This window comes from Lepisma saccharinum, chromosome 2 (genome assembly GCF_977018435.1).
Source record: "Lepisma saccharinum chromosome 2, izLepSacc3.1, whole genome shotgun sequence".
NCBI classification, from domain to species: domain Eukaryota; kingdom Metazoa; phylum Arthropoda; class Insecta; order Zygentoma; family Lepismatidae; genus Lepisma; species Lepisma saccharinum.
This window is the reverse complement of record NC_139230.1, coordinates 170,878,978-171,167,335: the sequence shown is the minus strand read 5'-3', so window position 1 is coordinate 171,167,335 and position 288,358 is coordinate 170,878,978. Positions and strand designations below refer to the sequence as shown.

Genomic DNA, 288,358 nt, shown 5'->3' with positions numbered 1-288,358 from the left:
AATGCAGAAAGCAGGAATCGAACCAAGGATCTTTGGCGCTGTCCTAACCACTTCACCAAGCGGTAGGATATTTGGGAATCTGGTTTTTTGGCATAAAGTTATGTGCATTGGAATATTATATTGTGTCAACAATGTAAATGTATGTACCTTCACGGAAATGTCGAAGAGGGGCCCCTCTGCGAAAATTTTCGTGAGTCTTTTAAGCGTGTGTGGCGATTTGGTTTCACTGGATCTATATATATATATATATATATATATATATATATATATATATATATATATTAAATGTAGATTGTATCTAGTGTGTGCAATGTTTCTACGCCAAGACACACAACACAACTATCACTGTATCATCGAGTAACAAGAGTCAAACATAAAATAGGATTTGAACTTAGATTCTTTTGGCATTGTAGCACGCAAACTATTTTTAACGATTTTGATTTTCATTGGTTGATTGATTTGCTTTATTTTACTTTGTGCTTTTTGGCTAATTTACGATGATGGGGATGAGTGATGATGGGATGAAAAATTGATGAATGGACACTCACAAACATTTAGGCCCAAGCGGGACTCCTAGCGTCGGAGCGCGATGTGCTAACCACTCGACCACGGGGTCCGACATTTTTAACGATCTTGAATTCTATGCTTTGTAGCTAACTTCCCCCGCCTGGAAGAATGTTGGCAATGCATGTAAATAATTTTCAAATATTTGTTGCATACGATAATCTGTTTAAATTTATTAGAGTTTTGATTAATTGAACAATGTGCCGAAAACACTAATATTATTTTTTCTTTTCAGATTACTCGTGCGGATCCTCTTTTTCTATTTTGTTTGAAGTGCATTTGATAATACGAAGCGGTAAGTAATTTTTAAACAAGAATTATATTTTTTGTTTTATTTTTAATAGTTTCAGTTACAGCGTAGTGCATATAATTAGTTTATTACTATGAAAACTAGTGATGTTGCTTCAGAGTTTACTACTGAGCGTATTGATTGATTGATTGATATGTTGTTTTAAGTCCACTTTATGCACAGTAAGGCTAATCGGGACTGGACCTACAGTTTAAAGTGGGATCCGAACCACTTGTGCCTCCACCGGGTATCGAACCCGGGACCCCTTGATTACAAGGCGACGACGCTACCACTGCGCCATCGGGGAGGCCCTGAGGCTATTGAGGGGCGGTGGAAGATGAAATGTGTTAATTACATTCACAATAGAACAGTTTGTATTACAGTGAGGATTTTTTCTTCACTACCCAAGAAGCTAGCGTTATTTGAAAGAGATAGATATTTGTATTTAGCAAAACAAAGAAATTTGAAGAAAATTGCACATTTACGATTCGAACCTAAGATTATTTATTTTGATGTGTACCAAGTTTTTTTTTTTAATTTCATGTTAGTTTTCTGCCATCTTTGGTTAAACGCGACGATGAGTGATGATGTGATGAAGGGATATTTACAATTATTATTTTTACCTAATTCGGGATTCGAACAAGGGACCCCTTTGGCGCTCCAGCATTGCTAAAAAATAACTTTCGTAATCTAATGTCGCTTCTTTCTACTGTTGGGTAACCGCGACGGTGAGGATAAGTGATGATATGATGCAATTGATGAAAGAACAAGAATACAAAAACCGGGAATTGAACCCAGGATCCCTGTGCTAATCATTTCACCAAACGGTAAGATATTTGGGAATCTTGTCTTCTGGCATAAGGTTATGTGCATCGGAATATAATATTGTGTCAACCATGTAAATGTATGTACCTTCACGGAAATTTCGAAGAGGGCGTCCCCTGCGGAAATTTTCGTGAGTATTTCTAAGCGTGTGTGGCGCTGTGGTTTCAATTTGCTTGCAAATTGAAACCAAATCGCCACACACGCATCGGGCACGGATTTAATATTGCGTGGATAAATATTATCTTTGGGGGGGGGGTAGTTGACTAAACGCAAAGTACAGTGGGGGGAAAATATTGATAGCAATTCTATTATATATAGTAAATTTATAAAATAAAATAAAAATAATTACCTTGAGACTTATCCAGATTTCATTTTTCAGGGAAATGGCCACCAATGCAAACAATGTAATTGAGAATCCCGAGCAGGCAAGCGAGAGGCAACTTTTGGAAGCTTTGTTTCTTCTATCCAGGGCCGTGCGCGAAGAGGAGCGTGTGGGGGTCTCCCAGGAAGCGGTGAGTAACTTTTTGAAATTTATTGCCCGGAATTTCCATTCAAGACCATGTGAAGTTTTAGATCATTGTTGTTCGTCCTTGTTTATTTTAGATTTGTATATGGCTGGAATGTTTCGTGATGAGAAATATCACTTTGAAGCATTCTGGAAATATATGGAACTAAATATTGAACGGGATGAAACTAGAGACCGCCGCCGCGAAGAGGATATAGAGAAATTTAGGAACATCGGACAGAATGATGATGATGATGAAAGGAATGGAAGTGGTAACAACATGGCAGCAGCAGAGTTGTTTAACTTGGATCGCGACTTTCCAAATTTACCACCCCCACGCTCTGCTGTTGGTGCTGTGGAAAATCGAACACCAGATGCATCAGGATTTGAACCCAGGTCACCAATCTATGACATACCCTCTGACGATGAAATGTTAGAGTGGTTAAGACAAGCTGTTGTGCCACCATCTCCCATTCTGTCCGATGAAGACGATGTTTTAATCGAAGCGATGGAAGTGTACGAAGGTCAATCCAACCAACGGTCGGATGCTAGATCACCTTCTCCACAGCCTGGCCCTTCCAATGTCTGTTTCAAAGTCCCGCAACACGGTTCTGGTGCCCAAACCGAGGGTGGCGAAACAGACAGTGGTAGCTTTGAAATTGTAGGTGAAGAGGCCCACTACTTTCCAAAGTTTTCTACGGAAGGTAGGATAGTAGTGGTAAAGCCGAGGAACTATCGTTTTGATGATCCTCGGGAATATGTCAATTCCCTTTTCCAATTTGTGCTCGAGGAGGTCTTAAGTGGCGTAGTCCCCGAGTCACATGTCGGTCTGCAAATTGAGTCGTCCGCCAGCACAATTCCAAGACCTCTTTTCATTCCTATGCGGAGGCTCAAGAATCTCAAAACCGAGATTATGTTCAGGCACATTGAAAAAGTTCTCAATTCTAACGAGAACTTTCTTGTAGCCGACAGGGTCACCTTTAATATTTGTATTGTTGATCCTCAGTTAGGAAAAGGGAGAGCCCGTGCCTTAATAAAGTATGCGCCTTTGAATCAAATATTCGATGGTATGAAACGCCAAAAGTGCTTGTTTAAGATTAAAGAGGAAGATGTATACTGTCTTCCAAGAGCTCTGGTCATAGCAAAGGCGCAGGCAGATAAAGATTTGAATTTACTTAAAAACCTTAAAAACCCAGTCAGAAAAACACAAAAGAACAGGGCCATCGAATTAAGCAGGCTTGCAGGTGTAGAGGTTGATGCGCAAAACGGTTGTACTCTGGAGGATGTGGCGAAATTTCAGACTTACTTTGCTCCAGAGTACCAAATTATAGTGTACAAACAAAGCGAACACACAAGAATTTTTGAGATTATTTTTCAGGGAAACTATGCTCCAAAACAGTTGTTTATTTTTTTCGAGAGTAAACATTATTCTCCGATCCTGGCTATAAAGTCATTTTTAAATTTTAGATATTATTGTCCAATGTGCTTGGATGGTTACAATTCCAAAGAATCGCACAAGTGTAAGTATAATTGTACTTATTGCGAACAAATTCACGAACCACCCGTCGAAACCACAGAAAACCACTGTAGCGAGTGCAATAGAAATTTTCCTTTGTTGAAATGTTACAATCAACATAAGACTGCTTCTTCGCGTGGGAAATCTGTATGTGAGCAACTGAAACTTTGCACCGATTGTTTTGTTCTGGTAGACAAAAGAAAACGCGAGAATGTTCAACACCGATGTGATGAGCATTTTTGCAAAATGTGTTGTGTGCATGTTGGTCCAGAGCACGAATGTTTTGTCCAAAAGGAAAACTTAAAACACATTGAGAGATATCTTTATATTGTATATGATGTGGAGACAATGCTTCAACCTCCCAATGAAAAAGGAGAACGTGAGCATTTTGTCAACATGGTCATAGCGATGCAAAGATGTCATGCTTGTAAGGATTCCGATGGCATTACATTCTGTAGAGAATGCAAGCAACGTACCCATGAATTTAATAGTATGGAGGGATTTATTGAATATGTTTTACAGCCGAGAGAGAAGTTTCAGAAAATTATTGTTCTCTCTCACAACGGGTCGAAATTCGACAATATATTTGCGGCTAGGGCGTTGCTTGAGAAACAGAAAATAATTCCCTCAGTTATAACACAGGGACATCAGATTGTTGAGATGAAAGCTACACCAAAAATTACTTTTAGAGATACTTATTTATTTTTAGGGGTCAAATTATCGAAACTCCCAAAAACCCTAGGCCTGAAAAAATGCATGAAGAAGGGCGAGTTTCCGTATCTCTTTAATACGCCCGACCATAAAGACTATGTAGGTGCGTTTCCGGATCTTGAATATTTTGATCCTGACAGTCGAAGCCCCGATGATCGGGAAGAGCTTATTAAATGGCACCAAGAGTGTGTCTCACAAAACAAAGAGTTCGATTTTCAAAAAGAACTGAGGGAATATTGCAAAAACGATGTAGAAATTTTGACAGCCGCAGTTATTAAGTTTTCCAATTTGATTGAAGAGGAAACTAGCGGATTGCAACCTTTCATTGTAGCCCCCACAATTGCAAGTCTTGCAATTAGAGTTTACAGAACTCATTATTTACAGGAAAACAAAATCGCCATCATACCTCCATATGGCTACAGGGAACGTGACAATCAAAGTATTAAAGCTCTTCGTTGGCTTAGCTATATGGAAAAAGTGTGTGGGCGCAATATTTCTCATAGTGCCAATGGTGGTGAAAAATGGGTCGGGCGTAAGAAGGTTGACGGGTTTGAAAAAGGTACACGAAATTTGTTATCGTTTAATGGCTGCTATTTTCACGGTTGTCCGAAATGTTACAGAGAGCAACGCCATCGTTCCTTGGATGATAGTGGTGATTCCATGGAACGAAGATATGAGTGTACTATGGCCCGCAAAAAGTACTTGGAATTACGCGGGTATACCGTCAACGAGAAATGGGAATGTGATTGGGACAGAGAAGTAAAAGAGAATAAACAAATTCAGCAATTCATCAGAGACCACTGTCTAAATTCAAAAACACCTCTGATCCCAAAAGATTGTTATCGAGGCGGCAGAACTGAAGTTTTCAAATCCCTCCAAGAATGTGACAGTCATAACACTTTTATATCTTATTTGGATGTAACAAGCTTGTACCCATATGTTATGAGTACCAAACCGCTGCCTGTCAAAACCCCCAAGATACATATGGGTCCATTTCCTGATGTGGAAAACACACATGGAATTGTCAAATGCAAAGTTTTGCCTCCAACCAATCTGCATATTCCCATTCTACCACACTCAAGTAATGGACGGCTTATGTTCGGTTTATGCCGAACCTGCATGGATGAACTGAGTGAAAACGATTGCTCGCATTCTGAGGACCAACGCGCATTGCACGGAACATTCTGCACCCCAGAGCTACATTTGGCATTGCAATTTGGGTATAAAATTATAAATATTGAGGAATTTTGGGAATTTGAAATTCTAAAACCTGAACCTGGAGTCTCTGAGGGTCTTTTTGAAAAATATGTTAGAAATTTTCTTAGAATAAAACAAGAGAATTCAGGTTTTCCGTCTTCGTGTGAAACGGATGCGGAACGCCTGAATTACATTGCGGAATATAAGCGTCATGAACTTATCGAGCTGAGAGAAGACAAAATTCAACATAACCCTGGTTTAAGATTTATTGCAAAATTAGTCTTAAATTCCTTGTATGGAAAATTTGGCCAGAGAACTGACTTAGCAAAAAGTGTTATTGTTAAAGACAGTAAAACATTTTTCAGTTACCTTTACTCTACTCAGTTCGAAGTTCAAACGGTTATACCTATCGGGCAGAGTGTACTTTTACTCACATACAAAGATACTCAAAACAAAAACACCCCAAACCAGTTTTCAAACATAATTCTAGCAGCATTTATAACATCCTGGGCTCGTGTAAAATTATGGACGCTGCTAAAGAAAATAGAGCCCGACCGCTTACTGTACACCGACACTGACAGTTTGCTTATGACGGTGGACAGAAATAGGGAGCCCCCTTTGCAATGTGGACCCTTCCTTGGCGATCTAACCGACGAAGTTGATGCGGGGTGGGAAATTGTAAGTTTTATAGGACTTGGTCCCAAGAACTATGCCTACAAATTGCGGAATCTTACCAGCGGGGAATTGCGATATGTTTACAAAATTAGGGAGGTCTCACTAAATCACAGAGCAAGATTAATTGTCAATTATGAGCATTTTTATAATTTAGTAAAAGGCACATTGTCTAAGGAAGTCTTGGAGGAACCAAGTAAGATAGCACGACTTGATGGGTTCCGCATAGTAAGTCGCGCCGAGAAAAAAACACATCAAGTTGTGAAAAGTAAGCGACAAAAACTGGACCCGATCGCGGAGAAGGAGTCTTGGATGACTGTGCCCTATGGATATGTCAAACAGTGAGTGCACATACAGGGGGGGTTTGGTGTGTGTGGTGCATTTAGAAGATGTGACTTTATGGGTTCGGAGAATAACTGTTTCTCCCGATATTGGAATGCAACTCAGTACTAGAATGGAGCGTGAAACAGCTAAATTACCTATAACAAGAGTAGAAACTCTTACTCACACCATTCCTCAAAATATAACTTCTTATAACATAGATAATCTATTTTTGGGTAATGTTCCAAAAGCTCTTGTTGTTGGCTTTGTTTCGAATGCTGCATACAATGGAAAAAACAACTTGAATCCATTTCATTTTGAACATTTCAACATTAACCGGCTACAGCTACAAGTCGGCTCCAAATTTTATCCCTCCACCCCTCTAACACCAAATTTTTCAAAAAATAACTACATTCAAAGCTACTATACATTGTTTTCTGGAACTGGAATGTATTATTGTAATAGTGGAAATTGTATTGCTAGAAAAGATTATCCTCTAGGCTATACCCTCTTCGCGTTTATTCTTTCGCCTACAAACTCTTTGAATGACAATACATGGGACATACGTGACTCGCCTGTTACTCTCAAAATACAATTTGCAAATTCTTTGACGTCATCTGTCACATGTGTTATTTACGCACAATTTGATTCGCTATTTCAGGTGGACAAAAACAGAAATATATATCCCGACTTTACAAAATAGATTTTAGTATCTTTGTGAGTGTTTGCCGGGATGAGATTTGTTATTCATTTCACTGCCTTCCAGGGCAATCAAGGTGAAATTATAGTCAAGGAGCTTGCACTTGTCAATATTGATAACTTTAGTTCGGACTCCTGGATATTTTTACCACCATTTCCATACGGTGAATTAGAATCGACTTCTACCCAGTTAAACAATTATGCATCTCAAAATTCACATGGTCTTGAATGGAATCATGGGTATATAAAATACAATCAAATAGCCAACATACTGACATCCTACACAGAACATGCTACAGCGTTGTATGCTCATGGCATCGAGCGCTGTACCTTCCTGGGAGACCTTCTACATCGCACCATCATCAATTTAGAAGACTTGCTTTGTCCGAAGGCTTGCCTGCTTGGATTTCCAGCTGAAAATTGTTGTCATCCATCGCATAGATTCGTCGAATTTCGCTGTGCAGCAAAAGAGTGCAAAGTATATGCCAAATACATTCGTTGCTACGAACTAAGAGGGTACCAGTTAGGTGTCATCTCACCATATATACCAACGCCTAGTTTGAATAATATTTATTCAGATATACATACAGTTTGTTCCAGTGAAAAAACGCAAGAGCAAAAATATGTGGACTGACGACATAATTTATATTATACTTCAAGATTGTAAAACTGCTGTTCAATTCGTTGGTGTGTATGCTGATAACCAGTTACCGGTATCAGTAAAATTTCCAGCAGGTTTAATTATTAATACAAGCACAAGTGAAAATATTGATGGTCATTGGGTTGCTGTGTACATTAACAAAAATGGAATTGGTATATATTTCGACTCCTTTGGAGAACCACCCTCCGAAAATGTAAAACGTTTTCTCAACAGAAATACTTACCGTTGGATTTCGAACAATCAACAGATTCAACATTCAGAATCAGTATTTTGTGGTGTATTTTGTATAATGTTTCTTTACTACTCTACCAATAATTACACAATATTGGATTTTGTCAATTTGTTCAGTAAAACAAACTTTGTAATCAACGACAACATTGTTTTAAATCAACTGAAAATATTGTTATATTAAAATATCTACATTTTTGTATATATTATTTTGGTGTTGTATGTAAATATATATATAGTAGAATAATAAAAATTATACTTTATATTTTGTTTTTATGTTTTCATTTCCATATGGTGTTAATATATATACAAAAATAATAAAAATTATATTTCACATATTTGTTTTTGATTTTATACTTTAAAATATTCTTGGAATGAAACAACAAAATTCACAATTAAACTTTATTTTGCATTCATTAATATATACATAAAATTTATTTGCATAAAATCTCAACATATCTGAGATTTGTTATTTCATATTGAACCAAGTAACAAGTCTTTGAACATTTCTAAAAGCACAGCCTGATTGAGAAAATGGTTCTTTTGATGTATGGTAACTACAACATCCACCCTGATACATAACAATATTTTTTAATGATGGACAGCGCTTTGTATCGAGATCGACAATATTGTCAATATTAAATACATTTTGAATCAACTTTGATTTTTCCAACCCTTTACAGTAAAATATTGTATTTTCTCCCTTTAGCTCACTAAAAAACACCTTCACATGTTTGATATCATAACCTTTGGGTTCTGCAAATAACAAACCATGGTGGTTATATGTTAACCATTTACATTGTTTGTAATCTAAGTCAAACTTTCCAATATCAACAAAAGCATGATATACAATTGTTAAATCTGTTGAGCAAATACAAATTTCACGAATTAGAAAACTATTGTCTTTACTGCTAAAACCTTGCACATCAATTACACTGATGAACAAATTTAAACTTTTTTTTGCTCCTTTGAACGAAAATAGGTGATGATTTATAATTTGACCCCGCTGAATCCAAATCTGAAAGTAGAAATGCTGTATCACCTATCGTTTTCTCTGGATTTTCATATTTTGTTTTTAACAAAAATTTAATTCCCTTTGTAATAATACATCGGAATTTGAAATTATTTTTGTTTGTTTGCTCATGAAATAAGATTTAAATATTGAAGTGAATAACTATGAAATATAAAAAAAATTAAATATATATATAGGACCGATTTTGACTGTTCAATTAAGAAATTTCATGCAAAAAAAGGGGGAAAAAACACATTTTTACTCACATTTTCAAAATTTCTTTCTTGAACTCTACCGTTTGTAACTGCCACCAGAAACCTCTTCCTTGAGGTTCCAACAGTAGTCTGCTAACATGTTCTGTACCGATTTTCCTGCATATCGTTTCTCCATGACAGAAATATCCTGGTGAAATCTCTCGCCGCATTCGTCACTAACCGCGCCCAAGTTAGAGGGGAAAAAGTCCAAATGCGAATGTAAAAAGTGAAATTTCAAGGACATATTGCACCCCATGCGCTGATAACAATTCAACAAGTTCTTAACAAGTTCCTTGTAGTTGTCAGATTGCACATTTCCAAGAAAATTACAGCATACTTGTCTGAAAGCTAACCATGCGCATTTCTCTTTTTCTGTTAGCAATTCAACAAAGTTGTCATCATGAATAATCTCACGGATTTGCGGCCTAATAAATATGCCTTCTTTTAACTTGCTATCACTAAAAATGTTTTTCTCAAGTACCCAAAACCGTCACCGTGTTTATCCAAAGCCCTAACAAAATTTTTCATCAGCCCTAACTTTATATGCAACGGTGGTAACAAAATCTTGTCTTTCTCAAGTAGAGGGTGATTCCTAACACTCTTCTCTCCAGGAATTAAGTTTTTCGTATGGGCCAATCCACAATGTTGTAATGTTTATCTTTTGCCCGGCTGTCCCATTCGCAAAGAAAGCAACAAAATTTTGTAAACCCAGACTGCATGCCTAACAGTATACCAATCATTTTGAGGTCTCCGCATATCTGTCAACCATATTTTTCGTAATTTATCACTTTTAATATTGTATCCATATTTTCATATGTTTCCTTCATGGTGGAAGAATAGGCAAGGGGTACTGATGGGTATATATTCCCATTATGCAACAATACTACTTTTAAACTATTCTTAGATGAATCTAAAAATAGTCTCCACTCCGTTTCGGTTGTGACTCCTTCCAAGTTCTTGCAGAAGGCCTTCTACATCATTGCAGTAAGTTAACTCATTACTAACAGAAGAAATGTGTCAGTGATTGTTGACGTTTCCGTTATGACACCTTAACACCATCTTGTAATAAATTCCACCCTCGGAGATGAGAACCTAATAATTCCGCTTGAACTTTAGAAAGGTTGAGGTCTCTGACTAGATCATTTAGTTCGGATTGGGAAATAAAGTGAGGTATATTTGGATCAGGAAAATTTGGATCGGTGTTTGAATATGAAGGTCCAGGTTCGTCATCTGGAGAAGCACTGCTTGGTTCTGTTTCATCCACTGTCCATTCTTTAGGAGGCTTAGGAATTGGTATAAAATCATGACTCATAGGTTTCTTGGCTGAAGGAACATCAGGATAAAATATAGAATGTTTTGATTTAGAACTATATCCCACTATGTTTGTTAAACAGAAGTAACAATCCGTAGTATGATCTTTCTGTTCTGTCCATATTACAGGGTTTCCGAAGGGCATTGATATGTGAGTGCCATTAAGCCAACCAAGTAAAGTTCGTGAACAATTACAACGAATTTTACCTGGTGCCCAGCTTTTTCCCTCGTCTACTTTACTTCCAAAATACAACTCATATGATTTTTTCACTATACGAGTGATAGTATTTCTCTGTGACTTCGGAGTAAATTCCCCGCAAACATAACAAAACAAGTTCGAGTTATTCACACATTTGCGTGACACGACGAACTCATTAATTGAGTTATAGTAATATATTTCTTTAAAAAACAATTATGAATGCTCTGATCGTATTGTTAAAATACAACTTACACTTCTCTTCACTATACACAATATTACATTCACAATTTCACGAACATACACAAACATAAAATACGGCTACTCGCGAAGTTATCGGAAACGAAGTTAAGACTCGACTAACCCACAAAAGAACAAATTTTAACAGAGAAACAGGAAATTACTCTACTGCCAGATGTTTCCTACACGAAATTATGACATTGTGTCATAAACACACAAGGTTACTAAAAGGTTGTTATCCATTTGCTAGGAACCAAACGTTAAGCCGTATGCGGAGCAGGGTGCGGAGACCTGAAACCATAAAACTATAAAATGTGGGTGTTCTGCAAAAACTTTAGGTGATACAGGAAAACGGATGCGATATTCGTTATCAGCACATCTGAATACATAAAGATCACTTAGTTTTATTTAAAGGAGTATTTCATTGTTTATCAGTGTTATAAAAGCCATTTTTTTCTTTAATGCAACTACGTACAGCAGAAATTGTCCCCGTGATGTATCTCGTTTTGATGTATACACCGAACTAAATTGTGCATCAAATCCCTCTCATCACTTAGAGTCCAAAGCAGCAAATAGGCGTCCGACTCTGTTTCAAGATCGTATTCAATCTCAGGGTGAGTATCCATAAAATGGTAGAAAATGTGATAAAAATTATCCGGCTCCCTAAGATAAGTTTTTAGGTTGGAAATCTTCCATGTAAAACAGCGTTCGCATTCGTCAGCACTTTCAGCACTATCACACTCCAAATAATGCTTACTCAAGCACTGGTGAGCCAGTTGATTTGGTGCATTCGTAAAACAACCATCGTAAATAACAGCATACTTAGGTACATAAGTATGTAGTCTTTTTAACAGACAATACTTGTCAATGAAGCCAGAAAAGCATCCACAACTTTCGAAAATAATATGTTCGATATCTTCTGTGTCAGCCAGAGCTGAAGCGTTCTGTATGTTCTGACTTGCCATAGTGATATAGTGGACATCGCACATATTTTATATATATATACACACTAGGAACTTTCCACATAACTGTCTCTCACAAATAACTTTCCAAGAAGAGAAAATTTTCAGGTCAATAAGCTCCCAACACCGTTACAAGTTGTCACAAATAACCTCCCAACACCATTACAACCTGAACTTTACCAAAAGTTCTCATCACTTGCTCAGTTTAGAAGTGATAACCTCCACACATACATCGCGAAAAAATAGTCCCAACTCACATTTCACTCTTTCACTTAAAAATTCAACACAATTATCAAATATCGGCAGTTCATGTCGCTCTACTTGATCTTTTATATTGGTAATATCCTGACAATCATGATCATTTGAATTATTAGTACAACCATAACAAGTACCCTTAATTGATCCAACACATAATGAAATATAAGACTCGTAATATTCACGTATTTGGGTCTGATATTCACAATACATTTTAGTTATCTTAGATATGCAATCTGACAATCGTAAAAGCTCTGTCCAGGTAGTTAACATCATTGTCATTGGTATTTCCGAATCAAAAATATCCACAAACTGAATAACTTTCTTATTGTACAATTTGCCAAAAGAAAGCATGTATTTTTCACCTAGCAACGCAGGCGACAAAACCAACTCTTCTTCACTAGATAAATAATTAGATATATTTCCCCCCAACTCCATCAGTGTACACCATTCTTCCATATACAACACAATTCCTTGGCTGTTGTGGCGAGCAATACGCACACACACAGAAAAATCGTTCTCCACATCAAATCCAACAGTCGCACTCTTGAATGCAGTTCTACTCAAAGGGTAACATACCTCCAACAGGTATTGCTTCCGTGGTTTCCATGTGGAAGAGGACTGGGCACTATTTTCCTCCATGCTGGTTCCAGAGAGCTGCTTTAGCATATTTAACTGCTGCTGCACATAACTATTCCCTTGAAAATTAAGTTTTCTTTTCGCATTCCAAACCTTTCCTCCCTCTAGAGATGCAGGTGCTACAGCTGACGTTGCAGTAACTCCTCCTGAACGTGTTGTTGCAGATTTGGACACTACAGATACTTCGGCACCACCAGATCTTTGCACTCTTCTTGACTTGGCAGAACCGCTTTTCTCCATCTTGCTCTTCTCTTTCCTGCTACTTCACGATGAACACACTAACTGTACAGAACATGTGGTACTTTATATACACCAACCCACATAACTCCCATCAACGTCATAGATTTTTAAATAGCACATAACGGAACATCTTGAGCAGGAAATCTCTTTCTCTCTCTCTCTCTCTCTCTCTCTCTCCGTGTGTGTATGTGTATTCTCTCTTTCTCATATCCTCTTTCTCTCTCTCTCTCTCTCTCTCACTCTCTCTCTCTGTGTGTGTGTGTGTGTGTTCTCTCTTTCTCATATCCTCTTTCTCTCTCTCTCTCTCTCTTCCCATCTCTATCTCCGTCTATTTCTCTCTCTCTCTCTTCCTCTTTCTCATTTCTCTCTCTCTCTTTCTCATTCCCTTCATTCTCTTCCTCCTGTTCATCATCTATGATCTCTCACTCTCTCTATATCCACTTCTCTTTTTCTCCTGTTCATCATCTATGATCTCTCACTGTCTTTATCCTCTCTATCTCTCTATATTCCCCTCTTTTATCGCTCTCTCTCTCTCTCTCTCTCTCTCTCTTTATCATATTTCTTTGAGTGCTTGGTGTCAAATTTCGTTGAGTGCTTCGTAACAAATTACTACTAAGCTGTTCTTTATCGTTGACTTAACTATAAAAGAAACCAATGACCTAGAGATTAAGAATCCTTATACATAGAGAGCTCGTAACAAAGGTGGAAGACTCCTCCACTCGATCCACCAAATCGGCTATTATCCAGAACAAGTGTTTTTGTTTCTCCATATTTTTGCACATTTCATACACTTAATATGCTGTGAAGTGCACATTCTATTTACAAGGCTCTTTCAAGAAAATATTTAAGAGCTAGGGAAGAACTGTAGTAAAAAATGTTTAAGTTGTTTGACATATCGCATTAAAATATCATGTTTTGGCATTTTTTAAAATCATGGAACCATTAATTTTATTAAATTCCTGCATTTCAAACTCAGTTTTCGATCAGAATCAACTTTGTTCCGTTGGAATGCTAAATATCTGAACTTTATTTTTGTTATAGGCAATAAATAAACATAATACGATTTTTCTTTTCTCTAATTTGAAATGAACAATGCCAATATATATATATTATATATATATATCATATATATATATATATGTGTGTGTGTGTGTGTGTGTGTGTACAAGTTTTTTAATTAAATTTACAATCCATCAGCTTCGTCTTTTTTGTCCAAGGATTTAATATGGATTTTTCTCATGGGGTCAGAGTTGGTAGAGCCAAGTACCTTGTGCCGCGAACTGTAGTTGTTAATAGTTGTAGATTCGACACTGTCAAGGTGTTTTTTTATATATAATCAGGGATTAAAGGGACAGTGGCAGTCGACAAGGAAATAGAAACATTTTTTTCAGAAATTCAAGAATAGCGTATAATTAGTTGTATTTTCATGCAAAGATTAGTTTATTTTTTGCGCGGCATTTTTTATAATCAGGGAAGGGAGGAAATTTATAGAGATCCAATCATGTACGCAAGTGTCAAGCTTGAACACATTTTGAATTACTGTCGGATTTAAAATTATAGTGACTCGAGTTTGGACTCCAATTAATAATTGAAGCATTCCAGCGAATAACGCTGTACGGCACTTTTGGGAATGTGCCAAGTTACCAGTGAAATCATGCTGCGGCCCTGCTTCTACAGGCTACAAGCTGGCCAGTCATAAGGTCGGATGTTGCCCAAAGATTGCTACTGTGTTTGCATAAGGTTTTATGTTGTTTCTACTGTAGTCCAGTAACATACAACTGGTTTTATCCTTTGCTCTCGCATTCACTGAAATGTGCCATACAGCGTTATTCGGTGGAATGCTTCAATTAACGAGTAGACAGACCTACATAAAAACGAGTTACATCAAAATTTAGCTCATTCAATTCTGCGTTAATCTATGCTAACCAACTTTTTTCGAGAATGCCTTCTATTTCTTATCGTCATGAGAACAAAAAAAGTGCCGCTTTTTTCGAGTTTTGCAAACGATTGCTCTCTTTGAAATCCTGTAAATCAAAAACGGGTTATCCGATCGTAATGAACTTTTAGTATGGTACAGGGAGAAAGGTTTCAAACACAATTTTTGATTTTCAGATTTTTTAAAATTTTGTCAAAAAACAGTTCTTATCGATTTCGTGAAACAACCTTTTCTTAGTATTGGGTAGTCCTACAAATACAATATTCGTCTTGTTTTGAAGCTCCTTGCAACTGTTTTTAAAATCCAGTATCATTGTCAATTCACATTGCGAAACAGATTTTATACAGGTTTTTATTGAACGGAGTAAAGCTGTACGTGGAACGCGGCAATCGTAGCGTTTCAGCCTTTGGAACGCAGGGATCAAACCAAGGGGTGTTGTCCACCCCCACTAAATGTAGCACCTGCTCGTAGAGACGGCCCAAAAGGGCCAGGTATGTGTACCTAGCTTAGCATTTAGGTATTAATGTAAACTCATGTTTTAGACTTATACACTTCCGACTGAGCAAGTGAGAATGGCAGGTTAGGGTGAAGTAAACTTACCCCGCTCGGCAAACGAATAAGTCAATAGCTCTTGGGCCGTGTCCGGATTGGCAAGCGCTCCGTCCCGTTCTCTCCCGTTGCTCTTGCGTGCCGTCGAAGTCACGTCCAAGTCGTCCGAATCTACATGTCTTGTAGTACGGTTGTCACTTTTCCCGCCAGGTGTCAGCCCAAACTTCACCCACCGCGCTCTGGGGCGCAGGCGCATCGCACGGAAGCAGAAGGCAGACGCCAAACAAACATGACAATGATTTCCACCTAGTTACTACTCATATTAAAAATGTAACATGCTATTTCATCATTTACAATTTTTCTACATTCAGTATTATGGATAAAATGTTAAAGTATAACTGAGTTTTACATCCTCCATGGGAGTCCGGAAGGGGGGGCAAGAGGGGGCTGTGGCCCCCCCCTGGAAAATGAAAGTCAACCAAAAATTATGTATTTCACACATACAATTTCATTTTAGCCACAATAATATGTGTTAATTATTGCATGAACACCATAAATTCAAATTTAAGCAATTTTTTTTAGGTAACAACACTCTTTTGGGGGAAAATGTGACTTGTTTGCCCCCCCTGGAAAAAAATACCTTCCTTGCCCCTCCCTGGAAAAAATCCTGCGGACGTCCATGACATCCTCTAATCAGTAAATGTTGTCTGTACAAAGTGAAAGTTAGAATATGGCTGCCAAGCGCAGCGTCACAGCGAGTTCAAGCGTGCATCAGTCGCGCCTCTCTGCTCTTCCCTCAGACTCCACGTCTGCCGCGAATTCGGACAACGGAGGTTGGCTGAGTCCCCGGATGGAACGGTGCTCTAGGTGACATCTACTGCCGATTCGGACGCGGCCTTTGTTGTAGCTCCTCTGGACAATACCAATCAAAATACCTCGTTCTGCTCCTCTCACCTGGTTTTGTTCTGATTCCTTGACCTTCGCCTACCTTGCTAAAGGTAAGCGTCCTCGCTGTTTCCTGTGTAAAACTCCTTATTTTACAACATTCCGAGCAAGTTGTGACAGGATCCTATTCGTTTGCCGGAATGTTATGCAATACCGCACACAGCGATGTCAGTTGAACCGTGGAAACTGCGGGCTGGCGGTGCTAGCGGTGTTGCCACGTTCCACATGTATCTTTAATAATAATAATAATAATAATAATAATAATAATCCTTTGCGCAACAGCCCTGAAGGGCCTTGGCTTACCTACCGACTGGCGGTCTCCCTCCCACGCTTTCCTTCGTCACCTCTAAGCGTGGAGATCTGCTTACTCCGTTGAATAAAAATCTGTATATAATCGGTTTCACAAATGTGGGGAAATAGTGTGTAGAATTTGAGATTTTCACCGCGTCGGAAAATTTCTAAAATTTCGGGATATGGCGAATTTTTACAGTCCCGATTATAAAATTTTCTATTCCGCACACCCCTAGTTACGGCAGACAACATGATTCTAAGGTCTGGTAAAAAAACATTATCTCGTTATTTTGTTGGACCTGGCAATTAATTACTGTAATTTACAGCCTGTAAATCACAGAAAACAAATTTTTTTGTAATACATATCGCAACAATTTCACCATTCGAATTACATGAACTTTTTCCGGATATCTGGGGGGGGGGGAGTCATCCTCTGTCCCCTCCTTGCGGGCGACCATTGGTGTAGAGTTTATCTATCCTATGAACTTCCACGTAGTGCACATGTGGCTGCATTCTTGAAGGCTTACAACTCTCCGGCGTCTGGACTGATAGCCAGTATAATCCTCTGTGGAGTTGTGTTGTATCCTTATGTGTGATGAGTTCCCCTTTGCAACCTCAGCTTATATCCCACATATGGAAACTTTAATCTTCAGATGACTGTTTTAGTTCTCAGTACGAGAGGATGAGCTACCTTTGAAATAATGCATTTTATTGTCTTTATAAGGGACTGTCTTCATTTTTCTTTCCGTTAAGGGGCTTGCCCACATATAAGTGGAAGCGCAAATAGCCGAAGTGCTGAGGCGACGACGTTGCCATCGGGGAGGCCCTATTTACGATTCCGTTTCGGGGATGGTTCTCTTCTTATACAGTGCGTCCATTTCGATCTGCAGCCGAGAGATCGGGAGAAACGTGGCGGGCGGCGCTGACGGAGATGCCGACATTTGAGGCCTGTAATGCCCGCTTATTTTTGTGGACATCTTGCAAAACGAGCACTAACCTGTGTTATAACACGCAAAAGTTCTTCTGTAATTCTTCCAAGTTCCACCCTCATATACACAAATAAATACGCTTTAGAAATTATATTAAGAGCCACAGATAATACTCTGTAAAACATTTTAATCATTGTTTTGACCAGTAACGTTCTGCTTAAGTTTATATCCTTGAAAGAGTTTTGTGTCGATGGGGATCGTTTGGAGGTTTCGAATGTGCAACACTGTATCAAGATTACGCTGCAGACGAACCGTTAAAAGCTAATGGTGTTCGTGAGCTTCCTTGCAATCCGAAATCTCCTAGCTCAAGTTTTTTGTTCCTTCGCGACTACAGAGCTGTGAATATAGTGGCAGGCAGATGTAAACCAAGAGCGTGTTAATTTCGTACTGTGCGTAAGAGTGTTATTCTTGGTTACTTGCCGTTACTTGTTTGTGTTATTGCAGTGTGTATGTGTGTTGTGTCAGTCAGACGATTGGAATGCCAGCCGCAAGGTTCACGTTAGAACAAAGAATTTTTATGTATGACACTTACGTGAAAACAGACTCGTGTCGAGACGTGTGTAGGCAATTTGTACAGAAATTCCCAGGCGTTTCACCTCCACATAGAGATACGGTTAGACGTCTTGTCCTTAAATTACGAGAAACTGGATCGTTAAATTTTAAAACACCTAAGCAAAAACGACGGATTCTAACCGAAGCAAAACTCGATGAAATTGGTGCAGCGTTAGAACGTTCTCCAAACAAACCTCTACGCCGTGTTTCACAGGAGATGGGCGTGTCAAAATCATCAGCACATACAGCCACTAAGCTACTAAAATTAAAACCGTACAGAGTTTCTATAGTGCAAGAATTACGGCCCCCTGACAACGTAAGTAGAGTAAATTTCTGTAATTGGGTTTTGCAGAATATTGTAGATGGTATTGTTGATCCACAGTTAATATTTTTTTCGGATGAGGCATGGTTTCACTTGCGTGGTCATGTTTGTTCACAGAACAATAGATACTGGAGCACTGAAAATCCCCGAATAATACACGAAGTTCCGTTACACGATGCAAAAATTGGTGTGTGGTGTGCTGTAAGTGCCAAAATAATAATAGGGCCTATATTTTTTGAAGACACAATAAATTCAGAGAGGTACCGCACACAAATACTCGCGCCGTTTTTTCAGTTGTTATCAGATAATGAGAGACAATATGGGTATTTTCAACAAGATTCAGCCACAGCCCATACCGCCGCTGATTCTTTGGACGCTATAAGGGAGGTGTTTGATGACAGAATAATTTCAAGAGGTTTATGGCCTTCACGTTCGTCAGATCTTACCGTATGTGACTATTATTTGTGGGGAACCTTGAAAAATAGAGTCTACCGAAATAACCCTCATAGCATCGACGAACTAAAAGACAATATAAGGACAGAACTAGGAAGAATTACGGAAGAAGAACTTTTGCGTGTGAATCAAAATTTCAGCAAACGATGCCAGGAATGTGTGAATGTAGGTGGACATCACTTTGAACAACTCTTATAACACAGGTTAGTGCTAGTTTTGCAATATTTATATAAATGTCTGCATATGTCCATAAAAATATGCGGGCATTACAGGCCGCAAATGTCGGCACCTCCGTCAGCGCCGCCCGCCACGCTTCTCCCGATCTCTCGGCTGCAGATCGAAACGGACGCACGGTACTTACCAGCAGGGTTGTTAAAGGTCCAGGAATTTTAAATTAATTCAATTCCGGTCCAAGAGAGAAAATCAGCAAGCGTAAATGGGTTCTGGACCGTAAAGAACCTTTTTATCTGTAAAGTATTTCAATTCGGTCCAGGAACCTATTTTCGGGATCAATTTAAATACGGATCAGGAACCTTTTTCCGGATGCATATAAATTCGGTCCAGGAACCTTTTTTCCAGAATGAATTACCAGTGCACATTTGTATGCGTGTCAGCCCGAAAACTGCGCAGGCACATTCATAATGTCTGAATAGTGCTCTGTTCTTACATACACAATGGAACCCACACGTCCAGGTCGGAATTCGAAGCCAGTACCTTCGGAAGTGGGGACGCCGTGGCGGAACAACACACAACTGTACGCGAAAGAAGAATTTTTGAAGTCTAATAAAAATTATATAAAATATACTTTAGTTTGTGTACATTTCCGGGAACAGATGTTGGTGTCGTGTTTTGCTTGCATTCGTGAACCTTTTGAGTGAATGACTTTTTTTATTTTACTCCGCTTTTTGTGCCACTTTTGGCTATTTTGCGAAGATGGGGATGAGTGATGATATGATTAAATTGATGAATGGACACTCACAAACATCCATGCCCAGGCCGGCATTCAAACCCGGGCTGTTATTGTTATTATTATTATTATTATTATTATTATTATTTTATTTTTATTATTTAGTAGTAGTAGTAGTAGTAGTAATCGTAGTATCAAATACGTTATTATCCTCGTAAATCACGCAAAATATTTTTTCAACACGTTCAATTTCACATTAGCTATTAATGGAAATCAAGCACACAAACTGTATATTTGAAAGACAGAAAACACATGATAAATGCATTTCAAATATAATTATTTTTGTACACATGACATTCATAACTTTCATGTAACTAACTAACTAACTAACTCTCTAGCCTTCTTAAACCCGAAGGTTCATGGCTGCAGCAACACAGGCCTTCCATCTTTCCCTATCTTGAGCAAGTTCTATATACTCTTTTCCATCCCTACCGATTTCCCTTAGGTCCATCTCAACGTTGTCCCTCCATCTTCGTCTTGGCCTTCCTACAGGTCTCTTACCATCAGGTTTCCCAACAAGAATCCTGTAAACTCCTCTTTCCTCTCCCATTCGTGCCACATAGCCTGCCCACCTAAGTCTTCTTGATTTAATTATTCTAATAATATCTGGACATGAATACAAATTATGTAGTTCTAAATTATGTAACCTTCTCCACTCACCTGTCTCCTCATCCCTTTTAAGTCCAAAGATTTTCCTAATTATCTTATTTTCATATACTCTCAATTTATGTTCCTCTTTCAATGTAAGGGACCAAGTTCCACATCCATATACTACTACAGGCAAAATTACTGTTTTGTATATTTTAACTTTTAGTTTCTTAGATATTAAACGAGAAGACAAAAGTTTATGAAGAGAGAAGTAACATGCATTTCCTGAATTAAGCCTACTTTTTATTTCCTCTTTAATATAATTTTCATTTGTTAATATTACTCCTAAGTATTTGAATTTGGAAACTGGTTCAAACGAGTTGTTATCAATAATTAGATTTTGATTATTACCTAACACTTGGTTTCGGCCTGTAAGCATATATTTAGTTTTCTCTTTGTTAACTTCCAAACCTATTTGTTTAGCAGTTTTGAAAAATATTTTAGCATTATTCTTAATTGTATTCACATCATCCCCCAGTAAGTCTACATCATCTGCATATGCTAACAACTGAGTCACACCATTTAATTTTAGTCCTTCTTTAGTTTCTTTTACCTTCCTAACAGCATATTCTAAGGCAAAATTAAAGAGCAATGGAGATAATGCATCTCCTTGTTTTAACCCATCATGAATTGTAAATTTGTCAGACATATTAATACCCACACGAATTTTACTTTCTGTTTCACTGGTGCATATTTTTATCATACTAACAAGCTTCTTAGGTATTCCAAACTCTACCAATATATTATATAATTTATCTCTTTTGACCGAATCATATGCTTTTTTGAAATCAAGGAATAGCTGATGGACATTTTGATTATATTCCCACTTTTTTTCAAGTGTCTGTCTGATGTGAAAAATTTAATCTGTAGTTGATCTGTTACGTTTAAATCCACATTGATAATCACCTATAATTTCATTAGCATATGGGGTTAGTCTTGTTAAAAGAATGTTAGACAATATTTTGTATGTTGTTGAGAGTAGAGAAATTCCACGGTAATTATTGCAGTTCATTTTATCACCTTTTTTAAACACAGGAACAATTATGGATTCTTTCCACTGTTGAGGGATTTCTTCTTTTTTCCATATTAAACAAATTAATTTATGAATTTGACATATTAATGAATTTCCACCATATTTAATTAACTCAGCTGGTATTAAATCAATGCCAGGTGCTTTGTTATTCTTTAGCCTTTTAATAGCATCTTTAACTTCAGTCAAGTTAGGTTCTGGAACTAAAGGTTCTGCTGTGTGTACTTCATTTACTTCTGATTTATCTCCTACATGAACATTTAAAAGGTCATTAAAGTAGTTCTTCCATCTATTTAGAATATCCCTTGGGTCAGCTAGAAAATCACCGTCTTTATCTTTTATCAAGTTTACTTTAGGTTGCCACCCCTTTCTAAACTCATTTACACCTTGATATAAATCTCTGATATTTTTATTTTTGCTGTTTGTTTCAATTTCGTTAATTTTGCTTTTCAAGTAATCTCTTCTTTTACTTCTAAACGTGTGGTTAACTTCTCGCTTTATTCTATTATAATTGTTTAGATTTGTATCATCAGAGTTATTTAACCACCTAAGTCTAGCCTGATTTCTTATTTCTATTAGATTATCACATTCATTATCAAACCATGGCTTACTTTTTCTCGGTTTATGGTATCCTATACTTTCTTTAGCTGCTGATTCTATTGCATTACGTATGTGCTCCCAATTCTTATTTACATCTGTTTCATTTATATTTTCATCATCATTTAAATCCTGCAAAATATCAAATCTATTTGACAGTTTAATTTGGTAATCTTTCTTAATTCTTTCATCAGTAAACTTTCCTGTATCAAATTTTAAAACTTTTAGAATTTGTTGCTTACGATTTATCACTGCGAGTCTTTCTCTTAATTTAGCAATTACTAAATAATGGTCACTGGCACAGTCAGCACCTCTATGTGTACGAACGTCAATTATACTAGTATGCCTTCTCTTATCAATGAGAATATGATCTATCTGATTATGAGTTTTACCATCTGGAGAAGACCAGGTATATTTATGGATATCTTTATGTTTAAAAGTGGTACTTTTCACAATTAAATTCTTTGAGGTTGCAAAAGTAATCAATCTTATACCATTATCATTACTTAATTCATGAAGACTTTCTTTACCAATCGTGGGTTTAAATGTCTCTTCTTTGCCAATCTGTGCATTACAGTCACCTAACAGAATTTTCATATCATACTGAGAAAATTTATCAAAGACCTGTTCTAACTTTGTATAAAAATCATCTTTAGTATTATCATCTTTATCTTTCGTTGGTGCATGTATGTTTATTAAAATAATTTTACACCACCTACCCTGTAAAACTGCATATGATATCCTATCATTAATAAATTCTACTGTTTTAAGAGCCGAGATAATTCTATTATTTATGAAAAAGCCTGTTCCAAAATTATGATTTTCAAATTCGGGAACTTTTCTAGCGGTCAGGGGCGTGATGCTGATCACATCACCCCCACTCACGACCGGATCAAGAAAGTGTGGGGCGTTACCCCCACACCCCCTATACGCCTTCATGGCGTAGTGCTATGCACAGGGGAGCACTTTACCTTTTTTTTTTTTTAGTACCACCATAGAAAAAAGTATAATTTTTAGTTTTACAATTCCCTTCTCCTGGCCACCTAACTTCCTGGACAGCTACTACATCTAATTTATACTTAACTATCTCATTAACTGTACACTGAAATGCCCCAGGTCGGTAAAGGCTCAGAACATTCCACGTGCCTAATTTAATATCCCTATTCCTAATGTAGATCTTATCCTTAGTCCAGGGACCTCCCAAAGTAGGCTAGTCCCCACCCGGAGATCCGAACGGGGGACTATTTTACCTCCGGAATATTTTACCTTGGGAACATCCATGGCCTTATATTGCTGTTTCTTGACATTTTTTTTACAGTGCAGAGTTGTCAGCTCTACGCCTAACCCCCAATATGAATGGAGGAACTACTACACAAGACAAACATAATCACATTAGACAGCACAACTACTACACAAGACAAACACAAACACATCACAACTATAACACAATATAAACACAAACACACTAAGTGTCTCAGTTATAATAATAATAATAAAATTATATTAAATTAATGAATACTGATTAAAGTATATTAATTAATTAATATATTGTTATGATCACACGAATAGATAAGTTCAGATACAATCTAAATTTCATGTTTTAAGTTTGTTTTGCATTTTGCAGTTCACTTTGCATCATTTCGTGACAAAACATGCAAATAAATCATACCTCACACCTTTCAAAAAATGAGAAATGAACATTGCAGTGTGTAATTTCACATTTCATGTTTCCGTCAAAAACCAAATATGCAAGCCTCTATTAATGACTGGAGGGAGAAGTAATGTTCCGGCGTGTGCAGTCTGTGGTCATGTTATATCTCACTTTGGTGTGTGAAAACCTGCATGTCACTTGCTTCATTTCGCTTCAGTCTCAAAGCTTCCTTCCTCAAAGGACCATGAGTAACAAAAGAATCCTAATGTTTCCAATAAAATGTGTCCAAATAAGTAACATACAACATACCTTCACACCGTTCTTATTTTCCTGCTCTGTGACATAATAGTAGAACACATCCCAAACATGTTGTTCAGAATGCAACGAATTACCGGATAAATAATAATAACCCATAGCTCTACAGCCCGTGAGGGCCTTGGCTTACCTGTTCCTCCGTCACCTGTTGTAGCGTGGAGATCTTAGACCAGTATTGGAGTGTCGGGGGATCAGCCCGACGAGCCCCCAGCCGTTGCAGGTCTTCTTCTACGCTCACTCACTCGGAGCTTCCCAATTTCCTCACGATGGTGGGTTGCCACCGGCCCTATACGTAGGCCGAATAAATTCCGACCAGAGCCGGATTCGAACCTACGCCATCCCGCAGCGAACGATCTCAAGACGAGTGAACGCCTTAACCCGCTCGACTACGGAGGAGGACAATTACCGGATAAGTAATGAATAATATTGGTTTTCTGCGGGAAAAGTTTTCAATTTTCATGTTACGTTTTTTGTTGTATTCAGATAATTCTGAAGGACTGTCACCTTCATTAACACAGATTGTGGCTTCTAGGATGGGGATGGGTGCACTAACACCATGGTCCTTCAGATTAAATCAGACAATGAAAATAGCAATGTGAAAGTATGGAACTTTACCTAGACAAAAATTTTGGCCGTTCACCGTACACTACCATGAATACTTTCATAACTTTCATGTACGTACAACATATGCTTTACACATGTCCAACATGGAGCGACGTAAAATAAGTACACATGCAATATGTTACACTAAATTGTGTACGTATTCAAAGTTTCCTTAATACATATATACAACGTATATTATTTAAATAGTACATTACATAATCAATTCATCCATTTCATAACAAACCAAGAGCAAACATGATATAAATTATATGTGACATGTTCGCGCTCCTATTCCTCAAAATAATTGTTCGTGCATTTAAGAAAAACTATTTAGCAGCAAGAGTCTGAAGTACATATTTGGTCTCACTTCTCTCTGGTAATTTAGAATGCCTTACAGAAAAGAATAATATTGCGAGCAAAGCGAGAAAAAAAATAGATACAAATTTTTGCAAAAAAAAAAAAAAAATATGGAATAGGGCGCAAATAACTTCACGGATCGCCATGGCATTCTCTCTTTTACAACTTTTTCATTTAGATCGGTCGGCTCCGCTCCTAGCTAGGGCTCTGAACTTGACGTGAGTGCAAGAAAAGCAGGCATTGCGAGCAAAGCGAGCAAGAAAATTTAACGAAAAAATGTAACTTTACTTCCATAAAATTTGAAAGCGAGGGGGGCAATTGCTCCTCTGTGCGCCCCCTGCAGGTACCCTTGGCAGTCTGGAAGATATGGAAAGTTATTCCAAATTGAGTATCATTTTGTCCTGCTACTATTAGATTCTGATAGCTTTGTTTTTCATTTACTTCAATGTTTGCCCCCCCCCCCAGAACACACTTCAAGGTTGGGGGGTAATACTCCCCTGTGGTTGTGCCACTGTTGTGTGTGCAGTTATATTAAGTGGCATATTCCAAGACTAATGTAAGAGCCCGACCCTGTGGCTGAGTGACGTCGACCTCTGTGGCGGAGTGGTTAGCAGAGCGCGCTACAACGCCAGGGGTTCCGGGTTCGAGTCCCGGGTAAGACATGGGTATTTGTGTTTGTCCAGATGATACGAAACTGAGAAACTGTAACAATTGAAAAGTGAGAAAAAGTGTAAATGGTGGGGGATACCTCCGTGTAGGGGGTATTTCCTTTTTTTTAAAAAAAAAAGATAAAGAAAATTAAAAACAAAAGTGGTTAGCACATCGCGCTGCGACGCCAAGGGTCCCGGGTTCGAATCCCGGTCGGGCTTGGTTGTTTGTGAATGTCCATTCATCAATTTCATCATTTCATCACTCATCCCCATCTTCGCACATTAGCGAAGAGGCACAAAACGCGAAGTAAAATAAACTAAATCAATCAATCAATCAATCAACTAATTTAAGAAAAAGCCAATGTAAAATTATAGATTCAGTTGACCTACTCCCTGTTGTTCGACTATTCGTACTTCGTTGAGTGAAGTGCACAGTACAGGTCATAGTTTCGCACTTGATTAACAGATGGCGTATTCATTATCGCCTGTGGCCGCCTGGTGGCAAAACGAGAAACTAATATGAACAACCCTGACGCTGCTGCGGTGACTAACGTTACCGTCGAAGTGTACGCAACTTTTCACACAACCCATTCAATCGCATGAGAGTTGTTTTTTCCAGGGAATTCAGCGAAGCAACACGTCCTTTCAGGCGAATCGACTTCCCTTCATCCGTCAAACACAACTTGCGCTCGCGAATAGAAATAACAATTCAGAGATTTAGAACCGCTAAACTATTTAAGAAATTACACTTACTTCTTGAGGTATTCAAACCGGCCCCACATCGCGCTACAACGCCAGGGGTTCGGGGTTCGAATCCCAGCCTGGGCATGGATGTTTGTGAGTGTCCATTCATCAATTTCATCACTCATCCAACCTTCGCAAATTATCCAAACGTAGCACAAAAGGCGAAGTAAAATAAATCAAAATAAATATAAAATCGAGGAATTAAAAAATATATATTTTAAGGACATTTAATAACTTTGCATTGCATAACATAAGAAACACATACAGAATGATTCAAATGTGTGAAGCACAGCGGGGGTCCCGGGTTCAAATCCCTATTTGAGTATGGGTGTTCATTAATTTTGATTAAAGTAGCAGAAAAGCGAAGTAAAACAAACCAAACAAATCAATCAAATTTGTGAAACCACCCAGGTAATTAGAGATTTTACAAGACACGAATGGAACCATGTAGTATTTTAGGACCAGCCATCTTGGATTCATCATATATTTTTATCAATTTGGAATAGAGGCTAGTGACATATCAATAACACGTGAAAAAAAGATTGCCGAGATGCCAGAATTTATTTCTTTGCGAGCGCCGATCTCAGTGGTGGAGTGGTTAGCACAGCGCGTACGATGCCAGGGGTTCCGGATTCGAATCCAGTTCTGGGCAGTGGTGTACTTTGTGAGTGTTCTTTCATCAATTTCATCATATCATCACTCATCCTCATTTTCGCGATTAGACAAAAGTGGCAGAAAAGCGAAGTAAAATAAATCAATCCAATCAATTAATTCTTGCCTCTTCATCAGTTCTCAACTAATCATCATTCATCCTCATAGTCGTGATAAGACAGGGGCGGCTCGAGGTGGATTTTTAGCGCGCCTCCTAATTACTACCCTGCCACCCCCTAAACTTTGCACCCTTGTCACCCTACTTTCCACTACCTCTCAATAAAAAAAACATGGACATATTATATATTTACGGTTTTAACTAGAAAGAAATAATAACTTTATTTTTTAAGTACTTTAAGTGTTACTGTTTAGGAACACGTTTAATGTAGGTATGTATAAATATATGATATCAAAATAACTACAATCTATTAGCTTAAATTGCTACATGATTTGGCAATATACTTATTATGTTATGCAGCAGTAACTACAAACCATTTTTGTCTACACAAATCCAAGTCTTTTTAAAACAAATAACAACGCTTATGTAATCAGAAATAAGATGTTAACACTAATCAGGGGGATGTCCTGGATCGATATTCTCGAGAGCTCCTTGTAGGAAGGTAAGAAAGTTAAGAAAAGAAAATTACAAATATTATGCCGTTAATATTTTGGACGCATCATCCGTGCATATGGGGACTGTTGTAAAGGGTGGCGCAAAAGTCATCATCCTATTTGAACTGATATTTATTTTGACATCTTGTTTTTTATATCAGTAGTGTTTTGTCAGTTAAATAGAAGATACTCACGAAATTTATTGTGTGTGAAAATGAATAAGTATACTCCACAAGAACGTGGAAAAATTGTGACTATTTTGCATGACACTTTTCCGGGCAGAGTAATATCCACGTTTTGGTAATTTGCCATGGCCGGCCAGGTCCCCCGATTTGACAGCTCCAGATTTTTTCCTTTGGGGATATTTGAAGTCATTGGTTTATGTGAATAAGCCAGAGACGTTACAGCAACTAAAGGACAATATTCAGCATGAAATTGAAAACATTTCCCCGCAGATTTCCAACACGATGGAAAGCGGAATAAATAGAGCCCAGATTTGCATCAATTCGAATGGTGGTCATTTATTGGATGTTATCTTTAAAAAATTGAGGACATAAAACTTACAAGTATCAATAAAAGTTTAACACAAAAAAAACCTACTTTGTTTAATTTAAACACGAAGCTATAGGCTAAGAAAATCAGGTGATGACTTTTGCGCCACCTTGTATATTTGTATTTTACACTTTGAGTTCTCACATGGTCTAGGGCAGGCCCGTAGGCAGAGTTTTATTCAAGGGGGAGGGGGCTTATCCCTTATCAGCAGCCGTCATTGATTGATTGATTTGGTGTTTTAAGTCCACTTTATGCACAGTAAGTCTAATCGGGACTAGACCTACAGTTTAAAGTGGGATCCGAACCACTAAGTGCCTCCACCGGGTATCGAATCCGCGACCCTTTGAAATACAAGCCGACGACGCTACCAGTGCACCATCGAGAAGGCCCCCTTATCAGCAGCCGTCATCTAAAGGCGGAAAAGTGGTAGGGGTAGAAGCTCTGAAGATGAATTTCTCAGTATATTACAACTTATTATACAAGATGTTTGATCCTGCTAAGGAAAGGAAGTACGATTTCGGGTGGCGTGCTTCATCACCCCGAGCCCCCCTGGGTACGTGCAGGTCGAGGGACCAGATTTCATCATGCAGATCTCCACAATCTGGAAGTTTTTCTCTGGAAAATACACCACTATACCCTGCCCGGTTATCTCTGGAGCAAGGTCGCACATAGCGGCAGAGAAGGAGGGGATTGGAGTTGGCAGAGCGGAGCAGTATTCGCTGCTGCGAAGGCTGGTAACTGCAGTCGCTTTCCCCCTCCACGCAATTCCATTCCATCTCACGTGTTCATTGGTGGAGCCGTCACGAGTCACTACTTGCGCAGAAAGTTCTTTTCGTTCGCTTGCTCCAGAGATACTGGGACAGAGTATAGTCCAATAAATCCATATACGAGGGGGTATCAAAAAGTTCGTGCAATCACATGGAAGATGACAACTTTGGACAAGTACGAAATCATGGTGGTATTAGGCCTTCTCCACATAGTCGCCATGCTCGGTGATACATTTCTGCCAGTGGTCTTTCACCTTGCGTAAGCCGTTTTTATAGAACACTGCATTTTGGTTGTGAATCCACTGTTCCAAATCAGAAATGACATCGTCCCTCGTGTCAAAGTGGCGTCCTTTGAGTCCTTTCATTTCCGGAAAGAGGAAGAAGTCACTCGGTGCCAGGTCTGGGGAATATGGATGGTGGGGCAAAATTTCGTATACTAATTGAACTGTTTTCGAAATGGATGCATGGGCAGAATGGGCTGGTGCGTTGTCTGCCAATAGCAGCACTCCTTTTGTGAGCTTTCTTCGCCTTTTCACCTTCAATTTTTGACGTAACCGAGCTAGAAGATCACAATAAATGTCACTTGTTATTGTGTGAGCCTGTGGCAGGTAGTCCGTTAGGATGACTCCCTCACAGTCCCGGAAAACGGACAGCATCACCTTAGCGGCTGACTTTTACACTTTTGCCTCTTTGGGAGCGGTGAGGAGCTGTGTTTCCACTGCTTACTCGTCTCCTTTGTTTCTGGATCATAAAGGTAGTTGCAGCTTTCGTTCATTGTAACCAGTCTGCTGAAAAAATTATCTTCATCCAGCTCACAGCGGGCTAACATCTGTAGTGCTGCTTCCTCTCTAGTCCTCTTCTAGAAAGGGGTGAGCAATCGTGGCATCCACCGTGCCAACACTTGATGAAGGTGCAGCTGGCGATGGATGATGTTCCAGATGGACCCACAGCTAACACCGATTACACTGATAAACAATGAAATACTCCTTTAAATAAAACTAAGTGATCTTTATGTATTCAGATGTGCTGATAACGAATATCGCATCCGTTTTCCTGTATCACCTAAAGTTTTTGCAGAACACCCACATTTTATAGTTTTATGGTTTCAGGTCTCCGCACCCTGCTCCGCATACGGCTTAACGTTTGGTTCCTAGCAAATGGGTAAGAACCTTTTAGCGACCTTGTGTGTTTATGACACAAGGTCATAATTTTGTGGAGGAAACATCTGGCAGTAGAGTAATTTCCTGTTTCTCTGTTAAAATGTGTTCTTTTGTGGGTTAGTCGAGTCTTAACTTCCTTTCCGATAACTTCGCAAGTAGCCGTATTTTATGTTTGTGTATGTTCGTGAAATTGTGAATGTAATATTGTGTATAGTGAAGTGAAGTGTAAGTTGTATTTTAACAAAACGATCAGAGCATTCATAATTGTTTTTTTTTTTTTAAAGAAATATATTATAACTCAATTAATGAGTTCTTCACGTCACGCAAATGTGTGAATAACCCGAACTTGTTTTGTTATGTTTGCGGGAATTTACTCCGAAGTCACAGAGAAATACTATCATTCCTATAGTGAAAAAAGCATATGAGTTGTATTTTGGAAGTATAGTAGACGAGGGAAAAAGCTGGGCACCAGGTAAAATTTGTTGTAATTGTTCGAGAACTTTACGTGGTTGGCTTAATGGCACTCACAAATCAATGCCCTTCGGAAACCCTGTAATATGGACAGAACGGAAAGATCATACTACGGATTGTTACTTCTGTTTAACAAACATAGTGGGATATAGTTCAAAATCAAAACATTCTATATTTTATCCTGATGTTCCTTCAGCCTAGAAACCTATGAGTCATGATTTTATACCAATTTCTAAGCCTCCTAAAGAATGGACAGTTGATGAAACAGAACCAAGCAGTGCTTCTCCAGATGACGAACCTGGACCCTCATATTCAAACACCGATCCAAATTTTCCTGATCCAAATATATTGGAAAAGCCAACAATCGCTGACACATACTTTTTTCTGTTAGTAATGAGTTAACTTACTGCAATGATGTAGAAGGCCTTCTGCAAGAACTTGGAAGGAGTCACAACCCAAACGAGTGGAGACTATTTTTAGATCAATCTAAGAATAGTTTAAAAGTAATATTGTTGCGTAATGGGAATATATACCCATCATTACCCCTTGCCTATTCTTCCACCATGAAGGAAACATATGAAAATATGGATACAATATTAAAATTGATAAATTATGAAAAATATGGTTGGCAGATGATGCCTCAAAATGATTGGTATACTGTTAGGCATGCAGTCTGGGTTTACAATATTTTGTTGCTTTCTTTGCGAATGGGACAGCCGCAGCCGGGCAAAAGATAAACATTATAACATTGTGGATTGGCCCATACGAAAAAAAAACTTAATTCCAGGAGAGAAGAGGGTTAGGAATCACCCTCTACTTGAGAAAGACAAGATTTTGTTACCACCGCTGCATATAAAGTTAGGGTTGATGAAATATTTTGTTAAGGCTTTGGATAAACACGGTGTGGGTTTTGGGTACTTGAGAAAAACATTTCCTAAACTCAATGATAGTAAGTAATTAAAAGAAAGCATATTTATTGGCCCGCAAATCCGTGAGATCATTCCTGATGACAACTTTGTGGAATTGCTAACAGAAAAAGAGAAATGCGCATGGTTAGCTTTCAGACAAGTATGCTGTAATTTTCTTGGAAATGTGAAATCTGACATCTACAAGGAACTTGTTGAAGTGTTATCAGCGCATGGGGTGCAATATGTCCTTGAAAATTCACTTTTTACATTCGCATTTGGACTTTTTCCCCCCTAACTTTGGCGCGGTTAGTGACGAATGGGACGAGAGATTTCACCAGGATATTTCTGTCATGGAGAAACGATATGCAGGAAAATCGGTACAGAACATGTTAGCAGACTACTCTTGGAACCTCAAGGAAGAGGTTTCTGGTGGAAGTTACAAACGGCAGAGTTCAAGAAAGAAATTTTGAAAATTTGAGTGAAAATGTGTTTTTTTTCCTTTTTTTGCATGAAATTTCTTAATTGAACAGTCAAAATCGGTCCCAAATATATTTTTTAATTTTTTTATATTTCATAGTTATTCACTTCAATATTTAAATCTTATTTCATGAGCAAACAAACAAAAATAATTTCAAATTTCGATGTATTATTACAAAGGGAATTAAATTTTTATTAAAAACAAAATATGAAAATCCAGGGAAAACGATAGGTGATACAGCATTTCTACTTTCAGATTTGAATTCAGCGGGGTCGAATTATAAATAATCACCTATTTTCGTTCAAAGGAGCAGAAAAAAGTTTGAATTTGTTCATCAGTGTTACAGCCATCACACTTTCATTGGTGATCCTCCTGTCTTCCATTATCATCTTCTCCACTTTCTCCATCAATGTGGCATCATTTGTGAAGGACGGTCTCCCTGTCATAGGGGCATCGGAAATTAGCATGTGACAGGTTTGGAACTGCCGTTTCCAGTTGGAAACCATCTCATAGGATGGGATTTCCTCTCCGTACACTGCTTTCGTCTCATCATGAATTTGCTTCGCTGCTTTCCCCTGGAGATGCAGGAATTTGATGACGCTCCGTGACTCAATTTTGTCAATCATAACACCTTCCTTTATTTACGTGTAAAAAAGGATAGCAATAAACATCCAAACAGACAAAAATTTGTGTGCTTAGCCTAGAAGGGCCATTGTACAATACACATATCCGAGGGATTTTCTAGTTTGTTTCCTTCCAGGAGATTGCACGAACTTTTTGATACCCCCTCGTACTAGGTCAATTCTAGGCACATGGCAACAAAAATATTTTGCATAAATATAAAATATGCTTATTATACCAAGAGAATACCAAATCCAGGAAAATCTAGGTGGAACACTTGGGAAATGACGGTGCTAGTAAATTAATATCAGTGCAATCCATTTTGTTAAATACCATGGACGCAATTTGAATGGTCCTACCCTTAGTTGATGTTACTTTCTATCGGTGTTTAAAGATCAAATTTACATTGAAATAATTTTCATTAGAATACATATTGTTAGATCCTACAGAATATTTATTATTATATTTAAAGCACATACATCGTTTCTAAAATTTTCTGTTAAAAGCACAATTGCAATTTACTAGCCCTCTGTATGTCATAATTAGGGAACGGAACTTTATGTGCTAAAAAACTCAGAAATATTTATTTTTTATGTGTCATAAATGTTGAAAATATGTGATAAAAACAGGAAAATATGTGACAAAAATAAAAACATTTGGTAACAAAAACAAACTATAACATGCATTTTAAACACCTGAAATTAGTTTCTAAATGATTACCTCTTTGCGAGCTATTTTTTGGAAGAGTTGCAGTGGATCACCGTAGTTTTTTTCCAAATTCTCCATTGTAAATCTGTGACGATTATCTCTAAATAGCATCTTATATTGTGAGAAAGATCGCTCCACGTCACAAGAAACAATTCTTGCATATTTGAAGCACGAAATGTCACTAACGCTGAAGTTTTCCAAAGCTTCCTCTTCCTCTACTTCACTTTCCAAAACACGTGCAATTTGGCACAAAGTTTGAAAACCTTGGTTTTTCCCAAAAAAATCTGTACATTTAGACATTTAGATCCAGTGAGTTCTTTCATTTTCGTTTCTACTATACGGACTTCACCAACGGAAGTTGCCAAAGTGTTAAGGAGGGCTCCATCGACAGTTCTTTCAGAATTCTTCTCTGTCGAGATCATTTACAACAGATACAATTTTTTCAAAGTTCTGGGCATAAAATCTGCATCCAACTAAGTGCCCCATCGCGTAACTACAGATGTAGGGGGAAGGGGAACCTCAGGACATTTTTGTTTAAAAATGTCTATTCTTCTAGGTGACTTGATAAAAACTTTCTTCCCATTTGAAACCAGTTATCGACATTGGGATATAGAGCTCTTATCTTTTCACATATTATGCAACGCATGAGCCACACATGTAACGTGCACAATTTTGGGGTAGCTAACGGCAAGACCTACTGCATTTAAGCTGCAGCATCTGTCAAGAGAAGAACATTGTCAAATTTTATGCCTTCCGGCCACAATAGCTGCATTGCTTCATTAAAAAGCCTTGCTATCGTTACGTGTAGCCAGCCCCAGCTACTTACAGGCGAGGTGCCAGAAGTCTGCCAGCGAGGGTGTTCAAAGACAAAACAAACCTAGCACTCTCGATATGGAGGAGGTGCGGAGAATGAACATTTTTCCTTCGAGGATTTCGAGGTAGATGAAGTCAATGAGCGATTTTATGTATTTAAAATGAAAATTCGCAAAATATGTATTTACATACCGAAAACTGGAAAATATGTGTTTTTATGTAAAATAAAATTTGCTGTGTTGACATATAAGGCTATGATCAGAATTTTGGCAAAAATGAGGGTCTCTATCTTATTGCAGAAAAAACATTTATTTACCTAAAGTTCCTTTCCCTAGTCATAATAATTATACCCAACATAGTCGTCGCCTTGTAATCAAGAGTTCGATTGATTGATTTGCTTTATTTTACTTCGCTTTTTGTGCCACTTTTGGCTAATTTGCGAAGATGGCGATGAGTGATGCCATGATGAAATTGATGAATGGACACTTACAACCATCCATACTCAAGCCGGGATTCGAACCCGGGACCCCTGGTGTCGTAGCGCAATGTGCTAACCAATCCGCCACGGGAGTCGGCCCGGGCTCGATACTCGGTGGAGGCACATAGTGGTTCGGATTAGGGATGGCCAGATCCGGATCCTAGCGGATCCGAAATCCGGATCCGGTTGGTTCCGGATCCAGAATTTTCGGATCCGGATCCGTTTTGCCATCCCACATGCGCTTCTTTGGAAAGTAAGAATGTGCTTATAACATATTGTTACCTGCTAATATACATATATATATATATATATAATATACATACATATATATATATATATATAGTGTGTGTGCGCGCGTGCGCGATTTGTAATTAATTAATACACTTACTAGGGAGGTCTAAGTCTCCCCCTCCGATTTCCATGAAACTTGGCAGGCGTATAGAGGCCTCCCCTCAAATGTCAAGATGAGGAGAAATTGAAGTGGGGACCTGACCCCGAAAAGACGTAAATATGGCATAGGAAGAAACAGGAGGCATAGCGCCTCTCTATACACCTGTCAAATTTCATGGGAATCGGAGGGGGACACAGGGGTCAGATCCTTACTTCAATTTGACTTCATCTTGACATTTGAGGCGGGTTTTGCACCCTAAAACAGTTTTTTAGCCGAAACAAAAAAAAACACGTATTTCTTCCTTTGGGCCCCTCTATACACCTGCCAAGTTTTATGAAAATCGGAGGGGGACACAGGGGTCAGATCCTTACTTCAATTTGTCCTCATCTTGACATTTGAGGGGATCTTGCCCCCTGAAACAGTTTTTAGCTGAAACAAAAATACACGTAATTCTTCTTTCGGGCCCCTCTATACACCTGCCACGTTTCATGGAAATTGGAGGGGAACACAGGGGTCAGATCTCCACTTCAATTTGTCCTCATCTTGACATTTGAGAGGAGGTTGCCCCCTAGAACAAATTTATTGCCGAAACAAAAAAAACACGTATTTCTTCATTTGGGCCCGTTTATACACACACCTGCCAAGTTTCATGGAAATCGGAGGGGGACACAGGGGTCAGATCCTCACTTCAATTTGTCCTCATCTTGACAATTCAGTGGGTTTCGCCCTGTAAAACCGTTTTTTAGCTGAAACAAAAAAAAACACGTATTTCTTCCTTTGGGCCCCACTATACACCTGCCAAATTTCATGGAAATCGGAGGGGGACACATAAATCAAATGCCCACTTAAATTTGTCCTCATATTGACATCTGAGAGGGTTTTGCCCACTAAAACCGTTTTTTTAGCTGAAACAAAAAAACACGTAATTCTTCCTTTGGGCCCCACCATAGGCGCCGACTCCATGGGCTTGGGGGGCTCGAGCCCCCCCAATGTTAACGATGTTGGGGCAAAGCCCCCACCCAAATTTAGATTAAGAGAATTTAATGTATTATTTTGCTTCTCTTGTAAAGTTTACTCTGAATTGTGCCACATGACCTTAACTTTAAATACACATTTGAAATGTTCTAGACCATCAACTTTGGGCGGGGGGCTATGACTAAAGACAGCAAAACACATGACTTATTACTATATATTAAGTATATAATTATGAGTATTGTTATCATTTTTACTAAAAAGAGTTTCAAAATAAGATGAGTATGAACTAGGAGAGTGGATGACACATTCGGGCTACAAATGGCTCTCACATGACATTCAGAACGAGATCATTGATGTATTAGGGAGATCTGTTTTGCGCTCCGTGGTAGCAGATGTTAAAAGTCGGGAATATTTTGCTATTATGGTTGACGAAACTTGTGAGATATCCATCCGTGATGTAAATGAAAATTTTGATATTTTGGAGGAATTCATGGACTTTTACGAGATTTCGAACAATGAGGCCAAAACTTAAAAAAGAGAGGGAGTGAGTCATTCATTAATTTATTTCAGTGATCAGAGCCCCCCCCCCAATAATTTTGACAAGTCGGCGCCCCTGGGCCCCACTATACACCTGCCAAGTTTCATGGAAATCGGAGGGACACAGGGGTCAGATACTCACTTCAATTTGTCCTCATCTTGACATTTGAGGGGGTTTTGCCCCCTAAAACAGTTTTTTAGCTGAAACAAAAAAACACGTAATTCTTCCTTTGGGCCCCACCATACTGCCAAGTTTCATGGAAACCGGAGGGGGACACTTAGATAACCTCCCTTGTTACGAGGGTCACTATTTATATTTTGAGTCTTGGCAACATGATTGAAGTTAGGCGCGATTTGACGTTTGCACGGAATCGTCTGGCATTATTGACCATAACGTACTTCAAATGTTTTGTCAATTTGTGTTGTTTATGTTGCCTTGGAGATTGCGCGACAACAATAAAGTGGAATTAACCCGTGAACATTTTCGTGCGATGATTTTTTACGATTTTCGACGTGGATTATCAAGACAATAGTGCATCGATCAACTTACTTCCACATTTGGCGATGAAGCCCCATCCAAAATCAGTTGTTGTTCAAGAAAACATTGATGCTGTGCAAAACCTAATATTGCAAGATCGTCATGTGGCAGACATACTGTGAGATTGAGGCAACCATAGGCATTAGTTCCACCAGCATATATAAAATATTACATGATAATTTAGCTATGAGAAAGGTACGTTCTCGTTGGATCCCACACAATTTGACAAAAACTCAAAAAGACGCTTGCGTCAATTGGTGCAAACAAATGCTCAATAAATACAATCGTGGTGTTCAAAAGACGTATATACGATTGTAACAGGTGACGAATCATGGAGCCGGAACGTAAACAGCAGTCGACTGTATGGGTGTTTCAAGATGAACCCAATCCAACAAAAGTTGTTCGCGCTCGAAGCACATCGAAACAAATGGTCGCCTGTTTTTTCGAGAAAACTGGTCATGTGGCAACTGTGCCTTTAGAGGAACGTAGAACGGTCAACTCTGAATGGTACACAACAATTTGTTTGCCAGAGGTCTTCGGTCCAATACGGAAAACAAACAAACGCCGTCGGATCATTCTTCATCAAGACAATGCCAGCTGTCACACATCTCGTCTAACAACCGACTTTATGAACAGTCAAAATATCGAATTGATGGGTCATCCGCCGTACAGTCCTGATTTGGCACCCAATGACTTCTTCTTGTTCCCGAATGTCAAGAATAAATTGCGTGGACAACGATTTTCGTCGGCGGAAGACGCCGTTGATGCGTTCAAAAACCATATTATGGAGGTGTCTCAAGAAGATTGGAAAAACTGCTTTGACAAATGGTTCGAACGAATGCAAAAGTGTATTGGCCATAAAGGAGAATAATAATAATAATAATAATAATAATAATCCGTTGCGCAACAGCCCATGAAGGGCCTAGGCATACCTACCGACTGCCGATCTCCCTCCCACGCTTTCCTTCGTCACCTCTAAGCGTGGAGATCTTCAACCAGTATTGGAATAGTCGGGGGGTCAGCCCGACGTATCCCCAGCCGTTATAGTAGGTCTTCTCGACCGGATTACGCTCACTCACTCGGAGCTCCCCAATTTCCTCACGATGGTGGGTTGCCACCGGCCCTATACGCAGGCCGAATAAATTCCGACCAGAGCCGGATTCGAACCTACGCCGTCCCGCAGCGAACGATCTCAAGACGAGTGAACGCCTTAACCCGCTCGACTACGGAGGAGGACGGCCATAAAGGAGAATACTTCGAAAAACAATAAAGGAGTTTTCAATGCCAAATTCCTGTATTTTCATTGTTAGGCTTAAAATATAAATAGTGACCCTCGTAGTCTTACACTTTGTAATTATTTAACACTGCATATATTATAATGTTTTATTTTAATTTGTAAAACTGTAACCGTAGAACAATTGTATAATTTTTGTATAACATTTCTATCTTGTTATATGTGTTAAAGGTTTCATCCTGAAATGGAATGTCTCACATTTATGTGTGTTTTCATTTCCAATACATTGGAATGAATACATATTCGTTTCAATGGCATTCACAAAATCACCTCGGACATTTGTGCACGAGTGTGTTAGCCGATGCGTAGCAAAGTATTATAGGAACAAAACTTGAAAAAAATTTTTGTAGGACTAACGAAAAATTTATTTGTAATCTAAGATCATAATACCTTTTAAGGTGTGGTAATATTATAATGGGATTGAGATACGAAACTCTCGGATCCGGATCCGGATCCAGATCCGAAACTTTCGGACCCGGATCCGGATCTCTCGGATCCTGATCCGGATCCAGAACCGGAACTTTCGGATCCGGATCCAGATCCGGAACTTTTGGATTCGGATCCGGATCCGTTTGGCCATCCCTAGTTCGGATCCCACTTTAAAGTGTAAGTCTAGTCTCAATTAATATATTTGTACATAAAGTGGATTTGAAACCAGGGAGTCGTAACGTACCCAATTTGCGTTACACGGTACGTTCCACTTTGTAGGAGGAAAAGTATGGTTCAACTGCTGGTACCCAGGTAACGTAACGAAATGCAATATCTTATAGATTGACGTTACAAGGAACGTAACAAAATGTATTATGGTAGATATTAACGTTATAAAGGAACGGAACGAAATGAGCACATTGGAACATAACGTAATATGCAATATGGTATATACTACCGTTACAAGGAACGTAGTAACGAAATGCAATATGGTATATACTAGCGTTACAAAAACGTAACGAAATGCAACATGGTAGTAAATAACGGTACATAGGAACGTAATGTATGCAATCCTCCGTAACGGAATGAAGTGAAAGGCAATATGGTTAACTAACGTTACATAGGAATGTAGCAAAATGTAAACCACTGTAGCGAAACGGAACAAAATGCAGTTGGGTACATACCATCTGCATAAAGAACGTAAATAAATTCAGTATGGTAGATGTTAACGTTACAAGGAAAGAACAATTCACAAATGTTAGCTAGTAACGTTATAGGCGCGTGACGAATATAATCTATTTGACATCAAGGAAGAAAAAGGAATAGCCAAAATCTCTTACCTTTCAATGGAACATTGCGAAAAATAACTCACTATATCGTATGGGATTAATGTGAAATAGCCGTGAAAAATATGGTTGTTTGTAAAAAATGAATTTCAACCAGGGTTGTTAAAGGGTCAGGAATTTTAAATCAATTCAATTCCGGTTCAGCAGGGAATATTAGCAAGCATAAATGGATCTGGACTGTAAAGAGCCTCTTTATGTATTTCTATTCGTTCCAGGGACATTTTCTCCTGATCAATTGAAATACGGCACAGGGACCTTCTTTCCGGAAAAATTTAAAGACGGTCCAAGTTCCATATTGAAATGAAAGAATACTCAACTTGGGACCGAATTTAACAGTGCGATAAAAAAGTTTCCGGTCTTGTTGCGGAACCCACTAGAATTTATGGGTTCGTGGACGTTTAACAACTCTGATTTGATATTAAATTACATTTTTGGCTCGAAATTGAATAAAGCTTCCAACTAGTGTAGAAATGAGTAGCAATAGGCGTGCGCACGGGGTGCAAGGACATGGACATCTTTCGATATTTTAGACGCAGGGAAATATACCATATGCAATTGCATATTAACCCGATAATAGTGTTGCCCCTCAAGAAACACCACTTGAATTCAAAATTATCGCATTCCTGCATCCCCATTATAATAATTAATGTAAATTACTATGACAAATCAAATTATACGTGTGAAATATATACTTTTAGCTGACATTCGTTTTCTAAAGGGGAGAGGTGGCCATCCTCGCCCCCCTTCCAGATTTCCATGCCCCTATATTATTATACTTTATTCCAGAAATTTAGGGTAGATGAATCATATCGCCGGTTATTAAATGATATTATGCTCTTGAAGAAAATGAAGTATTTTGAAGCCGATAAAAGTTCACAAAGGAACAACGGCGGAAGAAGGTGCAGTGGCACAACCACAGGGGGCAGGGGAGATTAGCCCTCAAACTTGTACAGAAATCAATTCTAGGAGGTAAGGAAGGCAAACATTGGACTATAGAAAGAAAGGTTGCAGAATCTAAGAGTAGCAAGACAAAAGGATACTCAAAATGGATTTAGTTTTCACGCCTTTCGTGCACTATTTCTTCCAGACGGCCAAGAGCACCTGCAAGGGGGCACAGAGGGGCAATTGCCCCCTCTCGATTTCTATCTTTATACCAATTTAAAAAAGTTATATAAACTTGGACGGTTGTTGCTGATTACGGTGTAAGTTTTGCCCGTGTAAGGTAATAAATAGATTTATTATTAATTTTTGAAGCCGCACCGTTCATTTATAAACACACTGTATATGAGCCATTGTGAATTCGAGTCAATTTAAACATTTTGCGTTGTTGCGAGATTATCTATTAGGATAAAATTTGGACATAAATAATCTAAGTAGAAAAAGTGCAACTTGTATATCAAAATTGCCATGTCCATCTGATCTCCGAAAGTAGTGTTTAGCACGTCACATTTCAAGTATATGATTGATTGATTTGGTGTTTTGAGTCCACTTTATGCACAGTAAGGCTAATCGGGACTGGACCTTCAGTTTGAAGTGGAATCCGAACCACTTGTGCCTCCACCGGGTATCAAACCCGGGACCCTTTGATTACTAGGCGACGACGCAACCACTGCGCCATCGGGGAGGCCATTTCAAGTATAGTCCATGAATGTATCTAGTATATGAACGAGATTTGTCCCTCCTCTCAAACAACTCGTGGCTTGTCCCCACCGAACGAAGTGTGTCACTTATAAATTAAGTTTCCGAAAGCAGGCATTATGTATGAACAGAACAAAAAATACTCCTGAGAAATTACAAAAATTATAAGCCAGTTCGTGACCGGGAGTTATTGACGGTCTCCCCCCCCCAACCTATCCGCTTTAGGTTCCGGGTTCGAGTCCTGGTCTGTAAATATCTTTTTTAGGTGTCTCTTCATCAATTTCATCTATTTATCATCCATCTTCATAGTTTCAATTAATTATAAAAGTGACATAAAAGCAAAGCAAAAAAGAACAAATAAAAATAATTGCAAAATGACTAGAATGTCAGAACTACATTTGAAAAATAAAATGCGAGCAGAAGATTCATTTTCAAACAGGTATTTTGGTAGAATTGTGTAGACAGACAGCATGCTCCCGAAAGTTGCCAATCCACGTGTAGCATGACCTTCGATACTGGGGTTGCACTTTTTCAGGAAAGTTTTCTCGACCCTCCTCAAGCGTCTTATCAAGAATGCCTCGGTGTTCGCAGCATTGCCAACTTATTTTCCGTCGGAAAAAGTCCTTTTCCTCCTATTTAATCTGCAGTTGGCTCTACAATACATCATATTAAACAAGATACAACAACTGAATTACGGCGAAGTAGGTTAGAAACCCTGCGTGCTCAAGAGCAGCTTCGATAAGGCACCTGAATTGTTTCGATCTGAACCAGGGAATGGGCTATCTTTATTCCCGAAGGCCATTCCGTAAAACTAATGCCACAAGAAGTTTTCTGTGTGGATTTGAGAGCATGAAATTGTAGGTTGATGATAGTACTACAAGACGTCAAGTGGATTTTTTTTCTGTTTCGTTATTTTATATAGCTTTGCTACCTATATAGTTTGAATAACTAATCAATCATTTGAGAAGCAGACAAACACGAAGAAGCCTATCCCGTGGCAAATTAGTTAGCGTAATACACTGCGAAGTCTAATGTAGGAGTAGAAAATATGGATGGGTCATTTGTCTTTATACCACTTCCATCACCTATCACATCCTTTATCATCGCGATTAACCGAAAGTAGTAGACGCGAAATAAAAATAGAACCTTTGCATGAATGTCCGAAAAAGAGGCAAGGGCACGACCCACCTGGAAAAGGAAAGTCAACCAAAAATTATATATATCGCGCAATTGCATTTTACCTATAATAATATATGTTAATTATTGCATGAACATGATAACTTCAAATTAAAGCAATGGTTTTTGAGGAGACAACACTGTTATGGGAGAACATGCACCTTGTTTGCCCCCCTGGAAAAAAAAAATACCTTGCTTGCCCCTCCCTGGAAAAAAAATCCTGCAGACGTCCATGAACCTTTGGTATCGACTTCGGAGTATAAAGCTGCAACGTGCCATCACTCGTAACTCCAGGGTATGCCGAATTGGCAACACACCGCTCCTTGCTCCGGCTGGTCAGTTGGGAGCACCAGTTCTCACTCAGGGATCAGGATTAAGACGATCCACATTCCTCCAGGAAGGAAACCACCGAATTGCGACACGTGACAGTAAATAAAATTCCAAATACTTTATAATTAAAATGTCCAAAATATTTAATCACGAATCGCGCGCGTATATACTGATTTGCACAAGTTAAAAGTTATAATTTATTGGGTCATGCACGCTCGCAGGCAGTCATAAGCAATTTATTTAACACGAGAGTCCGCGCACCGCCTTCACAGTTAATAGCAAAACCTCAACTGCTACCTCAAGCGCGAGGCGCAGCATAACAGATTGTTCTAACTTACAATACAAACTCATAACATAAAATAACACAAGAAAAACTGATAATTTATATAACACATCAATGTTAATTAGCGATAGTAAGCTAAAGTTAAGGTCGGCAACAATTAAAAATGCCAACGTGGAAGTTTTTACATCGCCAAGAACACGAAGCGTGGTTCCCCTACTCCTAACATAAACAGCCAATAGGAATGCGATATTTTATTGAAAACGAGGGAGAAATACTTTGCTATAATATTACAATATTAAACTATATAGAAATAACTAAACTGATTTTATCAAATATATTTGCCCTTGTACATTGTTGAACAAAAATCGATATTAAGAAGAAATGTATTTAACTTGTGCTTCAAAAACAATGAAAACGTTGCATATATTATTTGGGATCCTATAAATTCTGAATAAATGTTGCAAAAATACGCGAAAAAGAAAGTAAAAAAATACGTGAATAATATTATAAAATATAAAAAACGTAATATATACATGAATTATAAAAACAATTAACTATAAATAATTTAATCCAAGTTCTTAACTTGAAAATATACGAATAAGATAAATGCCAATATACAACTGAAATATGCCCAACATGGCGGTCGTTAGAAAGCATTGTTTCTTCAATGTATAGCGCGGCAATAGACCGCGACAGAGAACAGGGATAGGAATTCCTCTATTTTAGATTTTCTCAAACTAATGGAGTGCATACATTGCTCTAAGCAGGATGCTATCTACCTTATGATGGGAGCAATGCATGCGCTCGAAACATTGGACGCTAACGCCGATTTAAGCTGGCTCGCAAGCCGAGAACACTGTTCGAATCTCCACAGGAATATAATAAAAATGTATCATACCCAAATGACACATCTGGTGTAATACCTAACGTGCCAAATTTTGGAAAATAGGAGCTGGTAGCGCCACTTCCCCAGGATTATTATCCGTGGCCTGCAAGCAAGGTTCTTGTATGTGTGACTTTTCTGTTTCTCAGACTACGTGTGACTACCTACAAATTATGTGAAACAATAACAAACAACTTCCCGACCGATTTCCAAGGCTCGTTTCACCCTAGCTACAAACTACCACTTCGATCACTGCATGCACGAGTGAGTAGTGGTATTCGCGTGTCTTCCCTTTAATGCAAAACCACAATTTTCTTCACAGCATGCTAAGATTTTCGAAAGCAATACTTGTGTGTTAATTTAAATTTTGCCCTGTTCATTCATCTATACAGTATTTATAACTACTAAATTTGTGTGCCTGTCTTGAGTTTGCATTCTCGTGGCTGCTGCCATATTGCGTAGATGAACGAAAAACACACTCAATATACCAAATTGCTTGTATGTAGACATCAGACGATAAGAGATGAAACAATTGCAGCCTACAATTTCCCTCAATCAACTACAATTGCCATCTGAGTATGAGAAACCACTTGCATTCTAACCGGGTTCGATTCCTGGTGGAGGTACAGTGGTTCATTTCCCACTTTAAACTGTAGGTCCACTCCCAATCAGCCTATCTGTGCATACAAGTGAACTTAAAACAATACAAACTTTCATTCTAACCTCAGTCAATTGTGGGAGCTGCTTAGAAGTAGTAGTGTTGCTGGCATGGTGGACTTCGGTTCTTACTTTTGCTTTTAACAGATAGATACATTTTGAATAATAGTGAAATCAAAGTAATCGATTATTTTACCGAATGACAAAGTTATAATGGAATTGTGTTATCTCCATTACAGAACAACTACCTAATCTCATTCAATTCCAGTGTTCTATCTGGCAGATAGATATATCAACCTTTGCAATGATGTAAACTTTCAGTGCAATGGCGACAAAGGTCCAATAACTATAATGTCAAACTTTAAAGGTTTCCTGACAAAATAAAAAATGGACAGATCATTTACATTCTCAATGGACATGTTGAAAAAAAGATTAATATTCATTTTTTTAAATTTCTTTTTTTAGCGTAGGTAAAAGGAAGTCACTTGAATAAAGTGGGAATATAATCAAAATGTCCATCAGGTATTCATTGATTTCAAAAAAGCATATGATTCGGTCAAAAGAGATAAATTATATAATATATTAGTCGAATTTGGAATACCTAAGAAGCTTGTTAATATGATAAAAGTATGCACCAGGGAAACAGAAAGTAAAATTCGTGTGGGTATTTATGTGTCTGAGAAATTTACAATTCATGATGGGTTAAAAAAAGGAGATGCATTATCTCCATTGCTCTTTAATTTTGCCTTAGAATATGCTGTTAGGAAGGTAACAGAAACTAACGAAGGACTAAAATTAAATGGTGTGACTCAGTTGTTAGCATATGCAGATGATGTAGACTTATTAGCGGATGATATAAATACAATTAAGAATAATGCTAAAATACTTTTCAAAACTGCTAAAGACATAGGTTTGGAAGTTAACAAAGAGAAAACTAAATATATGCTTACAGCCCGAAACCAAGGGTTAGGTAATAATCAAAATCTAATTATTGATAACAACTCGTTTGAACCCGTTTCCAAATTCAAATACTTAGGAGTAATATTAACAAATGAAAATTATATTAAAGAGGAAATAAAAAGTAGGCTTAATTCAGGAAATGCATGTTACTTCTCTCTTCATAAACTTTTGTCTTCTAGTTTAATATCTAAGAAACTAAAAGTTAAAATATACAAACAGTAATTTTGTATGTAGTGCTCGTATTATATGGGTGTGAAACTTGGTCCCTTACATTGAAAGAGGAACATAAATTGAGAGTATTTGAAAATAAGGTTCTTAGGAAAATATTTGGATCTAAAATGGATGAGAAGACAGGTGAGTGGAGAAGGTTACATAATTTAGAACTACATAATTTGTATTCATGTCCAGATGTTATTAGACTAATTAAATCAAGAAGACTTAGGTGGGCAGGCCATATGGCACGAATGGGAGAGGAAAGAGGAGTTTATAGGATTCTTGTTGGGAAACCTGATGGTAAGAGACCTATAGGAAGGCCAAGACCAAGATGGAGGAACAACGTTGAGATGGACCTAAAGGAAATCGGTAGGGATGGAAAAGAGTATATAGATCTTGCTCAAGATAGGGAAAGATGGAAGGCCTGTGTTGCTGCAGCCATGAACCTTCGGGTTTAAGAAAGCTAGAGAGTTAGTTAGTGAGTTAGTTTAAAAGGAAGTAGCTAAAAATGAGTAAATAAAAATAATATTACGTGGCAGAGTGGTTAGCACAGCGCACTACGACGCCAGGGGTCCCGGTTTCGAATCCCGACCTGCACATGAGTGTTCTCTGTGAGTGTCCCTTCATCAGTTTCAGCATTCGTCGCTCATGCTCATCTTCGCTTTCTGAACCGCCAGGTGTACAGCACGTGGCGTAGCATTTCGCGTCCGAATTCCAGGAACAGGCAACTTACGGTTACCTGACCAAGTAGCGTTTCGTCCGAGGGCTACCATCCTAACAGTGTTTAATGAAGCAAACTCTTGCTAACACTCTTAAATGCTCCATCGAAGAATTTTTTGTTTTTTTTGTTTTAATATTTCTTTCCCTCTGGAAATTGCAAATCTCACCTTCGCAGTTGTCAGATAGTAAGAAAGTGTTGCCATCTGCCATGACTAAAATTTCTAGATCCAAGTTCACTTCCTCTCGACGATTTGTTTTGATTTGATTTGTTGTTTTAAGTCCACTTTATGCACGTTAAGGCTAATAGGGATTAGACCTACAGTTTAAAGTGGGATCCGAACCACTTGTGCGTCCACCGGATATCGAACCCGGGACCTCTCTCTCGACAATTTGTCTTGAGTCTGCACTCCGCTGTCTATGCAATGTAGTTTTAAAAGTTATAAACCGAGGTATACTAGTCACCAATTCCATCGCTGCCAGTGGATGCCAGTTGGTTAGTCAAGGTGTGACTCATCATCAGCCAGGCTCGAACGAAACGCAACTCATTAAACCGTCGCAGACGAACTGTGGCATTTTTCTAGAAATTTCGCTTTCGGACGAAACGCTACTGAACTGTACAGCAGTCCCAATGCCTGCTCCAAGTTGCACAGCTGCTTTCGGAGCTCTTGGTTTGGAAAGGGGGTGGGGATGAGGAAAGGGTCTTGATTTTTTATACTGAAGCTCGTTCATTTCGTTCTCCTATTTCTCTTGGTTGAATTTTCTGAGATACGGCATCTACCTCATTTTGCTTTTCATTACGTTTTATTGCATCACCCACGGTACGCTTACATGTACTACTTAACATTTTCAATTTCCCTGTACCCTTTGGATAGGTATGGTAAAAATAAATAGCTGCCATTCGTCAAATGTTGTATTTTTGTTATTGTTACCCATTTTTCTCGTACTTCAGTCAGGGAGAAATGCAGCTACTGGTAACAAATGTACTCAGGAAGTAGCATCAATTGTTCCTTCCCCGCACTGTAGTTGACCAGTAAAAAAAAACTATGTAAAGCCTTGTTTCTATTACCACAAATTTGCCGTGTAACCTGACGCGCGGCATGCGACGCTGCATGTGCCAAGCATTTGTTGAAATGGAAACTGTCTGCAACATACCGCGGCGCAAGTGCCGGGGACAAAATTGCCCCAACAATTAAGACGCACAACATGCGCCGCGGACAATGGAAACAGCCTGCAGCAAGTTCCTGGGGCATGCGCACTAGAGTAGAAACAGACGACGCGACTACAATCTGTGGTCCAACAAGATTTAATAACAATGCAAAATCACTTACAGTCATTCTTACAAAGTTTTCGTATCCACTTTGAAGACGTAAGTCTCTCATCAACGAGTTATATGCTCCTTCCGAATTTCTTTTCGCTAGAAAACTTCTAATCCACCATCTAGGTCGTTTTCGCCTCTTATTTTTACAAGTTCATGGTACGCGCCTGCCATAACCACAAAACCCGCCATAGTTGTATTGTTCATCTTTACACAAGTTAAATTACTACCATATTATTACAATACAAGAGAAGAAACACTGACTACTCTAAAGCACAATGGAAAATTGCTACACTCAAGTCCTGCACTCCGGTGCTGTTGCGGGCGTATTTTGCAGAAGTAGTTTTGAATTGGAAACAGTGCACTGAATGACGCGCAACATGCGCCGGCACATGTTGCGCGTCATGGGTCTGGAACTTGTCAGAATGGAAACGTAGCTTAACAGAAACAGAAGGCTTTCACGATTTGTCTGAATATTAAAGTGATCTCTTTTTTCACACCCAAACATAAATAACTATTTTCAGATTTGAAAACGTAACAGGGGTGTAAGGGGTGACCTTCCACGTATTACATCCAATCCTCAACTTCATTCCACGTAGTACACCCTGGACTGCTCTTTGCAGACTAACGAGATTCTGGCGACTGGCCCTATGGCCAGTATAATTCTGTGTGTTCTCCTGCTTTCTGTCATATGCGCTAAGTGCCTCTTTACAGCCTCATCTTTTAACCTATCAGAATATTTTAATATTTCAGTTATGCGACATTACAGTTATGTTATTTGTTATGGTAAGGGGCTGCACCCCGTATAACGTGGCGGGTGCAAAATAGCCTAAGTGCTGACGCACAAAAATTAAAAAAAAGTTACATATAACTTTAAGAAATCCGTATAAATATTTCACCATCGTTTATATTTATGTACATGTTGTTAATTTTCAAATATTGTGAAGAAATGCAGCAAGATGCTACGTATTTGATTACTAATGTGAGCCACTGTATATGTTATGTTTTTATTTCATGAACAATGTATGGTCAAACATTACTTTGCAGAGCTCCGTGGCGGAGTGGTTAGCACAGTGCAATACGACGCCACAGGTTCCGAGTTCGGATCACAGCCTGTGCATTATTTTCTTTGTGATGTCCTTTCATCAATTTTGTCATTTCATCACCCATCCTCGTCTTCGCGATTAGCCAAAAGTGGCATAAAACCAAAGTTAAATATAACAAATCAAAATCAAACATTACTTGGCTTGACAAGATTGGATAGGTTATTTTGAAGCTGCTGTTATTAAAAGCAAATTGTATGTAGCTTTCCTAGACAGAAGTTTCACACATAGAAACTGATTGATTGGATAACGGCTGCGGATTCCTACTCGAGCAGAATATATATATATATATATATATATATATATATATATATATATATATATATATATATATCCATTTATTACTTACAACAATAACAGACTGATTTCCTGCTAAATCAAAGAAAACTTGCATTCAGTTACAAATTTACGTGTTGAATGAAGTTAACAAGTTAACTACAGATTTCTCTCACTCCAATTCTGATTAATCGAACAGCACACCACAACGTGGGTCATTATATATTTCCAACTTACTCTCGAGTTCCTCAACTAAAAATAAATTGATTGCGAGACAAAAACTCCTCTCCGATAACACATTATATGCAGAGTATACGTGAGTTGAAATTCCACCATAATAATAATTTGAATTCTTCAAGTAGTAGCTACAAATATAATTTTTCATACATATTTTCTTAGCAAAATATGAAGTTCCTCACTTCACAAGGATAACATATACACAGTATTTCACAAGAGTTCTTAGTTCGAGCTAGTCGTAGGTCTAATATGAATATAAACGTCAGTTCATTACTTAGTTAAAAAAAAAAAAGTACCAGGCAATCAGAATTCGAGGTATGCCTGAAATTATTTGTAGTATCTCATGTATCAAGGGGGCTTTTTAAGTAAAATGAAGGATACATACCACATGCTTTGGTCAATTCAGAGTAGTAGAAACGTAATTATACTGCATGTTGCAACTGAAACCGTAGCCTCGAAGGCCGAAGTCGTTTAGTGATCCACTCATACACTCGGTGCCAAACATTTCAAGTTCGAGTAGACATCTGGGCATGGCTGTTTTTTTTTTTTTTGTAAGCATCCCTTCATAGATTTAATATGATCATCATTCATCTTCATCGTCGCGATTATCTACAAGTGTCAGAAAAGCGATATAAAGCATGAATAATACAAAAGTATAACAAACAAAAGAGGATAAAAGGATGAACTGAGTTTGAGTTAATGATAGGAAGTTTTATAAAATTACTGTTTCTTGAATAATCTTGTCCTTTGTTCCGATTGTATTTCTCAGTCACACGTTGCTCAATGTTCATGTCGACTGCCGTTCTTGCGTTCTTGAAAATTACTTTCTTGTCTGTCTATGCCCTTCTTTCAAACGTGGTAGGTAGGCGGGCGTTCTGTCTGTTTCCACACCAAAAAGTTTAATGCACCTCCTGTCCAAGAAGACAAGAATTACTGAAAGGAAGCGGACGAGGGCCTTTGTAAATGAAAAAATTTACTGTCCTTTCATTCGCTTAGTTTTGAGAATCACTTTCATTACAATTCTTGCCTTCTTGAGAGTCCAATGGCCCTGTCTAGCTACAGACCAGTTGCACAAACGCGGTTTCGTTTGTTTCGTACAACAATTACATCTAACATTTCGTTTCTACGCATTTTCTACTTGCCAAAAGTGCCTTTCATATAGCCCCAAGGCGTTGTCTACTCGGATGCTTCGTGATCGAAGGTCACGTGTACAAAGTTTCAGGATTCAGATTTTCCGATTTTGCGTGGTGCTGCTGCTATCAGTTCTGTTCGCCTTCTCAAGGTCGCGCAACAAGCAATTATTTTTCGTCTTCCGATAGGAGAAAGCTTGCCTCTCGCTAAGGTGGACGAACGCGTGGCACCGATGATTTTTTGGCTCGACCATGGTTGGTCCTTTATGTTTCGTCCTTCAGCAACTTAATCTAAGCACGAATCATTCTCATCGCCAAACAACTGTATTTTTTTAAAAAAAATGATGTAATACATGTAAACACACACACAGAGAGAGAGAGAGAGAGAGAGAGAGAGAGAGAGAGAGAGAGAGATAAACGTTTTCCCTCAACAAACGTTTGCTTTGCTATCGTATAAAGTGAACGTACATGTTAAAATTCATCTAGCATAAATAATCAAATTAGAACAAATTCACATAAAGCGATTAAGTATGCAGAAAAGAAATATATTTGTGATAAATACATACAGTAGTTAATAAGTAAATTTCAATAACCAGAACTTTTGTCACGCCGAATCTTGTTTACGGATATTTTCAAACGTTTTGTTTTACAATTTAATTTTTTCACTGACATCCAAAACGAAAATACGTATTATAACTTAGTGACTTTCAAGGGGTGAAAATACTGTAATGTTAGTATGCTGCCGATCATAATTATGAGGCTTCTTCGAAAACGCCTTCGATAACGGTATTTGCTATTCGTAACGGATATGTGTATCACTTTTTCGAAACAGACTTTTGTGGAGGAAAAGAACTGTAACGTTACAAAAGTAACGAGCACAATTATACGAGAGACCTATGTTATTCTCTCCGGAACACGGCATCGGACACGGTATTGCACATCGGAACGTCTGTATCATACCAGCTATAAATAACGTTGTTGCTTTGAAAAAAGGAGTGTAACGTTTTTACAGTCGTGACCTCAATTTAGTTACTGGTTAATTGTAACGTTACTATCACTTTCCACACACACTAAAGTTACTAGTCAATACGTGACGAACCTCTTTCTTACCCTGTAACGTTACTGGTTGCCGGCAATGGATGTAACGTTAAAGTGTCACGTGAAGACCTACTCCTTTAGAGATCAGTTATGGTTCGGTACCGTTATGCACACCTGTAACGTAATGTTCATATACCTGAGGTAACGTTTCTGTTCATGAAAAAAGTTATTCTGTTTCTGGTTGTAACGTAACGGAAACCGTAATTGAAAATACCGTTCCATTTCGTTACGTTACGACTCCCTGTTTGAAACAAACTCAAAACTCAATATACGTACCTCATAGTAACTCACTGTAAATTACCCGATCGCAAAGAAAATTGAATAAGGCCAATTCCGCATTCTCGAATTTTTAGCCGGAGTACAGTTTTGTCTGATAGAGATTTGTCCCTTATAAGGGAAACTTGTATTGTTGTAGAAGAGTACGAACACTTGAGACCATGGCCGTAGGGAGGAAAAAATTTCGGAGGGTGTTCACTCATAATTGTTCCCAAGGGCATCGCAAGAAATTTGATTAATAGAAATAATAACAATAATGATTATTAATTAATTAATAATTAAAATTTCATAATAAATAACTGATTCCAAACGTATTATTATTATTATTATTATTATTGCTGTCCTTATATCCTTGAGGAGACTTTTCTACTCTATCCATCAGAAGTGTGAATATCCAGCACAACTTTTTTTTTACGTTTCATGCAGTGTGTACTGAAATGCACAGCTATTATATTTTGTTATTAAATTTTAGATTTTCTAACACCGTTTTTCTTTGGTTATTCTGTTCGATTATTTCCGTTATTAACAATAAAACCAACAAACGTTCTGCTATTTTGTAACTTGCAATAAACGATGTCAATTCAGGGAGAGGGGTTCTATAGGTCAGTTCGATCCCACTTTCAGACGCTCATATTGTTCCTATACTTACCAAACAGCATTACATACAACCACTATGCACTACACAAGTATGTGCTTTATAGGACCGCATATAGGTTAAATGTATGTACTATATCCACCGCTGGATGAGGAAGGGTAGTGAATGTAATGCGCTAAGAAGCTGGATATCCTAGGTTTGAACTCATATAAAGGAGGATGTAAACCCTTATCGAAGAGGGAATTTAAAAGTTGGAATGGGAATTTTCGGACAATCACAAGGAATTTTTCAATCTGATCCAGGAACAGCACTGGGAAGAGGACAGCAGAAGTGAAATGAAGGGGTCGAGAGGGGGGGGGGCTGCGTTTATGAGAATTATACCAGTTTCGCTCAAATTACAGAATTCAAAATGCTTAAAAATTCTAGCTGGATCATTTTAGAATTGTCTCTCTATTGCATTTTTGTGAAACTGCGAATATTTTTTTGAAAATGTGTTACAAATTTTAGTTTCTGAACTCCCATTAATCCAACATGCGAGAAGTTTCGGGGGGGGGGGGGTTGAACCCTAAAAAAAAAAAACCCTCTAAATACGGCCATGCTTGAGACCAAGCTAATACCATTTGTGTCTCAGAGTCCTTATGGGGTCGAGAAGTTGCTGTTTACTCGCGGTCGCGAATATTTAAATTGATGGTGCAAACGGAGAATAGTAACATTTGTTGCAAGCATTTGGGAGCGGGCGGTGGGGGGGGGGGGTCACAGAATTATATTTTTCTCCAGAGAGAATAAATCTCTACCTACGGCTGGCTGTGTACAGCACTGTTTACAAGATAATATGTAATCGCGAAGATGACAATGAGTGATGATATGATGAAATTGATGAAGGGACACTCACGAAGACCATCCATACCCAGGTGGGGATTCGATCCCAGGACCCCTGGTGTCTTAGCGCGCTGTGCTAACCACTCCACCACGGACGCCGTCTCTCTCTCTCTCTGTATGTGGAAAATTTGGAGGGTTGATGTCGTGTAGCTACCGCTACCCCTCTTTGGAAAGGAGTGTTCGTCACTGAGTGAGCCCTGATACTAATAATGAGTCAGCACTTGAGAATTTGTAAGGGAAGGTTGTGTTTGAACGATGTTCAACGCGGTCTGTTGCGCCATTCAGTTTTTTTTTTTAATTTTTCAAAACGCAATGCAACAGCACATTTATTCTGGCATTTTTGTTAACTTGGCCACATCAGATTATGGCAAAGTAAGAAACACTCATTGTTCTAACGATTGAATGATTTGATTTGTTATATTTCGCGTTTCTGCCACTTTTGGCTACTTGTGAAGATGAGGATGAATGGTTGATTGATTGATTTGGTGTTTTAACCCGAGAAAGCCCATGACTTTATTTCTGTGAGATTTGTGATCATATTAACAGGGTTTATTGGTTTTGCATAAAAATGGAATAAAATGAAGAAAAAATAAAGATTTTATTATCCTGCTTGAAAATACAGGGGTGTCACCTGTAGGTGACATTGGGCATTCAAGGTTCCAAAATGAACTTAACGTGAAACTTATACCATGGAACATCTCTGATTTATACCTCCCTTTTAATTTTTATGTAACACAGATGATATTAACAATGCCAGAACTTGACCTAACACTTTACACTTTTTCCTCTTCATGTATGTGCATGAAATTCGTACCAACAGTGTATGTGTAATGCTACACCGGACCTCATACATATTATCCGTGTCCTCTTGTGGCAGTGTTCACATGTTCTTTGAGAACACTCTACCTGTACATGTTCGGCAATGTTGATGTCTTGTCTGACTTCATTTGGTACACGCAAGGACACAGAACCAATTTGGGGACTTCTGTAAGGAGGGTTTCCATGTAAACGGCAGTATGATTCCACCAGTGATCGTCGGAAATCACAATATGTCACATTTTTGCCATTCACGTTCTTGAAAATCAACCATGCATCGTGGCATGCTGCATCTATTCCAAGACAAACAAGGAGAACCACCACTTTTTACCCCTGAAACTGACCCTCAAGGAGTGAATGTTCTGGTCGAAACGATCGACGCCACCCATGAACATGCCCTCCCGATTCCACTAGCATCAATTGTTATCTCTTCAATTGTTGCGGTCTCTTGTGAATCATGATAACTTCTTGTGACAACTTCCGCCTCGGCGAGGAGCATTGCTGGAGGAAGGCGATTGACATCTGTGCAATTCTCATCCCCACTGTCTTCATCTGTGAATCCATCATCATCAGGTGGGAGAAGAACCTCATCAATTTCATCATCATTTTCTTCAATAAGTTGTAATGCTTCATCCAAATTCAACCTGAAATGATAGTAGATTCCAAGTTCAAAAATTTGTATTATTTTTTTATTAGTACTAAACTGTAATACACACACAGTAGTATAATTGATGCTATAACAAGGACCACTTACAAGTGTAGAAAAGGAGAGGCTATTTGATTGAACAGCCCGAATTGTCTACACTTAAAACAATGCCAAGAGGGGCCTATACCCCAATTCTTCAGGTGTGATATGCTCTGAATTTTTAAGAATTTTGAATTCTAGTGTAGAAAGGGAGAAGCCCCTCAGACAGATTTGCCTATACTTAAAACAAAGGCAAAAAAGGCCTATACCCCAATTCTTCAGGTGTGATATGCTCTGAAGAAGTGTAGAAAAGAAGAAGCCCCTCAGACAGATTTGCCTATACTTAAAACAATAGCAAGTTCCCATATCATCTTATTGTTCACAGTGTATTTTTCTGTCAAAATCCCAAGAATCTTGAATTGATATAAAGCTCATAGCTACTGGGTTCTGAGATCCAGTGGAGTGTAGTGCATGGTTTTTATTGCCTTGTAATCGGGAGGCTCGGGTTTGAATCCTGGTAAAATGTGAAGCCTCTCCTGATGGCAAAATGTTAATATTGTTGTCTTGTAATCAGAAGGTTTTTGGGTTTGAGTCCTCATAAAATATGTAAGATTGAAATACATGTGGCAAAACAATATCTCCACACGTGAGATTTTGAGAATAATTATTGCTAGTTGATAGCTCCCAGATCTGAAACCCCCCTCCCTCCTCTCCTCAGACAGTTTCGGCCATGTGTGTAAAAGCTATATCTGTGTGATTGTTGTTTATAAACTTGTCAAAAATATGGCTTTTTTGATATTGTTTTTGGCCATATTTCTATGCTCTATAACTTACAGATCTAATTTAATACACAAATTTGAGCTGTTGCCTGCTTTTTTCCAATCTCTGATCAATTCTATTGCTTGGGGTAAGCAATTATAGCTCGGAAATGCATGAATTGATATTAATCTATCAAAAGACTAATGTTTTGCCTGCATGTCATGCCGGCACGCAAGAGATATAATCTACACAGCTAGAAGGGAGCATTAATGATTTTTCTGTGCGATTCACTGAAGGGGCCATTAATCTTTCTGTGCGACAGGGGAAAAAGTGTAACAAAGATTATTGAGATAAAGATACACATTTTCTGTGCAACATGTAAAAGTGTAACAAAGATTATTGAGATAAAGATACACATTTTCTGTGCAACATGTAAAAGTGTAACAAAGATTATTGAGATAAAGATACATATTTTCTGACATAGTGGCAATGAACTGCCCTTCATGCTGAAAGCAATTCTATTCTGATAATATGAACATAGGCAAGACTTGGAGAATATTATCACAGTTCAAAATCCAATTTTGTCTGTATAAGGGTCTCAGAACCCAGTAAAATGTAGATATATTCCATATGGAGAAGTGTTAATATTGCTGCCTTGTAATCAGGGGCCCTGGGTTTCAGTCCTGATAAAATGTATAAGATTGAAATACATACAACAAAATAATATGCCCACATATTAGATATTTACTGCTAGCTGATATACAGTTGAGATTTGTGTGTTGTACAACAAGATAATAGAGCAAATATCTTCTAGAATTGCTCTGTGACCCTCTCATTTCTTACATCATAAACATATGATTTTTCTCCTATGAGAATAACACTACATATGGTGTCATCAGGTAATGCCTCATGGAATTCACAGATAATTTTAATGTTTGTCCTGTCATTCACCACAACTTGTTTTCTTTTTGAAGTGTTTATTACAAACATGGGTCTCTGTGCTTTGAATTCATCTGGTGTGTAATACATGTCAGTATTGCCAGTAGTGACCCTCTTGAATGCTGTAAATGCTTCATATAATTTAAGGAAATCATCCTTGGACATGTCTAAATTATAATTTTCTCTAGGAAATACCTCATTTCTGCCATTTTTAAGATATATGTTCTTGATGTTGCAGTTATCAAATTTACTTGAATTTTTTTCCTGATTGTTGTGTCTTCCAGTCTGAAACAATACCACCACAAAATCAGGCATGTCGTATTGTATGCTGGAGAATTAATTTGTAGCATCAAACTCATAATAGGTACCAGATGCGGGCTTCTGTACACATTGATATGTATAAAATTGTAGAGAAATTTGTGGATTTTTTATTATATCAGCTTTGTATTTAAGAGCATAGCTGGCCTCATATTCAACAACTGGGATTCTTAGCTCCATAGTCTGAATAATACATTTGCCCTCATCAGGTAGGGTATTAGGCAGAACTTCCCGTGTAGAGTTTTATGTGCTGTACCTCATCAAAGCATTGTTATCATTTGCAGCTCTTCTAAATGTGATTCTTAAACCACCCTTCCACATAATATCTTTGTAATCTGAGAAGAATCCTGGCAATAGGCGCATGGGGAACAGCACTGTGTGGTTTTTAGATAATATTTTATCACCACCCTCAAATCCACCTATTTTGTAGTAAGAAGCCTCGGTTTTGGATAATTTTAATGTGGCCAAAGCTGTGGAGGTAATGCCGGGATAATCTATTCTGTTTATAACAACGCCATGCTTTCTGATCTCAATTTCAGAGAATAGATGTGGCACAAAATTGTCCACCAATCTTATATTTGAATTTGCCGGATAATCGGTACCATCGAGCTTTACAACATCAAATTTGATGTATAGATCTGCTCTGTGGGGGTGTATAAAGCCATCCCCTACATCAAGATCAACCTCAATCTCTGTGTTGGGTTGATTTAAATTTGCAAATGTCCTCCTGTTTGGGGGGAATGATTGTAGCTCATAACTCTCAATATTTTCCATTTTTTCTTGTATGTATTTTTATTTTAATGTTAATCTCTATGATAGCAGTTGTTGTGGCTCCAGCAAAATCAACTAATTCTTCTTTTTCATTAGTGACCATCAATTCAATATAATCTATTCTATTATGGCACACAGGAAAATATAATGTTGGGGATGGATTGTAGATGATTGGCTCCATAAATTCAGAATTAGGTTTAAATGTTGCAATAATGCCAGTTTGTTTGTGAGTTCCTATGCCATTTGATTTGGTGATCATACCCTCAGCCACATTACAGTGAATATTCAGAGTTTCTATGGCTAAGAATTTGGGTATATTCATAGCAGTGTGTTTGATGCCTGGTTCAAGTTTTGTATTGTTCTCAAATCCTAACAGCTCTCCTATAGTACCCAGATCCACTGTTTCTGTAGCAGATACAATCTCTACTCTGTGAGTGACAGAATTTTGACTTAACACTACACCTCTGGGTAATTGAGCATTTAAAGTGGACAGATTATATTGCCCTGGAGTGATGACAATTTTTTCATCACCAATTGCAATTTTGTTGTTGTGGTGTGTAATATTAGGGATTAAGTACATGCCATAAAATGCTCTGAGAGCTATTGTTTTGGGATACACTATGTCATCATGTAATTTGAGTTTCAATATTGAATTTTGGCTGGTGAGATGGAATACCCCCATGATGTTTTAAATACCCCAAGGCCTTTTGAAAATTTTCAATTGATGGTTTATTTATTTGAGACATATATCTAAGAACAGATAAACACAAATGTCCGCAATTAACATCTTTGAAATTTTGAACACGGGCATTATTGTAATAAAGATTAGCTGAATTTAGATATTTTATTAAATTTTCAGGTGGAACACCTCCAAATGAATCAAATACAAATGCCTCATTTTTTAAATATTTAAGATAACAGATCCAGTGAGTGCCCTGATTTTTGTACTTATCCAAATTAACAATGCCACACTCTTTGTTGAGTGGTTGTTCTGGCAAAGAATCAGACATGTATACACCTCTAAAATGTTTGATGCCCAGTGGCTTGATTAAAGCTTCAATATCTTGGTTTGTAAGCGGCTCTTGTTTTTTTTAAACTTATTCATGGCTCTCTTAACACCTTTGCCTTGTTTCTCAATGGCCAGGTTATGGCGCTTCAATTCATCTAATTCTGCCCTATTCTTCTTGGCATCTATTACTGTTTTTGCTATGGCGGCTGATCCCCAAGCCAAGCTCCCCACAGCCCCGAGAGCAGCTAAGATGGCAGGGATAGTAAATATAAATCCCCACATGTGATTTTTTTCTAGATTTTTGTAATTTTTTTAATTGGGGGGTACTAAGCAACAATTTCATACCATGCCCCTTGGCAATACAAGAATTTTTTTTCTTGCGCTGCTTTTTGGTCAAAAGACTGTCAATAGTTTTAAGAGATTTGAGACCTGCATAAGGTATTTGATACATAACACCCTTGGCCTTCATTGTAGGTTTATTATATACATATTCACAACCCCCACCCCAATTTTTGTTTGGTATTCATAGCTATGGTGGTTCCCAATGCTGCTATTTTTTCACTTAAAGAAGCATCTTTGCTTACAAATCTACCAAATGCAGCCTCTTCTAATTTCTTGTCTGCAACATGTCTCTTGTCAAGATCAGAATGTGTGTTGTATGCTATGTCATGGTCTCTACAAGCAGCATCTAGGGGATTAACACCAGGATCACCTCTGTTTAATCTATGGTCCAATTTTGTGCCTGGACCACAATACTGATAGCCTGGAATGTGTAGTTCAAATGGCAGGTTGTTTATAATGTCATTAACAAGGCCCCGACCCTCAGAAATATTCCAAAATTTGGGGGGTAGAGTATTAATAATTTTTATAAGATACCCAATCCCCTTAGTGTCATTCACTATAAAATGAGACAATTTTGTGCTTATCATGTCCATAATTCCAACTTTTTCATTGTAAAAATTGTGGTTCCCAGCATTTTCCTCCCCAGCTATCACCAATAACCTATCTACAAGTTTCCTGACATCATCAACCCACACAAATTCTTTAGGCAGGGTGTTGTATTGTTTGATTCCACTGCCAGTCTTGATCTGTGACCATATGGGCTTGATTAAATTGTTGTATTTTGCTCCACTGCTCGACTTGACTCTTTTTTGTGTGGGATCATTGTTCTGGTATAGAGCATCTGATTTTATTAATATTTCTTTGTAATATTCATAATCTTGATCTGTATAGCTGCCAGGTCTCTTCCTAGTCATCAGTTCCCACAATCCAGGTGTGCCGGGGTACTTAACAAAAGCACCTTTTTCACCAAGATGAGATTCTGAATATACAATCATATCATCCCCCATAAATGTTACTCTGAAATTGCCAATTCTATGTATGATGCCACCATCATGCTCTGTCAGCATATAAGCCAAAGACCTCATCTTTATTGTCTTTAGGTGTGGTTAAATATTTTTGAGCAAGAAGACCCAATTCAATAGGATCCTGAGTAGCTTCAATTCTTCTAGGGCCAACAGGACTAGGTGTATGAATACTGGAAAGTGGGGTGAATGGATAATCTAATATGTTCCTTGCAGCTACAGGTACAAGCTCTGTGATCAAATTTTGATTTTGCTCTGTAACAGTTTTGATATTTTTACCTAATTCACTAATAGCATCAATAACAGGCTGCTCTGTTTGTTTGTGTTTTTCATAAATTCCTCGGTTCTCTGATTTCCATCCTTTAAATCTTTTTACAAGATAATCTCTTAATTTAAGATCATCAATGATTGGCCTTTTCATGGTTATTTATTTATGTTTCAATGTCTAGAAAATTGTTGATTTTATTTCTATATTTGCCAGTATTAGGTGTTCTTGTCATATCAATTGTGACAAACCCATAACTGTCCTGGTTCCAGCACCTGCTGCAAAACTTAGAAAAATCATTGTAGTTCAAGTCCCCACCTACATATTCATCATGTATGTGTTTGAGGTTGGTATGATCTTGATGAAACACACATACAAAATTGCTGTTGTCTCGGATCAGCTGCTTGGGTATTTTTGTAAAAGTCTGTGCCAGGTAGAAGCAATCAATGTTTTTGTGTCGGCCCTGTGTAAAGAAATTTCTAACCTTGTTTTGATTATCCAGTATAATGTCATCAAACACAACAACAGAATTATCGAGACAGTCATGAAGTGGCTTAACATCTGGTTCAAAAGTGGCTATATCCAATCCATCATATAGCTTCATCAGCTGCTGATATTTTAATTGTTCCAAGCTCTTAGAGAAGATATACAAGTGCCTGTTTTTCCAGTCTAGCCAGTTGGGTGCCAATAAAAAATTATCAACCATTAGTGTAGTTTTACCACAAGCAGATGGCCCAACAATAAGACACCTAATATTATCAGGTAGCAATTTTCCATTTCTCTTATTCTGCTGTTCAGGTTCTGGCAGCCTTTTTATAACATCCCAGGTGTTCATATTATTATTTTGTTTGCATCGATCCAGCTGTGTTCTGGGAGTCCTAGCCATTTGACAAGTAACTTGTTGCCTTTTCTGCGGATGATTTTTTCTATGAGATATGTGTCAGGCTGTTTAGTTTTGCTGAGCTCTTCTTCATAGAACCGGCCTTTGAGAATTTCTCCTCGGTGATCCTTTATTATATATGTGTTAAGGGTCCCAGGTTTAACTTGAACCACTGTAAATAATTCAGTGCTCCAGTTTCTTGTAAAGCCTCTTTTGAATAAGTGCTTATATTTGCTGATTCTTACTTGATCACCCACCCTGAATTTGGCCTTTCTTATTGTTGGCTGATATCTAGGATAATAAACAGTACTGATCAATTTTTGCTCATCAGATGAAGTTACTTCAGAGGGTTTCATGTTGATTGTGGAATGGACCGAGTTGTTATATTTATGTAGAAGTTCTGGAAGAATATTAATCCATTTATAATTACCTTGAAGTGTAAATTGTTTATACATAAGATTTTTTAGGGTTTTGTTGAATCTCTCTACAATTGAGGCCTTGAGGTCACTGTAACTCGAATAATGTTGTATTGCCTGGCTTTTAATAAATTGTTGAAACACAGAATTATAAAATTCTTTGCCATTATCTGTTTGCAAATAGCGCGGTGATCTTCCACTCTGATTGATGATTGTCCTGATGGCTTCTGTAACACATTTTCCAGTCTTGGATTTGAGTGGCACAGCCCAGGCAAATTTTGAAAATGTGTCTATGACAGTGAGTAGATACTTGTAGCCCTTTTTGATTTTGTCTAAGTTTTTCAACTGTCCACTTACCATTTCAATCAAGTCGCTTTGCCATAAATCATCTATGCCCTTTGTGACTACTGGGAGTCTCTTAAAATTATGTCTGGCTTGTCTGTGTAATTCATCAACAATAATTTGTCTAGACATAATATGTAAACAAGAATATTGCAACTATGGGGTGTTCAGCAGCTGAGACTGCAGGATTTTCTAAATATAATTTGTCTCCAATATGTATTTTAAATTCCAAAGAGCCATCATCTTCAGTATAGGCTGTTTCTAATGTATTGGGGTCTGTAAAATCCTCCAATTCCACACTGGTGATTTTTACTTTGTTATCAGCATTTGTTATTGATAAGGTGGGGTAATGGTGTGCCTGTGGTTGAAGCCAATATTTGATCTTGATTGGTCTCAATGTGCCCCCAACAAAAAATTGGTAATAAAATTGTGCAGGGGACAGCATATATATTTTGCCACCTGGTGTAAATGGAGAATCATATTCTTTGTTGGGGATGCTGTACAATTCAAGAATTACTGTATGTTTTGGATTCTCGATTATGCCTGTTATTTCCTTTTCTGCTGTGAGCAATCTGCTTGTTACAGATTCAAGGTGCTCATTGATGGTCCTAACAACATCATCATGGCCTGGCTTGATTTTTATGTCCACAACAAGTTTCTTGTATTGTTGCACAATTTCTTGTAGCTGGGTGGCAAAAACAGACAGAGCATTTGCTTGATTGGATTCCATGGTCCCTAGCTGTTGCTTGATATTAGCTACAATTTGTTGCAAATTTTCAACAATTGCCAATTTTGAATTTTGAGCAGTAAGATCATGGACCTGTCTTCTGATATCCTCAAACAGGGCATGCAGTTCATTAATATGTTGATTGGTTGGTAGAGTGGCTACTGTCTGAGTGAGATGTTTGATCTCTGCCTGGATATTCTTGATATCTTCTGATTTCAATATCCTATTCACTGCCCTCTTAATATTTTTAAGTTCCTGTGATGTAGGCAGATTTGATACTGTATTTTGCAAAAATTCAAGTGCCAATTTCACATTGTTTAATTCAGAAGCATCAGCCACATTTTGCATAGCATTTTGGAGCAGAGCTATATCTGCCTGAGAGGGTGTGGATTGTTGTAAAATTTCAAGCTTTGTTTGGATATCATCTATCAAGTGATGAAAATGAGATAGTTCAGATTCAGTGTTGAGGTTTTCAAGCTTTGTGATTTGTTGCTGGACACTAACAAGGGTATCTACAATCCCAGGCAATCGGGATTCTAGTACATTTGTCAAATCACTTTGCACTGCTGCTATTGTACCTTCAAGATGGGTTATGGAACTTTGAATTTTTCCAAAATCTTCATATGTTTCAAGTTGCAGCTTAATATTTGCTACACTCCGAGTTATTGCATTCAAAGCATCAGAAGATGGCAAGTTGTTCATAAAATTTTCAAGTGTCTCAATTTTTTCTTTAACCTCGGCTATGGCATTGTTCAGAGGATCCAGATTAGGTATTTGGAGTGACTGAATCTGTTCCTTTAGAGTGGAAATCACTAGATCAAAATCTTCTTGTGATTTTATGCTTTTGACAATTGTTTGGAGCTGCGTCTGGACATTATTTATTTGCTCTTCCAATTGTTGTTTCAATTGCTCAGAGTTGGTGGCCTGGGTCTTAAATTTGGCTTGAAGAGCTGCTACAGCCTCTTCTAAACTTTGAAAATTATCCAATGTGGCCAAGTCAGTATATTTCTGAAGCAGCAATTTGAGTTCAGAATCAATTTTAAGAAGAGGGTCCATGCATTGTGATTGTAAATTTGTAATTTCTAATTGAAGACTGGCATTGAGATTGGTTTGTAAAGCTTGTAAATCACTTCTTAATTTCTTGACTCTGACATCAAGCATAAGAATCTCATCACTGTGATCTTCATGTCTTGTATGGCCAAAAATATCATTAGGCATTTTTGATTTAGTGGTTATTTATTATAGAGTATCTGATTCTTAATTCTATAAAAAAGGGTATAAGCTTGTCATATGATCCCGGGACTTCAATATATAAGCAGTCACCAGCAGAAACAGTATAAACAGTGCCAGAAATCATGTTTGAGTGCTTAAATCTATAAATATTTCTCCCTACTGAAATTTTAACATCACCCTCAGGGGTTGTAATAAATTGCAATTGCCCACCTACAGGTAATTGGTAATAATTTAAATTATTGTTAAATATGTACAATATTTTGCCTGTTTCATCATCAACATCTGTAAGTATGCTGTTCAGATGAATAATTAACAAAGCACTCAGTTTAGATATTATATCAGGAGAGGCTTGTGGTGTTGGCAGGTCCATAATAGCCTGTTTTTTGAACCCAAATAAGTTCATAGGCATGTTTATTTATTTCAAATCATGCTCTGTGTTTTTGCATTGATTACCATTTTTCAAATCACAATGACCCCATGGTAGAGTATGTATGCCACATGATAAAATGCATCTCTTATCATCATGTGGGTCCAGAGCCACTTTTCTTACAATATTGCTAGTCAATAAGTGATCCACACTCTGAATTCTGAATTCTGATGTTCTGATTGTGCTACATGATTTGAGGCAATTTTTATAATCCTCAAATTCAAGCTCTTTGTCAACAGTCACTCTGCCAATGCCCTTGGCTTTTTTGGCAACAGCACCACTACATGTTTCAAAACTGTACATCTTGGCCCTTAACCCAGCAAATGCCACAATAACATCACCAAGTGTCTCATCTTTTAACTTGCCAGGCACCTTTTTGTTGTGGTGTTGAATCTTTGTATGTTCACTGGTATCAAAATATTTAAACAATTCAGGCTGGGACATATCTTTATAAACATCTTCTGTTTGAATATCAAGAACAAAACTATCTGTATCCATGTACATCAATTTTATATGATCCTTATAAAAAGGTTTCAGCACATCATAATACAATTTTAACATATGTAATTTGGCCAATTCCAATATCACAGCCCCTACATAAATAGGTTTATCAAACTTAATCTTTGTTTTTTTCATGTTGAAAAGTGCCATATTTTCATCATAAATTCTTCTATAATTGAAATTAGGCTTTGCAACCAATTTTTTGCTCAGGCTGGGGTCAGTAATTATTTTAACATCGGTATGTTTTCTGACATTTTCAATAGTTTTGCCATACACAGAATTGACCATCAATTTAAACAAGGCCTTATCAAATTGGCTCTTTGCAGATGTTCGAAGCTCTGTGTTTGTATCAATATATGGCTTCAACCATCTTGAGTGCCTGAACCTCAAAACTTTGCCAAGTTTGGTCACTTGGACACCATGATGCATCAGGAACTGGAGGTTTTTTATAATATAAGACATAACCCTGTTTTGGCTCCAGTGTCATCATCAATTTCTTTTGTTTAGAGCCAGGTGAGCACTTAACCTCAGGAATTGGGGGTAGATCAGAAAATTTGTTGTGTAAATCATCAGGAATTGTCAGATCAACCTCTAAGAAGAGGCCATAGTTACTGTCATCAAAGTCCTGAAGATCTTCAATATTGAAATCTTCAACCCATTCAAGCCCTGCATGTGGCAATTTTTTCATCATGGCATAACCATACAGGCTGTTTGCATCTACATACAGTATATAATTTGATGGCCGTGCAGGATCATAATCAGGAATATATTTGTTATTTGCTCTGGCATATCTCTGAGAGCATTGCACCATGCCTCCTCTTATACATTGCTCCATAAACAGATACATGTCCTGATCCTGGATCAGATCCAAATGCATTTTAGTGTTCAAAAACATTGCAGCCCATGCTAGGCCCGGAGCACTGTAAAAATATATTGGATCCAGTTCATAATTTTTCATGGAAGATTTTCTGAATGCCTGCAATATATCAGCTAAGAGGGTCACATCAAGTTTTAAATATGCCATGTGATAATCACCAAATGTCTGGCATTTTAAATTGTTCCACATCAATTGGGCATGGTGATAATCTTCATCTGTGATTCCAGATCCTCTGATTTTGCTGTAAAACTCTTGTTGTGGTGGCAAAGAACACTCATCAAATTTAGAAAAATCTGTAACATAATCATATGGATATACACCCTTCCGCCTAATTAATTTCAGGTCCTGATTTGGAAACAAAGCACATGTGATTTTGAATTGATCATCAGATAATTGAGTGGCCAGTGTAGCCAGGCTAGCCGATAAAATTCTGTATGAATCAAGAAATCTTATGTGAATAGGAACACCATTAACTTTAATTATTTTGCTAATAGATATATATTTTTCATCATTTTCAGCTAAAATATTTAAATTCTGCTTGTCAAACCCCTCATATCTGATCAGATGATGGAAATCATAATTGGATGCTCCATGGCAAAATATGGGGACAAATTTTGGTCTCTTGATCTTAATATTACAGCTATTACACAGGGCCATTTTGAATTTACCATCTGTATGAGAATGGTGTTTCACCTTGATTTTTGTATCTGAAAATTCAGAATCACATACCGGGCATTTTTCTGCATTGTTGAAATCTTCAATCTGTTTCTCTGTTAAAGGCAACATGGGTTTTGATTTTAATAAAATATTAGATGCTATGTCACGGCACTCATTTTCTATTCTATGTGCAAATTTTTTGATGGCATCTGGTCCCAAGTATGAATCTTTTTTAGTAACAACACCATCCTGTACAATCACATAATAAAAGCTGGAAGGTTCATGTAGCTGGTATGGTGTAATTGAAGATTCTTCAGGATCTGGATTGCAGAATGCAAGAGGTTTGAGATTTGATTCAAAATCACAGACTATATATGCTGGGTGTTCCGACAAGGCTTCAAACTTTTTGAATTCTGCATTTTCACTTGGCATTGGCATCACCATATGAACAGGTTTATAGTTGCCACAGTATTTTAAATGTTCAATTAACTTGTTTTTAGCAATTTCTGCATTTTTTTCCCGAACCCCATTCACCATTTTTTGACCATCAAATACAGTTAAACATCTTCTGCACAACTTAAATATTCTATTAGATTTGTCTAGTTGTGTTCTCACTAAAGCTTCAAGATTATGTATCAGAGTGTAATGATATGTGCCATCCCCTTCAATTAAGAGCAGATCAATCGGAACAGCAGAATCATCAACAAATGTACTGATTCTGAGAGGTTCTATCAAACAATTGCCACGGCCAGTGGAACAAATAAATACATTAATAGATAATTGTTTGCCATTGATATTCCTGGCCTTTTTTTCAAATTTATCAATATTCTGAACAGACATTGGATATTCTAAACCCTCCATTGCTTCATCAAAATCATGTTCATGCTGTTTATAATAACTTATTCTCTCAGGATGCCTTAAAACTGGAAACAAAGCAGCTAAAATACACCACAAAAAGCATTTCTCATCATTATTTTCAATATTAACCACGGCTCTTTTGTTTTTAATATTGGCAGGTAATGGCAGATATGTAGATCCTTGTAATGGGCTGAATTCAGAAATATTAACATATAACTTGTGTGGAGATCCGCATAGGCTCCATCCAGACTCTTTTGCTGCAAATTCAGAGTGTTTAATATTCAATTGATCTATCAACCTGCTTATTATTTTGTCTGAATTTGCATTTGAGTATACAGGTACAGTTTCTGTTATGTGGGGCTGTGTAAATTTTGTGCCATTTGGCTTCTTATATTGTGTAAACAATTTGAGGGACAGCTTATAAGAGCCATTTTGTGCATTTAGAATTGCCTGCACATCAGGATTTACACTGTTCAAAAAATTCTTAATACCACATCTTGGCTCTGATACAAACCGATAATCTCTTAATTGGCCATTAAAACTGCTATGGATAGGTGGTGCATAGCGTGGCTGCTTTGCAGGTCCAACATTAACAGGTGCTTCATGCTTCCTTTTCAGACCAGATGTGGATGGTTGTGAGGGCAATATTGATGACTGTGCATAAGAATTACACTTATGCCATTTGTAATATGCCTTGCTTAATATTTTATGGCATCTTGGACACAATTTAGTAGCTTTTCTGCATTTCTTAGAGTCACAAATATGCCGGTGCCTAGACCAATGAGAACTAGATATATTTTTATTACACTGATTGCAATATTTTTGTTTTGGCATTTTTGTTGTTGTTTATTATATAAAATTTCTTGGGGTTCAAATCAAAATTCTATACAAAATATCAGTTGGGTTCAGCAGTTAGTGGCTGAGCTGGTGCTTTTATACCCAAACAACAGCAGTAACTAGGTTTTGGTGATAGTTTTGCTCTATTATCCTGATGTACAACACACTTCACCAGGTTTAAAACCTCATCTCTATATCAACTAAATACAATTCAAAATTGGATTTTGAACTGTGCAATAAATATTCTGTAAGTCTCACTTGTGTTTATATTAACAGAACAAGACAAAACCAGAATTGTATTCAGGATTGCATGTTTTCATACAAAAGAGCCATATTTTTGACAAGTTTATAAACAACAATCACACAGATATAGCTTTTACACACATGGCCGAATCTGTCTGAGGGGGGGGATTCAAGATTCTTGGGATTTTGACAGAAAAATACACTGTGAACAATAAGATGATATGGGAACTTGCTATTGTTTTAAGTATAGGCAAATCTGTCTGAGGGGCTTCTTCTTTTCTACACTTCTTCAGAGCATATCACACCTGAAGAATTGGGGTATATGCCTTTTTTGCCTTTGTTTTAAGTATAGGCAAATCTGTCTGAGGGGCTTCTCCCTTTCTACACTAGAATTCAAAATTCTTAAAAATTCAGAGCATATCACACCTGAAGAATTGGGGTATAGGCCCCTCTTGGCATTGTTTTAAGTGTAGACAATTCGGGCTGTTCAATCAAATAGCCTCTCCTTTTCTACACTTGTAAGTGGTCCTTGTTATAGCATCAATTATACTACTACACACCACAACATTACAGTGTATATCAGAATAAGATACTATAGCATTGTTTTGCCCCCAAGATTTATCATTATTATTGATGAGGAAAGCATTTTCTTTGTGTTTATTTTTCAAGTCTCGATGTTTTTATTCTTGTTTTTACAATAATTATATATCATTACTCACTGGAGGACTAAAATTATTAAAATTATATTTTATTATTATTATTATTATTTTTACATCATTGTTACAATATTATATTGTAATTATATTATTACTACAATTATAATTATTAAAATTAACGCTAAAATGCAATTATGTCCTAGTCCTTTATACATTTATGACTTCCAAAGCCCAATGTCACTTACAGGTGACACTACAAATTTAATCAACAATTACACCAACTAATTGTTCAGGGAGAAAATTTATATTTACCAGACATAAACCTTAAACCTTTAAGAGTAAGTAAAAGTAATAAATCTTACCATTTTGATGTTTTTGAATGTCCTTCTCCAGGAGCAGGTGATGTGTCGTCCTTCCTAAGGGCAGCCATCCTTACTTCAATAGTTCCAGAAAGTTCCACAAGATGTCCCTCAGTTCAAAAGTGCAACAATTCAGTTGAGAAAAAGTGAATGAACAGTTTGACATAGAAAAAATATATGCCCGGCCACAGCATATAAAAAATATATATATATAAAAAAGCTGTCACCTACAGGTGACATTGGGCTTTCCCGGGTTAAGTCCACTTTATGCACAGAAAGGCTAATCGGGACTGGATCTACAGTTTAAAGTGGGATCCGAACCACTATGTGGCTCCACCTGTTATCGAACCCGGGACCCCTTGATTACAAGGCGACGACGCTACCACTGCGCCATCGGGGAGGCCAAGAGGATGAATGGTGATGAATGGTGATGAGATGAAATAGACAGGGACAATCACAAAAACATATGGACAGCACACAACACAGGTCCCATAGCGGATTATACTGGCCATGGGTCCAGACACCAGAGCCTCGTTAGTCTGCAAAATGCAGTGCAGGATGTACTACGTGGAAGGGAGGTTGACATTTGGGTGTCTTGAGAAAGGGCCACCCCTTACAACCCTCATTGTTCTAACAGTTATTAAATTGACTTAAATGAAGAAACAGGACATCGTTGGCATCGTTTTCAAAATTTTCTCTACTTTAAAGTTTTCTCAATTTTCTTTCAGACATGGAGATAATTTTTTACATACTTTCCCTGCATATAGTTATGTTAAACATCTCAAAATATTCGACTGTATCATATTTTTTCCTTGCATACTTATTTTTTGCCGCGGGGATGCAGCATTACAAACTTACACACTAATGGAAATCAATTGATTTGCTTAATTGGTCACGAACATTTGCTGACGAGTGTACTTGCTTAGATTCGTATCCTTGAAAGATTTGTTCATTATTATTTTTTTACAGTTTAATGTACTAGATAATTAAAATCTGGATTCTGGAGGTATAAAAACCAGTAGTATTCTACTGGATCTTAAAATAATAATAATATGTCTCAAGGTTTTTCTGTTCATCCCAGCTAATTTCATAGTATGTTCACGGCAAAACCTGACCTTGCCTACTAAAATACCTACTGGACGTTTTCTTGTTGCTCCGAGATAGAAAGACCAACGGTGAATCTTCAATCCTTTTTTTTTTCTTTTTTCTTTCTTCCTCTTTTGCAAGCTTATTTTTTGTAGTGAATGCGTAGATAATCTTATAGCTAGATAGTCATTAAGTTGGAAGTCAACGTACCTTGTCATCAAAACGCACCACTACCAACGGAACCGCGAGGTGTGATTTCAAAACTACAGGTTTGTGATTCTTACGCAAACGGCTTCATTAAAATTCGTGTCAGGTTTGGAATCTGTAAACTTGAGTTACTAATCTGACCCTGAAAGGACTAGTGATGCAGGCGGTCCCAAGTTAAGAGTTCAGTATGGGGCCTTGTAGGGGTTTAGTTTTGAGATTACCACCCCGAAATAAATGTGTATCTTTGCTTACCCATTCTCTTACAATCTACTGGCGGGTCGTATCTGAACGCTCAGCGAACAACTTGATCGTTGAGCTACTTGACGGCCAAATAAGCGTTGCTCGGCTAGCGCTGCTCACTTGCTTGCTGAGCGACCTTGAACCTTGCTCGCCACAGGTTTAAGACACGAAATAACAGCTTGTTTCAAAAAGAATATACGTATTTTGCATGCATATATTTATTAAACTTTAAGACATACGAAGATGAAACTTGACACACATACTTACGAACCTCTCAAGTTAAGATTACAGATGTTCAATATGTCCTCCAGCAGTGACACGAACAATATCACATCGAAACTCAAATTCCTCCCATACTCGGGCAAGCATGTCCTTCGTCACTGATGTTACGGCAGTACGGATCCGGTTCTTCAACTCTTCCAGGTTCTGTGGGAATGGTGGTACATAAACATTGTCTTTAATGAAACCCCACAGGAAGAAGTCACAGGGTGTCAAATCCGGTGACCGTGGAGCCCAGCTGATACATGCTAAGTCGCCAGCTCCTTGACGACCAATCCAACAGTTCGGTAGAGTTTCATTCAGATAATCACGCACTTGGCGACTCCAGTGAGGGGGTGCCCCGTCTTGTTGAAAAATGAAGTTGTCTTCGTGCAGCCTCTGAAACAACCAGTTTTGTAACATAGAGAGATACAGCTGACCGTTAACCGTGTTTCCATCAAAGAAGAATGGGCCGTAAACAGATGATCGGGATATCGCGCAAAACACATTCACTTTGGGTGAATCTCGTACATGTTCAATGAATGCATGTGGGTTCTGTAGGCCCCAAATGCGAACATTATGTTTGTTTACCTGACCACTGACATGAAATGCAGCTTCATCACTAAACACGATGCGTTGTGCGCATCAAGAATCTCGTTACAAAATGCCACACGTTTGAGTTTGTCATCAGGACGCAGAGCTTGTAACAGCTGTACCTTGTACGGCTTCATAACCAGCCGACGTCTCAAAACACGCCAAATTGTTGTTGTAGGAAGTTGGAACTCCCGACTGGCACGACGAGTTGATTTTGAAGGGCTACGTTGGAAAGCAGTTTGAATTCGTGCAACATTTTCTTCAGGAACACGAGGGTGGCCAGTACTCTTTCCTTTACATACACATCCTCTATCTACAAACTGTCGATACCATCTGCGAATGTTCCACCCATTCGGAGGATCAATTTGGTACCTCAAACTGAAACGTCTTTGTACTGTAATCACGGAATTGCACTTCGCAAACTCGAGAACACAAAATGATTTCTGCTGCGGACTAGCCATTTCAAACAACTGACGGTTACCAAGCAAAACAGAACACAACTGACATCTAGCGGCTATTATATAAACTAGACTATGTATTCGTTTCTCTAATTGCCGAGCCAGGGCGCAGCGATCGATAGTTTGGACAAAATAATACTTTGTAATACGTATATTCTTTTTGAAACACGCTGTATATCGTTTTTGTGTTTAGATCTCGTGAGGCAAAGAGCAACAAGAAGATGGTGGCTAATGAAGTATTTGTGATTAACGGCTAGCCATAATGCGTAATCAGTGCCGTGCTCAGGATGTTCGATTGGGGGTTTACGTATACTTTTTTTAGTAGTCAACCTTCATTTTGTCATAATTTCCTGCCGTCGACGTTATTATTATTATTATTAAGAAATAGTGAGCCAAAGGTGGGGTTATGACCCCCCACCAACCACCCCTTAGGTACGCCACTGTGCGTAATTACAGAAGAAGTTCAAAATCACTGAAAACTTGTCCACTCGACGCAGCCATATTGATCTTTGGTAAAATGTACTGATATTTTGATCAAAGAGCACACTACGTTAAGTAAATGATCTGTCTGCTCAACGAGCAAAATCTTGCTTAGTGAGCATCACTCAGATCATTTCGTCGTCATTGCGTACAGGAATGTTTGGATAGTCACATGCACAAATTAATACATCGTCTATATCTACAATTGCGCGATATTATATTTAGTTGTTCAATTTGGAAATTTTCGACATAGAACTGTTTGATTAAATATTCTCTCATTTTCTCTGATTCTCACCTCTTTATCTGGCCAATGAGCTCAAATCGAAATTTTCAAAATTTACCATACAGTTAGAATAGTAGTATTACATAGTGTAAATATTTAATTTCTGAAAATGTTATTAAAAACTCCAAGGGAGTGAAGGTAAATCGTACGCCGTTATGAAGGAGATTCATCCTATCATATCTTCCAGTAAGTAACTAAATGTATTTGCTTCTTCAATTACTTTTGATAATATTGGAATTGAGTGTGTAATAGATTTTTGACGTGAAACTAAAGATGGATAGAGAAAAGAGGAGAAATACATTATTAGATTTTTTCCAAAAGAAACAAAAAATGGAAGTTGAAGCTTCACCTTCCACAAATAGAACCTCAGAAAAGGTCGATTTAAGTTCAGAGGTATTCCATCCGAATTGCGAGAGTGAAACGTGCGAACTTTCAGACTCTTGATATTCAAGAAGGGGTGGCCCCTTCAACAGTTGGTTTCGCAGTTCCATAACGTTAACACCATACAAAATTCTTCTCCATAGACCTAATATGAAAATGAATATGACACATTAATGACACTGTAGTAGAAATTGTTAATTACTGAAGGGGTTCGTATTTGTTTGTCGACTGTCAAACAAATGTTTTGACCAATAATATAATAATGCAATGCCAAAAATGTACACAATATTTAGCAAAATCATCTCCACAACAAGTACAATGTTGATTGAATTGATATTTTAAGTCCACTTTACGCACGGTAAGGCTAATCGGGACTGGACCTAAAGTTTAAACTGAGATCCGAACCACTATGAGCCTCCACCGGGTATCGAATCCGGGACACCTTGATTACAAGGCCACGACGCTCCCACTGAAATGAAACTGTGGTATCGTCATCTTGCAGCAATGCAAACACGTCCAGTAAATGCTCTTGAAGCAATTGATATGTGCAGTGAAGTAATATTTCCCTGGGTAAACAAACGTTTGCACATATTATGTGCAATCCCGGTAACAACATCAAATGAGAAATCATTCTCAACTTTGAGGCGGTTGAAGACCTATCTTCGAAATACCATTTACGAAGAAATATTAAATGGGTTAGCTGCTCTGAACATTCACCGGGATATAAAAGTTACTTGTGACGACATATTGTCAGAACTCGCACAGAAACCTGGATGCCTAAATTTCAGAATTTAAATTGTTGAACTGTGGTACCTTATTTATTACTGTCTTTAAGACATCAAGTAGTCTTAATCTCTTTAATGTTGTTACAATGTTGAGTGTACATATTTTTTGTTTAAAAATTATATTTGAGCAATTAAATATAAAATATTAATAATTGAAAATATTCAAGCAGGTGCTTTTATATGATGCTTTTCTTCTTATCACAAGTGTGACTTAAAAAATAAAAACATGAAGCATCCATAGCAAATACATTGATTGCGTTCATTGGGTATAAAACCAAAATATATTAATTATCACATTTATTACAAGAAATTTGACCTGTGAACTGGAAAATGTGTTGGATTCATACCCCCCCTTACGAAAATCCTGGGCACGCGCCCAGGAAAACAAAAATTTTGAAAACAAAATCCGAGAGCAAAGTGAACTGAGCAAACAAGTGCCACAATGTAGTAAAAAAGGTTCTGCGGTGGTTTGAACTATTTTGAATAGGGATATAATGATAAGAAACTTCTTGTGTTTATAAAATGAGATTCATTCGACGGTCGTCTCTTGTGTTTGTCAAATTACTTTGTAGGGTACCAGGGGCGCAATTTAAATGCAAGGGTTTAGAGGAGTGGCGTGCCCAGGATTTTCGAAAGGGAGGGGTTACGTATACTTTTTCTTTGTAGTCATTCCTCATTTTGTCATATTTTCCTGCCATTGACATTATTTTTTATTTTTATGTGAATACTTGGCCAAAGGGGCTATAACCCCCCCCCTTTGGGCATGCCACTGGTTTAAAGGGTACTGTACAGGTCCCTTCAAAAAATTGAAAGGGCAATTGCCTCAGTGGAAGTACGCCTTTAATTATGAGCAACAATTTGTAATGCACTTTCTACAGATGATCTTCGAACAAAACGAGTGCATGTCAAGACGGTATGTGTAGCCGAAAATTGAGAGCTAGTGGTTTTCTTAACGTGCACAAAAACCAGAGTACCTGGTTCGAATCTCAGACATTATGCACATGCTTCTTTGTTTTCTCACATTCATTCTCAACGTCTCGACCTGCTGCTTCGGTGGCAGAATGTATTGAATGCTCGCCGACAAGAGTTGTTAGTGCAGTCCTCTACGACGCCAGGGGTGCTGGGTTCGAATCCCGGCCTGGGCGTTCTTTGAGAGTGTCCCTTTATCAATTTCATATTATCATCATCATTCATTCTCATCGTTGCGATTAGCCAAAAGTGGCATAAAAGCTACGCTAAGTAACAAAAATCAAATAAAAAATAAAATGTAATGAGTGTTCGACTCACAATTTCCTCACCCGTCTTCGAGTCCCAGCCTTAACATACATTTCATATAACATCATCATTCATCTTCATCGTTGCAAGCAGCCGGAAGTTGCAGAAAAGCAACCTAAGATAAGATAAAAATCAGGCGTTTGACACATCTTAATGAACAAACCCATAAAATATATTGCAGTATGACAATTTATGATTATTTAATGTAAATCTACGGTGATTCATTATTATGGCCTTAAAGTCATGGAAAATCATGCACAATACTTTAAAAGACTGCTAACTAAACAATATCACTATATTATAACGTCATTGGAAACGATCAATGCCTAGCAACGTGTGCGTGCGTCACAGAGCTACAGTTCGAAGAGGATGTACAACAAACCGGGTTAGATTATGTCACGTGCAGGAACGTGTTTTTAATTTCCAACATATACGTTAACTGACGTTATCCTTGGGAAATCTTAACTCTAACCTCAGAACTGTCGTTTCGGGCAGAAGAGAAGAACAACGCGAAATTCTCGAACACCATGACCAACCTCTATGGATTTCGCTTCAGCGTGAAACATCAGCTGGCCTTGAGAGCAGACGACGCACGGAACCCGATAGAGAGATTGTGCTGCCACCTAGGGGTTTTCACGCGAAGTAGTACAATATCTAAATACAGACAGGCGACCGGCGAAAGAACATTAAACCCTGTTGTTTCGACCCACAGCTGACTGTCAGTGCGCTTAACTGTGCCTTCATATCAACACACAGGACGCCGTTTGTGCGAGGCAAGACGGAATATCGCCAGTCTTGAACAAACTTACATCCATTGTGCCTGTGTGATGTAAATTCAGGGATTCGGAAGTGCATTATGGATCGCAAACCTGATGATCAAACTTGTTGCCAAAAAATCAGCGCGGCTATAATTGGAAGTGTGGAAAGATTCTTTTATAGGTAAGTGCATACTAATATCGAAATGAACTGTCTTGTTTAGTGCTTGTCTTATGTTGTCATACTATTACACCCTAAAAGCATGTGCAGTCAAAGTCGGTGTGACATTGTACTATATAGTTAGATTGTGTAGTGTGTGTGTTCTTGAATGTTGTCTTTCCGTATTTGTCACAGAAAATACAGCTGAGCCTGTGACGTAATGTACATTGATTTGCGTTTTATCGTAGCCCAGTTCATTGTTGTGATACCCATCCTCCTTGGATACATTCTTAAATTGCAAATATTTGTTTATTGAAATACAGTTTGGCTTGTACAAAGCCAGGTTTGAAAATCGATAAGCTAGTTTCTAATGTTTTCAATTTCGATTAGTATTTTGCAACATAAGTTAATATATTTTTAAGAATATTTAAATAATGCTTCGTGCCATGAGGTAAAATTTGAAATAATGAAATATTTGACGTGTTGACGTATCCAAGTAACATTTGACCGAGGTATTCAAATGGAAGATAATACAGTTGGCGAAATTGTTAATGTCAAAAAAAAAAAAAAAGTAATATTTTAATAGTAGCATTCAACGTGCCGGTTGATTTCCGTGTACCGGTCCCTAGTTTCCAATGGGGGATGGTAGTTTCTAAAAATTTTATTTTCTGAGCACTAGCATGCTGCCTTTGAAATCAAACAGTCTCCCGCCAACAAAATTGCCTTGGCGTTGGCGAGGAATATTTCAATTGAGTGCAAGGGTTAAAAATCACCTAACCACTTATGCTTCTTTTTCTCAACTAATGCATTTTCTGTTATATTGTGTTTGTATTGTATGCGGTTCCATTGTGTAAAATACAATTCAAAAGGCTTAGTGTTGGCGCAGGGACGCCGGAAGAACTGGGTGAACCGAAAAGTAGCCTGAGGCACAGATTGCTGCCGGTTTTTAGCTGCCGCAAACTTTTCAAACGGCAATATTCAATGACAGAAACGGCAAACAAAACCGAAGCTTTGCAATTGGAAATATATTAAAGAAAATTTCACTTTTGACATTATTAATACTCTGGAATACAAAGGCTATCCCGACACAATTCTATTTTCATTTTATTTTAATTACATATTCAACCTACATTTAAAAAAATTATATAATTTTATTGTAATCTGCAATCTCCTTTGTGGGACAGATTGTTATTAAGATTAACACGTATTACTACAGCATACTAAGGAGTCCCGGGTTCGATACCCAGTGGAAGCACACAGTGGTTCGGATCCCACTTTAAACTGTAGGTCCAGTTCCGATTAGCTTTAGTGTGCATCAAGTGGACTTAAAACACGAAATCAATAAATACTACAGCATACTATAGATGCCAGGATTTGTAAATGAATGAAGATTTGATGTATTTCTTATTTTTCAATTTTTTTTTTAGCATGATATGTTCTTGTGGCATGTGACCAGAATATTCTTTTGCTCAAGAAGGGGGCGCAGGAAGACACAAAGTACGTTGAACAACGCTCTTTGGAAAATAGGCTGTTGAAAAAAAAATCCTGTTGAGAATGTTATAGCGTTACAGTCTACTTGTAATCAAGGGATCCTGGGTTTGAACACCAATGAAGGCAGATTGCACAGTGGGTCCTGTCCCGTTTTAAACTGTGTTTTTACGTATAAAGTGTAGTTTAGACAATTTTTTTGACCATAGGGTAAAATACTTACCGGTAGTGTTTTTTATCTTCGTAAAGTGTAGGAAGGGGGCTTGGAGCATTTCCACAATGCATCGCGCTTTATCAGGTTTTAAAATCTGTTATAGTAGCGTTGTTTTCTTCGAAGGTGTGAATCCCGAGTTCGAGCATTCGTTCCCTCGGTTCACCATTCTTGCGAATAATCAGAAATTAAAGAAAAGTTGTAAAGTTGTACATAATGACGTTTACAACATAATTGTCTTTGCACATTTTGTTACTTGGTAGCAAAAATTAAAAAAATGAACTTTGCATAGTGAACCAATTGTAAACAGGTTGTGTTGAGTATTAATTACATATGAATATATATATATATATATATATATATATATATATATATATATATATATATATATATATATATATATATACCGTGCGTCCATTTCGATCTGCAGCCGAGAGATCGGGAGAAGCGTGGCGGGCGGCGCTGACGGAGAAGCCGACATTTGCGGCCTGTAATGCCCGCTTATTTTTATAGACATATGCAGACATTTATATAAATATTGCAAAACGATCACTAACCTGTGTTATAACACGCAAAAGTTCTTCTGTAATTCATCCAAGTTCTGCTCTTATATACACAAATAAATACGCTATAGAAACGATGTTAAGAGCCACAGATAAAAAAGCATTTTAATCATGGTTTTGATCAGTAACGTCCTGCTTAAGTTTATATCCTTGAAAGAGTTTTGTGGCGATGGGAATCGTTTGGAGGTTTCGAATGTGCAACACTGTATCAGGATTACACTGCAGACGAAACCGATAAAAGTGAATGGTTTTCGTGAGCTTCCTCGCAATCCGAAATATCCGAGCTCGAGTTTTTTGTTCCTTCGCGACTAGATGAAGACAGAGTTGTAAATATAGTGGCGAGCACTGTAAACCAAGAGCGTGTTAATTTCGTACTGTGCGCAAGAGTGTTATTCTTGGTTACTTGCAGTTACTTGTTTGTGTTATTGTAGTGTGTATGTGTGACGTGTCAGTGAGACGATTGGAATGCCAGCCGCAAGATTCACGTTAGAACAAAGATTTTTTATGTATGACACGTACCTACGTGAAAACAAACTCGTGTAGAGACGTGTGTAGGTAATTTGTACAGAAATTCCCATGCGTTTCAACTCCACACAGAGATACGGTTAGATATCTTGTCCTTAAATTACGAGAAACTATATCGTTAAATTTTAAAACACCTAAGCAAAAACGACGGATTCTAACCGAAGCAAAACTCGATGATATTGGTGCAGCGTTAGAACGTTCTCCAAACAAACCTCTACGCCGTGTTTCACAAGAGGTGGGCGTGTCAAAATCATCGGCACATACAGTCACTAAGCTACTAAAATTAAAACCATACTCTTATAACACAGGTTAGTGCTCGTTTTGCAATATTTATATAAATGTCTGCATATGTCCATAAAAATAAGCGGGCATTTCAGGCCGCAAATGTCGGCATCTCCGTCAGTGCCGCCCGCCACGCTTCTCCCGATCTCTCGGCTGCAGATCGAAATGGACGCACGGTATATATATATATATAATGTGTGTGTTGATCTACGTGGTGGAGTGGCCAGCTAAAACACTAAGAAGATTTCGGAGGCAAACCTGGTTTCGAAAGTAATCAGGATTCATAATTTTTCCACATTTTTTAAGGCCTAATTTGTAAATAAAGATTTTAATGTGCTTCATTTTAACACTCGTCTTCTCATTTCACGACCATGTAGGCATACTACAGGGAGGTTATTTCAGTCGTTCACCGCCAGCGTGGCGGCCGTTCAGCGGACTCTTCATGCAACAGGTCCCGGCAAATTGCATTACAGGAAGTCCGTAACAGAAACCGCTTGTTTTCTAATGTTTCCACTTTTCACAATTACAGTTACAATTACAATTGAAATAAGCACGTACCTTGTCGCAAGGATGCTGGAAAAGGTGTCCTCGCAATTACAAATATTTCTGGCACATTATTTCTGACATCTAATCTTAGATTAGTCATCGCTACTTTATCCTCAGTTGTCGCGACAGCGCCGGCAGCTTATCGGAGGTTGGGTGAGTTGTCAGCCGCGAGAGGGCGCTTCATACTGCACGTGTCGGCAGTGATGCCAACCGTAGGGACATGTCCCTACGCATAGGGACTTTTCACTAAATTTCGCCCGCGTAGGAACGTAGGGACAGATTTTGCCAAATGAGGGAAAACGTAGGTACTTTTTTCAATCTTGGTAAATTACATTTTATGAATTTGTTTATCTGGATACTTTAGCGAGGAGGAGAAAAAAGAACTAACTAACAGATCTCCATCAGAATTTTGGAACATGTTATCGGTTACCAAAAACTTTCAAGGCAAGTTCCTTTTTGAAAACATTTCCACTCTCGCGAAAATAGTGCTAACATTGCCGCATTCTAACGCGGAAACGGAAAGAATATTTTCAATGTTAAGTGATACAAAAACAAAAAAGGGAAATAAAATGGGACCAAAATTGTTAAAGAATGCAGGAAATACAGCATCACCAACCAACATCTATCTCTTCACAGCAGCAGCATGTATGACTTCAAATAACATAATCAACAGTAAACGACTCAACATTATTCATTAGGGGTGTGCTGGATTCTTTACTTTAAAAAGTCGTTACTTCTCGACGTTTTCTGCCTTGTAAGTTTCTGGAACTTATCGAAAGTTGTAAGTTTTTATTCTAGAAATGCAAAAACAATCACTTAAAGTGAAAATGACTTGTAAAATTCGAGATTTCCAGTGCTTCGGGAAATTTCGAACATTTCCCGTCCAGAAAATTTTCCGACTTGGTCGGGAAATTGCAAATTTTTCAGTCCCGAATGTCGGGATTTAAAAAAATTACCGCCCCGATCCCGTCCCGACCCAAAAAATTCTGTCCCGCACAACCCTATTATTCATTAAGGCAAGAATTTACAATACCGGACCCTTCTGTAATTTCTATGCTACGTCTTATACTCACGAAATAATTATTCGTGATGATTTATCTCAAATTAACATGTTGGGGTGAGGGGGAAAAATGTTAATTAACGTGTAGAAGTTGTAAAATAAGCTTTTCAATTCTTGCAATGATTCTCCGTATACAAGTATGGTAGCCATATTTGTTGATATGAACAAATTACAATTAGTAACGCTGTCTACAGCGTTGCCACACTGTTGATTTCATACTTGGAGAGCATGGATCGTGTAAGAATGGCGGAAGAGAACAGTAAAAAAGTTGTTAATGTTGTACAGATTGTTAGGTGGAGTGTGCAGGAGGATGGCTGTGGGCTAATTAATAAACTTATGGATTTCAGTATATTGCCCAAAGAACGTGCTTACATGTGACAGCGACAATCACGATGTAGAAGAACTGATTTGATTACAGGTAAATTTGGCAACAGTACATCAATCATAAAATTGCAGGATACGAAAATAGCGTCTTCGATGATGAACGTTTCCCGTTAAAGTGCTACGAAAATAATATTTTTTATCGGTTCGTAATCACAATTACCGCAAAACCATTCAGGAATAGCCCCACTGACCATTCTCGGTAAGTTTAGGTTAAGTTAGGTTAGGCAAACATAGTTAAAATTTGGGCTCGAAAAAAACATGCACGGGTAGCCCAACAAACCATTGACGGATAGCCCCACGAACCATTCAGGTACGGTTAGGTTAGGTTAGGATAGGCAAACATAGTTAAAATTTGGGGTCGTAGTAATATCAGGAATGTATATTTCGTTTTTTAAGTATTGGAAACACAAAATCTTCCGGTAAATAATAAGCAATCGTGCCGATCGCGGGCCACTCAATGTCACTTATTTTGCAATTTCTACACGTGACCCCCCAAATCTTAACTTGAAATTCGTGATTAGGAGGCCTCAATTAGTGAGTATGCAAAATATTACAAAAATCGGGGAGGGGTCATGTATTGTAAATTCGCTCCTTCATTAATTGTGGAAGCACCGAGCAGAAAGATTTGGTAAGTAAATGTGTATATTTTATCTTCTGTTTTGCATGCTAATGAGGTGTTGTTTTTTTAGTTACTTTACTTGGCGTAGGGACATTTGGTCAGTTGTAGGGACATTTTGACTACGTCTGTAGGGACATTGCTGAAAAATGGTTAGCAACACTGTCGGCTACCAGACGTCAGTGTTCGTTCATGTTCAATTCTGTTTGCGTTCAACAGTACGCGTGTTGCTTATACTGTGTTATTGTAATGTGCTACTCATGGCCAGTGCTTTATTGTGTGTTAATTGTTATTCATTCATTAGCCGACAGTGTTGCTAACCAGTTTTCGGCAATGTCCCTACAGACGTAGTCAAAATGTCCCTACAACTGACCAAATGTCCCTACGCCAAGTAAAGTGACTAAAAAAAAAAACACCTCATGAGCATGCAAACAGAAGATAAAATATACACATTTACTTACCAAATCTTTCTGCTCGGTGCTTCCACAATTAATGAAGGAGCGAATTTACAATACAGGACCTCTCCCCGATTTTTTGTAATATTTCGCATACTCACTAATTGAGGCCTCCTAATCACGAATTTGAAGTTAAAATTTGGGGGGTCACGTGTAGAAATTGCAAAATAAGTGACATTGAGTGGTCCGCGATCGGCACGATTGCTTATTATTTACCGGAAGATTTTGTGTTTCCAATACTTAAAAAACGAAATATACATTCCTGATATTACTACGACCCCAAATTTTAACTATGTTTGCCTATCCTAACCTAACCTAACCGTACCTGAATGGTTCGTGGGGCTATCCGTCAATGGTTTGTTGGGCTACCCGTGCATGTTTTTTTCGAGCCCAAATTTTAACTATGTTTGCCTAACCTAACTTAACCTAAACTTACCGAGAATGGTCAGTGGGGCTATTCCTGAATGGTTTTGCGGTAATTGTGATTACGAACCGATAAAAAATATTATTTTCGTAGCACTTTAACGGCAAACGTTCATCATCGAAGACGCCATTTTCGTATCCTGCAATTTTATGATTGATGTACTGTTGCCAAATTTACCTGTAATCAAATCAGTTCTTCTACATCGTGATTGTCGCTGTCACATGTAAGCACGTTCTTTGGGCAATATACTGAAATCCATAAGTTTATTAATTAGCCCACAGCCATCCTCCTGCACACTCCACCTAACAATCTGTACAACATTAACAACTTTTTTACTGTTCTCTTCCGCCATTCTTACACGATCCATGCTCTCCAAGTATGAAATCAACAGTGTGGCAACGCTGTAGACAGCGTAACTAATTTTAATTTGTTCATATCAACAAATATGGCTACCATACTTGTATACGGAGAATCATTGCGAGAATTGAAAAGCTTATTTTACAACTTCTACACGTTAATGAACATTTTTTCCCCCACACCCCAACATGTTAACTTGAGATAAATAATCACGAATAATTATTTCGTGAGTATAAGACGTAGCATAGAAATTACAGAAGGGTCCGGTATTGTAAATTCTTGCCTTAATGAATAATAGGGGTGTGCTGGACAGAATTTTTTGGGTCGGGACGGGATCGGGACGGTAATTTTTTTAAATCCCGACATTCGGGACTGAAAAATTTGCAATTTCCCGACCAAGTCGGAAAATTTTCTGGACGGGAAATGTTCGAAATTTCCCGAAGCACTGGAAATCTCGAATTTTACAAGTCATTTTCACTTTAAGTGATTGTTTTTGCATTTCTAGAATAAAAACTTACAACTTTCGATAAGTTCCAGAAACTTACAAGGCAGAAAACATCGAGAATTAACGACTTTTTAAAGTAAAGAATCCAGCACACCCCTAATGAATAACGTTGAGTCGTTTACTGTTGATTATGTTATTTGAAGTCATACATGCTGCTGCTGTGAAGAGATAGATGTTGGTTGGTGATGCTGTATTTCCTGCATTCTTTAACAATTTTGGTCCCATTTTATTTCCCTTTTTTGTTTTTGTATCACTTAACATTGAAAATATTCTTTCCGTTTCCGCGTTAGAATGCGGCAATGTTAGCACTATTTTCGCGAGAGTGGAAATGTTTTCAAAAAGGAACTTGCCTTGAAAGTTTTTGGTAACCGATAACATGTTCCAAAATTCTGATGGAGATCTGTTAGTTAGTTCTTTTTTCTCCTCCTCGCTAAAGTATCCAGATAAACTAATTCATAAAATGTAATTTACCAAGATTGAAAAAAGTACCTACGTTTTCCCTCATTTGGCAAAATCTGTCCCTACGTTCCTACGCGGGCGAAATTTAGTGAAAAGTCCCTATGCGTAGGGACATGTCCCTACGGTTGGCATCACTGCCGACACGTGCAGTATGAAGCGCCCTCTCGCGGCTGACAACTCACCCAACCCCCGATAAGCTGCAGGCGCTGTCGCGACAACTGAGAATAAAGTAGCGATGACTAATCTAAGATTAGATGTCAGAAATAAGGTGCCAGAAATATTTGTATTTGGGAGGACACCTTTTCCTGCATCCGTGCGACAAGGTACGTGCTTATTTCAATTGTAATTGTAACTGTAATTGTGAAAAGTGGAAACATTACAAAACAAGCGGTTTCTGTTACGGACTTCCTGAACGCAATTTGCCGGGACCTGTTGCATGAAGAGTCCGCGGAACGGCCGTCACTCTGGCGGTGAACGACTGAAATAACCTCCCTGTACGATAATTACGTGAAAACGAATTCTTGCAGAAAAGTGGTCAGGCAATTACGAGACACAGGATCTCTTGAACCTAAGAAACGTGTTGTATTGCTGTTGAAGTAGGTCATTTTCAACATCTCTTATAACACAGGAGGTTAGTGATCATCATTATTATTACTTTTAAATATCATTTTACGCTTTCGGTTTGCTTTATGCGCCGGGATGCTGTCTTCCTTTCTGTCAACTGAGGTTAAGTAGCGATGTCTAATCTAAGATTAGATGTCAGAAATAAGGTGCCAGAAATATTTGTATGTGGGAGGACACCTTTTCCAGCATCCTTGCGACAAGGTACGTGCTTATTTCAATTGTAATTGTAACTGTAATTGTGAAAAGTGGAAACATTACAAAACAAGCGGTTTCTGTTACGGACTTCCTGAACGCAATTTGCCGGGACCTGTTGCATGAAGAGTCCGCCGACCGGCCGCCACGCTGGCGGTGAACGACTGAAATAACCTCCCTGTATTTTTTTTGTACCACAGTATACATTTAAATTCAAGCCCGCAAGAAGCTAGACCTTTTTATTTACTATTGCATGTGATGCGTCGTCAGCATCAAGCGGTCCCTGGTTCGATACCCGGTTGAGTCACATTGCACGGAGATTCGGATCCCACCTTAAACCGTAGGTCCAGTCCCAATTAGCCTATATGTGCACAAAGTGGACTTAAAACAACAATTCAAACAAACAAACCATTTCATGTGATGCAATACATTATTTTTGCCAGTAGAATCATTAATTATTATTTGTGATAATAGTAAACAATATCACATTGTTTTGGCGAGAGAGAGAGAGGCTAAATAGCGTACTTTTTAAAACATGGATATTATTTTCATTATTTTAGTGGTAGTTTCTACATTTTATTTTTTACGACACATTAGGGGGTACGGTACCCTGGCACACTCCGTGCGCACGCCTATGACTCCATCATAAATTCATCATCCAGTCTTATGGTCGCGATTAACCCAAGAGTAAGAAAAGCAATAACAAAAATTGAAGATATATTGGTGCTTTGTCTACACACCCAGTTCTCGGCCAGTTACATAGTAATCTTATATTGTTAAAATAATTAATTGCTGTCAAATTGCACACAGTAAATAGTAATTTTCGTTTGGATCTTGGAACTATTTAAGTTCTGAAACAATTTGCACTATAGAATTCAGAATATTCTTGCAGGTTTTTTCTATAGTTGTAGTAGTTTCATTGCCCCGTAGTCCTATTTTTGTTTACAAATATCTAGGCAACATCGAGTGTAAACCACACTAAAAGGCCAATACCACCACAGGATTTGTTGCGGAATTTCGTTGAGTAAACTAGGTTGCGAATACAAAATTTTGACAACACGCTTGTGCTTGATAAAAATCCACTGTGTATGATTCTGAAAAGAATCCAGACACAGTGTGTTTCAGTACTTGTAGGAGCTGAAACAAATGTTTCCGAAACTGAATACATACACATACATATCCATACAAATGCCGAAAATGCGGGATCGGTGGCCGAACGCGTTAAGTGGTCGACTTTCGATGTGACCACCGAAGTTACCGGGTACGAGTCCCAGCCTGCACATGGGCGTTCTTTGCGAGTGCCCCTTCATCAATTTCGTCCAATAATCACTCATCCTCGTCGTTGCGACTAGCCAAAATGACAGAAAAGAGACGTAAAATAACAAAAATACAAATGTTGAAAACTAGTCACGAAATATATGCAGCAACAAATTTCATGGTGTATACGACTCTTAAAGAATCCCGTAGGGTGCTCTAGAGGGTATTCTAAACAGATTTTTAAAACTCTAAATTTGGAATACCAGCGTGGATTTTCGAAAAGCCGTTGCTAAGCAGGCTAATGTTTTTCTCGAAAAATTACTCGATTCATTGCACGTCTGTCTGGGTGTTAGAAATCCCATTTTGTTTTGAAATTTCTTGTACTCGTACGGCTTAAATTGTAATTGCATAATATATGTGCTATACAGTCACAAATGTAAGGGGCGAGGGCTTCAGGCCCGACTACAAAAATACCTCCACAGAAATGATTTTGATAATAACCCTAGATTTTTTAAAAAATGAGATTGAATGTGACAAAAAAGTATTAGAAAAAAACTAACACCCGACTTAATCAAACAGCTATTAAGTAATATTGCTTTTCCAGTTATAAATTTATAACTGTAATAGTAATATTTTTGTAGAAAGCAAATGTGCAGTTGCATTGCTTACATCTGATACAGTGTGGTATTTGAAATATTTCCAGTTGGGGAGGAAATTTCAATAACTTCTGTCTCAGCTTCAGGATATTAAATAAATTCTACATATAGCATCCTCGCAAGTGCCAGAAGATGGATTTCCCCCTCATCACCCATTCAAATGTCACCTTGGGGATACATAAAATCGACAGCAAGTACGGACTCCTCGCGGGTCCCGATTCTACATATACGTATATTAATCCTAGCCTGTTGTTAGATGGAAATATATCAATTTTGAATTTTACCTCCTACCGTGAATAAAATCTTGCATTTTTGCACATTGACTGTTTTGAGAGCGTTGTAGATGCATGCCCAGCAAGCAAGCACACACACACAATACCCGCGACGGTGTGGATGATTATGAACTAACGAAATGGACGATGGGCCAAACACGAAAATGCCTTGCCCTGGATTCGAACTTGGGACCTTTTGGCTTCGTAGCGCATCTGATCACTCCAGCTGAGGTCTACCGATTACAGGGATTCCACTACCCATACGATACCCTACACATGCTGACCATATTTAATACAAGAAAGTGAGAGAACACATTCTTATTCTTTATTATTGGGATTATTATTTCGAAAGTATTTCCGGGACAATTGTACATTCCAAATCACCCTCACTTGGCACGAAATTGGAGTGTCTGGTTTTACAAGAATACTGTATAATAGGAATTCTATTTCATGTTTCAGCAATGGAATCTAAATGTTTAGCTTAATTTTAGTTCAATTATGGACATGATACTTAGGTAGGTACCGGTCAATATATCAAAATTAAGGAATTCTACAGAACATTGATAAATGATACCATTTGACCTAATGAGAAAGTGGTTACGAGTTAGAGTACTGCGCAAGATGATTAAAGTTCTCTTATGCCTCCAATAAATTGTATTGAATAATGCATGAACTTAATGGAACCATTAGCCGACCTCCGTGGCGGAGTGTTAGCACACTGCGCTTCGATGCCAGTGGTCCCGGATTCGAATCCCGGCCTGGGCATGGGTGTTCTTGTGAGCGTCCCTTCATCAGTTTCATCATGTCATCAGTCATACTCATCTTGATTAGCCAAAAAGTGGCAGAGAAGCGCAGTAAAATAAACCAACCAATTAATTAACTGAATCATTCAGAAATTGAATAAATCGAACAATTCAGTGAGCGAATGACCCAGTCGAACAATTCAGTGAGCGAATGACCCAGTCGAACAATTCAGTGAGCGAATGACCCAGTCGAACAATTCAGTGAGCGAATGACCCAGTCGAACAATTCAGTGAGCGAATGACCCAGTCGAACAATTCAGTGAGCGAATGACCCAGTCGAACAATTCAGTGAGCGAATGACCCAGTCGAACAATTCAGTGAGCGAATGACCCAGTCGAACAATTCAGTGAGCGAATGACCCAGTCGAACAATTCAGTGAGCGAATGACCCAGTCGAACAATTCAGTGAGCGAATGACCCAGTCGAACAATTCAGTGAGCGAATGACCCAGTCGAACAATTCAGTGAGCGAATGACCCAGTCGAACAATTCAGTGAGCGAATGACCCAGTCGAACAATTCAGTGAGCGAATGACCCAGTCGAACAATTCAGTGAGCGAATGACCCAGTCGAACAATTCAGTGGGCGAATGACCCAGTCGAACAATTCAGTGGGCGAATGACCCAGTCGAACAATTCAGTGGGCGAATGACCCAGTCGAACAATTCAGTGGGCGAAGTGAACAGATTGACTAAAATTCAACAATTCATTAAATTAAGGCTCTTTACTTCATCAAAGAATGCAGGTACTTTCCTGTAAACCACTCAGGTTATTGCACTTCCTCACGTGAGATTCAGTAATCGGTGTGCTATCGTCTTCCAAGGAAACCCGTGGTTGACAAGTGTATGCTCACATTCACGTGCTAATTTATGTGCAAAGTGCTCTTACATTCCGTGTGATTCTGCTTGAGCATGCAATACGGAACGCGTAACATTGCTTCTGGTTTTCTTATTCAACGTCACGTGTGCCGAGCACTAAGATAACTGCGACAATGCCAATGAAAGCAGGCTGGTGAAGCGACAAATCTTTACTCCTTCCTCTGAAGAATTTGTATATACACAGTGGGCTCTTTTTAATGCGAGCTCCAAAAGAGAGACGAATAACGTCCGAATTATCCAAAATTCGAATTAACAAAAACATAGATGGTTTCAAGGGGACTATACTTCTATTCGAATTACCGAGAAATTCGTATTATCAAAGTTCGAATTAAAGAGACTCCACTGTATAATATATTTGAAAGGTTGCAGGTACAGAGCGACCACAAACAAAAGAACCTTCGGCCAAAAGCCTTCGCGCATCTTCCGCGGTTCTGCGCAGGTCCTTTTGCTGTGGTCCCACTATAGTGTTCGCAAACAGTATCCGAACAACGACATTTTATATTAGGCAACCCAACATATAAGAGGCGTTAGTGAGTTAAGTGCAATTTCAGGGTTGCCAAGTGCACAGGAGATATGCATAAAATATAATAGAATGATAGGAAACACTTAAAACACTAATACGTTTAAAATACAAGCGGTTTTGTGTAAAATAGGAAATTACAAAATACTTTGGAAACAGTAATAGAGGTTAAATTCGCTACTAATAATAAAATAAGAATTTCGTATTTTGTTATTAGTGATAAACATATAGAACTGTGTGAAAAGAAAAAAAAGAGAGAATGAAGGGTACAGCATATCCCACGATTTGTAAAGAAACTCGCATAAATCATGAATTATCTTGATGTATCTTCGTCCTGCTTCCTCTTCATTTGAGGGGAAAGAAAATTGTATTTTTTTGTATTGAATTATATATTTATACATACATAGGCCTACCCAAAACTCTGCTTTGTGCTTGTATGAGAGAGCGTATATGTGTGTGTGTGTGTGTGTGTGTGAGAGAGAGAGAGAGAGAGAGAGAGAGAGGGGAATAAGAGGAGATTCCTTCTAGTTGAAGAAAATATTGTCTGACGTTCAACAATTGAAGCCTTGATCTTTTTTGTTTTACTACAAAAAATAATACATTTACAATGAAATTATAAATGTTCAAAGTTTTTTTTTTACAGAAAAAATAAAAGTTAGAAGATTGCGAGATTATGACACACGCTAATTTTATATAGATTCCAATATATTGACAAAAATCAATAAACATGTAAGTGATATTTATGTTAATTCGGCACGTACTATTTCCCCCTTTTTTAATAGAGCCCCCTCACACACGCACACACCTTATTTCACACATTTCTGTTTTCGAGTATCAATCACTCGTCGTTCATTCCTTTATTCCATGCAACCATATTTTATCTTCATCGTCGCGATTAACGTAGATACGAGAAATAGTCGTTAAACAACCCTAGCAGACCAACAAAGAAACCCAATATGGGATATTTGACATATTACCATTTCCAGAGTTTAGTAGGGAAATGAGAAATGCGATATACTACTAGATCGCGCGGTTTTCAGTGAGCGTATCTAGAGTTACGTCACAGTTCGCGTGACGTTTGGCCAGTTCTAAAGGGGAAAATCCATAGCAGACATCCCTAACACAGAAAAACTGACAAAAGATCACATAACCTGCGCAGTTGTGCATCATGACAATTTCTCATACTGAATGTGAATGATGTAGCTTCACTGGAGAGCAAATCTACCTAGGTAAATATAGAATAAATCTTTTACCATGTACAAACGTGCCTTATAGGTTTACTTCGATTCATAACACGTGCCTTTTCTTTGTTACAATCAAGTATTTGCATTTACACTTCACATTGATCAGGTCTTTGTTTCCCTGTTAAGAATAACTGAAAAAGTCGTTAGCATGTATAGTTTGTCCCGGGAATGTCCGGAGCGAGCGAAGGAAAGCAGATCTCTGCGCAAGTAGTGACTCGAGAGGGCTTGACCAATGAACACGTGAGAGGGAACGGGATGGCGTGGAGGGGAAGAGCGACTTCAGCTCCCAGCTGTTTGTATCAGCGTGTATTGCTTCGCTCCGCCCACCTCCTTCCTATTCTTCTGCGCGACCTTGCTCCAGAGATTCTCTGGATAGAGTACAGCCAGGCGCGTCGCCTGATAATGTTCGCATGAGCACATGAACACTCATGTATGTGTCTCAAATTACGTACATATTAAATGCACACACACACACATACGTATATTTATTCGAAAAAATACTATGTTTGATATAAGAGTATATACACACAATTTACTATTGACACTACTTCCTTCACGTCGATAACTCTAGATAGTTGGTAACACCGACTCCCACGGTGTTCCACGGAGGGCGTTGAACACAATTGCTGTGCGTGTTGCATAGAGTTGACAGGTAAGGGGCTGTTGTCCACTATACCCCGAAGATGTTCACTTTGCTGTGCGAACATTGATGCAAGCGGAAATACTTCTTACATTCGGCACCAGAGTGCAGCATATACAAGGCATGTCTAGGCGGACTCGAAAATATCTGTGCTACATAGTTACAAACTTTAGCGAGAATTCGCTAAACCTGGCGGATTTTAAGGGGGAGAAGGTCAACTTCCCCTAGGTCCTTCTTGTATTACGTCATATATAGCGTGAATTTGGGGGAAAATTGTTGAAAATAAATTGAACTGTTATTCTCACTTTTTCAATTAAGATGAAGTTACAAGGGAGAGAAGTAAATCTGCATTCAGTACAAAAACATTATTGTGAACACTCGTATCCGAACCGCACGCGACGCCACTGAGTACAGCGCAGTAGTTACCGCACAGGATTCACATCTAATAGTCGTACGGCCAAACCCCTGGGGTGGTAGAAACTTTTCGTTTAATCGTTAATCATATCACATTGTGTTCGTCATCTACGCGTCGTGAAATGAAGCGATTATGTTGTTTTTCATTAATGATGAAATATTATACATTAAAATCCCCCCATTTCAGCGGACTGACGAGTGGAAATGAAATATGAATATTAAATCTATGTTTTCAGTTAATCGCACGTAAAATCGAAAAAATGTCTGATCCTATACTTTGTCCCAGGATTCTGTGGAGCAAGCAAACTAAAACAAGTGACTCGAGAGAGCTTGACCAATGAATGCGAAAGAGATAGGAGGTAACGCGACTGCAGCTACCAGTTGTTTGCAGCAGCGTGCACTGCTATGCTCTCTTGTCCTCTCCTTTCCTCACCTCTGCTTGCTCTCTTGTCCTCTCCTTTCCTCACCTCTGCTTGCTCTCTTGTCCTCTCCTTTCCTCACCTCTGCTTGCTCTCTTGTCCTCTCCTTTCCTCACCTCTGCTTGCTCTCTTGTCCTCTCCTTTCCTCACCTCTGCTTGCTCTCTTGTCCTCTCCTTTCCTCACCTCTGCTTGCTCTCTTGTCCTCTCCTTTTCTCACCTCTGCTTGCTCTCTTGTCCTCTCCTTTTCTCACCTCTGCTTGCTCTCTTGTCCTCTCCTTTTCTCACCTCTGCTTGCTCTCTTGTCCTCTCCTTTCCTCACCTCTGCTTGCTCTCTTGTCCTCTCCATTTCTCACCTCTGCTCTCTTTTCTCACCTTTGCTCTTTTAATCTGCTCTCATTTCCATTCTCCTCCCTCTTGTGCCCTCTTTCTTTCTCTCTTTACACAACTGTATGCATAAGAAACTACTGTTCACTTTCTCCTGATAACAAATAATGAACAGGCAGAGAACAAGATGCTTTCTTTCAGCATCACGATACGTTATGATTCCCCATTGATAGTGAGATGTGTTCTATCCTTCTTTCTTTCTCATCATTTTATTTTCCAAGCACACGGAATGGAAAAGGAGAGAAAGAGACGATAGACTCACCACCGACGAAATAGTAGTAAATTAATTTTTGTTTATAGTAAGAGTGCGCGCTTACATGATCGATTTCTGCATCGAACGATGCGTCTTGGCATTTGGCAAGAGCTATATGAAACTGTACAAATATAGTTTTCACCAGAAGTGGTCGATAAAGGGTTTCTGAAATAAACTGTTCAATTACATGACACCCGGGTTCGATACCCCGTGGAGGCACAAAGGGGTTGGGATCCCACTTTAAACCGTAGGTCAAGTGCCGATTAGCCTTTCTATGCATAAAGTGAATTTAAAACAAGAATTCAAATTAAACAATCCGGAAATGTCCGTGTCCATGTCACCTTCAAAATTAAGTTCCAACATTGAGTATTATTGATGAATATTAAGAAGCAACAGTTATTAAAAGTTACTATTCTAATATATAATTTTCTCCCGGCTGGGAGCCTCCCTGATATCGTACCGGTAGATCTATCGCCTCGTAATCAAGGGCTCCCGGGTACGATTCTCGGTGGACGTTCATTGCACAGTGGTTCAGAACCCATTTTAAACTGTACGCTCAGTCCAAATTAGCCTATTTGAGCATACAGTGGACTTACAATATTCCCTAGTAGGGTTGAGTTAGAAATGCAGAACACGAAAAAAAGTCCAGAAAAAAAGGTTAGGTTAAAAAATGTCAGGCCTACGCAAAACTAAGTGAAAATGTAGCACCGTGCATTCCCTCCCCTCCACACTTCCTGTTGAGGTTGTATCCACTCCGAAATGAAATACCCGGGCGCGGCTACCGCCCAATTCCTATAATATTACATAGCGAACACGTGTTGATATAGTGAGTGACTGGATTGTTTCCTTTTCCGGTCTTATCAAAGGCATGACTCGCTGCAACTCCGCACCAAGCAATGGACAGAGGCGCCTCCCTGTTCGCGGTCTGTCATTGGGGGGGGGGGGGGATCAGCAGCTGCACTAGCGGCATTTTTCTAAAACTTGTATGTTATTTGCGTCCATACAATGTCATCTTTCTGTTTCTAGCGGGTTTGGACGGATGTCCTCCCCCCCCTTATCTTCAGCTGTCGTCAATCATGTCCACTGGAGATTCATTCTTAGTTTTCTAGACGTCATCAAGAGAGGATTTTTTTCCTTTTGATTTGGTTTACTTTACTTAGCTTTTCCGCCACTCGCAACGATGAGGATGAAATTGATGAAGGGAGACTTACAAAGAAAACCCATTCCGGGATTCGAACCCGGGACCCATGGCGTCGGAGCGCGCTGTGCCAACCACATCAAGAGAGGAGCATACCACGGTGGTAGAGGGCGTGTAGTGCAGGACTCGCAAACAGACAGTCCCAGGTTCGATTCCTCATTTATGTGTGTCCCTGCATCAATTTAATCTAATCAATATTCATTCTCATCGTCGCGATAAGCATGAAGATACTGCAAGCGACGTGAAAACACGTGGATAGTCACGCTTGACCACGTACACACCGTCGTGTGTGCATTTAGTACATGCACGGTATTGATCGCACTCAAGGCTGTGGGTGGAGTTTTCCGAGATACTCTTGCTCGTATGGATGGATCGAGGCGAGATATGGCAGTGTCTTCGGTTTCATCTCCAGTTGTAAACATCCGTTCCGTTCTCGTTCCGCTACCGAGTCTCAAAGTATATAGTTGTAACCAACGTATGCAAAGTGTCACCGCACAAACTTTCTCAGCGGTCCTGGTTCTTAATAAACATTTCTATTTTGCTCTTTGGGCATCTCATTTCGACACTACGAGCCCTCTAAAGTGGGGTTTTATCCTTAACATATTTGCAGCCACGCAGCGCAGGTTCACAATTGCCACTTATGAATGAATTTCACCCTGGACTGAATTTTGGAGAAGAACGATGGTCTGGCGTCCTTATAACAACTCATCGCGATTAGCCAAAAGTGGCAGCGACATAAAATAAATCAAATCAATCAACCAATCAATGATGGTTCAAGCGGCTCCGGTGCCCACCCAGCGTCGTGTAAAGTGGGTACCTGGAGGATACTCTGGGGGGGTAAAGACGGCAAGGGGCGTCGTGCTGATCAAATCACCTCCACCTTTTGCCGTGATCAAGAAAGTGTGGGACCGTAATCCCAAACCCCCTATACGCCTTCATGGCGTGGTTCATGATACAGGGAGCACTTTCTTTTTTTCTACTTTACTGTAAAAAGCAGGTGTACTGTAGTCGCGGACACTTCTTGGTGGTTGGTTGATTGATTGAGTTTATTTTACTTCGCATCTTGTGCCACTTTTGGCTAATTTGCGAAGATGGGGAAGAGTGATGACATGATGAAATTGATGAATGGACACTCACAAACACCCATGCCAGGATTCGAACCCGTGACCCCTGGTGTTGTGGCGCGATGCGCTCACCACTCCGCCCCGGGGGCCGGCACTTCTGGGTTGTAACAAACCCACTGACTCTCAATGAAATCATTACAACCCAGAAGTGTCCGTGGCTGTACATATCCGCAGAAGAATCTACAAACTGAATTTAGTTTAGGAAAATCTTTCAATATCATGTCATAGTTTCGGTTGATTGATTTGGTATATTTTACGTCGCTCTTCTTCCACTTTTTGACTAATTTCGAAGATGAGTGATGATATGATGAAATTGATGAGGGGACACTCTCAAAGAACACCCATGCCCAGGCCGGAACTCGAACCCGGGACCCCTGGTGTTGTACTGTCCTGTGCTAACCATTCCGCCACGGAGGCCGGCATACCGTAGTCTCGGTCTCGTCTCGATTTTAGAGAGACTTGTCTCGTTCTCGGTACCATACTTGCGCGTCACAAGTGTGTGCTCAATCCCACGTGAAAGTGCCACAGGCTACCGCTCATCCAAGACTTTACTACCGCTATATTCTTCTCTAACTTGGCTCGATCTTCTCGTCTCGTGACTGAGAAAGCCTGTTTCCTCGCGCGGAGTTTTCAGTAACTGGTCAACGACATTCTTTCGTGTGGGGGTGACTTTCTTTTAGCTGCCGCATACTAGATTCATTGACACTTTGTCAGTTTTTTAGATGGCTCTGAGGTGGATGCTTAATTTAGACTTCAAGGAAAGTGAGATAGGTTCTTATGCATAAAATTGAGCCGCAGGGAAGATTATTTCTGTTGTTAGTTTCCTGTGAAATCAAATGGCGCAACTCCCACTGTAGTGCGGCAAAGCGGCGTGTGGAATTTCCATGCGCCGTTCGTGGCGCCCCTGAATTCGCACTCGTGCTACTCCTGCTGGAACAAGGATCTTCCAGACAGCCTAATGCCAGATACATCCTTGTAGATTTGCGGCCTAGTCTCATTGGAACTGTAGAACTAAGTTCGATTAACCTTAATACATAAAGTACATCGCTCGTTTAAAGAAAACATGGGGCACTATTATAGTTTTTCTGATGTGCAGAGCCTTTATGTTTTCTCCATTGTGCTGCTACGAACCTACAATTGCACGTCTTCCCAGAGTGTCCAATCAATTACTCATCCATTAATAGAAATATTGATTAGTCTTCACAACACCACTTCGTATCAAACATTGTCCTGAATAGGGTGAACAATAAGTTTCCCAAAATTGCTTTCCTTTCGAATAATGTCGTTAGTCGGAATTTTAATACATTAATCAATGTAGAAATCATCCCAGAGCAAGTACCAAGAACATTAATGTTAATAGCTTGTCATGTTAGCAGCAGAATACTAGTTTCGTCTAGCCTGCAAAGTGTTATGTTTAGGGGTAGAATTCTAGGAAAAAGCCAATAATCATGCCAAAGGTTATGTTCATTCTTGAAAACTCGCACAGTTTTTTGAAAGTAGATTTCTGACTGGTGCTATGTCCACTTCAACGTTATGATCCATAGGTTGCGAAGGCAACAATCTCTACGCGTCAATTCCGGCTAGTCACGCTGAGCGTATCAGTAACCAAGTCGTAGAAATTGACGCCCCTACGTAGTGATGCAAGCTCTGTTAGATTGGAATGGATTATCGTATCGTGTTAGAAAACCAAAATTCCTTTGTTAGAATCCTGGGAAGGGTTCCATGATCAATGCCATTTAATAATCATTCGTGCACATTTTCCTGATGAACCTTGGAAGAAATGCTACGTTAAATAACTAAAATGCATATCCTGTAGAATCTACAGTGTAGATTATAAGGAAGGAAATGTTCTCAGATGAATGCTCGAAAATTCTGCATTCGGTGGAATGTTGAATTGTATCTTTGATTATTAATACGTTAGGTGCCTCGGTAGCCTGGCTCGTTAAGCAGTGTTCTAAAATCCCGTTACAGTAGGTTACGGGTTCGAGTCATTACATGGGCATGAGTGTTTTCACGGGTTCGTTCCTCATTGTCACAATTATAAGGAAAGTTCCACTTGAAAATACAAGTACAGTTCAGACATCGGTAATTCTTCAGTTGAGTAGACATAGACTCTACAAATTGAAGTAATAAATATATTGAAATATATTTTATTAGCTCGTTCATTAATTTCTTGGATTACTTACTGCATTGTTGTCTCTACGATTATTACCGTAACTAATACGAATGTTTACATCTACAGTTGTATTTTGGTGGTGTCCTGCCTTGCTGTTGGATGTTTGCGTGAGGGGCGTGCGCAGGATATTTTCACGATTCGACGAAGACGAAATGTCTTTTTTCGTTTTTTGTTATTTAGCTTCCCTTTTCTGCCACTTTTGGCTAATCGCAACAATGGGGACGAGTGATGAAATTGATGAAAGAACACAAATGCCCAGGCCAGGATTCGAACCCGGGATCTCTGGTGTAGCGGGCTGTGTACTAACCACACCGCCACGATGATCGGCAGACGCAACGCCGTGTCTGACTTATGAATGGGTGTCAGTCCGTCTGGGGACTGTGACCCAAGATTGTCAAGTGATTCCTCTGTGTTAGGTTTGGAGGCAAGTCTTGTATGTGACGAGATGCATTGAGATTGTCGCGGTAATAGACTATCCTATTATCCCCCTCGTGGCGGGTGGTCGGAGGGTTATCCTATAGGGCAAAAGGTCGATTTGAAACGTTCCAAGAATCGTGCCTTTGCAGTTGAATTTTTAAAACATGGTAACCATATTTCCACGATGGGAATCCAGCAACTTTGTACTACGTACATTGTGCGGTTGTTAAAATATGTCTAGATTTTTCTTCGACAGCTTCATTAGGACATTTAGGTGATCATTTAAATTCCAGTATTTTCATGAACTAAAATTTTGTTCATTTCAAGTTTCCTTATATCTACGCTGCTTTACTGGATCTTGCATTGTATTTGTTTTCCTCGTTGGTACAGACTTGTAGCCCATCGTTGTTCAAATGCAGGATCTCCTATTTTAGTGAAAAGGAATTCAACTTTTGTGAGAGAAAAATATTCTGTTTCTGCAGTTTGATTGGCAAACATTGCACTGTAACCTCAGACTTCATTCTGCGTGCAAGTATACTGTCAGTCTATTTATTGATTGACCTGTTTCTAATTGTTTCTGAATATTTGTCGATGACTTACCGGATGTGTGCGTAAGCGGCAAGGTCGCGGTTTTATTTGCAACTCATTTCCTCTTTCGTGCCATTGCCATTCCCGCTTGTAAGTTTTCCCCTTTCTTTTGTGCATTGATATTGGAGAAATAGTCAAATAAGAGCACCATATAACAACATAATATTCGTATAGTGTGGTTACAAATAATACCAGTGTTCCACTATGGCAACGGATTTGAGTTTACTTAATTTGTATTACAAGAGTCAAAAATGAAAACCATAAGAGTCCAAGAAATATTGTAGGGCAGACTGTGTACAGCTCAAATTTACATAAGATATCAACTGTTATTTACAAAACTACCTCGAGGCTGCAAAACTAATCAAGTGAGCTTCAAAGCGCCACTTTAAAGATGGCGCCTTCTCTACACACTTGCGCCAGTGAAGAAGAGCGGTTTCTTGCCCTCTGTCAGCCTAAAACTCACAGAAATTTCTCGGCAAATTAAAATTAAATATCTGTGTGCATGCTTACTACACCAACAAGTTTACCAATGGAGGAGAAAGTTTGACAATGGCCTCAGTTCGCAGGCAAATGGGTGGAAAGGCCTTGGCAGTGGTTCATAAGTGACTGCACGTGGACCCCAAAAAGACTTATTCTTCTTCAGGTATACACAAGATTTGTGAGCACTAACTCGAAGTTGAAAATATATGTAGATCAGCAATAGGTCTGTGCTAAAATGCAGTAAACTTGTGCAACCCTACAGACAGGAATCTACTAGATAAGAAACAAAAGGAAATTAAGGTTTTCATTTCAGAGGACCAAATAAGAGATTGAGAACATGGTGGAGGACGTAGGAAGAAAACTACTGAAGATATTCCAAAAGATGCAAAAGATGACCGGGAATAGAAAAGGATGGAAACAGTGGATTGAAGTACCCTCGATTCGATGCTAACGACATTAGGGTTGGTAGACAAAACAATGATTTTATTAATATGCAATATAGCACTTCATCACCAACTGACAGTAACCAACTTTTCGACAGGTTCCTTTACCAGATGGAAAACATTATATTCTTACCATGAAAGCAGGAATATAATTATAATTGACAGTCAAACAGAAACGTAAATTATATCTACGTTGTCACGCACTCGAAAAGCTTGCGCCTTTACCTTTGATCCCCGATGAACGCCCCAAAATTTCTGTGTTAACAGGGTATCGTGAGGGATTAGCGAACTGCCTTGAAATATTGTAAGTGAGCTCTGACCTATACCCTGCCCCATCTATCTCTAGAGCAAGCGAACGAACACAATCTCTGTGCAAGTAGTGACGCAAGACGGCTCGACCAATGAACACGTGAGAGGGATCGGAATTGCGTGGAGGCGGTTTGCAGTTACTAGCCTTCGCAGCAGCGCGTACTGCTTCGCTCTGACCACTCGATCCCCCCTGACCCCTCTCCTCTGCCGCTGTGCGCGGCCTTGCTCCAGAGATATACGGGGCAGGGTATAGAAGACGTATAACAGCGGCGATGGAACTAGATGCGCTGATAACGGTATATAATGTTTGTCAGTCTTGTCCACATCGAATTTAGTTTCAGCTTTTAAAGAATTGGCAAGAAATGTAGTTAAAAGATGGATTGATTTGCTTTATTTTACTTCGCTTTTTGTGCCACTTTTACGTAATTTGCGACGATTGGGATGAGTGATGATATGATGAGATTGATGAATGGACACTCACAAACATCATGCCCAGGCCGGGATTGGAACCCGGGACCCGCGATGTGCTAACCACTCCGCCAAAGGGGGCGGCTAGGTTAAAAGAAGGGGAATGAATTTTCGCCTTCAAAAATTTGCTGTTTATATTTGTGACATTTATTCTCTTGAAGTCTCCGGAATTTAACTTGAATTTTGTATTGCCGCTGGAGTAGATACACCGCAAACGTTCACTTTCCTGTTCTTCGCAAACATTGAAATTCAGATTGAACATTGAACCTGATTTCATGAACAGTTACCCGAGAACATTAACCTGCCATTTTCATTGAAAAGTCACGAGTTCCAGTGTTGAATCTTTCGTAGACGTTGATACAGCTATCGTTTCTCTGTGACGTGTGAGACTGCGAGATAACGTGTTCCTTATTGTTTGTAAACATTGAGACGGAGGAGTATTTTGAACCTGTTGTCACGATGCTGTTGTCTGCGTCAAAGTCCTGCTTGCTTTGTTTCTTTCAAGACTCAATAGAGAGGGTGCCATGCAGATTACATTTGCTCAATAATAAATATGCATGTCTTTACATTGTTAAGTTTTCAGAACACTGGACGAATATATCTGTAACTGTTAACGATAGACGCCAGGGGTCCCGGATTCGAATCCCGGCCTGGGCATGGATGTTTGTGAGTGTCTATTCATCAATTTCATCATGTCATCACTCATCCCAATCTTCGCAAATTAGCCAAAAGTGGCACAAAACGCGAAGTAAAATAAAGCAAATCAATCAAAAATGTTAGCGATGCAAAACAGAACTTTACTCGTATATGGAACCCCAACTCATATTAGTTCGCCATTCACCAATCCACGCTGAAAGGATTATATAATTGTGAATTATGTCAAAGGTTATCAAAAGTTTTATTCCAGATTAAGGTTTTTCTGTGCTTTTTCTCAATCACTTCAGCCGAATGCTAGGATGGCACCTTGAACGTTGGCCACCCACACTTGATCCAGTATCCTTCTTTATTTAGTTCTGTCACTTTCACGTTGTAGTTAGCTTGACGTGGCTTACTAAGCGACCTTAAGCGAGGCAACAACAACAACAGCAGCAGCAATATCCGAAGTCGCCAGGTTCCAGTTCTGGACTGGGCGTGATGTTCTTTGTGAGTGTCCCTTCATAAATTTAATCTCAACATCACTCATTCCTATCGTTGCGATTATCCAAAAGTAGCAGAAAAAGGCGCTAAACAACAAAAATAAAACCCAATACAACAACAACAGTGCACACACTATCATTGGTTTATGTAAAATCGCCGACTTCTCAAAAATTGCCTCTTGCAAGACAACAACCAGGGCAAAATATTCAATACAAAACCAGTTCCTTTAATCTCACAATTAATGCACAAATTACGTGCTATTTCAAATGAGGTCACCAGCTTCCAAGTTCAAAACTTGAGAAAAAAAGGCCGTCAATTTTAAAAGCATCCCTAAAGATATAAAAATTCGCAGCTAGTTGTTTTACCCTTGCTAATTTTGTATGTCGTTGACAAGACTTCTTTTACTTAATTTTATTGCATCATGTAATGACTTCGTGAATTCAGTAAGGAGATGAAATGTATACCCGTCAAAAGAAAAACTTTGTGCCAATACGCAAATACCCAGATGAAGATGTAGAAATAGTTCTTGTAGGAAACGTTCGTTGCACTTGCAGATCAGGAAAGGAAGTGATGCTGCAAAATAGTTAGAAGGATTTGAATTCGAACGTGAAGGAAGGAAATGTGAAAGGAATTTTAGAGAATGTACTCTTGCGAAAAAATGAAAGGATGAAAGCCTTATTGACCTTTGAAGAATCGGGAACATGATCGTGTCGGACGCAAGGTTTAAAATCATAAATTACGTGACACATGAAAAGTACTAGAAGGTTCGTTCATGTACCCAACGAAGTAACTATCAGAGAGTATGCGGGATTTCTAGACATACGTAGCTTCCATGCGACTTTGGCAACAGGAATAGATATTAGAATAAAAATATGGAGAATAAATGGAATGTAAGTAAACTGTACATTTCAGAAAGAGAACGAAGAGAAATGTTAGACAATGAGAGAAGAAGTGCAGAGGAATACATGTGATGCAATAAAAGAAAGGCACAAACCGTGGATAACGGTAGATGCAATAGAGAAAATGAAGGAGTGTAACAGTATCGAGCTAAAAGGCTACCACGCTGAGTGATTGATTTGCTTTATTTTACTTCGCTTCTTGTGCCACTTTTGGCTAATTTGCGAAGATTGGGATGAGTGATGATATGATGAAATCGATGAATGGACACTCACAAACATTCATGCCCAGGTCGGGATTCAAACCTGAAGTCGTAGCGCGATGCGCTAACCACTCCGCCACGGTTGCCGGCTTCTACCACGCTGAGATATAATTACAAGTAAACGTGCAACGAGCAGAAAAGTCTCAATATTTGTTGACACCCCCTCTGAAATGTGCTCTAACTGCGAATATAAGCCGGAATTAAATTTTGTACTGGGAAGCCCACTTTATAATAGAAAATATTCCTGGTATAGTTGAATAGCAACAGCAAATGCCAACATTGTTGGGCACGAAGCATGTCGTATCGATACGCTGGATACATCATCATTCCATATTTTTTTTCTAGTTTCTGCTGTCTGAAATAAATATAATGTTCATATTCTAACAAGATAATTCTGAATCTGAGAACTTCCTTAAGATACATTTTTATTGATAGTGTCAATATGTACTTTAACAAACAATACAGTCGCTGTATTTCATGATTTTTTAAATGTATTATTTCAGATGGGGCTATTGGATCAGCTGTCGCCCTTGGAGCTTCATCTTGGGCTGCCTGCTATTGGTAATCATCTGTGCAGCCGGGCTGCTGCGATTTAGACAGGAGAAGCAACCTGTCAAACTCTGGATTCCCCAAGAATCTGATTTCGCAAAGGATACAGACTGGATTCTTACGAAATTTGGTGCTGGTTACCGCATTGAGGCCGTTCTCATTACAGCTGATGATGTCCTCCAACCTCAGATCTTCCAACAGGTAGGTGGAGACTTGTTGTTAATTGAGTCTGAATAAGTTTGTCAAGTACTTAGCAGATAATTCCGAAAACTAAAATTGCCAGGTTGTCAGTACATGTCCTATAATTATACGGGATGTACTAGTTCTGGAGGTTAAATGTGAATCCTGGGAACAAATAAATATACGGAGTGAAAGATGTATGCAGCTTATACTTCCTGCAGTGAAAGTCTGAAGAAGGGCATGCTTATTTGCGTTCTCAAGGTTATTAAGTTGTTTTTTTTTCCGAAAAGTTGCTCTCCTTCAAATTTTATGAAGGGTATGTATTTTTACACTCGCCAAAGAATATACCAGTAACTCACATACAGTAGTATATTCATAGGAGTTCGAAATCTCTTTGGGTTCATAAATAGCTCAATAAAATTGATAAGACCAACACGCCTAATCCACACCTGCCGCTCTTGGCTTCTTGCTAGACTACAGGCAAAACCACAAATGAATGAAAGCGGCATATAGAGGTTCTAGATGGGAGACCTAGCATAAATTCCAGAGAATGAATTGTGTGTAGTCAGTCCATTATTTTCGTCAAGTGAACATAATGGCATAGAAGTGTGGCAGTGAATGACCGGCACGAGCCTAAAATCATCTATCCTCGCTTAAATCTAGCAAGACAAGGGAAAACAAATTTCGTAAGGTTTTGAATTGGACATCCAAGGCACTTCTGCTCCTTTTTTTAATCCAACGAGTTAGATAAGTGATTAGAAATGTCTTCTGATACAGATTACAGAGATCGTTGAATGCTGATGGGCTTAAAAAAAATGTTCCCACTTTTGCCGTTCTATGTTACTATAAAACGAACATGCCTTAGTCATTTGCATCCACTGATTAAGAGTTTGTTAGTTGCATCAATAGTCGTTAGCGTTAAAGCAGCATGTTAATTTTTAAACTTGTTGATCATGGTACTTTCGTGCTCGGCTTTCGTGTGTAGCAATTTTTGAAATAATATGGCCGAAATGTTCACCATTGCCCATATATGTAATTTACAGTGTTACTATATGGGTCAGGATTGGATATGTATCTCCCAAGTGAAAAATGGATATTTATGGTGAAAATTACGAGGAAGGAGATAAGGTTGTCACATAAGTTGCGGAAGTTCAAGTCAGGGTTGTTGAAAAGCTTGGAGAAACTGGAAGAAGAATGCATTGTACAGTCACCAGCAATAAAAATGGATAATAAACCTTTTCCTGCTCCCACAAAAATAGGCAATAATTAGGCTGGAGAGTTCAATGAACTAACCGATCTTTAACTACGCACTGGTAATGATCAGGCTGGAAAGTTCATACGAACTAACCGATCAGATGGAAAAGTAGAGCAATGAAAATGGGACATCTCGTCCTGAAATATTCGCTTTCCTGCGAGGCGTTATGTGTGTTGCCTAACTCTACGGCGGTGGTAGAAGTTGCCATTGAAAACTTGCTATTAAAATCCGATTATCTCTGTACTGTACAATCACGGACACTTCAAGGTTGCGCCGGACCCCGTGGCTGAGTGGTTAGCACATCGCGCTGCGACGCCAGGGGTCCCGGGTTCGAATCCCGCTCGGGCATGGTTGTTTGTAAATGTCCATTCATCAATTTCATAATTTCATCACTCATCCAAATCTTCGCAAATTAGCCAAGAGGCACAAACCGCAAAGTAAAATAAAACAAATCAATCAGTCAACTTCAAGGTTGAACTTTCCATTTTTTAAGATCGTGCATACTACAGGTTTACACTTTGCTATTTGGCTGAGGATGTTTCTTGTTCAAATTTAATTCCACTTCTTGTTTTCCGCTTGGAGTTTTTAACGCCTCGCGTCTCGTGTCTATTCGCTAAATTAACATCGGTTTTGTTATGCACGCTTCACTGCCTGTTTATCGATCAGTTTCAAACCTCCGTGCATTACTAGTTTGGTTTCAATTTCGTTAGATGTAGTAATAACTCTTAAGGTCCTTTGTGGCTCCACTTGGACGCTCGGAAAACGCGGTACTCATTGGAACTAACTAGTCAGAGGTCCCATGAGAAGAGCTTTAAGTATGGGGGAAGTAAACCTACGATACGTTGATTTATTATTGATGTTGATTTTAATGTTTCAAGTCCACTTTATGCTCAGTAAGGCTAATCGGGACTGGACCTACAGTTCAAAGTGGAATCCGAACCCCTATGTTCCTCCACCGGCTATCGAACCCGGGTCACCTTGATTACAAGGCGACGACGCTACCCTGCGCCATCGGGGAGGCCCACCAACTATACGTAAAACAGTGGGAAAAGGAATAAGGTATTCAAAAGGAAATGGTGGAAATTGAATCGCCAAGAGGTTTTCTTGCGTTGTTTTTTGCTCATCATTCATTTACTTCCAGTGTTCCTCTCTGCGTTTTACAACACAAAATGTGGTTGGTAGTATGTCATTTCTTCGCAGAATATGTATTCCTTCTATACACCAGCACGCGTAGTTTCAGGACAGGAGGCAACGTCACACATGCGATTAAATGTTATGTTGGGTTGCAAAACGGCCTCTTTCTGAACGTTCGTAGCGCTGAAAAAGATGAACCAACGACAAGAATGGTACTAAGACCAGTGGTTTGTTTTAAAATTCTCTATACGTGTCAGTAGTCTGCAGGCACCATTTACATATACGATTCGATGCTCCGGACTGAAATTATCCCATAACTTAACTGATTTGAATTCTGTAATTAATGGTACGGTGGGGTACATAAAGTATTGCCAAGCAAATAGTCAATCACCATGTTTATTATCTTTGTTTTTTGTACTTGAAAACACGTAATGAAAATAACCATGGGAAATTTGCCCAGCAATACTTGTGGATCCCACTGTACCTTTTAAGAGTACTAAAGGCCATTCTCTTCAATTTTCTTGAACCTTTACTTCCCCTATAGTTAAGCTCCCTACGGTGAACCTAATGGTTTTACAACATGCTACTGTAAACAAAGAAATAATTGTGCATCTTTCTTGTCCCGCATAGTACTGATCGGTAGAACGTTTCAACGATAGAATTTTGGAGGTCAAATTCGTGAAACTTTTCTTTTCATAATTTCTTCTCCAGTTCGTATTCGCGTGCTCGAATGGCCAGCGAAAGAAACGAAAGTTAATTATTGTATTTACTGGAAATCGTGACGTACAACTCGGAGGTACTTTCAAAACCTTGCCCAATTTTTGATTCAGGTTATGCTTGTAGTAAACATACAAGATACGTGTATTTCGTAAAGGGTCGAATGAATACTCGCAGGTCTGATTGACACCACACGGGAAACCTGGTTTAATTTGCCGGGATGAGGAATGCTAGGCAGGAAATTTTACTTGTCCACCCGAGCTTCCGCAGCCTCTCATCAAAGGTTACCTGGTGGGCAACCTTGGTAAGGTGAGGGAGTAGTAGGTTTGTAAAGAATTCCAGAGCATGATGTTGATCACATCACCTCCATTATGATTCATAATGTGTTGAGCCCTACATCCATTCACCTGTATGTCTACATGGCACAGTGCAAAGCACAAGGGACAACTTTACTGTTTATTTTACAAACAAGGAATTTCAATGTTTCCGAAACAATTTACTTTGATTATACTGTATTTTTAACAGTCTTACATGAATGTTCAATAGTTCAATGTATAAGGCTTCTGTTATTGCTGGTCAGGATGAAACACTGGATTCGCACTGCAGATGGCCCCGGGTTTATATCTCTGACCTACAAACCAACAAAGAAAAGAATCCGGTTTTATCTTTACCTACTTATGGCACTTTAATGGTCCAATACTATCAAAATTTTCCTGTTACCAGTTAAATCTTCTAATGAACAAGCTGGTAAAATATCCACCTTAATGTATAATTTTTTTTACGCAAATACCAAACAGTAATTCTACATTAATTTCTTGAATTGAAGCAGAAACTCACAGGTGAAAGATCCAAATCGCTGAAAAAATGCAGGGGATCGCGTCATGGTAACTTAATGTAATAATAATAATAAAAAAAGGTCAATGAACAAGCCGAAGATATAAAACTGTGACAGATGAAATTGTTAGGAAAAAGTGACCAATACATACAGGAAATGAGTTATAAAAAGTGAAAGCCAGTATGTAATCAGTACTTTCCTTCAATTAACACATGCTACAGTTTCTTAAGCTACTTGAATCCTTTTGTTAGTTTTTTGGTTTTATGGCGTATGTGTGTATACAAGTATAAATATAATACAGTATAGTTTTTACATTACATCCCTACCCCTCGCATCACACACATGCATTCATTCATTCACATAGTATATTGTATGTGTATATTTACACATGTACACACACTATAATGTGTGTATGTCTATTATGGGGTTTATTATCAAATACAGCCTGTATTTTTCGCAGCATCCTATCATGATACTTACATTGCAATGACTCTGTATGCTACTATACGAATATTACAATATATTCGCATGCTTAGCTAAAAACAATAAAAATAATGTTGGTACGGACCAGAAAATAGCAACGATGAGTAAGATTGGTGAACTGCGGAAATAGACGAACAAGTGCAGTGAAACCCCCTATGTCTTACCGAACATGTTAACCTAGGTCTCTTGTCTTCGTAGAACATGTTACATACATGGAACAGGAAACTAGCGGATGACATCTTCCGGAAATTGCGTTAAAACCACACAGCAACCCCCACTTCCTTTTGGATCATTTATTTCGTTCTTCGGGAAACAAGAAGTCGTGGAAGGATAAAGCTTAAGGCATCTTGAGAGGCGTACAATGCATGGCAATTATGGATTGCAGCACACACTAATAGAGGCTCTTGGTTTTATGTGAGCACTTTCGGCCACTGCCACTGTTTGATTCTGAACAAAGGTGGTTGAACGGGCATTCGCTTTATACTTGTTTATGATTTTGCCTTTGCCTTTTAATGAGGCATAAACACTGCAAATCTACAATTAATGATGTGCCGTACACCAACAGCTGGGATCATCATTTTATGATACGATAAAACCGGGCTATTTTTATTTGAAGTGGCTTCAAGGCATCTATTTTTGGATCCCGCCTACATGGAAATCACGACAATACCAGATCTTAAGAATACTTAGGCCTAACGCCAGCATTTTTAACGGTTGATTATCTGGCGCATGTAAGGAGAAGTAAATCCCTAAGTGGAATTGAAGCGAATGATATAACGCCATCTCATTGTTCTAGCGGTTAATGTAGCACCCAAGGAAATCATGGCTTAATTGGGAATTAAAATTATGGGTACATCGGCACTTGGGCTATTTGAATCCGTAACTTTATACGGGGACAGGCCATTATCAAAACTGAAACAAAGAACCGAGTTAGTGATTTAAAAGGAAGTGTCTAAATGAAATGAATTCTGAGAAGATGACATGTGTCTGAGGACAAACATCTCCATACTTACACTGTTGTAAGTTACTGTAAAATTTACAATATTCTACTCTTAAAATTTAAGTCTGCCTGTTTACAAAAAAGGAGATGCAATCGTTTTTTCGTCAACGTATGTTCATGTGATGTGACTAGAATGAGTAGTAAACCGGTTGCAATATTGAAATAACACACACCCTCATCCTTCCCGACATGCAATTTTTATTTTGGCATTTCGAATCTGTGACGCGGTAATATTTTGTCTAGCAGTGAACAGTCTGTGGATGCTGTCAGAATGAGCCCTTTAGCTCATGTCTCTTTTCTACTGCTCAAAATTCATTGTGACGATGTGAATGCAGAACGATCTGATGACGTAGACAGTGTAGTATTTAAGAAATTTCCAGTGGGGGAAAATTCTACTGACTGCCTAGGGACAGCATGAGATAATGACTTTATGCCAGATAACATTTTCCCCCATGGATAAAATTTATGAAGCAGAGGGGGGCAAATCCCCCTCATCCCCCCTACAAATACCACCCTGGACATAGATAACAAACACACAACACACATCTAATTCGAACCATGTACCGTTACTTTCTGAGCGCCTCTCGTGCACTTCCGATGATGGATCGATTTTCTTAATGATAGTACTAAAAGAATAGAAATATGTAATCCAAAGAAAGTGAGTGTAATTCAGCGTCAATGTTGTATGATTTGTATTTGCTAATTGGTTGTCTTGTTTAATTTAAAAGTAATATATATTTTTCGCTTGCGAAGGTCCTCTCACGTCGCACTTGTCACCAACGACGTGAGAACACTGGTGCAACTTATACCTTAGCAGTTCAGTAGAAACACGATTGATATCTCAGGGTTACAGGTAGATATACTTGGTTCATTCCCTTTTTCTCCTTCTGTGAAGTCCGTTGAGGTCCACGTGTTCACCCGGGATTTCGGTAGTCCAACTTGTATTATAACTTTTAAATGAAAACCGGGATATATTCTGACTATATTTCATTAGAATGACGCACGCGCGTATATCACTTCAGACAAAATAAAATATAACACAGTTTCGACCGGCTACACAGAGAGATGCGTAAGCCTAATTTTCGGATAGGCGAATACAATACACCACTTTACTCCCGATCGTCTTACCGAAAACTCTCAACCGCTTTGTCAGGAAGCCGTTACTTCTCTTCATTGACTCAGTGGTACCAGCTCATATAATTTTTAAATACTCGAAAGGTGATAAAAATGATTTATATATTTGAACAGTAACATATTTAAACATACATTCATCTGACACAGTGAATTTTGATAATTGATGGCAACAATGCGAACGGCAACGCATAATCTTTTCACTCCACAAAAATTTAAACAAATAAACAATGGTTTTCGAAACAACGAGAGGAAAGAAAGGCGTCTGCCAAAAACAAATAACTAAGAATAAATATTATGAATTTCACTTAAAAAGGAATAACGTCAGTCTCACTACACTGATTGAAATAAAATGACGCCATTCTTAACAACGTTTAAAGGCGAATCAAAATATTGGTGTTGTATATTATAAAAATGACTTAAACTTTCCGTTATTTATACATCTAGAAATATCGGTATATAAAGTTAACGATGATAAAGGCGGCCATAAAGTTCATCATATAACCCATCCATGTCGTGGCAGTAAAGGGAGCTAATTAACAAAAATCAAATCAAATAGACATCCAGGCGGCTTTCTGGAAAGTTGTTAGTTTCCAACTTGCGAAGAGAGAGACACCAAGAAGGAAGTAGGGGGCAGAGATGAAGAAGAAGCGTTAGGGAAGTTCCAATAACTCTTGACAGTTAGTTTGCCTCAGGAGACGTTTTGACCTTAACCGTGCACAGTACTTGATGCAGCCTTCAACGCAACGCCACAAGACAGCTAAGAGAACAATGTTTTTTCTTATTCCATGTACGTGAAGTGGATGCGTCAAAGCAAGATTGACAAACTGAAAGTCCTTGAATAATATATATATATAGTATAATTTTCAGCATTAGAGATATGTATCTCACATGTTCTACAGTTTTCCTCATGTTTTTACGTCCGTGTATTCTAAACAAAAGCTGAATACGTAAAGTAATTGTTTCTACACTTTATACACTGTAGACAAAAACGTCTTTCGCCTTGGAAAAAGCTAATGATCCTTTGTCTTCATGAAGTGTGTATTCCCAACACCAGAGCGGAGGGATTAAGATCAGCATAAGTTTGTGATGTTTTTGAAGTTCGCACCATTTTGAGCGGAGTGGTTGGCACAGCACACTATGGCGCCAGATGTTCAGAGTTCGAATCCCGGCCTCAGTGTTCTTTGAGTTCCCGTATCAATTTAATCATATCATCTCTCATAGTCATCGTAGCTATTAGCCAACGTGGCAGAAAAGCGACTGTAAATAATAAAACTCAAATCAAATCGCGCCATTTTGACTCCCTCTCTACGGGCGTGAGTGTGTTTGTGGGAGGAGGGGTGGGGGCGGAGAATAAGTATTGCCAAGCAAATTGTCCATTACCGTGTTTGTTCTTTGTTTTAAGCAATGAGAGCTTCGGGTCTCCCCGATGGCTTTGTGGTAACTTCGTCGCCTTCTAATCAAGAGGTCCCGGGTTCGATAGCCGGTGGAGGCACATGACACAGTGGTTCGGATACCACTTTAAACTGTAGGTCTAGTCTAGATTAGCTTATCTGTGCATCAAGTGGACTTAAAACGAAAACTCAATCAATGAGAGCTTCAGTTATTGAAACAAAATACCAAACAAGCTACTAACAACCTCCGCACAAGCATATATACTCCGTCCCAGCTAACTGTGAAGCAGGCAAACGAGAACAAGTCTCTGCGCAAGTAGTGACGTGAGACGGCTCCACCAATGAAGATGGGAGAGGAACGGAATTGCGTGGAGTGGAGGAAAGCGACTGAAGTTACCAGCCTTCCCTCGGCGTCTACTTCTTCGCACTGGCCAATGCATTTCCCTCGCTTCTCTGACGCTTGGCGCGTTCTTGCTCCACAGTTAGCTGGGGCACGGTATAGTAAGTACTAGGGCAGCATCGACTAGAACAAGTCCGTAATAACACTAGTTCTAGAGCATAGTTCCCATTTGTAATATTTTTATGTATTTTTTTCATATTTAGCGTCATCTTTCTGTGACGTTTGACTAAACCCAACGATTAGGACACCCACAAAGAACCATCCACGCCAGGTTTCAAACTTATAACCGGCCAGACTACAGGATAGTTTCGTCAACCATAAGATGACCTTACAAAGACCTTGTCGTGATCGTACTCTGGTGTCTGTTGTTAATATTCCATCCCGTCAGACTCATTCTGGGGCTTGATTGCCAGAATTGAGGCAAGGACGCGTGAGCACCACAAGCAAGTTTGAGATGAAGCAAAAAACATGGCGAATATCCCACAGCCAGCATTGCCTTTGCCTGGTGCAAGTCTACAGTGTGACGTCAGACTTGATCCAGGTAAGTCTGAAGCAGTGGGACTTAGTCTGGAGGAGACCTGGCGATTAGGCTGACCAGTTCCACACATGCCAATTACTAGAGGTTCAAAAATGATCACAATCCTAACCTTCCGATTAAGCCAACCTCCGAGGCGGAGTGGTTATCACACCACGCTTCGACACCAGGGGTCCCGGGTTCGAATTCCGGCATGGGTGTTCTTTGTAAGTGTCCATCAATTTCATAATCACTCATATTCATCGTCACTATTAGCCAAAAGTGGCAGAAAAGCGACTTAAAGGGTTTATAATTAATCCTTCCCTTTCTAATTTTCACAACCCCCCCCAAATAATATTCCTAATCTGTATTGATTGGTAATACTGTTCGGTTATTTACATCTAAATGTCTGAATGAATTTGTACCTAATGCATTCAATCGATCAATGAAAACTTTACTCTGTCCCGGTCATCTCTGGAGCAAGCGAACGAAAACAAGTCTGTGAGCAAGAAGTAGCGACGCGAGACTGCTCCACCAATGAACACGTGAGAAGGAATGTGATTGCGTGGAGGGGGAAAGCGACTGCTGTTAACAGCCTTCTCAGAAGCGTGTACTGCTTCGCTATGCCCAGTCGATTCTCTGCCGCTATGCGCGACCTTGCTCCAGAGATGATCTGGACAGAGTATAAACTTCCGATTAGCAAGATTGATAACTATTCATGAATTCATTGCAAAAAACGTAAGCGTAAGTAAGCGGAATGATTATTTACTGGTAACAGGTTTCCAGGAAAGTTCACCGAATTTTACCAACTTTAGCGTTACCACCATTCACTATTTGTCACTAGACTTGTAACATTTCACAAACAGCATACGTTTTTGACTTAAGACTTGGCAGGTCAACCAACAAACCAAAGAAAAAGCCAACGAATGCTTCGAACAGCAAGAAACTTGAATTGTGGGAGAAAAGAAACCAGAAACTTGGTTATGTAAACGCAGTTTCCAGCAAAGAAAAGGGAACGTGACCATTCGCTAAATCATAAAGGGATGGAAGAAAACGTTTGCAGTGGTGAATCCATTCAATCCCGAGCCGCGTTCCAGATTCCACCAGAGAAACTGAAGACGAAGCCAGTCGTTAGCATAATTGTACAAAATTGTCCAAAGATTTTCCAACACGAAATGCCCTTTCTTCGGCAATGTTAATGAAAGGATTGTCCGACTGCAGTGGCCGTTCCTCACATCTACGTCTGATGTCTGACTGAAAAGTAGCACAGGAGTTTCTTACCACAGAACACAATACAGTACAAGCTTAATCATCAGGCCCTGGTAAGGGTACATGTGTTTCATGAAGAGAATGAGTGGTACTCGGAAGTGAAAACATGTCTTCCTTTCGTTATGAAAAAAATGAAGAAAATATCAACAACAAAACTGCTTTACCTGCTTTCCAACCCGTGAGAAACATAATGGCTTTGCGAAAGAAAACCTCGTTTGGTTTTTGTGTACCTCAGAAATGAAAGCTTTGGAGAAAATTACTTTATCGGTTCTACGTTTGTTAGGTAACTCATGGTTTTATACCCGTTGCAACGTTCGTCGAATTCACGTACTGTATTTGCAAAAATTCAAGTCACCTATAACAATTTTGATTACCTAATCTACTGAAAACTGTGCTATGTTGTGGTTGGAACTTGATGGAAAACTTAGCAAGTAGGTAAAATTATCCTCCGTGTATTGTGTTGTGCCATGAAGGCATCATGAAGTACTGATCCAAACATTCTCGATCTCTGCCATGGTGGAGGTGGTCTTATCGACATCATGCTCCGGCGCCCAGGTTGGATGAGCCTCAGGAGTCTGTTGTACAGAAACAATGACTGTAAAACTTCTGTCTCAGGAAAACTAATTGAAGCACCCCACGTAAAAAGCCTACACATATTCGACCAGCGTGACTTTCAAAACATATGAAGAAATGAAACACATTGGTAGCGTGAAACATTTTTTTGTTGATTCATACATCTAGATATTCTAGGCAATACTGTTAGTGTGTGCTCATGTCTCAAGCTTGTATATTTTCATGTTACATTTTAGAGCAGACCATTGTTCTTTCATCTCTTTCACAATTCATCTGATCATCACGATGAACCTATTAAGTTAGAAAATAGACGTTAAATAAATACACAACGATATAAAAATGGCACCATTCCAAAGAATTGGTATCCCATTATGTTAACTCATTTGGTAGGTTTGTAAAGCCACCAAATTTATCTTTGCAGTTCTAGTAGTATCCAACACATACGAGATCCTCGTAGATTCGTGGTATATCGTTCTTTACTTGCGTGGAAAGTATTTGCATGCAATTTAGCAGTAAAACAATTTATTGGTTTTTCATTCCACCAAATTTTATCATTTTAGTTTCCGTGCCAGGATGTGTATACGTGGAGGCCCAGTGCTAACAACATCGTGATCCCCAATCCTCCCACAGTATACAACTCCAGTTATAACTTTTTGAGCATATGTCAGATGGTTCGATCATTTTAAATATCTCGTGTTTTACATTTTGTGGCCCTTTTCAAATGACCTCTTTTTTTCCAAATGAGGACCCTTTGCTGATGGAGGCCCTGGACTGTAGCCCCCACCTTAAATGCGGGCCTTGTCTCCCCGATGGCGCAGTGCTAGCGTTGTCGCCTCGTAATCAAGGGGTTACGGGTTCGATTCCCGGGGGAGGCACATAGTGGATCGGATTCCACTTTAAACTGTAGGTCCAGTCCCGATTAGTCTTACTGTGGACTTAAAACACCAACTAATCAATTAAATCCAGGCCTGGTAATTTAATTCGTTTCTGAGATACCGATTGGTCACATGACTGACGCAGATTGGAAGAAATTCGGCTCAATTGCAACAATTTCAGAGTTCGATAATAATATTGCACATCTTTACCTTTTGACTTCGATGTAAGAATGAAAATGGTTTATATCCCAAAACATTGCTCGATCTTTTAATGCAATAACTTTCATTTTTCTACGTATTTTTAGTAGTTTCTGAGATCGATAATCATAAAATTATTCGATTGTTAACCCTCAACTTTCGACTTCATGATTTCAAATTATTGCGTAAAAGTATGCAGTATATGCTATGTAAAATCAATTCTATCACTTCCAAATATTAAAATCTACTAGAAATATCTTCAAATAGTGAAATCTATCACGATGAGACCTACTCTTTAAATCGAATAGAGAAAAAACTGATTGAACCATCACATGCCACATTATGTAAGTATTTACGCATCTGCATTCCTCTAAAATGAGCCTAATGCGTTGCTTTGTTTGGAAATTGACACCACAAAGTCAGTTGTACATACAAGGATAATTCCGGAAATCGTTTCCAGGTGCATTCACCGGCTATAACGAGTGCCACAAGGTCGACTTCTTTTTATTCACATTCTTGGCCGTTTATAAAGTTAGGTGCATTGCAACAAATGGTATTTACCAGATGGCTTTACAGCTGTCGCTAAAGATACTAATTAATTCCGACTGGAACTCTTTAACATCTATGTTAAAGGATTAATTGGAAGAAGGGCGTAACTCAGAAAACATAATTTAGAAGTAATCAACTAATTTGCTACAATATACAGTGCTCTCTCTTTAATTCGAACTTGGATAATTCGAACAAAAGCACATTCCCCTTGAAACACATATATAAAACAATGTTAAAAATGACTACTTAATTCGAATTTTGAAGGTTAAATTTGGATAATTCGAAGTCAGGATAAATCTATCCAAGAAAGACCAAAGTGGTTGCTACATAAGAAATTCCAACAGATGACTCATAACCCTTTTCTTCTTGAAAAGGTTGTTTTTATGGTTAACAGATGTGCCGACGGCATATAAGAGAGGGCAGCGGGAATCCCCAGAGCTTTTGTTTGTAGGAATGTGACCTTCACCCTCTCAGAACAAGTTGAGAGGGGAGCGAATGGATGTGGCCGTTCTCACTTCATTTCTGCAACCTTGTGTTCTGACGTCAGACGAGGAATGCCTACGAGGTTAGGTTAGGTTCCATTAGCATAAATACAATTAAATTTTATTATTTAGGCTGAGAGAACTAACCCTAGCTAACCTAGCCTAACAATGTAGGCAAGTATCCTAAAATTAAAAAGCCTTCTCCCGTGACGTCAGTACACAAGGTTGCTAAAGTGTGGTGCGATAAGTGAGACCCGGGAGCGGAAAGCCGGACAGAAGGGGTCATTTGTCTGTGTGTTTTAGTGGAGTCACAATGTCGAAACGTGGTGCGTACAGTAGCTTAACATTAGATAAGAAAGTTGAAGTGCTTAGAGAGGTAGAAAGAGGAATGAAAAAGAATGAAAAACAATCACGTGATGCGAATATTCCAATAAGTGTACTGTTCCTGGATGGAGATATGGATAAAACATAGCAGTTGTAAGGTAAGGTATACTGCTTGCGTATTAATGCAGTTTTATGTTTAATACAGTGTGTTATTTCAATGATTTTTTTTTATTATATTCTGGATAATTCGAATTTTTTTCGTAGCCCTTGGAGTTCGAATTAAAGATTCAACTGTACCTGCATATTCTATCTCAGCAAGAGATGCAGGGATCAGATAGTTTTCGGTGATTACCTCCACACTATGCTTTCTGAGGTATGCCCTTCTTCCAACTAACACTTCAATTGTTGATGGAGCCAGAAGGCACAAGAAGCCAGCCCTGGTGTCTAACGCGTTGATTGTCCGAATTACGATCTCGACTCTGGAGGTTATGGATTCGAGTCCTGGATAAGTTTCTTTTGTGTTTTGAATTTTATCTATAATTATTTAATATGTACACTTTTATAAGCAAAACTCTGTTGACGTGTATTCTTTTCACAAAAAATTGACAGTAGTATAACTATCAATTTCCTACCTTAAAAGTAAGATCTAAATACTGCAACTTACTGAATAATAATTATAACTCTGGTAATACATACTAGTCCTCCTCCGTGGCCGAGCGGTCTAAGGCGGTATTCGACTGAAGGGACGGCATGGTTTCGAGTCCGCCTGGGTTCAGTCTCTGGGTTTTGGATCTGTGGCAACCCACCAACGTGAGGAAATTGGAGTAACCCGATCTGGGAAATCTCCTACAACGGCTGAGGGTTCGACGTGCTGACCAAACGTCACCCCATTACCAGTTGAAGATCTCCACACCCCTAGGTAGAATTGTGGAAGGGAGACTGGCAGTCTGGAGATAGGCCAAGGCCCTTCGAGGGCTGTAGAGCAACGGACTATGAATACATATAATCTCAGAGGCGAGGGAATTTCCTTTCCCCGATTGGGAACGAATTTACAAGTGTAGAGACTGAGAAATAGAATCCAGAGGGAAAGAATATTCCCTGGCTCCCCCTTTTAATCCAGACACTGAATGTAATGAAATATGGTCTATGAAACGAATTTTTTCAACCGGTGGAAGAGAGCGAGTTAGGTTTCCAAGAAATCATATCTGAAATGGTCTGTTGATATTTCTCGTAGTGTATAATGCTTACCATGATGCAGCTACCTTTATCCTGTTTTATTATCCTTTTGTTTGTTCCGCTTTATCACTTTGTTGGCAACGACAGTCCTATCCCACGTGCAGATAATGGGGTTCACTAAAAAACAAACTCTGCAACTGACTGTATGAGTGGTCTGTCCACCTTAGTCTAACATTCATCAGAAGTTTTCCATGCACGATTTCAATGATGCAAGCTTAAGTATTGTTGCCACTTCAAACATACTTACATTTTAAAAATACAATATGGATAACGTATTCAGCCATTTAACACGCATAAACTGGCTTTTGCTGTGGAATTCAGCAGTCTCCGTGACTGATTGTCGACTCACGATCTTGCCGGGTTGCCGATGGTTCCGGGTTAGAGTCTTTGCCTGGGCATGGATATTTGTTATGAGTGTGTTATATATTTCATATAATCGTTATGATTAGTCCAAAGAGGCAGAAAATCTATGTAAAATAAGGGAAATATAATAAATAGAATTAAAGATAGAAATAATAAGCGGTAAACGAGGAAAAATGTTTGGAAATCATTTGGAGCCTGGATTTTTTTAAATATGAATATGCACGAAAATGGGTGTACAGGGTGTTTTACTAATGTCTACTGTTTTTTAGGGTAAATTTTCAATATTATTGATATCCATACGTTAGCTAAACAATTGCATCCATTCATTTATCACTTTTGGGATTCCATCACGGCAGTTGGTCTTAGTGAAATTCGCTTTAAATGTTCGCTATGGATGATGATGCAACATGTCATTTTTATCGTTAACAATCTGGACTGTTTGACATGTTTGTCGTCCCAGCGGAAATGCCTTTTGAAAAGCAAACATTGCGAACTCGAACATCCGAATGCGTCCACTGACAATTATTGGTTGTTTGTGAAATAAAACGTAGGTTTGAGTTTCACGTGGAGGATTCTGTTTTCTTTCGTACCGTTATATTTTGCAACTTTGTCCGGTACATTACAGAGCATATCAAAATTTAGTGAACAATGCATAACATTTAGACGCAAAGTGCAAAGTTTTAGATGCCAGAGTTCCTGTATACTAGAAACCTACATGTCTGCCTATTTTTAGAACAACACCACGAGAAATAAGAGGACTATCTTAATTTATTCCTTTATACTCACGCTGAAACTTTCTTCGAAGTGAAACCTTTTGGTCACCAGAACACTTCAGAATATGTAGTAACTTTGCACTTAAATGTTTGATAGTCCAAGAAACATAATTTGATTGGTGATGCTGAAGTAGACCTTTCATACCAATCCAGTCTAAGGCATTATTTGTGGTTGTTCTCTTGTGACTTTCATCAGGTAATCACTTGCAAATCATGCAAACGTTTCTGTCATACAATTGCATAGTCACTAAAATGGCGACCTTATAGTTATTTCGGCACAAAACTGGAAACATTTTTCGTCTTGCGGCCGCTAATTTCGAACCATGGTATGTAAGGTTTTAACATTTGTAGTTGTCTGCAACCGAGCCAATCCATAAATTTCTCGTACATACGATAAATAGTTAAATAACGTTCTAGGTCTCTGAAATTGTTCTTGGAACTTCCAGCAACCTTCGCTTGGAGAATGAAACATTTTCAAGCTCACCGAAACACTTCCATCAAGCTCACCATCTCTCTCTTCTTTCTTCTAGTGTTAACCTAACCATTGTATCTGAAAATAAAATAAAATAAAATGTTCATTCCGCATGTGTATTAATATAATTTTGACATACGCTGTCTTTTATCTATCCGGATTTTGATTTCAGTCTCAACCATGTTTTAAGACAAAGGATTGAGTATTTAGTTCTACTTGGTTTGTATTGAAAAAAATATTTCCAACTTCCAGGCTCGGCGTATTTGGTAATTCCTTTGTCATAAAAATTTGTGGGAGAGAGTCGACTGGGATAATGGATGTCATTTTCTGATGTTTAACACACGGTTCTCAAAGTTCGTCATAAAATAATTTGTATTCCCACAGTTATATTTGAGAAAATGTTGCACAACAACGATGGAGCTAGTCTGTGAAGTATGACACCTTGAAACACAAGGTCGATTATGACGCACTATTCAAATTAATATAAGTGGCACATAGTTAATTATACAGTCACTGTTGCTTTCTTAATGTAGCTACTCTTGATTGTTGTGTAGAATCTGTATATTTTGAGAACTGATTACTGATTTTTGTGGAAAGAATTGGATGGTTAGTTGCGATTTACAACAGGTTTTAGGACATAGAGGTTGAAATATGAGCAGTAACATTCCAAAAAATGTTGATACATCGACGACAAAATGTTTCAGATAACCAAAAATTTCAACTAATAACACTACCAATTTAAATCACTTTTAATAGCTTTCATATAAAAAATACCCCATTGAAACACATCAGTGAAGATGGGTGTAGTGCCACATTTCAGTGGCTAGAATTCCACTATATTACCCTATATTCCACTACAAACTACCCACTATGTTAGTCACTGTACGCATAAAGTTAGTTTAAATTTGAAGCAGTATGATATGCTTTTTAATCAAAATTATTTTTATTTTTAAAGATGATACTCTTGATTTCCCGTCAAATCAGCATTTTTGAAATTACAGCCTTGTGAAATGAGAAATGGAAGGAAACGTTCTTTTTGAGATTATACTCTTAGCGACGCTCACTTTTGTTACTGTAATAACAGGGTGGTATTTGTCTAGGAGGGGTTGAAATCTAATTTTCTCCTCTGGAAACTTGCATATACATTTTTTTTTTGTTATAAATATGTATCTCTGGGTTGACGATAATTCATACCTTTTTTATTCTAATTCTCGCAGTATAATTTTGCATATCATATACACCTGAAATAACGTTCAGATTTCGGCAGAGGACCAATAGCGCAGACTCTTCGCACATTCCTTTTTTAGGGTGCGAGAGCAAGATTGGCAAACTAATATATAATGTATGCATATGTGTTATAACAAACAAGACAGTTTAATGAGAATATTAGTGTAGATTCGAAAATATTCATAGCAGTCTCGGTGGTATTGTCACCGACGGTTCCAGATTCGAGTCATGGCCTGGACATGGCAGTTCCGTTGGGACTGCTTCTTCATCGGTGTCCTAAAGAGGCAGAAAATGAACGTGCCCGACCTCTGTGGCGGAGCGGTTAGCACAGGTGTTCCGGGCTTGAATTCCGACCGGGGCATGGGTGTTCTGTGTGAGTGTTCGTTCATTATATCACCTAGGATCCGGCACGAAGACCGCCTTTATGGGAGACCCCCTCTGTTGCCGCGTTTACCTACGAAGGAACTCACGGTCAGACAACCAATTAGTTTCTTGGGCAAGAAGCGGTAACGATAACAATAGGATTTTCTCAAAATAACAGTTTTGTGATGTGAATGGACACCGCTTGGTACAGATGGCCATAGACTAATCCTCATCTTCGCGATTAGCCAAAAATGGCAGAAAAGCAAAACAAAAATGAAATCATAAAATCAACGTAAAATAAGAAATATAGAAAGAAAAGTTTTCCGGAAGAAAATGCGTTTTTAAAAACTTATCTTGAGATATAATGGGTTTCCTCCTCCGGTATTCAATTCTAATTAATGTCTTATAATTCCGGAAGCATATGATTCCAGAAAAAAAATATGATTATTTGTGTTACCCGATACTTTCACTCTTTTGTTTCCATTGACTGAATAGAACAGAATTTTACCGTCTGGAATGTAATGTGTGTCCATATTTTATAAATTTAGTTTAAGTTGGGTCCTGTAATATGTCATGCTCTGAAGGAAGGATCTCTCATAATTGCAGACAATGAAAAGAAACAAGTCATCTGAAACACATTTTTGTTCATACACTGCGAATAACGTGCATTAAAATGTTGGTAAATTTTCCTTACATTTTTAAAAGATGGGAATTTACACATGCTCATTCCTATCACGTGTTATATAACCTGATGCTTCATAAGAAGTCAAAGGACGATCCTCACACTGGAAAATTTCCAAATACCACACTCTTAAATAAAATGTTATACACCAACATATTGTGTCAATTTCTTCCCAGGGTTTGAAACTTGAAATAAATCAAAGTAGTATGGATGTTCAAAAATTGATTTTTGAATTCTGTAAGGCATAATAGTTTCATGTAATTGGTAACTTGTAAGCATATTAGATTTATGGAGAAACTGACAACACAAGTAAACAAGGAGCGTCATCAACTTCAGTGACCAAGGCCACTGTGGCTACTTTGTGGTCTTGTTCTTCTGCTTGTGATGATGAATTTTGCAATGCGTGTGCGGTGAGGGAAGGAGGCAGTTATAGTTTCAAGTCAGGATATATTGATAGTACCGAACCTTAAACTTCATACCCAAGGACAGTGCGTGCAATATGCTATTAAACAAATTCAAGGATTTTTCACTTTTGCTCGGTGAAATTTATAACTGTTAGTATCGCGTGTGAAAAAGTGGTGTAGCAGGTTTGGGAACTTATGGGATTCTGTAACCCTGTAGTAATTCATTTTGTTTCACTCTCACTAGAGATTTTTTTTTAGTAAAATTTTTAAATATGAAGAACCACAAATGACTGTGCATTTTATTAACAATATTTATTCATTTCTTTTATGGTTAGCAGGGGCCTCCTCGACGGAGTAGTGGTAACGTCTTCACCTTGTAATCAAGGAGTCCCGGGTTCGATACCTGGTGGACGCACATGGCACAGTGGTTCGGATCCCACTTTAAACTGTAGGTCCAGTCCCTATACGCCTTCATGGCGTGGTGCTATGCACAGGGGAACACTTTTTTTACTTTTTTATAGAGATCACTTTGGTGGACGAGAGCGTTGATTTGAACAGATTTGAAATCGGATAACCAGAAAATTAAGAGGTAGCTTTATTGCACAAGACTTGGCATTGGCCAGAGCTGTCCGAGTATCTGTCCGTCTTTGACTGCAACAATGCTTTGGTGCTCTGCGAAGGTGACATTTATCCCTGAACCCGATAAGATTTGGAACAACTGCACTGTGCCACGAAAATTGAACTCGTGACCTTACAAATAAAGTTCACTATTATAAGTAATGACTTAACTCATTTGGCCTTTGAACACTTGTCAATCCAATATAATTCTAGTCTGATTTTCACCAGAATGTGAATCGGTGCCCCTTGCAATTGCGATTGTTGGCTTTATTCAACCGAAGTAGAGAAACGACTGCGGATTATGTTTCTTTTCCTTTCTCTCTAGCTCTCTTAAGCAATGCGTTACCGGCCATACCCGGAAACCCTATCCTAACAATTTCTTAACTCCCGACAGCACTATAAATGGGGTTAACAACCGGCCTCAGGAGAAGCAAACAAGCACGTGAAGGATCGAGATCGGGCCGCGAGAACACAACAGTGCCGGACGGGGAGAATCCTCTACAGGGCCGCCCAGAAGCCGTGGGGCCCAAACTAGGGCCTGTCCAGAGGCGAGACGGAGTTGGAGGGTTTGCCAAAATAAACTCGGTCACTTAACTATTCAATTAGTGTTTCTTTAATTTACCTCTGACTCGTTGCCCGTTGGTCAACGGGTCCTACCCTCTAATAAGGGTGAAATCCGGTACGGCTGAGGATTTAACGCCCCCAATTGTGTCTCCAGGGACCAGCCCTGGGACACAAACCTTAGCTCGTAACGAATGGAACATACATTAACCATACTTAAAGGCGCATCCACACTATGCCGGATCTGCTTTACCAAATTGGATGGACGTCCCCATAGCCCTGCACTGTGTGGACGTGCATTAGTCGAGTTCTATGCCTATACTGTGTCCCGGTTCTCTCTGGAGCAAGGCCGCTCATAGCAGCGGAGAAGGTTGGGATCAAATGGCAGAGCGAAGCAGTGCACGCTGCTGCGAAGGCTGGTAACCGCAGTCGCTTTTCCCCCTCCACGCAATCCCGTTCCCTCTCACGTGTTCAATGGTGGAGCCATCTCGCGTCGCTACTTGCTCAGATATTTGTTTTCGTTCGCTTGCTCCAGAGATACGGGACAGAGTATAGTCGGGTCCTTCCCGATGGCGTAGTGGCAACGTCGTCGCCATGTAATCAAGGGGTCCCGGGTTCGATACTCGGTTGAGGCACATGGTGGCTGAGATTCTACTTGAAACTGTAGGTCCCGTCCCGATTAGAGTTTATGTGCATAAAGTGGACTTAAAAACAAACTCAATCCACGCTTAGTTGACACCACATCTGAAATACATTGTGAAAATGTATGACGAGAAAGATGAGCTTTTGTAATTATTATTTCTAGTGCTATCAAGAATCCACGCAAATTTTGGATTTGTCAAAGTCTGAAAAGTCGAAATAAATATAGGGCAAGTGATGTATTTTCCGTATGACAAGTTGCAACTTTGAAACTTTAAGATTGGAACTAAAATAATTCGGCCCAGCTCCACTACGCGAGTCGGCATGACTTCCTTTGAAGTTGACTGCTACTAGTCTGTTTGGAGTCGGCATGCCGCGCGGCAAGTCGGAAATGGTCGACGAGATGTACCCCTTTGAGACCGACCGGCATAGTAGGGATGCAGTGAGAGAGTAGGCATATAAATTTACTATATTTCATAACATTTTGACGAAAGTAGTAGTTATGAACAGAGAAGTCACGTAGTTGATACTTCACACTATTTCCACCCTAACAATTTTCCAACAAACGTTTATCAAGGGTTGGGCCCAACGGGGGGAACAAATGCTGCCTACGTCCCTGGCTCGAGGAAATTTGAGGCATTCAAGCTCAGTAGTACCCCTTAAATACGCCAGAGTATTAAGTCAAACTTATCTGCAACTTGGCCAGTATGCACAAAGATGCACTCAGTTTCATGCTATTCGGTCTTCACTCATAATCGTGATTTCATTACTAAATCAGAAGTAGTAGGAGTCTCTACTTCCGGTGAATCATCCCCATAGGAATAAGAACAAACAAGACTTAACGAGAAAAAAAAAATACAATAAGCACTCACTCATGCATTGTTTGCAAATGTGCTACCTTAAATTTTGGGGTTTCGCAATTTACAATTAGTTCCGTTTGCCTGTGTTGAAAAAAATGGTAACCATAACATGTTGAATGTTCTATTCGTTACGCCATGATGCTCGATTGTCTTGACTCTCTAGGATAAGTTTAGCGAACGACAAGCCAGCAATGGAAAATCCCAGCTTTCCGTCAATTGTAGAAGATTTGAATGAGCACTGAATCTGCACGAAGTACGGCGGGATATGCTATCCAATTGCAGCTGCAATACTAATTCTCAAGGACCTCCAGGATAGCTCAGCGGTTAACGCTGTCACCTTATGAAGAGGTTCACTTCCCGGATGGGGAACGTATCAACTGTAGGTCCAGTTCCCTTTAGTTTTCCTATGCATAAAGTTAAATTAAAACGAGGAAGTGTCGAAAGTGGGAAAATGAAGCAGTATTTAAGTGCATGATTGTAATATTATTTTTAGTATTTTTAATAACTTATTAATTTTGATTAATTCTATTGAATTGTCTTGGAAAAGGGAGAATGGTAGGACATAACTTCAAAAAACAATGTTTTTGCACAATTGCATGCTTTTTTATGTTGGAATAAATTTTGAATGACACGCATATTTTAAGCCTAATAAATTCAAACCTCACTAAATACGAAACGTACAGTACATAATGTTAATGAAATTTGTTGACTTTGGCAATAAACTGGAGAATGTTATAAATATGTACATAATTCTTTACTTAAGAAGTAAATCATTACGAACCAGGGTTAGTGTGTTGTGGTCAGTTTTTTTATATGATGAATTTCCTACGTGTTGCCAAGACGCATAGTGAATGTAGTGTAGATAATTTAAGGTATGCTACAACAAAAATGTGCCTGATTGTGTTTTAAAGATTGATTTGGCTTATTTTACTTCGCTTTTCTGCCACTGGCTAATCGCGAGGATGAGTGATGATATTATGAATTTGATGAAGGAACACCCACAACGAACATCCATGGCCAGGTCGGAATTCGAACTCTGGACCTCTGACTTCGCAGAGCACTGTGCTAAACACTCCACCACTAAGATCGGCTACTAGTCAGAAGAGACAGAAACGCACGTTTAGTTTGATTTGGTGTTTTAAGTCCACTTTATGCACAGTAAGGCTAATCGGGACTAGACCTACAGTTTAAAGTGGGATCAGAACCACTTGTGCCTCCACCGGGTATCGAACCCGGGACCCCTCAATTACAAGGCAATGACGCTACCACTGCGCCATGGGGGGGGCCCAGAAACGCACGTTATTGTTGGTAATGGTTAATATATGGTATACATGACATAGACCTGTGCATTATATTGCAAGCATAGACCAAAAAAATACCACTTTAGATTTATCATTATAATTTTTGCTTAACATTTTTAACATTTGCAGTGTTGGAATTTTTCTGTTCTTTGCATTAATTATTAATTATTAATCAAAGCTCCAACTTCTGACAATAGGTTTCCCTTGTAGAGTTCGTACATTTCTAAATGTTAAAATTTCACTTTTAATTTCCAAAGAGATCAGAACCTAGTAACGTGGTTGATAAAAACTAGTTTTCTCCTAAGTTGTTACCCTTGAACTATGTTATCTTACTTTAACTCATTTTCGGTTAAAGCGTGCTATTTTTCCACACCGGTAGCATGTTATTTAGCATTTGTACGCATTTTAAAATTGGATTTGGATTGATTGATTGACTTTATTTTACTTCGCTTTTCTTACACTTCTGGCCAATATCGAAGACTAGGATGAGTGATTATATGATGTAATTGATGAAGGGACACCCAAAAAGAACACCCATGCCCAGGCCGGAATTCGAACCCGGGACCTCTGACGTCTTTGCGCGCTCTGATAACCAGTCCGTCGCGGAGGTCGGCAGTTTTCAGTTTGAAATATTAGTACTGTTTTGAGATTGGTTATACAAGTATTTTGTCCATTCTTAGTTTTACTATTGTACAGTGTGTTTAAAAATAATTGATATCATTACAGATGTAAATATCTCAGTAACTACATAGTCAGATTTATGCCTAAAAATTTGAATAAGAAATTCAAAGGTATATGGATGTCACAAATGATTGTTCACAAGTGTTCAATATGCGCACCTCCTGTGACACGGCCTCCCCGGTGGAGCAGTGTTACCGTCGTCTCCTTGTAATCAAGGGGTCCCGGGTTCGATTCCCGGTGGAAGTGCATAGGGGTTCGGATCCCACTTTAAGCTGTAGGTCCAGTCCCGATTAGCCTTACTGTCCATAAAGTGGACTTAAAACACCAACTCGATCAAACAATCCTGTGACACGGCTCACGTCAAGTTGGTAGTCCAGCTCCTGTCAAACACGCTGCAGCATGTATGTGGTAAGTCTCCAGTGCGGCGGCAATTCTCTGCTGGAGTTCCTCTATGCTTGTAGGAAGAGGGGAGACATAGAAGAGGCCTTTTACATAGCCCCAGAGAAAAAAATAGAAGGGTCAGGTCTGGCGAGAGTGGCGGCCATTTCAAAAGCACATTATCTTCATTACTAGCACGCCCGATCCATCTCCCTGGCAGTCTCTCATTGAAATACTCCCGCGCAGTGAGCTTCCAGTGAGGTTGTTCCCCGTCCTGTTGCAAAATGAAGTGTTCCATGTTCGCTTGCAATGAGTGCATTCATAAGCCAGGTCTGAAGCATTTGCAGATAATCATTGGTGGTCACATTTCCCGAAAGAAAAACGGGCCATGAAGATGATTCTTGGAGATGGCACAGAAGACAGCCACTTTCGGCGAGTCTCTCAGTTGCTCGAGTGTGGCATGGGGAATCAAAGTTGTCTTCATACACATTGACTTTTGAGGTGTTTCTACACATACTGTTAATTTTTCAGATTATTTGCACGAGAATGGTAACGTTATTAGATTACGAAAATGTATCAAATTTTTTGAAACGCCCGGTATTTTTGGACGTCAGGGATCCTGGTTCGAATCCCAGCCTGGGTGTGTGTTTGGATGAGGATGATCAGATGAAATCGATGAAGAGAGACTCTCAAAGAATACCCATGTCTACTCCAGGACTCGAACCTGGGAACTTCGGTGGCGAGGTTGCAAGTCGAAAATTTAACGCGCTCGGCCACAGAACCCGGCGATTGAAATTCGACTTGATTTTTGTTATTTAGCGTCTCTTTTCTACAGCTTTTGGCCAATTGCGATGATGAGGATGAATGATGACATGATGGAATTCATGAAGGGACTCTCACAAAGAACGCCAGGCCGAGATTCGAACCAGAGACCCCTGGAAGATTGAATTTGGAGTGCATGCCCACATTCAAATAAATATAACTGAATGAAACTGTCTGCAAGGATAGCATGATATTTGTTTACTGGTGACAGTTGCCAGTTCTGAATTAATTTCCTTCTATTGCTTTTCTGCCTCTTGGGGGTTAATAACGACGACGAGGACGAATGCTGAACTGTGAAATAGATGGACTCATCCAGGGTTCGAACCTTCGACCTCAGGTTTCGTAGCGTGTGACGCTTACCACTCTGCCACGCAGTGTGAATTTCGGTCAAGGCATCAGCGTCTAATGTTGCCCATATACGCTGACGAAGTTGTTTGGCTGGTGGAGAAGGTTTTTCACAGGAGTATTTTTCTGCACAAACAGATACGTAGAAATTTTCTTGACTAATTACTCCTTTGAGAATTTATACCAGATGACTTCTCTGCACGCAATTCCTGTGTAATTAGTTATTTCCGAATAATTTGGATGTTCCTAGAAGTCGAAGTACTCTATAAACTTGATGTGTCGTCAGAGCCATGTGAAACGGACTTTCCAAGTTCCTTCACTCATTGCTATCCTACCATCAATAATTGCTCTCTGAACTCGACGAGGAACATTTTACGTAATTTTCATGAGAAACATTATGTAGCCTAATTTTCTCAAGTTATGGTAGTGCTTGCCTGTGTCGGAACATTATTCATATTTTCTTTCTACAGTTCTAGGTTCATCGCGACGATGAAATTGTACAGTCACGGACACTTCTGGGTTGTAACGATAGCATTTGTTTCCAATAGAATCATTACAACCCAGAACTGTCCGTGACTGTATGACGAATTGTAATCGTCTTGTAATGTAGGAATGGCAGGTTCGATTCCTGGCGGGGGTGCACATTCAGACCCCACATTAAATTGTAGATTCCATCGGGATTAGCCGACCTCCGTAGCGGAGTGGTTAGCACAGCGCGATACAATGCCAGAGGTCCCGGGCTCGAATCCCAGCCTGAGCATTGGTGTTCTTTATGGGTGTTCCTTCATCAATGTCATCGTATCACTCATCCTCATCTTCGCGATTAGCCGGAAGTAGCAGAAAGGCAAAGTAAAATAAACTAAATGAATCAATCGATCAACCAATCACGATTAACTTATCTGGGCAGAGAATGGACTCCAATCAAACTTTGCCAAACACGAAGATCCTCGCCTTACCCAGGATTCTAACCTGTGATCTTTTTTTGTCGTAGCGCGTAACGTTAATTTCTGTCAAAGGCAGCCAGTATACCCAAATTTACTTCTTTGCCTCTGTTCCAGGTTCGAATCTTAGAAGGGATAGTAGTGAGATCCGATGTCCTCCCATGTTGTTTCAACTACGACATTACTAAGGTCCTATATGCCTTCATCTTCTGTTTTACGCGGCTTTCAAAACGATTATATTAGAATGTTACAGCATTCTGCGAGAGAAACATTAACCTTTAATTCGCCGTCACTGAAGTTTAGTATATATCTATGTAAGAAATGTACATAATTTATAAATCGCAATATTTCTGCAGGAGCCGCCCATTGTGAGGAGGCTTGAATCCTAATTATCTATTTCGTTACATCATCACGATTAACCCAACAGGTAGAAAAGTGATGCAAAAAACCAACATACCTGTAAAACCTACACGTGTGATGCATTCATCATGGCCATAGCTTATAAATATAGACTCTCGCTGTCCTGTCGTTACAAACAATGTGCACTTACACAAAGTGACCTGTAAGCATGAAATGAGTTTTTTACTCATCAGTAAAGCGTGTATAGGTTGTCAAATAACCACCACGTGCATGCCATTCTTGTTGAGACTCCTAGGACATGTATTCTTCACCATGCCATCGGTTTTGCTTTCCTAACTATAGTTAAAACTTAAAAACTCAGAACAGTTGCGTGCTTTGGGAGGAGTGATGTACAGTGGGATCCTTGAGTATTACCGTGCAAATTGTCCATCACCATGTTCCTGCACTTTATTTGACCCAATAAGAGCTTCAAGAATTAAAGGAAAACTCAAAACAAGCTGTTGACAACTTCTGCACCAGCATACATAAAATCCATCGCTTTAAACCACATAGGCTGCAAGAGAAAAATTAAATTGTCATGGACAATTTGCACGATAATACTCATGGAAGTACGAAGTAAGTGTACAGTCACGGACACTTCTGGGTTGTAACGATTTCATTCAAAATCAACGATATTGTTAGAACCCAGAAATGTCCGTGACTGTACGTGACATACGCCTCTATTACAAATCCTTTAGGTACCCTTACAGTAAAAAAAATAGAAAATAGCATAAATTGGTTCTTTTAAGACGTAAATAGGTTGAAGGTATTTTTTTAAAAAAATAAACTGGAATTCTTTCTTACACGTACAATAGTTTATTTCTGTTGTATTATAAATCAGACTTCTTAAAAGCCAATAAAAACTTTTGTATTAATTTCTAATAATTTTAATGTTACCAGCATTGTCGAAAATATTTTTAAAAAATTGTCTCGAGGGTTACTAATATTGTTATATGAATCATTATTTGTCGATGGTAATTTAACGTCGCTTTTGGTTAATCGTGACAATAGGTATGAATAATGATCAGACAATCCTTACCAGGATTCTACTCTCTCCAGCTGTACGTACTGTGAGACCTGTATTCACCTTACAATGTGTAACAGACGTATCCTTATAGCTATGGATTATATTCTTGGCCTTGACTGCCACCAAAAGATCCGGGTTTCATTCCCAGCCTGAGTCATCTCAGGTGGGAATTTTTCCGACGTCCCAGACTCTATACTCTGTCCCCGGAATCTGTGAATCAAGGCCGCGCATAGCGGCATAGAAAGGGGGAAATAGAGTGGGCAGAGCGAAAGCAGTACACGCTGTTGAGAAGGCTGGTAACTGCAGTCGTTGTCCCCCTCAATGCAATTCTGTCCCCCCCCCCCACGTGTCCATTGGTGGAGCTGTCTCGTGTCATTACTTGAGCAGTGACTTGTTTTCGTTCGCTTGCTCCAGAGATACCCGGGACAGAGTATAGTTAAATGGGCACTAAGAGTCTGGCGTAGCTAAATCCCGGCGTGGGGATAGCCTTTATGGTTGTGACTGTTGCCGCGTTTACCTACGAAGAAACTTGCGGTCAAACAGCAAATTAGGATTACCACTGCCCCTCTGTTTGGGCAACCAGCAGCAACCTTAGAAACCCTCCTCCCCGCAGCAGCCATCAGGATTTTGTCAAAATATATGTTCAATAAAATCTTCTTCCAACATAAGACTTTCGCTGAGTCACGCGACCTTGGAAATCTGCTCCCCGTAGCTCTCGTCGAATCTTGTAGAGGTAAACCCGATTTCCAATTCCAGATTCCACTTCCAAAGCGATTTTTGGAGCACTTATTTACGTCTCTCTTTATTCTCCTCAGATTAGCTTCTGCTGTTTGAAAAAATGTTCTTGAACGAGCACGATGTTCAAGTCAGGTCTTCCTTCATGAAGTGTCTGATACATACTGTATCTAGGGCTAAGTTGATGACTTAAAAAATCTCAAAAAATGACCCATAGAATTCTTAAAATTATTTAAAATTAACCCATAGAATGATCTTCAAATTAATAAAAGTGACTTAAAAACTGACCTAAAAACAATTTCCGCCCTTAAAATAAAAGCATGAATGTATTTCATAAATTACAAGAGACTAGTTGAATAATTTGATAAAATCTGTTGTTTGGTGGTTTAAACTATCGAAGCAAAGGCAAAAAAAAAACAATTAAGTGCTAATGTAGTTTTCTATATTTTTACTTCAAGGTTAAATAAAATACTCTGCAAGGTGTATACGATATATTGTCCAGCAGTAGTAATGTCCTCAAAATTCAAAATTTTTACAACCATGTAAAGTAAGATACTGCGCCACAATCGATACAGTGAAATTTTTGTTACTTTGCTCGTGACCTCACAACATATGATCGTCTCGTCCTTCATGCATTTCCACCAGAGTCCGTCATTATCCCTCATTTAATTTTTTTTTTTTGCCACTGAAAAGTCTCCTTTCACTCTGAAGAACACATGGAGGTCAGTCGCAGCATAGACTGCATGAGTTGTTTCCTTGCAGGCGACGAAGAGCTAAATATAATTCAAGAATTCGTGTTTCTTTTGACTTCATGTACGAAGTCATCTTCATCATCTCAATAAAAACAATGTTAAAACTTTTATTCTGAAAACTGACTCTGACCCAGCCACCGAAATGGTTGTTTACACTTTGCTATTTTCTACCCCGTTGTCCAAGCACCTTGAGTGTTCGAATCTTTTCGCCACGTAAGGTTCCGGGTTCGAGTCCCGATTTGGGCAAGAAATTCCTTCAATCACTTCCATCTAATCATCATTCATTCTTACCGTAGCGATTAGTCAAAAGTGTCAGAAGAGCAATGGAAAACAAGGAAAGTACAAAAAATGGTTATCAAACATACTGTAGATTTCTTTACCTCTTTAGTTTAATTATGCTGCTGAGTATGAATGATTAAATGAAATGGATTTATAGACGGTCACAAAGGAAGATTTATCCGAAGACGCGACCGTACAAGTACGTGGAAACTACGAAGAGTCTAGATACAGTAATTTGTTAAAGCCTAGTTTTATGCAACGTGAATGCTAAAACAAACTCAATGAAGATCTTCAAAGGGAGAGGGGAACTATAGCTTGGGGAAGGAGGTGTTCCATATTGTTAAATTGTAAGTCCACAGACTTCCGGTAATGCTACGAAATGAACAATCTATACTAAGAAAGTTTCTAATTAAGATCAATTGCTCATGCATCTGCTCTGTTAAGAGTAATTAACATGCTGCAGATACTCGATTGATTGATTGATTTGGCGTTTTAAGTCCACTTTATGCACACTAAGACTAATCGGGACTGGATCTACAGTTTAAAGTTGAATCCGAACCACTGTGTGCCTCCACCACGTAGATTGGCAATTGCGATAATGAGGATCATTAATGAACCGATGAAGTAGACGATAGAAGAAACCAACTTAATAAACAAAGGGGTCCCAAAGTCAAAGTTTGTAAGCCCACTTCATGTTCATATAGGCTAATCCGGACTGGACCTACAGGAATAGTTGTTACAATTACAGTGGGATCCGAACCACTCTACATTTTGTCTCCACCGGAAATCGAACCCAGAAACCCTTGATTACAAGGTCGCTGCGTTAGCCGTTACGCTATGGGGAACTCCTCCGGAGTTCCGGATTCGATTACTGATGCAAATATGCTTCAGTATGTTAGCTCTCATTCTAAACTATAGTCCTAGTCTAGTCTCGATTAGCCTATTGTAAAGTGGAGTTGAAACAAACTTTGACACAAGCTTTCATGCCTTGCCTACGGTTTGAACCAAGAATTATAGACTTTGCAGCACGTTGATGTATTCCCTCCTCCAAGGTGGATGGATGCCTACAACTTGCAAACTCGGAACTTGGCCTATGCAAAATTGATAGCGTAGCTGACAGTGAGACAGTAATTGACTTGACTAAGTATTTTTTAGGTATCACAGGCATTTGATTAATACACATTCATTAAAATGCCATGCTACCATTGATCAAATAGTAACAACACATAAAACTCGAGAAAAACGAGCACTAAATAATACTTTATTTGACAAATTAAGCGGATGAATGAAGATACTTTCAGACAAGCGTCAACATGATAAGCAAGTGCTAATTCCATGGAGATATTAACTCTAAAAGCATACCATTAGGAAGTAATATCTTGCCAAACATCCATAACCTTGGACATCTTAGGAATCGTTGTTTAACCTACGTCTAGCACAAAGTACTGTGTTTAAAAGGTCGTTGTATATTTTAAACTCTCTTGCTAATAGTCTGCATTAGGAAGTCATTTACGTAAGTATGTAAGTCTCCTTCGTAAGTGCAAAATAGTGTTACGTTGCTTTCGTGCTCTTTCCAGCGTCGTTATTTTTGGCAAAGTTTATTTAAATCCACTTTTATTCTCAGATATGCTAATTGGGACTGGATTTACAGCTCGCAGTGTTCCGTACCACTGTGCAACGTTGATCCACCGGGAACTCGTAACCCTTTATTGCAAGACAACAACAACGGTAGCCACTACGTTATCGGGAAGGCTGTCATGTCATTTTAATTATCGGGATTTGATATCTGTAAATTGGCATCATTAATCAACGAATAGCAGTGTGTTAAAACTAGGAACGAGACTGGAACGAGACAAGTATCTGTCTCTTCTTGTCTCGGAACGCCTCTTGGACCGCTCTTACAATCAACCCTTGTCAGCAGGGTTGTTAAAGGTCCAGGAATTTAAAATAAATTCAACTCCGATTCAGGAGAGAAAATCAGCAAGCGTAAATGCGTTCTGAACTTAAAGAACCCTTTTATCTGTAATGTATTTCAATTCGGTCTAGGAACTCTTTTTCCGGATAAATTTAATTACGGTGCAGGAACCTTTTTTCCGGATAAATTTAAATATGGTCCAGGAACCTATTTGCAATGAAACAACACGCAACTTGGAGGACCGAATTTAAATTGTGCGAGAAAAAAGGTTCCAGTCCAGTCCACCGCGGCCACAAATGGAAATAAAAAATGGAAAATTCATATTTCTCTTCGCAAATAGGTTCCTTGACTACTTTTCATCCCGTTGTTCTAACAGGTAATTCGCATGAGATTTCTATTAAATATAGTACGGGAATTATAATAGATTTCAGCAAGATTTGCACTTCAGTCGCATTCCCTGGATGCCATTAATGTAAATGATTTGCTGCAGACCGCTGTTCTAAGAGGTAATGAGAATTTGTTAATACATAACATTATCTACTATTCGCAGAATTCAATCTTTCTAGGTGAAAACCTAGAATAGTGCCTAAAATAAGTGCACCTGTCCTTCAAGGGCAGTGTTAGAACCAGTAGTTTCCGTAACGTTGTTGCTTTGTCATCGGCGGATATCTTGGAGGTCGAGTATGTATCAGTTGCACGTTCACGTGTTAACCCGTGTTCGTTTTGCCAATGACTCTTGGCTTTTGATCAGTTGCGTCAGAAGAAGAATGCCCGCCGTATATGATTCATTCTTCTTGACTGATTTTAGGCGTAAAGAAGGGGGGGAAATACTTGTGTGGGTGTGTTCGTGTGAATGACGGTGACTCAAGCTTAGGGCTCGACTGGACCTTTAGCAGCCCTCAGGGCGATTTTTTTTTTTTTCAAATTTTCGTCTCCATTCAAAAAACCCCTGTGATATTCCAAAATCTGAAAAATTACATCAGCTTAGAATTCCTTCTACAGCATTGACGTGAATTTTTGTGTAGTTTACTTTCACTGTTAACTAGATATTCTCAATAGTTTCGCGATTAGGTAAGTCTATTAAACTATTGATAATAATCGCCCTGACGGCTGCTAAGGTCCAGTCGAGCCTTAAGCCGGTTTGATAAAAATTCCCTTATTCTATACTTAGATTTGTCATAGTGGGCAAGTACTCATGAGCACGTACCCCAACGTTATCGACCTCGCCTTGCAATCAAGGGGTCCTGGGTTCGATACGTGGTGGAGACATATGGTGGTTAGGATACCACTTGTATTGTCCTCGTTTCCATCCAACCCTGGATTTACTTCCTTTCATTCATCCAATTTCTCTCTTTCCACACCTCTCCCTGGGTGTCTCGAGAGCAGATTAAAGCTTGACGCCCATTGAGACTCCAGAAACGTGTCAACAGAACTCGGCAGACCCGCTTCCGACGTCTCAGTGGGCGATAACCTGCAGACTTCTGACACGGAAATTCCGCGCTTTGGTTCCGCGCGTTTCCCTGTATTTGGCGGTACATCATTTAATTTCAATAGATGTACACAACAGAAGTTCTGTTGCCGGATATTTCCGTGTTTCGCCGCGTCTCAGTGGGCGTCAAGCTTAACAGTAACGCCGGAGTTTCTGATGGGGGTGGGGGTCATACATACAATATTTATGTCCGTCCCTAGGTTCGTTTACAATGCAATACACAAGTACGGAAAGTGAATATACTACTGGTAATGGGCAGGATTTACTCATGGATATTATATTTAAATCAAAACAATATCTCTGGAGGATTACATAGGGACTCCATCTTATAACATAAGAAACTTACTTATATACGTTATATACTTATAACTTATTGGTTCAAAGTTGTTTGTGAATTATTATCTATTCACACCCACCACAACAATATTTGTACTCGTGCAAACAATATTGTTTGACGACAGAGGCCACACGCTTAAATTTTCCCATAATTTCACACATTTTTTTATTATCGCTTGATGAAGCACATTTACAGTATATTTTGGAAATCTAACGATATGAGTTGTTCTAAAGTCAATCCAAGATGCTATTTTCTGTATTTCAAAATTTTCAACATTATTCAGCATTTTGTGATATTTGTTCTTTAATTTGCATAATTTGACATATGTTTGGGTTTGTTCAACATATTTTCTGTTACATATTTATTGCATTATAAAATCCCACCGACCCATTTAAGAGATCAGAATGTAACATTTCAGAAAAGTAATCTTCACATAAAAAAAGGTCAACATTATATTAATTCTTTCAACCCCCCGCAGTAATTATGCCTCTATTGTATATTTACTATGTCACGTCTATAGTTGAAAATACAGAAATGGCACTTTAGTACATTTAAAAATGTGAAATTGTTCCTGTAATGCAGTAATCACTTCACATGTTTCAAGCTATTTCAGAGATATTCAACATTATGATTTTTCCATGGCTTCTTATCTTCAACAGAAAACGATTGAATAGTATTTTTTTTAAAGTTTTTTTATACAAAAATATATATTTCTTCACACATTTCGACAATTTTATTACAAACCTTATTACTAAATAATTAGTAGATCTGATTTTTCAATCATTTTCCTGTAAACAAACTAACAAGGAACGGTGGACACGAAACATAAACACTTCCGGTACGTATAACCAATAATGATATATGATATGTTGTTTTAAGTCCACTTTATGCACAGTAAGGCTAATCGGGACTGGACCTACAGTTTAAAGTGGGATCCGAACCACTTGTGCCTCCACCGGGTATCGAACCCGGGACCCCTTGATTACAAGGCGACGACGCTACCACTGCACCATCGGGGAGACCCGTATAACCAATAAGAAAGTGTTATATCCCTCTGGTTCTGCAGCGCTCTAGGGTTTGTAAATACGCCCACCGGGTATCGAACCCGGGAAACATTATGGAAATAACTGTACATCTTCGTGTGAACCATTGTCGTCAATGTAAGAATGCCTATAAGATGGAATGCCTTGTTTCAAACTCTCTCTCTTTGTGTTCAAGCCGATCTCCGTGACAGAGTGGTGCTACGACGCCAGGGGTCCTGGGTTCGAATCCCTGCCTGGCATGGATGTTTCTTTGTGGGTATCCTTCAATCAATTTCATCATATCATTATCACTCATCCTCATCTTCGTTAAAAGTGGCAGAAAAACAAAGTAAACCAAACCAACCAATCAGTCAATCGATCAACGAATCCTGGGTTCCATTGTAACGTATGGCCAATGGGTATTGGTTTCGATGATTCGTTCAGATTAGCTTCAGTGCGAAAAGTGGAGCAACTCTATACTTTTAGAAATGTTTTGCCATGTCAAGAATGTCGTGACCACAAAGAATAAATGGTACTTTTGAAATTATTGCATTTCGAAAATGAGGAACCCGCTGCATCATTCAAATTCAGCCGATAAACAAAGGTTGCTCGATTTACATGAGAATTAGTTCCTGGATGACAGGAAGATTACAGGCATTACTTTACAAAGAGCAGCTAGGAAGTGCACTCAAGCAGCGCGCGGAGGGCAATTGCCGAAGCGAGTGACTTTCTCAGTCAAGGCCGTCAACCGAGGGTTAATTCATGACATTGCAGAACTTCCTAATGCAAATCAACTTCAAAACGCTTTTTTTTTTGTTACCAATCGTAGTTTTTCAGTGAACCGACACTTGAAGAATGATGATTTCTTGCTCCGTGGAAAGTTTCAAGGCCTTTTCCCAACGTAACACTTGGCACAAATACATCACAGCGACTCATATGATAACGTAAATTGGACATTGTAACATTACAAAAGTATGAATGAGACGTTGTGTACTGTATGGGTTGCCCGAAATGTGTTAGTTATTCATTTCAACGTCTTTCGCTTGGCTTTAAAGCTTACCCTTTGATATATGTATCCCGTATGGCACACAACTAACAAAATGTGAAAATACAATATAACCAGGGTGTAACCTTTCTAAAATATTACAGAGACGTGTGCTGTGCGGGATTATATAGACAGTACCGGTGCGGTGACAAATATTGATGAGGGGTCGACTTTCGATCTCTCCACTAAAGTTCCCGGGTTTGAATCCCAGTCCGAGGATGGGTGTCATTGTGTGTGTTCCTTCATCACTCATCCTCATCGTCACAATGAGCCAAAAGTGGCAGAAATCGATGTGAAATAACAAAAGTACAAACATACAAGGGATAGATTCTAAAACGTTGTTTCAAATTAGAATGCAGGTGTCGACTCAGTGAATTTACTTTGTTCATGTCTGGTATTTCTACAATTACAGCGTTTCTAATTTTGAAGATTAGAAGATTGCTGTTCTCGTGCGACGTAGAAACAATTTGATTTTTTATATAATCTAATGCTAGCAGAAAAGATGTTTCTCTCTCCCCCCCCCCCCCCACCTCTCTCTCTCAATACACGTGTCCAACTTTCAGACACAGAGCATCAAAACATACTCGACATTTCCATGATATAGAAAAGCAAAGAAATTGTGAGAAATATATTCTCTTAGAAATACTAGACCAATGTGTGTGTGGGAGGTGGATAGGGGTTCAACTCTTTCTTTTGTATGTCATTGTGCACTTTTAAAGTCTCTATACATATGCTGATGTTGTGTTGGGGTTAGCTTACGTAGCTTTTCTCTCACTTTTTGCTAATCGTGACTGCGATGATGAATAGTGTAAATTGATGAAGGAAGACTTTCAAAGTGACGATGTTCGGGCCGTGATTCGAACCAAGCATAGAGGTCATTAGTCGATCACTGGACCTCCGAGGCGACTACGGATCCGTTACGAGATATTCTTGGTGAATAACAAGAGCAGCCTTTACTAAAATTACTAAAACACCCTCAGCAGTTTGTTTGAAATCCTTGCGACAGTACCAAGGTTCTTGAATTACGTCATTTCCTGATGCCTGGGCAGCATGACCAACCCATCAATTTGTAGACGGTTTCTTTCCATTTGAGAGGAGATAATAAACGACAGAAACACACGACTTTCATTGCGAGAGAGCCATCTGTGGCAAGCCGAGAAAGTGCAATAATTTGAACCTGTGACTGAAAGGGCAAGAAAGAGCGCGGCACCGGCATCACGGAACAATATGACCCAGGATGCGGATAATTGAAAGGAAGAGCTAGGACCAAGAACCTCAGGAAACCAAGGTTATATTTATCCTAGAAATCTTTTTTACCCCTCCTCATAACATCATAATACTGAGGGTGGTATTTGAAGTAGGAATGAGGGGAAATTCCCACTCTGGTTTCTGTATTACCTCTCTAGTTGCTAATTTTTAGCACTTGGGAAGGAGAAGCCGCATAATATCACAAACACAAAAGGGCTTTAGTACAAATAACACCATGTAACAAAAATTTGTTTAAGTGATTTTTTTTCCTGTTTCCGATGCAGTTTACTACAAAACACTAGAAAAACACAATTTTACATGTGGGAAATTGTTTTTAATGAAATGACAACGATTTTCTGATTTTTAGTAAATGCATGTATTTGGGACAATGAGAGCTGGTTTACATTGATAAACAAGTTTGAACACATGTCAAAATGGGGTGAAGAAATATAAAGAAAGGGCTACAGTACATGAAGACCTGTATATTCCATGTAATGATAATAAGGTCTCTAAAAATGTGTTGTTTTCCTACTTTTCCTATTGAGATGTCAATCAGCTTCTCTGATCAGTCCCCAGATGTAATCGCGTAGCATCCGCTCATTATACTGTCCCTGATACCTTCTTTCAAACAATTGTAAGTCCTGATGAAACCTTTCGCCCTGTTCCTCTGAGTATGCATCCATATGGGATTTGAAGACATCTAGATGTGAGTGGAGTACATGCACCTTTAGAGACATTCTGCATCCCATTGCTTTGTAGTTATTCAGAAGACCCTGTACTACATCTCTGTAATTTTCCACCCTGTGATTACCCAGGAAACGATTCACTATGTCCCTGAAGCTATTCCAGGCATTTCTTTCAACAGGTCGAAGCTTTCTGATGAAGTCGTCAGCGTTAAGAAGTTTCTTCACTTGAGGGCTCACAAAAATTTCACCCTTTATATTAGCCTCTGATAGTTTGGGGAAAACAGTCTGGAGGTACTTGAAAGCTTCCACATTTGTATGTAATAATCTTTTCACAAATTTCTTGATGAGACCAAGCTTAATATGCAGGGGAGGCATTAGGATCTTTTCCTGCTTGAGAAGGCGTTCCCACTTCATGGTTTTCTGTCCAATCTCTAAGTCCGTCCTTAATGGCCACTCAACAGTCTCAAAATGTCTACCTGTATCCCTGCTATCCCAAAGGCAGAGAAAACAAGGAGACTTTGTGTTTACCCCTTGTAAGCCCATCAAAAATGCAATCATTTTAAAGTCACCGATTACCTCCCATTGATGTTCAGCATAGCTTACCACCTGCAGAAGATGTTGAACACTGGAGTAATCTTCCTTTAGATGAGTCAAATGAGCGATTGGAATTGATGATCAGTCATTTCCATTGTGAAGGAGGACAGCTTTAAGACTCCTGCAGGAGCTGTCAATGAAGAGCCGCCTGTCCCTTGGGTTATATTCAAACCCTATTTCTTTGAAAAGGCCATCCACACTGTGGCAATAGCATATTGTTTCTGTGAGAGTGAAGTATTGTGAGAAGTTTCATGATGCTTCCTCTGGAGGGATATCTTGCAGGTTTTATCCAATAGGTTCCACTGCTTTAATCGCGATGTTAAAATTTCTGCATTGGATTTTGTTAGTCCTAGATCCCTGATTAAGTCATTTAACTCAGTTTGCGTGGGGAAGTGAGGTGTATCATTTGCATCACCTGACAGACCTTCTTCGTGGTAGATGTCTGTATCCGATTAAATACTGGTATCTACACGTTCATCCCATACTGGGGGACGAGGAGGAACAGGAAGCTCCTCACTGTGTGGAATGGGACGGAGAGATGATGGCAGGTTAGGATATTCAAAAACACAGGTTTTCTTACCCCTCTTGTGATGGGACAAGTCTACAACACAGATATAGTAGTTGGATAGGTGATCCGTAGGTTCTCGCCAAATTCTAGGCACGCCAAATTTCATTTTCCTGTTTTCTCCTCTATACCAGGCTTTGAGAGTGGATCTACAGCACCCGCACACAACATGTGATGCCCATTTTTTGTCTTGGTCTCCCACAGACATACCGAAATAAGATTTGAACGCTGAGCAGAAGTTGTTGCCCTCCTTTATCCTATGCTTTAGTGCCTTTGAACTAAGGAAGACGCCACACACATAGCAAAAACTGTCTGTATCATCCTTACAACGACGAGAAGATGCCATCCTTACATACTGCGACCCTCCAAAACAAAAACAAAACAGATTTTAGAATACTAGGTTGCACAGTTTTATCTTATCATGAATTTTCCTATGCTTAATTCATGTTAACCAATACATTTCATATAATTGACCACCATTACCAGAAATATAATTACATGAAGGTAGCAATACCACATACATATTAGTTTTGACCTAATTTATCATAAACAAAACAAAAATTCACTTAAACAAAAAAAAACACTTTTTTTGTTACATGGTGTAATCTACTTGTGTTAGATAATATTAATTGCAGCCACGTTCTCATAGTTACTTAAAAACATCATTTATAACAAATTTCTACTAACATATTTTCTATGGGCTTTTTGGTTCTCATTCCATGTGTAAACATCATTAACTGTTCTCTCAATGACCTTATATTGGCATACGAATGCTATATTGTAGTTGTTGCATTGTAGTACAGGTACTACATTTAGTTTCGTTTCTGTAGAAACAAGTGTCTTTTTGTAACAGACTTTGTCTAGTGGAGAGAAATTCTTCATATATTTCATCAATCAAGACTTTACAGAATAAAAGTGTTATCTCGTTACATATTAAGTTGCTCAGTTCTGTAAAACGCTTTGTTGTTTAAGTGATAAGTAGATGAAAGGCAGGTGAATATTACACACACATTATTAATGGAACACTTCTTGAACTGAAAATTTTTCAAACACCACACTGTTGTAAACGAACTACATGTATTTCAATTAGACTTTCAAATGTAAAAGTTATAGTTTTGTGCTTTATAACCTTGCCTTAAACAACACAGCTGTTTGAAGCTGCCAGTATGTGCCCAGACTAATATCAAGAATTGCTTAACAATAAATCAATCATATTTGTATTGCTTATAAAAATAACATATTAATGAATTTAGACCAGTAAGTTCATAAAACGGGATAACCAGCCAAAGGTTCGAATCTGCGACCTATCGAATATGCACTTTATTAGTTATAACGTTAATGATGGAATACGTACCCAAGTCGCATAACCATGGCAATTTTGAATCAATAAATATTGAATACATATAAAAATTGATTCAGTTTGCTTTTGCGTAAAAGCTAGAAATGCCGGCAGTAGCAGTTATAATAATAATTAATTGTTCTTATACTCAAACCATGTCTGGAACAAAAACTGAACAGTTTTGTATGAAAGCTGGTTTTCATAGTCTGGCTCTGTGAAACTCTGTCTTCAGATTCAATATATTATGTGATGTAAATAAATCAAGTTACCTACGAGGAGCAAGCCTTTAGGCATACTACTTTTTAATATGGAACGTTGACTTTTTATTACACAAGTTCTGCCGAAACTACCTGATACTTGAGGAACAGGTTTCAGGAAGCTGTAACTTTTCAGGATCAAGATCAATGGAGAACAGGTTTTTTACCTTACGTATATTAACAAGTTCAAGGACATAGTTTGTCAACTAAAAGCATATTATGTCTAATACAACAATGTTGCCACACGTCTTCTAGGGCCCGCTTCCCTAAGAGATTTCACACCAAAGAGACAAACTTCACGTGTTACTTGAGGATTTTACCAATCGAATGGGGCTAGCGTGGCATGCCGATACTGTGTAAAACGTTGATGTTGATTGGTTCATTCTCAAACAAGTAATCCTTGTCACTTAGAAATTACCCTTCAGAAATAAATGCAACCTTTATTACACAAGTTATACATGTCACTCGGAGGACGCACTGAATGGGTAGTTTTCTAGCATTGCGCCTCGATCTGTTTGCGCATGCTTAGTGAATGCTTTTCTTATATATAGATAGATTGGAGAGGGCCGTGTAGCTTGTCACTTCAGTGTGAAACTCCTGTGTCGCGTCTCGCTTGTTTGTACGTACGGTGTCACTGGAGTTTGAAATCTCTCTTAGGATTTATGGAGTTAACACACCAAAGTAGCGGCTTCATGCTTTCTGGAATCACAAGCATGCTACGCTGCTTCATTGCGAATGTTTTCATTTGTTTCCGAGTTTTTCTCAAAACAATGTGTCATGGATACAGAAAGAATACAGTTCTACTTTGTTGTGTGGCCTCTATTAGACTTTCAAGGCCACAAGTGTTCACCATCTGGAGGGCGACCCTCATAAAGGCAGACCTCACCTTCACCATTCAGAAGACTTGTGAGGGTAAGGGCGAGGCCAAGTCGTGAGAGTGAGGACGAGGGCGGCAGTGTATCCACACACCTCCAACACCCCCCTAACACTCCCGCAAAATTTCCTCAACACCCCCTATTTTTTTACAAAGCTCAATTTATGGTCATTTTGACTAAACATTTACCCTTACACCCCCCCCAAATGAAAAATTCTGGATAAACCCCTGAAGGGCGGATCGTGAGGAGGGGGGGCAAGGTAATGTCACGAGGGTGAAGGCGAACCTTGCTGGTGAGATGTACCTAAAAGTAACCAGGAAAATCTCTATCCACATTTGTCTAGCGACGCTGCCATCTCTTCATCAGCTACAGGTTAATTTGTTGCAAATGGAACAACCACACTGTTGTCATGGGCCACAGACATCATGGCAGATGGACAGGCTGGGTAGAAAATGTTACGTTAGTTTTTCCTGGAATACCTAGAGGTGTCCACCATCCTGATGGCGAGCTTCATGAGTAATGACCTCACCCTCACCCTCACTCTCTGGAAGACTTGCGAGGGTGAGTCGTGAGGATGAGGGCGTGTGAAGATGAGAACGATTGCAAGTCGAGAGGGAGGCTAGTTCAAAATTAAGATTAATTTTGAATTTTGTGAAATACGAATAGTACTGCAGTTATCTACCTGGGATTTCACAAGCGACAAGCGTAACGTGTTACTTGAAGACCTGACAAATCGAATGCAGGCTTGTGCAGTGTGTCATGCTGCTACAGATTGGTTCGTTCCCAAGTGACATATGTTGCTTGTCACTTCGGTGTGAAATCTCTCTGTAACCTGTGTGATCCTGGCAGTTTTAACAACGGGTCCTGGTTCAACTCCCAGGTTGTTCAGTCTCTTCTTGAATATATTGATGTAGTGTTACGCGACCTCAGTGTGAAAACTTAATTTGTTTCTGCATATTCAAAATAAAGAGTGCATACTGTTCTAGGAAGCACGTGGCTGCTGCTTTCGTGTAAAAGCTCCCTAAAACTGTTGTCCTGCTATCCAAGACAGACTGAAGAAAAGTAACATCTAGTTATGTTAACCATGGCAATGGAAGTGATTAGTAAAAATGGGCAATTAAATGCCACACTACTTTTTTACATCATAGAAGTCTGTTCAAAATTTATTTTGGCTCTGCGGTGGCTGAGTGGGTTATACTCACGATCTCGCCACCGAATGTTCTGGGCACGAATCTCGGACCTCGACATGGTTGCCCCTTCATAAATTCAATCGAATCATTATTTATCCTCTTCGCCAAAATTAACCTAGAGAGGTAGTAAGAAACTTCAAAAATACTATTACAATTTTAAAACTTTTCTTACCACTTTGGGGAGATTTATTTAGCCAGTTCGTTTAATATTAATTATTATTGTAATTAGTATCTCGGCACTATGCAAAATAAAATCAAGGTTTGTTTAAAGTTCACTCTGTGCTCAGATTGGCTAATCAGGACTGGACCAAGGTTTTAAGTGAGCATCCGAATCACTGTGCAATGTGCCTCCACCGGGAATCGAACCCAGAACCTCTTGATTACGGTGCGACAGTATTAATAGTACGTCATCCGGCAGGCCCTCCGCAGAGAATTGGAGAATTTAAAAAGGCTCTTCAATTTTCGTACTCTGTGGTTGTTGGATTTTGCAAATTTTGTTTCTTTAGGTGATGTGTAAGAAATTGGAAATGATAGAGGGTTTCATTTATGGTCAGATATCTGAGAGATCTAGAGACAAAACTTGTCTACTGTGTTCTTGGACGGTCACATCTCAGCATTTACCTAGGAGGAAGACGACGGAAAAAAGCAGGAAAATCCTGTCAAACTAATGCCGGAGAGTTTAAATGGTGACTTCAGGGTTTGCCTGTTTACCGAACCTATATTGGAGGCCTTGGCCTGACAGAGATAAACAGTGTACAGTTGTCGCTTTAGTAGTTTCAAAAGTAGTATATATTTGAATAATGATCATGGAAAAACGTGAATTGTTCATGGTTTGGTAACATTAGCATACTAGGGGGGGTCGCTCCCCGATGACGTAGTGGTAACTTCGTCGCCTTGTAATCAAGGGGTTCAGTGCTCGATACTTCGTGGATGCACATAGCGGTTCGGATTCCACTTTTAAACTGTAGATGCAGTCCAGATTGGCCTTAATGTGCATATGAATATGAAATATATTCGCATTTTTCTTATTTTATGGCTTTTCTTCAGATATTTGAACTAATTGCGATGATGTAGATGGACGATGATTGGATGAATTCTATGAAGGGACAGGCATGGGTTGGGACCGTCGACTGCGAGATAGTCCAGCACCAAAACGGACAAAGGAATTCCTAATTTGATGCGCACACATTATTTTTTCTTTTATTTCGTTTTTCTGCTATTTTGGCTAATCAAAGATGAATGGAGATTTGATACTAGTGACGAAGAGAAATTTAAGAAGATCACTCGTATTCAAATCGGGTCTTCGGTGGGAAGATTATTGGGCCAACCACTCAACGCACTCGACCACCGAGATGGTGGACTGAAATGGGCTATAATTAGTCTTCAAACTACCAGGACTATCAATTCATATCTGTGGTGAATTAGTTTATTAAAAATATTTATGAAATTGAAATAGAAGAAACAAGCCAAATACATTACAGTGCATAGCAACAACAACAGTTTTTGGAGGTATGCGGTATGGACTATATTCCTATCATAGATAATATCCAATAAAGCTATATATGTATTTGTTCGCACTGAACATAGATGGTAACGAATTGTGAGCACATGTCTGTGATCAAAGTATGTAAAGAAACCATTAGCGTTTATACCTGTTGATTGTGCAAAAAAAAAAAATCTGGTCTTGAATTATGGCCTTCAAATGGGCAAAATGTACATAGTTAAGGTTATCTACAGTACATTAACGGACATATTATTAAAGCCTTCAAACGCGACAGGAGGACTAAAGCAATACGTCGATATCATCGTGAATAGACTGCATTTACAGATTGTGCTAGTTTGCCAAGGACGACGGCACAGTTTGATGTGTCCTTGCATTGGCGCTCTTTTCTCGATGAGTACTTCTGCTCCGAGGAGCTTTCATCTGAAAAATCCGTTGCAATTCAGAGAACGCTCAAACCTGAATCACGAAACCCGTGATATAATTAGATTGTAGGCAATTACGAGTGGGAATAGGACTTGCTCAAAGGATGACATAACTAGATCCTTCAGTGTCTATGAAATGTAAAGCATTAGGACAGTTGCGAGGGCTGGCAAATAGTTCAGGAAGTCACAAATTATTTTGGACATACATCCAATATAGATAAAACCATTCTGTTGCTCCTGTAATGGCACAGTTGGTCTCTCAAACTTTCGCTTTGTTTTTTCGGAGTGGCTTTTGCAAGGTTGTCGCACTCGTCTCTTCATGTTTTCATCATTCATCCTCATCGATAACCGGAAGAGCCAGGAAAGCGATTTAATAAACAAACATTTAATTTTTGATGGTTATTATCACTGTATTATACTGTCTTTGGAATCTATGGCGCAAGGCCGCACATAACTGAACAGAAGGGAAGAAAGCGAGTTGGCGGAGCAAATCAGTACGCGCTGCTGCAAACGGCTGGTAGCTGCTCTCCTTTCTCTCTCACGAATTCATTGATCAAGCCCTTTCGTGTGTCTATTTGCGCAGAGACTTGTTTTCGTTCGCTCGCTCCACAGATTCCCGGGACAGAGTGTAGTGGCTCATGCAGAAAACGTGTGTGTGTAAATTTTCAATTAAGATACTGATCGAGATGCTCGAAGTTCGTATTTAGATTGTTTGTATCCGCGAGGATCACAACTAAGATTAGTTCAACGTGAGTACCTACATATTTCTGCAAGATGATCATGGAGAAAATTCGAAACAACATACATCCAGTATGACCTATGAATCAGTTCCATCCCATTGTGCTTAATCCAAGTGTAGACCCACAAGTAAAAAGAGAAGACACGAGTTGTGATGGTTTCTGGCCTAATAACCGGAGCCTTGGTACATCTTTCCTTGATATTCCACGTTTAATTGTAAATAATTGAAAATTTTCCCTTTTAAATCTGACCTTGATGATGATGACGAGTTGTCTGCCGGAAGGCAGGTCTTTTGACCGGAAGGTCGCTGGGCAAGGTGAACCCATGGTGGTTTGCCATTGCCTTCCATAGGATGAGGATGAAATTGACATTTACAAACAACCATGCACGAGCGGGATTCGAACCCGGGACCCCTAGCGTCGCAGCGCGATGTGCTAACCACTTGGCCATGGGGTCCGGCAAAATCTGACCTTATCACATTATATTATTCTCATTTGCAATAAAGCACGACATTTAGGTTTCCATAGAATGGAGACAATCTTGATTTCCCATTGACATTTCCTGAAATTTACTCTTCAGTTGATTTCTGCATAATTTCGGGTCGATACGTCAATTTCGTCCCTGCTTCCTAGCGGCATTGCCTACCAAATTATTGCATAACGTAATCTCGGGAGCATCTACTGAGGAGCATCAGGGCTTCCAATGCATTTTTCTTTGCCCGTGGCAGTAATTTGGCGTGTTCCACTTTTCTTGCTATGCAAGAGGCAGAACACGACATTTCCATTCCCTGAGAGGACTGTACGAAAAGAGGACACATTGAGACCGTACGCGCAACACACACGAAAACGTAAGTTTCGGCTCATGCTTGCTTGCAGGGAAGGGGGGTACTTCGCAACAGTTCTTTAGAAAACAGCATGCAAGCTTCTTCCTACCACACGCAAGAAATCACTTACGTACGTAGGGCACTTAAATGGGAGCACGCTTGTTCCTGAGAGATTCGTATTAGAATTTCTCAACATCTCGCAGACAGAGTCACGCTAGACATTTAGTAAAGTTAGTGTTGTGGTACGTGGGTGTGGGGGCTTCTATGACCTAAATACAAACTTGTTTGTATTGCATTTTTCCTGCGACCTAAAGTAACTACACAACAAATAAACAAAGGAATTTTATCACAATAATTAATTTAAATTATCTCCTCTATCACGTTGGCTTCCATCCAACCTGATGTTTATTTATAATAGTACCCTGCGTTATCTCAACGCGATGAATTGTGCAAAGACAATCTTGCGAAAAGACCTCTATTTCACTTTCAGCGTCTTCGTCGCTACTTGTATAATGTCATTAACATACAATTCGGTCAATTTAGGGCCACCGCAACGTCACCTGTGACGTACGTACTTTGTTCAGTCCTTCGTACCTTGTTCGAAGAACCATTTGCATTCCCAGGTTCTACGTCAGCATCATGTATTTTTTAAAAACAATTTTTGAGTCCTAATTAACAATGCTGATTAAGAACCAAGAATACCGTATTACATACTTTCATCATATATAATAATATACGTTCTCGACTTCACTCAGCCAAGTCTGTTCCTTTTGCACCACAGTATCCGACCAGCCCTTTTGAGTTTTATAAGTTTCCCGGAAACTTCTTTGGAGGTTAAAAGGATATTTTTTAAAAATCTATTTATACTCTGAACCTGTTATTATAGCATAAAATCACCCGGTACGTTTTCCAGACTCCTCTCCAAGAAGGTCCTGTCCTGCTTTAGGAGGATTGACATGTTAAGGAAGATGGAAAACAGTTTAAAAATCCAAACTAAATTAATTTTTCTTCCTGGAATTTAAAGCAGTAAATGAGAAATGCAAATAGAGAGAATAAACACCTTCAGTGCCGAGGTAAAAATTAGAAAATTTTCTCTTCCATTTTTTGAGATCACTGTGAACAGAAAAGTAGACATAAACTTTACTCGGCATTCAGGAGAAAATATCTCTTAACTTGAACAAAGGTTAAAACAGTCTTAAAATATATTCGATGCAAAGGACAACAAACTTTGTAAAACTATCATATCTTAGTGAGATCAGTATGTCTTGACAAGTGTTCCAACAACATTATAAATTTACTGGCCAAGAGAGGAAAAGAAAACTATATACAGAACACCACATGAAATATGATACAGCAACAAGAAAATCAAATTTAGTACAAAGTATTGCATTGTTCTCCTACTTGGTAGTATTTTTCAGGTGCACGGGCGAATTTTATGACAAATTCTCGAACAGAAAAAGCACACACACACACAGGTAAAGGCGAGTGCACAACAAAAGTTCACCATTCTCTAAAGGAATTTCGATAAAGGAAAGAATAAATTGCATGTTACATAAAAGAAGACGTTATGTAAATACTCCATACGTGACATCATCTTCAATTTACTAAGCCGTAATTGCTGGAAATCTTTCAAGAGAAGTCGTGCGACTTTCATGGATATAATTGCGAATCAAAATAAGTTCTTAGTTGGCATTTCCTTTCTTCACTATTGCAACACTTGGCTCATAGACTACTAAAATTGCAGGTTGTAGTACTTCATCACTTATAATTACGTTTCCTGTCCTTTTCACATGCGCAATTTCCTTTTCTCTATTGTGATAAAATTGCTGGATACAAATTTGAGATAATACTAAATAATACATCAAAGATCATTGTTCCCTCTTCGTACTGTTGTATTTTTAAATTCTCATTTAAGATTATTAGAAAATTTCGAAGGTTACTTCTTACTCGGTTGCAATATTACGTCATCATCATCACAAGTAATAAAGCTTTCCGTAAAGGCAAACTCAATCCAAAAGTTTGACTTTTAGAAGTTCTAAGATTCTCTTGGATGCCGTGTTTATCTCATAGTTCCCCACTTCAAGCGGCCCTGGCTGTAATTCAGTCTGCTTGATACATATCTGACGGTGCAATCTATTTGTGAACAATGTTGACGATGCACTGTGATTTACTTTGAAATCCTTTATGTCTAGGGGAGAGAGAGTTTTGACTGAACAGTAATACAATTTGAAGTCTCCGTAAGAGAAAGGCATTGTACAGTCACGGACACTTCTGAGTTGTAACGAACCTATTGGAAGTAAATGGATTTGTTACAACTCAGAAGTGTCCGTGACTGTACATGGTTATAAATCCGAAGAAATCGTGTCGGGTTGAAATGATCTTAGGCTCTTGCCTTCAAAGCGTTGGAAGAGCCGTCTCGGGTAGTGCTGTTGAAAGCAAAAGCCAGTATAAACCTTTGCTGGTGATTTTTATTGGTTTGTAGTTATACAATGCTATTTGTATATGCACGTATTCGTATTTATATTTTACATCGCTTCTATATCTCGTGGGCTAATCGCGACGGCGAGCATCGATGATGATTAGGTGAAATTGATGGACACTTGCAAAGGAACACCCAAACCCAACACCCGGACTTTATTTAGTACTGTCGGTGGCGAGATAACAATGTTCTTGGCAAAGAGAGTTTTCTTTTTCCCTTTTAGGGTGTAGAAGGTGATATTTTCGGAAGGCATCCAAATTTCTCTCCCTTGCAGTATACCGTGGGAACTACATTCTTGCAAGCTAACGAAGCACTGAACTGTTTCCAGAATCAGGATAATTCTCTGGTGGTTGTGTTGTCACTTGTCGTTATTCATGCTGAGTGCCTTTTTACAGCCTCACATATTTCCTTAGATATGAAAGTGACACGATACTCCTTTTTGTTTTGATAATTTTATTCGGGAACCCTGTCCCATGGTAAGGGACGTGTTCCAGTGTTACTTTTGATGGGTTGAATTAACCTAAGTGCTGACATTAATTAACCTCAAGGGCCTCTCCGATGATGTATTAGTAACGTCGTCGCCTTGTAATCAAGGAGGCACATAGTGGTCAGGATCCCACTTTAAACTGCAGGCCCAGTCCCGATTAGCCTATCTGTGCATAAAGTGGACTTAAATCAAAAACTCAAAGATAGCTAGGGAAACCTAGTTAACATGTGTGAGGTATGCTCCTGATTCCACCAAATAGCATTAGAATAAATTAATTCACCCATTGCCAAATCCATACAAGGGAGCGTATGCATCCATTTTAAAATTTTGCAATGGATCAAGGTTTGTCTTACCTCGAACTCTCGGTGATCAAGACATTTTGAGAGCATGTTTGTCGTCGCGGCAATCAACTCTCCTTTATTGCTGTGAAGTTGATTTAACTACCGAGACAAACTATGCTATAAAACTAATTGGAACGGTACTGAAATCATCCTCTTCTTGCCGCTATGGTTTATGGTTACGAAAGAGCTGTGCGAGAGAATTCAATTATTGCCATGTTCACGATAAGCAACAGGTTGGCGGTCAAGGTCAGCTTTCGCTTTCTCCTACCTTCAAGAGCTGACTTTGCCGAGTAGCAGTTAGTCACACGTGCCGTTGCCGACCTATCTTGCTCAACCTCTCTTCTCCTAGATCACTTACAACATTGAAGTGTCTCATCAAGTATTCGATTTGTTACTATTTTTGGATGACTCGACCGTGGAGGAAAGGTCGCGTGCCACATGTTCTCCCGTGGTTCAACATTCTGCTCTGTCATTTGGTTTATTTTACTTCGCCTATCTGCCACTTTTGACTAATCGCAAAGATGAAGATGATATGATGAAATTGGTGAAGGGACACTCGCAAAGAACACCCATGCCCAGGCATGGAATCGAACCCGGGACCCCTGGCGTCCTAGCTCACTCTGCCTGTTCTATGGTCTAGCAAGGTTTACTGTCTGACTGAAGTAATAGTTTTAGACAGTTCAATTATTGTTTCTATTTTTTTTTTCACAAATCGTCGTGGTGTGAGAACCAGAGGGATGTAGCTTCAATTTATCAAATTTACTGGAGACAGGCTGCGCCTTCTTAGCCGATAGCAACGGCCATTTCGTTAAAGGGTTGTTTTTAAATGTAATGCAGTTGATAGCTCCAACGAAAACAGTTTACAAGAAAAACTCCGTCACGTTGTAGATGGACATGCGTTCAAATTCCACACTCCTGCAGGGTTACTAATTTCGTTCTGGGGTCAATATTTGGAACTATACACTTTATGACCCTTGTTGGATGGGAAACCGAAAAACGTGGAAGATAGAATATACACGATTGAAGCCGTGAACTCTGTGAAAGATTCACAAGAATCTTAGTCTTCAAAGTACATCGTGCAAGCTCGAGACTTCAGTGATCAATCTACTTCATCCAGAACTGGAGCTGCATTTTTGGTAACTAGAACTCCACACAAAAGAGAATGGAGGCTGGTGAGAGGAAACTCAAAAGGGAACGAATTTCGAAAAAAGGAGTCTAATGTTGCAGAAAACGCTAGTTTGCCAACCAGAACATACCAAGAATATCAACTGTGAAACAATCAACAATTGATTCTGGACCATCAGTACCATCAACCAAACAAAATCAGCAAAGGAGAGCAAATAACGTCGTTCTCATAATACTGAGGAAGAGAATTAAAAATATATAATTGGATTGAAATTACCAACATTTGCAAGTGTTTAATATTTTCTTTGTGATTAGGTCATCATTTTGAGTAGTTTATTTTTAATTGTGAAATGTGTGGTACGACGAAAAGAAAGTAAACAAGAAAGCTATAAGCATTGATTAAGTCTCTAGCATATATATGCCACTTCTGCTTATTACAGAGACAGGACGACGATATTTGAACACAATAAAAAAAAGGACTTACATTTTTCGTATTTAAAATTACATTTTTGTCACGATATTTTTCATATTGTAATTCAAGGGTGTTTGGAATAATTGTGTACACTAACTAGTAAGCGTATTTCAAGCAATCTCGCAACTCCATTGTAACAAAAGTAAAACAAAGAAGTGCTCCCCAGGTACCCCACTTTATACGACGCTGGGTGGGCGCCGGAGCCGCTTGAACAGGTTGAAAAAGTACCGGTTCTCCCCCGCCGGGGATCGAACCCGGGTCTCTCGCATGGTAGCCAAACGCCCTAACGACTTTTTTTCCCTTACTGACCTCCCGCGGACTCCATTGTAACAGAGGTGAAAAATATACCGGAGAACTATATTTGAGCACTCTTCTCAAATTACGATTTGGATGATGAAATATGAAGTAACTTAATGAAACATCCCTGCGGTATCTGGGATTCGAACCTAGGATACCTGGTTTCATAGCTCAGCAAGTTAACTACTCAGCTCTGTAGGTAGTGATTGTTTTGTGATGACGTCACGGACAATAACAAGGACGCTTGTGAATCTGTTTTGCATAACCGTAGTGCACAATTGGAAGAAAAGGTGTTCTCTTGATTCATTTTCTGACTCAAACAGCTGAGAAATTCACGCAAAACGCCAATTATAGAAGCCTGCAAAATAAACAAATACTGGTGGAGCTAAAAATATCCACTAAGGTTACGCACACACTCTTGTGTTTTACGTTCTTCCAGTATTTACTGCGGCGTTACAGCTGAAAGTTACAAACTCAAACATTAAGAAACTACTTTCATTTCAAGTGAAGGAAATGATGCCCAGTTTAATGTTTTAAAGCTTTTTCTTCCGACAAAATTCTCTCGGCAATTTCCTCAGACTCTCTGTATCATCGACATATTCTATAAATTGTAAACCTCTGTATTTGTTTCATGTTTGAAAGTGTCTGGACGAGATAGTATCAAATCACATTTTCGGGCTTCACCACAAACACAGACGTTAAACTTCAAACACATCCCCAAATCTGAAATTATACTTCAAATTTCTTGCCGGCCTCCGTGATGGAGAGGTTAGCACAGTACTCTACGACGCCAGAAGTCGCGGGTTCGAATCCAGGCCTTGGCATGGGTGTTCTTTGTGAGTGTCCCTTCATCAAGTTCATCATATCATCATTCATCCTCATCTTCGCGATTAGCCAAAAGTGTATTAAGTATTTATTGCATCTCATGTGCGAGCCATCGGCTGTGCGCGCACTACATCTATTCTTATTACATAACTATGAATTTCCCTACAGACTACACTTTCCATTACATTCCATATAGGTGTTAAATAGCAGTTCTGTTTGTTTTAACTGTTCTCACTTAAACTAACACTTATTCCTTTTCTTTATCCCGTCTCTGTAGCGCACTTCTTTTCCCACTAACTGTTTGTAAATATACCCCCACTTTTTCCAATAGTTCCATGTTTCTTTGCACTACAATTGATTCGAACACTCTTTCCTAGCTTATGTTGCGTAGCTTCTCCTCCTGCAGAACGCGCTTGTCCTGACATAAAAATAAATGTATAAATGTTCTGGGCCATAATCACCATTGCATAATACGCATTTATATCTCCCTTCCTCATTTTTACTGTATTGTGTCTCCATCCCCCCAGCTTCATCCATGCCAACCCCTTTCTTGCCACCATGCTCACCTTCTTGATGTACCCTACTTGTCCCCCATTCCCGCTGTCCCCTTCTTTGGAGCTCGAGCGATCTCTTAGTTTCACATTCCGCTATTATTTCCTGGCTATCTATATCCTCCAATCTTTGTTTCACTAATTGCAATGTCCCCTGGTCAACGTGTTCCCCCTCCCAGATCCACCTCAGTCCAATTTCGTATAGTTTGCCTTTCGCCCATGTTCCTTCCAATTTCCTCCCCTTGCACCTGTTGCATCAACGCTTGCCCTTTTACCGAGTTCTCTTCTCGATATTAATGTCGTCCAGTATTTAACCCTTCCCAACATACCCCACGTGTGCTCCCTGACCAGTCCAAGTTCCCGTAGTACGCCGCAGTTTGCAGTGCTCATGCTGATATGCAAAACCCTCTTGTCGAAATGTGCATTGGATTCTGTTTAGTACTTCGCCCCCTTTGCTTCTCATAAACACCCTCCCGTACCCTATTGACCCTATTAATAATGTACGATATAGTTTTTCCACAAAATGTATATCGTATTTCTCTAATTTCCATACTGTCCGCATTATTTCTTTTGTTATTATCCCAGCCCTTCCTTGCACCGTTTGCATATGTCTTGTCCATGTCCCTGCCATAGTGAGACCTAATCCCAAGTATTTTATTATTTTTACCCTTTCCAATTCTTGCCCTCTGAAAGTACACCTTTCGTCTTTTCCATATACATATCCGTTCTTGAACACCATCATTTTTGTTTTTGCGAGATTTACTTGCAGTTTGGATTCTCTGCTGTATTTTTCCAATCAGCCCAGAGCACTATAGTGGTAGAAAAGCAAAGTAAAATAAACCAAGTCAATCAATCGAAATTTAATGTGCCTCTGTAGCTCATCGAAATGACAGGCGTGGTATTATTTGTAAATATCTTCCATGTCGATTCATTATAAATGTTTTGGTGAAAATTGATGTGGCTTGGCATCATATGGCCCGATCCCTTCATACATTACACCTTCCAGTGTTTTTCTAAATCAGTTCATTCAACACTGAAAACATGCTATTTTATTCAGATTTAAATGGCTTTACAGCATCGAAAAATATTGCTCCAAAAAGAAGCTGAATTCATCGCTGTATTTTTAAACGATTAATTTAAATAATATAGTTTTGATTTCATAAGCATTCTGAAGTAGGAAATAAGTTCTCATAACAACTTCATAACAAGTAAATATTCGGTTTTCGTAACTAGAAGAAAGTTGAATGTTCATTGGAAATGTTAGAAGTAGATAAATCAATCACCACCTCCAAGTTACTTAATATGCCAAGTGGCTAGACACTGCCAGTTAGGTTTCCGGGTAGCCGGCAAGGTAATGAAACAACTTTCCGTACTAAACCTTTGCAAGGAAATACCATTACGGAGCTCATTACCATTCAGTTGCTGCTCAATTGTTTACAGTGTCTTCACGACTCCAAGGTCAAGTTGATATGGATACCTACCACTTTCCCTTGTTTTCAGCAAGGTTTTCTTACTAACGTTCCACTACTCTGAACTGATCTTTAGTTCATTGTGTCGGAAATATTCAGAACCTCTCATACAGAACAGTCTCATTCATATTCTTAGTGTGTTCAGTGCATCATTTGCATACACATCACATAGATATTATTGTGATGTATCTGCCTCGTGCGTACTGTACGGGGTGTAGCGTGACTAATTTTCATTAGTCTTGACAAGTAATTACTTTGGGTGTCTGCTCAATTTTGATTGAAAATGAATTACACATTTTGACAGCATTCTTAATCTCTGTGACATGCACTTTAGCCATGTAAATCCAGTCAACATGTATTTGTTGAATGATAAAAGCGAAAGTATACCTGGTCAGCCATCTTGTTTATTCCTACATGTACTTTTGCCTACTTCTAATGCTGGGTTGGATGCTTTATTTAATATAGCTTATTTGTAGCGATAGGTTAACGGGAAAGTGAGAGGATGTACGATAGAAGGAAATGGACACTGACATAAACTTTATTAAAGGTACTAACCCAGCATTCACCTGGAATGGCAGTCTGGATAGCAGAGCATGTAAATTGATCCTGTAACTTTCCGAATAAAAGAGTGTCAGTTTGGTTCATAAAACACCAATCCAGCAGTTTATATTCTTGTCCAATACACTTTACATTGTTTATACATTTTGTTTGTTAACTCACACATTCGATTATCTGTAACGGCCATTCATATTAAAATTCGATGAACACAGACGATGATTTATTGTAGAAAATGACAATGTGTATTTTCGTTATTTTGCTGCACAATCAATCCTACCATCTCGACGAACAAGAATTGTGAATTGCAATTTTGTTTTTTACGTTTCCTTTTCTGCTATTTTTGGCTAATCGTGATGATGAGGATGAAATTGATCTGTGGACACGCACACACACAAAGAACAGCCATGCCGATACTCGATGGATATGAAAGGTGAATTAACGATGACGGAAGAATAACAATGACATTCCGCATGCCTTACCCATGATTCGAACATATAGGACTCCTGGCTTAATGTTGCTCTACGCCAGAGGTCTCCAAGCTCATCGAGACATTGAGCTACTTCGCATATTTGAAAATACACGACGAGCTACCAAGTGTGGATTGAATTTTTATGATTCTTTGTTGGTTTGTAAAAAGAAAAACCTTTTACTCCCTCTGTCCCATAATTATTGTCCGGTACACTTTTGTTTGTTGTCACAACGTACTTGTCCGATATTCAAACTGTGACATTTGTGTATACAGAAGAAGAAAATTAAACACGGGAATGAGTCATACAACGTTATTACTCAAGGATCAGTACAAATTGGCCGATCAAGTATCCAAAAGAACATAAATAAAAAGTTACCATTTTGGCATACCGGACTATAATTATGGGACAGAGGGAGTAAGATATATAATTATTTTACAGCACTAAGACGCTAGGAGTCTCAGGTTCGAATCGCGGAATGAGTATGTGTTTTCTTTTGAGAGTGTCCATTCATCAATTTCATGACATCATCACTCATCCTCATCGTCGCCACTAGCCAAAAGTAACAGAAAGCGACTCTAAATAACAAAAATCAAATAATTATTTTTAACTTCTCTGCAACATACAGAGGCTGTCATTTCTTTAACAGAGTTCGAAACATGTAAATACTTTTCTTACAAACACAGTAAAATTTAAAAACTTGCCCCTAATCATAATCGTCTTTCTTCTTACCATGCTAATGAGAAGGATACCACTCACTTTCGTTAGGTTTGGGTGAATGGGTTGTCACAGATATTGGAACGGCAAAAACAGATCTTTCTGCCAAAGTTTCACTCACATACTGCCTCTCTTGTCTAAGGTCTATTCTAGCCAAACCCCATCACGAGCTACTGGAAATAACCCCACGAGCTACCGGTAGCTCGCGATCGACGGTTTGCGATCCCTGCTCTACGCTAACCATTCCACCCCAGAGAGTGGCGTCTGTTTTGGTGATAGCAGTTATTAACCTAAAGAAGTAGGAAAGCAACGATAAATAACCAATACAGAAACACGCCGGAATAAACGAACACGCAATAAAAGAGACAGCAGGAGGAGACACAAAGGTAGGGAGGAAGGGAGAGACAAAGGTAGAGAGGGAGGAGGACAGACAGACAGATTTACAGAGAGAGAGACACACTCGCAGGAAAAAGAATAGAGGGGAAGAAGGACACCTAAACTGTCAGTGACATTGAAACGTTTATTTAATTAATCACAAGTCGAGGAAAAACTTGATTTTCTTGTAGACCCAACATGCTCAAATTTCGTAAGGGCGAAAGAAAGTTGACCTCCATATTCACCAACAAATAAAGTGTAGCACAATCCATAAAGAACGCATCTGCGATGAGGTCGTTGGACTGGTTTTACAAGTTCGTTTACCTTGAGTGCATACTGCAAGAATTTAAAATTGACTTTTCTTTATGCCATGTTCATGCGATTTAGAGGACTGGTTTCTAACTGGGCGACTCAGGTTCGGTTCCAAAACGAGACATTGTTATTATTCGCAATAGCTCCGGAATTCACTCGCCTTCTTGCCAATTGACGTAAGTGGTCAGCTGATTACATAATTATGATCATGCTGATGGTAATTATATTAACGCTTGTTAACACCATATTTATCTGTGGTCGTTCTGTTTCTAATTTGGTTAACTTTTGACGCTAAGTGAATCATGGCTATGAGGATGAATAATGAAGCGATGAAATAGATGATGGGATATACACACATGCATCACTATACCTAGGATTTGAATCTACGACCCTAATGCCGTAGTGCAATATAATACTTACAACAGCGTCTTCACAAAATCAGAAGAGCATAACTTGTACTATCTAATGTCGTTGCCTTGTTATCGAGGTGTCCCGGGATCGGTACCTGGCGGAAGCACATTGCACATTAGTTCGGTTCCCACATTAAACTGTAGGTTCAATCTCGATTAGCCTATCTGGGCATAAAGTGGACTTAAAACAAAAAAATCAATTCAATAACTTATACTATCAGATGAAAATATAATAATATCTTGTAGTTTGTTTTTATTTCAAATCCCTGTAAAGAAAGTGGTAGAAACCAAATGGGACAACGTTTATATTTCTTGTTTGTGGCAACTGAGTCAAGTTTCAGGTTTGCTTTAACTGTTGTGTAAAGATTTGTTATAGGTTCATGACACCCTAAGTCTATTTTCTATTACAAATGTCTAGATAACCTCGGAAGCAAACCACACGAAGATTCATTTTAATGTTTTAGAATAGGGTCGCCCAATCTATGATTGATTAATTTAGTTTATTTTACTTCGCTTTTCTGCAACTTTTGGCTAATTTGCAAAGATGGGGATGAGTGATGATATGATGAACTTGATGAATGAATGCTCATAAACACCCATGCCAAGGCCGGGATTCGAACCCGGGACCTGGCGGAGTGGTTAGCAATCGCCATTGCTTTTCATGCCTTAGTATTTATAAAACATCTACATTTATTTTATGGCGTTATCTTTATGTAAATATAATGTAATATGGCTCGCGACCAATTGTTCAAGTAGTTATTGGCCCTACATAGAAAAAGTTTGGACACCACCTACCCTAGAAGGAATTCTAAACATGTCATTTTTTCAGAATTTCGAATAGGCTAACATAGAAGTTCCTAAAAATGAGAGGAATTTTCGAAAACTGCTTTGGTAGGCAGGCCATAGGTCCAGCGTGCCCTTGAAAATTCCCATTTGGAAAATATTATCCTTGTAATGTCCGCAGGTAAAAGTTCAATGCAATCATAAAGTATGGAATACTGAAAAGACCAATATTCGCTGCCAACGGTCAATAAAAAACCTGAGAGGAAATCGCTAATACGCCACTGTCGTGAATACTTGTACAGACAGCGAATGAGACATCAAGTTTAATTGTAATTACCTTCCGGAACGCACGCCGTAGTCGTGGTTCGAACCCACAACTTGCGGTTTTGGAGGCATAACTGCAACACTTTTGAGGCGAGCAGGAGTTATACGTTATGTAAGGATAACCGCATGTGGCCATTTGAGGTCAAGGACAATCTAAACTGGATGGAGACAGATGGAAATCAATTTGCTCTGCGCTGAGGCAATGAACCTTCAGATTCGTGAGTACCAGTGCGCTAACATGTTACTCATTTCAGGTCAAGATCCTGGTCAGTAGTAATAATCTAGTGTAAAGAGTCATCAAAGATTTTCAGGGCCATTGTGGAACGCTCATTTTTCTGTTACAGGAGTAATAGGTTTTAGTTGAACCTATCGTTGTTATTTTATCGCTACGAAATAGCTATCTCCGATGTATTATTTTGGACAGAACTTTGTTCACGTCGTTTATTTACATATTTCAAATTTTGCCGAGTATCTTATTTATAGTATTTTTATTTCAATTAATTTAAAACATTGTCTACCTCTCTAGGTTAATCGCGATGATAAGGAACTCTATTGAGAAATTACGAAATGGCAGAGCTTTTAGACAAGTGTATTGGACTACATTCTCATGGACTTACATTTTTCTTATAGTTGCTTTTAATAATGATTATTAAGGTGAGGGGAACAGGGTGCCCATCAATTGGCACAGAACTTCAAAGTCGCAGTAGGTTTCGATTCTTAACTCCCAAGGGCCAACAACTGTCCGATACGGGAGTAATTCCCCTTTCACCTAATGGCTTATCAGTACACGATAATGCTATTTTATGCATTCCTCATTTCGCCTAATTTAAACTCTAAGCGAAATATTTAAAATGAGGGAGAAATTTGGGGAAACTACTATGAAGACTGTCTCTGTTCCACATGGTGATGAACGTCAACACGAACGCATGTGGAACGCATCCTCAATGTGAACAGGAAATGAAATGTGATCTTTATAGATACAGAAAGTAATCTATTTATAAAATGATACATAACGGTAATAGCAGGCAGCCTTAGATTAGGTCACATTTTTTAATACTTTAGTCAGTAGCTTTGCTCATATTATATAGTCTACGTAAATAAATGTTTGTGTATATTGTGTACATACACAAATTCATTGGTTAAGTATAACCATGGGCACCAAACCCCGAAGCACTTGTTGGATTATTGACTTGTAATTTAAAAAAATAGTTATATTGTTACTAAATGAATTTGTCCTACGAACACAAAGCATATACTTGGAAACTTATTAACGGCATAACAAATTTTCCTCATCTTAAACATTTCCCTTTTAACTTGATTAGGCGAAACTGTAATTCCTGTTTTGCCTACAATGGCAGACAGGTGTCAAATTAGATAATCTTGTGTTAATAAGCCGCTAGTCGAAACTGGATTGCCGCCAAGATCTAAAGAAATGTTAAGAGCTTTGTCGCTACAAATGGATGAATGATGATGCATCATAAACCTAGAGAAAGGAGTAAGCCGTGTGACTTGACAGTGTCTCTCCTAACATGATACCCTTTCCACTGCATACTTCCAGTTTTTGGATGTTATTCGATATAATGACGATGGTTAGATTAACGCATTACAAAATCAGAGGGACTAGATTTGAACCATGGTTTGACTTCACCTTGACGGTATCCCTCCTAACACCCTTCCTATTGCATACTTCCACTTTTTGGATGTTATTCGACATAATGACGATGGTTAGATTAACGCATTACAAAATCAGAGGTAGTTTGAACCCTGGTTAAGACAAGGATGTATCATTATGCTTGTCCCATTATCCATTTTCATCAGTTTATCATTCATTCTCATCGTCGCGATTAATCCAAGAGGTAGAAAAGCGACATACATCAACATAATAGAGAAAAGAACAACTGGATGCCTTAAATATAACAAGTCAAATAATATTATTGACAAACTTATTAGGTGCTTTCAGTTATATGCTTTAGAGATCAATTTCTACAAATACGTCTTAGTGTAATTTCAGTTTCTAACGTCGGAAATTTCCTCAAACAAGCAGGAGTCTATTGCTCTTCATCTCTCTCCACTTGTTTCGAAACCTTTGCTTTAGATGATGAATCTTAAAATTAAGCCAGTATTGTGAAACACGATCCTCTCTTAACAAGAAAAGTGACAAGAATTTTCTTCGCCCAGAGAAATATTCAAGTTCTCTCTCTTCTCGGGAAACCCGTTTTTCAGCACCAGAGTTCACATCACCTAATATATATGGTCTCGACATAACACGCTGACAAACGTTCACAGCATGTAGAGGACATTAAACGGGACGACTTTTCTTAGTAACGTTTTCCTGATTGACGCTAGAAGTCCTCGAAACAAGGCAATTTTATTCTGCGTTCATTCATTCATGCATTATTATTATTATTAATACACTACGGAGGTTGGCATTCATTTGTTCTTGTGAACTACATTATTGTTGTAAAAAAATGTTAAGATATCTTATTTTCTTGCATTATGAAAAATGTGGCTTAGCATTTTCTGAATTACTTTTAACAATCAAGCGCTGTCATACATTGTGTTGAGAAAAGTATATTTCCACTACCTTCCACTGGACATTGCAAATTGAATTTTTCTTAATTCTTCTTTGAGACTGTAACGCGATATATAATTTATATAATCACAGAGACTGAATAGAATCTAGGACTATGAAACATTAGCCAATGAGGCTACTTTTGCTATGTCTAGATTCCTTAACAATAAGAATTCTGTATATATTTTATGGAATTGATTGAATTCATAAATATAGATGTTATTACATATTAGAAGAAAATAAATATATCTAGGTATATTTCAATGAATGTGATATTGAAAAAAAATACATTCAGCTTTTCTTATGTGAAAATCTTAATCTTGTGCTTGAAATAAGGGAATACTTTTTATGATTCTCTCCTCGTCCTTCTGCTCAATTTCGACACAACTTCATATTATATATTCTTGATTCCGATCTTGGGCAGTAATAAAATAAATGTTTTTTTATACGTTCGTGTATTTTTTTCCTGGAGGGGGAATAGGAGATGCAAGATAGCTCACGACAGTTCATGTTTACGCAAAACAATAAACTAGAACTTCTTTACGTAATGTTCTGCAGAGGTATAATTATTTCAGTTCTGTTATTTTGTCTATGCCAGTTCAAGGGCTGGCGCAATTTCAACTAGATGAAGGAAGTTAGTTGCTAATGCACTGCTTGTTACCTAACTTTTTTTTCCATCCCGTATATAAACGAAGCTTATAATTACTAGTTTCAAGGTGCCTTTTGAACTGAAAAGTACATTCATTCGATGCACTTCTGGCCTTGTAATAATAATAGTATCAGCTGAAGTTCAAGTCGGGCATTGAAATTGCAATAAAGTGTTACACAGCTGCCCTTTGCCAGGAACAGTTCTTACCTAAAGTAAACTGCACTTTCGCTGATAAAATAGGTAAGAAATAGTTACATAGGAACCCTATTGTCTGTTTAGCTCCTTAGTTTGGTCTAAATAATCTCCTTAATTTCAAAATTAGAATTAGAAATTTTATAAATTTTACGTAAGAATACTAAAAGCTCTAACCAACGCATGAAGTACGAAAAACTCAAACGTACCATCTACGGTTGGTACTTGGATGAGAATTTTCGGTCTCGTCTCGTGAATAAGGAAGCCTGTTTCGTCTCGATTTAGTCTCGAAACAATCTGTACAAGAATACAAGAAATCAACTTCTTGAAAAGTAACAACCTATGTTTGTGCACGTTAAACCTCTTACATACTATACCATTTTGATATTGACATTGAGCCTCGTAAGGAGATGAAAAAATGAAAATTAGTGACCGCATAATTTCACTTTATGCAGAATTATTTAATAGGAAACACTTTGAAACGAATGAAATTCTTTTAAAATTAAAATTTACATGTATAATATCTATATTTTGATCATGTAACTTGCCAACTTAACTGTTGAACTAAAGAGTGAAGTGGTGGAACAAATTTCTGCGTTTTTATCCATCGTTTAGAGAATAAAAAAGAAACTGCCTTGCATGAAAAATTATAGCACTATTAACTCTATTTACTTCACAATTACTGGTTTAAAAGCATGTAACGAGTTTGTTTGATTTGTTATACACAAATAGGGAATTGTAGAATATACAGCGTCATTTTGAAAAACGTAACAATAAGTATTCTGATGCTAAAATAAAAGTTATTTTGAATTCGTTTTTCCTCAAAATTCTTCATCTCAAAACCTATAATTTGATATTTTCTTCGATTGATCAAAATATCTTAACTACAGAAACTAATCCATTATTTCCAAGACAGTAAGTAAATGCTAGTGACAAGAATCTCGATGAGTATCCAATTCATGAGTCCGTGTAGCTTGCGCATAGTTATTTGCGCCGAGGGTTCTTATCGGTTCATTTCCGCCGCGACATATGTCAAGACCTTCCTTGGTGGGTTTTCCCACAATCCGGAGTGTCATTACCGCCGCGCGCATGTGTGTTTATGACGTTGCCCAGCTCCAGCTGTGTTTATCTTCGATTGAAAAGGAAGGTGATTGGTAAATGAATGTAAGATGAACGTATATATGAGGGATCTACATACATTGGGAAATTAGTATTTATGTAAAACTGAGACTTGAGAGAGACAAGATGGCTGAGAATATGGAAATGATAGAGGCAACGCGTGCAATGCCTTCGAGCATTTGCATACCTACAAGAATTAGAATTACGTTTGTATTGTTGTTGTGCAAGTGTATCGAAATATTGTGCTATTACGTAGCTATTACGTATATAATGTTTACAAAAAATTACACTGTATTTATAATGTTTTTGACGATTTTATGTAGTATATAATAATTAAGTGTAATAGACTGGCACATTTATGTTGCTTCCAAAGTGTACATTTACGTAGTACTTGTAGAATGCTTTCAATATTTTAACAATACTGTATTTACAATGTTTTTTTGACGATTAACGATAAATGATTAATAGTTAATAGGCTGATACTGATTTATGTATTTTCTGTTGTGGAATAAAATTGATACAAGTAATCCTGTGTAACATCTTTTGAAATAAGTAAAGAAAAGTCATATTTGACTCTCTGGATAGGTTTAACATTTCAGTGTAAACACAGCTGTGCATCATCATAAACACACGTTTCATTTTATGTTTTAAGTCCACTTTATACACTATGCACTATGCACCATGTGCCCATAAACATACGTGCGCGCGGCGGTTATGACACTCTGGATTGTGGGAAAACCAGCCGAGGAAGGTCTTCAGATATGTCATGGCGGAAATGAACCGATAAGAAGCCTCGGCGCAAATGACTCGGCGCAAACGACACGACACCTCCAATTCATCATGCTGCTATACTACTACAACGTAGCAAATAAAGATAAAAACTTTTGGAGATAAAAACTGTTGCGAGGATATGTGGTGGAGACTGGACTATTGAATAAAATACCAACTATTGCATGGTTTTGTTTGCAAAAAAATGAAACTTTTAAAAAGAGACTGTACTTTTACATTCGGAATCAACATCCGAGAAAAAAATATAATACGCCTAAATTATAATTTTTCTGTTTTTTCAAAAATTGAGACCTGATACTGGAAAACGAATATCATTTTCGACTACAGCAGAAAAATACCTTTCCGAATCACCTATTACTTTTCAGTAAAAAAATCCAGTGTTGGACAGTGTTATTTAACAAAATCGTTGTTGGCTTAGGTGAAATAAAAAAACAACAACAAAAACAATAGAATGTATTTTACCAAATTCTATGGACAGTAAATCTAGGCTTCTAGATTTTAAAAGCCTGTGTTCGCCTTGAACGACACTTTCATCTATGTGAGTTGTATACAAGTTTTGCTCTTAGCATTAGAATGTTATATTATTTAGACGTTATCCAGTGCTTCTACTTTTGCATTTTTCGAGAACACTTCTCTCGTCTTCAGCGAAAGAAATTTCTTTTGCCGGTGGTGGAAATCGAAACTACGACAGACCTGGAGGGCACTGTGAAGTTGTTGGTTGGCTTGCTGGATCTCTAATATCACAAGTCTGTCGTAGTGTTAGAATACGATAGAAGTAGCACTTCTACCTTATTGCATGCTAATAAAGATCACATTGTCACTACATTCCGAGAATTATAAGTATTACTCTATTCGTGTTTTTGAAAAAACTTGTGGAATAAAAGTATTCTGCGCAAAGATTTTGAAAGCTCATACATGTCAAGTTTTCCGCCAAATAAAATGAACAGAACACACATGATACCAAACATACAAGAATTATCTATGTCACTTCTGGATTTGATAAGTTTTTAAATTATATTTTTTAGTATAAACGCCACTATTGAACTATACAATAATGGTATACACACACACCTCACAAAAAGTTTGGAATATTGTTCCGTTAGATAAAGGATAGACAAGGTCTTGGAATACAACTACACATGGTATCTGTCTGGCGGACGTTCTCATCTTTTCGCCGACATATGCCATTATGCCTATCACCTATTGCCTAATACAATAATATTCCAAACTTGTTGTGCCTAATATAACAATATTCCAAACTTTTTGTGAGGAGTGTGTGTGTGTGTGTGTGTGTGTGTGTGTGTGTATTTATTAGGGCTGAGCTGATACCACTTTGAACCGATGCCAATACTGTCACCGATACTTGTATAATTCCAATTTGAAATAACAAAGGCTATATTATATATGTATGTGTGTGATTATTATTATTACATTTTATACATATGCATTTCTGAATAAATTAACCCACCAAACGATGCTCTGTTGCAACTCAACTTTATAGTATTTTTTAGATCAGTGACAATCGATCAGATGTTTCAAATATGGGAGAAATATTAAGAGAAGCTAAGAGCGAGATATCGTGTCGTCGTCGTCCCCCCCTCCCCCCATGTTGAAAAGTGAGATCATGCCTCTTCAATCTCCTCTAAAACTAAGGGATCACTCTTCCCAAAGTAACATTAAATCATCCGCGAATACAAGAATAATTGGCGATTTACCAGCCCCGGACACGACGTCTAAAACTAACAGTAAAGCTGTAATCGTCTCTTTCTTGTACTTTAATAACGAGAATATAAATTAGCAAACTAAATGTAAGGAGAGAATGGAAACTTACGTCTCTTGCTTTTATATCAGGCGATGGACTTCAGTACAGTGATATTCCGACGTGACTTTGCTTTCGATATATATACTTTCGGCAAATGATTTCTAAATATACCGTGCGTCCATTTCGATCTGCAGCCGAGAGATCGGGAGAAGCGTGGCGGGCGGCGCTGGCGGAGATGCAGACATTTGCGGCCTGTAATGCTCGCTTATTTTTACGGACATATCCAGACATTTATATAAATATTGCAAAACGAGCACTAACCTGGGTTATAATTCATCATCTGTAATTCATCCAAGTTCTGCAATTATATACACAAAAAAATACGCTTTAGAAGTGACGATAAGAGTCACAGATAATAAAACATTTTAATCATAGTTTTGACCAGCAACGTCCTGCTTAAGTTTATATCCTTGAAAGAGTTTTGTGTCGATGGGGATCGTTTGGAGGTTTCGAATGTGCAGCACTGTATCAAGATTACGCTGCCGACGAAACCATTAAAAGTCAATGGTTTTCGTGAGCTTCCTCGATGAACTCGATGAAATTGGGGCAGCGTTAGAAAGTTATCCAAACAAACCTCTACGCCGTGTTTCACAGGAGATGGGAGTGTCAAAATCATCAGCACATACAGCCACTAAGCTACTAAAATTAAAACCATACTCTTATAACACAGGTTAGTGCTCGTTTTGCAATATTTATATAAATGTCTGCATATGTCCATAAAAATAAGCGGGCATTTCAGGCCGCAAATGTCGGCATCTCCGCCAGCGCCGCCGACCACGCTTCTCCCGATCTCTCGGCTGCAGATCGAAATGGACGCACGGTATATATATATATATAATATAATGCATAGTTCTATCCCTAGCGTGGAAGAAAACCATCCAGAAAGTAACTGCCATCATCTGTCGTTCAAAGAATATTTTTCCCCTGTCGCATTCCCTGTGCCGAAACACACCTGCTGAAACCCAGTTATCCAGATCGGGATAAACAAAAGTCTAAAGTTGGAAAGGAAAAGGGGATTAGCCCAAATATTTGAATATCCAAGAATATGTTTGTTATGTACTATGTCTGAGACACGTCCACCAGTTTAATGGGTGATGACCTTTTTGATTGCGGGAAGCCTCTAAAGAGAGAGATGTCAGCAAACACCAAAGTACTTGCTGTTCATGGAAACTTGAGTACAGGTTCAAATGCACAACTATTTTTTTTTTTTTTCAAAACCAAAGGTAAGTTGGGAAAGGTGAACGAACCTTTGAAAACGAACAAATTTTGGTTTTGGTCGCGCTTCTAGCGACTCAAAAACAATGGTATCTGCTAGTATCGGTGCTAAAATAATATCAACCAATATTTACCGATACATCGGTATCGGCTCAGCCTAATATAATATGTATGTATATATACACCCCCCCCCCACACACACACATACACCTCTGGAAATATTTCACTTGATTTTTGTTAGCGTTGGGTAACATTTTACAGAAACGAGAATTTTTAAACTAGGAAAAAGATAACTATTTTTTTCCGATTCGAATAAGTTCTGAGGGAAGGCATGAGACCAATACCTGCTTAAGTATGTTAATGGCTTTCGTCCTAGTGCGGCCTTGTGAGGAGTGAATATTGTTATTCCGTACAAGAACTATTTATATAGCATTTTCGACAGCTCGTTTTGCTGAGTACTGCGAAATTACCACTTGAGAACGTTGTTGTTGGTTTGAAATAACACTAGACTTTTATCTCTCCCAACACAAGACGAGAAAGAAATAGTGAATTTGACGAATCCATTTGCGAGTACACGTCAAAAGCCTAAAAGCCGTGGCATTATTATTGTTCAAAGCGAGAAGATAAGTAAATCTCCATGTTAAAAATTCGTCAGGAAAAATTCCCATCATAGGTCACTATACGTAAATGCATTGGAAGATGGAATTTCAAGGACATTTGGTTTTACGAACCGTGAAACGATAATAGTTTTAGTACGTTGTTTTTAGTTTCCAACTCTTCATGTTTATATCTTTTTTTATATTCTACTTTTTTTGTTCCCTAGCACAGCCTTGTCTTTTACGATGTATTTTTACAATCTGAAATTTAAAATTAAACCTTGTTCATTCTTTGCCAGTGGACCTTTTAAAGCTTCCATTTGATAAAGTAATAACCCAATACTCGTATGATGCAAGTCTTTGCTGTAGCGCACGCGCACCCCCCCCCCCACCCACACACCAGGCTCGTAACCCAGGATTTTTTTGAGGCGGGGGGCAAGCCCAAAACCGTGGATATAATATATATATATATATATATATATATATATATAATATATGTGTGTGTGTGTGTGTGTGTATATATATGTGTGTATGTATGTATATGTAATTGTCATGAAATATATGTCAATTATTAAATAATTAATATAATTAAACATGTATAAATAAATTAATTTGGTACATTTATAAACTAGCAAATTAATACTTTTAACAACTGGTTCAAAATGACAAGAAATTAGACAGTAGGTGAAAAGTTTTTAATAAGTGTTAGATTTGATTTAATTATTCCTTTCTATTAATAATTATCAATAAAATTTCATACTTTTATTGTGTTGTGGATCTATAATGGTGTAAATCTGTTAATGGTCTCTCCAAAGGAAATATCTCCTTATCAGAGCTGTAGCTAGAGATTTCAGCACCCAGGACGAGAATAGATTTTCGCACCCTTGCACCGAATTTGCACCCCTCTGCCTAGATGTAGCTCGCATACTTAGACATTGAAGACATTTTATGTACCTATTCTTTTCCATTGAATCCGACAAAAACAAAACTTAGCATTCAAGAAATGTGGCTAATAAAAGGACAGTCTGTTGTGCATCCCACCTCATCTTCATTCAAGCAGTGTGTGGTATTGTTCACATCAGCAAATTCGATTTAAAATTAAAAATCTGTTATACGTAACTAGGTGTAGGGGCAAAAATTAATAGACTTTGAGAACACATTATTTTCCTATTAAGTTAACATGTAAGTGCTATGTTTTATTTCTGACGAGGGGTGAGAAATGGAGGAGAAATCGCAGGTCGGCCTAATTCTTTGTTCCAGGGGTCTAGGGTGACTATAATGACAACTCCCTCTGCAGCTACGGCTCCGTTCCTTACTGGTCCATTTTGATATAATTATAAAATCTTATCTATGACTATAGAAGTACTTTTTAACCTCATGCTGTTACCAGCTCTAAAGGAAGAGAGAGAGAGAGAGAGATGTATGCAACATCCAGACATTATTCTTTGTTCCTCCCTCTTTGCATGTGTTTCTGATATTATTCTTAGTAAAGTATGTATGAAGTCAAAACTAATTGCTTATTTCTATTGTTTGAAATTGAATATTTGGGTGCGTCAGCACTTAAAGGCTATTTTGCACCAGTCACGTTATACGGGGTCCAGCCCCTTACCTTACCTATATTAACTGTAATGTCGTTTACTAAAATATTAAAACATTCGACTTCGGTTGAAAGCAGAGGCTGTAAAGGGGCACTCAGCACACAGACGCCAGAGCCTCGTTAGTTTGCAAAATGCAGTCCAGGGTGTACTACGTGGAAGTCAGATTGATAATTGGGTGTCCTATGTGGAAGGATCACCTCTTGCACCCCTATTTTTATTGTTATAACAAAAACTCTTCCCCTCGGAAAATTTTTATGGGGAGGAGGGCTGAATTTTAATAGAACAGGATCGTTGGTGGGAAGGTGGGAGATCCACCCCTCCGCCATGGGAATTTGTACTCTGGATGTGACTACCAACGCTATGGTAGTATTACAGCTGGATGTATAATTGTAGTGTTGCAATATTATGGACCAAAGTAACGGGGAAAAAATCAACTCGGTGATAGCCCCCATCCTCTTTCCATGACCTGACAATCAACAATACAGTCGCTTATAAAGAAAGGCTGTCACAGGCGGTACAGCTCGGTGCTTATTGCTTACATTCCATTCTCAATCTCAAAAGTATTTGAATTATACAATATTCACAAATTAACAATGTTTTCAATTTTCTTAAACCACCACCATTGATCAGCCATGATTTGATTTGTAATAAAGATAATCTATGTTTACAAATATTATATTTATAAGTTAAATGACATGCATTAGGAATGATTCTTATAATGAAGAACATATCTGAATGTATTGATATCCTTGCAAAATCTGAAAAATCGTCCATGTTATTTTTGTAGTTTTTATAGGTTCGCTTTAAAATATTTAATGGCTCGAGGGGGGGGGGGCATGGCCCCCTTGCCCTCCTTCGGTACGGGGTTGCCAGACACACACATGTTCCGTCATACGTTTTGCGTTTTCCACATCAGGGTGCTGCTTTCTTTCCCACACTCTCTCAAGGCCAGTTTCACTCACCACAGTTCCACACTGACTCGTTTGTTTATATAATGCATGGGCCTCTTGGATCCGTCTCATGCAGCCAGTGCCAAAACGTCCATTCACTCTGCCTTCCCGCAGTCTGACGGTCTTAAGCTGATATGAAAACGCCAAAAGCCACAGGACAACATCTGCTTCATTAAAACAAAGTAGGGTGTGGAACAAAAGTTGAATGAAATAGACAGTATTTTTTTTTTATATACTTATACCCTGTCCCAGATATCTCTGGAGCAAGGCCGCGCATAGCGTCAGGGAAGGGGAGGAAATTTGGTGTGCAGAGCGAAGCAGTACACTCTGCTGCGAAGGCTGGTAACTGCAGTCGCATGTGTTCATTGGTGGACCCGTTTGGCGTCACTACTTGCGCAGAGACTTGTTTTTGTTCGCGTGCTCTAGAGAAAGATGGGACAGGGTATAGCTGGCGATCGTACCATGAAAGTTATTACAAAAAGGAAAAAAACAACACAATCTTAAGAGTGAAAAGAATACGTACAATCTTCTTTTGTTGGTTATTTAAGGTCTCATTTCTACCTCATCAGGTTAATTGTCGACCAGTGGCGTGCTCAGTAATTTCGTTACGGGGATTGACTTTTTAAATATTAGTGCCAAATATAGGAAATTGTTAAAAAGAACAAAAAAAAATCATCCACTTCGGATTGATAACGACGATGAAAAGGACGAGAATAAAATGTGAAAGGATATGAAACACCCATGAGGTTTCGGACCACATTAACATTTTTTTTTTTACATGAAGAGGCAGATGTCATATCAGAAAGCTAAATATATGTGATTTCACTATAAGATGTAATACCTGATTCGATGCATCTGAAGCAGTGTATGAGAATGCCTTCCAGTCTCTTTCAGTTGCAGTGGCGGCGAGTAGGGGCAATTTGCCCTCTCCCAGTTTTTTGCTACTTTTACCCCGGCATTATGCTAAACCTTATCTACCAAGTGAAAGTAAACTGTCCTTGCCCCCCCCACCCCCCGTTTTGGAACCAAATTGTTCAGTTGGTATTGCATTGTCGATGCTTATCCCAAATGGTGCTTTGTTTGTGATCATTGAGTCTTGGAAAGGACGTAACTTATATTTTACCCCTGAGTGGCAGAAGTTAATCCTGCCAAGATAGTGTTCGTATTTACAGGCCTTTCTAGGGTTGACATTCTTCCTCCTATTTTCCAACTTTGACGTTCGATGATCCATAATTCTATTTCCAGTTAAAATGAGACCCATCTTGATACAATAGAAAACTAAGTCATTGTCAGCACTCTGCTTCACAATACACAATGGTAATGTTCCATGTAATACACATTGTGCTTTGTTCATTGGAATTTGTCCTTAAATTCAAATTTCCATTTATAAGTATAAACTGTATATTATTGATGACTGATGAAATTAAATGTGAGAACAAACCGAAAGAAACATTTTTATTTTCATGGAATTTACTGTACTGCGGAGGCATCGCAATTATAATTAGTTCCATTGTGCTTATAATGACATGAAAGAAACTTATAATTTCCTTCCCATTACCTATGAAATATTTTCTTTAGCGCAACGACGGAGATGGTTTTGATGTTGGGTCTGAAAACTACGAGAGAACAGATTGCAGGCTCTAAATTTGTATCATTTCCATAATCATTTCTTTGATTGTTGAACGAGAAAAGTACGCAGGGAAGTTTTATTATATTTTGATGGACCAATCTTGTGGCGGGAACCGTAGCCTGTCTTTAGAGTGCACCTAATCAGCATGTAGAGAGGAGTAATGGAACTGCATGAACAGCTTTTAGGAACGTTTTCGGATCATTATGTACTATGGTAGGGCTACTATTTTGTTTTTAATTTTCAAATATTTATGCGAAGTCCTGTTCCAAGAAAATTCGAAACAAAGCTCTGCTAGATATTCTAGGAAATCCCCATCACTTTCGTTTTAACATGCCATTGCTAAGTTCCAAATGAGAACCTATTCGCACTTTAGAAACGCGCCAACCAGGTTGGAATCCCGGCATGGGTGTTTTTGTAAATGTCCCTTCATCAATTTCATCATATCAGCAATCATCGTCGCGATTAGCCCAAAGTGGCAGATAAGCGACGCTAAATAACAAAAATCAAATCAACACTTGAGAAACAAACGGCCCAACTCTCACCGAGAAATAAGGACACCAAATGAAAGTAGAAGTTAAATTTTTACACTAAGTTACCCTCTTACGTATTAGCAGTTATTATTAAATTTTCAGATTAAAAAAAATCGTATGTTTTTGACTTTACACTATTTTTTTTAGCAGATTGGTAAATTTATTTTATCTCGTGTCAATTAAGAATGAAAACTGACCTCCGTGACGGAGTGGTTAGCAGAGCGCGCTACTATTCCAGGGGCCCTGGGTTCGACACCTGGCATGGGTGTTCTTCGTCAATTTCATCACTCATCCTCATCTTAACAATTAGCCAAAAGCGACAGAAAAGCGAAGTTAAATCAACAAATCGATCAAGCAAGTTGAAGATGCATTTCGGAATAACGATGTACTCAATGTGCAAAGCCGCCCGCAAGGGGGGCAGAGGGGACACTCCCCCCCCCGAGATATTTGGAAAAAGCTCATGTAATTGGAATAGTGAAAAAGTAGCGCTATTTTATTACAAAAAAATATTGTGTTCTGTGATTTATGGGCTGTAAGTTATATTAATTAAGTGCAATGTCCAACCAGATAACGAGGAAACTTTTTCATCAGAGACATTAGAATCAAATTGACTGCCGTAACTAGAGGGTGGGCGGGAATGAAAATTTTTGGACGGATCCGGAAATTTTCGTAATTTCCCGACGCTGTGAAAATCTCGAATCTACACACTATTTCCCCATCCCCAGTCGAGTGATTGTTCTTGCTCTTCTTGAATGAAAACTGGTGATTTCAAGGAATTTCAGACAATTATAGTTCAGAAAATACTAAGCATTAACCACTTTTAAATACGACCCTTTGGAATTTCTCGATTGTTCTTTTCAATTGTCAAGTTCATATCCTGAAAAGTTGGGAAATAATTTCCTGAAGTCGGGATCTGACCTTGACAATGCATGCGCCGTCATTTTGAATTACCCCACCCCCTTTGTTTTTTCCAATATCATTCGGCGCGTTAAAACATTGATCCGAGTTAGCATGAGAGACGAAATTAATTAAGTAGTCTGTCATATCTGTGCATGGTGAATAAGTTCAAAATGACTGAGAACTATTCATAAACAATTCATAGCTGTTGGTGAAAGGTAGCAGTTGTCTAATAAAATATTATTGTCTAAAAGCAGAGAGCATTCTAATGGAAGACAAATTTTGAATCGATATCAATATTTTAGAGGAAATTTTCATGAAAGGACGATGTTAGGATTATAGATTGTTTTATTTCTAAAATGTATTGTTGCAACATTGTTCTGCAGTTCTACCACGTCTGAGGTGGAAACGAAACAGTTGATTCCTCCTTGGCCATAATGATGATCACTAGGGCTAGGATTTTTATGACCTAAAAATCACCAAAATATTCCAAATAAAATATGCTCTAATGACCTAAAATTTTACAAGATATGCACTAGAATTTGAAAAAATATGCCCTTATAACTGGACTGTTTCAAACATCAATATCTAACATGTGCTGAAATATTTTCACATACGAACTATTTTTAGAGCTTGAAAAAGCGAAAATATGCTGAATATGACCGAAAATTCATCAAAATATGCTCTATCACGTATAATTAGCCAAATATGCCAAAATATGCCTTTAAAGAGCACCTCAATTCAATTAGTTTCTTCGTAATATGAATTTCTATATATTTCGGGAACAAATCACCCTTACCAATATATATATATATATATATATATATATATATATATATATATATATACTAAACCATAAAAATCCTAGCCCTAATGATCACAATTAACAATTGGTTGGAACTAATCTTCAATCATGAGCAACAAGGTATATCGTTGTGAAATTTTTACTCAAACGCTTAATGAAAATGAACGTACATTATACATCTGTTAATATAAAAATGTAAAATAAAGCAAATCAATCAATCCACTACATCTGTTAATAAATCGGCATTAACTACATCTTCTGGGATAGTCCAAATTGATGTTTCGACGCATGACAAAATTTGCTGCTATCTTGTGAAAATCCTGTTCACATCTTCATTCTTGAATCCAATTATTTGGCTGCACACCTCCTAACCCCACAAAATTTCCTCAACACCCCCTAAAATTTTCACAAAATTTGTCATTTTGGTTCTAAATTTACACTTACACCCCCTAAATACGAACTTATATCCCCCAGATGGAAAATTCTGGATAAGCTCCTGCTCGAATCTATTCAGGACTGTTGGCCGACAACTGTCATTTACCGTCCCCAGAGTTTTCGTAAGAGTATTTGGAGAGGAAGTGACGCAACTCCTTTCTGGTCATCTTTACAGATATTATTTTCTTTCCACATTTTTCTTTTCCTATTGGATTTTTCATTCTTTTCAGGCCAACCTGGAAAATATTTTCAACAAAAATTCCTCCCACGCCACTACTTGAGAGTTCGAATTCTGGTTAAGGCAAGAGATGTTTCTACTTCATCAGCAGTATCATCATCATCTTGTCTTCATTGTCGCAGTTTACTATTCTGTGTAAATACACGATTTAAAAAGTAAAACATTCCATGAGTTACAGATGAAAGTTGAAAACTCTTGTTTCTGCTTGAAGAAATACCGAGGCCTAAGCTAACCTACACTTATCTTCAAGGAAAAACTAAATTTGTTAATAGAACAATTGCGTGTTGAATCGCTCACAGTATCGACGCATAATAACGTACAATTTCTAAAGAAAATAGAAGACAATTACAAGAAATACCAAGATGTTATGTAACTTCACCAGTTTCGTGACAAGGGAAATGTTCCCAGTGACCTACCTTAACGACATTTGAATGTGAGAGATGTTTGAATTAAAAAAAAAATCCCAAGGAGTATGGGTAAGGACGTTTAATTTAGCCGTATTACTAGAGAATAGAAAAAAATACCTGGGATAAGGATTAACGCTGTCCTAAGTGCGCAGTCCATTTCGTTACTTCTTTGCGTAAAACTGATAAAGGAAGATCTATGATAACCTCGTGTTTTGTATTCTTTTCTCTTCAGCACCACCCATTCTGAATTTTTTCTAATGTTTTTTGCTTTAAGAATTGCTAGTTGTTGAAGGTCATAAGTTTTTCTTTCCTCACCTGGCCTATCTCAAGATTTTTGTTTTACCGGCTCTGTTGCCCAACATGGCGAAATATGACCAATTAAAGTAATGCAGCCTCAGCCATATTGATGACTACAATACTTACTTCGATGATTTTTTTAAAATTGTTCATTCATTAAATATAATCATAATATTGGGCATTATCATAACAGTAGTTTAGCGACTAATTATTATTTGAATGGTCTCGTCCGTGGAAGTCAGTAATCTGAATTAGGGTAGCCCGGGGCTATATCGATCATTTCACATTGAACAGAATATAAGAAATGGAAAAAAACTATTCCTCCCAAAACTGTTAATTTATTCTGAAACACCATTCCTTTGGCTACAAAAGTGCACAATTTAAAGTTATATGTTTATATTTCTGATAGTTGTAAAAATGGAAAACTGAAACACTACACATTGCAAGGTTTTCCAAAACTACGGGGTAATTCTGATCATTGACGGGGCTATTCTGATCACTTGCAAAATGCATTTTCCACAAATTAATTGTTTCTTACCAAGTGTTGCATCGTTGACATCGTATCCAGTCACCTTTGACAGCACTTTCGTTGTAGCTAGTAGTACAACTGACTGCAAGAACAGCAACGGATATTGTCTTCATAGTTACTGACATTCTTAGTATGCTGTCGTTCTTTCATTTTCTTCCCTACAGGCGTATGCTCGTCAGATGTTAAATGGCATGCTCCCACTTTTCTTCTACATCGTTTTGTCTTTTCTGGCTCTTTGGTGGGAGATGGGATTATTTCAGAGAATGGTGAAGTGGAAGAGTATGTGCTTGGTAAATTTGTAGAAGCCCTGAGAGTGGAAGATGGTGCAGTGGAAGGGACAGACTTAGGGCTAGGCCTATCATTAGGTTGTGGAGGTTCTTCTAGCACTAGAAATCCTATTCTGTAATGACGTATATGGCACGTTGAAAAGGCCCGCCGCAGCACGTAAACTTACATCTCCACGCAGTACGCTTGAAACAGCTCTATTCATATTGTCCTCCGACCATTTCATTCGAATCCCTTTCGACTTGTACGTGCGCACCATCTGCAATGATAACAAAGTTAACGTAATTAATTTTTGGAGTGGATTAGCACACAATCTGCTGATCGATATAGCCCAGGAAAAAAATGATCGTAAAAGCCCCAAAAGCCGATATTTGTTTTATTGGTTGGCTACACTGCGCTATAAAACTTTGGCGCCACGAACGTGTATGACTAACAACTAATATACCTACCCCATTGTTACATACATAGTTACTCACTTACTCATAATAATGTGGCTGGTATAGCTTACGTTCTAAAGCTTATCTGTTTAACTATGCGAAAATGCACATGCAGAGTACATACCTTGTTTCCAAAACAAATTTTTTACATGCACATCAATTTACAAACAGCAGCAGTGTCGTGCGCGTCTCAACCGTGTAGGTTCTCCTTCTCCACTGATGCCATGCAGTTTGCCAACCTGAGAATTAACAATGCGCTAGGATCGAATATTCTTTCGTCGATCGATATAGCCCCGTGATCGATATAGTCCCGGGCTACCCTACTGTTTGGCTTATATGAACGAGTATAACACTGGTCGACAGTGATTTTTTTTTTTTCATGAAAGAAGGTGTTCCTTTTAGTTTTCGAGCTGCTGAAGACGAATCTGAACTTCGTTTTTTGTCCTGCACCCTCAGATTTCGAAATAATGCCAGTTATAGTATAGTATAGTATAGTATAGAATGAAATCGCAGAGCTTCATGTTGGCGGCCTTTGTGCCCCTCTACTAATTATCCCAGAATCACAAATTACCTCGTTGGAAAGCTTATGGAACACAGAATCCAACGAGGTACATTTGGGACCCATCACGCCCAATTTGAAGAAGAAGAAGAAGAAAATAAGAAAATTGTGGAAAAAGTTAATTTTTGGAGAACTTGAGGTAAGTTTGCAACACTTACAGTTGCGCTACGCAAACATAAACTCAGTAACACACACCCTATACATTAAGTTGGCTAATTGAAGTAGTCCTGTAGGACGATTATCAATGAACAAACATATGTAAAGTATACATATTGCAATATACAGGGTGAGTCGAAAGTCCCTGACCACCCCTTATAAAATGAAAGGCAGTGTAAATTGCAGCAATTGGTCATGGTAGTAATATATTAGGCCTAGGGGAAACTTTTTGGTGCATGTCGTGACAACGTCCGCCAAATGTACCTCGTTGGATTCTGTGTTCCGTAAGCTTTCCTGTTTCCAACAAGGCATATTTGTGATTCTGGGATAATTAGTAGAGGGGCACAAAGGCCGCCAACATGAAGCTCTGCGATTTCATTCTATACTATACTATACTATAACTGGCATTATTTTGCTGAGGGTGCAGGACAAAAACCAAGTTCAGATTAGTCTTCAGCAGCTCGAAAACTAAAAGGAATACCTTCTTTCATGCAAAAAAATTCAAAGTTTAATTTTGTTGACCATAATCATTGAGTTTCGTGAGTATTAAAGAAACAAGTTTATTTTGCAACGTTTGAGTCCACTTTATTCTTATGTAAAAAAATTGAAAGTGAATTTATAGCTTAAAGCGGAATTCGAACCATTAATTTACGTAATTTAGCGTCGCCTTTCTGCCACATTTGGCTAATCGCGACAATGAGTGGTGATATGATGAAATTGATAAAGGAACATTCACAAATAACACCCGTGTCCAGGCCTGAATTCGAACCCGGCACCCCAAACAATTTTGAATTTAACTTTGGTACTATTAATGCTTTTAATGTAATGCTCTAGCAAGGAAAAATTTACTCTTTTACAATAAAATATTAGTAAATTATAGATTTTGCATTTAAATCATTTTAAAACTTACAAAACTGCAATGATTTAGCTCAAGAATATAAGACCAAATTTTGTTTAATTTTGAATGTAGGAAATGTAAAATTCACGTCTCTATTTTCAACTTTATATTATCTTAAGCAGCTGGAAGTAGCGTCCAGAAACACTATCAGTCTACTCGATAAAGCCATGAGAGAATGACTAACACATTTCGTGGGTTTTTACGTTCTTCTTTTCCCTTCCTTTCTTGAATAACGCTCTCTCGTTCGAAATTACAAACATCCCAAGACCATGGAAAACTAAACATAAAACCACATTTCACAATTTTTCACACGGACCAATTCTTTTCTTTATCATGTGCTCTATCATACAGCCATAAAGTAAATGAGGAGTTGTTATTTCAACGTAGCAATCTCGGGAAACCGCACAGCTTCGAAAAACGGATTTTGTAATTTCAGCCCGTTGTACTAATTCCAGGTGGTGCATGTAAAGAAAAAGTTTCATATGAGAGTTGTTTGAAATTAAGAGACCTATCGATCGAGTGACACTGGTCCTCTTTCAGATTTGAAATGTTTGAAGTGTACCCTGTAACGGATTAGCACAAAATTCAAAACACGTGCTTATGGACATTTTTATGCGGCCACATTTAAATTGTGAACTTTTTTTTCGGTACTGCAGGGTGTCACCGAATAACAGTAAAAATTGTAGGGACATAGTCGAACAATTTGCATTAATAGCAATTTTCTCTCCGGACACAAGTTCTAGGAATGCTAGTGCTCTTTTATCCTATTGACAACTTAACAATGAGGTGGTACTTACACTCTGGTCATGGGTGTATATATAGTTCACGTAAGGGGGGGGGGGTAACTTTTGGCATGATTTGGGTTGCTATATTTCATAAGTGAATATCCGGGACACTGCTGACCGGAAGCTTGTTGGGGAGCGGGGAGGGCGGGAGTGTGCTGGACCCGACAAAGTTGTGTGTATGTACATATCCATTATCATATTCTTTACACTTGCCCCGTTTCCCGTAACCGTTGGAAACGTCGGGAAACATGGTGTGCGCTGGATGTCTGCGCCGTAGATACGTGGTCCGAGACAACCTTTCTGCTTCTCTACAGTTCCCATTTGCTCGTCCATACACAAACACCATATCAGCTAGTTCCTCTAGCGTATACTCCATTGCACTGATTTGCTGCTGCGACACTCGTCATAGACAAACTACTAACGTGCTTCTAGAATACACCAGTGGCGAAGCGTCCTGTGAGGACAGGAGGCCGGGCCTTCCCACGCCATTACTCTTTTAAAGGTGTATTTACTTATTTCGTCAAAACATATGCAATGCAAAAGTTTGGAATTTTCATTTATTAAAATTACAAAAAAATCTAACCCTGTCCAGTATGTGAACTTTCCACGGAGTGAGGCACATATGCTGGTACCTCTTCTCTTCACATTCTGTCGTACGGTTGTATATGCGGGAAGCCTAATCTTACGAGTACTGTACGTATGCTTATAACGTGCTGATGAGGCCAGCCTCACGGTGTTACCCACTAGGACGAACAGAATAAAAGCAACACTCCATTTCCACCAGGGTTGGAAATTTGTGGTGCAACAGCATTCTTTATAAACATTAGCCTGTGTTCGTGCAGAGAGGTTTCTATTTCATTGTACATTCTCCATATTTTGTACGAAACTTAGGTTTTCCTTCCTTTCATCGACAACTGTTAAGTGAAATTGAAAATTACGGAGTACTCTAGTTCTGACTTAGTTTTCTGGTCAGAGTGCTGATGGTCTTGTCGATTCACCCAACACCGTAGCGTAAACAAAGTCTAAAGTACTTACTATTTGTAAAGTAAGTCTTCATACCAAATTATGTAAATTAAAATTCTAGTTACGCCTTATATTTACAAAGTAGTTTTACTTTCACTGGAAATAGAATAGTTTATTTTTATCGTGAAGGGGTATTCCCTCGCTTGTTCCCTGTCTGTGAAAACTTGCCTCCTGCTCAGGACGCTACAAGGGAGCGTGGCTCGGAGCGCGAGGTTCGTGGCGGTAGTTCTTTCAGTTCAATTGAGTTCTTAATTCAATGAAGATGTAATCATCGGTAAGGTAGGACCCACTTTTGGTCATTCATGTTTCCTTCTTATAAAAATAATTTCTAAAATATTTTCAACTCCTTTTTCCTTTGGAAGTAGCAGTGGCAAGTGACAGAGTTGTTGAAACGTTATTTAATGCGTTAACACTGTCGTCGAATAGATATTACAAGCAGACATTTCTTTAAGCAGCCGACACAAGCGAAGAGGTAGGCAGTTTCGTTTACCCTGAAGGGATAACAAGAGAAGAGGGCGGGGAATGAGAGTACAATGCAAGGGAAGACATTTTTGGGTTTAGGACAAAGAGTGTTATGGGGTTATTGCGCTGGCCATGTCTGTTTCAGGTCTGGCGGAACAGGCCAGTGTTGTCACATTGGATTGTCAGAAAAGAGCTAAATTGCGCCTAAAAATTGGGATTCTATTCTCTCAAGCAACTACATTTATTATAACCTGTTTATGTTACATAGTAACCTGTCGCGTTGCCGGATCCCAAACAAGGATCCTAGTTATGTTCTATTATCACGTAAAGGTGTCTACTCACACGAGGGGTAGAACAAACTAGGATGCGAAGTATACACACTGAATGAGAGAGGTCACCTTTACCTATGTTTTTTTCTTGAAAGCCACGTAGTGGTCATCCTAACACGTTACGAAGCCAGGTGACCTAATTGTGGTCATGTCAATGTTTCTTGATCCTCTTTAATTCATTATCTATACATTCTCATATTCACGATTAGTATAGATCAGAACAAATGAGACGAAAATATTCAAGATTGAAATTATGTTTACTTGCACATACAGGTGTCAGAAATTAATTTATCTAGAAAGCCAAGACTGGAATTAACTACAACCATTCCTTTAGTTAGACAACAGATAACAATGGTGTTTCCTCCGTGCGAGGAAGTCTTGCTAAAAAAAAACTAAGTTGGCAGCAGTAGAACGTACCAACTGACAGTCGCTGAAAGTGCGGAATTCTGTCGTCTGCTCACGGCACAAACGTCATACTGACCCGAAAATTATGGGGTTCTTCTAGCCCTTTTCACCTCAATTGCAAAATAAATAAATAAATAAATGTAGAAAAAAAGTGATGAAGAATTGACAACAGGGCTCGAGCACTATTCGTTGGATTTTCGCGATGTCTCATGATTGGTAGTTCTTTCTGGAGGTGTGTGCATAAATCAGGGGTTGAAGAAAAAAAAAAAAACAAAAAAAAAACGAAATGAACAAAAATCTAGATCGATGGAGGAGAACGTCTAAGACATAATTATCGTACTGATTGCCAGTAACAACACTTTTGAAAACGTCACGCCACTGGCAAGTAAAGAAGCGGCCCGGAGAGACATTGAACCACTCTCCGTACAGATTTAAGCAACTAATTGAAATTATCGCACTTTTGTGCCTACCCTGCTAGCAACTCTACGCTTCGCCACTGGACTACACACGTCGAGTTTGACGTTACGTCTTCTCCATGCCCTTCGGAGGTTTTGGCTTGTAACTTTTAACTGGGGCATTTCCGGACCAGGGTTCCCTATCTCATTTTGTTGCGTTTGTTCCCTTCCATCATCCCTGCAAGTCTGTAACACGGTCACAGAAACACCCTGCATATACATACAGTGCTTTTTTTCTGGGAAGAAAGCTTCCGGTATTCTTGAAGTTGGTTTGTTGTTCTGTTCATCCTCACTACTTCAGCTATTATGGTGTAGTCATACATGATCTTGTATCCATGTAGTTACACATTCCCTCGTTAAATCCAAATATTATTTGTTTCATTCTCACCTATAAAAAGGTGCCGGTACGGCGTACCGTAGCGTAAAGCCATAAAAGAAGCACTAATATATACGTATGCCAGCCTGTGCATCGGAGTGGTCTGCATATCGCGCTGTGAAGCCATAGGCCCCAGATCGAAGCAAGCCTTGGGTAAGACATGGGTGTATCATCCTTCATCATGTTAAGACATTCATTATAATTCATCCTCATCGTTGCATTTAAAGTGAAATGATATTAATAGCTGCATTAGGTAACTAAAGTACAAATATAAGAGACACCATTGTAAGTGTATCGACTATAATTGGTTTTCAAATCTGTAATATCTATGGAAATAAGCTATCTGTTTTTCAGTACACACACCGTATTGAAACATACAAGTATAATGTATATGCATCACGTAGAAGTTCTAATTTAAAAACTCAAGGTTTTATTTGTTTGTTAAACAAGCACGCTGTACGTACACTGGGTAAGTAGTATATGCATTAGTATTTTTTTTTTTGGGGGGGGTTACGCAACTGTGCACCTGAACTGCATCTTTTCACATAGCTGAAAATAAAAAAAAATAGTCAATTGTGTTCCAAGAGAACCAGAATACGATCGTGTATGCATAAACAGTTGCCGGCTCGACTTTTGGACTCGCCACTGACGTTCTGGGCCTCGTTGTATTTCTGACTGTCCCTTCATCAATTTCATCTCATCATCAATCACCGTCGCGATTAGCCAAAAGTGGCAGAAAAGATACGATGAATCGCAAAAATACAAATGCATAAACAATTTTTGTCAGTAGCTTGTATGATGAACTTAAGCAAAACTACACACACACACACACACACACACACACACAGACCCCCCCCCACACACACACACACAGACAGACAGACAGACAGACAGACAGACATAATATAATTACAAGTACTACACAAATTGTTAATATTTGTACAATATTTTACACTAATTTTCTTAACGTAAAAGGACTTCGAATTATTTTTAAAACTGTTATGTGAAATGAACGTAACTATATCTCTGTACGTACTTCATATTTCTAACACCTTTTGATCAGATAAAGTGACACAGTCTGCCATGCCTCATTTACTCAGAAAACTTATATTGTGTCAAGAATTATGTTTGTCTTTTTTAAATATTTGCATTTTAAGCATTCCTTTCGATCAGTTTAGTCGTTCTACCACAAAATGTATCTATAAAAGTATACACATTCCTTAACGTGGCACCCTTACCAGTATAATAGTATTCAGCGGCACCCATTTCTACCTTGAAATGCTACATTCTTGGCAAGTACTGGGAATCGGCAAACTTGCTTTTCAGCTTTACGTAATCAGTCAGAAAATACTCGCTTGCTTTAATCACACAGTTCTTGTTGATTATGTCCTTGTGTTTGAGCTGACAGCAGCTTGCTAGTGAGGCTTTTCATTCTGCCTCTGGGAAAAAAAAAGAGCTTTCTTTTCCATTGTGATGAAGGTTTTTTATTGTTCTCAGATGCCCACTCACAAAAGTTAGCCTTTGCTGTAAAAAAATCAACACGATATTTCAGGAGTGTAATATTGCAAAACTTAAATAAAAATTAGTGACTTTTCTCCCCAAATTTAATTCACCCCAAACAACACTTTTCGAGTAACAAGCCTCCAAATGAAAAGAGAGCGATTACATTTTGTAATACCAGATTTCATCAATGTTACTGTTAAATTATTATGATAACACCATGAATATCGTGACTAAGAATAAACTATAACACAATGTAATGAAAATAGAACTAATCATACATGCATACCACCTTTCATAATATTTTTTTTGTAATTTCAATTTCATTTCGACCGTGATCAAGAAAATGTGGGGCCCTAACTCCACACCCCCTATACGCCTTCATGGCGTGGTGCAAAGCACAGGGTAGTACTTTCCTTTACTTTACTTTCTTTTCATTCTCTTTTTTAAAACATTTATCACTCCCTCCCAAAATACACTTCCATTTTTTGTAACCAAAATATAGATACTCATCAGGAGCCCCGGAAAATGGTTCCAGAAGTAGTTTAATTGTTCTGCTCATGGTGTAAGAGTTAACACAGTTGCGTATTTAAGAATTTCTATCGACTTGATTCCCCAAAAATATTATCACTCTAAGAAGATAATTATTACAATTATCGCTTGGTGCCAGTAAAACATTTCCTTTCGCTTATTAATGCATTGCAATTTCAGCACCTCCCCGAGGGCTTAGTGGCAACACTGGCGATTTGTAATCAAGGGGCCCCAAGCTCCATTCCCGCTGGAGCCACATTGAACGGATTCCACTTTAAATTGTAGGCCCAGTCCCGATTAGCCAATCCGAACATAAAGTGGACTTGAAACAAACTTTGACAATGTAGTTTTGAATATCAATATTCCTAATGAACAAGTAAATACGCCACTCGTTCAACCCCCTTGGTTGCACTGTAAAGAGTAATTGTAGCAGTTCATGTTAAAGCCTTCTCATTGAGTTTCACTTGTAGCTTCTGGAATATGTGTGAAAACTGTCAGATGTTCGATTAATATTCATTATCGGGAGCCATGTAGAACCATTTGTATCCGGTAGATAAGAGTTTTGCTTCGATATTGCATCGAATTATAAATAGAGAAGAGTTTGCCATTTTTCTCACGAAGAGGAAGTTTATAGGAGGAGTACAACTAATGCTGCCTTCACATTTTTCCCATTGGCCAACTTATTGCAAGATTTATAAAGCTTACGTTTCGGTCGTGTTAAAGTAAATGGCCTAAGGAAGAATTATTGTATGATGAGTCTAAAAGGTAATTTTATTTCGAGAGACATGTAACCCACATTATACTCAGATATCAAGTTTTATACAATCAGAAAATATAACTTCCTTTAGGGTAAACAGAAAGAATTGCAAGTTACAATTTCAATTGCGGAAATTTTCATTTTGGACTGTTGAAAGTGGTCAAAAGTTGTTTGAAGGCAGTAGAAAAGTACGGCCACACACACAGTCGGTTATTTAGTAATTTTATCTCGCATAGTTTAAGAAAAAAATCCGTATCATTGTGATAACAAATCAAATGATGAATTCACCTTTCGTTGGTTTTCCTCGCAGAAATGAAAATCACTGAAGGAAGGATTGAAATGAGGAGGAGTTTAAGAAGCTTCGAAATTGTCAATTTCCAGCAAATTAGAAATCAATCTTTGGTGAGGTACATTTTAGCAACTAAACTTAAGTAATACTTCGCCGTGGTTTCATCCACACATGCATTTGGTAATTGATAAACAGAGTCTGTTCACTCTATTTTCCGAAATAATCTTTCGGAAAGATGATTTTATTGCCATGAAAGTAAGTTTTAAATTGTTCTTTATGAATATAACATTTTTTCGAAAACAATGTATTATGTATGTAATTTGGAACAGGTGCAAGTCGATTAAGTGCAAAGATGAAAATAGTTTGAGAATTAATTAATGTCCGAAATCATAAAGGTAAGTCAGAAAAACATAATTGACATGTTAATGTTGCTGTTTCATTCAGTATGTCAATTTTCAGTGAAGACTGAAAATAGCCTCAATGAAATTGTTATTGTTATTATTATTATCATTATCCGGTGGTGTTATTAAACTAGCCTGCCTCTTTGGGAAAAAAAACTGCAACAGCATGTTTTCATTTATTTTCTTCCATGCTTTGCGATACAGGTGAATTGCTTTATTTTCACATTTCTGAGAGCCCCAGTTAGGCAGTTACAACGGAGGTGCAGTGCAGATGAAACAGCACCGCTTTGAAAAACCCGTGCGTATACATTAGTTTCGTGTGCGTTTCCCGTGTTATTTTTATTATCATAATTAAATGCTTCGCTCTCAGCACAGCTTCACCTTCGTTATAGTTCCTGGAATTCACATCCCATTCGCAATATTTAAATATAACGCGTAATTTAAAAGTTTCTTCCATACCAGCAATGACAACACGCTGCTATTACGTACTACTACCTATGCTACTACTCAGTGGCGTGCCCAAGGGGGGGTTGGTGGGGGTTATAACCCCCCCCCCTTTGGTCCAGCATTCCTAAAAGAAAGAACGTCAAAGGTAGGCAAATATGACAAAATGAAGGCTGACTACTAAGAAATACTACACATAACCCCTCCCTTTCGAAAATCCTGGGCACGCTACTGCTACTACTGAATGTAAACAAAGATCTATCCTACGTAGAGCGGCCATATTGGAAGCGACACTAGCGCTCAGGTGGTAATTTTAATCGCGAATAGAGTTGCTGTGGAATGATATCCCAAGGTAACATGAGATTTTATAGTTGATATCGATGTAGAACACTGTTGGAAGCATTTTCCGTGTGAAAAGATTCTCGTGGGAAATTGTTTCATAATAAACAAAGTTTGTTAATTTTTCCTCTTGTGAATTCTATATTCATCCCACATGCAATACTCATAAATTTATTACACTGATTCATCATTGTGGCATGCCGTGCAAAATACAATTTTTACGGGGTGCTTAGGGTCAAGGGTCTTGTGTTCGATTCTCGAATAAGCCATTGTATTCGGCCGCCCCCCGTGGCGGAGTTGTTAGCACATCGCGCTACGACGCCAAGGGTCCCGGGTTCGAATCCTGACCTGGATGTTTGTGAATGTACATTTATCAATTTAATCAAATCATCACTCATACCCATCTTCGTAAATTAGCTAAAAGTGGCACAAGAAGCGAAGTAAAATAAAGCAAATCAAAGAAACCATTGTGTTAGTTCTTTCATCTATTCCCCGTAGATTTTCATTGTCGCGATTAACCTGTACATACAATATATGCATAAACATATCCTGGAATGTTCTTGAATTATTATTTTTTTCTTTCAGCTTGAATACATACACAACAATGTGACGTCATTGACAGCGAAGGACGGAACCACGTGGGACGACGTGTGTTTCAAGTAAGTCTCGTGAAACATTTTACTGATACTTTTATAACATTGAGTTCATGTTAATGAAAACTTTCACTATTTGAGTAAAGCGAAATATTTCCATAGTGTTGTTTTTCAATCCAACACATACAGTTAAGAATTGTCAACCAATCTCAACCAAATAAATACATATTTATTTTCTCATCTACAAATTGTAGATATGGAACAGGGTCAAGTGATCACCATAGTCGAATAAATAGAAACTCTTTTCAGAAACTCATTGTAGCAGAAAATACGAATACGTTATGTTCTTTGTGTCTTCAAGTAATCTGCCAAGTTACAAATCTATTAAGACGGGAATACATGCTAATCGTAATAAGTAACTTGTCAAAGAAAAATAATACATTTTCCTAGTACTTATTTCATTGGGCAAGTAAAGTATGTTTAGATGATCTACGGGTAGTTGGTATAAGAATTCGGACAAGATTCGAAATCAGTAAATTACATATCTATAATTCTTGGGAGAGACAACTCATCTGTTAAGAAGTGTGAACAGTGCTCGAAGTGAAGTGGGGTTGCGAGGAGATGGTATCCCCCAGCTAGCAAGACTTTCGAGAAGTATCCCTCCAGCTGTCACATTAGTCGGGCAGAATTTCACTTGAACCGTCAAGTAGGGTATAAAGTTTTTTTTATTGCTTTTATTTGATAAACATTATTTACTGACTTGGAAACCGAATGATGCCACCCTGGCACCCTTGAGCATTTTCTGTTATGACGTCATTAAAATATCATCATAAAAATTACAAGATAACCTCATAAGGCCAGGAAAAATAGTAAAGGTTTCCCAAAATGTTAAACAAAGTCAACATATTTGTGCCATGGTAACACAGTGTTACAGACCCAAAATGAGCGTGGCCTAAGGTATGGCTCCACGCATTATATATCGCGGAACTGAAAGTAGTAATCGGAAGTGCACCACAATCCAACCGCCTTCGACGGCAAGAACACTGACGTTATAGTCATCCACGAAGGCTGACTTAAGCCCAGTTTCCATTACCACAAATTTGCCGCGCAACATGGCGCGGGGCATGCAACACGGCATGTGCCAAGCATTTGTTGAAATGGAAACTGTCTGCAACATGCCGCGGCGCAAGTGCCGGGGACAAAATTGTCCCAAACTATTTTGACGCACAACATGCGCCGCGGACAAAATTGCCCCAAACTATTTTGACGCACAACATGCGCCGCGGACAATGGAAAGTGCCTGCAGCAAGTTGTTCTTGGGGCACGGGCATGCGCACTCTAGTAGAAACAGACGACGCGACTACAACCACGTGCTCGCTGTTCGGACTGAAGCGGCGTCACGACACACCGTCCTGTTAATTGAGTGTAGTTGTTGTAGTTGGTTGTGTAGTTGTACGTGAGTGCTTGTTTTGTGGACAATATGGAGTGATCGAAAGATAAAGTAGTAAAACTCATAGAGCAATATGAACAGGAGTCAGTGTTGTGGAATGTTACCAGTATGCGCCTGCCATAACCACAAAACTTGCCCTAGCTGTATTGTCTATTTTTACGCAAGTTAAATCACCACCAAATTATTACAATACAAGAGAAGAAACACTGAACTTCTCTAAAGCTACACTGCGGTCCTGGACTCCGGTGTTGTTGCGGGTGTATTTTGCAGAAGTAGTTTTGAATTGGAAACAGTGCACTAAATGACGCGCAACATGCGCATCTTGCTCGTCATGAGTCTGGAACTTGTCAGAATGGAAACTAGGCTTTAGTGGGGGGAAAAGCAGCTGAAAGTTTCATAAGTGGTGTTTAAAAACACATGATGTGATTGAATCCTGTAGTCTTGGAAATAAATACCAGTGAATGATGATTAGTCCAGTTATGAGAGTAGTACAAGAATGTTATGTTTGTAGTAGTTGTAGTCATTCAACGCGACATAAGTTCACTTTTATGCACAGAATGGCTAATCGGGACTGGACCTACGGTTTAAAGTGGGATCGAACTCTGGATCCCTTGATTACAAGGCACATCGAGGAGGCCCCTGATGTTTGGTCCGCTCATAGATGCGTCTCTTTCAAATACAGACAACTTTTTATAACTACGTGTAAGATAGAACATATTATTTAAAATAAACATGGTATGAACTCCATTCACTTCTCTTTTAATATGCAGCTGTGTAAAATTATAATGAAAAGTAAATGGTTAAATGCTCAAGGGTGGAACAACGTAAACAAAGGATGATGCACGTATTCATGTCCTTTGTAGGTAGCATTGGTTGTTTAATGCAAGGAAATGGTTTTGAAGTCAACATTTAGTGGTTTCAAATAATTATACTTAGTAGAAAATCACGGTCAAAAGAAAGCAGAGGTCCAAGGATTGCTTGAAGATACATATTATTAGGGGCAGATTACTACGGTTGAGGATCTTCAGACTGAAGGCCACAGTCTGCTGTTTATGTGTGGATGTTTTAATTATATCTGTTTTCATTATTCATTCGATCACGTAGGGAAGGAAATTGGCTATTAGAAATGAGTAGCTGTTCACTGCAATTATGCTCGACATACAGGTGGTGGACAAGAAATATGAACACCATGATATGACACAAAAAATCTTTATTCGTAGGAAGTTGACCCAAACGTGGCTGAAATTACAGCATGTATCCGACGTGGGGTGTACAAATGCAGGTAATACGCATCCATTCCTCGCGCAAAACTGTCTCTTGCTCAGAAGGTGTGGCTGGAGGTGGAAATCTAGTTCGCACTTTGGCCTCCAAAATACTCCTCCATGTTCAATTATGTTAAGATCAGGCAACTGAGAAGCTCACATGAGATGTTCCACTTCATCTTCGTGCTCACTGAACCATGCGTTGATGCACCAATAAGTGTGAATGGGGACACTTTCTTCTTGAAACACAGGTCGTTCGCCAGGGAACACTGTCCGGATCTCAAAATGGAGATGTCCAGAATTCTGCGATATTCCTCTGCTGTGATCCCCCCATGGAGGACTACAAGTAGTCAAAGACTACACCAGAGTATCTCTCCCAACATCATCACAGAACCCCCACCACGTTTAACAGTAGGAAGGAGGCAATCGACATGAAAGGCTTCTGCAGCCGTCAGGCACGTAGGGTATCTAGAAATATGTTTCGGAAGCGGGTCCGAACCAAGTGTCTCAGGAATAATAATAATAATAATAATAAATTAAAATAATTATATTAAATCAAATTAATACTAATTACAATACATAAATTATATTATTATTACACGAATAGGTAAAAAGACTGTATAAGAATAGAGAGATAACAGGGCATATTAATTACGTAGCTTACCTGTAGATCGGAATAATTTACATAAAAACAAGTGTTCTGGCAATGAAATTAATGTGAAATAGATGAATAATTGAATATTTATCGAATAACAAAAATGATGTTACATGTAGTTGTAGAAAAGTGAGTTTCTGATTAAAATTTTATGCATATTATTTTGAGTAGTAGTGTACATAAATCTTCTTTGTAATGTCATTCAAAGCCGTGTGATCCCAATATAATCCTTGCCTTCTAAAAAGTTCAGAGGGAATTAGTAACCATCGATTATGCAAATAATGCTAATATTTTCATTACTGAATTTTACTTGGTAAGTCTTTCGGAGGGTCCGGACCCTGGACCCCCTAACTGCCCTTCAAAGCCTATACGATCCCAATATAATCCTTGTCTTCCAATAAGTTCAGATGAAATTATACAACAAAGGCTCAACGAATATATTTTCCATTATTTAATTTTATAACTTGATAAGTCTTTCGGGGGAGGGGGTCCGGACCCCATGGACCCCCTAAATACGTCCTTGGCAGCCGTTCTTCACACCCAAATACGCCTGGTGATCTAGAATAATGTGAATGCAGATTAATCAAATCCATATGATCTGTCCTCACTGCTGCTGTGTCCGAACGTTAAGTCTGTTCACACTGCCACTGATATGGAAAGTAGCCTCGTATACACGATGCTCTCCCTGAAATCATCATTCTCAAGCAAATCCTGCATGTTCACGCCGAAGAACGAACGAGGTGCTCTCGCCTGGTTCAGTGAGTGCCTGCACAAGTTGCTACTTCAAATACAGGGTGATTCTTTATGCAGTTTACAACTTCAATAAATTATAATTATTTATTGGAACCACATACAGACTTGGTTTATATGTCATTATGCAGCAAAACACTTCAAGTTTTGACTCACGTAGTGTGTAGTTGCGGAGTTGATCACATGCGGCGCCACCGGTCTATCGTTGAAAATGGCGACTTTCACTGGTGTGGAAAGAGCTAAGTGCGTGTTCTGGTTCGAAGAAACCAAGTCAGGAACGAGTGTACAGCGAAAGTTTCGCACAGAAGATGACCATGATGGGCGCATATGGTGGCAACAAGATGGCGCCCCGCCGCACTACCTGACAGAGGTAAGGGAATTCCTTGATCATCGTTTCCCAAACAAGTGGATAGGTCGTGGTGGACCAATTGCCTGGCCGCCATGGTCTCCAGATTACACTCCTCGACTTTTTTTGTGGGGGTTTGTGAAAGATAGGGTGTACACCCCTCCCCTACCTCATAATCTTCATGAACTTCAAGATCGCATCACAACAGCCATCGCTAATGTTACCCCTGAAATGCTGGTTAATGTTTGGCAGGAAATTGACTTTCGTTGGGATGTGTCCAGGATGACCAACGGTGCACACATTGAACCATGACAGATTTCTAATAAAAAACTTGAAGTGTTTTGCTGCATAATGACATATAAACCAAGTCTGTATGACGTTCCAATAAATAATTATAAATTATTGAAGTTGTAAACTACATAAAGAATCACCCTGTACTTTAATTGGAAACTCTTATGACGCATTTCATACCATAGAACGGGGCATTTCCAACTCACGACTCACCTTTCGAACAAACTTCCAGGGGTTGCCCTTATTGGTTTTGTCAAACTCTATCCACTACCGAAACCTAAGACGACGGGCGACCAATGCTTTTGCCATTGCACAGGCAAAATTTCTCCAGGAATTGTGTACACCAACGCTTTATAAAGTTATCAAGTGGATCAAACCTGAACAAATGCCGAAAACTCTGTTACAAATGTTTTCACATACTTTACAACACGAAAGGTTTTTTGTTTTTTACTCGCCACCATTTTGGACAAACAGTTCACACACGCACGGGGAGTATTTCAAGTGAAACTTATGAAGTCTACTTACAATCAGTGCTTGTTACAAATCTCTCCGCTCACCAATCACGAAGAACGAGAGAAGAAATGGGTACAATCTTTTTCGGACACCCTGTATTGTGCAAAATGAAATGGATTAAGTTCTAATTTGTATTTTTTTCTTTGTATTAACTGTCTTACAACATTCTTCTACTTTTGATTAGAATAAAATCAGATATTAATTAAGGAAACTAAGAAAAATCCACTTAAATTTTTAAAATTTTATGAAAAATGATTATTTATTAATTTACACAAATGGATAATATACTACGTTATATAGGATTTTGTTTTGTTTCCAACGGTGTCTTAATGACTAAAATCGTACGTTAGTTCCAGAGATATTAATGATTAATCACACCTAACGTAAACTATGTAGTTAGACAAAATGGTGCATTGATGACGTCATAGCCAGAAATGCTCAATGATGCCAGAGTGGCATCATTCGGATTTTAATTCAGTACATTGTAGTTAATCAAAATGTTCAGTAAAAAATACATTATACCCTACTTGACGTTGTCACAATTTTTAACATTGTCGACGACCCAAGTACATTGAACGTCCGCAGGATTTTTTCCAGGGAGGGGCAAGGAAGGTATTTTTTCCAGGGGGGGGCAAACAAGTCACATTTTCCCCCAAAAGAGTGTAGTACCCTAAAAAAACATTGCTTAAATTTGAATTTACGGTGTTAATGCAATAATTAACACATATTATTTTGGCTAAAATGAAATTATATGTGTGAAATACATAATTTTGGTTGACTTTGATTTTCCAGGGGGGGGCCACGCCCCCCCTTGCCCCCCTTCCGGACGCCCATGATTGTCACCATGTTAAACAATAGGAGAACCCCCCCAGCCAAATATAACCCCCCCCCCCCAGCTAACATTTTCCACTTCAAGCGCCGAGTGTGAATATTATGTAAGAGGTGGCTAAAGGTCCTTACAATTATTGTTCCTATGTAAACATTGGACCTTATTAACGAAAGTATTAATTCTATTAAAACGCCTTTGGGTTCGATACCCGGTGAAGTCTCATAGTGGTTCGGATTTCACTCTTTAAACTGTAGGTCCAGTCCCAATTAGCCTTACTGTGCATAAAGTGGACTTACAACAACTCAAACTCAATTAAGACACGCACAGTAACGCAACTAAACCGCCTAGCACCGCATATCCGAATATTGAATTAAATTCTCTGTTAATATTTACACTTCTACAGAGGATTAAATCAAATCAAAATTAAATCAGAGGCGTAGGCTGAGTTTTGTTGACACAATACAAATTATATGCGAATATAACCCACATACATACATACACACACACACACATATCTCATACAAATACCCGGTGGAGACACAAGTGGTTCGGATCCCACTTTAAACTGTAGGTCCAGTCCCAATTAGCCTTACTGTGCATAAAGTGTACTTAAAACACCAAATCAACCAACCAACCATATCTCATACAACACGTGAAAACATATACGGTTAGTGTAATGATAGGTACGCGTTCAACTAACAAGGACAGAAGGGCAGGAGGGAGAATATATATTTACATAGAAATCTGAACTATGTTCCCGAGACTCAGTTGTTGCTATGGTGGGGTGCATTTGTTCAGCTACATACTTGAAGCAAAGTTTGGCTTCGGTATCACCTCCACGTGCAGCACCATATCGTCCGGAATCTCCCGTTGCCAGCCATCAAGCCCGACTTCATTAAAACCCAATGTCATGAAAAGCTATTAAATTCAACTCGAACGACTTTCCTTTACTGCCGGGTCGTCACGCCAATTACCAACTTCCCAAAAATAAACTCCACCTTAGCAAGGTGCCACGCTCAATTTCTCCATCGAATTCTATTCAATTCTCAGAAATAGAAATATCATTTTTTTCGTACTGGTTTTCGCAAATATGGGTTTGTACGTTGACTATGGTACGGTGGATAAATTTAGTCCACGAGAGATCCCGTAGCCGCCCAAACTTGGATAGCGGTGGCATAGCTATTGTACGCCTGACGCAATGAGTTCTCAACTTCTTATGACCCGGGGATTAACAACCGCATATATATAGCATTGTTTTCTACATTCAACCATGAAATTGAATTTACATGGCTGTATTATATTGCGCACGGATGTATGCATTTCACAGACCATATATCTTTCGTGAAATGGAGCAGAAAATAACAATCGCAGATCAATGGGATATAAAATGCAAAGAAACGTGCGAACTGTGTATATATACTGCACGTCGGCCAGGAGTAGATTGACTGTTGAGTCGCCCACTTCGCTTCATAGATTCTCAAGATAGGGTATGTAAGTTTTAATACGCGTGTCGGAATGAGCTCTGCGGTATATCGTAATGCGAGCAAGTAACATCTACGCACCAACGCATCATTTGCTGCAGTTTTTGTGCCTCGGTCTTCGTGCTACGGCACTCGTAACAAGCAAGTGCTGTTCAGTGAGGCGCCAAAGTTAAGGTTCCAGATTCGAATCACGCTACCGGCGTCCCTGCAGGTTTCCCTACAATTTCCCGGTCACCAAAGTCAAATGATGGGATTGTATTTTTAACGTAGGCCACGGACGCTTCCTTCATTTCCTTGCCCCTTTCCTTCCATGTCATGTTGAAATTTATAGTATACAAAGTCCCTTTTCAAAGGACAATTCACACGATGCCGGAAGCTTCTGTTGAATTTACATGTCTGTATTATATTGCGCACGGATGTATGCATTTCACAGACCATATATTTTTCGTGAAATAGAATAACAAACTCGGATCACTGGAATATATATACTGCAAGTCGGCTTACCTCCACCCACTGTGTCTTTCTTTACAAACCTTTTAAATATTATTAAATTTATTAGAATAAATAAAACATTTTAATACTCAGCACCTACTTCGCACAACACCAGTGTCCACCAAGTTTTCACCAGATTAAACCACAATGTCTAATTTTGCACCTGCTTGCGGAGATGGTGCATCGAAATGGCGTCAACTGCTTGGAAATTTGTTCTGATTCATAATATTCGTTCTGCAGGTAATAGTACGGAATGTCACGCCGATTTTGCAGCAAACTGCGAGTGATCCACTGATGGCGAATAGACTGGACATTTAAATAGTACTGCTCCTTCACATGCATGCAAAATGCAATGGAAGATGTTGATTCATCAGAGCAGCCTTTTTGGCCCGAGGACTTTTGTCGAGACGACTGGATGTCCGATAACTAGGTTCGAAGAGTGGCCTGAATGTGAGCCTGTAGCGTGTCTGATTCTTCTTTTACGGCATGACAGTAAATTTCCACGACTCCAAAAAACTAGTCTCAATTGTTTAAAAAATATTTTATTTGCACTTATTTTCGTGTTTAATACCCTAAAAGAGCAAGCGAAATGCATAAATGTGTGCATTATATTTTCTCCCTTATTCCTTCTTTGGGAGCAAGATGTAACCTGTTTTGCTTACCTGGAAAAGCATACGCGCGTGCTGTTCCGAAAATTTTCGCCAAACGAAAAAAAGAAAACCCTTGCCGAACCAGCTTCTTGACGTCATTCAAGAACCTAATTCGCACCCAACTTCCCTCTCCCGTCGGCGTATGCAATTGGGAACCCTCTTCTTCAAAGTACTACCTCCAGCAGAAGTATATGTTCTAGTACCCATTCGGTTATTTTACGTAGCTTTTGTACTCCCAGGGGTGCCCACGAATCGCGCCATCAAAATATGGAAGGGGGATTTTATGTATATACATTTTCTAAATTTTACGTATAAAATGTATACCTTGGCATCATTATGTGGGATGAGACGTGTGGGAGAGAGGATTCGGCATATAATTCAGTAGTACTGTAATTCATTTACTTTAGCTGGTTGCAAATCATGTTTACTACTAGGTGCACCATATTTAATCCGGTAGATGAATAGGCATGGCGTAGTGATAGCGTCGTCGCCTTGTAATCAAGGGGTCCCGGGGTTCGATACCCGGTGGAGATACATAGTGGTTTGGATCTCACTTTAAACTGTAGGTCCAGTCCCGATTAGCCATACTGTGCATAACGTGGGCTTAAAGCACCAAACCAATCAATTAAGAATTATGGGGGGACAGATCAGGTAAAGTGTTTAGTGAAACTTTACTGAAAGTCAATTTATTTTTACATGATAGTAGTAGACATGCTGTCTTAATTAAATGCTTTATGGGGATTATTACATGATCTGGGAGGGGGAGGGGGAATGCGCCATTGGTCTTGTTGAGGATGGACACACCTGGTACCTCCCCATGTGAATCGCGGCGATGAGGATGAACTGATGAAATAATCAATGCCAAATTCATAATAGGGTTCGTGTCGTAGAACGTTACGTTAACCATCCTGCCTCGGAATATTCTTCATTTTTGGTTGTTTGACATAAAAATAATCAAAAACTACCGATATTAGTGTGGAATCCATAGTTTTTGGGGTCGTTAAGATGAATGCCGTTCAACTCAAAGTTCATTTTACACTATAGTTAGAATTCATTGTTTTCCTGTCTAATAGAACATTGGTAGCTATAAATAAATACCCGGGCAACGCCGGGCAATCAACTAGTATTTATATATAACACACTATTTTGGGTCGGCTATATATCGTGCAATAACAACACGTAATAAATCAAACCTAGTGTATAGAAATATCTGCACAATGCTATTTTCCATACAATTTAAATGATCCCGATGGTCACGGCCGTCTGTGGGAGTCGAACAACAGATCACTTTGATTGGTTGATTTGCTTTTTTTTACTTCGCCTTTTGTGCCACTTTTGGCTAATTCGCGAGGATGGAGATGAGTTTATGATATGATGAAATTGATGAATGGACACTCACAAACATCCATGCCCAGGCCAGGATTCGAACCCGGGACCCCTAGTGTCGTAGCGCGATGTGCTGAACAACAGATTATTGATTAGTATCCAAGAAGAAATCGCCGTTACGCAGCAAACACAACTCCCAACTAGTTGCCTTTCCTCTATCGTCGTGGTGTGTTGATTTACCCTATTCCTATTATTTTACTTCGCTTTTCTACATATTAGGTTAATCGTGACGATGAGGATGGACTGATGAAATGGAGAGGGATAGAGACAGGAAGAGTTTTAGTTGTAAGGCCACTTTATGCGCACATAGGCTAATCGGGACTGGACTTGCGGTTTAAAGTTGGATCCGAACCACTATGTGCATCCACAGGTTATCGAACCCAGGGCCTCAGAATTACAAGATGACAACATTATGTACTGATGAAGCGGAAGAGGGACGAACACAATGGTGCGTCCATGCCTTACACAGGGCTCGAACCTTCGACCTTTGACTTCGTAGCGCGTCACGTTGACCACTCAGACATGAAGGCTGGGAAGTGTGTTGATTTAGCCAGTTCATACATATGCATACTTTGGTGAAACTTATTAATAACGTCTGAAGTTATTCTTGGATTCAAATTCAGGACGTTAAAAAAAGTCATTTTATCATTTTCCTCGGATGATTGTCCTTTTATCAACCTTAGATTGAACAAAGAAAAAGGATGCCATTAAAAAAGTGAACCATGTAATCAGAACTTGACCATGAAAATATTGGAGAGAAAGAGACGAGTATTATGCAAGAGATGGCCATGGGTATTATGCTTCAAGGTCATTTTATTCTCATTTTCCCCTATAAGCTATGGTTTTACCGATGTTGCAATGTTGAGGTTTCAATTTAGTGAGAGTTCTCAGTACAGGAAGGAAAGAACAAATATATGAATGTATTGTAATCTATAATTTCTCCTTTCAGATTTCCGTATGATTTTTCTTCGTTATTTCCTCATTACTTTTAATTATATTTCCATTGTTGTTCCTTACGAATTTTTCCTTGTCTTTCTCATTCTCTCGCACTATCTTTTCAGTCTTTCCTTCCCACTTTTTGTTCTCTCTCTCCCCCTCTCATTTCTTATGTTGGCGCTCTCTCTTTTTCTCTTTCGCCTTACAATTCCTCTTTTCATTCTCCTTTTCCATTTCTCCTTCTCGCCCCTAATTTCCTGTTTCTCCTGGCCTAAATTCTTTTCAGAGTCGCCCCTAGGGGCACACGGGCACACGCCCGACGCCCCGTTCTTCAGAAGGCCCCGCGCTAGATAAAAAAGAAAAATGTTTGTGCTAACTAATCTGACATAGCCTGTATTCATGGCTTATTTTGACATACTTAAACATATTCAAAATTACTGAAATTATATTCTAAAGAAAGTACTACATAAAGATAGTGTTTCAAATATTTGTATAAAAAAATAGTTAATGTGTATTGTTCATTTACACGTAGAATTAAATCGATGTGAAAATATTATTTTATGGAAACAATGTAAATCACTACAGTTTCAAAATTCAATGAAAAGCGAAGAAAATTATGATATTGGGTATGATTAAATATTGCTACTTTTATAGTTAAAGTGCCTCTCCGATGGAGCAGTGGTGGCGTCGCCGCCTTGTAATGAAGGGGTCGCGGGTTCGATACCCGGTGGAGGGACATAGTGGTTCTGATCCCACTTTAAATTGGTGGCTTTTATTTATTTTTTTGCTTGTTCTCGTGGTTGTCCTCACCCCACATCCTAGCTGACCGGCAGGGAGCTACGTAATAGGAACAGAAGGCGTTTACGTTGTGTCAGAATATTGAACTAGCCTTTCAATAAAAATAAAGTACACAAACTTTTAATAGATTCATACGTATATCGTACTACATTTTACATTTATATTTCGAAATATCGTGAAGAAATGCTGAAAATGTGCGTGTCCTAATATTAATGCGAGTCGCTGTATATTTAAACTTTTCTGTAGATCCGAAATAAAGATCAGCTGAAAGATTCATTCAGATACTGCATGCTTTTTGAACCTAGGGACAAACGTAAAAATGTATGGGAGTGTGTCTTGAAGGTGCGAGATGTAAATATCATAAATACATAATCTACACCTATACAAACTGTAAAGTAGTTTCCTTTCCGCAAGAGAAGTAACGTCATCAACAGTCACTTTTACAGTTACTTTACTACGCTTAAATTTTTAACTTGAAAATTTGTAACGTGGTAACTCCCTTCTTCAACTGTTTCTCTGAATGCTAAGGTGAAAGGATTTTCGTGAAATCGCCCAAATCATTCAAGCAAGGCTGACTCCATGTTCAGTCATTTTTTGTTGCAATAATATCAATATATGAAGATTTTTATATGTTCAAGGAACATAAATAAAACACATGTAAATCTTCATATATTTACAGTGGCGCCACATTTTAAAAACACCTTTGGTGGGCTGAACTCGGACATTTGTTGTGTAAATTTATACAACACATGTCATAAGAACTTATCCTCAATTACTTTCGTAATAACGATATCGCCACGGATAGCATAAATAATATCAAACACTGGCAAGTATAAAATTGGAGAACTAACAAATCATTATGAACAGTAATTAAGTTTGGAGTATTCTTTAGGTGTATAATTAGGAAACCTTTGTTTTGTGAAGTCCTCCTCCGTAGCCGAGCGGGTTAAGGCGTTCACTCGTCTTGAGATGGTTCGAATCCGTCTCTGGTCGGAATTTATTCGGCCCACGTATAGGGCTGGTGGCAACCCACCATCGTGAGGAAATTGGGGAGCTTCGAATGAGTAAGCGTAATCCGGTCCCGAAAACCTACTATAACGGCTGGGGAGACGTCGGGCTGACCCCCCTACTATTCCAATACTGGTTGCAGATCTCCACGCTTAGAGGTGACGAAGGAAAGCGTGAGAGGGAGACAGGCAGTCGGTAGGTAAGCCAAGGCCCTTCAGGGCCGTTGCGCAAAGGATTATTATCATTATTTGTTTTGTGAAACGTGGGACTTTATTTCTAAAATATAACAATATAATACATATAAATATACAATAATACAAGGCAAATTATTGGGTGGGCTCGATCCTCACAGGCCAATGTAAGTTGGCGCCACTGTATATTTATTTTATTGAAGTTAATGATCATTGATTGTGTGTAATTTGTTTGCAAGAACATTTCCATGAAGACCATCGCCGCAAGGGAAGTCTTGTTGGTGGCCGAGCCGTTTCAATGGTCAACTCAACAATCTCGGCATCACAGGTTCTGGGTTCGAGTCGCGGATCGTGTCATGGGTGTTTGCTTTTTCTTTACAACTTCGTCTAGTCACTGATGTTCATAATCGCGATTAGCTGAAAAGCGACGTAAAATAAGCTATTTTTCAGAAAAGATGGCTCAAATGGCGAGTTATACAGTGTGTCTACCAGTCGTGAAAGTCAAGAAAGGTAAAGAAATCAACAAGTATGTCAATAAAAAGCCATACTTGTGGTCAAGAATTTTTGCTCTCGATGACTGATTGATTGATTTAGTTTATTTTACTTCACTTTTCTGCCCCTTGGTTAATCGCGAAGATGAGGATGAATGGTGGTAAGATAAGATTGATGAAGGGACAATCACAAATATATAGGGACCAAAACAAGAGCCCCACAGAAGATTACACTGGCTGTGAGTTCTGATGCCAGAGCCTCGCTAGTCTGCCAAATGCAGTCTACGATGCATTAATAGATAAAGCTAGTTTAATTCTCTTGTTAAATATAGCTTTAGTTTTCATCTTAACTGGCCTCTTGGTAGGGGTTTTTCATTGAATAAATGTTTATTTTCTTAATTGCTAATTTCCAACTTTACCTAAGTAGGGATCGAATAAATAAAGATTAAGAAAAACGAAAAAGGGTCAAGAAAAAGTCAAGGATTTTTTATTTGTTATTTTGGTAGACACTTCTAGCTAGCGCCCATCAATTCACGATCTCCGCCGACCTGGACATGCGACTGTAAATGGTAATGACAAATGTATTTGCCTTTCGCTTCTAACCTTGCCCAATCCTTGCGTCTGCTTCAGTTACTTGAAGCGAAAGTCGCGATCATCTTGTATGCATCCGTCATTTTCCTCGTCTTTCGACCTTTCTTCTTCCATCCCCATCACGGCATTCAATAACGCATGGCGACCTTGGGTGAAATTACTAGGCGTGGCTCCGAGGTCACGTTACAACGGATTGACTAATGTACCCATCGACCGGCTCCAGTTCGCACGCACTATCTCTGCCAATTACTCTTGCTTACGTATTTGTTATCTTAGGCTGCTTTTCTACCTCCATAGGTCAATCGCGAGGATGAGGATGAATTGATGAAACATGAAGGAATGAGCACACTGGATTCGTGGTGCGCTTGCGAATTGGCCACATCAATTGTCGGCTCCTGGTCATAGGCGTAGCTAGAACTTTATATTTGGGTGTGCACAAAGGACAAAAATGAGGTATTGTACCTTTTTAATAGCATATTTTGCAACACAATCACTTGGCTCTTTAACTGCACTGATGTTTGTAAAGGATTATAAATTCACTAAATGACAGTGTTGAAAATTTCTGAATATATGCAGTACGTAGAAAAAATCAAATTGCATAGAAATTACACACACACAAAATGTTCATAAATGTTAGAAACAAATACATCAAAATACACGGCATCTATAACGAGAAACGTCTGTCAAAGGGTACAATGTTCTTAAACTCATCAATAACTTCATTTACATCAATAGATAAGCTTTTTCCTGTTCCACAAATAGCAAGAGCACGGCTTCCAATCTATCCTGCATCTGAGTTGCTCTTAACCCTTAACAGGAAGTATGAGTTTTTATTACATAATTGGAAGTATGTGTCTGACAGACACGGAACACCTAAACTTTTGTTTCCTTGCAAAGTATTACATAGATTTATTCTTATAATCTAATATTATAAAATTTATTTCAAAATACATACACAACGCAAGTGCTACGTAAGAAAAAATAACTATTATTGAGAAAAACTTTTCTTTTTTTATGAAAATGCAACTTTGTTTGTCTCCTTCCGTGTTTCTCTTGTTTCAGAGTCGTCAAATCAGAGGCAGAGTAACAAAATTTAGAAACGCTTCACTGACATAGCTGATCTAAATATGGGTCTACCCATAGAATCAGTAGAAAATAGGAAAACCATATCCTCATGTCCAGACTTACAAATTGATGTAAGCATAAAAAGAGCTAAAAGTGCCTTTATTTCACACTTATGAGTTGGTCTGTAATTGCTCTTTTGATGCTCTTTGACTTTAATTCTTGTTTTCTCTAATTTTACATTTGTCCACAACAGAATATGATCAATAATGTCGTCATCAAAAATTAGAGACCAAATATCTTCCATTTGAGGATTTTCACCTAAATTTCTAACAATCTTTGTCAAACTTGGAATTCCTCGTATTATATTTTGACGAGGAACACGTCTAGTCTTTGTTGGTTCTTTAGATTCCCAAGAATATCCTTCCTTACCTTGAAAGAAAGCTGGAACGTCATTCTCTTTATTTGTCCTGCAACTTACAGACGAAATACTAGCTTCGATATTACGACAATCTTCATCATCAGTGGAAGAACCATATGTCACAAGAATGAACATGGAGTCCACATCGGAATCATCATCAGAAAATAGATCTTCCATCTCCTCTTCTAGCCCGTCTTCTTCTTCCATTTCTTCCCACATTTTTGAAACCTTGGCGCAAAAATTGGGTTCACCCACTTTCGCTACATCGCTTAGTTTCCTTTTCCTAGATGTAGAAGGTCCTTCCTCCATTATAACTAAGTTCTAATCATCAACATCAATAATACTTGTGTCCAAGAAAACTCCACTACTGGAAGTATGTGTCCAAGGGACACGCAAAAAAAACTTACGTTATTGGAAGTATGTGCCTCTCAGACACGGTAGGTTACAAAAAAGCTCTTATCAGCTAACACACAAGCGCGACCGACAACAATGAATCACACCACCAAACTAAGAAAAAAAAAAAATTATGAAGGTATTGAGGAGCTCGCTTCACAGAAACATACAGGGATGCCAGCACAACGAGAAAAAAAACCATGCGTGTCTGTCAGACACATACTTCCAGTAAAGGGTTAATGTAGTTTTAACTTGGGTAAGCTTGTTAAGCTCTCTCGCACGTGCAGCTTGAGACAGGTAAGAAGAAAAGCGCTGCAGTACAGAGTAGAATACAGTAAATATCTTCAAGGGTCCCGGGTTCGAATCCCGGTCGGGCTTGGTTGTTTGTGAATGTTCATTCATCAATTTCATCATTTCATCACTCATCCCCATCTTCGCAAATTAGCCAAGAGGCACAAAACGCGAAGTAAAATAAACTAAATCAATCAATCAATCAAGTAAATATCTTCTTTCTCCAATGACATCACAAAATCGAAAAACTATAGACACTCGTTTCATCAGCGATAATGCACACGTTTGTACCAAGTAATGACATTTTCAACTTCTTACAAACTGCCGCTTATTTTCTCTCTTATTGAAATATCTGTCTTTAATTCTCTTTGATAAAGCAGCCCATTAGGGTGTGCCTAGGCACACCCGGCACACCCCGTAGCTACGCCTATGCTCCTGGTAAGAAATTACGAGCACAATAGCATAATTTTTCTATTTGGAATATTCCGTAAACATACCATAGAAATGGTATTACAGGATTAATAATAATAATTCATCCTCATTGTTGCAATGAATCTACAAGTTAGGTACCGACGTCAAGTAACCAAAGAAAGCGAAAAATTCAATAATTATAAAAACTACAGGGTGGTCCTTGAAATTTCAACTGGCAACTTTAGAGATAGGAATGTGTTGTCACCACCTGTCTTACCCAACCGTAATACAAAAAGTATGACATTTGGTGTACCATGAGTCTTTGGACAGTGAAAGTCCGTGAGTTGCATTGTGGAAACCATCGTTCCAGACTGATGGACGGTATCTCGGTTGGTATAACAGTGGTGACAAACAGCGGCAGTCATTGATAAGAAACATAAGCACCTTCAAAAGATAGTGTTCACCCCTTACAATATTCAAGAAGTACGTATGTCTCTACAGCAAAGTCCTTGGCGATTATTCCATGCAACGACAGTGAATGTATGTGTCACAGTTGCCTGAGTAGGATTCTGAAATTGGATTTAAAATTCCATCCGTGCAAACAGTAAGATGTTCAATATCTACGGCCAGCAGATAAGGTGAACAGACGAAACCTCTGCACAGGAACAGTTCATTTCGAATGCTCTGGTAATGGTCTGATGAGGCAAACTTTCATCTGAACGGTTTTGTGAATAGTCAAAACTTCCGTTACTGGGCAGACGGCAACCTCGTAAAGTCTTCATGAAAAACATCACAATAGCCCAAAAGTTGTCGCGTGTGTGCTGTCAGAGTTCCATTGAGTGGCCGTAGTTTTTTTCAAGACTATGAAGAACGCACTGTGACGGTGAATACAGAGTGATATAGGGACCTGAAAGAAATGACCATTCTCCACAAATCGTTGCAGCAACATGGGGATGCTACGACGGCCAAACTGAGGCAGTTCTTTCCAAATGGACTGATCGTAAGATTTGGGGATGTCCCTTGGCTGGTTAGGTCTCCAGATCTGACAAGCCCAGACTTGTTTCTTTGGGGATATCTCAAAGGCAAAGTTTTCTCCCGATGGCTACGATGTATTGGGGATTCGAAAAAGGTTATCCGAGAAGTGCTCGAGGCTGTTCCACAGGACATGATTCATGACGTCATGAGCAGCTTCCGGGAGCGCCTGCAGAATTTAATTGAGGTCATTTGCTCGATGTTCTATTCAAGGATTGTGGGGTATCAGTAACAGCAATCTGTGTAAATTGCCATTACTGAATTATTGTATTACAATGAATAAATACTATACGGTATGTACAACCAGGGTGGTATTTATAGGGTAGAAATTCCCTTCTCTGGATACGCTGGTTGCAAATTTTTAACCCTTGGGGCATGCTTTATGTATCGCCGGCTGAATGTTCTTTTGTCGTATATCCACTTTTTTGTCGGAGACGAGTTGACGTTATCGTGTTCCGTACAGGTTCATGTTCCTATCCGACGTATCTGGTTGTCAGGTGGCGTGAATTATCAACAAAAATGTTTACTAATATCGTGTAGTCTATTCCAAATTCACATAAATCAAACTTAAGTCAGATCCCCTATGAAGTTAGTGCAGATCGACATGCGACAAAATAGTATTCACCTGGCAATATAAGAGTAGTATCCCGATGCTTCGAATGAAGTTACTGGAGAATTTTCAAATACCACACTGTCTTCAATTCATTGGTCTCAGGTTCGAATCCCAGTTTAAAACTGATGTTTCTTTGCAGTTGTCTCTTCCATTAATCTGACATTTTGAATTTCCCTACTAATATTTCTGATTATCACCTGCTGGCCACGTGCGAACAATTACATGAATTGTAATAAATATAGGAAGTTCTTACTTGAGAATGAATTTCGTACACAATATCCAAATCTAGAATCTCAAATGCAGCCATTGACATGGCTATTATACCCCCAGGGATATTCATACTTCAAATTGAGAATCATTGTGTAGGGTAAACAGTGATGGAAAGGTACATTGGACTGTCACTTGACAGCCACATTTTTTACACAGAATTTGCCACAATTGATAAATATAGTTTCAGAAAGTTTTTCTTCTGTTAAAATTTGCTAATAATATGTTTTGCATATATTTCCAGAATCCCTGTTGTGGATTTCCAGGAAAAGGAGAAGCAGCCCAACAGGAAGAAACGCGATGCCCGGATTCGTCGCCAAGCTAGCGATATGGACATGGACTTCTCGGACTTCAGCGTGGGTTTCTCCGACGATTTGTTCGTGGACGATCATTTCGGTGAAGACATGGACAACTTCAATCCATCCGTTCATCTCTCAGACAACTTGTATTGTGCCTTTGTTAATTCATTCGATACCGAATGCCTCGAAACTAGTATTTTACAACTGTGGTCATACGACAAAACCAAGATTTCAAACCTAACGAAGCAACAAATAGTATCAGTTTTGAATTCGAGTTCAAACACGTAAGTACACTTCTACCTTAAGTTTTATTTTGAAGTTTTATCTCCTGATGATATACCGGGCCTTTCAGTAAAATTGTTTTATTCCATAATGGACCAATATTCAGTGGTCGAAGTGGAAATTCCTAGGTGGGGAAAGGTGGATGCTTATATGGTTGAACATGGAGACAATAAGGATGCTTACGCATCCATCTCTCTCTGGAGCAAGGCCGATCATTGCGGCAGAGAAGGTAGGGAGAGGGGGGTCGGGTGAGCAGAGCGAAGCAGTACACGCTGCTCGAAGGCTGGTAACTGCAGTCGCTTTCCCCCCTCCACGTAATCTCGTTCCCTCTCACATGTTCTTTGGTGGAGCTGTCTCGCGTCACTACTTGCGCAGAGACTTGTTTTCGTTCCCTTGCTCCAGAGATACCGGGACAGTGGTATAGCTGGTGGAGGGATGCTTTACACCAATTTTCTTAACTGCGGGTCCCCCACTTCGGACACTGCCCACATTAATGTGACGTCACAACAGGCTCATGACTGCACATAATTTTCAATCAGTTTTTCTTTTTACTTTTAGTATTGGAGTTGAAAAAGGGGGTATTTTAATTCTAAATACGAACGCTTTGGCACCCCCCCCCCCTCAGATTTTTTCTTAAAGTACGAAAATTGCGCACTTTTAAGGAATGCTTCTTACGTGTTTCTGTAGTGACAACTGCCAAATTACATGTGACACGAGGGTTTCGCACGAAACTGGCAACTACGAAGCGACACCTTGCCACAAACCCTAGTAGCCACGCTCCCTTCCAGTCTGTTGAAAATCATTCAGTATGCATGCGTGACCAAAGTGACAAGGGCACGTGCAGCGTGACGCGTCACTCCAGTGTGAAACTGAAAGGTATGTGTTGCTTGTCACTTTGGTGTGAAATCTCCCTTGGCGTGCTAATTTTACGATTATCTTTGTTGCTTTCCCCAAACTTTTTGCATGTTCATATGGTTTGTGAGCCATAGCGTAGCGTCTGGTTTGGTCACTTTCTTGCATAATTTAAGGGTAAATATTAAAATTGTACAGGGCGCCCACGGACCACAGATTCGTATAGAGGACATAAAAACAAACAACTTTTTTCTCGTTGGTGCGTCGATTCGACGCTACAGCCGTTCAAAAAAGACCGTTTTGCCGCCTGTATGCTTGCAACAAAAACACAACATTTGATCATATCTGTGACGTCAATTCCTGCGGCGAAACAGCGCACGGCAGGGTTGCAAGGAACACACAAATTTTGTGAAAAATGACAAAACTACCAACCACATTATTAGCTTAAAACGAAGCGAGAAACGCGTCCAGTAGATCGAACATCATAGCCTACCAGCCAGAAGATCAGCAGTCATCTCAGCGGAAGGAGGAAGTGAACCAACCATATGAGAAATGGTAAAAACGTATTCAAAATCAAGTGTCAATATCGGATTTTGTCTCTGCCTACATGTCAAATATCAACAACAATAAATTTTATTGGACTTACAGCTTACATGTGGCTGTTTACGCCGAGCTACATGTCAAATGCTTGCAAATCTCGTTACAAGGTTGATATCTACAGGCTTGTGTCTAGATGCCTTGTGGTACTTTTGTGCCGATAACTGAAGTATCCGAGGTTCACGTTGTTACTTGTTACATTATGGCTAAAATACGTACAACCACAGTAACAATCTAATTATGAATCAGTAGCGAATATACTGCCCTGTTCAGTTGCAAACTATTACATGTGTATCCGGTGCATAGATTAACACAGTCGTCGGAGAGTTTGTATTACAACTACTTATATCCCTGTATTTTCAACCATTTTTGTCAAACAGCAAGAAGTACGTGACATAAAATTCCTAAAAGCAGATAAGAATCGCAGTCAGGTCTCTGCAAATCAAGTATCTCAGTAGGAAGTCGCTGCTTCCGTTTCCAATTTTGCTTTGATGACAGGTTTTGTACCTGCAAGTGCGTTCTAATATAGCAATACACTGGGGGAGGAGGACTTACCGTACATGAGCTTTGTTTAAGGGTCCCATGAGAAAAGGTGCGGTGAACATTGTAAGTTCTTGGAAATTCAAGTCTAGGCTAATCTCCCCTTCCTTTTACAAATTTAGACTCGGTCAGACAACACAGTTATTGTTCAGAGTAGAATAACTGCAGAAGGTGTGTTTTAGTGCAGTGATGAGTTTGGATTTCCTTCCATGCCAAGCGATATAACTGTGCATGTGTACGTGTAAATCATTTGCAGAAAGTACACAGACTACAAGGTCGCCTGATATAGAATCAAAAGATTGGTAAGTTTTACTGCTCTCCTTAAGTTTTCTTTACTAATTTACAGAAAAAGAGACATTATAGACAGACAAGCATGGTCTCGATGTACCATCAGTTCTCTGCTCTTTCGAGTTTTAACGATGAAAGCTTTGGAGTGTATGAACCACCTCCTTTAGAGTGCCTGCTTAATTTATTTATCGCTACTTGTTTGTACTATTATAATTATAATGTTATATATAAATATTGTAATGTTGGCCCAGAGTGGAGAGGATGCTAGGAGGAAGGATACTCGTAGAAACATTCGTCTCGGTTGATTGTGAAATTTTAAGAAGATCTATTTGTCAGAAATGTACATTCAGTGGTATCGCTAGAAGGGTAAGCACAGGCACGTGGTCGGGAGAGGGAGGGGAGGTGAATTCATGTTATGGCTGTGATTTTTTAGAAGCAAAAATGTTTTATGTAAAATATGAAAAAAATATAGCACCTACAAAATAAAATATCCATATTACCTCAATCTCATTGACTGCCTTCGCGATTAGCCAAAAATGGAAGAAAAGTGAAGCAAAATACACTAAATCTCTCATTAAAAAATTTATTTTTAACTCTTTCATTCATGTGATTCTTTTTTAGTATGCAACGTTTTGGTTAATATTATACTACGATTTATGAAATAATAAAATGCTAAATGAGAGCATGGGCAAATTTCTTTGCAACACAACGATCAGAAAGTTTCACAAACATGGATTTTCTCAATACGTTTGCATGTGTACTTCGCCCCCTTTTAAAAGTAGTGCGTTTTCAGTTGTTACTAATCATGAAAGGAATGCCTCAATAATCATGCCTCACTGCATGATAAGATCAAGTATCATGCAGGGATGGAAATTTGCAGTAAATATGGTAAGACATAATATTTCAGTTTTCTTGTATTAAGCACCATTTAATGGAATTATAAGTAATAAAATAATCCGTAATAGAGGCCTCTGGACCTCCTCTTATCTCTCATGAGGCTTCGCCACTGTGGATGTATTTAAATGCAATATATATAAATATAACAATAAAAATATAAGATAATATTATATATATTATTATGTTATATATATATATATGGGGAAGATAATCTGAAAACTGGTTGGTTGGTTTGAAAACCTACCCTCCACATCAAAATAAGTTTTGAAGTCCCTGTCCCACGCAATACAAATCCACAGAAACTAAATTCACTTCCTTGAACTGACACCTTTTCCCTATCAAAACTGCTATTCTGTTTAAGTCTCTATACAATGACGGTTTTTTTCTTTTCATGTTTGTAGGAACTCATTGTTGAAATACTACATTTATGTAAACACTGGTTGCAACGCCACTATTGTTTGAATGTAACAATATTTACATAGCGCTCCAAGGTGGAACATCAGCAGAAATAGAAAGCCGAAACATGGGGGAAGACAACTTAAACTATTTGTTACACCTGTTAGGTTAAGAAAATTGGGCTCTAGTATTTCAAGAAAGTGAAACCGAAAACATATGGGAGCAGTTTATGACCATACTAACTTACTTCATAAATCTTGCATGCCCCTTAAAAATAAAGCATGTTCAACCAAACAAAAAAACAAAAACTTGGTTCACAAATGAAATAATACACACAAAGATACCTCAAAGATATTTGACAAAATGCACATAACTAAGGAAATCAAACTTTGCGAGTCATATAGAATAAAGAAAAATGAATGAGAAACTAATAAAATATGAAAAATCCAAACACATCAAAGATAATATCAGAAATAATAGTAATACATCAAAGGCAATTTGGAATATCATAAATGAGCAAAGAGGCAAAACACCCAATAAGCATAATGAAAATACCACAATATTTGAAAATGAAGTAGAAATAACTAACCCTAAACACATTACAGATACATTCAATAGGTATTTCTCAAACTCCTATGTAAACTGTCCCATTGACCCCAAAAGTGCCCAAACAACTAAAATTGAATCAAATACTGTACTGAACTCCATTTATCCAGATGGTTGGTCAAATTATCTAATTAAAAAATGTTCTCAATACATTACATTACCACTACAGTATGCTATAAATGCCTCTATCAATAGTGGAATTTTCCCAAAAGTACTGAAGAAAAGTATAATCAAACCAATACTAAAAAAAGGACTGGAGACAGAAATAAAAAACTATAGACCAATAACGATCACATCATCTTTCTCAAAACTGTTAGAGAAAATCATTTGTAATAAAATATACTTATTCTGTGCCAAATATAACATAATTAGTCCACTACAACATGGTTTCCAAAAGGGTAAATCGCCAAGTACAGCTACTTCTCAATTTATTGAGATAATTGTAGATGCATTAGAAGATAATGAGATACCCTGTGCTATTTTCCTGGATCTGTCCAAAGCCTTTGACTGCTTAGACCACTCTATGTTCATGCAAAAAATATATAATCTTGGCATTAGAGGAAACGCATACAAATATTTTTTTTTTCACGGATAGACCACAGTACAACCAGATACTACATACTGAAAACTCCGTGGTTCACAAAATTATATCTTACACTGAATATGCAAAAACAGGAGCCCTCAAGACTCCATACTAGGCCTGCTACTCTTCATGCTATATACCAAAGACTTACCCACCCCAGACAATACAAATATTTTAACATACGCAGATGACACAACCATAACTTGCAGTGCAAATACACAAGAACAATTAGAAAGACAAACCTACATATCAGTAAATATAATAACTCAGCACTTAAATTCATATAACTTGAATATAAACTATCCAAAAACAATGTATATTGCTTTCAATCCTGGAAATAAACCTAATTTTGATCATGTAAACTTACAAATAGATGATAATCAAATCAATTTTTAGGTTTAGTTATTGATGACAAATTAAGATGGGCATATCATATTTACCATGTATGCAAGAAAGTAGGGAAAACTTATATCTCCTAAAACTCCTAACACAATATCATGTCTGAAATAAACACAAATCTATACTATGGACTTGTATATCCATACCTAGAATATTGCATATTAGCATGGGGAGGAGCTGTGCAGGAATGCACTCAAAGATTGCTTACTCTACATAAAAGAGCAATACGGTATATGTTCAAAATACCAATTAGAAACTCGTGTAGAGAATTATTTAGAGAAAATAAAATTATGACCATATATTCCCTATATATTTATAAAGCAATTGAATATGTACTAAAACACTGTAAATTTGATAAATTCGACCGTCCATCAGCACAACACACGTCTAAAAGAGAACTTCCACATGAAAGCACACAGACTTGCTCTTTCAGACAAATCACCTCATGTTGCAGGAATAAAATACCATAACAATCTTCCCACACACATCAAACAAATTACAGAAACTCACAAGAAAATGAAAGCAATTAAACAGTATTTAACAGATATACCTCTGTATAATCTCAATGAATGTAAATAGTTAAACTGGATTAGTAAATTGAAGCATTTAAATTATTTTGATATTGTATGTCTCCTATATTTGGATTTTCTCTTTTACAAGTTTAGTATATGACATTTATAACTGTTTAACCCATATGATTTATTTGTATTTTTGTGTTTGCATTTTGTTCTTTTCATTGTAATCCTACTCCATTTGTAATATTTAGTATTGTATAACGTTTTCCACACCCATGGATATGGGTCTATGGAAATAAAGAAATTATTATTATTATTATTATTATTATTATTATTATTTATTATTATTTATTATTATTTATTATTTATTATTATTATTATTTATTATTATTATTATTATTTATTATTAAATAACGGTGATATATTTTCTTTGAAATCTTGTTTCGGAACATATGGTCCCCACAAAAAGGCACATGCACTTAAACTTTCATTGTGAAATTCTTTCCTTATCTGTGACTGGCACACCGCAAGAGTAAAACATGAAAGTTCCATGAGAATTATTTAATTTCTGTGTGCAATTTTTCTTTCCTTAATTATTTTATGCATATGTCACATGCGTTTGGGGAGCTAATTGCTGCCCCCCCTCCCTAGCCCTACCTAACTACGCCTATGGCCACAGAACCATACACTTCGCAACTTGTCGACGAAACCGAGAATGAGATAGATTCTGCAAAATCCAAGACTTAGTGTTCAAGACTTCTGATTTCGTTCGAGATTTTGGTATGTTATTGAAAATGTGTGTGTGTGTGCACACAAATTTAAGTGCTTGAAATGAGACTTCAAAAAATTAAAATATTGTTTGCCTTAGTCACTTCCGCATGCTGAATGTTTATGCTGTGATTATGTTATTTGTAATATACACTTCAAGACTTGAGCTGAGAACGGCCCTTCAAGAGACAGATGAGAATGAGATGGATGTTTATAAATATCTATTAGACATTATCCTTAGTAAAGTAGGTATATTTGTAACAATTATAATGATTAACTCTGCCCCTGGAAATTTTTATTGGGGGGAGGGGGGCTAGGTTAAGGTAGTTGGGGTGGCAGGAAACACCCCTGTTTGGCCTGGTATTTTGCACACTTTGTTTCTATAATATGTGATATGAATAAACAAAGCTAATGCACTAGCTTTGTTGGCAGGGAGCACTAAAACATAAAATGACAGTGAATGGAGGGTTGTTCCATGTAAACGAGATGAGACAATGTGGTCTGGTATAGTTCATCTCATATTCATCTTTCTCACTACTGTTAAATCTTTTGACATGCATATCCTTGAATGTAATGTTATTTGATTTATCTATACATAAGGCATGGCAGTGTGTATATTGAACTGTTTCTTGAATAATCTTTCAATAGGCAGACATTGCTGAAAGTGCCCAATACTGTACATATAACACAATGCTATATATATATATATATATATATATATATATATATATATATATATATATATATATATATATATATATATATATATATATATATATGATGCAACTTATGCAACTTTTATGTTTATTCCAGAGCTACCTTTGGTCGTCACTTAAATTATCTGGGTCTTTTGGGAGATGTAAGAAAAAGCAATGAAGGAGAAATAATATCTGCAGGAGCGCTACTAAGCATTTGGCTTGTTCACGTAAATTTCTCCCAAGTTGATCCAGATACTGGTGGTAATGATGCTGGAACAGGCGACCTCGTAAGTACTTCATTATTGTTCATTTTATCTTGCTACTACAAGAGAGAAGTTTCTGTACTCTGCCTATAAAGTTTTGTATGATTCCACATTAGATGGTGCAAGAGTTAATTTTAACACAATCCAAACTCTGATGTTACCATCGAGAAGGAAGGCTGGCTGGTCTTCATGAGAAGAGGGGAAATATTTCCTATTCATAGCAAATAGAATAAATTTGAATTCTTATTCTTTACATTGTAAAATATTTTATTTATCATGTATTGTTTTCCTCAATCTGTAGAATTTTGAATTTCTAGAAATTATGCATTATGTAATGTAAAAATTTTGTATGTTTAATTTTTTTTTATATATACAGCTAAAATTAAGTTATAGAATTGTTTACTTCTCCTTGTAGGTATGAAAGTAAATTTAAAATTGACCTGTAAATTTCAGTGTAAATAAAAACAAACAAAAAACTGATTCATCTTTTCTTTTGTCCCAGGCCAGTGTAGAAGTCCTCAATTGGGAGAAGAAATTCTTAGAATTAATGGAGAACATGTCCCATTCTGTTACAGGGATGAAAATGTATTATGCATCTGGAAGAAGGTAATGATGATTATTTATATTTTCTTTCTGTTCAAAACAAAGGTTGCTTTGTTGTTGCATGCACCATGCCAATAAGACTCACAGGGGCAGTGCTTGAAGTGAGAAGGGATTTGGGGAGATGGTATCCCTCTTCTAGCAAAATTCTTGCAAAGCATTTCCCAGCTGCCTCATTGCCACCTTGTTAAACAATAGGAACATACCCACTCAGCTAACCCAAGGCTCTAACAAACATCATGTTTCTCAAACCCATTTCATATGTTTTATTTATTTGTTTGTTTTCCTGGTAGTAGTCGCAGTCAAGTGTTTGTTCACTGATGGAGTGTATATGTGTGGATAAACCCTTTCAGTTAATATTGTTGAACATTGTTCATGATAGTTAAAAAATTCTTATAAAATAAAAATAATCATCCTTCGCCATTTCCTGCTTCTGGCTGGGTCGGCATAGAAGTCGAGCCTCTCAATTTTTTCCTGGTCTTCCACCACTCATCTCTTTCCACAGTGTTCCAATCTTGTCCTCTTCTCCTAACACTCTGCTATCTGCTCTTTCCACTGACATCTTGGTCTCCCCCTTGGCCTTATTCCCACTCTTTGTGCATTGTAAGCTCTTACTAGTAGTCTTTCTGCACCCATCCTCTTCATGTCTCCAAACCATCTCATCTGTGCCTGATCTATCCTGTCCTGAAGCTCCACCATCCCTACTGTCTGTCGGATCTCCTCATACCTTATTCTATCCCTTTCAGTCTTCCCCAATATAGTTAGTGTTATTCCTCTGTAGTTTTTACAATCCATTCTGTCCCCCTTCTTGAATATGGGAACTATTAGTCTCTTTGTCCAATCTCTTGGCACTTCTCTTTCTTGCCACACTGTTTTCAACACACTGTACAGCCACTGCACACCAATCACTCCTGCTCCTAGTATCATTTCCACTGGCACTTCATCTACTCCAGATGTTCTACTGCTCTTCATTCTCTTCAGTGCTTCCTCCACTTCTTTCTATGCGAGATTCATTTTTTCCTTCCCGTTTTCTTTTTCCTCCACTTCTTCATGTTCAGCAATTTCTCCACATTCTCCTTATTTCTTCATCCTCTTCTACAGGGCGAGCGAAAAGTCGCCGGACTGAAAGTTTAAAAAATCATTTTCAAAGTTTGGTTCAGTTCTGTAGGACCAAACGCGCATGGCTTGTTTGGACAACTCTTGGGAAGGAGAGGAGCCTATTTTGAAAGCAAGGCTGGCGTTGTAACTGCAGCAGTGGGTGTTTGTTGACCGTGCAGTGCAAGATTGTTTTTAATCGCGAGAAGCGTGTTGCTTTGTTGGGAGGTTTACTTTAAGCTGAAGACCTATACTTTGTGTGTGGAAAAGTGGAGAAGACTGTATCCCGATGATCCTGTACAGGATTTCATTTTGTGCATTTGTTTTCTTTATTATCTTATCTTTTTTAATATCTAGTAATAATAACAATAACAATAAATAGCAAATTTCAGGAACAAGACATAGGGTAGGTTCGTATAAGCGTATGCACTTAGTGTTTAAAGTCATATTACGGGAATGTAAACAAACAGAAACACAAAACAACTGCACCTACTTCTTAAGTAGTATCTTTACTTTCGTATGGAACTAAGAATAAAATGAATGGAAACAAAATATAGGATATACAATTATCTTTTTAAATGGATGCAAAATAGTACTCTTAGGGGACTAATCCTTAAAGAGTACGCAACATGTCCCCTAAAAGTACGCACTTGAAAGTGTCTTGGAGATGAAGGAAATAAAACCTCTAACACACGTCACACTGAAAGGCACCCTGTTCTTCATATGAAAGCTTCATGCCACCATTGCTCGCAACCTCCACATTGAATCCAGTCTTCTGTAATTGGTTCATGGCATCCTGGGCAATTGACAACTTCTTGAAGGTCTGTAGATGTGGAAGGTACAGCAGCATCAAATTTCAAGTGCTTTTTCCCTTTGCAACGCTTGCCTCCTTTACTTAGCTCCGTACTTTGGGATTATGCACACTCCAATGTTGCTCGATATGGTGATGATGTCATTATTTTGGATTTCTTTCCACATCTACTGAGCTTCAACTCATGCTTGGCTTTTGGCAGGGGGAACAATTCAGAAGGAGATACTCGTAGGTTAACTTCTGACTGTCTGTTGCTGCCATTGTCACTTCGACAGTGAACATCATCCTCTTGAGGCTGAATTGAATTTTCGGTTTGTTTTCCTTTTGTGGCCCGACATCTTTCCTGTAGATGAAATAATAACTATTGTCACAAACTTTTTACATATGAATTTATGCACATAGGATACTGTACTTTCATTTTATTTGTGATTCAATCTATGTAAATTCTTCTAATTTTACAGAAAGTTATTCAGAAATTGTGACATTAGACATCTTTTAAAAAATATCACAGATTCATGGAAACTGCCCTGTCCATCAAGAGTATGCATGTGAACTCTTGGGTACTGTTCAATGCGTACTCTTTGAGGACAATGCCACATTTAATGTTTGGTCACCAGATGGCAGAATCAATCAGACTAGACATGTGAAATCCACATCTATGTATTCTCAAGGCGTGCAGAGATATTTACTAGACAGGTCATTGTCTTCCCGTTTTAGCGTTATTGGGCAGACGTTATATTCTACAAGTGTAATATTACACTGAAATGGCATTAAAGTACTTACCTGCTAATTACTCAGTCCCTGCCAGCATCTTGTTACTTCCTTCATGCTCATACACAACCTTCTGCACTGCTGCTTGATCCCACAATGCTGCCAACTCTGGAAATTGACACTCCATACTCACTCTTTCAAGACTGTGTACTCTTATAGGAACCTACCCTATTATAGAATACAGGAAGATACATCCTACATTGTGCATATTTCAATCTGTTGAATTTATAAATAATTAGCTATGAACAACAAAAAAAAAAAAAATCTGTTTAGTCCGGCGACTTTTCGCTCGCCCTGTATAATGTTTCCCCTTTCATCCCTTAGCTTGCAGCTGTCTCCTCTTTCTCTTCTCCTTTCTCTCACTAATCCACACAATACTTTCTTGTTCCCATCTACATCTTCTTCTATCACTTTGGTCCAATCTTCCATTCACTTTCTTCTTTCCTCCTTTACTACTGTTCTTGCCTCTTTCTTTTTTCCACGTACTCTTTTTGTGCATTTTGTGATTTAAATTTAAACCATTTTCTAAATACATCATATCTGTTTCTCACTGCCCCTCTAGTTCTTTTATTCCACCACAGTGTTTCTTTTTTTCTTCTTGCTTGTCCTTCCACATACCTTTTCGGCTACAACAAAGTATCGATTTCTTTGGGAGGCATGTCATAGAAGCATCCGCCCCTCTAGAAAAAAGTTGTTAATCCACATTAGCCTCTACTAATTCTGTTTTAAATCTTATCCATTCTGTTTCTACTTCTTTGGGTTCATCTCTTGGCACTTTAGTATGCAATATTTCTTGATATTTCTCTTTTATTATCTTATCCTTCAATTTCCACCCTCTTATCCTTCTTTCTTATTCCTCCCTTCTATCTTTTATTTTCCATCTCCTCATATCTCATACTAGTAGCCTGTGGTTACTGTCTCAGTTCTCACTAGTCACTGGGTATTACTTTAATGTTGTTCATTATCTTCTTTACTTCCTTATTTACCACCACCTGTGACCTGTCCAGTAGCTCAGACCCTTATAAAATAATAATAATATTAGTAATAATATATTTTATGAAAAACAAATTATATTTTAAATTGCTTTACTAATTACACATCATACCGACTGGACCACCATGTATCATTATTCAAATTATAGATATTTTGGATATTGTTAAATATTTTTACCCTTTTTACACTATGGTAACAATACTATTTTTCCTCAATTAATAATTTAGTTTGTTTCATAATACCCATATGATATTCATACATATTTATTTTGGAATGACTTAAATTTACTTTGTCATCACTGTGCTGCTAATGTGAACATGCATTGTATTAAAAAGGAACAGGTGTAAAAATCTTTGATTTATGGTGGGGATATAATCTCTGGTACTCCTACCCATCTTAATTTACATTCTACATAAAACTGCAGGTGCAAACATTTGTGGCAAAGAAAGTCAGATGATTTAGCATGTAAAAATATGAATGCTATTTGTGTTTATACATACTGTAGGTGTCGCAAAGATTTTTTCTAGATAAGGACAAGTAAAGCTTTTTTCCCCTGAAGAGGGTATTGCAAAAGCATTTCCCCTCAAAATAGTCCTGCCGCCACAAAAAACACTTCTTGTAATGATTGTGTACCAGTCCTGCTTGTAATTATCAGTTCCTTACAGGGGTTCCCATAGGGTGATTATGACACAGAATGCGCCATCGAGATTTTTTTGGGGGATTCTTTTCCCTTCAAATAATATAAAATTCAACATTTATATATTTTCTAAAATATATGTAAAAAAAATTTACACCTTAAATGCACCATATTTAATCCATTACATGAAGAAAGGAAAGTATTTTGTGGCAGGGATGCCCACAGGTGGGTTTGTGGACACAAGTTGCATCCGCCCAACTTTGGAGAGGATTTCTATGATGGAAATTTGACGTGAACAATATAGTGTTGGACACAAGTTGCATTACATTATCAATTAACCATTGCTGCTACATAAATAGCAATTTGTAGACTTCCAAGGGAATTGCAATGGGTAATATGTATTATTAGAAGGGGGGGGGGGATATCTAACTATTACACATTAGGCCTTACTTAAATTGACACGTGGATTCTGGGGGGGGGGGGGATTGAGAATTAAACGTTGGGAGGACAATATCCAACTCTTGATATCAGTGTTAAGTCTTAGATTTTGGTGGATATTTTAGTTACGGCGTTACCCCCACACCCCCTATACGCCTTCATGGCGTGGTGCTAAGCACAGGGGAGCACTTTACCTTTTTACCTTTTTTATTTTAGTTACGGGGAATTGAGCATTAAATTAAGGGGAAGTATCAAATTCTTGTGTATTACTTTTGTCTTAGACTGTTGCGGAAATTGTAGTGTGGGGACTGAGAATTATTTGTTTTGGAGGAGGCAATACCCACTCTTCAATATAAACAGTAAGCCTGAAATTGGCATAGCAATTTTGGTGGGAGGATTGAGGATTGAATTTTAGGGAGGTGGGAGATATGAAGCTCTTGATAAAGTGTTAAATCTTAGATTGTCAAGGGATTTCTGTAGTGGGGGGAGAGTTCGAATATTATATTTTGGGGACTTTATTTAGTGATATGGTATCCACACGTTTTCGGCATGCCGAAAGTGCGAAAAGAGAAGCTGGAAAAGAGTAAATACTGCGGGATCCTAAGAAAGTATTGATACCCCATGAAATCAATATTCTTGAAAGCCTGCAAAGAAATGAATGTAACAATTTTCTTGCTTGCTTCGCTCTCAATGATATGTTTAAAAAATTCATGTTTGGCATTTTACTGAGATGAATGTGACGTTTTGCACTGTAGCTGCATTACAAGACATGAACAATATTCTCGATATTGATTAGTAACATCACTTCTTAGAAATATAATGCTTATTGTTGGTATACTGTTTAATTCAAAGCAGATGCATCATTTGGATTATAAATTTCTATTCCCAAGAAGGAGAAACTGTATTATATTCTAGCTCTGAGCTTAGAAATTTCTAGCTAGGGTTCTGTAATGTCTTCTCAAACAATAATTGAATCAGTCACATGGCTGCAGCATGTTATTTGGTTTACCCAGGTTGAATTTTCTATCTTAAGTTGTGTAACAATTTGTGTTAAATACTCAAATTGTTGGTTTTATGAATCGTATTCTCCACTCGCAAACTCTGTTTAAATAATTTATTACTTTTAACCAATCAATGTGCTAGCTTTTAGTTATTTTGAAAACTGAAGAATTAAGAAAATATGGACAGTTTAACATGGTATTGTATTCAAATAAACATCAATTATTACGTATTCATCCAAACTATTTTGGAGGGATTGTGATGAAGGATTTTGATGGTTGGGGGGGGGGGGAATGCATCCACGGTCTTGGGGGTGATTGGCACTCCTGTTCGGGGCAGATCAAGTATAGTGTTCAATAAAGCTAAGAAAAAGTTACTTTTAGTAGACACGCTGTCGTAATTAAATACTTTATGGGGATTATAACATTAATTTGGGGGCCTTGTGAGGGGATGGGCACCCCTGGTTCCTTACAATAATTAAAGCAAATTATTGTGACTAAAATGAATGTGTGAAATGTATAATTTTAGGCTCATATTTATTTTTCCAATGAGGGAGGCATCCATGTGTTTGTAGGATAGAAAGGTAAATGAGTACTGAGATGCATTTGACACTGACATTAAATTCAATTTCTAACATTTATTTCTCTTTGCAGCTTTGGTGACATTAGCAGTGCAGCTATGTTCCAGGATATTGGAAAACTTTCCATTGGTGTGGTTCTGATGTTTCTCTATGTCCAGCTCATGTTAGGAAAGTTTAACTTAGTTGAGTTACGGGTAAGTCATTTGTAAATAAACAATTCACTTCAAATTCAGATAAAAGGTTGTCAATTTGAAGGGGCAATTACTCCATACCCTCCTCTCCACTAAAGCATCTAAAACCAAACCCCATCAGAGGTGGGGGATTTTTCAAAGAGTTAGTGACGTGTGGTCAGCAGGACAAACCCCCCAGTCGTTGCTGCAAGTTTTCTATGGCTGGGTTACACTGCTCATTTGTAGTTCCCAAATTTCCTCACAATGGTGGGTGGCCTCAGATACCATACACACGCCGAAATCTCAGGAGAAAAGTTGCTACACTTCCCCCAGGAGACTCGAACCTGTGTGTGTCCCACAGCTGGAGCACAAAGCTTGCACCTTGGACTGCACAGCCTTGGTACGGGACTGTATTTAATGTTGGGGAGCACATAATGTCCTACATGGAAAAAATTTAATGACTGAACACGAGTTGCATTGTATCATTTACTCACATTCACCCATAAAATAAATCCACAAAGAGACACCTCAGTATCTATGGGATAAATTATAATGCTCAAATAGCAATCTAAAGAAAAATAATTCATTAATATTAACTACCCATAAAACAGCCTGCTATAACTCACCATCCTACAATACGTACTAGCAGAATGGAACAAGTTGCTATTAACAAAAATCTAACCACATGATAAGGTAAAGTTCCCCATGCATATAGCACTGTGCCATGAAGGCCCATGTAGGGGATGGGGGCACTCAATCTTGATCGTGGCCATTTTGGATGTGATTAGCACCATGCTCTGGCTGCCTCTCCCCCCAGGGTTGCCCCAGGTACCAATTGATTTGAGGCTGGGTGAGCCCTGACCTCAGATCACCCACCTTGAAAATCGAACCCAGGTCTCCCACATTGCAGTCAGATGCCCTACTGACTAGACCAACATGGCTCGTCATGATAATTAAGAATAAACTCGAAAGCTAATACTTACTGACTCAGCAATTCAGTTTAGAGTAAAATTATATGATAAGAAAAACTCAGAATTAGTAAGATATTTTATTTATATTAATTGTATATTAGGCTAGTGATAATGTCAATTTAGTCATGAGCTAGAAATAATCTTAAATTTCTTGCTCATTACATTAACAATATTTTTGTCTGCTTTATGATATATTTTATGAAATGTATGTGTCAATGGTCTGATTTATGCTTAACATAAAATGATTAGAAATTTGATCTGAAATGTACTCATATCTATATGTCTGCTGCAACTAGCAGTGCTTGAAGACTGAAGTGGAAATTCCTAGCTAGGAAGGATTCTTGGCCAAGTTTGGGATGTTTGTGTGATTCAACATTGAGACAATGAAGCAAGTGCTTACATATATTATCCTAGCTGGGGGATGCTTTATGCAAATTTTCTTAATTGGGGGATAGAATCACCTTGCTCTCCCTCACTTCAAGCACTGGTAACTATATATACTTTACATGTAACTGTATTTTTAAAAATTAGTATTGTTGTTTACATCTGAATATAACGATAAGGGTCAGTTGTAAAAGGTCGAACCATGCCTGCTCAATAAAGACTATATCGAATCAAATCAAGGAGATGAAATTGAGGAAGACACACTTGCAAAGGAATACCCAGGCCAGGACTCAAATTCAGAACCTTTGGTACCAAGATCACTAGTCAGCCACTCAACATTTTTGGCCCTGACTCTCAAAGAGCTGGTTCATTGCAAATTTTAATATTTTAGTTAATTTATTATAAGTATATCACAAAACATTAATGGATGACTCATATTTGCAATGTGGAAAATGAACGAAAATATCTTTAGATACCATCATAGCACACCTGGAATTTGAACTAGTTTTGATTAACCTGACACTTTCTTAACTGCAGAATAAGTATATCACATTAGGTAAAGCTTAAAACAACTTGTCAAGATGTGTGTGTATGTCTAAGACATTACCGTTTAGGAGAAATATATATCACAAATGTTACTTCTTTTTCATTCCAGGGATATCTTGGAATGGTGGGGCTTGGATGTATTGGAATGTCTGTAATAGTGTCATATGGAGTGTGTTCATTGTTTGGCGTATTTTATGGACCAGTGCACACTGCGCTACCATTTCTCCTACTTGGTATAGGCATTGATGACATGTTTGTGATAGTGCAAAGCTGGAATAATTTAACACCATCTGAAAGACAGCTCAGTTTACCAGAGAGGGTGGGCACAGCACTCCGGCATGCAGGAACATCTATTACAGTAACTTCAGTTACTGATTTTCTAGCCTTTATGGTTGGAGCTACAACCGTAAGTATTTTCTTTTCTTGACAATAGCTTCTTAGATTGCATGCTTACATAATTGTTGAACACTGAAAACCGGAGTTTCAGACAATCTACTCAAAGACACTCACATTGTCTCTTGCCTTTTGCCAGTAATACAGAGATTGTTATCCAGATGGTGGTCGAAAGCTACACAATAGCACATGTGCATCACAAAATAACCAAACTTTGTGTATGTGTGTAATATTAAAGGAACTGGAAGAAATTACATGTGTTTTGTGAACATAGAAATGTTCTTGAATTTAAATCATCGCCATTTCCAATGCAAACCGCAGGTGTGCGTGCATAGTGAATTGGTGCCAGAACCCAGAATAACTGGTTTTGTGTGGAACAAAACACCATTAATGATATAGTCGGACATTATGCACAATGACCTGTTCTCAGGCCACATCACCCACAAAATATCATCCACAATGGACTCTATTCACTGCTTCTGTTATATGTTAACACTTTGATTTTCAGCTCAAATTTTACAACTTCATTTAGCATTTCATTTAACGCTTGGAGGATGGCGATTTCCTACCTATCAATTAGGACTAACCTGTTATTTTGACATGTATTTTTCCTTTCAGTTTTTTCCACTGTTGTTATTCTGAGTGTAAAACAACTCCTGTGTTTATTTATTTGCTTTATTTTCACATCATTATAACAATTTCTTGTCCAGCATTGTGGCCATACAGTCGAAGGTGTCAGGCTTTGAGCTCCAGCTTCGGGACACATGCAGGTTCGAGTCTCCTGGGTGAAGTGTAAAAGCTTTTCTCCTGTTTTGTCCTGTATGTGGGACTGGTGGCCAACCACCATCATGAGATAATTGAGAACCTACGAATGAGTAGCATAACCTAGTCATGGAAACCTACAATAACTACTGGAGGTTTGTCGTTCTGACCACATGTCATCCCGTAACTGGTTGGCTGATCTCCCACCTCAGCAGGTGGGAGTGGGAGGTAGGCCCTGTAAGTGTTATTGATTTTCCTGCAGAAACTAAAATTTTCTTTAGTTAATATACAATTTCCAAATTTATGTAATTTTCCTACTTTTACGTAGCTTTTCTGTAACTTTCACTAATCATGACAATGAGCTTATTTAGTATTCTCTTATCTAGAGTAGCTTTTTGTCACTTTTGGCAAATTGTGAGAAAGAGGAAGGATGATGATGATGAGCAGCAGTGTGGGGAATGGAGCAGCAGGAGAATCCCATCCTCCCAAATAGGTGCCTTTCCTAGTTTTTTATTTGAGTCCACTTTATGTACAGATAAGCTAATCAAGACTATATCTGAAGCACTATGTGCCTCTGCCGGGTATCGAACCTGGGGCCCTTTGATTACAAGGTGACAAAATTTCCAATGTGTCTTCATGGAAGCATTCCCAACAGAAAAACTTATGTAACACATCGCTCTGCTTTCTCATTTATACCATAGAAGCATCTCCCAGCTATCCCAAAGGTTCGAGCAAACCTCCCCACCCCCAACTAAAATTCTGTTTAAGGGATAAGAAGATAAATTGATAAATATCACATTTTTATGTTATTCCTCTTTTCCACAATATGTTATAGTTAATTTTGATACATATGATAAATTCCAATTGATTTTTAAAAAGTGGTCAGTGACAGAAATATTTTTGATATAACTTAATGAGAACCCGCACCTCCTTTCATTAATTTTCCATGTGGACAGCAGGAATATTTAATAAGAAAAATAATCATTACAAAGCAGTTATTGCTCCTTCCATCATTTCATTATTTAAATCTGCACCACAGATGGTAAAACTGCCCCACATATCTCTCCATAGGCATAGTAAAATAAACTCTTGAAGACCAGACAACAAAACAAACAGGGACCAGTGACATATCAACATGGTGGATCGTGTTTTGAGTGCCTCATGGCCACGCAACTTTGGATGTCTCGTTTTTTACCTTACCTTAAATTGAACAGGCAGAAACACGAGGACGTGCAGGGGTAATGTTTCTCTGGTGTAGTTTTTAAAATCGTTCTACATAAAACTCTTAGTGGAAATGTCTGTTATAGAAGAATTATTTTATCTTAAAAATGGATATGTCATAATTACGTAGATATTCAGAAAATCTGGTTATCCATCATGTTCATGACAATTATCATCCTTGAAATAGTCAGTAAGAGATATTGGCCTTTTTTTCGTTCAAAATACTGGCTTCTTATCAGTCTATTAAAACATGGGATATTTATGCTCAAGATAAATATGTTTACATATGAACATAAATAGTCCTACTAAATTTTATTTGTGTATAGTTGTAATCATTAATTTTGATAACACCCTAATTGCAATACTCATATATCAAATTTGAATTGATATGCCACTTACATAGGTACGTTATTCTCAAACATTAGAAATAAAAATAAGTAACTGAAGTAACACTGTTATCAAAATTATTGAATGATGGGAATCATGATAATAAATAACAATCTATTTTCCAGTAAGTACAACTATCATACTAGGGGCTTCTTTTGAATATTCATACAGTTGTTTTAAGGTTTTTATGCAGAAGTAGCGCAAAAGAAGCAAAGTAGTGAGTAGCGCACAGGAGTAGCATACTGAGCTACTTTTTGGTAAATGTATCTGTAGCGAAGCTACATTTTGGAAAAGTAGCTGTAGTTGTAGCGAAGCTACTTTTAAAATGTAGTGTTATGATCACTGACTCTGACTATATACAAATATTATAATAATTCCAACAGAAATTATAGAAGTAAAAAGATCTGTTTTTGTATTATACATGTTGATAAAATAAAATTAAAGTTAAAAAAAAAAGTTGGTAGAGAATCTGGCTCTCACATGGAACACCCAGGTACAAATCCCAGAGCAGGTGATCTGGACTAGGAATTTTTCCAGTCATTTCCCATTTTTTGCGTAGCTCTGATGCCCACCCAGTCTAATATAAATGGGTACCTTTGGGCAACCTTGGGGTGTAAAGGCTTGCGGGCATGATGCTGATCACCTCATCTCAAATATGGCCAAGATCAAGAATATGTGGAGTTCAAAGTCTCCTCATCACCCCATATGCCTTCATTGCATATACACAGGGGTACTTTACCTTACCCATCGAAATGATGGGAGATTTTATTTGTAGTAGTAATCTTATTGTAGTATCTTTTAGATGTGGGATTAAAGTTTAACTTTTCTAGCAGTGTAGATCATTAATATTTATTAAGAGCTGTGGAGTAAATTTAACATCATCAAAATTATAACATAAATTGACTGGTCCATCCTCCTAGTGTTAAGGTACTAGTTTTGTGTTAAGAATATGCAGAAAACTATACATGGAAATCTTGAAGAAATGTACTCTAAGTGATCAGAAGTATTCGGACACCCACCTGAAAATAAAGTACAAGTTGGGCAACCCTCCATTGGGAACACTGGCAGTCAATACAGTGTTGGCCCACCCTTAGCCTTGATGACAGCGTTCACTCTCCCAGGCATACTTTCAATCAGGTGCCAGAAGGTTTCCTGAGCAATGGCAGCCCATTCCTCGCAGAGCGCCAAAATGAGAAGAGGTATTGATGTGGATCGGTGTGGTCTAGCACAAAGTTGGCATTCCAAAACATCCCAGAGATGTTCTATGGGTTTCAAATCAGGACTCTGCGCAGGCCAGTCCATTAGTGGGACGTTGTTGTCGTCAAACCACTCCCCCACAAGCCCTGCAGTATGGACGGGTGCTCGGTCATGTTGAATGACACAATGGTCATCCCTGAACTGGTCTTCAACAGTAGGCAGCATGAAAGCTGTTAAAATGTCAACGTAAGCTTGTGCAGTGACATTGCCATGTAAAGCAACAAGGGGGCCAAGCACCTCTAGGAGAAACATGACCACACTGTAACCCCGCCACCTCCGAATTTCACTGTTGGCACTATACAGGCTGGTAGAAGTCATTCGCCACATCCACACCCTACCATCGGATTGCCACATTGGGTACTGTGATTCATTAGTCTACACAATGGTTTTCCACTGTTCTATGGTCCAGTTTCGACGCTCCTTGCACCACACGAGGCGGCGTTTGGCATTTGTCTGTGTGATGTTTGACTGCTCAGCCATGGAAACCAAGTTGCTGCACCTTGCACCATACAGTAATGGTGCTTGGAGTAGATCCTGATGCAGTTCGGAATTCTTGTGTGATGGATGATTGACGATAATGCTGTACGGTCCTCTTCAACACTCGATGGCCTCTGGGGGTCAACATGGGAGGTTGAGTTGCATGCTTTTGGGTTGTACACATCCCTTCACTATAACATTGGAAACAGTGGACAGAGGGATGTTTAGGAGGGTGGAAATCTCGCACACAGACTTCCTACCCAAGTGGCACCCAACCAACTGACCACGTTGAAAGTCTGAGTTCCTCAGACCATCCCATACTGCTGTCTCACACTGCCTGCAGACTACTGAGTTCGCTGAGTATGTGTTCCACGCGGTAGATGGCAGTACTGTGCCACCCTCTATGATAAACACACGTTTCACGGTGTGTCCGGATACTTTTGATCACATAGAGTATGATGTCATTTCTAAGTGTTCTAAGAAACTTTTCTTTTTTTTCAATTTTTGCTTTTAAGAATTTTTTTTTATATTTACTATACTTTTGCATCAGTAAAGTAATAAAATTTGAGGGTGAATAATTTCATATGAGAACTTGCATAATTTTAAGAAGAGCGTAATGTGTAGTATTTGCTGGATTGCTGCATTTTTATTAGTTTGGGTAAAGGAGTAAGTGGGAAGAAGCTGGTCTGATCACATGAAAGCAGCAGGCAGGGATAGAAAAATATTTTGAAACCTTATCATATTTTCTTAATTGTTGAATTACAAGTACTATGTACAGCCATGTACACTTTTGGGTTGCAATGAACCCATTGAAATTCAATAGTGCTTACACAGAATTGTCCAGGACTGTACAAAGATTAGAGAGATTGTATTCTATATTTTTGAAGACCTGGGGTTTTTAGATATTTAAGAACATTCCTCCTTGCTACTACAGATTCCTAAAATGTAAATTGGGGAAACGATTACATTATAGTGACAATTTTTCCAAAGACCCTAAGCTTATCATAATGGAAATATAATCATGCTTTGTTTCTTTACAGATTTTGCCTTCCCTGCAATCGTTCTGTATTTATGCTGCTGTTGGAGTGCTTGGTACTTATGTTTTCCAGGCAACATTCTTTGTTGCATGCTTTGTATTGGACCAAAGAAGAGTTGAGGAATCAAGAAATGGAATTCTATTCTGCTATAAGCATGAAAACTATAAACCAAACACTTGCAGCCAGAGAGACTACTCAAAACTTGCCTTTCATAAGATTTTCTCCAATGTCATTCTTACAACACCCTGCAAGGTACTAAACATACTCTTTATTTTACATAATAATTATGTGTGTGTGTGTGTTTTGACAAGAACAATTTAAATCTATCTCATATCAGGTTTAGTGGATTAAAGTTTTTATTAATTGCCTTGTATAGGCAAAGTTGGAACTATCATGATAAAACAGTGCAAATTGCACTATATTAATAAAGATCAAATTAACATGATTTGGGCAGGCATGGTTCTACCTTTAGGTCACATACTCCTCCATCCATTAAGTATCTGAAAAGAACTACAATTACAACAATTTATACTTGTTTGCAATGCTTGTATTTGCTGTTCAACAAGTAGTCTTCATCTGAGCTAAGACAGCTTTGGACGAAACTTGGCAACATAGCAAGGGTCACATTCTGGCTGCGAACTTCTGCCTCACTGCTTTAACATCATCCCTGCCTTGTGAGCTGCGGGAGAGGTTGGGGGTGAGGGGAGGGGGGGGGGGGGGTTATGGGTGTTTTCATTGCAAATGGTCACAATGTCACTGAAACCCAACACTTGGCATGATGTTTTTCGGTTTCCCTCTAGATGGTGGCTGGGTCAATTTACCGAACAAATGTATTGGGTGGAGGGAGGGAAACTTTGGAAGAAGAAGTTGGGAAAGTCTTGTCGAGGTTTGATGTGTTATTTATTGAGTTCTTAACTGACGTGGTACCGTGTGCATGAAGATCTAGCAAAATGAATCAGGTGAGATATTGCAAAGTGAAATTTTAAATCTACAAGACAGATTGTTGGCCAAAAAATTAGGCCCACTAAGACCACAGCTTTGCCTAAATGAAGTGTTCAAAGATTAAGATAAGAACATAACATACAACAGAAAATTTAATAAAAATATATGTGAAAATGGGAATAGATGTGCGAGTGTCCTGCAGCTAATTCCCCTTTTTTTCCCATGCATATTATTCAACTGAAAGGTCACAAAATAGGAGAATGGAACTGATATACAAGAAATAAAATAACAAGGTAAACTTATCTATAGTATTACACACTTTTTAATTTGATATATATGCTGCTGGTATGACTTCCATCTAGTTCTAAGATATAGCCTGTATTTTGAATGTGCCCTGCCCCTTGAAGACTCCAGGAACCACCACTGGATTCGGGCATAGGTTAAAATCAGCAGCAAAACTTAAAAAGAGTGAATCTTCAGAAGACTGAAAGAGAAGAACAATGACTTATACTGTATTGTACGTATAATTGAACTTAGTCTGCCTTCTCTTTTACTAGTTTGTGTTCTTTTCAAGGTAAGAGAAATGCGACTCCACCAAGAATCTAGTCCTGGACCCCTTGATTACAAGGTGACATCATTAGACACTATGCTATCATGATGTTTAATTAAATTCCATTTAATTTTCTTGGTTTTTCTTATCTTCATACTTCCACTTCTTTCGTTGCAGGTTTTTGTAATTCTTGCTGCATTAGGCCTGACAGCAATTAGTGTCAAGGGGAATCTAGAATTGAAGCAAAAATTTGATCCAATGTGGTTTCTGGCTAAGAGCACTCACTTGTACCAGTTTTTGGATGAAAAATTTAAATATTATCCTTATGAAGGACATGAGGCAATCGTGTTTATGGGAAAGCTAAACTATACAGCAGAACTATCAAAGGTAGAGAAGTTGGTTACTGATTTTAAAGACCAGGATGATATATTGCTTGATGTCAACAGCTGGTATGATGGATTTAAGGCATTTGTGAATGAGAATTATGGTACTGGTAAGTGCTGATTAACAATCTATTTATTGTATAATAGTGTGGTATTTGAAAATTTTCCATGAAGGGGGGTGGGCAGATCCAAATAATTTATTTTCGAAGCATGCCCTCGTGGGGGGGGGGGAATTTTCAACCAAGAGAAGGGGTGGGGATACCCCTTCATAATAATAATAGTAAATTTCTTTATTAAGCGGGCGAGGTTCAGCCAAGGGCTGTTCTGCCACCATCCTCCTATAAATAGCCCTGTGTATAAGATTGATTTAAATTTAGTAGCAAGTATTTTTTTTATGTATGAATTGTAAGTTGTCTGCAAGTAAAAGTTTCATTTATTCATATTCATTTCTTTATTTCATTTTAAGTTATTAAGTCTGTGATACATATGTGCATATTAATTTAACTTATTAGAATTTATTGGTAGCAAAAACAGTCCTTAAAATTTGACAGTCTTCAGCATTTTCTTAAGAATTTTCCTAAAATTGATAACACTATTGAACTTGATTAGAAAATGGATTTCTGTTTTACCTATAATTGAGAATAGCATAATTGAGGACAAGTGACCATATTTGAATATTACACAGATCACAATGTATTTGTAGGCACTTAATATTTACTTATTTTATTTATTTATGGTTTCATGTTTGAAGTGTACCCCACAAATTTTACATTACAAACAATAAAATTATTATATGTAACTCTGAAAGTAACTGTCTGAATATACAGAATTATAAACTATCATATGCTGTGTTCAAAATATTAAATTTGTCATTACTCTTAAATTCTTGTCTTGAATGCTTCTAGCATCTAACAAGGGTGATTGGTCTCCATGCACAATGTGTGTCACCCAATGAAAAGTTTCCTGACAGGCCTTGGCTTTCAAATGATATTTTGCAACAGCATTTAGTTTATTAATTGTTTATGTCCTATACATTATTGTTATTATTATTATTTGCAAACAGAAACTTATGTTTTACAGATGTGCCATATGAAACACTCTCTGAACATCAATTCAGTTATTATCTGTCCAAGTTTCTCTTCAGTGCTGCTGGAGCAAAACATCAGAAAGATTTTAAGTTTGATGGCGAATTAGTGTGTGGTAAACCAGCACCTCCTATTGAGGTAAGTCAGCTTTTGAGCTTCAAAATAACATACCAATGTAATAAGCAAACTTCTAATCAAGATTGCATCAGATGTCATGTTAGATATTGAAAAGTTAAGTGGACTTGATTCCTTTTGAGTCTTAATAATTTCCATTCCCTACTTTTTTAAAAATGAATATCTTAATATTGATTTTTGCATTGCAGTCATCTTGTCACATACAATGGCCAATGAACCATTCAACATTCTTCAAGGACCATTTGAAATTTTATGTTGGATTGGTAGAATTTTGGTTATCATCAGTATCAGTAAATTTTCTATTTGTACGTTATTGGTATCAGCCAAAATTTCATATCACTACATCCCTGTTAAGAATTTATTTATTTATTTATTTATTTACTGCCCTCAACAGAGGTAAACCTCCAATTACAGACGGCAGAAAAAAACCCAAAGAAAACAATACAATTAGCAAATATATAAACATACATCAACCGATAATACAAGTAATCAATAACATAATCAATAATGAAATTAAACAATCTGGCCCTTTCTCTTGTCATTCACCATACAAGAACAAAGACTTGTGCAATAATTACAGACATGAAATACCTATAGATATATAATTGTAGAATACAATGGAAAATAATGGGGAAATAGTGATACCGGAATGATTACAGTGTATTTTTGTCATAATTCTGATTCAATCATTTGTTTATATATAGTTTGAATGGCAATGATAAATCTAAGGCCTGGTTATTCATTGAAATCACACATTCTACTTAATGGGCTGCTTGTATATTTCTGAGTTTTAGGAATTTTCGGAATCAATAAGTTTCGCCCACGTAAATTACTTTTTCTCATATTGAATTGTAGTTGACTGAGGAAATAACTATTGTCTAATTTACCATTTACAGTTTTATGTAAGTATAAGTGATACAGAATATTCCACCTATTACAAAGGCTCTTAAAATTAAATTCATTAACAAATTTTGATATGGCACTTTATATTGTACTGGCTTATTATATTTTATATAATATAAATAGCTCAAAAATTTCTTCTGTGTTCTCTCCACGGCATTTTCATGCGATTTGTAGATTGGTGACCAGATAATAGAAGCATATTCCAGTCTAATTCTTACAATACTGTTGTATATGGTTGTTATACAGTTTATACTTCTGAAATTCTTAGTATTTCTAATAACAAAGCCTAGTATTTTGTATACGTTATTAACAGCATGTGAGATATGCTGTTTGAACAATGAAGAATCAATAAGAACACAAAGGTCTTTTACTATGTATACCTGAGGAAGTAATTGACCATTTACAGAGTATGTATAATGAATATTATTTATCTTATTTGTTAACTGCATAAAGCAACAGTTCTTTATATTAAAACTAAGATCATTTATACAACTCCACTCATATAATGCATTTAGATCTTCTTGAAGTTTTAATGTATCTTCTACACTAGTAATTTCTTATATAATTTTACATCATCAGCGTAAATAAGGCATTTTGAATACTTAACATAAGATGGCAAATCATTTATAAACAACATAAATAATAGAGGCCCGAGATTTGATCTTTGGGGCACACCAGAGTTCACATAATACTCACAAGATATTGATTGTTTATATGTTACATATTGCTTTCTTCCCTGAAGATATGATTTGAATAAGTTTTTTTTAAATTGATTGTGAACCCAAAACTTGATAACTTGCATAAAAGAAGATTATGGTTAATTCTATCAAATGCTTTAGCAAAATCAATATAAATTGAATGCACACTTGATCCATTATAAAAGGCATTGTGGACATCTTGGACAAAAGCTACTAGGTTAGTTGTAGTGGATTAGCATGGATAAAAGCCATGTTGATTGATACTTATATAACTTCTAACATGTTTAAAAATCCTTGAATACAAAATTTGTTCCCACACTTTGTCTGGAGCACACAGAATGGCAATCGGTCTGTAGTTTTCAATTTTTGCATTTTCACCTGATTTAAAGATAGGACATATTCTTGTTGGCTTCCAGATTGTAGGAAAGGTTTGAGTCCTCATAATTAGATTAAATATTAAACTCGGAGGCATTTCAAGCACTTCAGCGCACCCTTTAAGTAAATATGGAGGGATTCCAGTATTCTGGATCAGTAATTTTGTTGCTTGAGAGTGAATTAGATACGCATAATTCCATTTGCTCTGTTACATCATCCATGCTTGGAAACTCAGAATAGACAGATTTAAAGTAACAAGCAAAGTTATCGACCATACCTTGATTTGTTTCTATTACATTATCCATATATGTCATACTTTGGTTTGAATAAGTATTTCTACCTTTTCTGTTTTTACATAACTCCAAAATAATTTACTATTATTCTCAATACTTTCTTCGGTTTCTCTTAGGTACATATTATGTGCCTTATCTATGAGTGTTTTTACTTTTTTACGAGTATCTTTATATTTAATTCTACTGTCGCTATCGTATTTCATGCGCCTTCTATGTCATTCTTTAAGTTTAAATGTGTCAATGATCTCTCGCGTAAACCAACAAGGATATTTATTATTTGCATAGATTTTCTTTGTTGGTACTGTAAGATTAAATATTGAATTAATATTGTCATTAAATAACTTTACAGCATCATCTAAATTATCTATACTACTAATAGGTGCCCAGTTTACATCACGTAACATTTCGTAAATTCCAAGAAAGTTTGCCTTTCTAAAATTCAACATTCTGACTGGGTTATTTTCTATAATATTTGTTGATTTTGCAAAATGTAGAATTTTTACTAATGCTGGGTGGTGTGCATCTTCCTTAACAAGAGCGAGTTCTTCTCTGTTAATAGTAACATCATTATACACATTAGCTAAAATTAAATCCAGTGTTCTATCATTATGATTTTGTATGTTGTTTAATGAGCGTAAGCCATATAGACTCAAAAAGTTATCTAGGGCTCTGTAACACAGTCCACCTAGTTGCAGGTTGTAACTCGAATCAGAGATTTTTGGCAGATTAAAATCACCAACAATAATAGTGTTGGCATTATGAAATTCATTATAATTCTCAAACAAATTATAAAAATGCATATAATAATTATCAATCATTGAGGAAGAAGTAAAATACACAGCTATAGTGGAACCACGAGCAAAACAACCTGCGCAGACCCCCGCTTCCTGTGCACCGTACCCCCGGGAGTAGGAGAGGGGGAGAGTGGACCATGCTTCCTTATGGCCGGAGGTGGAGGGAAGAAGGGAAAGCTGCGCGGGGACTTTTGGTCACAAGGTTTTTTTCCTTGTGGTCGATCTATACTATATAGTATACCTTATTTCTTAAATTCATTCTCACACACAAGATATCGAAATTATCATCTAAAATAACATTCCTAGATGTTATGTTTTGCCTCACTATTATTACTCCACCTCCTCTATTTCGGTTTATCTTATTGTGACGATATATTTTATAATTATCACTAAACAACTCACTACTAAAGACACCTTCATGTAACCAGGTTTCTGTAATAATAACTATATCATAGCCATTTTCAATATTCTTTACATAGAGTTCTTGAGTCTTTGTGTTAAGCCCCCTTACATTTTGATAATAAACTGTTATGTTATCAATAGTCGTCATCTAGAAGTAATTTGTGGTAATGACATCAATTTAAGTTAGATACATCTTCAAGTGTTCTCAATATATATACATTTTTTTTCTCCCTCACTGTTTCGCAGTTTAATAGTGCTGAATTATCCACCCACAGGTAGGCGTAATTTCTTTCGCGTTTGTTTCCTAGCTTGACTATAAATATTCCTTCTATATGGGGTAAGATTCTGATTAACATATACAGTCTCATTGCTATCATAACCTAAATGAATACAATTTAAATTTCTCTTCACCTTTCGCCTTTCCAGAAACCTTTCCCTGTCTGCACGCCTTACAAATTTAACAATTATACCTCCTGCTTTTTGAGTCGGTAGTTTTCTTAACCTATGACACACATCTATCATATCATTTGTCATCTCAATATCCAATGCCCTTCCCACACATTTTACAATTTCATACGAGTCTTCATTTTCCTTCTCCGGAATACCATAGATTTCAAGCATGTTTCTTCTCCATATTGATAGAGATCATCGAGTTGTTGCAGAGTTTCCTTCAGTTGTTATTTCAAAAGAAGATTCTCCTTCAGTTCCTGAATTTGTGCTAGACAAGCACTGATACTCTCAAGATTGTTTCTTCATTAAGTTCGCATTCTCGTGCAGTTTCTCATGTGCCAGGTTTAGGGATTTTCCCAGCTCACGCTCAGTCTCCTCATTACCCTTCCTCAAATTCTCTATTTCTGTCTTTAAATCCCGTAACATGTTGTAAACATCTGATATTGATGGAGTTAATGAATGCAAAGATAGTGGCATGTTGTTATCTTGCAAGCTGCTACTCCTCGTATTTGAGCATTTTTTGCACCGCCATGTTTGATTTACGGACTTCATATATTCTACATCAGTTTCCTTTAGACCAACACATTTTATATGAAACCAATTGTAACAGTCGCAACACTGTATTTTTGATGTAATGTCTTGTCTTGGTACGGCTTTAGAACATCCATGCACACACTCATACTCATGTCGATACTTATTAGTCTGTGCTCCTATTACGCTGTATAAAAAGTTGGCTATACAACACTTTAGACTTCGCTTGTTTGTTTACATTTCATTAAACGCAGAAAAGTATCAAATGTACCACTTCACTCATGATACTAATTCATGTTTTATACATAAATATATAGTTTAGTACTTACTGAAGCTCGCTTGTAACACTGTTCAACACCATAGCCATATAAAACACTTTAAATTTAGTAAAACTAGCAGAGCACAAACTGACTGATCCTAGTTCACCTTCTTCTTGTTCCCTAATACAACATTAGTGGAATATTCAACTAATGAGCTTTATTTCTGAATCTGATGACTATTCAAAAAATTAGTTTTTTAATTCACTTATTATAATATACAATTTTCCAATAATATTTCAGATCTCTACTTTCAACTTTAAATTTCAATTATTCACTGGACCAGAGGAGCACATTCCTGCTATGCGCAGAGTGTATAGTTTGGTGAAAGAAATAAATTTCACTACAGGAGATCGCATTGCAACAGTGTGGGCAAAGATGTTTGCAAACTGGGTTACTGATGAGGTATGTTTTTTATATAAAGTTGGCAGTGTTACTTGCTTGTGAAAGAGGTGCTTTTTTTCTGTTCTACGTGACAAATTATTCATCTTGAAGCATGTGCAAGTAATAGTTATTTTTTTTGCAGGTTACTATGAGGGTGCTTCCACTTCTCCAATATTATGCTCCATACCTCCAAATTTCTCAAGCCCTAATAATAAATCATGGAAGAAAGTTGTACAGAAATCAGGCTATAGGTATAGTCTTGACTAGCTTCTGTGTAACTGTTCTTTAACTAGAATTCAAAAATAATTTCTTATAAAGCAGTAACAAACAATTTCTTTACCTGTTTTAGTTAGCCTCCTCCAAAAATTAGTTAGGAAATTTCTTATATTATTTTTCCTATACTCTGTCCTGGGAATCTCTGGATTACACAAATAAAAACAAGTCTCAGTGCAAGTGGTGATTCCAGAGGGCTTGACCATTTTTTGTTACATTAGCATAAAATGTGATTGAGAAGTAATGATAATGCATTATTTTTATGTATATTGAGAAAGAAGGTATCATTTAAAAAAAGCCAATCTTAGGTGTAATTCTATTGTAAACCACAAACAGTTTAACCACAATAAAGTCATTAAACTAGAGAAGCTATGTAGCAAATTATAATAGCAATCTTCCCATACAGCATACTATGTACAAGAATATATAATGTAGAAATAAAGCCTGCCCAGGGACTGAGCACATTAAGTGGTAGACGTTTGATCTCATCACCAAAGTTCTTGGGATCTGGGTCCTTGCCTGGGCACGAGTATTCTTTGTGAATGCCTCTTCATCAATTTCATCTAATCATCACTCATCCTCATGGCTGCTATTAAACAAAAGTGAAAGAAAAGTGAGGCCAATAACAGAAATACAAGAACAATAGTAGAATTGGCAGTATTTCCAATGAATTATACTTTGCACATGTGAGATTCCATATCCTGGCACTGCTTATGTCCAGCATCAAGTTTACACTTTAGCTTTGTCACATTGTATAGTTGTTGGGAATGAGTAAGATTTGTAAGATAGAGGAATTTTCTGTCAACAGGTGAAATCTGTAATAATATTTTAAAGATGAGGAACCTCAAACCTGATAGGCTTCTTAAATATTTCACTGCCCACAAGGTTTTTGAAGTGAGGCAGCATTATTCAATTTAACTGAACCTGGGTTCAATACTTGGTGGAGGCACATAGTTGTTTGGATCCCACTTTAGGTCCAATACCTACGTATTACCCTTACTGTGCAGACAGTGGACTTAAAACACAAACTCAAACAATCAATCAATCAATCAGTTTAACTGAAAGGGCAGGGAGGGTGTTAATAGTTGATGAGAATTGTATAGGGAAATTTGAGGAATGATGTTTGCACCCTTAGAGGTCAGTAATCACGCGAGATATGATTATGTCTATTAAAGTGTTTTTGGTTGCCATGCCAACTTAAGTCAAGTTCAGCAATGATCATTTCGTTCCTGTATGGCACTTGAACACTTTTGTTGTGATGTCTAAATCACTGCAGAAGCAATAAAGAAAACCCTGGCATACCAAGAAGGGAAAAAGTTGCTACATGCAGAGACTATTAGCCCTATTGACAGGGGATGCAGCAAACTTCAGCAATGGAGGTGGATGATTTAGACACATGCCCGTACTGTAGTTTGTAGCTGTGGATTGAAGGCAACAGCTATATCTCCTACTCTATAATTCTATCATATTTGCTTGATTTTGTTTGTAGGGACTCCTTTTTCAGGAAGAATTAGAAAATGTACATGTTATTCTCTCATTTGCATTAACTTTGTAATTATTAATTTCACTAAACTCTTGATAGTTTCAATTTATATTTCTGAAATTTTGTACAAACTCAACCTGATGTGTCTCTCTCTGCTGTAGGAGATATAATTTGAAATGAAGCACTTGTAAAATTTCCTGAATTTACATATACTTTCTTTTCAGGTCATTGATGAAGAATTGTACAGGAATTTGGCACTTGCTATGGTGTGTGTAATGCTCACAACATTTGTATTGATTGCTAATCTTCCAACCTGCCTAATGGTGTTGTTTTGTGTACTTTTGACATTAGTAAGTATTTTCTCACTAATTTTTGAATTCAGAGTTTGAACTCAAGTGAAGGTCCTTTGCTCCCATTGCCTTTCCTGTGTATCCAATTTTTCATATTTGTCTTCATCATTCACCTGTAGTCCTAATTTCTTGACCTTGTTAATTGTTTAATTTTTTGTCTATATTGTGTTTAAGTTCCATATGATATTGCATTGGGCTATTACCAAAAGCATTTTTGAAACAGTAGAATGTGTTGTAACATTGGCAAAAAAGAAAAAAAAGAACTTGCTTTCAAATTATAAAGTAAATATTTATATCCATCCATCTAACATATTTATTATTTGTTTGCACTGCAATACATGGATATATTCCACACCTGACTACCTGGTTATCCATGATTTATGTACTCAAAATCATGCAGATATCTTCCATCCAGCAATCATTTATCAAATTAATTGGTTTCATTCCAAAAATTAGTTTTATTTAGGTTGATTGCAAGAGTATAACAATAAACGAATAATGGAATAATAAAAGACAAGAGAACAAACATGTCTGCCCAGAATTAGTAAACTGAAGTAAATTAATAAACTACCCCTATACACAATTTCAGCTGTAACTTTTGAGCTACATTTTGCCTTTTTCAAACAATTCCCCCCCATGAAGGCTCTTTAGGTATATCAGCTTGTTGGATGTACATGGTAATTTTAACCAACTTAATATTTTTGTAGCCTCTAACTTTGTCTGTGTTTTCTTTTTGGAAGTTATAAATTGATAAAGATGCCTAGTAATTCATTTAAATGGATTAAGTTTATCAATGTTTCTTGTTGCTTGTCTTTGAGAATGATTATATTTTAGGTATGGCCTCTGGAAAACACTGCATGTAGCAAAATTTGTTGATTGTTCAGTCAAAAGTATAAGTTTGATTGCACATACAAAATGAATTTAATACCTTTTAGTTATTATATTCGAGCTTTAGAAACACAAAATATGTCTTAGTGTTGGTGATTTTGTCTGCTTCTAAACTTAACATATGAAATCTATGCAATGATTGTGGCTTCTAATTACTGATTATTATACATGTAATAATCACCACAATACCACATATCGAGATAGCAATGTAGAGTTGTTAGAAAATTGTCAAGCTAACAAATTTTTTACTAGTTCTTTCCACCTGCAGTATATATTCCCATTCCAATTAAAGTTGTCTCCAACATTTTGATGTTTAGAAATGTCAGTATCTAAGAAATACAATTTGTTTTCAGGAGTATAGTTCTAATCATTTTCACAGAATAAATAACACACTTCAGGTACATTATGACAAAGGTTTTGAGAAAGTTATGTATTTAGAAATTAAATACTGTAAAGTAAAGGAATGAATTGATCAACAACTGCAGATTAGCAATAATCAGTGTGGTATTTGAAAGATTTTTGGGTGAGGTAGATCCAAGTAACCAGAGGGGTGAATTCCCCCTCACCCTTTCTATCCTAACAATAGTGAATATCATGAACTTACTAATGTATGTTGGGTATGAATCCTAGGTGTAACTTTGCGGGGGTAATCTTACCCCCCCCCACAATTTTCAGGTTTATAAACATTTACAAGATAACGGTACTTTTGTTAACCTCATGAAACCTGAGGAGCAAAGTAAAGAGTAACTTTATATGATTTTGCAAATATAACTATTTATCAAAATAATCCTGATTGATATTTTTAAACTTTTTGATTCTGCCCCTCCCAAAGTTAAGCTCCAAGTTCGATTGTGCCTCCCCAAAGTTAGGTCCTAAGTTACAGCTATGGTATGAATAGAGTATGAATGTTAGAGTTACATGTTTAGGTTCACAAATTCAAGTTCTTGAATTTTTCACACAAAAGACAATAACCATAATGTCATAATATGTGGGGTGTGGTGATGTAATTATTTATTTTAATTTCAGATTGATGTAGGTGGCATGATGCATTACTGGGGAATGACTATAGATGTTGTGTCATGCATTGGACTTGTTCTAGCAGTGGGGTTGTGTGTAGACTATGCAGCTCATATTGGACACACATTTATGACTTGCACTGGCACACGTAACGAACGTGCTCTGCAAACTGTGCAGAATATTGGTCCAGCTGTTCTGAATGGAGGACTGAGTACCTTGTTGGCATTATCAGTGTTGGGAGACTCGGATGCACATGTGTTCATTTCATTTTTCAAGGCAAGGATTTGTTTTTATTTCTATTCCTATTTTGGATATTGTACATCACTTTTCTATTTGTATTAATCACAACAGCAAGTTTTGAATGATCATGTGGCCCAGTGGCATACACAAGGGGGGGGGGGGTTACGGGGTTTAACCCCCCCCCCCCCTGAGCTTTTGAAATATTATGAAAAATGCTGTGGAGAGAATTAAAAATGGCCAATTTATCACAGTCAAAGATCTGTGACAATACTACTACTAATAATAATAATAATATTCCCATGCAACACGGAGGAGAAAAGCAGAGCATTCCAAACACATGCATCTTTCAGAGTGAATGCCTTGAAAATAAACACGAATTCTTGAAAATAAAATATGCGGGCACCTATGATTTAAAATAGAAAAAGATGATGTTTTATATCTCAGCTGCATCAATGTTCTATGAACATGTATTTTTTGTGTGTGAACAATGAGCATTAACTAATGAAAGTTGTTGGTTTGTTGTTATTGTATAGACAAAAGCTAGGTGGACAAGAATACACAGCCACCAGTCTGCCTTCCCATTGTTTACACCGGGACGTTTGAATTTCTGAATTCAAATGACAATAAGTTTAACTACTGTAAAATTATTGGTAAGAACAGTGAGACAATCCAGGGGATTTATGCGGGGACAAGAGCTGAAAAATTCCAATTCCGGGAATTGAACCCTGATCTCCCGCATGGTTGTCACACCCTACCGACACCAGACCACCGCAGCTCCTTGGATGAGTTCCATGCTTTCATTATTTCAATTTATTTTAATATTTTCTTGTTTTTATGGATTTTCTTCACACTTAAAATGTCTCATCTCGTTGAGTAGAGAATTATTTCATAACAAAGAAACAAAAAAATGCTCCTAGAATTTGTCAAAATCGAATGACTAGAAATTAATTAAGTTCTATTTATGTAAATCTCTACTATTTAATAGTAGTAGTGGTATTAGTAGTATTATTAGTAGTAATTGAACTAATTAATAAATAATAACTATTATTAATTATGATTATTATTATTTAATTAAAGTATAATAAAACAATGGTAATGTGAATTTGGAGAAAGCTTTAGAAATAACCCCCCCCCCCCATTTGATGAAATCCTGCGTATGCTACTGATGTGTCCAACTCAATGATACACCCAAGCCTGACCAGGGTTTGATCCTGGAACCTCTGGCTTTGTAGTGCTGTGGTTATTTATTTATTTATTTCCTTCAACAGAGAAATTTTCTCCTTTTACAGAAGGTAGCCAATAAAAATACAAATACAAAAACAAGAGAAACACATAATATAATACAGTGAGACATAAGACAGGTAGAACACATACACAAATATAATGTAATATAAATTACTAGACTATACTATAGAATCATATAACACTCAATTAGCAATTTAGAAGCGCTTTACCCAAAACAATACAGAACAAGACAAAAAAACAAGAAAAAAAATGTCATTTTTATTCATATGCAATGATATATTGCTAAGTATAACACTAAATCTTATAATTTATGTTGTAAACACTTGTCTTAATATTTTTTTGTACTCATTGATTGAGATACTAAAATCAAGATTAGATTGCAATATAGATATTTTGTTGTACGCAAAGGACATTCTAAATAATGGCGAATTCTTGAATCTTTCTGTTTTAGGAATATCATAAGACATCAATTGCCACAGCCTTAAGCCACATTTCTTTGCATTGAAACATATCTTTTGTAGAAAAGTAGGGTTATCTATGATGCCAGTCATTGTTTTGTACAGAAATATTTGTTGTGTTATTTATGCTGACCACTTTATCATGGATGCCAGGGTAAGAATTTGTGACATGTCATTTTATTATTTGCTATTTCATGTCACTTTTCTGCCTCTTGAGGCTACTCTTAAGGATGGGAATGAATGATAATTAGATGGAAATTGATGAAATGACGTTTTCTCATGTCCAAGCCATGAGTTGAACCTTGAACCTTGCTAATTTATGAACATGCAAGTTGGATGTGAAGTGATGACAACCAGTAGCAAAGTATGGATTGACTGAGGAGGCAAGCGATGTTCAGTACAACAATGCATGTAGTGCAATGGCATGACAGAAAGGGGAGGGGGAGGGGTAAAAGTTATGTAGCCTAATTGGCTCAGTTTGTTTCATGAACAGAACAAAAAAATATATTGGATTTGTCAAAATTTAATAAAGTGTGTCTAATAAAATTAATCCATAGACTTCTCAATCGTCATATTTACTTTCAAATTTTCCAGTAATGTTATTCATAAACACCTTACAAACAAATGTTCCATATACGACTAGGAGGTATGGAATTTCCTATTTATTGATTACCCTTATTTGTGCATTGTTTTTAATATGGGCAAATGATGACAAAATGTTGCCACTTGTTAGTTTATTTTACTCTTAAGTTTGTAATTGTAATTTAGAATTTGTGCATGCTCTAATAACTGTATTTGGAGTCACTATAAACAAGAATACAGAGCATAGGCACTGACTTTGGCAGGGGGGAGGGGTTAAAACACTTTCAGTCCCCCCTAAATTCACATAGAGGGGCAACTATTATATATATTTACATATATAATATATTGTTGGTTCCAACCTTGCCCTCCCCCCAATGTATTTTAAGTAAGTGCCTCTCTGCACAGAGGACATACACATTAAAACATTAAAATCCATCCAAGCGGAGAAACACATGCATGGAAAATTTACTCACGACAATAAATTCCGAACTCCTGGAAGTGTCGCATACCACCCCCCCATTTAAATCGAAAAAAATAATAATACACCCCTGAGGCCTCCCCAATGGCATAGTGGTAATGCTGTCGCCTTGTAGTCGATGGGTTCCAGGTTTAATACCCAGTTGAGGCACATTGCACGGTAGTTCAGATCCCACTTTAAACTGTAGGTCCAGTCCTGATCAGCCTATCTGAAACAAAAAGTAAAGCACCCACACTTCTGTATCAACCATTCCTAAATTTATGATAGTTTCAATCAATTCACAGCACACTCACTCACTCACACTCACTCACTCACACTCACTCACACTCACTCACACTCACTCTCACTCACTCTCACTCTCACTCACTCTCACTCACTCTCACTCACTCACTCTTTCTCTCTTTTTCTCTTTCTCTTTCTCTTTCTCTCTCTTGCAAATTCTTTCCCCAACTACAAAGCATTCAAACAAGATCACTTTGAAAGCTCTGAAACAATAGAAAGTGATACCAACCTATTTTCTTAATTTTATCACTCTTGGGAGAGAAGATATATCAGTTTTTGGAGATAGAAATTACGCTGTGGGATCAGAATCATTACAACAGAAAGAGTATGTATATAATATTCAAGTAATAAGTTGCCATAATAATACAAAATGTTCTTGTTCTTAATGTGTGCAATGATTAAGATTTTCTTTTTTGCTGTTTCAAATATCAGAACATAGTTCTTTCTTCAGATACCTTTTTTTTTTTTTGCACTCAAAGTTCTATTCAAAAGCCATCAATTTTACTTGTAAAATTTGTTAAACAGTTCACTTGAATTACCGTGTAAATAATTTGACTGTTACCAACATGGTAGCTGTCAACACTGGCGATGTAATTTAAGCTGGACACAGGGTGTAGACATTCCTCTTCCAGGAAACATAGCCACTTGCCCTTTCCATCTTTGTCCCAACCCCTAATGTCAAATTTTTGACGCGTTTTAAAATTCGGCAAATACAAAATAATTTGTAATTTTCTCTCTCTCTCTCTTTTCAAGTGACCTACATTTAATTTAGAGCAATGATAATAGGTTCTTTCAGTTGTTTAATGATTAATGATTATTAGTATCCTTGTGATCTTCTTTATGTGGTCATGAAGACACGCATTGGTTACTTGTTTCTGCTGGCAATGTCTCCTGTTTTTGCTTGCTTTCTGAGAAGCACCAAAGCTGAAGAATGGTCAGCTTTTCTCTGAGGGTTGAGGCCTGTTTCTCCAACAAGATTTCATGCGTCACCATATGATCTTTTGGGTCCGTTGCTTTTACCATCCAGCAGCTGTAAGCATTGAGGCTAGTGCTTGCTTCAGAGCTGTTGAGGGAATTTGTGGCAGTAAAATGTTGCCAAATCGAGTGCGATGGAAACTAAATAAGGCTAAAATATTAAGTACATTAAATAATATTCTAATAGTGCAAGCAGTGCTTGCATTGCTTGTACTATATCTTTGCCACTGTTGACAATGTCAATAAATATGTAGAAGGAGGTCACCAAAACTGACGTACCATTTTGCTTTTTACCCTTAACTCAGAGTAGAGGAGGAATTTTAGGACGTGAAATAGATCAGCGTATACATGAATCTCATGCCCAAGTATAAGCGGTGTAGCAATGTTATATTACAACAACATTTTGTTTCACAAAATAGTTTTTCCATGAAAGGCACAATTATGCCATCTAAGGAAATGGGTTCCTAAACTTACATACCTGTTTAAATAAGGAATTAAATTTCAAAGCAAAACAAACAAATATATGTAAGAATATTTTAATGGCTTCTGTTAGAGAATAAAGAAATTCCTTTAATTAACATAAAAAAAGTAATTTCTTTGGATTATTTAGTCCTCAATGGCAACACAAATAAAGTAATTTTTAGAAATCGCAGACATACAGGTCATGTTCTGCACCTGCACATTGAATATGAGCCCAAAGATTGCCTATGGTACACATTCACTACTGGCATCTTCAGAATAAAGTATTTCACAAAAAATGTAGAAAACTGTCACCATTGCTTGTTTCACTGGTCAAACACTATCTTGGGAGCCTAAAGAATAGAGCTACCCTGTTAAAGCAAAGTGGCAGGACTTCTCAGGTGTGAAATAGGGGCTTAGGAGCCCTATGTCAGTTTTGGCGACTTTCCTCTATATATCCATATTTTCGTATGTTACTTCCACAAAGTGATGGATTCCAGTTTACATTAAAGTTTTAAACAGAACTTCTGAGTTTAGAAAGGTTCACAATTTTAAAGAGTACATTAGTTCTGTCGTCATTAAAGAAATAGTGTGAATCTTACCATCCTTGTTAGCTGGTGCAACTAACTGGTTTTTGTTCTAAAAAGTTATTCCAAAGATTCCAACTATAGTGTTGATTTATTACAGATATAACGCAGACAAAAAAGCATCAAATCTATTTTTGCTTTCATTGCTATATAAGGAAATTTCAATTATCTCCACATGTATTATCATTCTCCAAATGTGAAAGTACAAATTAACAAGATCTCTTTAAAACCTCAACTATGCTTAGAGTATTAGATTTTTCCAAAAGTGTTTCTAATTCTTACCACAATGTTCAGTTCTGACATAAATAGCTTCTGTCTCTTTCCAATTTAGATATTTTTCCTGGTGGTAATTTTTGGACTCTTCCATGGCCTCTTCTTCCTGCCTGTTGTCTTGAGCTTGATTGGTCCTGCTCCGTACCCAACTGCACTGGAGGCACATGGCGATGTGAAAGCAGAGAAAACCTACAACTTGTGCAATGGAGACAAGGATCCTACCAATGATGCTTTAGTAAGATGAAAGAATGTAAGTAGATGCAAAAAAAATTGAACATATAATATGTGCAATCTAACAACCCTCTGAGGGCCGGAGCATGACAAGTGGATTTCTTCTTCATTGGGTGACACAAGTTCACTGCTGTTTTCTGGGTTATGGGACTCTGTGGGATAAACAGAAAGATCATTGTCATTGACCTTATGACAACAAAAGACAAATTATGCTGTCCCATATGAGAGAATTATGAAATCTGTTTAATTTGTACTCCTGTAATTAAATATAACAAATTTACATGTATGAATTGAGTGGGGGCGATTGGGTTCCAAAACTAGGGGCACAAGCTGCCAAAATGGTGGGGGGGGGGGGCAAGGACAGTTTACTTCCCCTTGTTAGATAAGGTTTAGCATAGAGCAAGGGCAAAAGTTGCAAAACTGCCCACCCCCACTGTATGGATTACAAACTATAAAAGGCCTTATTAATTTGAGTCTCGCCTTCTTGTTTTTGTGGCAGATTTGTGAATCTCTGTGTTGTAGAATTCTGTACTTTCTCTTCTCTTGCATTGATCTTTCAAAAGTATGAATTCTATTGAGAGCAGACAAACTCCTCTCAACTGATACTGACTGCTGTAGCTGGTGTAGTGCAAATTAATTTAACCAAACAGAAAACTTCCTTAAAAGCATTGTCTAAATATTCTTCACTCAAAAATGCTACCAATGTTTATCTTAGAATGCTGCAGTTCTATAAAACACAATCAGTTCGTTTTTAAGGCCTTGAAAATAAAAAAAAAATGGATGAACTGTATTTGCGAGTCAGCTGTCAGCAAGTATATTTTCAGGAAAATTGTTTTTCTGAATATGATTTGAATTTTGTGGAATTTAAAAGTTAAAATACATAAATTTCTGCAATGATGACAAATGCCCAGCTACATGACAAAGCGGTTGTCAAAACAGCAAAATAAAACATTCTGTATCTTTGTTCAGGCGATGGCTGGCTTCGCATTTCACATTCCGTATCTGCAGAGGAGATCCAAAACGCTAGAGAACAGAAGATATTCACACAATTCTGTGCTGAGTTGGGCCAGTTGGGCCGACTGATACCATTGCACTGAATAGGAACTATGGCGGGAGCATTGGGCATGGGGAGTAGGGCAGGCCTCTTGATTTGATGTGCTAAGCTTAATGAAAAAAAAAGAAAAAAGAAAAAGAAAATTGCTAATGTACAAATATGAGAATATGTTGACTTGTTCTTTTAGTTATCTAAAATATTTCAAATGCAATATTTTTTTTATTTTGCTTTGTCATTGCTGCATCTCCCAATGACTGGACACCTTGCCTCTGCTACTTGTAATTTCTTTTCCTTTTTCCTTATGGCTTCTTCAGCAGATCATTCTCACTGGGGTGAGGAATGTTATAGTGATCTGTTTGTGTTGACTTTGCACAGAGACTTGGAGATCACATGAGAGGTGGTGTTCAATGTGTTTGCAAGAAAGTCGAAATGCATAACATTGTAAGGAACATAATTTTGAATAATTAAAAACTACAATTGAAAAAGAATCTAATAACAAGTTAATATTGTAGGAATACAATAGTCACAATTGATATGTATATTGCAAGTTATTATTTTCATAACTATTTCCACTTTAATAATTTTCAGACATGCTATTTTTGTAATAAAAAATTTGGTCTCGCCTGAAAACAAAATCCTAGCTATATCCCTGTCTATGATGAATTAAATTTTGGTGCACAAGGGGGGAATTAACTTGAAAATTTTAAAAAGAATGTGGTATTTCTTGTCTTATGTTGTACAATTTAATATATATTCTGTCTTTTGTCACTGAATTTTCACAAAAAAGACAATCTCAATCTATTTTGCCATCTTTCTTGTGGCTTCCTCAGATGTGAACAACCTCCATGAAATTTGGTGTAATGGCTTTGGTTTGTATTCTTTGATGTGGAAAATGAGCCAGATGTGACACTCTTCTGTCATATTATTGCTCAAATTCAATGAAAAGTTTAATGTTTGATAACACATAGCATAAGTCATATTGTATATTGTGGGGGCGAAGAAAGAATTTTACTTCCTCCACCCCAAAGTTGGCATCTATGTGCCATATGCACACACACACACACACACACACATATATAGTACATAATATATACTGTGTATGTGCAAGTGTGTGCATGTATTAATAAATATGACAAAATAATAGCTAGTAACCCATAAAGGCACTTACTTGGAATAGAATCCTATATATTTGGTAGGTTTTCCATTTTCATGAAGATTTCTTTCCCACACAACTGCACAAAAGAAATTTTGTAGATATCTTCTGCAGTGGCATGGTGTGACTTTTCAAAAGTGTTATCAGCCATCAGTATGATAATTATGCCTGCTAGACATTATCACCCCCCCCCCCCTTCCCTGTGGGGAAAAAAAACATGTCTTCAATCTAGATTTTGATTCATTTAAATTTTTTCCCCTGCAAATTCTGTCAGTGATTTGGCCACAAACACTTCTAGAAAGAACTACCACTCATGAGACAGTTACCAAAATCCAATGAATTGTGGTTGACCCTTGGCAATTCTTGAACTGTCTCTGTTTCTTTGTGATGAGGTGCAAAGCAAAGGGGAAGAAGAACTACACTTTTCTCGGGCCAGTTTGACGTTTGTGTGGTGAGCAGACGACAGTCAATGTGGAAGGGAAGTCCAGCTGTACGTACGACTCTTGCCAACTAAGTATTTTGGAGCAAGTTTTGTCCAAATCACAAATCGCACGAAGGAACTATATTTTAGTCTATTACCTAACTGGTCTCAGTTGTAGCTCAATCCAGCCTTGGTTTTGCAGTCTAGCTCTAGTTGCTTCAGAGAAATAGTATCCTCATTTTAGGCAGGATTTAGCTCTTTTCTGTCAATCCAATGTGACAACACTGGCCTGTTCTGGCAGGCCTGACAGTAACTGGGTGGGCCCCTAAACAGGCATATGAATAACCCCCTAGCATGCTTTGCCCCAAAGTCTTCCCCCACTCTTCCCTTGCATTGGTGCCCTCTCCTCTTGTTACCTCTTCAGGGTAGCAGAATGCCTCCCTCTGTGCTTCTGTCGGCTGCAGAAAAAAAATGACCTATGAAATATCTACTCGGCGGCAATGCTGTTAGTTAACGTATTTAACAATGTTGTCATTTTATTGAAACAACTATTTAATTCTTTACATTTTGCTGTTACCTGCGGTAACACTAGTTACATGCATGCCATGCCTCTGATCTTCAGTGTGTGCATGTGTGTGTACAAGGTGTAACTTTTCCTTGAAAATGGCAAACTTGAAAAAATATGGGATCCTTTCTCCAAGTGAATGTATTCATGTGTCACTGTGCTGCTATGCTTGCATATTTATTATCATCGTTGTAAATCATGCAGCTTCTGATTAAGCCTCCTGTTTACGAAATGAAATAAAATGTTTATCCAGAAAATATGTTTAGGTATAAATTATTAAGAAAAGCAGTTTCTACATGAGAAGACTTATGCATAAAATAGACAAAAGTAGGTGAGTTTACTATTTTGTAATTTAAAAATTTTGAATCAAATTTGAATCATAAATTTCATTCCAATTGTCTCATGTTTCACACATTCCTTGATTCTTTAATTTATAGTTCAAAATTACAAGACAATTTTCTGTATAGTTAGTATGTTATATATTTAAAGTATGAAGTTATAAAGTTTTTAAAAATATTAATATATTAAAAGAGAGCTTGTTTTTCAGATTTGCCTTTACCAAGATGATATGTATTTTTTGGAAGAAGTACTTTTCTATATCATTCTGGAAACTACAATTCTGTGATACAATGGACGAGGATTGTGATTGATTTAAAGTATTACTTTATTATTATCATGATTTTACTAAAATGCATAAATGTTTAATTGAAACCTGCTAATTTTGTGTTCATATGATTGATTGCGTGTGTGTGTAAGTTGTTTGCAGTTAAACTCTGATGTTTTTTTTTTTTGTTACTTCACATTCTGTTCTGAATGTGTTATATTTATATTTACCTAGAATAAAAGTTCTTGTCAGTCTATTTATGTTTTTGTGTGTGTGTATGGAAGTATAAGCTGATTTCCAAAACTAGTCGAAGAAATTAATTGAAATCTAAAGTTTCTTGAGGCATTATCAGAATGATGAAGTTTGACATTTTACTAAATTGTGGAAGTTTTTGTTTTTATACTCGAATAATTTAACATTATGTATTCAGTTACATTATGTGTCTTAGATGAAGTAAATTTTAGTTTCTTATAGTACTTCCCCCCCCTTTATTACTTAAGAGTTTTTGTGGGCAAAAAGGAGAGGAGTGCAGAAATATACATATTTTTGCCATATAGAAATGTGCTTAAATATATGTAGTTATTATTTTTGTCAGTATGAAGTAATTGCTAACATGAGTATTATGTTCCTATACTTCTCTTATTTGATGTTTTAGATAATGGCACGTATATATATAATTTTCAGTTTTGTTTGTACAATGTGATTGTAGAGTGTAGGAAAAGTATATTTACAGATTGTCTAACATAGTTATAATGTTGTGCAATAAGAAAAGTATTTTTGCACTGTGATGTTGCAAGGGTGGAAAACATTTAGTATAAACATCTAGCTGATATAGTTGAATACATAAGTCTGTCTCATATTCCTAGTTTATGTTTAACATGATGTGGGAATTTTACATCTATTTAAGAAACAGCCTAAACTTATGGAACACTTATGAATGCACTGTTGTTGAAGGGGATTTAAGTTCATACTGAGTTACAACTTTGATAATTCTATACTTCTGATATTCTTACAAATATTTCTTGTATGATATCCCAGAAGGCATTTTTCTTCTATTTATTTCTGGGTACATACTTGACTTTTAGGATTTCTAATGATGGTGTGACAGATTGAAACTATTCTATGAAACCTCATATCAAAATTTTAAATCAACTGTTCATAAAAGGTTTTCATGAATTTGTTGTAATTAGTATTATAGCTTCATTGTAAGATCTAACAAAATTAATTTCTGATTAAGATATGGTATTATTCCTGTCTGTGATGGCTAATTAAATGTTGGATATTTCTCTTCAAGTAGGGATGGACCAAGCTCTCCTATAATATTCTAATGGATTGTTGTTGGTATAAAGACTTTGGCACACAGTAGTTGCCTTTGTACACTTTCTATTATTTTTTAAACAAGTGAAGTCAGGCCTTCTGAAAATCTTACTTGCCAAAATAATACGTATATATATATATATATATATATATATATATATATCCACTAGAAACTCTTAGAATATAAATAAACCAGAAACTTTAATGATGATCAAATAATTTAGGTTTGATATTTTTCACATGTGCATTGCAACAGACTAAAAGCATTGCATGAACAGTTTAGATTTAAGATAAAATGGTCAAATGTATACCACATCTAAAATAGATTGTCATTATTTGCTCTGTGATAATTGGCAACTTGTTGCTACTTTTGGGTGTGTCTGGCGGGGATCGCCTCCACCATCCTCCCCCTTAATCCACCCATGTTCTGTACTTACCACATTTTCCTGCTATACATGCTCAGTGTAATCAATCTGTGAAATTGCAGTTCTTCACACATTTCTTTTGTTTCTCCTGACAAGCTAAAACTTGTCAGTGACTGTCTTCTATCATGAATTACATTGTCGTCACATGTTCTAGAGTTGTTTTTTATTTTCACATACAGATATTTGCAATTATCTTTACAGGAAAAAAACACAGCTTTTGAAGTTATTACAATCCTTGTGAAGTAATTTACATGAGCTTACCATGGAAATACCTTTCTACCCATAAGTAAATCTTGAATGGGGGTTATCGGGATCAAACTATTGAAGCTAGATAATTTCTGAACTTTTCCATCCGTGATCATTGATTTTTGTGATAACAATTTGTATTAAAATACCAGTTATTTAATCACATATGATGTGAAAACACGTTTGTGTATATGTAAATAATTCAAAATTAACAGTTATAATGCAAAATTTTGGCTTTGTGTTTCTTTGAAATACAGGCTTTGCAGTATTGAGAACATTTCATATGCTTCACTTTTAACTACATGACCTGTGGTCATACCACATGGAAATAGCAAGCATACTTGCTTACCTTTTTGTGCCTGGGGAAATATTATACAGTTATGTGTGGTGTTTTGTGATTCTGGAAATAAGTTGTGCACAAAAAAATGAATGTTTGGAAATAGTCCAGATCAGGTGTAAGTGATTGAAAGGAAGAGAACCTCCATCAAATATAAATGACTCAACAATGTTTAGGCATCTTTTGGAATGTGCAGCCATAGTGCCTTTATCTTCAGCTTCCTTGTATTCCATTCAAGGATTGATCTCAATGAGAATGTCATTATAATTTCAAATAGATAACATTATTATTAATGTGTCAAATAAATGTTGTCAAGAGAATTTATGTGGAGTGAATGACTAATGAAACTTGTGGAGATTTTGGTGGAGAGGGTTGGTAACGAGAAGATAACATAATTCTAACTAATAATGTTGGGTTAGGTTATCATAAATGTGAATACTGTGTTCTGCAGGCAATTGATTGCTGTTAAAATCAAACTATCACGGATGCATTGCTTGTATACACCAGTAATATATGCATCAGATAATATTGTTACAAATTGTAAACACCAATATCTGCTAATAGCATTCTACCAAACTGAATATTCTCTGTATTAATAACAGCCATTAAAATTGAGGGGTTCAGATATCATGTGTGATATGTAAAATGATGCTTCATCATTAATCAATTCTAGAACAGTATTGTGTGGCAAAAATGGATTGCTCTAAATATAACAACTTCTGTTTTTTTTTAAATATGAATTGTGCAAAAGCTTTACTGTCTGTCAAAAGTAATTTTAAAATCTGAAATATCAGTACTGGTACAAAATGGAATCTGTTCAGTCTTAATTAAATAAAATTCACCTAGATTTTTTTGTCCCACGAATCAATGTCATTATGAAAATTCGAGTTATAGCTTCAAGTAATTGTTATTGCTTGTTTCTCTCTCCCTTGCTCTCTATTTTTTTTTGAAAATGCGTATTTTGCAATGAATGGATAGATCCTACTATTTTCATCGAAGAAACTTTAAAACAGAAGTCTTCCATTATTTAATCACATGTGTGAGAAAGATATGAAGACAAGTTCTACATTGTATATAGATCAGTCTGTTTGATATATTAAAACAAATATTCAAAATGTCATTTCCTGATGAACCCGGAGAATCATTGTTTTTACAATTTTAAAATGTATATATACATCTGCTTTTTTCTACATATAAAGATTCCATATAAATTTAGAACTATTTTCTACTTTCTATGAGAGTATTTTAATGATTTATGAATTAAGAGTTGTTTGATCTAAAGAGTGAAATGAATATTTATAAATGTCAATCTGTTGTTGCTGATAGTGAGAATTGTAATAAAATATTAACACCAATTTAAAGCATAGTTATTTCCCCCTATGAAGTTAAAAAAAAAAAAAAATCACATGCTAAAATATCAGTCATTTATCTATAAATGTTTTGAAATATCATTAGCTTCACATGAAACACTTGAATTTTAAAGTATATTAGGACAGGTCATAAACTACATACATTTGAAAATGTTTGCATGGACTGCATATAGTGCAGAGCTTCCCTGATAATAAATTTTAAACAAACACATATACATAGATAAGTCAGTAAGTAGTTCACAAATGTTTATTAAGAAAATACTAAGCGAGATATTGACTTGAAAACAGTAGTTTTTATTTTTCAACACAATCTCCAACATTGATACACTTATCCCATCACTTTATCAGTCCCCAAAAAACCTGCTGCATAAAAGTCTTTGGGCTGCTGTCCCAGCCACAGTTGCACCTCACCTTCAACATCATCATCATCATCCTTGAAACGTTTGCCACCACCGTGCACACACTTTTCGGAAATCCAAACAATCGTGCATTATGCTGTAGGCTAAACCACGAGAACACCTATCTTCACTCGCCTGTCAGCTTGAATCCTCTCCTCCAACCATACAATCTCCATGTACAGTCCTAGTGTATGGTAGGCATTTTTAAACTGAGCTGCCCATGTGCAAGTTTGCTATCTAGCGACTGCTAACCAGGGACTGTGAACCGAATTTGAACTCGAACTGAAACATGCTCCAGTTCGACTTATAGTTCGCACTCGAACCTGAACTGAAATGTTTCGCTATATTCCGGTGCACCATAACCCTCTGTGTAGTTTCAGTTCAGTTCCGGAATGAAACCTCATTGTGAACACTTTTGGTTCGCACCCGAACCTGAACTGAAATGTTTCGCTTCATTCTGGTGCACCATAACCCTCCGTGTACTTTCAGTTTCAGTTCAGTTCCGGAATGAAACTTCATTGTGAACAATTTTGGTCCACACCCGAACCTGAACTGAAATGTTTCGCTACATTCTGGTGCACCATAACCCTCCGTGTACTTTCAGTTTAAGTTTTGTTTTGGAATAAAACTTCGTAGTGAACAATTTGGTATTTTGGGGGCTGCCAGATCCGAATATTTGGAAATAGATAAGATCCGAAATGCCATTAAGGCAGTGTTTCTCAATTTTTTTGCCTGAGAGTCCCCCTTGACATAATTGAATATTTCTGTGTACCCCCGAATTCTCAATATTTTATATACCTAAAAATTGTATGAAATAAGTGTGAAAAATGACACCAAACACGAACTCATTGCTTCAATACACTACATAATAATATGGATACGTAGTTATTACTTCTGAGTGGCAATATGTTTGTAGTTCGTATATCTTGGTCGTGTTTGGTGTCCTTTTTCATATTTTATAGCCCAGATTTCAATTATAACAAAGTAAATGTAATATTGTTACAACATAAAAAAAGAACATTGTTGATTCAAATAGTCAGTAGGTGACTTACTAGTCACTACGTCCAGTTTCTATTGCGTCACCACCTGTAGGAAGGGAACAGGAAGTATGTATTTTCCAACAGTGCCTTACATCGCATTGCATTTCCGTTCCCAACCAATCACCTGGCCTCCTACCCGACTGCCATGCCATGTTTAAATCCAGGTACTATAAATAACCCTGTTCATACAAGATATTAATCAAATCCACATTGGAATCGTGTTTTTCACCACAGCTGCAGCGCAATTCAAGAAACAATTCTCATATTGGAATTGTCCAAGAGTGGTGGTCATTGGTTCTGCGGTCACGAAAGAAGTTTGATCGACACACTGTTGGCTTAAACCACAATACATTTTCTTTCAATGGGTAACTGGGGAAGGCAAGTGCAATGCGCATTTTTCCCACTTTTCATTGTGGTTACAATTATCTTTTTAAATGGATGCAAAATAATACTCTTAGGGGACTAGTCCTTAAAGAGTATGCAACACTTCCCCTAAAAGTACTCACTTGAAAGTGTCTTGGAGATGAAGGAAATAAAACCTCTAACACATGTCACACTGAAAGGCACCCTGTTCTTCATATGGAAGCTTCATGCCACCATTGCTCACAATGTCCACGTTGAATCCAGTCTTCTGTAATTGGTTCGTGGCATCCTGGGCAGTTGACAACTTCTTGAAGGTCTGTAGATGTGGAAGGTACAGCAGCATCAAATTTCAAGCACTTTTTCCCTTTGCAATGCTTGCCTCCTTTACTTGGCTCCATACTTTGGGATTATGCACACTCCAATGTTGCTCGATATGGTGATGATATCATTATTTCGGATTTCTTTCTGCATCTACTGTGCTTCAACTCATGCTTGTCTTTTGGCAGGGGGAACAATTCAGAAGGAGATACTCGTAGGTTAACTTCTGACTGTCTGTTGCTGCCATTGTCACTTCGACAGTGAACATCCTCATGAGGTTGAATTGAAATATCTGAGCACTGACTGGTTTCCTCCTGGAATTCCACAAATTTACAGTTTGTTTTCCTTTTGTGGCCTAACATCTTTCCTGTAGATGAAATAATAACTATTGTCACAAACTTTTTACGTATGAATTTATGCACATAGGATACTGTACTTTCATTTTATTTGTGATCCAATCTATTTAATTATTTTAATTTTACAGAAAATTATTGAGAAATTGTGACCTCGGACACCTTTTAAAAAATATCACAGATTCGAGGAATTTTACTACGTAGAAACTGCACTGTCCCTCAAGAGTATGCATGCAAACTCTTTGGGTAATGTTCAATGCGTACTCTTTGAGGACAATGCCACATTTAATGTTTGGTCACCAGATGGAAGAATCAATCAGACTAGACATGTGAAATTCACATCTATGTATTCTCAAGGCGTGCACAGATATTTACTAGATAGGTCATTGTCTTCCCGTTTTAGCATTATTGGGCAGACATTATATTCTACAAGTGTAATATTACACTGAAATGGCATTAAAGTACTTACCTGCTAATTACTCAGTCCCTGCCAGCCACTTGTTACTGTCTTCATGCTCATACACAACCTTCTGTACTGCTACTTGCTACCATCTAGAAGCTACCATTGCACAATGCTGCCAACTTGGGAAATTGGCACTGCATACTCTTTCAAGACCGCGTTCTCTTATAGGAACCTACCCTATATGCCACAAAAATAAAATATATAAACATCCTAGACTAACACAGAGTTTCATAGTATTATGTTCAATTAGAAGAGAAGGCCAAACTGGGGTATCAACATTTTCTGTATCCACACTTGGTTCCCAAGGTGGGTGATTTTAGGCACGTATTTTTGCATATGTCCTTGTATAAGCAGCTTTTGCTTAATCTGCCTTTCATCAATGGGTTGTGGCCATGTATGGTAAAGGCAACTGGAGCATGGTGCTGATAGCACACCCTCTACTTTGGTCAAGATTGAGAAAGTGAGGAACACTACCTCTGCATTTCCTATGTGCCCTCATGGCAGTGCAATACAGGGTGCTTCATAAGTGCCGAAACATCCATCTAAACAAATATGGATCGAGAAACAAAGAATAATAAGAGAAAACTGGTTAGGATGCCTTATGAACATGACTGCCCTTTTGAGGTCCATCATCTTCTATAGCTATTATTTTTTAAATGGAAGGGTGGTCATGTGATATTTCCAAATGGCCAAAATTTTTATGAGAAAAATGTTCATAAATTTCAATTTAACTTTATTCCTGTATCTCCACTGGGGATCGAACCTGGAATCTCTTTATTTCAAGGCGACAGCATTACTACTACACCACCAGGGATATATATATATATATATATATATATATATATATATAGATAGAATGTGTGTGTGTGCCCAGACCCAATCCCATGTAAATAGCAGCCTCCCTGATGGTGCAGTGGTAGTGCCGTTGCCTTGTAATCAAGGGGTCCCAGGTTCGATACCCAGTGGAGGCACATAGTGGTTTGGATCCCACTTTAAACTGTAGGTCCAGATCCGATTAGCCTTACTGTGCATAAAGTGGACTTAAAACACCAACTTAATTAATCAATAAACCATGTAAGTTGCCTCACCTTTCATGGAATGAATGGGATTTTTCAAGTCAACTGATTGAGTAGGTGGAACTGACTTGTGCATTCAAGACTTGATGGACTTTCTTCACGTTTTGAGGAATGAAAGACATAATAATAACGCATGGCGCAACAACCCATTGGGGGCCCGGGACTACCTACTGACTGCCAGCCTCACTCCTACCTGATTCTACTCTCATGAGGTGTGAGATCATCCAACCAGTTATGGGGTAATGTGTGGTCAGCACGACGAACCCCCAGTGATTGTTATAGGTTTTCATGACGGGTTACACTACTCATTCGTAGCTCCCCAATTTTCTCAGGATGGTGGTGGGTTGTCCCATACACTGGCTGAAATCTCAGGAGAAAAGTTTTTACACTTCCCCCAGAAGACTCAAACCTGCATGCTTCCCATGGCTGGAGTCCAAAGCATGATGCCTTAGACCGCATGGCCATTGTGCGGGACAAGAAATTGTTATAATGATGTGAAAATAAAGCAAATAAATAACCACAGAAGTTGTTTTACACTCAGAATAACAACAACAACATGGGTAGTACAAAAAATACACCAAAGCAAAATACTAACTTTTTCTGTGCAACGTACTGATAAAGGTTTGATTTATTTTGGTGGCCCCTGCCACCATTCACATGAGAACTTGTTGGGATGGTGGCAGGGGCCACCAAAATTAATTGAACTCTTATAACTAAGTTGCTTTGGTGTATTTGAGAGCTTATTGTAAGTTTTGCGTTTGCTGCTGAACTAACCAGCAAGGAGAATTGGTAACTTCTCCTGTTATTATATGCACAGGCACGGAATGTATGACGAAGCCATTAATGTACACATACTAAAGGCAAATAAATATCTATATCTATGGAAGCATGTCATGGGAAAATTCAGTGCATGCTCAAATCCTAATTTGAAAACAGTAAAAATCTAAAACCCATTACAGGTACACATCAAACTACCATGTCGTTTAACCATATACCTTTTACCAATCCTACATCCTGAACCTATGGAGAATTCGATGTGGTTATGATTTATACATAACCTAAACGTGAGCAGCCTGAGGAAGGGAGCAGTTGCACCCCGAAACGTCGCAGGAGTTACCTTGATACTCACAAAACATAAGTTAATATTTTATATATATTAAACTTTTGAGTAATTTGCACAACCTTCATCATGTATTCAAGAAACACAGAATAAGGAGTATGAACAAAACTGAGCAGCACTCTTGACACTTCTGTGGCCAACACAAGATGAGGAGATAACTTGTGGTGAGCTGATTTAAAAATAAATATTTGAGATGTGTAATTATCAGTATTTCGCCAGTTTGCTTCGATGAACCTGCAAACATGTTGTGATATTGATACAACGAATAAATGAAAAGTCTTATTTTTCATCTCATTATCACTATCACTATCTTATAGGTTGCTTTCTTTTCACACTAACACACTGAGTGAGCGGAGCACATTGAGTGCATGCTGAAATCACAGTTTCTGGGTTTGAATCACAACCTTGACAAGCATCCCATACAGCACACATCTCCAAGAGGCGTCAATAGGATATCCACCATGTCCAGATCACATCCATGGATATTGTGGATATCCCATGGATGTCCCATGTATATACAGTCCTGGATATCCATGGGATGTCTATGGGATATCCCATCCTGGATATACAGAGAATCTCCCATCCTGGATATCCCATTCTGGATATTCATGGGATATGTGGTTATCACAAATTTGAAATAAATGTTTTGATATCCATGTAAAGATTCATAGTATCTAGTCTCAATTATGTTAGCACTCAAACTCTGTTATGCAGTAATAAATCATAAATTAAAAACATTTCCGACAGGAATTGCATTGTCTGTAGGCCCATTGTATTTTCAGCGAGTCACTCTTGCACGCCAAGAAGGTGAAAGTTGCCACGAGGCTTTCTTTGTGTCTCATCTCGAGCACAACAGCAGTTTCCATGAGAACATTGCCTTGCATGGTAGTGAAGAATAAGCTGCTTATGTGTGTGAATACAAAGTACTTTTCGGATGTGTAGATGCATGTGTGAGAATTTGTGCGCATAAGTGCACGTGTGTGTGAGTGAGTGAGTGAGAGAAAGAGAGAGAGTGGAGTGTTTGTTATAAGCATGTGTACTCGAAGTCTTTGATATGTGTAAATCTAGTCCAGGAATGTTCTATTCGTATCCAAAGTATGTGCGAAAAATATCAGCATAATGTCCAGATTAGGTACAATTTTAGTCCAGAATACATCCTTTTCTACAATGAAATAAAAACATCCAGATAATATCCCTATCACGTGAACCCATGTCCAAAACATGTCCAAAAGTCATTCATAGAATGTTCAAAATGATCCATATAATGTCCAAAGCACATCCAAAAATGATCAACAGGATGTTCAAAAATGATCCACAGAATGTCCAAAACACATCCAAAATAATCCACAAAATGTCCAAAACACATCCTTCCTGGATATCCTATGGACGTCCCCTGCACGGAATTATGGATATCCAGGGGACGTCCTATGGATGTCTACTGAACATTCTGGGACATCCTATGGATACCCAGAATTTCAGCACGAATATACAGAAGACATCCATTAGACGTCTCCTGGATATGTGTGTGCTGTATGTGATGGTCTTTGTGTTAATCCCTTCATCAACTAACATAATTATCACGCATCCTCACTATCATGATTAACCTAAAGCCATAACACAAAATACAGTATGTACAATACAATGTTATTGATTACTACCCTAAAATAAAACATGTGTCAATCTAAGAGCTTTCAAAGTTTTTGTATTTAGTATTGTTTTCAATATAATGATCTATTAGCTCCAACTCCATTATTTTGTTAATACATTAACATTAAAATAAATATAAAAAACACATGATTCGATTAAGTTATTTACAATATACACTGAGGAACACAAATGCAACATATGGCATTAATATACAACCTTTGTTCAATAAATACGGTGAATGAATTGCTGGCGTTCAGTGTAGTTGGTACGACTGGTTGACGGTCAGGTCAGTGAACCCCTAGGTCTGTCAGTCATAGTTCGTGAAGCTGTATGGTTGTCCAGACATGTAGTTTGTGTGTACGCATTGTGGAAGTAAGGTGCAGTGCAGCGATGCTGTTATGGGTGAAATGGAGCAACGTACAAACGTAACATTCTGCTTCAAACTTTGGAAAACGCCAAGGGAATGTCACGACATGCTGCGCCTGGTGTATGGAAACAGTGCTTTATGGAAAAAGTGCGTGTACGAGTGGTACAAGCACTTCCGTCAGGGTCACCGAAATCCAAAAAGGTTAGGTGCAAAAAGTCGCGCATCAAGACAATGCTGATTACCTTTTTTGATGCTGGAGGGATCATTCCATTCATAAAGAATACCTGCCAGAAGGCACAACATTGAATGCAACCACATACGTGAACATTTTGGATCGCCTCCTGAAGATAATCAGACGTGTGCACCCCCAGTATACTGAAAATGGATCCTGGTATCTGCTGCACGATAACGCACGATTCCATACCACCATAACCGTGTAGCAGTTCCTGGCACGTAAGGAGGTTGTTGTACTCCATCACCCCCCTTATTCACCAGATCTGACCCCTGCTGATTATATCCTTTTTCCTCGCTCGAAGAAACACTTAAAAGGACAACCGTTTTCGGACATTGCCGACATCCAACACAATGTGAACGCTGAACTCAACCGCATCCCACAGGTTGCCTTCACCCAAAGTATGCGAGACCTCTACACATGTTCTCAGAAGTGCATTACCATTGGAAGCGATTATTTTGAAGGACAATAAGCTGTATTCCTGCATGCATGTACCGCCTTTCCTGCAAATAAATCATGAAATAAATCATTCAATCTTTCACCGTATTTATTGAACACAGGTTGTATTAACAAATAAGCAAAGCAAAGTTTCTCAAATTTCCTCTGAAGTAATTGGATATTGAGAATTGGTTAATTTGTATGGTACTTTCTTTTTGATTTTTCAAATAGGAAAATTTACATACAGTATGTATACTCTCTTATTTTGATGTAATACCATTTGGAAGAAACTTGAGGCTAAATTGGAAGTTCATTTGGATGGGTTTGAAAACTGGAGGTGTGAGGCTTCAGTTGACAACCTTGCTTCTTCTTAATCCTTTTTGCATCCTTTGAACTAGAATTGTAGGCCTCCAACCTTATAATTAATCCAACGGTACCTTGTGCGTTTTGCTCCATTTGGCTTCCTATAATATAAATGATTATTTCTGTAAAGTAAACTTTAACATGTATATGCATGCACACTGGCATGTGTATATATCTGAGATGGAAAGTATACTAATTCATAGTTGTATACATGGTCTAAATGATGGAAATTGTCAATAATAAACACTTATTAATTGAGATAAAACTGTATCCACCAGAGTGACATGACCAAATGACTTTCTGTTGGGTCAGTACATAATCCTTAGTTTTTACAAAAAAGATATTATTATTTAATCAGTAAAGTCCATAATGATGCTGGGTTATCATTTCCATTTAAAGCCTCTAGGTACTGTACTATTCAGGGCAAGAATTGAGCCTTATTATAATATACTATATATAGTATACTATCTCATTTTTAACGAGATAAAAAACTGAATACTTACATAGTACAATGTATTGTATCTTAATTTGGTGGAACATGATGAAATAAGGTAAGGTATCCCAGTCCATATAGCCATGAAGGCACATTTAGAGGATGTGGGGATAGGGCCCCACACATTCTCGATCTCGGCCATTTTGGAGGTGACATGATCAGCACCAAGCTCCATACACCTTTACCACCCAGGGTTGCCCCCAGGTATGCATTGTTTTGAGGATAGGTGAGCTCCAGAGCCACTTTATGCAGAGACAAGGCTGGAAAAATTCTGACCTTAGATCACCCACCCTGGGAATCGAACTTGGGTCTCCCATGTGGCAGTCAGACACACTACCAATGATACCACTGGTGGCTCAAGATGAAGGTAAAAAAAATGGAATAATTCACAACAGGAGCCACTAATTTTTTTTCCTAAAATATTGTCTGTTACTCTCTCAGGTGAATTATCAATCACTACTGGTAATAAGAAAGTTAATATCAACTTCCGTTGCTGTTTCAACATAAGCACAAACAATGTTGGCAGAAATAAAGAATTAATTTATAGCAGTGGTGGTTTTTTACGCTGTCATCATAATATATTTTAATTAGTGTGGGCAATCATTCTTACCTGAACAAAACACATCTTTACCAGATATATTGAATCTATTAGTGGAGTGTAATGCTAATGCAGCAATTACAAGAGAATTCTATTTTTAGCAATTTCCACAAATCTCCACCAGGAGTATAAAACAATGTCCAACAATCACCATCAGTAACCATACTAAAAAAAAACAAGTATAAAAAATAATCTCCAAAAATACCTGCCTCTGCTATTAAGTAATGTACTGTAGAAAATACCTAGCAGAGTACATTTAACTGGAGTTGAATGGAATTTTCAAGAGTGAAAATTTAGAAAGAAATGGGTTACAAAACCCTAATATTTTTACCCTATCATCAAACATCAAACCTTGTGCTTTTTATAAATGCCACAATAATGTGAAATAACTATAATAAAAATATGAAATGAGAGATACAGAAATAGCTACCACTGCTCTTCAGGAATGACTATGAAAGAATATGTATTATGAATATGAACTACTTCACACACACTACCTAGCATGTCACTAGAACTGTACCAGGGTGCAAAATTCCGGGGAGACAGGGGGGAATTCCCCCCACCAAAGATCTTGTCCAGAAATCCGCCCCCCCCCAAACTCTTCCGGGAGGGAGAGTTTTTGTTTTAGCAACACACATAAACAATTAGTTTGGAATTTGAATATACTTGACTGGAATAATATTGAAAACATACAAAAAGACCGGACAAGAAAGAGCCTCATCTCTAAGGACACTGAACCCAGCAATACTCAGAACACAGAAATTAGACCGACTTGTTATTTCTTCTCTCATTGCCTTTCGTTAGCAACCATGAAGTATTAATAAATATATTAATAAAACATGTAATAGCATTTATATGTGAATTTTATACAGGAAACTATTATCTTCTTAATCTTCTTAATGTCTCTTAATTTTTGTCCCCCTCCCCCCCTTAGGCAAATCACTGTTCATAGCATCAGTAGTACATTAAAATCTTCAATTTGCAATTACACTTTGAATGAAGGACAGTCGATATAATATATTGTATATTTTGTAATATAATTATTTAATAATTTACACTTATTTAATGACATTGTATATATAGTGTGTGTGTGTGTCTGTCTGCTCCAGGGGCGGCGCCAGAAATTTTCGACCGGGTGGGCAGAAGCTCCTTATTGATAGATTAGGGTGGGCAGTATAAATGTAAGACCATATATAGTATGTATGTGTATGTAAGACGTATGTATCCCCCTCTCTCTTACACTCCCGATTTTCCTCTTACTTATTTTCCCTTTCCTTTTCTTGTTTTCCTATTTATTTTTCTAATCTATTCTCGCAACTTGTTCCATTTCCTTTCGCTTTGTATCTGATGGACACAATTATTTCAAGGAAGTGTTTACCCATGCGCAGCCATACCCCAGTCATACATTCTAAATCACATTCTTTCATGCATGTTAATACAGTGAAATAAATGTGAATTATGTTTAAGCTTGTGTTGCAAATACAAGGCACAAACTTGATTTTATGTATTCGGCGAAAGTGATAGAAAGTGCAATGGTAGACAATCGTGAAGTTTCTCGTAATTTAAATGCATGTTCCTGAGCATAGTATTTTCATCGTATGAGTTTTTAACTGAAAGAGTTTTCTTACTCCTTCGGGGTCACTTTTCTTAGCTTACATAGTTTGTACACCTGATAAATCTATCTGAATGTTTGTAGTAGCTGCGATTGGGTGCCAACATTTGAGGGGCAGGGAGAATATAATTTTTCTTGGTAGAAAAGGCTTAGCATAAAGAGGCCATAGTGCGGGGGTAAAAAGTGGCAAAATTTGGCGAAGGAACTGCATCCCCCACTTCCCGCTCCTCCTAATCGCCGCCACTGAATGTTTGGATTAACATGAACGTCTTAATAGGAATGATTTAAAACACTCACGGAAATCAAATTCTTTGTTCATTGTCCATGAAGTATTCCTAGGTTAATGAAAGGCTATTTTGACAGAATATCACTCACAAACAAGTAAGATCGAAAAATCTGTTCAAAATTGAAGAGTTTATTAGCTAAGTTGCTATTCATTTTCTGAATTGTCATGTTACTAATGCGAGAGAAGCAATACACGTATGGTTGGTTACATGAACATATTTTTTGAGGTAACAAAATGATTTAGGACACAAGGAATTCATCGAAGTTGATCACCGTGCCAGTAATAATTCATCTATATTTCATAATGACTTGGGTTGCATGGCGTGACCATTTCGAACACACTAGAATGTCAACCTATATCCTGTGCAACACACCCTGGAAACTTGATTCTTTCAGGCAACGAGTCCCTGGCGCTTGGAACCACTGTCAAAGTAATAATTTATGAGGGATTGTATTTTGAGTGTCAGCTTGTGTTTGTTTTCGCCCCTTCGTAACTTTAATCTAATCACCATTGAACCTTATCGTCGTCATTATCAAAATTAGCAGAAAAATGACTTTAACCTTTAAACAGCCAATGGGTCATATATGACCCATGGTGCCGATTACAACATTCACGTGCTTTTAGGATCTTCATACTTGTATGTGAGGTTGTAAACGCTGACAGATGTTGAGATAAGACATTGAAATGTCATGTGGAAGAAAACCCACCCCCCCCTCCCCTTTCTATAATATGCAAATTAGCTATTTTTAGCTAAAATGCAAATTGTACATATTTCAGCCTGTATGAGAACTAGGGACTTGAAACAAGTTTCACTTTGTTGCAAAAGGTCTACTCTTTGAAAACAATTCAAAATTGCACCCTTTCCCAAAATAACGGGAGAAGGGGGGGCGAACGCCAGATTTTTTTCATTGAAATTTGGGGACTTGGCCCCTCCCAACCCCGTTTTTCTCACGTGGGCTATCTGAATTGTACACGGTCGCGTGCTCCGATGTTTTTGTTTTCAAACAAAATTTATCCGAAGTAGATTGCTCAAATAGTCTCAGAGATATAACGTTTTTCTGAAATAAGTGTAAAAATTTAAAAATCGCGCGCAAAGGCCGCGGCGAGAGAGGGGTAACTTTCGAAAACCGGCTTGGCTGTTTAAAGGTTAAATATAACAAATCATAGCTCTTAGAAAGTTAAGATGGTAGTTTCAATTGCACAGCGTTTCATTAGTGGATCAAGGCAGCTAATTCCGTGAACAATGATGTTGTTTTCCGAAAGTCTCAAATATTTATCTCAGGCAATCACCCTCTTAAAATTGACGCATCTTCTGTGGTGATAAAATGCCACGTTTTGTGCGAGTTCTTTCTGTATATTTTCCCCAAAGGCATAACGCTGTCGCATTATAATGAAGAGGTCCTGTGTTCGACTCCCCCTCCTCTGGTGGAAGCACAATGCACATTGGTTCCACGTTAAACTGTAGGTTTAGTCCCGATTAGCCTATCTGAGCATAAAAGTGGATTTAAAAACAAACTAATAAAACCGTCTGCTGGATTCTTCGTGACATAACTTTTTTTCTTTACTTCAGCTGCATCTACAGATTCTGTTGACATTTTCGGCTGATTCATATGGCAAAATTTGTGTATGGGACGAGGATTTCTAAATAGGATAAGCCACTCATTAGCAATTGAATAATTCTGTAGCTTTTTCCATACATAACTGGTTTATTACAATTTATTCACTGCAGTATTGTAGTGATTATTGTGATTCCTTCTTATTAGTAGAATAAATATAAAGTTGATATTTCGCATACCATATTGATATTTGAAGATAACAAGTCTATAAAAATTGTAATGAAATAAAAAAAGGGACACTTCTGGAATTTTAATGCAGAGCTAATTAAAATTATATTATACTCTCTAGAATACTTAAACCCGAAGGTTTATGGCTTCGGCAACAGAAGCCTTCCATCTGTCCCTATTCGGGGCAAGATCAATCCAATCTTCTCTATCCTTGCCGATTTCTTTTAGGTTCATCTCAACGTTATCCCTCCATCCTCGTCTTGGCCTTCCTACTGGTCTCTTACCATCAGGTTTCCCAACAAGAATCCTGTAAACTATTTTTTCCTCTGCCATTCGTGTCACATGGCCTGCCCATCTAAGTATTCTTGATTAAATTATTCTAATAATAATAATTAAAAAGTCAAAATAATGTATTGTGTTGCCGGAGGAAGTAACGCTAAGATGATGATGATTTTATTTGTTTATTTAGAGATTATTTTAACCATACCCAGGCCGGGATTTATATACGTATGTGGAGGCCCGGAGCTGCAGTCCTCAAGCTCAACCTAAATTCTGATCTAATATTGATCATACCCTGCATAATTTTGAGCATATTCAAGCATAGATAATATTCACAAGTAAAATATACATGTTACGAACACCAGAATACACTTATTTATCGAATTATTCATATATCTCGAAGTATATGTACTTATTGAATTTGATTGGGTGGGCAATCGGGTGGGCACACGAATTTTTGGGTGGGCGCTTGCCCACCCGTGCCCACCCCTGGCGCCGTCCCTGGTCTGCTCCCCCCCCCCCCTAACCAATCTGCAGAGATTTCGCACCCCAAACTGTACATTCATAGTTGATTTGAATGAGTCGTGTAAAGAACAATGTACATTACTACATGTTAGATAATATTTCAGGCCAAGATTTAGGGTAGTCTGGGGGGGCTACAAACTTGGGCCTTCATCTGCAAAGGAATCTCCACTGGAGAAAGAAAATGCTTTGAAGAGGGCCATAAAATGTGGAAAAATGAGATATTCGAAATTTGTTAAATAAAATTGATTGGATTGATTTGTTTTAAGTCCACTTTATGCACAGTAAGGCTAATCGTGACTGGACCTACAGTTTAAAGTGGGATCCGAACCACTATGTGCCTCCACCAGGAATCGAACCTGGGACCCCTTGATGTGTTAAATAATAGTGTAACTATATGACATAACTGGCTAACAGTTATAACTGAAATTTATTATCATCATATCCATTAGGATTTAGAAAGCCACAAATATCGCATGCTAAAAGAAATATTTGGAGATTCTCCAAGGAATAACGTAATTTATTTCTAATTCAGTTTCCTGGTCTTAATTTGCAATGAGAACTGTGCATCAAGAATAAGAGGAAACAGTAGTTATTCATGTTTTTGAGGGCTTCCCCAATGGTGCAGTGATAGCATAGTCAACCTGTAATCAAGGGGTCCCGGGTTCGATACCCATTGGAGGCACATAGTGGTTCAGATCTCACTTTAAACTGTAGGTCCAGTTCCAATTAGCCTTACTGTGCATAAAGTGGACTTAAAACACCAAATCAATCAATCAATCAATCATGTCTTTGACTAAACTCTCCATGGCAGCTTCCCACCTTATAAAAAATCATAACTTATGTGGATGAATAGTAGTTATTCACAACAAACATAGCTTCTAAATAAATGGAAAAGTTAAACTAATTAAAAAATATTACCCATTTACAAACTTCTGCCTTATGCCATTGCAAACTTCACACTTCCTGTTAATCTTCTTGAAATTAAATAGAACTAGTCCTTTCATGATAGAAATTCTGGGATGTGTTTTGTGCAGTTTTCTCATAACCATTCTCATGTTATGAAGCACTTTAGGATTTTCATGTTCATAACTCCTCTTGGGTGTCAATGGGCAAACATTAGCAGCAATTTGTTTCTTGATATTAATGTTCCTACTTGTACGTCGCATCTCACTTCTTGTAATTGATAATGGAAAACTTCTGTTAGACTCTGCATCAATCATATTTTGAAAAGCTGAAAGTTCCATATTATCATTCAGTATCGCATCAAGGTAAGTGTCACTAATTGAACTCTCAAGTGAAGCAGAATCCAATGGAGACATGTTTGTGGTAACATATGGTTGTTGATTTCTAATAAAATGCATCAGAAGACGTAGGGTACTTGCTTTCCTGTCATTGCTGGAAGTTTTGGCTTCTTCTGTTGCAAAATATTTATCACTTCTGTTGTTCTGCATTTGTTGCTTGCTACGTGATCTTGTAACAATGAAATCTGAAAGTAAGATTGAAAAACTAATTTTTTGCAAAATTAGTTGTTGAAAATTGATAAAATCTTATTGAAAGTTTATACACTGTAGGATTATTTGTATTCATGTTAAGCAAAGCAACGAGCTAGGGCCCGGGACTATATGTCCTATAAAAGTGTAAAATATGTATGTAATTATGACATATAAATTGGAAAATATGTCATGAAAAATTATAAATATGTCAGAAAAATTCAGAAATATTTTCATTAAATCCATGCACAACAGTAATCTCGAATTTCTCCCATACCCCATAGAGTAGAGTAGGGGCTGTAATGTTCCGAATGTTATTTTTACTTTTGACAGATTTTTGTGAAAAGCGAAAAAGGCAAAGAAATGAGAATGAAACTTCTTTACTTCCCATGCAACAAGGAGAGAGAACATTTTACCTCAATAATGTTTGCATGGCTATCAATTGTCAGTGGGATAAAAAGGTGAGGTATTATTGTTCTGTACTAAGAAAAGATGGCACCTTTCTTCCTCCGTAATTTCCATATCCTGCCATCGACAATATGAAATATCCCTTGTGCTAAAGCTACGAAGAAAAAATATGAAATAACCGATTATGTGCAAGAGAATTATGAAATTATACAGAAATATGTCTTATTACAACAAAATTGAAGAAATATGTTGTAAAAATGCGAAATTGGTGAAATATGTCAAAATATGCTTTGTCAAGTTTGTCTATTTCGGCTGATTTTCATCAGATATGTAAAGATCTCACCCCAATAATAGATCCGAAGTCAATTGAAAAATATGTTATAAAGTCCAGTGCCCTAATAATAAGTATAGGCACTAACTAACTCTCTAGCCTTCTTAAACCTGAAGGTTCATGGCTGCAGCAACACAGGCCTTCCATCTGTCCCTATCTTGAGCAAGATCTATATACTCTTTTCCATCCCTACTGATTTGCTTTAGGTCCATCTCAACGTTGTCCCTCAATCTTCATCTTGGCCTTCCTACAGGTCTCTTACCATCAGGTTTTCCAACAAGAATCCTGTGAACTTCTCTTTCCTTTCCCATTCGTGCCACATGGCCTGCCCACCTAAGTCTTCTTAATTTAATTATTCTAATAATATCTGGACATGAATACAAATTAATTATGTAACCTTCTCCACTCCCCTGTCTCCTCATCCCTTTTAGGTCCAAATATTTTCCTATATTTTCAAATACTCTCAATTTATGTTCCTCTTTCAATGTAAGGGACCAAGTTTCACACCCATATAATTATAGGTACTGTAAATGAAATTAGATTAACAAAATTTTACAAATGGAATATCTTTTGACATTCCATAGTTAATTTGTATGATGAATCTCCTTCCAGAAAATCATACAATGAGAGTTTCTCATACTTTTGATCACACCTGTAACACAACCTGTGAATTAATAGCTACTAATCCAGTGCACTAAGTACCATCATCAATCAGAATTACTTAATTAATACCCTGTGGCAGGGTATTCAGCATAATATGATCTTCATCAATTTTAGCAGTTCATCATCAATACTGACTCAAGAGGTAGAAAAATGACAGAACATAAATAGAAATAGAAATAGAAGTAACAGCAGCTCTAGTCCCCAGATTATGCAAAAGTTGACCTGAACTATATTCCTCCCTCAAAACATAATGTTAGAATTGCTAAAAGGAAAAGCAAATAGAATAATATTGAATTAAGATTGCATGTTATTAAAGAGCCACTGTCACCTAACGTTCAAGTAACTATGTTCTTGTTCAAGATCCACTGTTTGGCAATATGCTGGCTAGATATGGTTGTTTACTAAATCCCTGGGCCTCCCCGATGGCGCAGTGGTAGCGTCGTTGCCTAATCAAGGGGTCCCGGGTTCGATACACGGTGGAGGTACATAGTGGTTCGGATCCCACTTTAAATTGTAGGTCCAGTCCCGATTAGCCTTACTGTGCATAAAGTGGATTTAAAACGCCAAGTCAATACAATCAATTTACCAAATCCCAAAAAATATGCCAAATATTGGGAGTCTGTTAAAGACAGTGGCAAAGCGTGACATTTTTACGTAGTCATCGCAAGATTTGACAAACGTCAGGGTCGATTTTCTAATGGAGGGAGAGAGAGGAGAGGAGGGGGGGGGGCTAAATATTTCTCTGCGATAAATGCCAAGGTCACTGCCAATTCAATGTAAAAGCTCATACCACAGACACAGCTGCGGTGGCTCAGTCGGTAACGCGTCTGACTACCATGCTAAAGGTCCCGGGTTCGATCCCCGGCCGGTTCAAATCCGGGAACTTTTCTAACAATGGAAGCGTCCCCGGTACCCACCCAGCGTCGAATAACATGGGTACCTGGGGGAAACCCTTGGGGGTAAAGGCGGTCAGGGGCGTGATGCTGATCACATCACCCCCACTCACGACCGGATCAAGAAAGTGTGGGGCATTACCCCCACACCCCCTATATGCCTTCTCGGCGTGGTGCTATGGACAGGGGAGCACTTTACTTTTTTTTTACAGACACTACGAGTACAAAAGACATAATTCTATTCCATACAATGAGAATTATTAAATTTGATTGAAACTGAAATGCAAACAACTCAATTGTCACATTTAAAGGTCCATTATGGTCCACCTCTAGTTGTTGTTTTGATAAAGAAAAAGCAGCTTTCATATCGTTAAATATATGATTTTCCTCTTAACAAGTGGAAATAGGAGACAGTCGCAGTGGCGTGCCTAGGATTTTCGAAGGGGAAGGGGGAGGTTACATGTACTTTTTAGTAGTCATTCCTTAATTCCTCATTTTGCCATCTTTTTCTGCCTGTCACGATCTTTTTTTAGCTTTTTTTAAAAAATGAACTTAAGCGGGGATTATGACCCTCACCAACCCCTCCTTGACCATGCCACTGGACACGTCGAATAATCTTGATGGCTCCAGAGAAACCCTGCAGTGGCTGTAAACATGGGGATGCGGGCTAAAAAAGGGGCCTGTTATGACCCAGGTCTGCCTGTTTGGAAGTGTTTGGCTGTTCTCTGCACCGGCAGAGACCAGAGGGATTCGCACCATTTTTGTGATGAGCTGAGGCTTCTAACACCATTGCCTTCAAGAGGAAACTTGACGGAAGGGTTCGGCAAGAGGGGTAGTGCTGTGCCCTCATTTCGATGTACTAAGATTAGCGAATCTTTTGTGTATTTCGAGCTGTTTCATGCTGTCGCTTGGCTTATTTCGCACAAATATGTGAGTATTCATTTTTCTTTTTACTTCTTCTCTAAAATATTTAAAATGCAATATTTTTTATTAATTTGCTTGGTCATCGTCACATCTCCCGATGACCGGACACTTCACCTCTGTTTAAAGACAAGCTCAATAGCCATGTCAGAGACTGTCAAACTCCTCCCATATTTGAAAATACTTGGCAAGCTACGAAGGATGGGATGAATTTCTTATGGTAATTTCTTGGTTCATAAGACTTTCAGATATAATGAAATTACTCCTTTTTTAATAGGCAGGTGAAATGGATATAAATATTTTGCATTACAATTCAAACTTTAGAACAAATCTATATCTTCACATTTACTAGTTTTGCTGATGTTGACAAATCACTTTAGGTTGCTTGTTGTCTCTCATGACCAGACATCGATTGAGTTAATTTAAGTTGTCTAATTTTAGTTGAGCTTAATTTTAGTTTAGTTGAGCTACTATTTGATAGGTCTATCAGCTCACCTAGATTTATATTTATACATAGTTCTGTAGTTATTGAGATGCCACATGAATAGATGGACAACTTCTCATAAGGATAGTTTCTTTCAGCTTTTCTGATTAGTAGTACCCTATTTTATTTTACTTTTATTTGTATGCGAGAGTTTGCAAAAGTTTTCCTTCAAGATAGCTTCCAACACCTGCAATATGTAGCCAACCATTCACAATCCACTGAAAATATTGCTTGTAAGATTTTGGTACCTCACAATCAATAGTTTGGTGATCCCTTGTCAATGCGAGTCTGGAAATGCATCACATGCGAGTGGAAAAGGTAAAAGTAGTCTCAAGAATGCAGGACTATTCCATGAAATGTGTTGAACACTGTTCACAAAAGTCTCACTTTCATATCTGAGGATGTGTGTGTGTTTGAGAGAGAGAAAGAGGGAAGGAGGTAGGAAGAAAATATTGTTGTGTATTGTTCCTAATTTATGGGATGAAGCAACTCATCCTGCAAAGAAAAATATATTCACAAAGACAAAGGTTGCAGGCAGAGAAGAGAAGAGAAGAGTCAATGTGCATGTGTTGGGGGGGGGGGGTTAAGAGTGTGTGTAAGATGTATTGTTTTCTTAAATATTTTCCTGGGTTAAAGTTAGTATAATCTACTTAATTCTGAAAATAGGAAAGCGTGCATATCTTCAAATATATATTATTGTTTAATAGTAACATGCACTATGCCAACTTGGCAGGTTTGACTCATGATCATGCAACCAGAAGTTCTTAATTTGACTCTCAACCTGGGCATGGATGTTCCTTTGTGAGTGTCTCTTAATCACTTGAATGATGCTAGACAAAACTGACGGACAGTCACAAAGAAACACCCATGTCCAGGGTTAAAGTTAAGAATGTCTATGCCTAGTATTTTCCAGTTTAACTCACCATTAGTGTCCCTTTCCACACTCTGCACCATGTGATTTTGAGATTCCTCCTTAGATTTTTCAGATGAGCAAAAAATTGCATTTGTGCTATTTGTTGTAACATTGCACTAAAAGAAGGAAGAAAATATCATGTATGACATAAATAATTGAAACAACAGTATTATTACCCTCAATGCACATAGCCTAAAATTAAACTACACTGCTCGTTTCTTATTCATCATTGATCTCTAATGCAAAGTGGTGTGCCCAGGATTTTCAAAATGGAGGGGCTACAGGTACTTCTCTTTAGTAATCAACCCTCATTTTGCCATCTTTTCCTGCCATTGATTTTCTAATTTTTTTTAGGATGAGGAATGGCACAAGTTGCTTGTCTCTATTGATTTGACTGGTTTAGTTCATTTTTCATTGCTTTTCTACCAACTTCCATTTTACACTTGTCCTGTGGGAGAAATTTAAATTAAAATCTTACCTCATCATTTGAATGAACATCTACCTCATATTCGCTCTTCAGCCACCGCATTTTGGCTGCAAGAAAATGAGAAAGAAATGATTTAATTGAGATACTGGACAATATTTTAAAGGTGAAAACTATACTTACACCACATCTTCAATACATGAATAAAAGCTTAATGAATTTTTCTCTGAAAATTGATGCTTGTTTTTAAATTACAGCACATATGGGGATTTTACTCATGTGCATAGGCGCCGACTCCATGGGGCTTGGGGGGGGGGGGGCTTGAGCCCCCCCAATGTTAATGATGTTGGGGCAGAGCCCCTCAAATAATTTTGCTTAAGAGGATCTAATGTATTATTTTGCTTCTCTTGTAAAGTTTACTCTGTATTGTGCCACATGAACTTAACTTTAAATACACATTTGAAATGTTCTAGACTATCAACTTTGGGGGGCTGAGACCGCTATACCATCAACTTTGGGGGGGCTATGACCAGAGACAGCAAAACACATGACTTATTACTATATACTAAGTATATAATTATGAGTATTGTTAACATTTTTACTAAAAAGAGTTTCAAAATAACGATGTGATATGACAATTATACCAGTATGTTTGTTGTTTAGTGTATTTTGAACAATTTGAGGTCGTAAACACGACTTTCAGGCAATATTGATATGTACGATATTTAGTTATCCTCGAAATCTCTTCCTCTAGTCCAAAGAATAAGGGGAAAATAATTCTAAAGTCTTTGAGTTTATTTCACACTGGCTTGCAGTAAAGTACGCAAAGAAAACTTATGAAAAGTCTGTATTCCGAAAGCGGGAATGGCTATGATCAAAGGCATTATTGCTAAAGCACGGCTTGCTATGTGCTTTTTATTATTGCAAAATTAAATTTGAAAAGTAATATATTGTAGCAAGAACAAGAAAGTAAAACTATTTTCCTACGATTTGTGTTAGCATTTATGTAAATAATTAAATATTTTAAATATTCGTTATTTTTATGGGTACATCAACACTAAGGTTATTTGCACCTGTCACATATCCTTTCTTTACAAGTCTCAAGTCTCTCCGTAACCCACGCGGCAGTACTCTGCCGCCATTTCTAAAATTTTGAATTATTCTCCTTATCAGTGCAAGAATGGTCTGGAAAGCACTAGGAAACTTATGTACACTATTCCCACGAAAACATAGAGGCATTCCAACCTTTTTTCTGGCGTTTTTCAGTTGTTTACATGCCTCAAAAGTGACCGGTCCCCCTTAGGCAGAATTTTGGAACAAATTGTTCCTTTCTAAGCCCATATAAGTTGTATGATTTCAATTCGTTTTGAAAAATATGTTGAACGTTTTTGAAAACTACTTTGAAAATTTTGTGAATGATGAGTTCATTTTCTTAGTTCCTTTATTATAAAAATTTTTATTACGCGTATTTTGGGAATAATATTTTGGTGCATTTGCTTCAAGAGTCTGAGCGTGTACTTCTGTGTCATTTCCTCTAACGTTTTTAGTTTATATAGTTTTAGTTTTAGTTTAGCTAATAAAAATGTCCGAAATGGACTGTTTGCGTTCATATATATATCGTCTGATTTCCAGTAAGCGCTAGGGTAATTCAACATCAATTTGCATCCATAATTCATCTAAATAAAATTGGGTTTGATATAGTGGCACTGAGTGCCGTGCGCGGGACATTTGTGCTGCTATGAGGGTGCCGATGACGGAGGGATAAACCACACCCATGTCCTCGCCGGGACTCGAACCCGAGACCTCCGGATCAAAGCAAGTTGAGTCGACCACCCAACATGCTCGGCTACCGAGGCCAGCATAAAACTGTTAGGTTGGCCTCTTAATGTAAATACATAGCCTACTTTTCAATAAAAATGTTAATTGTTATCTAAAAAAACAAATGAGCAGACATAAAAGACATAAACAGACTTTGAAACATTTTCTAAACGTTTTTATGTTACATTTCATTTGCGTCAGGAATATAATAGCTGCTTAAAAACTGCTATACGAAGACATAATTTTTATTTTTTAAAAAAAGGGGGGAATGAGTCATTCATTCATTTATTTCAGTGATCAGAGCCCCCTCAATAATTTTGACAAGTCGGCGCCCCTGCTCATGTAAACATTCACATATGTGTGTCTACATTGCATGGCAAAGTAACACATTACTTTCAAAATAATACATTACAGGTTACTTTATTCCTTCCACAAGTAATCTATTACAGTTGCTATTACTCTATCCTAAAGTACCATGATACTTATTTATAATACATTATAGTTAGTTAAATAATTCTGGTAATTATTAACACAATTGGTCCGGTTGGTAAGGCGTCTGCCATACAGGAGACCCAGGTTCGATTCCCAGGATGGGTGATTTCAGGTTGGAATTTTTCCAGTGGAGTGGTTTTGGAGTTCACTCAGTCTCTAATAAATGGGTACCTGGGGGCAACCCTCGAGGGTACAGGTTATCAAAGCATGGTACTGATCACATTATCTCCACAACCTAAACATCCCCCCATACCCAGCTGGAATTTTCTGTTGGTTCCAATTGAAATTTCAATTGGATTGAATTGGTTTCAATTGGAATAAATCAGATTCTATCGGATGCCTAATATTGATATTGGAATGTATTGGTTTCAATCGGAATCTCAACTGAAATCAATTCGAAAATCAAGACAATTTTCAATTGGTAAATTGTATCCAATTGTAAGTTTGTATGTATTGTAGAATAAATATGTTATAACTTCATTTATTGACTCAAAGCATAGGTAGATCAATTCTTGACACCACATTTCCTGTGATTTAGAAGTTCATTGGGAAAACAGCACACTTGAACTGAACTTCTTCTGTATTCTAATGCATACTACTGAAGTCAGATTTATCTTAATAAATACCTAAGAACCAACTCAACCTTAAAGCAGCTTGTAGTTGGAATAAATAATCATATTCATTCTTGTTTTTTGCAATATGGAATTTCCATGGTTATTCTTATGTGTATATAATGCAATTGGAAAAATGATCAAACTTTTGATCAACTAAGTCAATCTCGACAGTGTTTTGTTTACGTAGAACTGTTAGCGAAAAATTTGGGCTCAACTAGGACTCAAACCCGGGTCTCTGGCATTCTGTGCCAATGCTCTACCACTGAGCTACCGAGCCGACCTGCTTCGCCTGAATTTTCCCTTCCGCTGTTTTACCTGTGTGGAATCGTCTCTGCCAGTGCTACCGTGCCAGTCCTGTAGCCAGGCAGGGGCCAGGGGGAGATGAGCCCCCACCCTGGAACTGCCGTCAGCCCCCCTGGCACTGCCATCAGCCCCCTTCACAATAGGAAAAACTATTTTGTGTAATTTGTTTGGAGTGAAGAGTGAAAATGTAGACAGCAGATATTACTTTGCTCACAACTTTGGTGAAGAACAAATTCACAGATCATTGATTGAGTTTGTGTTTTAAGTCCACTTTATGCACAGTAAGGCTAATCTGGACTGGACCTACAGCTTAAAGTGGGATCCGAACCATTTTGTGTCTCCACCATGTATCAAACCATGATTACAAGGCGATGATACTACCTACCACTGCACCATCTGGGAGGCCAAATTTACAGATCATGAACAACAGCTAATACATTCACTCATCTTATTTATAAGAAGAACTCTAGGTAGTGGCAAGTATTTAGAAGATTCTCTTCTCTAGACTCTAGAAAGTTCTTTCACGGGGAAGCTTTTTTATCTGTACCTTCGCTGCCCCTCTTGCGACCTCCTGTTTAGACAGAAATCTGTGACTTTGACGTCATCATTCACATTCCCTCCGCATCTGCAGCTCCCAAGTTTTGGGAATGAAGGGAAGTTTCATTGCTTCGGCCGAAGGTGAAATGTACTGTAGGCACTGTGATTGAATATTGTGCATGTTTTCTTGTGACATAAATATCTGTATCATCAGAAATAGTATGGAGTCTGTAGTAAGGGATGATTTCTTTAGCAGTCAATTAACACTTCAAGCGATGCTTTAAAATATATAGAAAAAAATATAGTACTTGTATAATATTTCTAAATTTTATACAACTTAATGACCCCCCCCCACACACACACATCATTTACCTTCATTTAATACTGTTAAACTTTTGAAAAATGAATTTGGTTTACAAAGCCCCCCTTATCAAACGGGAGCCCCCCTCGGAGATCAATTCTAGCTACGGGCCTGTACCGTGATACAGTGCTACCCAATAAAGGTTTTGTTTGTTTATCACTTTTTCAAGTGTTGTGGGTCAGATTCTTTGTTTAACCTAATTTGTTGCTGTTTTCGCAAGTATAGAGGAAGAACAACATGTCAATTTATGACTGAAGCAGCATGTTTTTCGATTTTCTATAAGTGTGTTAAACACAATGAAGCTACAGAGTTAAAAATGTGTTCATACATTTGAAAAATTTTGTTTGTGAAAGTTTTTCTAAGTTACAAATTCTCCATACTTTACCAGAGATTTATTTTAGTTGTTTTATATGATTTCTCCATTGCATTTAGAGATATATAGATAAGAATTTTTCATAAGCAATATATTGAAAACAATAAAATATTTTTAAATAGAAACCAATTCATTGCAATTGACCAATCGGTTCCGATTGACCAATTGGTTCTGATAGATCAATCAGTTCTGATAGATTGTCTAAAAATTCATATTGGCTATCAGAACCAATCGGAAAAAATTCCAGCTGGGCATATGAATTCATGGCATGTTGCAATATGCAGGTGGTAACTTTACCTGTTTCTTATCAACACAATTATTTTTTTTTAAAATAGTAATGCATAGCCTTGGATGGAAATGTCTAACACAGATAAGTTAAAAGTAGAATTGACCACTTTATTAAAATACAACCAAAAATATAAGAACTTTTTTTTCACATTTTGAAAAAAAGTAACAAAGCAGGCAAGCTTCAGGGTTTCTACATATTGAAACTTTCACAACCATCAGCACTAACTCAAAGAAGTTTTCCATCACTTTTATCATTTACACCTGAAATAACACCCAAACTGACAACTGACCACTGCAAAATCCCTCGATGTTGCACATACTGATTTCATAATTAAGAAGTCCATTAATTTATTTCCTCAGCTTCAACAACTACAGGCTGCCATTCCCTATGAAACTTGATACAGTGAATGCACAAGCTGCAGTTGCGGATCCTGGGAATATGAAATGTTTTACTTTTCATATGATAACAATTAGATAAACGGAGGTCTCTATGGTGTAGAAACCACATGGTAAAACAAATTATCTATTTACCATCAGATAAATATTTCTCTAGTTGGGTTATCCGCATGGGCGTTAACAGTAATTTTTGTATGAGAGATGATGTCATTTATGTAAAATTTATTTTTAACAGGAACAATAATAATATCATAACAATTATTTAAATTTGATATTAATATATCCTTGGGGCAACTCTTCTACTCAATACACTAGACGAACAAATATCTGAAACAAGGGTTTTTCTTATTTTTGCAGTTTTCACAGCATAAATACACTAAAATATATATAATAGCTATTATTGCATTTGTTATAAATTATATTATATTATAATATTATATAATATATTATAATATATTATAATATAATATAATATAATTTTAGTCATGAAATTTTTTGTGTGAGTTTTCAGAAAAACTGAAATACAATTTGAAAAATTATCTACTTTATTCTTTGGATTAAGTAGTGAAATATGACTTGATTTACACTAATTTCTTGAAGCTAACACAATTTTTCCTTAGGGTATTCTATCGGAATACTGATTAATATAAATGTATTTATATTAACAATTGTCATAAATATGGGTTTTTGCGTTTCTGTGCAATAAAATGTATGATTTCAATTTCTAGAGAGGATGGAGTTATCTATAACTGGAGTCTGTATCTCCTATCAAAGGACCATTTGTCCTCTCCTCAGTTGTGGTGGTGCCTGCAAGATGTTGTAGCGCAACATGTACACAAAAACAAAAAGGAATATTTATGTATCATGCGATGCTACACCGCCACACAGGCATTTCCTGAACTGTTATCTGTCTTCTCTGAAACCCAGCCAAAGAACAATATGCTCTTCTGCTTCTCTTTATCTTGAAGCTGGGAATGTTTGCTTTGTGCATGACCTGCAAATATATAATCAACATATACATATATATAAATATAGTTTCATGCAAACAGAAGGAAAATAAGTTCAATTTGTTTCATACCATCATTTTCCTATGTAAAAAGTTTTACAGAGTGGTTGCATTTTGAAAGGATCTGGTTGGTGGAGGCACTTGATCTCCTATTCTACAAAATTCATCACTTTACTTTTGTTTTCATTGATCAAACTATTTTCCTGTTATGTTTCATATCCATTATTTTACTGCTCTTTACCACTTTACTCTGTACTTGCAAATAGGGCCTCCCCGATGGTGCAGTGGTAGAGAAGTTGCCTTGTAATCAAGGTGTCCTGGGTTCATATATCTGGTTTGATACCTGGTTGAACCACATGGTGGTTCGGATCCCACTTTAAACTGAAGGAACAGTCCCGATTAGCCTTACTGTGCATAAAGTGGACTTAAAACACCAACTCAATCAATCAATGTACTTGCAAATAATCTCTGCATATATAAATATCAAAAATTGATGATACCCTGGTGTAGTCTCCACATTTAGTCTTCTCTGTCTTATGTTTGCTTATTTTTTATCACCTTGTTCATAAACCTTTGATAGACTGTCACGAACACCCTATCACTGGACTAATCACTCAAGTTAATTCACTTCATGGGCCTCCTCGATGGCACAGTGGTAGCGTCATTGCCTTGTAATCAAGGGGTCCCAGGTTCGATACCCGGTGGAGGCACATAGCGGTTCAGATCCCAATATAAACTGTAGGCCCAGTCCCGATTAGCTTTACTGTGCACAAAGTGGACTTAAAACACCAAATCAAATGAAAAACCAAACCAAATCAAGTTAATTCACGACAAAATGCTAATAATTCAATGTGCCTCAGAAATGATGTACAGTATTTAAGATGACAACTATACAGAGAGAACAAAATGAGAATTGGAACTTAAAATACGTATTAAATCACTAAAAAGAAAGATAGTAAAAATGCCAGACTCTGACTGTACATCACTTGGCAAGTCTGGATCCTCAAGGGGCTCTTTATATTTGTATTTTTCTCATTTAATGTCACCTTTTCAGCCACATTTGGCTAATTGCGATGATGAAATTGAATTATGATTACATGAAATTGATGATATGACATTCACACTCATGCAGGACTTGAACCTGGAACCATCCATCAATGGTGAGTCCAGCACTGAATGTGCTCAGGCACCAAGAGGACTGAGTTTAGTTTAGTGTCTAATTAATATAACTATATTTCATCTCTGCAGATTTAGTAAGATCTTCGGAGATGTTACCTTAATTTATATTGACTCTTGCCAATAAACAGGTGAACCGATTGAGATAAATTTGGTAAGTTCATCTTACAATACATTAAATGTTATCTTTTTATATCTGGTAGTTTCTGGGCTTCAACGTTTTTAAACAAAGGGATAAACAAAAATATGCTTGTGATGAATCTCTTTGGGTAAATACACATTAATAATAATAATAATATGTCCATTCCTCAGAACCAATAGAGTTAATAATAATGGCCTATGTCATTTGCTGAACTGAATTGTAACAATAATTATTACAAATTCTTGAGTTTGAGTTTCAGTTTTGTTATGCAGCATCGCTTTTCTGTCTCTTTTGGCTAATTGCGACCATGGGGATGAATTATGATATGGCAATGAAGAGACACTTACAAAGGAAGTAAAATAAGGAAAAATCAATCAAACGTCATTGTTGCCAGTGTTTTGGGAAGGAAGGTTTAGGTATTCTTCAAGTTGGTTTGTTATTATTCATATTTGTAGTTGGCGTTCCGGCTATTAACTGAAACCACTTTAAGCACTGAGCCCCACGTTTCTATTTGCGTATGTAATTTCACGAAGATGAGGATGAGTGATTATATTCATATTCATATTCTTTATTTCCGTTGACCCATGTCCATAGGTATGGAAATCGTCATATAACAATACATACAGTAATAAAATATTAATACAATTTTAGACAAGGATTACAGTAATGATTTTAAGAACTACTACATGAAGGAAATCCAAATAAAGGAAGAATACACTATGGGAGTGAAATTACATACAATATTTAAGGCGAGCACAATAATAAGTGAATAAATTTTTTTAGTGTAAAAATAAAATGTAAAAGTAAATATGTAACATATACAACATGGAAGAATGCAATATACAACAGAACCGATTAATGATCATTTAGGCACAATAATAGCATATAGTGAATACTTCGTACATGATAATATAAATAATATAATTCCATTTTCTGAACAATCGAACTATCTTTGTTGACAATTTATGTAATTTAATATTTACAAATTTAGAAATTCATTTATTGAATAAAAACAATGTCATAATAAGAATTTTGTTAATTCCCTGTTAAATTGGGTGCTTGATTCCATTGTTTTCATGTGATCAGGTAATTTATTATACAGGTGGATACCTACGAATTTAGGACCTTTTTCAAGGAGAGTGGTATTATGAGTTTGTATAACCAGATTGTGTTTTTTTTGTGTTGTATTGATGTACTTCCTTGATACGTTTGGAAAAACTAGACATATCTTGTTTTACATAGCACAGCAAATGTAATATATATAGGCAAGGTAATCGTAGAATGCCAAGATCTCTGAAGATTATTTTCCTACATGGTTAATTTATTTTCTTTCCTGCCATAATTCGTACTACTCTCTTCTGCAAAATGAAATTTTTTGCACTTTTTCTAGGCTTCCCCCAAAATACAATTTCGTATGTTAGTTGTGACTGGAAAAGACTGAAATATGTCGTTTTTATTGTCTCCCTGTTTATTATGGTTCTTAAGGTTTGTATACCATATATGGTTTTGCTTAATTTCCCTGCTAGGTGCTCTATAATTTTTGCCAGTTAGCACAATGCTCGTGTCATCTGCATATAAGGTAGTTTTAACTGAGGGTAAGTTTGAATGCAGGTCATTTATGTATATGGTACTGGCCCTAGAATAGAGCCTTGAGGAACCCCACATGCCACTTCTTCTAGCCTAGAGATATGGGAAGAAGCATTGGTATTTGTCCCTTCTACATGTAAGATCTCTACAGCTTGACTGTGATTTTGCAGGTAAGATCTAAACCAGGTGTCTACTATACCCCTTATTCCATAGTGATTCAATTTTTTCAGAAGTTGGTCATGTGATACTGTGTCGAAAGCTTTTGATAAATCAAGAAAGAGACCTACACACAGTTCCCTATTGTCCAGGAGTCATAGGCGCCGACGCCATGGGGCTTGAGGGGGCTCGAGCCCCCAATGTTAACGATGTGGGGGCAGAGCCCCCCAAATAATTTGCTTAAGAGGATCTAATGTATTACTTTGCTTCTCTTGTAAAGTTTACTCTGAATTGTGCCACATGAATATAACTTTAAATACACATTTGAAATGTTCTAGACCATCAACGCTGGGGGGCTGAGACCGCTAAACCATCAACTTTGCGGGCGGGCTATGAGCAAAGACAGCAAAACACATGAGGGAGGTTATCTAAGTGTCCCCCCTCCGATTTCCATGAAACGTGGCAGGTGTATAGAGGGGACCAAAGGAAGAAATATGTGTTTTTTTTTGTCTCTGCTAAAAAACGTTTTTAGGGGGCAACCCCCTCAAATATTAAGATGAGGACAAATTGAAGTGGGGATCTGACCCCTGTGCCCCCCTCAGATTTCCATACAACTTGGCAGGGGTATAGAGGGGCCCAAAGGAAGAAAATACGTGTTTTTTTTTTGTTTCGGCTAAAAAACGGTTCTAGGGGGCAAACGCCCCTCAAATATCAAGATGAGGACAAATTGAAGTGGGGATCTGACCCCTGTGTCCCCCTCCGATTTCCATGAAGCTTGGCAGGTGTATAGAGAGGCCCAAAGGATCTTTTAGATCAACCTCAATTTTGTAACCGACTATTAATTAATTTTTTTTTTCTATTTTGAAATTGACAATTTTCAGGGTTTGTCGACTGATTGGTTCGACCCCTCTTAGCGACGCCGATGATCAATGGATATACTATTACTTTTTTTGGTGATAGTAAGCCAAACGAAACATCGAATTGTGTACAACATAGCAGCTGTAGTCGAGGAAAGTTTTCTCCACCCAACAAGCCTATCACAACGGAGCCACACTGTCATGCTCTCGTAATTAGATCGAGAGCTGTTTTAATCAGATCAGCTGTGAACGTGGAGCCACTTTGAGCCTTTCTCTGTGTAGAATGCCGTGTTAAATTAACGAAATGGAAAAATACGGTAGAAGTGAAACAGGACGGAGGACACGTGTAGCTAAAAGTTAAGAGTGAACAGTATCCGTATGCGTAACACGTTCAGATTGTCTCATTATTGATTTAGGAGGAAATAAAAAATATTGCATTTAGGATAAAATAGTTGTATCTTTCCCTTGGAAAACCATCAAATAGTCCAATGTTAAACATTGGGTCAATCCTAGCATAGGGTCCGAAGGATGTGCCCAGGATTTTCGAAAGGTAGGAGTTACGTACACTTTTTCTTGTAGTCAGCCCTCATCTACCTTTGACGTTCTTGTTTATAGGAATACTGGGCCAAACAAGAAAGGTTGCGTAACTGCGATCAAGTGCATGTAAATTATTACAATATAATGAAGTAAGAAGTTATCGAAACACAGAAGGAAGTACAAGAGTTATATATTATTATACCCATATGGAATTAAGATGCGATGTTAGATTGAACTCGATTGTAGCACAAATAACTTCCCACACGGCACGTGAAGCTTAATTTACACCCATGTTTCAGTTACATTATATTGCGTAATTGAAACTGGTGTATCTGTCTCATGTGTTCACCTTTAGATGTTAACTATAGAAATGAACAGTTGTTTTACACTAAGTGTATTATAAAGAAAGTTTTATCGTAAAAGAAATTAATACAGTTCGCCGTAATTCTGCATAGAATTTATTACTAGAGATTGCAAATTTTGACAGAATTTTATTCGTTTTGACACAAAAGAATGAACATTTTATTATCTTATTTTTACTTGTAGATATTGCCTATAAATGTTTCCAACTCTTTAGTAAAGGTTAATATAACTATAATATTTAATGCTAAAAAATATTTCTGAACATAACATACAGTAGAAATACAGAAGAAGCATATCTATGTCTCAAATTAGCTTATACAAAAATGTAAAAAGAAATAAGATATAAAAACTATTTAACACATAGCAAATATCACAATTGACTATTGCATGTACTGTACATCTCAACAATATATAAAACTGCGGGTATGCTCTTACAGATATATATAAATATATAAACATCTAGATATATTTTGACCTAATCTACAATGTAGACCTTATTTTACAAAACCTGTTTTATATTTTACTTCTTAAAAATGAAAACAATTAGTAATTCAATTTCATTTAGATACAAAATTTGAATTAAGGACATTTAAAATATTTTTCATACTTCTAACCAAATCTAAAAAGTCTAATTTTATAATACATAAACCCAATAATTTTTTCTGAATATTTTCTACACTCGTAAGATCCTGTAGTAAAGAATCGCCATATTCTAGCAGAGGAGAAACATGATCGTCTCTTTGATATTAATAACACTCAGTTTCGATAAACATTTATCCAGTTGTCATATTGCATGCACATTTGTAGTATGACGACATAAACACACTGAGTTTTTTAAAAATCATTTATTCAGTGGAATTATTATTTTCGATTCATTTAATATATTCTTTAGTTTATTTTGCATATTTATAATTCCATTAAAGTTGTCTTTTTTTTTTGCATATAGAACTAACTCTATATAATCTGGACAGAGAAACATTTCTGCTTTATCAATAGACAATAACATATCATGACCCTTATCTGTGATATCATTAATATGAACGCACGCAAAAAAGAATCCATAGAAATGCCATAAAGAACCTTACCTGAGAGTATATTTTGTCGAGAACGCTCTCAAAACCCTTAAAACAACGGTTGATTAGGTTCGTTACTGTAGGACAAAAGTTCCTGAAAACATGTTGGTTAGTTAAATAAACTACAGATTGAAGATGAAAATGCATATGTCCATGGCTTTTCAGTGTTAGTAAAATATCTATCTAACCAATCCATTTAATTTCTACTTTACTTATTTTGCATCTCTCCTTAAAAAAGTATCTGTTTTATTGTCTTTCCTCTTCATATTTTTAACCATTTTGACCTTCCACACTTGATCAATACAAACGCAAACATTCATGCCAATTGCCAAAAATTCAATTTCCATGGGGATTAATGTCCCTCCTTTACCTTGAATGCTTTCCTGACTCGCATGGTCATATTCGTTTTTGGCGACAGCTTTTTATCTTGACTATATCTCTGATAATATGAATTTTATGGCAAATATGCATTGTATGTATATATTGTTTCGGATTGACCAAGCCCTTTTCTGAAAGAAAACTTCAACACTAAAGTGACATGCCA

At 37.9% G+C, this 288,358-nt stretch overlaps 2 protein-coding genes across 3 annotated transcripts; one reads left to right on the top strand and one right to left on the bottom strand.

The window, feature by feature from the left end:
• Window positions 1–76,559: 76,559 nt before the first annotated feature.
• On the top strand, window positions 76,560–254,843 carry LOC145984190 (patched domain-containing protein 3-like). 2 transcript variants are annotated; one of them, XM_083117706.1, is made up of 16 exons: window positions 76,560–76,818; window positions 103,225–103,471; window positions 188,769–188,842; window positions 207,631–207,969; window positions 215,222–215,393; window positions 215,872–215,975; window positions 222,367–222,487; window positions 224,474–224,770; window positions 229,902–230,150; window positions 231,568–231,883; window positions 232,854–232,996; window positions 238,000–238,161; window positions 240,121–240,246; window positions 242,161–242,427; window positions 247,789–247,980; window positions 251,702–254,843. In XM_083117706.1, the coding sequence occupies exons 1-15, from the start codon at window positions 76,736–76,738 to the stop codon at window positions 247,972–247,974; spliced, it is 2,886 nt and encodes a 961-aa protein (XP_082973832.1). In that variant the 5' UTR covers window positions 76,560–76,735; the 3' UTR covers window positions 247,975–247,980; window positions 251,702–254,843. The 2 variants fall into 2 exon arrangements, with proteins under 2 accessions (XP_082973832.1, XP_082973833.1); XM_083117707.1 differs by lacking the exons at window positions 76,560–76,818; window positions 103,225–103,471 and adding an exon at window positions 184,045–184,075.
• An 8,103-nt stretch (window positions 254,844–262,946) lies between these two features.
• Window positions 262,947–275,840, bottom strand: LOC145983755 (uncharacterized). Its single transcript, XM_083116804.1, has 4 exons — window positions 275,790–275,840; window positions 275,322–275,427; window positions 270,127–270,694; window positions 262,947–263,732 (listed from the first exon to the last, which is right to left on the bottom strand). The coding sequence occupies exons 1-4, from the start codon at window positions 275,838–275,840 to the stop codon at window positions 263,663–263,665; spliced, it is 795 nt and encodes a 264-aa protein (XP_082972930.1). The 3' UTR covers window positions 262,947–263,662.
• Window positions 275,841–288,358: the final 12,518 nt, after the last annotated feature.

Excerpts from the sequence above, each read along its gene's own strand:
- LOC145984190 (XM_083117706.1), top strand. The coding sequence starts at position 76,736 with ATGGATCGCAAACCTGATGATCAAACTTGTTGCCAAAAAATCAGCGCG. Across the intron at positions 76,819-103,224 it reads GTGGAAAGATTCTTTTATAG|ATGGGGCTATTGGATCAGCT; the intron begins GTAAGTGCATAC and ends GTATTATTTCAG. Across the intron at positions 231,884-232,853 it reads GAATGAGAATTATGGTACTG|ATGTGCCATATGAAACACTC; the intron begins GTAAGTGCTGAT and ends TATGTTTTACAG.
- LOC145983755 (XM_083116804.1), bottom strand. The coding sequence starts at position 275,840 with ATGCGGTGGCTGAAGAGCGAATATGAGGTAGATGTTCATTCAAATGAT. Across the intron at positions 270,695-275,321 it reads TGTGGAAAGGGACACTAATG|ATTTCATTGTTACAAGATCA; the intron begins GTGAGTTAAACT and ends TCTTACTTTCAG. Across the intron at positions 263,733-270,126 it reads AGGCAGAAGTTTGTAAATGG|GAAGCCAAATGGAGCAAAAC; the intron begins GTAATATTTTTT and ends TTTATATTATAG.